This window comes from Podarcis filfolensis (assembly GCF_964270895.1).
Source record: "Podarcis filfolensis genome assembly, chromosome: 8".
Taxonomy (NCBI): Eukaryota; Metazoa; Chordata; class Lepidosauria; order Squamata; family Lacertidae; genus Podarcis; species Podarcis filfolensis.
Genome location: NC_139611.1, coordinates 87,642,571 through 87,930,928, shown reverse-complemented (window position 1 = coordinate 87,930,928; position 288,358 = coordinate 87,642,571). Strand labels below are relative to the sequence as shown.

Below are 288,358 nucleotides of genomic sequence, written 5' to 3'. Positions count from 1 at the left end.
GATTTGAATCGCTGACCTTCTGATCGGCAAGTCCTAGGCTCTGTGGTTTAACCCACAGCGCCACCCACAGGCCACAATTAGGCCAGGCCAAATGGGGAGCCAGCGTCCTACGCCAGCACCCTGTTCTCACCTAGGTGTAGCACCTGCCCCATTGGGGAGCCCACAAGCAAGACCGACACGCCATAGCTCCCTCATCACTGGGGCTCCCCAGCAACTTGCACTCAGAGGCTGAGCACTTCTGTCCCTTGAGCATCGATTCAGCCATCTCTGTTTAATAGATGCGGACGAGTTTTCCCTCCTCCACGAAACTGCCTAATCTCTTGTTTATGGAGCCACTGAAGCTTGTAACCAGCCCTGCTCTGTGGCAGCAGATCCCATACATTATTTTCTGCATTTTGCAGAGGATTTGTGCGCTGGCGTGCCCTTTCTCTAGTCGCTCCCCAGAGCCAAATTCTAGCGTTATGGCGGAGTACTGGGCACCCTCTTCTCCTTCTACTTTTTGCAAGGTTTTAAGAAGCTGTTCTCCTCCCCCTGTTTTGGTTGCACTACCCCGAGCCGTTTAAGAAAAGGTTCGACAAGCTGGAAGCTGTGTAGGAAGGCGACCGAGATGATGAAAGGTCTGGAAACCAAGCCTTGTGAGGAAAAGTTGAAGGAGCTGAAGGTATCTTTAGCCTGCGGAAGAGAAGACTGGGGGATGACAGGAGAGATGTCTTCAGATATCTAAATAGCTAGCTTGCGAGAGCATCCTGGAGCCAGGAAGCTTAAAATTTCTCTGCCTTACTGGTGGGGCAAGGCACACAGCGAACGGCTCTGGAAAGGTAAGTGTGCTTGTGTTGGGGAAGTTGGAGCGGGCTGGACTAGATGACCCATGGTGTCCCTTCCAATTCTATGTTATAAGAATTTTAAAGTATTAGATATATAATAAAAGGTAAAGGGACCCCTGACCGTTAGGTCCAGTCGTGACCGACTCTGGGGTTGCGGCGCTCATCTCGCTTTACTGGCCGAGGGAGCCGGCGTACAGCTTCCGGGTCATGTGGCCAGCAGGACTAAGCCGCTTCTGGTGAACCAGAGCAGTGCATGGAAACGCCGTTTACCTTCCCGCTGGAGCAGTACCTATTGATCTACTTGCACTTTGAGGTGCTTTCGAACTGCTAGGTTGGCAGGAGCAGCGACTGAGCAACGGGCGCTCACCCTGTCGCGGGGATTCGAACCGCCGACCTTCTGATTGGCAAGTCCTAGGCTCTGTGGTTTAACCCACAGCGCCACCCGCGTCCCTAGATATATAATAAATGGTCATAAATGTACCAGCCAAGCACATACATAGATCAGCACAGGAAGACCAACCTGAAACCATTTTTTGATTCCCAGACTGACCAAATGTTTTCTTTGCAAGGTCAAAGGAAAATGGAAAAGCCTCCCCATTGTCTTTTCCTTCACAAATCCTGTCTTAAGGGTATGTCTGTCTGTGTTTGAGTAGGGTGAGCCTGTGACCTGACTCAGGAACTAAGTATTTATCATTACAAAAGACTAGCCAGGCCCCCCAGGGTATCCAATCAAGTGAGCATTAACAGGTAACCTGTCAGACAGGAGATAAACAATGCACTCAGATTTCTGCTGTAGACCGCCTTTTCTGTGATGTAGGTATGATGTATCTGGGGTGGTGGTCTTGGGTTACACTCCTTCTGTGATGTATGTATGATATATGGAAGGGAGGTCTGGAGCTCCAGGGCAGGGAGAGAGAAACAGAGACAAATGCTAAGGACAGTTTTGTTAATCTCAAAGTCCGGGGCATGTTGGATGATGCAAAATGGTGAGCAGGGAAGTGAGCCCAGTTGCTGTGCCTGACAATTGTGGCAGAGGAAAAACTCAAAGTCCAAACAAAAGCTCGGGAATAGAGGGAGGTGTTGTGCTTTGCTGCTACCGCGAAGCATTTATAACCTGCTCTGCACAGAATATTTCTGTCCCATAGCAGGGAACAGTGAAATAAGATAATAATCAGAATATGCCTTATTATGGGGGGGGGGGGGTAATATTGGGTTATTGCTTTTATTTTATATAAAGGTAAAGGTACCCCTGCCCGTACGGGCCAGTCGTGTCCGACTCTAGGGTTGTGCGCCCATCTCACTTAAGAGGCTGGGGGCCAGCGCTGTCCGGAGACACTTCCGGGTCACGTGGCCAGCGTGACGAAGCTGCTCTGGCGAGCCAGGACCAGCGCAACACACGGAAATGCCGTTTACCTTCCCGCTATAAAGCGGTACCTATTTATCTACTTGCACTTAGGAGTGCTTTCGAACTGCTAGGTGGGCAGGAGCTGGGACCGAAAGACGGGAGCTCACCCCGCTGCGGGGATTCGAACCGCCGACCATGCGATCAGCAAGTCCTAGGCGCTGAGGTTTTACCCACAGCACCACCCGCGTCCCATTTGTTTTATATATTTATATTATTTTATTTTATATACTGTGATCTTTTTATGTGAACTGCCCTGAGACCTCCGGGTATAGGGCGGTATGTAAATGTACTAGGGAAACACCTACATAAATATATAAACCACATGTCTGAAACAGTACCGGAAAACAATCCTGAAGCCATTTTGACTCTTTCAGTGACCTCAAATATTCCTCTGCAGTTTGGATGGGAATGGGAAAAGCCTCCCCATTGTCTCTGTGCTCACAAATTCTGCCTTAAGGGCACATTTGTGTATGAATAGGGTGAGCCTGTGACCTGGACTCAGGAATTAAATATTTACCATCACAAAAGAATGGCCAGAATGCCCAGGTAAACCCATCAACAGGTTTCCTGCCAGAGAGGATTCTGCTGTAGACCGCCCCTTCTGTGATGTATGTATGATGTTTTTGGGGGTGGTCTTAGGCTACAGGGTAGATAATTTCAAAAGTCTATATAATAGCTTGCACACCATCATTCTGGGTTCCTCCTCCCTCCTGCGTGTGGGGAGTGAGGACCCTGTTGCAACAGTTTAATCAAGACCAGGCTTACTAGCTGCTTTGCTTCTCAATATTCTCTAGTTGGCCTCTGTTATTTTCTCCTACCAATAGGGAACCCACTTAAGGACTCTATACGGGCTCTTGGGTACCCCATAAGGGGAAAAGAAGCAGTTTTTTTCCTTATAACAAAAGTATTACTGTTAGTATAGAAAGCCCTTAACACATTGGGACCAGTTTACCTGCGAGATTGCCTCTCCCCAGTTATCCCTTATAACATGATCCTAATCATACCCGAAAATTACAGAACCCATTAAAAAAAAAAGTCCTATAAATAACACAAACAAATTAACAGCTCCATTATAAAGCAAATGAAGCTATAAAGTGCAGCGAAGGCGGCAATTAGCATTTCTGGGTAGCGAAACAGGACGTCTAACCGCCTGGAATAAGCAAATGGCCTTAGCAACATTTTCCTGCCCCATCTCTCACCCCAGGGACAGCTTGTGCCCTCTCTGTCTCAACAGGGCTCTCCCTCGGCGGCTATTCCACAGCGTAACCCCTTTCACACACACCCCAACCTGTGTCCCAGCTCTGCAGGGATTTGGCATCATACAGAGATGCAACAGGCAGACTTGCGGAAAGAAAGGAGACCTTTCGTTCATCAGCTAATGAACAAAAGATCTTCCTTCTAGTATTCCTTTGTTTGTTTTTTGCAAGTTGGCAAGATCCACTCTTCTAAATATTATCATTATTTTGTTTACGATTTTCAGTTTTATACATTTCGATACAGTGGTACCTCTGGATGTGAACGGGATCCGTTCTGGAGCCCCATTTGCATCCAGAAGCGAATGCAACCTGCGTCTGCAGGTCGCGATTCGCCGCTTATGTGCATGCGCATGATGTCATTTTGACCGTCTGCGCATGCGCGAGCAGCGAAACCCGGAAGTAACTTGCTCCGTTACCTCCGGGTCGCCGCAGCACGCAACCCAAAAATACTTATCGCGAAGCTACTTCAACCCGAGGTATGACTGTAATTTTACAATCATTTTAACATTTCAAAACTTGACTCCTTTCCCCCCTTTCTGCGGTTCCTTAAATTTATTTTTTATATTTTCCACGTATTCCGAATTAACTTAATTTACTCATTTATTCATCTACTTTAAATATAAAGGTAAAGGGACCCCTGACCATTAGGTCCAGTTGTGACCGACTCTGGGGTTGCGGCGCTCATCTCACTTTATTGGCCGAGGGAGCCAGCGTACAGCTTCCGGGTCATATGGCCAGCATGACTAAGCCACTTCTGGCGAACCAGAGCAGCGCACGGAAACGCCGTTTACCTTCCCGCCGGAGCGGTACCTATTTATCTACTTGCACTTTGACGTGCTTTCGAACTGCTAGGTTGGCAGGAGCAGGGACCGAGCAACGGGAGCTCACCCCGTTGCGGGGATTCGAACCGCCGACCTTCTGATCGGCAAGTCCTAGGTTCTGTGGTTTAACCCATAGCGCCACCCGCGTCCCTTAGACATTAAATATATACTCTTATAAAACTGAAGGTTATTACAATAATCCTGCCAAAGTTCTGATCTGTTGACAGTTTATTTGTAAATATTCAATAAACCATTTCCATTCTTTTATAAAAAGTTTGTTGTCTTGGTTTCTTATTTCCCCGGGAAGTTTCCCCCATTTCTGCATATTCCATAATTTTTTTCTATCCATTCTTCTTTCGCTGGGACTTCTTCTTCTTTCCATTTTTGGGCAAGTAACATTCTTGCCGCCATGGTCACATACATGAATAAATTTCTATAGTTTGGGTAGTTCTGTCCCTGTAATTCCTATATTTCTCATAAGGACATAAGAAGATCAGGCCAAGAGGCTGTTTGGCAAGGCAACTCTGTAACCATAAGGACCAGGTGCTTGGTTTCCTGTCTAGCACCTGAGAACCAATTGTGGCGGATGAAGCCTCTTCACGGACAGCACCCCGCTCTGCCTGGATTTCATGTCCGCCAAGTGCCCCTATTTATTTATTGGTGTGTGCTTTTCATTTTGCAAATCTACCAAAGAATAAAATGAAACTGGGATTAAAGGGGGGTTTCTCGCTACAGTGGAAGGCATGTGTGCTGCGTCCCATTGGCAAAGCAATGCTGGAAATGTTCTGCAGTCAGGGAAGGGGACGGAAGTGGGGGGGTCAAGGAGGGTCAGTTGTGGTGGAAGTGAGAGATAATAATACAGTGGTACCTCGGGTACACCTTGCCAACAAAGGTCCGTATAGTTAAAGCTATGGTTTTCCCAGTAGTGATGTATGGAAGTGAGAGCTGGACCATAAAGAAGGCTGATCGCCGAAGAATGGATGCTTTTGAATTCTGGTGCTGGAGGAGACACTTGAGAGTCCCATGGACTGCAAGAAGATCAAACCTCTCCATTCTGAAGGAAATCAGCCCTGAGTGCTCACTGGAAGGACAGATCGTGAAGCTGAGGCTCCAAGACTTTGGCCACCTCATGAGAAGAGAAGACTCCCTGGAAAAGACCCTGATGTTGGGAAAGATGGAGGGCACAAGGAGAAGGGGACGACAGAGGATGAGATGGTTGGATGGTGTTCTTGAAGCTACCAGCATGAGTTTGATCAAACTGCGAGGCAGTGGAGGACAGAAGTGCCTGGCGTGCTCTGGTCCAGGGGGTCACGAAGAGTCGGACACGACTAAACGACTAAACAACAACACCTCGGGTTAAGAACTTAATTCGTTCCGGAGGTTTGTTCTTAACCTGAAACTGTTCCTAAAACTGAAGCACAACTTAATGGGGCTTCCCGCTGCCGCTGCACGATTTCTGTTCTCATCCTGAAGCAAAGTTCTTAACCCGAGCTAATATTTCCGGGTTAGCTGAGTCTGTAACCTGACGTGTATGTAACCTTATGCGTATGTAACCTGAGGTACCACTGTAATAATAATTATAACAACAAAACAACAACAACAACAACAACAACAACAAATTTATCATTTATACCCCGTCCATCTGGCTGGGTTTCCCCAGCCACTCTGGGCGGCTCCCAACAGAATATTAAAAACACGATAAAACATCAGACATCAAAAACTTCCCTAAACAGGGCTGCCTTCAGATGTCTTCTAAATGTCAGATAATTGTTTATTTCCTTGACATCTGGTGGGAGAGCATTCCACAGGGCAGGCACCACCACTGAGAAGGCCCTCTGCCTGGTTCCTTCTAACCTCACTTCTCGCAATGAGGGAACCCTCAAAGCTAGACCTCAGTGTCTGGCTGAACGATGGGGGTGGAGATGCTCCTTCGGGTATACTGGGCCGAGGCCTTTAGGGCTTTAAAGGTCAGCACCAACACTTTGAATTGTGCTGGGAAACGTCCTGGGAGTCAATGTCGGTCTTTCAGGACCGGTGTTATATGGTCTCGGCGGCCGCTTCCAGTCCCCAGTCTAGCTGCCGCATTCTGGATTAGTTGCAGTTTCCGGGTCATCTTCAAAGGGATAGAGTACATTGCAGTAGTCCAATCAGGAGATACCCAGAGCATACACCACTCCAGCGAGACAGTCTGCAGGCAGGGAGGGTCTCATCCTGTGTACCAGATGGAGATGTCCCTCTTTTCCTCTGAGAGATGTTGGAGGGTATGGAATTGGCAGGAGGCTGCACTGCTCTAATGGGATTAATGCCTTTGGTGCCTTCTCTGAGAAGGCCATCCATTTAGAGGCGCTCTCTCTCTTGCTCTCTCCCCCCCCCCCCGCCCTTCATCATTCTTCCTCTCTGTGTGTGTGAGACAGAGAAAGTCCAAAAGGGAATAATCCCACAAAATGTCAGCATCAGCCGGGAGGCCTGAGTGATGCTGAGTAGATCAGATTCGCTTCTCCACCTGGGCACTGGTGGGTCTCTCCCCTGTTTGGAGTTTGCTCTTTTAAATTAATTACGTCCTTTTTCTTCCTCCGCGCACGAAAGCAAGGAGGAGGCATGTAGTCCATCACATCAGCTTAGCCTTCCTGCGCATCAGGCCGGGAGCCGAGGTGGAGGAGCTACATGCAGCCGACGTCCCGTGTGCTGTGTGCAGGAAGGCGCTCCCCACCCTCGGGCGCCATCGCCTCCAGGTTTGCCTGCCTCGCCAGGCACTGGGAACCGGAGAGGCGTCCCTTTGCAGAGTGCAGAGCAACCAACCACCTGTCAGGACCAGCGATGTTCACCCCGAAATGGTGAAATTGGTATGAACACACGAAAGCTCATGCCAATAACAAACTTAGTTGGTCTCATAGAAGTTTCCGTAGTGTAGTAGTTATCATGTTTGCCTAAAACGTGAAAGGTCCCCGGTTCGAAACCAGGCGGAAACACGTAAGTTTCTTTTAAGGGATGCAGGTGGCGTTGTGGGTTAAACCACAGAGCTTAGGACTTGCCAATCAGAAGGTCGGCGGTTCGAATCCCCATGACGGGGTGAGCTCCTGTTGCTTGGTCCCTGCTCCTGCCAACCTAGCAGTTCGAAAGCATGTCAAAGTGCTAGCAGATAAATAGGAACCGCTCCGGCGGGAAGGTAAACGGCGTTTCCGTGCTCTGCTCTGGTTCACCGGAAGTGGCTTAGTCATGCTGGCCACATGACCCGGAAGCTGTCTGCGGACAAACGCCGGCTCCCTCGGCCCATAGAGCGAGATGAGCGCCGCAACCCCAGAGTCGGTCACAACTGGACCTAATGGTCAGGGGTACCTTTACCTTTACCTAAAGTGCTACTGGAAAGAAATTTTTTATATTGTTTCGACTACGGCAGACCAACACAGTTGTTGTTGTTTAGTCGTTTATTCATGTCCGCCTCTTCATGACCCCCTGGACCAGAGCACGCCAGGCCCTCCTGTCTTCTACTGCGTCCCGCAGTTTGCTCAAACTCATGTTTGTAGCTTTGAGAACACTGTCCAACCATCTTGTCCTCTGTCATCCCCTTCTCCTTGTGCCCTCCATCTTTCCCAACATCAGGGTCTTTTCCAGGGAGTCTTCTCTTCTCCTGAGGTGGCCAAAGTCTTGGAGCCTCAGCTTCAGGATCTGTCCTTCCAGTGAGCACTCAGGGCTGATTTCCTTCAGAATGGAGAGGTTTGATCTTCTTGCAGTCCATGGGACTCTCAAGAGTCTCCTCCAGCACCATAATTCAAAAGCATCAATTCTTCGGTGATCAGCCTTCTTTATGGTCCAGCTCTCACTTCCACTTCATGGATCCCTTAATGAATCACTGCCTTGCCGTGGTGAAGGGGCTTGAATAACTCAGAGAAGCTATGAACTATGCCGCACAGGGCCACCCAAGATGAACAGGTCATAGTGGAGAGTTTTGACCAAACGTGATCCACCTGGAGGAGGAACTGGCAAGCTAATTCTCCTTTGCCTCTGTTCTTCACTTCTATATCTTTAGATCCCTTAAGATCTTCCATAATCCATTAAATTATTTATATTCTTTATAGTCCGCACAAGGTTAGTCTGTTGTTGTTGTTGTTATTTAGTCATGTCCGCCTCTTCGTGACCCCCTGGACCAGAGCACGCCAGGCCCTCCTGTCTTCCACTGCCTCACGCAGTTTGGTCAAACTCATGTTTGTAACTTCGAGAACACCATCCCACCATCTCGTCCTCTGTCATCCCCTTCTCCTTGTGCCCTCCATCTTTCCCAACATCAGGGTCTTTTCCAGGGAGTCTTCTCTTCTCACGAGGTGGCCAAAGTACTGGAGCCTCAGCTTCAGGATCTGACCTTCCAGTGAGCACTCAGGGCTGATTTCCTTAAGGATGGATACGTTTGATCTTCTTGCAGTCCATGGGACTCTCAAGAGTCTCCTCCAGCACCATAATTCAAAAGCATCAATTCTCCAGCGATCAGCCTTCTTTATGGTCCAGCTCTCACTTCCATACATCACTACTGGGAAAACCATGGCTTTAACTATACGGTCCTTTGTTGGCAAGGTAATGTCTCTGCTTTTTAAGATGCTGTCTAGGTTAGTCATTGCTTTTCTCCCAAGGAGAAGGCGTCTTTTAATTTCGTGACTGCTGTCACCATCTGCAGTGATCATGGAGCCCAAGAAAGTAAAATCTCTCACTGCCTCCATTTCTTCCCCTTCTATTTGCCAGGAGGGGATGGGCCCAGTGGCCATGACCTTCGTTTTTTTGATGTTGAGCTTCAGACCAACACAGTTACCTACCTGTAACTATCTTCTTATGGCCACTGTGTGAGCAAGAGGCTGGCTTACATGGGCCTGATCCACCAGGCTCTTCTTATTTTCTTAAGAGAACAGGAGGCTGAACGAGATGAGCCATTGTTCTGATTTCGCAGGATCTTCTTCTGAGACTTAGAAGCTGGACTACATGGTTCCCCATTGGCCCGGTGCAGGATACGCTTCTTACATTCTTAGAAGAAAAGACATTAGGTAATTCACTAAACAGGCTCCCATCCATGGAGGAGTCTCCCTGCTCCAACTCTGTATGATGTACTGCTTGGGCTTGGCCACCTTCCCAGCTGCAGCTGCCCTGTCTCTGCAAGTTTTGAGACAGGATCGTTTGGTCCCTGCAGAATCAGGGTGAGGTTTCCTGGCAACTTCCTGCGTTACGGCTTTTGTGGTCTGCTGAAGATGAACCTCTTCGCCCCGGCCTTTGACCCTCGAGAGCCAATTCTAGCTGTAATTATTTTTCAACCCTTTCTAATGTTGCATTTTGCTGTGACCTGCTTTGGGACCTTCTGGTGCAGAAGGGCAGCTAGTAAGTATTATACACAATATGGGCACCCGTTCAGAGATGTCAAACCAGCAAGTGACGGTTTCGGCCTGGATCTCAGGAACACAGCAAGCTGCCCCATATATATCCCATCAGAGCAATGGGTCTATCTAGTTCAATATTGTCCACACTGACTGACAACGACACTCCAGGGTTTCAGGAAGGAGACATTTCCAGTACCTACTGAGATATGTTTCTTGGCTTGAACCCAGGGCCTTTCGCATGCAAAACAGATGCGCTGCAACCAAGATATCGACCTGGTGTGCAGCAGCTGTTAATAACAACAACAACAACAATAACAATAATAATTTATTATTTATACCCCGCCCATCTGGCTGGGCTTCCCCAGCCACTCTAGGCAGCTTCCAACAAAATATTAAAATACCGTAATGCATCAAACATTAAAAGCTTCCCTAAACAGGGCTGCCTTCAGATGTCTTCTGAAAGTCTGGTAGTTGTTTTTCTCTTTGACATCTGATGGGAGGGTGTTCCACAGGGCAGGCGCCACCACCAAGAAGGCCCTCTGCCTGGTTCCCTGTAACTTGGCTTCTCGCAGTGAGGGAACCACCAGAAGGCCCTCGGCGCTGGACCTCAGTGTCTGGGCAGAACGATGGGGGTGGAGACGCTCCTTCAGATATACTGGGCCTTTGAGGCCGTTTAGGGCTTTCAAGTTCAGCACCAACACTTTGAATTGCGCTCGGAAGCGTACTGGGAGCCAATGTAGTCTTTCAGGACTGGTGTTATGTGGTCTCAGCGGCCGCTCCCACTCACCAGTCTAGCTGAAAAAGGCAGATTTCATGCTAGGGATCATTAGGAAAGGAACAGAACTGCTGGTAACACGAACCCATTATACAAATATTCGGTGCATTTGGAATACTGTGAACAGTTTTGATTGCCGCGCCTTGAAAAGGATATTGCAGAGTTGGAGACGGCTCAGAAAACAGCAACGGAAACAATCGGGAAAAGGCAGGAGGTGACATTTATAAAATTATGATGGCATGGAGAAGGTGGTTAGAGATTTCACCTCCTCATTTGCTCACAATACTAGGACTAACAGGGAGGATAAGAGGAGATATGGTACAAAAAGTGAATATGGAGTGGGCTATCTTTAAGGAAGAGTGATGCGGGTGGCGCTTTGGGTGAAACCACAGAGCCTAGGACTTGCTGATCAGAAGGTCGGCGGTTCGAATCCCCGCAACGGGGTGAGCTCCCATTGCTCAGTCCCAGCTCCTGCCCACCTAGCAGTTCAAAAGCACGTCAAAGTGCAAGCAGTTAAATAGGTACTGCTCCGGTGGGAAGGTAAACGGCATTTCCATGCGCTGCTCTTGTTCGCCAGAAGCGGCTTAGTCATGCTGGCCACATGACCCGGAAGCTGTACGCCGGCTCCCTCGGCCAATAAAGAGAGATGAGCGCCGCAACCCCAGAGTTGGCCACGACTGGACCTAACCGTCATTTACCTTTACCTTATCTTTAAGGAATACATCAAAATTTATGTGGAAAGAGTAGAAATTCTCACAGATATTGAGTGAATCCAGAAAATGATTAGAGTGAAAGGAGAGTAAAGTCAGATACTTTTGTTAAAAAGCCAGAAGCCTTCTTACTGGGTGTCAGGGAACTGACATCGGAGCCAGTAGTGGAGGCAAGGCTCCCAAGCGATGCCGGAGAAGGGCCCAGCAGGGAGAGAGGGGAATCGTTGGCTGGGGAAGGAAATCAGTGTAACACCAGGGATAAAGGGGGGCGGATGGAGGAATCGGAGAGGGGGCTCCAAGACTCTTCGCCGGAGACCAGCGGGGAGAGCACAGGTCCTCCGCTACCCACACCCACCCTGCGCAGAAGACTTCCGCGCAGGGAGAGTAGGCGTAGACTTGGCGTCAAAGAACTTCTTTGCTGGAAGAAGTTCAAGAAACGCCCACTGACGGATTCTGCTAGCGACTGAACAGCCATGAAGTGAAGGGCTGTCCAGCCAGGAAAAGGTTTAACCAGGCAACCTAGCCAGGAGTGGCGGCAACTTACACACGAGCAACCCCTTATAACCATTACACTGGGTATACTGGGGAAAGAGATGCCAAGGGAAGCTAAAAGACTATTCATATCTGCAACAACTGCGGCAAGAATTCTTTTAGCCCAAAAACAGAAACAAGAAGAAGTACCAATGACAGAAGAGGGGCAGATGAAGATGATGGACTTGGCAGAATTGGCGAAGCTGACGGGAAAAATCTGAAAGCCGCACGATCAAGTATTCCAAAGGGTTTGGAGTAAATTTATGCGATATCTGAAAGATCACTGTAAGCAATTAACAACACAAGCAGGGTTGTCTGAAGGCTTGTAATGAGAAATTTTCTATCTTTCTATATTTATTCAAATTTTGAGTCCTTCTGTAATGAGGGTAATTAGAAATGGAAAACGTATAAATTGCAATGTTATAAAGGTTAATTTTTGAAAGCCTTGAGGTGGGAGGGAAGGAAGTCAATAGGCTTTAAGAGCCAGGGTGGTGTAGTGGACAGTGATGATGTGAATATATAATATTAAATGGGGGAATTTATCTATAAATCTATATCTATATTCCAAAACAAAAGCTTATGGGGTTTTTTTAACAAAAGTTATTTTATTTTATTTTATTTTTAAATCAACTTCCATTTTATTTTATTTCTTTTTTATTAACGTTCTTATGTCAAATATGTATACGTTATCATATTTCAGTACAGGGCATATTATAATATAATTTCCAACATGTATACAAAGTTTATATACCAAATTTATGTACCTAAAGAAAGAAGAAAAAAAAAACAAAGAAAAGACATAAAGCCATTTCAAAATAATATTTGTACAATCTTGTTGTATATTCTTTTTTTTTACAAATGAATGTACTCTTATTATTGTATATGTCTTTACATTTTATCTAATACATTCCTTTATCAATATGTACTCTTAATCTTGTTTCTCAACTCAATTTCTCTCCAACGTTATTTTAAACATCCTTTTTTATTCATTTCCCGGTAAGCTTTAACCTTACTACAAGACCACCACATATGATAAAAAGAACCTTCTTACCTTCCTGCAACTCTTGTGGCGTACATAAATAGTTTTTTCCCACTCTTTTGGCAAGTCTTGACCTGTAATACCTAGCAGGAAGGCTTCTGGTCTTTTAACAAAAGTTGGGAAAATATTGGGAAATGATTCATAATGAATTGAACAGAATGTTTAAGATAACTTAAACATTCTTTTCAATTCATTATGAATCATTTCCCAATAGTTTTTAATTATTTTGCAATTCCACCACATGTGATAAAAGGTGCCCAGATTCTCTTTACTCCAACACTTATCGGAGTTTGTTCTATACGAGACTCCATTGTATAGATTGTATAGATGCCAACAACTACATCCATACATGAAAACTTTATTGACTTTTTATAGAAATGCGTTAGAAAATTCTTCTCAGTGCTGTCAAACAGATGTACACCTTAAAACCATGTGACCAAAAGGAACAGATGAAAAGAACCCAAATTAAATAAATTGCCAATAAACATAGAAAGTGTTCTACCGTACGGCCATTATTTTCACTGCTGCTTTTGGGGCCGGTGGTCTCAGGGGAGAATTATGAATATAATTCATAATTATATTCATGAATATGAGAATTATTACTATAACTAAGGAAGAGAAACCATGTGACGTCAAAATTATCCCATTTCATTTTACCCTCCATGACTCGCCTGTGTTGTGTCAAATGTTCGGTGAATGCTATGTCCCAAATTTGGGGGGGAACCAATTATTCTTGAGGGGCACACAACCCCACTTCAAACGACTAGATGGTTCCAGCCTCACTGGACCCAGTCCTGTCGCTAATAATTCTCTCTATTGAATTCCATAATTATTACCATTTCCACTTGAGAAGAGGGCTAGAATTGGGTCTAAGTAGATGCGGGTGGCGTGTGGGTTAAATCACAGAGCCTACAGCTTGCCGATCGGAAGGTCGGCGGTTTGAATCCCCGCGATGGGGTGAGCTCCCGTTGCTTGGTCCCTGCTCCTGCCAACCTAGCAGTTCGAAAGCACAAGTAGATAAATAGGTACCACTCCGGCGGGAAGGTAAACGGCATTTCCGTGCGCTGCTCTGGTTCGCCAGAAGCGGCTTAGTCATGCTGGCCACATGACCCGGAAGCTGTACGCCGGCTCCCACAGCCAATAAAACGAGATGAGCGCCGCAACCCCAGAGTCGGTCACGAATGGACCTAATGGCCAGGGGTCCCTTTACCTTTACCTAGAGAATTTGGCTGAAAAATACCTCCTTCCATTTTGATTTTTGAGCTCCAGGGCAATCCCACTGCTTATGAAGCACTGATCCTGTTTTATTGATTGATTGATTGATTGATTGATTGATTGCCTTTCTATCCCCTCCTCATTTAATTCCCCTCAACAACCCTGCGAGGCAGGTTAGGCTGAGAGGCAACGACTGGCTGAGTGGGGATTCGAACCCAGGTCTGTCCCCCCCCCCCCAGGTCACGGTCCAACATTCCAACCAGTGCAACGCAGCAAGACTATTTTTTTGGGGGGGGGGTGCATTGCCAAACGCACCACCCACCCACCCAAGTATCCTTTGCTTTGGATTTAACAGCTTGGCGAGATCCGCATGATCCCTGCCCTCAATTAATCTGATATCCCAAAATGACATTGATGTTTAACAATTGCAACATTTTGCTCATTTGGTTTCGTTTTAAAGAGACACCCCCCCCCCGCCCCCGCCAAAGCTGAGTTTGCTAATCAACTTATGCCAAACCATCCCTAATGAAAGCTCCTACCCACCCATCATGGAAGAGCAGTCAGCCAATCAGAAATGATTTGAGTCCTACGCATCAGAGCTGGAAGGGATTTGAAGGGGAGAGGAAGTTCTCCATGTAAATTCCCCCAGTCCAAATGTGCATGCAAAATTTATATATATATTGGGGGAGGGGGTGCGGCAACAAAATTGTTGCAGTGTGGACTGCTTCTGCCCATCTTCCCAGCCAAACTGTCGTTTGAACACACACACACACACACACACACACACACACACACACTTCTGCTAATTTGTTAATAAAGCTTGCTTTTTTATCCTGCCGAAACAGACTCCCAGGCCGACTTTCAAATAAGTGGTACCTTGGTTCTCAAACTTAATCCGTTCCGGAAGTCCATTCCAAAACCGAAGCATTCCAAAACCAAGGCGCGCTTTCCCATAGGAAGTAATGCAAAACAGATTAATCCGTTCCAGACTTTTAAAAACAACCCCTAAAACAGCAATTTAACATGAATTTTACTACCTAACGAGACCATTGATCCATAAAATGAAAGCAAGAATCAATGTGCTGTACTATAAAATAAATAAGACAGTATAGTAGATGATGAAAATAAAAATTTAATTTTTTTCTTACTTGCTCTGATGATAGTCATTTTTTGGAGGGGGGGGCTTTTATCCATTTCCGCAGTCACACAATCCATCAATCAGTAGCTGACCTGGGTTCCACACAGTCACAAAAACAAATTGACCGAAAAAAGCCTCAGAAACAAAAACGCAAAATAAATAGCAAAACCAAAAGCGCCAACTACAGTGGTACCTTGGTTCTCGAACTTAATCTGTTCTGGAAGTCCGTTTGACTTCCAAAATGTTCGAAAACCAAGGCGCAGCTTCTGATTGGCGCCGGCACCCCGGAAACAATAGCCGACAGCCGCATCGGACGTTCGGCTTCCGAAAAACGTTCAAAAACACTTACGTCTGGGTAAGGTATCACTGTAAATCTTGCATTTTTATCCTGCTCCGCAGCCGAAACAGACTCCCAGGCTGACTTTCAAATATCAACAAGGAAATTGTACCCATCCTCAGGTTTGCAATCTAAGAGACACAGCACAAAAGGAAAAGGGCCTGGGAGGGAGGAGGAGGGGAAGGCACCATGCTACAGAGTTAGAATCATAGAATCATAGAGTTGGAAGAGACCACAAGGGCCATCGAGTCCAACCCCCTGCCAAGCAGGAAACACCATCAGAGCACTCCTGACATATGGTTGTCAAGCCTCTGCTTAAAGACCTCCAAAGAAGGAGACTCCACCACACTCCTTGGCAGCAAATTCCACTGTCGAACAGCTCTTACTGTCAGGAAGTTCTTCCTAATGTTTAGGTGGAATCTTCTCTCCTGCAGTTTGGATCCATTGCTCCGTGTCCGCTTCTCTGGAGCAGCAGAAAACAACCTTTCTCCCTCCTCTATGTGACATCCTTTTATATATTTGAACATGGCTATCCTATCACCCCTTAACCTCCTCTTCTCCAGGCTAAACATGCCCAGCTCCCTTAGCCGTTCCTCATAAGGCATCGTTTCCAGGCCTTTGACCATTTTGGTTGCCCTCCTCTGGACTTCTTGTAGTTCTTGTAGGAAACACCAGAAATGGAAGAATTTGGAGAGGAGCCAAAATGTGCTTGTCGTTCACCAGAGTTAAATAGCATCAGAAGTCCTCTTCTGGAAGAGTCCAGTGACCCATATACTCCAGAATCACACTGGCCAGCCAGATACCTGCAGTGGCGTAGCGTGGGTTGTCAGCACCCAGGGCAAGGCAAGTAATTTGCGCCCCCAACCCGTGGATTTGCGCCCCCTAACCCTAACCCCCAGATGTTGCGCCCGGTGCGGCCGGCCCCCCCTGCACCCCCCATGCTACGCCACTGGATACCTGTGTATCTGAGACCTACATGTCAGCCTTAAAACCAAAAATGCAGGCAAACGGTTATAGGCCACACAGCTCTATGCAGAGAAGTCCTTTTTAAAAAAAAAAAAAAAAAGATATTTATTGATGTTTTACAAAAAGAAGAAAATTACAGAATAAAAAGAAAACAAGAGAACAAAAAGAGAAAAATACAAAAAATAAAAAAATACATAGAAAAAAAGATACAAAATACAGAAAAAGTAGATAGAAAAAATTAAAAACAAATCAATTTTTTCATATCTTAAATTTCGTTTGCTTATTTCCCTGACCTCCTCACACCTCCCTGTTTTGTATTCCCATTCACATGGTTAGTTCAGCAAATCCTTACCCTCTTTCATTTATCTTAACTCTATATCTCAACATATTATAACTATATATTTTCATCCGTTATCAATCCATTTTTACATATTCTTATTGACCTTGTTGCTAAGGCCACTCAATTTCAATCCAACATCATTTTAACATTCATTAATTTTACAATGTTTCTGCAAATAGTCTTTGAATTTCTTCCAATCTTCTTCCACTGACTCTTCTCCCTGGTCTCGGATTCTGCCAGTCATTTCCGCCAGTTCCATATAGTCCATCACCTTCATCTGCCATTCTTCCAGGGTGGGTAAATCTTGTGTCTTCCAATACTTTGCAATGAGTATTCTTGCTGCTGCTGTAGCGTACATAAAGAAAGTTCTATCCTTCTTTGGCACCAGTTGGCCGACTATGCCCAGGAGGAAGGCCTCTGGTTTCTATGCAGAGAAGTCCTGATGGAATTCAAAGACCTAAGTTAGCATCTAAATTTGATACTGATTTGTTTAAAAATATGAAAATCAATAAATTGACTGAATAAAAAATTTAAGGTCTTAGATATATATATAAAAGATCAATGTTCATAACTGGATATATAAACCACATGTCAGAAAAAGTCCTGAAACCATTTTGCCCCTCCCAAATTGACCTCAAATATTTCTCTGCAAGGTCGAAGGAAAATGTAAAAGCCTCCCCATTGTCTTTTCGTTCACAAATCCTGTCTTAAGGGTATGTCTGTGTATGAATAGGGTGAGCCTGTGACCTGGCTCAGGAACTAAGTATTTATTATTGCAAAAGACTGGCCAGGCTCCCCAGGTAATCCAACCATTAACAGGTAACCTGCCAGACAGGAGATAAACAATGAGCTCAGATTTCTGTTGTAGACCGCCTCTTCTGTGGTGTAGGTATGATGTTTCTGGGGGTGGTCTTGGACTCCAGGGCAGGCAATTTAAAATGTCTATATAAGGGCGGACACACCTTGGTTCTGGGTTCCTCCTCCTTTCCTGCGTGTGAGAGGAGCATCCTGTTGCAACAGATCAATAAAGATCAGGCTTACTAGCTGCTTTCCTTCAAAATATTCTCTTTAAAAAGTTGACTGGAAAATAAGGCGTTAGTTAAAAGGAATGTTAAGAGATTAGGATTTGCTAGATTAACAATTTGAACTAGAAAACAAGAAGGGGAGGTATGAGGAAGTCAAAGAAACATGTTATTGAAAAATTGTTACTGAAATTGATTTGTTTTTAATATTTTTCTTTTTCTTTTTCTTTTTGTGTTTGTATAAAATTGGAAAATTGAATAAATATTTATAAAAACAAAAACAAAAACACAAAATATTCTCTGGTTGGCCTCTGTTCTTTTCTCCGAACGATGGAGAACCTACAAAGGACTCTGTAAGGGCTCTTGTGTCCCCCATAAGCGAATAAGGGCAGATTTTTGTTTATTACATGGCAAAGGCCTAAGTTAGCCTTGTCCATGGATTTCAGTGGGCCTACTCTGAGTAGGGCTAAAATGGGAATCGTAGACTTGTAGAGTCATCTAGTCCAACCAAAGGGTTCTGCCTCACGCTTTTTACCAATGGAGACCAGCATTCCTGGTTCCCCCATTTCACACCACCTCCTGTCTTGTATCGCCCTTTCTGCTGTGAGGACAGGCCAAGACTCTTCAAAAATGGGCAAGCCAGCCTACGAGATGGGCAGGCTGCGCGAGGAGGCTGTCGAGAGCCTAGAGACCCCCCCCTTCCCCATCTCCTCTGCCCACCCCAGATGGCGGATCTCGTTTTTCCATGCCATTTCCCCCTCTGCTCTAGCCTAAGTCGCAGTGACAGGCTGGGATTACTCTGTTGCTCCAAACGCATCAGCGAATCTCAGCTTGACTCTGGATTTCGGGAAGCAGGAAAGCTCCAGAGCCGGGGGGGGGGGGGATGGGAGGCCGGATCTGCCTGTCTTGCTGGAAAGTGGGCTTCTCTCTCCGTCACCAGTCATCCTTTCCAGGTATTCCTGGATGCAGTCCCTGTTTCCCGACAGACACCTGCCTTTCCCACCTCGCTCGTGTTCTCTGCCAGTCCCGCTCAATGCAACATGAGTTTTTGCTGCTCTCGCCCGGAGGCAAGGATGTTCCAGCTACAGGCCCCAAACCACAGCCGAAGAGGTAGCTGGAGAAGCGAGCTGGGGTGGTGTGGGGGAGGCTGCACGTAAGGACACGAGAAGAGCATGGAAAGGAAGCAATATACCGTATTTTTTGCTCTATAAGACTCACTTTTTTGCTCCTAAAAAGTAAGGGGAAATGTGAGTGCGTCTTATGGAGCGAATGCAGGCTGCGCAGCTATCCCAGAAGCCAGAACAGCAAGAGGGATTGCTGCTTTCACTGTGCAGCGATCCCTCTTGCTGTTCTGGCTTCTGAGATTCAGAATATTTGTTTTCTTGTTTTCCTCCTCCAAAAACTAGGTGTATCTTGTGGTCTGGTGCGTCTTATAGAGTGAAAAATATGGTACCAACAAAAATAGAATGGTTAAGCAAACTATGCGAGTACTTGGAGCTAGCCAAATTGACGGACTTGATAAGGCGAAAACCTAAAAACATGGTAAAGAAACAGTGGGATTGTTTAAATGAGTATTTATAGAAATACTCAACTACGGAAATTTGGTTATGCCTATGCTCCAACTACTGCACAATTGCAGTCATTCCACACACTAGCAAGGTTATGCTTAAAATTCTACAAGGAAGGCTCAAGCAGTATGTGGACTGAGAACTCCCAGAAGTGCAAGCTGGATTTTGAAGGGGCAGAGGAACCAGAGACCAAATTGCAAACATACGCTGGATTATGGAGAAAGCTAGAGAGTTCCAGAAAGACATCTACTTCTGCTTCATTGACTATGCAAAAACCTTTGACTGTGTCGACCACAGCAAACTATGGCAAGTTCTTAAAGAAATGGGAGTGCCTGATCACCTCATCTGTCTCCTGAGAAATCTCTATGTGGGACAAGAAGCTACAGTTAGAACTGGATATGGAACAACTGATTGGTTCAAAATTGGGAAAGGAGTACGGCAAGGCTGTATATTGTCTCCCTGCTTATTTAACTTATATGCAGAATTCATCATGCGAAAGGCTGGGCTGGATGAATCCCTAGCCGGAATTAAGATTGCCGGAAGAAATATCAACAACCTCAGATATGCAGATAACAGAACCTTGACGGCAGAAAGTGAGGAGGAATTAAAGAACCTTTTAATGGGGGTGAAAGAGGAGAGCACAAAATATGGTTTGAAGCTCAACATAAAAAAAAAACGAAGATCATGGCCACTGGGCCCATCACCTCCTGGCAAATAGAAGGGGAAGAAATGGAGGCAGTGAGAGATTTTACTTTCTTGGGCTCCATGATCACTGCAGATGGTGACAGCAGTCATGAAATTAAAAGACGCCTGCTTCTTGGGAGAAAAGCAATGACAAACCTAGACAGCATCTTAAAAAGCAGAGACATCACCTTGCCAACAAAGGTCCGTATAGTTCAAGCCATGGTTTTCCCAGTAGTGATGTATGGAAGTGAGAGCTGGACCATAAAGAAGGCTGATCGCCGAAGAATTGATGCTTTTGAATTCTGGTGCTGGAGGAGACTCTTGAGAGTCCCATGGACTGCAAGAAGATCAAACCTCTCCATCCTTAAGGAAATCAGCCCTGAGTGCTCACTGGAAGGACAGATCCTGAAGCTGAGGCTCCAAGACTTTGGCCACCTCATGAGAAGAGAAGACTCCCTGGAAAAGACCCTGATGTTGGGAAAGATGGAGGGCGCAAGGAGAAGGGGACGACAGAGGACGAGATGGTGGGACAGTGTTTTCGAAGCTACAAACATGAGTTTGACCAAACTGCGTGAGGCAGTGGAAGACAGGAGGGCCTGGCGTGCTCTGGTCCAGGGGGTCACGAAGAGGCGGACATGACTAAATAACAACAACAACAACAGACTAACCTTGTGCGGACTATAAAGAATATAAATAATTTAATGGATTATGGAAGATCTTAAGGGATCTAAAGATATAGAAGTGAAGAACAGAGGCAAAGGAGAATTAAATAACAGAAGAAGTGTGGTTTAGATGGTGGAAGTCTTTAAAGATATTTTCATTAAGATTTTTATTTTGTAATGTATATAAGTGTAATTCTGGAATCACTGTTTATGGAAAACAGCATTTCTTATTTCTTTTTTCTTTTTTACGTTTCCTCTTATTTTCTATCTTCTTTCATCGTTTATGTTTGACAAATATGTAAATAATTGTGTTTTTTGCAGATATATCTGGAAATTTGATTGTATTATTCAATAAAGTTATATTTTAAAATTTAAAAAGAAGAAGAAGAAGAACCTGGAGGATCAGGCCCCGTGGCCCATCTATAGTCCAGCCTCCTGATCTCACAGGGGCTGACCAGACACCCCAGCGGGAAAAACCGCAAGCAGGATCCGGCCACACGAACTACTCTCCCCCTCTTAAGTAAGGGAAGATAATAAGGATATATAGATAATTTGAGAAGACTGTAGAATGCGAAGACTCCTGTAAATTGTATAATGTGGGGGAGGAGGGAAGAGGGGGCGGAGGGAAGTGGGAGGAAGGAGAAAAGAATAATATGATGGATTGAGGAAATAGAAATGTAAATGTATGGGGGGATGGGGAGGAAATGGTGTTGGCTTTGGTACATCTGTATTGTAATGTAATATGTGAAAACCAATAATAAATAAATAAATAAATATTTAAAGAAACCCCAAGAACAACTCTTCCCCTCTTATGCTTTCCAGCGACTGAAAATGATTATAAAACAATTTTATAACTTTGCTTCTCAATTTCTGTTGTGTCATTTTGCACCCTGCGATTTGCTGCTATTATTATTATTTTTATCGATTGTCATTTAGAAATTGTTTATTGCAGTGGTTCAGAGTGATTCTCTGTTTCCTTGTTATTTGCTGATGTTTAATTTTATTGCGCTCTAACGGATCGCTGGATATTACTTTATTTGATACAAGTTGTTAATTTTATTTTTTTATTTTTTTACCAACAACCAAAACACAAACAATGAAAACAAACAGTGAAAAACCCCCAGGCGACTGATACATTGGGCATGCATAATCAATGATACCATATTCAAATCAACCATATGTACAATTCTATATACCTTAACACTCCTCCCTCCACAAGGTTTATTTAACTTTTAACATTTTAATTGCCCCAAATTGTTCAAACAAGTTGTTAATTTTAAAGTAATGCTTTTATGAGGACAATTTTTGCGTTGGATCGGATTGTTATAAGGTGTGTGGTCTTCGTTGCTTCTTCAGCTTGTAAGCTGCCCTGTGTATTGTAATATAGAAAGGCAGTATGCAAATTAAAAGTGAAATGAAATGAAATGAAATGAAATGAAAGTGGTATTCAGACGGATTGCTTCCATCCTGACTAGGAGCCTCCAATAGCCCCCTCCTCCTCCATGAATTTGCCTAATCTTTTATAGCCATACAGACATCCCTGCCTCTTGTGGCAGGGAGTTCCATAGTTTAGCACTGCGACGGATGAAGAAGGACTTTCCTTTTTTTCTGCCCTGAATCTTCCAGCATTCAGCTTCATTGGATTTCTGTGACTTCTAGTCTTTTTTATTTATTTGTTAATTTAAATTTTATTAACATATAAAACACATACATATACATGGACACAACACACATACACAACACACGACCTTATTTTCATAACATAAAACATACCTACATTACTCCATATAGTTCCTACCTATACTGTACATAGGGACAGTCTCAGCCAGTAAAGTGAGATGAGCGCTGCAACCCCAGAGTCGGTCACTACTGGACCTAATGGTCAGGGGTCCCTTTACCTTTACTGTACAATTTAGCCATTTCAGGCGGAAATCACCTGCGCAAAATCACAGGCTCCAGACGAGGAGTGCAGCTTCCCAAGGGACAGAGACGAGCATAACTCCCATGCATATCAAGTAATGAAGAAACTTGATGTCGGATCATCAGCTTCATAAACAGTTGCACATTTCCCCCCAGGTTGGCTCCCTGACAGCCTCCGCCACCCTGTGTCAGTGTTTCACCTTTTGTTACTCGGGCCTCGATGTATCCGATCGACCTCTCCAGCGCCGTCAGCTTCTCATTGAGCGTGGCCAGGCGCGAGCGGCAGGACATGTCGAAGGAATTGCGGAAGTCCACGATCTTCTTGATGGAGCTGGTGGTCACCTCAATGTACTCGCGGTTGGCCCCGTCCTGGTGGATCTTGTGCTGAACCGGGTCCGCCTGCACAGACATGACCGACTGCTGGGAGCAGACCACCCCCCTACTTCTCGGACGTATTGGATCAGCTCCAGCCTCTTCCTTTTCTGAGAGACTATCTCTGAGTCTATTCGCTCCTATTTGTGCTTCCTGCGAGCTTTGGCTGTGTTCTGGCCTGCTCTCAGCTACTGCCTTATCAGCCAGCCTGACAAGGTCAGGAAGAGTCGAAATCTGCAGCTGCCAGCTCTCCCCTGCCTGGCTCACATCTAAGCCTCTCTGTTCCTGTCTGCTTTCTGCAGTTGGCTGCAAACCTTCGCTGGGAGCTGGCTCATTCCTGACACAAGGCAACAGAGGTATGAGGACCAGAGTTTTCCTTCTACTAGGCGGGCTCCCTTCCCAGGTGGATGAGCCCCACCTGCCTCTCACTTCCCTCTGCAGCACATGCAGAAACCGCCTTCTTCTCCCCCCCCCCCCACTTTCAAAACATAGTACTTTTATTCTCTTGGAAAGGCAGCTGTATATTACAAGGCCTAAAGTTGTGAAAACACACACACCAAGAGATTACTTCAGAAAGCAGTTTTGTGGTCTTAAAAGTTACAGTCCTTTAAATGTTAAAGCTTTCTCCACAACCACACGTTCCTTTGATGTTTGGCTTACTGGAAACAAATTCACTGGACAGTTTGTCTTCTATATAGTCCATTTCAGTTCCTAGAAGTGAGAGTTGCACTTTCGTTTCAATACTCTAACACCATCCTGTACTCCTTCCTCATCAGAGTCCCCCTTTGATTTTGTGTATTCTAGTGTATAGGAAAGTCCATTACTGCCTCTTGTACGGACACCAACTTTAATGCCTACATGGTCAGGTTTGTCTTTAAGCAGTTGTTCTGTCTTCTGCACTCCATCTGGTACGCAGGATGAGACCCTCCCTGCCCGCGGACTGTCTCGCCGGAGTGGTGCATGCTCTAGTTATCTCTCGCTTGGACTACTGCAATGCGCTCTACGTGGGGCTCCCTTTGAAGGTGACTCGGAAACTACAACTAATCCAGAATGCGGCAGCTAGACTGGTGACTGGGAGCAGCCGCCGGGACCACATAACACCGGTCTTGAAAGACCTACATTGGTTCCCAGTATGTTTCTGAGCACAATTCAAAGTGTTGGTATTGACCTTTAAAGCCCTAAACGGCATCGGTCCCGTATACCTGAAGGAGCGTCTCCACCCCCATCGTTCTGCCCGGACACTGAGGTCCAGCGCCGAGGGCCTTCTGGCGGTTCCCTTGCTGCGAGAAGCAAAGCTACTGGGAACCAGGCAGAGGGCCTTCTCGGTAGTGGCGCCCACCCTGTGGAACGCCCTCCCATCAGATGTCAAAGCGATAAACAACTACCTGACATTCAGAAGACATCTTAAGGCAGCCCTGTTCAGGGAAGTTTTTAATGTGTGATATTTTAGTGTATTTTTGGTTTCTATGGAAGCCGCCCAGAGTGGCTGGGGAAACCCAGCCAGATGGGCGGGGTACAAATAATAAATTATTATTATTATTATTATTATTATTATTATTATTATTATTATTATTATCACAGCAGAGGGGGTTAGTGTAAGGGCGGCTCTAGTGGCCTGAATCTTCCTCTTGCTCACGGCCCGAATGGTGGCTCTGACCATGGAAGAGACCATCTCTCCCGCTCCGGCCTTTCAGCCCGTCCTCCGAAGTTGTCCATGGACACGGCGGACGGAGCAACGCCCAGAAACTGCCTTCTTGACCATTGGACCCCCACTTGGTCTCATCCACTCAATCTGCCGGATCCTGTCTTCACATGCAGGGTAGGTCCCTAGCTCACCGAGTGTTTGAGACCTATCGGCTCCCCTCACCTGGTTTGGCCGGCCTGTCAAAGCCGTTCCTGGAGTGTGGGGTATGTTTGTGCATGCCTGGGGGGGGAGGAGCAAGGGGTCTGCCATCGACCCCCACTAACCCCCCTGGATTTATTCTGAATTGGTGTCCGACGACGAAAACTTCAGAAGCCGCCGCAGCTGTCAGATGAGATTAATAATAATAATAATAATAATAATAATAATAATAATAATAAAACACTCTGGGCGGCTTCCAACAAAATATTAAAATACAGTAATGCATCAAACATTAAAAGCTTCCCTAAACAGGGCTGCCTTCAGATGTCTTCTAAAAGTCTGGTAGTTGTTCTCTTTGACATCTGATGGGAGGGTGTTCCACAGGGCGGGAGCCACCACCGAGAAGGCCCTCTGCCTGGTTCCCTGTGACCTCGGTTCTCACAGGGAGGGAACTGCCAGAAGGCTCTTGGCACTGGACCTCAGTGTCTGGGCTGGACGATGGGGATGGAGACGCTCCTTCAGGTCTACTGGGCCTTTGAGGCCATTTAGGGCTTTAAAGGTCAGCACCAACACTTTGAATTGTGCTTGGAAACGTACTGGGAGCCAATGTAGGTCTTTCAGGACCGGTGTTATGGGGTCTCAGCGGCCGCTCCCAGTCACCAGTCTACCTACCACATTCTGGATTAATTGCAGTTTCCGGGTCACCTTCAAAGGTAGCCCCACATAGAGCGCATTGCAGTAGTCCAAGCGGGAGATAACCAGAGCATGCACCACTTTGGCGAGACGGTCCGTGGGCAGGGAGGGTCTCAGCTGACGTACCAGATGGAGCTGGTAGACAGCCGCCCTGGACACAGAATTAACCTGTGCCTCCATGGACAGCTGTGAGTCCAAAATGACTCCCAAGCTGTGCACCTGGTCCTTCAGGGGCACGGTTACCCCATTTAGGACAAGGGAGTCCTCCACAACCGCCACATTCCACAGAAACACCCCATTGCATGTCAGCTCCCAAAGAGGACTGAGTCCCCAAGTCAAAGATGGAGATTCAATATAATTGGTGTCCAATTAGAGATAGCGGACTATTTGGCCAGTGTTCTGAGGGTGTCCGGCTGGTGGACCTGGCTCCCTTTCCAGGGGAAAATTCAGAGACAAAGGTGGTTTTGTTATTAGCCGGTTGAAATGGTCTCACTCTGTGCAAACCGTTGCTGCCAAAAGCTCTCTCTAGTCCAGACCTAGATAACCTCTCTCCTAGATTTCTCATTTTGGAGGTCTGGTCTGACACCACAAACACCAGTGAATTTCAGTGATTTAAAAAAAAAGGACCCTCCGTGGTTCAGTGTGGAAAGACCCTTTAATTACATTCTGCTTCCAGCCCAGGCAACTTGTCACGGCCTCATTAACACCCTAGTGGGTGGTGGAGACACAACCAGCTTGACTCCCTATGAATCTGGCTTTGACAAAAATCACAGCGGTCAAGGCAGCTCGCCTAACACAACGACCCTGCTTAAAAGTCTCCTCCTGGGCTTGTTTATCAGCTTGGGGTGTTACTCGGAGGCTGAAGGGAGGTCGGAAACAACCCCCCCCCGAAAACAGGGAGCAAGCGATCAGTGGCCAAATGCCCCAAAGAACCTAGGGATCCAGATAGACTGCCCCTGGAGCTGGAGGCTCCGTAAGAACCTAAGAAAAGCCCAACCGCTGGATCAGGCCAAGGGCCCATCTAGTCCAGCGTCCTGTACTCACAGTGGATACCCACAAGTTGGAGATGTGGGGAACTGGGTGTCATTCTGGGTGTGTCTAAAGAGCCGCCCATGCCTAGCTGCTGACAGGTGGATATTTGTGGATGTAATAAATGAAATTTAAGGTCTTATATATATAATAAATGTACCAACTAAGCACGTACATAGATCAGCACAGGAAGACTGACCTGAAACCATTTTGACTCCCAAGCTGACCAAATGTTTTCTCTGCAAGGTCGAAAGAAAATGGAAAAGCCTCCCCATTGTCTTTTCCTGTCTTAAGGGTATGTCTGTCTGTGTATGAATAGGGTGAGCCTGTGACCTGGCTCAGGAACTAGGTATATGTCATTATGAAAGACTGGCCAGGCTCCCCAGGGTATCCAGTCAAGTAACCATTAAGAGGTAACTTGCCAGACAGGAGATAAACAATGCACTCAGATTACTGTTGTAGACCACCTTTTCTGTGATGTAGGTATGATGTATCGGGGAGAGGGTCTTAGGTTACACACCTTCTGTGATGTATGTATGGCGTGGAGCTCCAGGGCAGGTAATTTAAACTATCTATATAAGGCCTTGCGCACCATTGTTCGAGGTCCTCCTCCTTTCCTGCGTGTGAGGGGAGCACCCTGTTGCAACAGTTCAATAAAGATCAGGCTTACGAGCTGCTTTGATTCTCAATATTCTCTGTTTGGCCTCTGATCTTTTCTCTGACCGATGGAGAACCTACAAAGGACTCTGTACGGGCTCTTGTGTCCCCCATAAGGGAATAAGGGCAGATTTTCGTTTATTACAATACCCACATGTTGGATATGTGGGGAACTGGGTGTCAGTCTAGGGTGTCTAAAGAGCCACCCATGCCTAGGGGAGGAGAGCTGCTGACAGGTGGATATTTGTGGAAAGGCAGCGTTGCATAGTGGTTAGAATGCAGACCAGGATTTGACACCCCCACCCCACTTGGCCTTGTTGACCATGGGGCCCAGTCACTGCCCCTCAACCTGGTCTACCTCGCAGGGGTGTTGTGGAGATTAAATGAGGAAGGGGAGAACCATGTACCCCCACCTGAGCTCCTTCAAGGAAACATATGGAGGAGAAACTCAGCAAATAATAATTGGTGGAGGGAGCAGGAATCAGAGGCTGCCTCATTTGGTTTTAATTTCAAATTCCAGGTTCTCTAGGACTGCAAATTACAGATGCCGAGTGTCTTAAGGACGGATCCCCGCTTTCCTTCAGATGCCAAACATTCAAAGCAGCTCACCACAAAAGAGTCAGAAACGATAGAGCACAATCAAGGTGTCAATCACTATCAAAGGGAAAACGCGAGAGGAACCATTGGGAGGCGGCAGAAAAAAAGTCAGGGAGGAATGACAGGAAACATTTTGTGGTGAAGCATCAGCGGGAGATACAGACCCGAAAAGGTCTCTCCCCCTGTCTGGATGAGACAGTGTCCGTACTTAGGGGGAGCAAGGCAGGCTCCTCTAAGAAGGAGATTTGCAGGAAAAAAACTACACGTTTAGAGAGGGAACCTTTGACGTTTGTCGGAATGCACAGGAAGGAAGGAAGGAAGGAAGGAAGGAAGGAAGGAAGGAAGGAAGGGAGAAAGATGGTCGCTCACCTGCATTCAAGTACCTGGAGAAGTTCACACCCATGCACTAAGCTTTGTTGTTGTGTAGTCATTTAGTTGTGTCCGATGCTTCGTGACCCCCTGGACCAGAGCACGCCAGGCACTCCTGTCTTCCACTGCCTCCCACAGTTTGGTCAAACTCATGCTGGTAGCTTCGAGAACACTGTCCCACCATCTCGTCCTCTGTCGTCCCCTTCTCCTTGTGCCCTCCATCTTTCCCAGCATCAGGGTCTTTTCCAGGGAGTCTTCTCTTCTCATGAGGTGGCGAAAGTATTGGAGCCTCAGCTTCAGGATCTGTCCTTCCAGTGAGCACTCAGGGCTGATTTCCTTCAGAACGGAGAGGTTTGATCTTCTTGCAGTCCATGGGACTCTCAAGAGTCTCCTCCGGCACCATAACTCAAAGGCATCCATTCTTCGGCAATCAGCTTTCCGGCGTCATAACTTTTATATGCCTGTTGTGTTTGTCCATGAAGTTTTATTGGCAGGGATACTGGAGTGGCTTGCCAGTTCCTGCTCCAGGTGGATCAAGTTTAGTCAAAACTCTCCTTCAATATGAACATAGGGATGGAAAGATTCGTCATTACAGAGGCACGGTTGTTAAAATTATTGGACTTAACTGAGATGGAGAAATTGACGTGTTTCATCACAGAAGATCATGATCAACATTTGCTAAAGATTGGAAACTCCTTATAGACATAATCTGGGATTGAGGACTGAAGATAATATTGGTTTATAGAAATAGGAATTAAGGTTGTCATATTTTGAAGAGCAAAGGAAAGGATGCTATGATGGCCATTCAAAGCAAATAAATGCAATTTGTTTCGAATTTCCCCCCTGAAAAAGAGGACATGGTCTGGAAAAAGAGGACACATGGCAACCCTAATTGGTGTTATCTCGGAATGCATGTGTTGGACAATTTTCTACCTATAGCTGACAGACTAAGAATTAGAAGTTCTCTTTTTTTATTCCCTCTTTCTTTTTTTCTTTTCTTTTTCCTTTTGGTTTGTGTTTTTATTCAGGTTAGTTTTTATATTATCCTTGATGAAATGATATTTGATACAGTGGTACCTCGGGTTAAGAACTTAATTCGTTCTGGAGGTCCGTTCTTAACCCGAAACTGTTCTTAACCTGAGGTTACCACTTTAGCTAATTGGGCCTCCTGCTGCCGCCGCACGATTTCTGTTCTCATCCTGAAGCAAAGTTCTTAACCTGAGGTAATATTTCTGGGTTAGCAGAGTCTGTAACCTGTATTGACCTTTGTGTTCTTTCCCCCAAAACTTTAACAAAATCCATTTAAAATAAAAAAATCTGAACACAGGGAGCCGAGTCAGGGGCGTAGCCCATCCAAGCTCAATAATGTCCACACGGACTGGCAGCATGGAAGGAAGGAAGGAAGGAAGGAAGGAGAATCTGAAAAACCAGGGCTGATTCCTATCTCCCTCCCTCCTTCCTTCCTTCCTTCCTTCCTTCCTTCCTTCCTTCCTTCCTTCCTTCCTCTCTCTCTCTCTCTCTCTCTCTCTCCCCCCCCCCCCCCGGCAACTGCTCAGTCAGTCTCTACCCTGTTTGCCAATTGCCACCCAGAGCTTACCTTTTCTCTCCCCCCCCCCCAACAACACGAAAATAAGATATGTCAAGAGAGATGACCTGGATTGCTAATTACAGCCTGGAGGCTAGGATGCGATGCTAATTGGCACCGCTCTCCTTCAGGCAAACAAAGCCCTCCCTGATCAGCGCCTACTTCACGGGGAAGCATCTCTCGTTTCCAAATCAGAGCTGCCATGGCGCTCTCTCTCTCTCTCTCTCTATCTCTCTCTCTCTCTCTCTCTCTCTCTGCCTGCCTACCTAACTACAAACACTTTATATGGGCTGTGGCCCAGTTTGAGTGGCGAAGGTGGTGATGGTGGTCCAGGGCTCCCCTGTTTGCTTTTGGAGTGCGTTCTGGTTGCTAGGCAACATTGCCTCCTCCTGCTCCATGGGTACCACTGGGCTGGGCCAGCAAGGATGTCAGAGAAGGACCGAGCCACCTTCCAGGGGTGCTTGGGCTGCGATTCTGGCGTCGCAGGGGGGTTGGACTAGATGGCCCTCAGGGACCCCTTTTCAACATGACAGCTCCCCGTTTCTACGACGGGGTCGCCCCTCAATAGCTGGATTCCTTTCTGCTGCTCTGCAACGACCTGGGATGCACAACGGTGCAAGCTGGGGCAGGAAAGTAGAAGCAGGGATGGTGACCCAGGTGTCCAGAATTGTTTTTGAGTTTGGGTGGCTGTTTCTCAGGGATTGTTTAGCATTGCAGCGGGTTGGGCTAGATGACCTCTGGGGTTCCCTTCCAACTCCAGGATTCTACAAAAGCCACACTACAGATGCACAGCAGGCAGTAGTGATGTCAAGAGGACAAATCTGGGAATGGCAAAATTGCAGACTCCTTCCCAGAAGTCTGTGCTTACCAGGAACCAGAGGACCGCCCCCCCATCACCACGCACATACTCCTGATCTTGTCTCATTCCCCCTCCCTGAGTCACTCTTTGCAGGGCCTAGAGGGGATTAGCTAATGCTGGAGGGGGGGTGTTGTTGTTGGCAGACACCAACTGGGACTCATCAGAAGATGCCTTCTAATGATTCAGACCATCTAAATGAGTATTAGCTGCAAAGCAGCTGGCAAGGCCGCCACCACACACACCAAGTCACAGGCAGAAGAGGAATAAATAATTTTTTTTTTTAAAAAAAACCTGTCCAGTAGCACCTTGTTGTTGTTTAGTCATTTAGTCGTGTCCGCCTCTTCGTGACCCCCTGGACCAGAGCACGCCAGGCACTTCTGTCTTCCACTGCCTCCCGCAGTTTGGTCAAACTCATGCTGGTAGCTTCGAGAACACTGTCCCACCATCCCGTCCTCTGTCGTCCCCTTCTCCTTGTGCCCTCCATCTTTCCCAGCATCAGGGTCTTTTCCAGGGAGTCTTCTCTTCTCACGAGGTGGCCAAAGTCTTGGAGCCTCAGCTTCAGGATCTGTCCTTCCAGTGAGCACTCAGGGCTGATTTCCTTCAGAATGGAGAGGTTTGATCTTCTTGCAGTCCATGGGACTCTCAAGAGTCTCCTCCAGAACCATAACTCAAAAGCATCTATTCTTCGGCGATCAGCCTTCTTGATGGTCCAGCTCTCACTTGAGACCAACTAAGTTTGTTCTGGGTATAAGCTTTCATGTACATGCACACTTCTTCAGAACGCATGCACACGGAAGCTTATACCCAGAACAAATGTAGTTGGTCTCTAAGGTGCTACTGGACATTTTATTATTATTATTATTATTATTATTATTATTATTATTATTTATTTTGACTGCATCAGACCAACACAGCTACCTACCTGAAGGCGGGAGAGGAGTCTTTCATAGCCCTGCCTGGAAATGTTGCCCGAGGTTGAGGCTGGGGACCTTAATAACATGAGAAGAGCCCAGATGCTGGATCATACCGATGGCTCACCTAGTCCAGCATTTTCTTCTCACACTGGTCCAATACCCCTAAGGACCTAGGAATCTAGACAGACTGCCTCTGGCCCTGGAAGTCCCACAAAAAGAGCCGTGCTTCTGTCTGCCTCCTGTGGCAGCGAGTTCCACAGTTTAACTCTGCACTATATGAAGAAAGATATTTTTTCTTAAGATCTTATCACGTGATGTTCAGAAACCCACAATGCTGTTTCAGTTCATTGCATACATATTTTGGGAGTCTTCATTTAAATCTTGTTCACCTTGCGTTTTACAAAGTTGCCCCCACACCAAGTGCTAAACATACAGGATGAGGGTTCAATTTGTTAAGACTAGTACCGAACCAAAATAAGACATTTACACGTACTGTGCATTTCACAAGTAACACAAGGAAGTCTGGATAATGTAACAGTTTAGAATTATTGTGTAGCCAACACATAAAATAAAAGAAATTGGCCTAGCCAATGATATTTAGTTATATTGCATGTACAAAGGCAATGAAGATTATAAGCTGCTTGGTTTTGTCATTAGCACAGTAAAAACTGGTTGGGGCCTCAAAAAATAGGATAACTTAATTACTTTTCTTGCACCCAAAGGGAGAACAACAATTGTCTGAAGAAGGAATTGCTTGGGTGACCACAAGTTTAGTGTTATGGGAGAGGGAAAGATTCTGGCTGCCCAACAATCTCCGACCACTGTGGCCAATGGTCTGGGGTGATGGGGGCTGGAGCCCCACAGGAACACCCCCTACTTGTGAGAAGTTGACCATAGGCATAGCCAGGATTTATTTTAGGGGTGCAGGCTTTATGTTGGGGGGAGGACAGAACAGAGTTATCTGTGACGCAATTGGTCAGTTAAATATTTTTATTTATTAACTTGATGGTGGGGTAGCTGCACCCCTACACTGTGGGAATGTTCAGGGATGCAGGAGAGGATAAATTGTTTTATTATAGCCTTTCCAACTTGTGTTAACAAGTTCACAATTTTAGCAGAGTAACATTCCCCTTTTTAAACTCACAGCATTTGCGTTTGCTCAGGCTCGCTAAAGCCTCTCTAACAACCGTTCTGGTATTTCCGCCTTATACCTTTATAAAAGATAAGACACGACACAGTCTTCTATATAAGTATAAAAAGAGTTTACTCACTCACATTCTGTTCACAGTTGGATCCCAGAAGGCAGACTTTGCTTAGAAAAGTAACATACACCTGGAAACTATCCCATAAGGAGACAGTCCCTCTGTCCTCTCTTGGCTGGAGAGCATCTTTGGCTAAGCAGATGTTGCTTCTTCGATGCATGTAGTCAAAGAGAGAGAGATGGCTGCCCTGCCCTGTGCTTTTGTCGTTCCTGCACAGGTGAGGCCACGCCCACCTCTAGTCCCATGCAGAGGAAGTCTGTCCCAGCCCAGAAGGAAACAGGAAGTTGACCTGCTGGGTGGACAAACATTCCTCCCCATGTGTAAACATGTTCACTCTAGGAATGTTGTACTTGACTGCTCTTATGTTTCACATCCCACATGCACCCCCCTGGCTACACCCATGAAGTTGACCTCTTTATTCTTCCTCAACTTTGAACAGCAGCCTGACCTAGGGTTCAAGTCCCCCTGCCGAAGCTACGCTTGATTCCTAGGTTCCTGAATTTTTCTATAACCTGGCCTGAATCAAAAGAGAGGAGGCTGAGATCTGGCAGAAGAAGCTCCTTGGAAGTGCAATTTGATGACAGGCGAGCCCAGAGCAAGAAATAAATTTCAGAGGGAGGAATGCTATGCATATGTTAAGGGGAAGGGAAGTTGGGCACTTCAGGAAAAAACGATTACCTTGATCTGGGGGTCCCTCCCCCCTTTTCTTCCCGGTGCTTGCCTGATCAGTGGGGAGAAGGGACAGCTCTGCATTGCAGAGGTTTGGACTAGATGACCCTGTGATTCTGTGGGTCTTGGAAGATTAGGCAGTGGGACTGGAGTGCAGGTTGCACACTTTTGAACAAGGAATTGAGAGAAAAGAGCATGTTCCATGGAGGCTATGCACATTGACCAGAGCATGTACAAAATTCAGTCGAACCTAGCTCCTTCAACCATTCATCATAGGGCTAGCTCCTTCAAACTCATAAACATAGCTCCTTCAACCATTCCTCATAGGGCTTTGCTTCCAGTCCATTGATTATCTTAGTTGCCCTCCTCTGAACACGTTCTAGCTTGTTAACATTCTTCTTAAACTGTGGTTCCCAAAACTGGACACAGTATTCCAGATGGGTTCTGACCAAGGCAGAATAGAGTGGGACTATGACTTCCCTTGATCGGGATACTAGATTTCTGTTGATGCAGCCTGGAATAGCGTTAGTTAGTTAGGTTGGTTGGTTGAGGATTTTTTTCCTGCTGCATCACAATTCTCATGTTCAGTTTGTGGTCCACTAAAAAGCAGAGACATCTCCTTGCCAACAAAGGTCCGTATAGTTAAAGCTATGGTTTTCCCAGTAGTGATGTATGGAAGTGAGAGCTGGACCACAAAGAAGGCTGATTGCCGAAGAATGGATGCTTTTGAATTATAGTGCTGGAGGAGACTCTTGAGAGTCCCCTGGACTGCAAGAAGATCAAACCTCTCCATTCTGAAGGAAATCAGCCCTCAGTGCTCACTGGAAGGACAGATCCTGAAGCTGAGGCTCCAAGACTTTGGCCACCTCATGAGAAGAGAAGACTCCCTGGAAAAGACCCTGATGTTGGGAAAGATGGAGGGCGCAAGGAGAAGGGGACGATGGAGGACGAGATGGTGGGACAGTGTTCTCGAAGCTACCAGCATGAGTTTGACCAAACTGCGGGAGGCAGTGGAAGACAGGAGGGCCTGGCGTGCTCTGGTCCAGGGGGTCACGAAGAGTCGGACACGACTAAACGACTAAACAAAACAAGACCCCCAGATCCTTTTCACATGTACTGGCTAGTAAGCCAGGTGTCCCCCATCCTATATTTGTGCATCTGTTTCTTCCTAAGTGCAGAACCTGACATTTGTCCCTATTGTTAGCTTGCGCCCAGTTCTCCAATCTCTTAATGTCGTTGTGAATCCTGATTCTGTATTCTGCGGCATTAGCTACCCTTCACAGTTTGGTGTCACCTGCAAATTTGATGAGCATCTCCTCGATTCTTTCATCCAAGTCATTTATAAAGATGCTGAACAACAACAGGCCCAGGACAGAACCCTGCAGCACCCCACTGGTTACTTTTCCCCAGGATGACAAAGAACCATTAAGGAGTACTCTTTGGGTTCAGTCAGTCAACCAGCTACAAATCCACGTAACAATTAGCTTGCCCTGACCCACTGGTTGAAGACCTATGCTGTATAGCAGCGGTTCCCAAACTTTTGAGGGCCAATCCCCCTTCAGCTCCACAAATTGATGATGATGTATATATAGAATTTGTATTCCACCTAACAACAACAACAACAACAATTTATTATTTATACCCTGCCCATGTGGCTGGGTTTCCCCACTCTGGGCGACTTCCAACAAAATATTAAAAATACATTAAAACATCAGTCATTAAAAACTTCCCTAAACAGGGCTGCCTTCAGATGTCTTCTAAACGTAAGATAGTTTGTTATTTCTTTGACATCTGATGGGAGGGCGTTCCAGAGGGCGGGTGCCACTACCGAGAAGGCCCTCTGCCTGGTTCCCTGTAACTTCACTTCTCACAGTGAGGGAACCACCAGAAGTCCCTCGGAGCTGGACCCCAGTGTCCGGGCTGAACGATGGAGGTGGAGATGCTCCTTCAGGTACACTGGGCCTTTGAGGCCATTTAGGGCTTTAAAGGTCAGCACCAACACTTTGAATTGTGCTTGGAAACGGACTGGGAGCCAATGTAGATCTCTCAGGACTGGTGTTATGTGGTCTCAGTGGCCTCTCCCAGTCACCAGTCTAGAAGCCGAATTCTGGATTAGTTGTAGTTTCCGGGTCACCTTCATAAGTAGCCCCACGTAGAGCGCATTGCAGTAGTCCAAGCGGGAGATAACCAGAGCATGCACTACTCTGGCAAGACAGTCCGTGAGCAGGGAGGGTCTCATCCTGCGTACCAGATGCCCGGTAGACAGCTGCCCGGGACACAGAATTGACCTGCGCCTCCATGGACAGCCGTGAGTCCAAAACGACTCCCAGGCTGCGTACCTGGTCCTTCAGGGGCACAGTTACCCCATTCAGGACCAGGGAGTCCCCCACACCCACCTGCCCCCTGTCCCCCAAGAACAGTACTTCTGTCTTGTCAGGATTCAACCTCAATCGGTTAGCTACCATCCATCCTCCAACCTCCTCCAGGCACTCAAGGTGGTCCACAGGACAAAATCAGAATATGAAACCACAAAGTACATAAACAAAATAAAAACAGCAACAACCCAATCAAAACTATTTAGCTCCATCATTTCAGCCGAATGCATGAAATTGAACCAGTGATACCAGCTTTTCAAAGACCGGCAATCATTCACATCTCCAGTACCCAATTGGCACCCTCTCGCCTCCCGGTGCCCCCCCCAAGAAACCCCCCAGGGGGCAATACCACCCACTTCTGTACAGTCCAGAATAGATCCCATTTTTTCCCCTAGCTTGTTTCACTTTTCAGCTTGTAAAAACAGTTCCTCATTAGAAAACTTTACTCAGACGAGCGTGGAATAAATTCTTGTTTTCTTCTTTCCCTGTATATCTGCTCCTGGGTTTTCTGACAATAATTTAATATCTCATTGGTTATCCTTTCCGGGATTGTGTAAGTATTCACGCTGCCTCCTGACTCCGCGTGGTATTTGATTTGCAGCGCCTGCCATCATAGCCTACAAATACTCAGGGAATTGTGTTTATTGTCTGTGCTAATGCTGGATATTTTTTTTGGGAGGGGTTGCCTACTTAATAAAACAGGCCTGGCCCTGGTCGCTCGATGCTTTTCCTCAAGATGATGCATAAATCCGGAAGGCTTCAGGCGATGGCAGCAGAACCAGCTGCTTATCCGGGGTAGTTAATGAGAAACGTCCTCCTGATCAATAACTGATTGATAGGATGGGAGGCAGTGGTAGCACTAAGCAAGGGGTGGGTCTGATCACACCCTCATCCCAGAGGGTGAATCACAGAGTCGGAGGGCATTAGCCCAGTGAATAACTTTATAGGGCACCATTTGCCAACCTAGTGCCCTCCAAATGTGCTGGGAACTTGGAACCAAGCCATATAAGACCTCTTCTGCAGAAGCAAAAATTCAATGTTGTTGTTGTTGTTAAGCCAAGATTCTGCAACACGGAATGAGGATTTGCAAACATTAAACAACATTATCGGATGCCTGATTCTCATTTTCCAAAGCAACTACTCTATTCCAAACTTAAAAATGGAAAGCGTAATGCTGGTGGTCAACAAAAGAGGTTTAAAGATGCTCTCAAGGCAAACTTTTAAAAAGGTAGTGTTGCTGTTGCTGTTGCTGTTGTTGTTGTTGCTGTTTAGTCATTTAGTCGTGTCCGCCTCTTCGTGACCCCCTGGACCAGAGCACGCCAGGCCCTCCTGTCTTCCACTGCCTCCCGCAGTTTGGTCAAACTCATGCTGGTAGCTTCAAGAACACTGTCCCACCATCTCATCCTCTGTCGTCCCCTTCTCCTTGTGCCCTCCATCTTTCCCAACATCAGGGTCTTTTCCAGGGAGTCTTCTCTTCTCATGAGGTGGCCAAAGTCTTGGAGCCTCAGCTTCAGGATCTGTCCTTCCAGTGAGCACTCAGGGCTGGTTTCATTCAGAATGGATCGGTTTGATAAACACTGACAATTGAGAATCACTGGCCTGTGAGTGCTCCAGTTGGAGAATAGCTTCTACCAAAGGTGTCAGTGATTTTGAAGAAGCAAAAACTCAGGGCGAAAAGGAGAAATGGACTAAGAGGAATGCACATTTGGCAAATCCACACTGTAATCAACTCCCACCCAGAAACCTATGTCCCCACAGTGGAAGGATGCGTGGATCCAGAATTGGCCTCCACAGTCACCTACAGACACATTGTGAAGATCGTGTTCATGGAAGACAATCTTACTCAGCTACAAGTGATCGCCAAAGAAGAATAAAAGAATTGTGAGATGCAGATTTTGTTGAGTGATTTTATTGCACTGAAGCTTCCCGAAATCTTGTCGATATGCCAATAAAGTTTTGAGAATTGAATATGTCTAATTCATTTTTCAAAAAGCCATCCAAGCTGGCAGTCATCAACACCTCCTGGGGGAAGGAGTTCCACAGGTAAACTCTGTGCCGTGTGAAGAAGTCCTTTGGGCTGGGTGTTCATCAGTAGGCAGATAATACCCATCTTGACCTCTCTTTTAAATCAGAACCAGTGAAGGCTGTGAAGGTCCTGTGTGAGAGTCTGGAGGCGGTTGGAGGATGGATAGTGGCTAACAGATTGAGGTTGAATCCTGACAAGACAGAATGACTGTTTTTGGGGGGACAGGGGGTGGGCAGGGGTGGGGGACTCCCTGGTCCTGAATGGGGCAGCTGTGCCCCTGAAGGACCAGGTGCATAGCCTGGGAGTCATTTTGGACTCACAGCTGTCCATGCAGGCACAGGTCAATTCTGTGTCCAGGGTAGCTGTCTATCAGCTCCATCTGCTTACGCAGGATGAGACCCTCCCTGCCCACAGACTGTCTTGCCAGAGTGGTGCATGCCCTAGTTATCTCCTGCTTGGACTACTGCAATGTGCTCTATGTGGGGCTACTTTTGAAGGTGACCCAGAAACTGCAACTAATCCAGAATGCGGCAGCTAAACTGGGGACTGGGAGCAGCCACCGAGACCACATAACACCGGTCCTGAAAAACCTGCATTTCTGAGCACAATTCAAAGTGTTGGTGCTGACCTTTCAAGCCCTAAATGGCCTCGGTCCAGTATACCTGAAGGAGCATCTCCACCCCAATCGTTCTGCCCGGACACTGAGGTCCAGCTCCGAGGGCCTTCTGGCGGTTCCCTCCCTGTGAGAAGTGAGGTTACAGGGAACCAGGCAGAGGGCCTTCTCAGTGGTGGTGCCTGCCTTGTGGAACGCCATCCCATCAGATGTCAAGGAAATCAACAACTATCTGACTTTTAGAAGACATCTGAAGGCAGCCCTGTTTAGGGAAGTTTTTAATGTTTGAAGTTTTATCGTGTTTTTAATATTCTGTTGGGAGCTGCCCAGAGTGGCCGGGGAAACCCAGCCAGATGGGTGGGGTATAAATAAATTATTATTATTATTATTATTATTATTATTATTATTATTATTATTCCTTCATCTGCTCTGAAACTTCCAGCTTCATTCAGCTTCGTTGGATGTCCCCAAGTTCCAGGGAGGGAAACTTTTCTCTTTCTGCTTTCTCTATCCTATGCAGAATTTTATAAGCTTCAATTATGTCGCCTCTCAAAAGTCCCAAGGCTGCAGCCGTTCTTCACAGGAGAGTTGCTTCATCCCCTTGTTGCGGGAAACCTTCCCCCCACTCCAATCATTTCGTTTGCGGGCACACACGCTAAACCCTGTCTGTGGTGCCTACCCCTTTCCCCAAATGATAACACAAAAGACCAGAGTACGGGTTCAAATTGGCCACAACTTTATTGAACTTCAGAAGTGGGAAACTTCGCACAGGCCTTGGCAGGCAACCCTCTCAGCCCGCCTGGCTGAGGATATGCAGGCAGATGAGGTCCAGTGAGAGGGGACTGCAAAACGCAAACCTACACAGCATGCCCTTCCACCCACCTCATTTGATCTACATGCCACTGCTCTAGGGCCAGGGACTCCCGGTTTTTGCCCTTTAACGGCCATGCAAACACCGCCGCATGGGGAGGGAGCATGAATGCATCCCCCCTCGATGTTAGACTAAAGGCTACCTTGCCAAGGCCTAAAATCGGGTGGGTGATCCTGGAAGGAAGAACGGCAAAAGAGACTTGAGCCCAGGAGTCAGCCTCTTTTCGGTATTGGCCTTAGGCCCGACCCCGGCCGGCCGTCCATTGTCCTCCCTGGCCGAGGGCGGGTCAAAGGCCGGTTCAAGCAGGTGGGTGGCACCAGCCCAGGTGAGCCCCGCTCAATACCGCAAACCCCGCCCACCTGTGGGGAAGGGAAGGCGGATATTGTACAGGCTCGACACACACTCACACACAACATACGTGATGTTTTGGTTATAAATTCATAGAAAATCAACCATACATCTGATCTACACCGGTCTACTTTTATTTTGCTCCATGAAGGAAGGACTATCAAAGGGGTACAGTTTGATACAGGATGGCCATAATACCTTAAGCGTACCAACACGTACTCAGGAGCCCTACCCAGTTGGCATGCCAACCTTGATGGTCCCAGACAGAAGACCATCAAGGTCACAAAGAACTTGCATGTGGGAGTGGATTCAGCACGGACTGAGACAAAGGACAGTAAGCAGCCCTTCTCCCTGGGGGCAGGAAACTGCCAACTCCCCTTTGTCCTCTGGAAATGACTGATGGGGAGGGGGAAAGGAGGAACCAGCCAGGTGACAAGACACTCAGGTTACCTCCACAACTCCTCCCTCAACCCCTCCTCTTTGTGATGTAGTCATGATGTAGTTATGATGTAGTTGAGGGGTGTAGCATGGGGGATTAGTAGCTAATAAAAGTTGGGGTCTTCTTTGGTTCGGGGCTTCCATCTTGTTCCACCTGGTGGCAGGTGGGTGTCCTGTCGCGACTGTCTTCAATAAAGACCAAGCCTACTGGCTGCTGTTTTGCTCTGGTATTCCTGGCTGGTGTCCTTGTTTTTTGTCCAAGGGAGCCCTCAGATTTCTCCGTTAGCACCCTCGATCATTTTGGCTTCCCTTTCCTGGACCTTTCCAAACTCAGCAATATCCATTTTTCAGGAGAGGTGACAGTCGATGTTTCAGAGGCTGGCAGCGGAGGCAGCCCAGGCATGATGCAGGCTCCCCTTTCTCGTTTTTCCAGCTTGCTTTATCCTGACCCTGCTACAGATCCGGTTTTCCGCACCCACACTTTCCCCCTCTGCTGGGCTTCATCTCGGAGCACAGCTTCCAGCTGCAAATAAGTGCCTCACAATGGACCAGCTGGGTGTCAGTGAATCGCCGAGCGCAAGAGATGGGAGGCTGCCAGCTTTGATGGCGTCGCTACTTTTTGCAAACCGTCTCCGGCGCACATGGAAGCGATGCTCCCCTTGGCATCGAGGGGTCCACTGAGGCTCAGTCTCAGTGACATTGTTGCAGAGTCAGTGCCTGCCTATTCCACACATGGTGAACACTGGAGCAGTTAAAATGATTTGTGGGGGGGGGCAGGCAAGGGCAACTTAGCTGGAGGGATCACAAAACCTGCAAGATTTTATTTTTTAAAAAGCAGGTTGCCGTCAAGAGGGGTCAAAGAATCATAGGCAGTGGCGTAGCGTGGGTTGTCAGCACCCGGGGCAAGGCAAGTAATTTGTGCCCCCTAACCCGTGGATTTGCACCCCCTAACCCTAACCCCCAGATGTTGCGCCCGGTGCGCCCGGCCCCCCCTGCACCCCCCACGCTACGCCACTGATCATAGGAGAGTTCGAAGGGGCTCCAAGAGTCATTTAGCTCAACCTCCTGCGATGCAGAGACGCGGGTGGCGCTGTGGGTTAAACCACAGAGCCTAGGACTTACTGAACAGAAGGTCGGCGGTTCGAATCCCTGTGACGGGGTGAGCTGCCGTTGCTCGGTCCCTGCTCCTGCCAACCTAGCAGTTCGAAAGCATGAAGTGCAAGTAGATAAATAGGTAGCACTCTGGTGGGAAGGTAAACGGCGTTTCCGTGCACTGCCCTGGTTCACCAGAAGCGGCTTAGTCATGCTGGCCACATGACCTGGAAACTGTCTGTGGACAAACGCCGGCTCCCTCGGCCTATAGAGTGAGATGAGCGTGCAACTCCAGAGTCATCCGCGACTGGACCTAAGGGTCAGGGGTACCTTTACCTTTACCTGTGATGCAGAATCCCTGAGAGATGCCCATCCAACCTCTGTTTAAAAACCACAAATGAAGGGGACTCCACAACCTTCTAAGGGAGTGCATTCCATTGTCAAATGGCTCTTACCATCATAAAGTTCTTCCTAACGTTTAGCCAGAATCTCTTTGTTGTTTGAATCCTTCGATTTGGGTCCTACCCTCCAGACCAGGAGAAAACAAGCAGGCTCCATCTTGCATGTGACAGCGCTTGCAGATATCTGAAGATGGCTATTGTGCCCCTTCTCGGTCTTCTCTTCTCCAGGCTAACATTTTCAAGTCCCTAAGTCATTCCTCGTAAGGCTTGATTTCCATCATCATCTTGATTTTCCTCCTCTGAGCATCTTCTAGCTTTTTGATATAGGAGTGAGTGCTGGCCAGGTGGCCATTCAGCGAGGAGGCCGGGCACATGGCAAAAACAGGCTGGGCTCTGGGGCTCGGAGACCCCTGGCGGCAGGCAGGGAAGGACATGGAGCCGGGGATGGGGTCTACCAGGATGTGCCTGGGCAGGGTGGGGATCCCCACGGAAGCCAGTGCCTGCATGGGGGTGCCTGGTTCGCACCTCCTCAAAATTGTGCACCTGGAGCCACAGACCCCAGGTCTCCACCTGTTGCAATGCATCCAAGGGAATAGGGGCAATTGGCAGACCCCCAGCTGGCTCCAGCCCACCAGCCGGCAGCCGGTCGAACTCCAGTCCTCGGTTCTGCATCAAAACTTCGACTCAGAGCTTCAGAAGCCCTTCAGAAGTTGAGCATGCAAGCCAGCAGAGATAACAAACTCTTCACGACGGAAGGGCGGACAGAGGCATATGTAAAGCATATGTACAAGCAGTTTATTCAGCATAGATCAGGACAAAGAAAAACATGTCTGCTCTCCTTCATGTCCAAGAGCAGGAAGCATAAGCAAAAGCTATACACAAATGGAAGTTCCCAGCAAGCTGTGCTGGAATGTAAACAGACATGTGACATACAACAGCTTCACACATCTGTTTAGGTGGAATGGAATATCAATATCCTAACATGCTAGGCCACTCACTTGATCCAACAGGACACTCCTTGCCCTTGCAACACATGGTCACGTGTGGCACTGTGGCCTAAACCACTGAGCCTCTTGGGCTTGTTGAGCAGAAGGTCAGCAGTTCGAATCCTTGCAACGGGGTGAGCTCCTGTTGCTCTCTCCCAGCTCCTGTCAACCTAGCAGTTCGAAAGCACGTCAAAGTGCAAGTAGATAAATAGGTACCACTGCAGCGGGAAGGTAAATGGTGTTTCTGGGCGCTCTGGTTTCCATCACGGTGTTCCATTGCACCAGAAGCGGTTTAGTCCTGCTGGCCACATGACTTAGAAAGCTGTCTGTGGACAAACGCCAGCTCCCTCGGCCTGAAAGCAAGATGAGCGCTGCACCCCATAGTCACCTTTGACGGCGCTGTGGGTTAAACCACAGAGCCTAGGACTTGCCGATCAGAAGGTCAGCGATTCGAATGTCCATGACGGGGTGAGCTCCCGTTGCTCGGTCCCTGCTCCTGCCAACCTAGCAGTTCGAAAGCACAACAAAGTGCAAGTAGATAAATAGGTACCGCTCCGGCGGGAAGGTAAATGGCGTTTTCGTGCGCTGCTCTGGTTCACCAGAAGTGGCTTAGTCATGCTGGCCACATGACCCGGAAGCTGTACGCCGGCTCCCTCGGCCAGAAAGCAAGATGAGCGCCGCAACCCCAGAGTCGGCCACAACTGGACCTAATGGTCAGGGGTCCCTTTACCTTTAACCATCCGGGGGTCCTTTACCTTTACCTTTTACCTTGCACTCCTAGGCAGGAAGGAGGTTGGAGTCTTTCTGGCCTTCCAGACCCAGACGGACTCCCATTCCCATCGTTCCCGGTTCCATTAACCAGGCTGGCTTCCGAGGCTGCTGGGAGTTGGAGTACAACCATATCCGCAGGGCTGCTGGTTTCTCCTGCCTGCGTTGGGGGCAAGTTGCTGTCAAAATAATTGCAGCCCTTGCTGTGTCGCTCACCTGTCCCTTGGATGCCAGTTGGCTCGAAAAACACAGCACTTAGCATGGCATTACTTTGGTTGGGCCTTTGGAAGAACATTTAAATGAAACATCTCATTGGGGGGGGGGTGAAGGCAGGCAAGGAGAGAGACACCCCTCGCCGCATCTGCAATCCCACCTCAAAGACTGGCCTGATTATCCAGCACATTTCTCCTTCTCTGCTGCCTTTTAAAGAAGCCAAACTCCTGCTCTTGAGCCGTAAAACTGATTTTCATGGGTACCTGAGGGGCTGGAGGAACAGCCTTTAAAACAGACGCGCCAGCCACGCGGCCTCACAAATCAGACGCTAATGGCTGCGGGAGAGGGAGGGGGAGAGGGACGGCGGTGCTTTCGCCTTGCCTGCAGCGCGAGGCTTGCATCATTCATAAATCCACAGTATTAATGAGGCAGCCAGAGGCCTGAGCTTGGAATTTTGCAAGAGAGACCTCGATCTTTCAGTGCGGCAGCAGCTACCCTTCGGAACTCCCTGCCTATTGATATCGGGCAGTCACATTCACTGCATACTTTTCGGCACTTGCCGAAAACAAGCCTACCTAGACAGGATCTTAAAAAGCAGGGACATCACCTTGCCAACAAAGGTCCATATAGTCAAAGCTATGGTTTTCCCAGTAGTGATGTATGGAAGTGAGAGCTGGACCATAAAGAAGGCTGATCGCCGAAGAATGGATGCTTTTGAATTCTGGTGCTGGAGGAGACTCTTGAGAGTCCCATGGACTGCAAGAAGACCAAACCTCTCCATTCTGAAGGAAATCAACCCTGAGTGCTCACTGGAAGGACGGATCCTGAAGCTGAGGCTCCAAGACTTTGGCCACCTCATGAGAAGAGAAGACTCCCTGGAAAAGACCCTGATGTTGGGAAAGATGGAGGGCACAAGGAGAAGGGGACGACAGAGGACGAGATGGTGGGACAGTGTTCTCGAAGCGACCAGCATAAGTTTGACCAAACTGCGGGAGGCAGTGGAAGACAGGAGGGCCTGGCGTGCTCTGGTCCAGGGGGTCACGAAGAGGCGGACACGACTAAATGACTAAACAACAACACCACCAAGATTCATCACTATCAAACCAAAGAACAGCTGAGTTTCCAAGTTAACATTTGATGCAAGTTTTAATCTGCTTTCAGTCTACAGTGGTACCTCAGGTTAAGAACTTAATTCATTCTGGGCGTCCGTTCTGAACCTGAAACTGTTCTTAACCTGAAGCACCACTTTAGCTAATGGGGCCTCCTGCTGCTGCCGCGCCGCTGCAGCACGATTTCTGTTCTCATCCTGAAGCAAAGCTCTTAGCCTGAGGTAATATTTCTGGGTTAGTGGAGTCTGTAACCTGAAGCGTCTGTAACCTGAAGCGTATGTAACCCGAGGTACCACTGTATAGCTTTCTTTAACTTTTTGAATGTTTTAAGTTGTTGGTGTTCACATTTCTTACTGATTTTTTAAAAAAATCTTTTTTTTTGGAATCTGCTTTGAAGATTTTTATTACAACTGAGCAGTGGGTAAATCACATGAAATAAAAAAAATGGGGGGACGGAAGGGAATAATATATGTGCACCATTCCTGCTGGGATGCGGGTGGTGCTGTGGGTTAAACCACAGAGCCTAGGACTTGCCGATCAGAAGGTCGGCGGTTCGAATCCCCGCGACGGGGTGAGATCCCGTTGCTCGGTCCCTGCTCCTGCCAACCTAGCAGTTTGAAAGCACATCAAAGTGCAAGTAGATAAATAGCGTATTTTTCGCTCTATAAGACGCACCAGACCACAAGACGCACCTAGTTTTTGGAGGAGGAAAACAAGAAAAAGAATATTTTGAATCTCAGAAGCCAGAACAGCAAGAGGGATCACTGCACAGTGAAAGCAGCAATCCCTCTTGCTGTTCTGGCTTCTGGGATAGCTGCGCAGCCTACATTCGCTCCATAAGACGCACACACATTTCCCCTTGCTTTTTAGGAGGGAAAAAGTGAGTCTTATAGAGCAAAAAATACGGTAGGTACCGCTCCAGCAGGAAGGTAAACGGCATTTCCGTGCGCTGCTCTGGTTCTCCAGAAGCGGCTTAGTCATGCCGGCCACATGACCCGGAAGCTGTACGCCGGCTCCCTCGGCCAGTAAAGCAAGATGAGCGTCGCAACCCCAGAGTCGATCACGACTGGACCTAATGGTCAGGGGTCCCTTTACCATTCCTGCCAAGACCAGTCAGGAGATGATGGGCCCCCAAATGCATAATCCCTGGGTGTCTGCCATGGTATTCAGAGTTCCCTTTATCTCAATACATAGGGGGTCCCCCTCAGAGGAGGGCATTGTCCCTGATTCTGGCTCTGAGTATCCACCAGTCGCAGCAATATATGGAACTCATGGGCAACATGATATCTCAAGCAGTCCTTGTAAAACATCCCTGTAAGGTAGGCCAGTATTATCGTCCTCGTATTGTGGGTGGAGCTGCTGAGGTGAGTTTTGACCAGCTCCTGTCTCTTAACCCCTGTGTGGTACGATCTCTCCTTCTTACCAACATGACGGCTCCTCCTTTCCTCCGGCACCACAATGAAGAGATTGGAAAGACGGATGTCATTCGCGGAAGATGCATGGAGACACTGAGTGATTTGGACTGACGAGGTAACATGCATAAGTGTGCGGATGGACGGATGAGAAAAGAGCACTGGAAGGAGATAAATTAAAAGATTATAGGATGATAGATGGCCAAGAAGTAGGTTAAATTATGAGAGAGAGAATGGAGAATCAGTAGCTTCCAAACATTGTTGGGTCACGATTCTCACCGTCCCTTGTTCACTGGGGCTGATGGGGGTGGGTCTCTGACAACATCTGCAGGGCCACAGGCTCCCCATCCCGATCTTAGGACATGGGAGACCTGGATTCGAATTCTGCTCTGCCACACTGGAATGACCATAGGCTCTCTCTTACTGCAAATTCAACACAAAGCCTGCTTTATATTGATCTATAAGGCAGCTGCTGTTCCATAGTATCCCCAAGTGGAAGACTTATATGGACTTCAGAAAAACTGGGTGCATCTTACCCCTAGAGACTAGTGGTGCAGGGTGCCAGGGCGCCAAGTTCTGGAGGGCGTCAGGGAAGAGGCGGTGTGATGGCCTGGGATTCGGACTCGGAGGCTGAACCTGAGGAATCCAAGCCTGCACTGGAGTCCCCGCCTCCAGAACCAGCTGACCCGGGGCTGAAGGGTCCTCACATTGTGCTGGGTCCCCAGGTGCAGACCCCAGCTGAGTCTGCTCTGGCTCCGGAGGTGATGGAGGACCCATTGCCTGCAGGTGCTCCACTCTCAGCCCCGTCACGGGAAGCTGAGGTTGCCTCTGAGTCCGGTAACCCTCCTGTCTCTCCTGAGCTGCAGAGGCTCAGGGCAGAGAGGCGGAGGGAACTAAGTTCCCGCAGGAGGAAGGCTCGCCTCCAGGCCAGGAGAGGCAAGTCACCTGTGGACCGGGGCCGCCCTATGCCTCGGGGCAGATAAAAGCCGGCCAGTCCCAGTCCCAGGTTGCGGGAGCAACATAGTTGGTAGCCTGTTCCTGCCTGCACCCTGTCCTGCTCTTCTGCCAGAGTTCCTGACCTCACCCGACTCCCTGCCTTGGACCCCGCTTCAGCTTTGACGGACAGCCTCCATACCGCACCCTCGACCTCGGACTGCACTCGGACCTTGCCGCACGGTTAACCCTCGGGACCAGCACAGGCGGAGGCTGGACGTGGCACCTCCCGACATCAGCTCGCCACCCTTGCCTGCCTCTGCCATGCCATGCCGAAGCAGCGCCGCGCCCGGAGCCTCCGTCTGCCATGGCCACCATGGCACAAAGTGGCCAGCTGAGCCGGGAGGCGCCACATCCAGCTGCTGCCCGCCTCCTCCAGCCCCGCCGGCAGCGCCGTCCTCCCTAAAAAACTCTGGGAAACGGGAGGGCACCAGAGGGAGCTTTTGTTGATATCAAGCCATATATCAGAGGAATTTGGCCACCCTCCAGGTGCCCGGCTTGAATCCTTGTGACCTCCTGTCTGCGACTCCCGGCAGGATCAAGGGAGGTCTCCAATCGGCGATTCTTCCCAACGTGAAAGAAGAACACACCATTCCTCCCCCTCCTCTCCCAGGGAGGGGAAAGAGACAGACAGAAATATATCTACATGTCTTTATTTTTGTCGTTCCAGCAGTACAGAGAAAACATGTCTGTACCCTCTGATACCCAGCTGCAGAGAGAGAATAACTCCACCCATGTACTTCCAGTACAGGGTCATGTGACACTCTGAGCTAACATCCGGTGCTCAGTGCACATAATAGACTGTCCTTTGTTCCCACGGTACAGTCCCAAAACATCAACATCCTGTTTGGCTTTCCAGCCATCTGGAGCACTCAGCAGCATTGCTCCTTTTTCGTAACAACCTCCCCCAAAAGAATCAATGCATGTTGCGGCAAGCAAAGCGTGATCCAGAGAAGAAAACAAACAGTTGTTATACACATAACACTCCCCTGTTGTTTCAGTTCCACCCTTGGAACTACCCGCCACTGGTTTCCCCAGTGTACCTCTCTGGTTGTCTGGCCTCCAAGGAATGAGTGCATCTGCATTACCTTGGCTAGCAACTCTCTGTTGTGTCTTTGTCTCTGACTTAGACACAGCTCCAACCTGTCCTCGGTTGTGTACTACAGCAACACATGCAACAGCTAAGTTAGCATACTCTTCTGAGTACCTTTTGGGTGGTTCACCCTTTGTGATTCTCTCAGACCTGCGTAAGAGGTGCTGATCCTCTCTGCTCACTGGTTCAGTCTCAGGACTCTTAGCAGAACCAGTTCCAACAGTAAACAGTGGTTCCTCCTTCACCTGTGAAGGTCTATCCATTGTGTGAGATCTCCTCTCAATGACTGTGACAACTGAGCTCTCTGAGCTATCACTGTCGCTCTCAGTACCACTGTAATCTGTGAAATCATCATCATCATCTGAATCGTCCTCTGTGGGAAATGTGTGCACTATCACTCTCTCCTTTTCAGGAGCACTCTCTAGAAATTTTGTGAGAATCACCTGACCAGATTCAGACAAAATTACTCTGTAGAGACCCTTTTCATATCCCACAAAAATGCCTCTGGCATTCTTTACTCCACCTGGAGCTTCTGTCCTCACATGAGACCCAAAAACCTTGAAATGGGCAACAGAAGGTTTTCTCTGGAACAGTTTCTCAAAAGGAGAACTTCCCAACTCTTTTGAAACCTTTCTCACCCACGCATGACAAAACGACATGAGTGACTCCGCCCAGAACTCATGTGGCAGATGTGAACTAAGCAATTGCGCATTCATCCCCTTTTGCAATTCTTTGTTCACCCGTACACAGACACCCCTGTTCCACGCTTCCGCTGAAACAGCAACCTTGTGTCTTATCCCATTCTTCTGCAGGAACCTCTGGAAATCCTGTAAAAGAAAAATCTGCTTCTCATCTGTCAAAAGACAATCAATGTTAGCATCATGCATATCTTTAACCTTGTCACAAAACTCCTGAAACCTTTCCAAGGCTTCCTGTGGCCTCTTTAACACATAAACCCAGACAAAGTTAGAGAAATGATCCACACACACAAGATAAAATCTTGCTTTGCCTCTAGATGGTTCTAGAGGACCAATCACATCAGCATACACCCGCTGAAACGCTCTGTCGACCCTGGCCACCTTCTTGGCGCTCGTTTTGGTCACACCTGCAAGAGAAATCAAGTTAGACTCAGAATTACATTCCATGTAATCACTTTGCTCAAAGTCCAACATATACAGTCCACCTTTCTCTCTGGCAGAAAGATACAACTCTCCATCTTTGAAGATCTTGCAGCTCTTATCATCATAGGACAGTTTCAGTCCTTTCTTTGCAATCTGCGAAACACTCAGCAGATTGAACTTTAATTCAGGAACCAAGTAAACATTGTGTATAGTCAGGTTCAGACTCTTAAGATACACAGTTCCAACCCCGGTCGCTTCCAGCTTCTGACCGTTGGCTTGTTCCACAGCGAAGCTTTGCTTCTTAAACGTCGAAAAGAGCCCTCTGTGCGGGGACATATGAAAATTACAGCCCGTATCGATTACAAAAGAGTGTCCAACATCTGGCGTGGTTCCTTTCGCCATCAGGGCCTTTGCAGGTTTCACCGAAGACTTGGTCTGACCTTTGCCTGCTGCCTCAGGCTTTGCTGAGCGGCCCTTCGCTCCTGTTGGCTGGCGTGGCTTCTTGCAGCTCCGCTGAAGATGCCCAGCCTGTCCGCAATTGTAGCATCGGACAGCGTTCAAAGCTACAGCATCCTTTCCAGTAGCCTGATCGATGGGGGAATTAGAACTCCGTTCCTCCCTCCCCCTGTCCTTTTCTTCCAGTGCAGCATGCCGGCTGTGTTCATCTAGAACCATGGCATTCAGGGGAGGTGGACAAAGTAACGCTCCCCCCTTCTTGGCATCCATGCTGAATCCAAGGGTCAGCTTTACACTCAATCTCAAGCCAGCTTTCACTTTCACGCCAGTAAACTCCAAAAGTCACTCGGCTGTTTACTGCTTTTTACAGGCAGGCAAACCTTTTGCTGTTTTTCTGCTTTCTCCGGCAGGCAATCTGCACGCTGTTTTCCACAGCTGCAAAAGGTAGTCAAAACATTCTTTGACGTCTCACTCTCTTTCTGAGCCAATCCCATTTGTCAGTAACTTTCTAAGCCCTGATGGTCGTTGCCCAGCAACCTTCCCCGGGACGGGAATCCTTATCTCACCACAGGAATTCCTGGTATGCAAGCCTTTCTTTCAGAGCTTGTTTTTTTCAAACGCAGCTCTTTCTTGTGAACCAGAGAATAAATCAATCTGCATTCACACTTTTAGCCCGATATTCAGCATACCTTTTTGGGGCTCCGATGCTTGGAAAACACCCCCTCTTGGTGTCTGTTCAGCTTCTGGCTGCAATGCAGACGTTATCTTCTTTCCTTGGTGCAGAGGATGGCACACGATCCATCAACCTCTCACCTCTCATGCTGATTCCCATGGATCAGATAACCAGCAGCGAATGCTACCATATGTTGATATCAAGCCATATATCAGAGGAATTTGGCCACCCTCCAGGTGCCCTTGAATCCTTGTGACCTCCTGTCTGCGACTCCCGGCAGGATCAAGGGAGGTCTCCAATCGGCGATTCTTCCCAACGTGAAAGAAGAACACACCATTCCTCCCCCTCCTCTCCCAGGGAGGGGAAAGAGACAGACAGAAATATATCTACATGTCTTTATTTTTGTCGTTCCAGCAGTACAGAGAAAACATGTCTGTACCCTCTGATACCCAGCTGCAGAGAGAGAATAACTCCACCCATGTACTTCCAGTACAGGGTCATGTGACACTCTGAGCTAACATCCGGTGCTCAGTGCACATAATAGACTGTCCTTTGTTCCCACGGTACAGTCCCAAAACATCAACATCCTGTTTGGCTTTCCAGCCATCTGGAGCACTCAGCAGCATTGCTCCTTTTTCGTAACAGCTTTGCACCACGGCGCTGTATGCTTAAGATGGAGTGATGGCTGCTCACCTAGATGGCTTTAAAATGTTGTTTAGTCGTTTAGTGGTGTCCGCCTCTTCGTGACCCCCTGGACCAGAGCACGCCAGGCACTCCTGTCTTCCACTGCCTCCCACAGTTTGGTCAAACTCATGTTCGTAGCTTCGAGAACACTGTCCCACCATCTCGTCCTCCCCTTCTCCTTGTGCCCTCCATCTTTCCCAGCATCAGGGTCTTTTCCAGTCTTCTCTTCTCCTGAGGTGGCCAAAGTCTTGGAGCCTCAGCTTCAGGATCTGTCCTTCCAGTGAGCACTCAGGGCTGATTTCCTTCAGAATGGAGAGGTTTGATCTTCTTGCAGTCCATGGGACTCTCTAGAGTCTCCTCCAGCACCAGAATTCAAAAGCATCCATTCTTCGGCGACCAGCCTTCATGGATCACTGCCTTGCCATGGCAAAGGGGCTTGAATAACTCAGAGAAGCTATGAGCTCTGCCGTGCAGGGCCACCCAAGATGGACAGGTCATAGTGGAGAGTTTTGACCAAACGTGATCCACCTGGAGCAGGAACCGGCAAGCCACTCCAGTATCCCTGCCAAGAAAACTCCATGGACAAAGACAACAGGCTTTAAAATAGGATTGGACAAATTCATGGAGGAAGAGGAGGCTGTCAGTATCCACTAGCCAGGATGGCCCTGCTTGGCCTTCACTGTCAGAGGCAGAAATACTTCTTTTTTTTTTTTTTAATTAAATTGGTTTACTTACAAACTTTCCAAAGGTCAGATTCATATACTTTTACATACAGAGTTTTTTTTAAAAAATATTTTATTAAGGGTTTTCTTGTTTTACAGTGTAAGTGTAATGCCTCGTATTTTTTTTTCTTCCATGTAACAATTTTATAAATCTGTTTCATTTGATGAGGCATTAGGGAGAGAAGAAAAAAAAAAGAAAAAAAAGAAAGGGGGTGGAGGGAGGGGAGATGGATGGGGGTGGGGTCGGGTAGCGGTGTTTCTGTTATGCTTAATGTATGTAGAGTTTGGTGTCAGCGTGCTTGTGTTGTTCACTTGTGTTCCTTTGGTGGTGAGAGAGGTTGGGGTTGGCCTAGGGTGTGATTGTTTGTTTGTGATTGGCTGTGGTGATCTTTGTTTTTGTGTGTGAGTGAGGTGGGTGGGTGTTTTGGATCAGGTAGGCAGAAATACTTCTGAATCCCAGTTGCTGGAAACCACCGGAGATGTATTCCTTTACTGTCACTTGTGGATTCCCCACCCCCTTAATAGTAATAAGAAGAATAAATTTTATTTATACCCTGCCCTCCCCGGGCAGAGCTGGGCTCAGGGCGGCTAGCACCAATAAAATCACAGTAAAAACATAATAGGGGAAAAAGAGAGAGTGGAAAAAAGAATTTAAAATACAGGTTAAAATGCAATTTAAAATGCAGCCTCGTTTTAAAATAGCCAATAAATCAAGACCATAAGGGGAGGGAAACATAAGGGTCAGACTGAGTCCAAACCAAAGGCCAGGCAGAACAACTCTGTCTTGCAGGCCCTGCGGAAAGATGTCAAGTCCCGCAGGGCCCTAGTCTCTTGTGACAGAGCGTTCCACCAAGTCGGGGCCAGTACTGAAAAGGCCCTGGCCCTAGTTGAGACCAATCTAACCTCCTTGAGGCTCAGGACCTCCAAAGTGTTGTCATTTGTGGACCTTAACGTCCTCCGCGGGGCATACCAGGAGAGGCGGTCCTGTAGGTACGTGGGTCCTAGGCTGCAATGGGCCAGTGGTACTTACCTGCAGTTTCTAGAAAATCGGCGACGGTCCGTGTGCCATTAGGATCGCCATACGTCTGGGATTTCAATGGTGAAATTAGCGTCCAGGGGAATTTCGAAAAACCAGCAAAATGCCCGTTGTTTTCGTCGAGGGAACAAGGAAGCGTTCAACAGAACAGGGAAGCTCAACAACTTTTGCATCGGATTTTTGCCTCTTGAAATGTGGCAATCTTCCGTTGCCGCTGAGATCAGACGATGGCTCCCAGGTTAGAGTCGGGGGAAACTCTGAAGCTCCGGGAGGTTAAAATAAAGATAGAGGAACTGATAGCTTGTCAGGACTGGGATGCACACAGGCTCTCAGACAATGGGAAGCACATAGATGAAATACTAGCGGACCATTATTCCGGACCACTGCACTTATTACCAGATTTCAAGGCAAGGTGTCTAGGAAATGGATATCTCTCTATAGTGGGCTGGAAGAAGCTAGCTAGTGTTGGGGAGAGATGGCAGAGATGATGGCAGGCCGGATGATGGGATGATGGGGGTGCTTCTCCCTGCAGAGACAGCTCCATTAATCCGTCCGTCAAACACGTTTTGTGAATACTCTCTTTCCCCGCTGCCAGCTAGGCCAGGACGTGGAGCCTAGACTTCTGTTTCCAACAGGGGCCAACAAGATGCCTCTGGGAGAAGCTCAGAATGGGGGCCCAAGGGCCACGGCCTCCCCTCTGTTTCTGGCCCCAGGTAAAGGTAAAGGGACCCCTGACCGTTAGGTCCAGTCATGGCCAACTCTGGGGTTGCGGCGCTCATCTCGCTTTATTGGCCAAGGGAGCCAGCATACAGCTTCCGGGTCATGTGGCCAGCAGGACTAAGCTGCTCCTGGCGAACCAGAGCAGCGCACGGAAACACTGTTTACCTTCCTGCCAGAGCGGTACCTATTTATCTACTTGCACTTCGATGTGCTTTCGAACTGCTAGGTTGGCAGGAGCAGGGACCGAGCAATGGGAACTCACCCCGTCACGGGGATTCGAACCGCCGATCTTCTGATCGGCAAGCCCTAGGCCCTGTGGTTTAACCCACAGCACCACCCACGTCCCATTTTCTGGCTCCAATTTACTCCTTAACTTAAAGAAAACAAAAGAGATTATTGTGGACTTTAAGAAATGTAAATTGAATATTCAGCCACTCATTACTGAAGGGAAATGTGTGGAACAGGTCTCGGTGCTTCGATTACTGCGTGTGGAATTGAGAGATGACCTAACCTGGGGAGAAAACAGTAAAGACCTGATGAAGAGAGCACAGCAGAGGTTATATTTCCTGAGAATCCTCTGGAAAAATAATCTCTCAAAGGACCTGCTGATGGCATTTTACCATTGTACTGTGGAGAGTGTATTAACTTATGGTCTGTGTGTGTGGTTTGGGAGCTGCAAGCAGTGGCGTAGCGTGGGGGGTGCAGGGGGGGCGGGCCGCACCGGGCGCAACATCTGGGGTTAGGGCAAATCCATGGGTTAGGGGGCGCAAATCCACGGGTTAGGGGGCGCAAATCCACGGGTTAGGGGGCGCAAATTACTTGCCTTGCCCCGGGTGCTGACAACCCACGCTACGCCACTGGCTGCAAGGCCAGGGAAAAAACAATGCTGTCCAGGGTTGTAAAGACTGCGGAGAGAATAATTGGGTGCACTCTCCCTACCTTGGATCAAATCTATGCTTCCAGGTGCCATAAGAAAGCTGCAGAGATAGCGCAGGATAGTGCGCACCCCGGAAATGATCTCTTTCAGCTTCTGCCTTCTGGAAGATGGTACAGGGTTATAAAGGCCAGGACTAGCCACCTGAGAAACAGTTTCTATCCAAATGAGATTTTGGTTTTAAACGCAGTGTAAGGTGGTCTCTGTGGGAGTAGATTGTATTTAATTATGGGGTATCAGAGTTTTTAGGCGGCTAACCAGGCTGGGATAGCTGGGATAGTAGGCTTGTTGGTTTTGAATGTCTGATGTAGATTTTTTCAATTTCGTTGTTCTGTATGGGACAATGACAATAAAGATTATGGTATAGTATCGAATTGAGAGGTAGACTGCCTTTGCCAATGGGTGCTCCATCAGTGAATGGATTGCAACCAATTTTACCCTGCTATTCAGGCAAAAGAAAAGCAGGGGCTCATTGAGCGATTATTGCAAGCAGCTAATGGCCCTTAGGCTTGCCATGTGTCCTCTTCTTCCAGGACATGTCCTCTTTTTCAGGAGTAAAAATCGAGACAAATTGCATTTATTTGCCTTGAATTTGCCCCTTCATGGATCTCGCCTTGCCGTGGCGAACGGGCTTGAATAACTCAGAGAAGCTATGAGCTCTGCCGTGCAGGGCCACCCAAGATGGACAGGTCATAGTGGAGAGTTTTGACCAAACGTGATCCACCTGGAGCAGGAACCGGCAAGCCACTCCAGTATCCCTGCCAAGAAAACTCCATGGACAAGGACAACAGGTGTATAAAAGTTATGATGCTGGAAGATGAGCCCCTCAGGTCGGAAGGCGTCCAACATGCTACTGAGGAAGAGCGGAGGACAAATACAAGTAGATTCAGAGTTGATGAAGCGGCTGGGCCAAAGCCGGAAGGTCGCTCAGTTGCGGATATGCCTGGAAGCGAAAGGAAAGTCCAATGCTGTAAAGAAAAATATTGCATAGGAACCTGGAAAGCTCAACATCAAAAAAAGGAAGATCATGGCCACTGGGTGCATCACCTCCTGGCAAATAGAAGGGGAAGAAATGGAGGCAGTGAGAGATTTTACTTTCTTGGGCTCCATGATCACTGCATATGGTGACAGCAGTCACGAAATTAAAAGACGCCTTCTTCTTGGGAGGAAAGCGATGACAAACCAAGACAACATCTTAAAAAGCAGAGACATCACCTTGCCAACAAAGGTCCGTATAGTTAAAGCCATGGTTTTCCCAGTAGTGATGTATGGAAGTGAGAGCTGGACCACAAAGAAGGCTGATCGCCGAAGAATGGATGCTTTTGAATTCTGGCGCTGGAGGAGACTCTTGAGAGTCCCATGGACTGCAAGAAGATCCAACCTCTCCATTCTGAAGGAAATCAGCCCTGAGTGCTCACTGGAAGGACAGATCCTGAAGCTGAGGCTCCAAGACTTTGGCCACCTCAGGAGAAGAGAAGACTCCCTGGAAAAGACCCTGATGCTGGGAAAGATGGAGGGCACAAGGAGAAGGGGAGGACAGAGGACGAGATGGTGGGACGGTGTTCTCGAAGCTACCAGCACCCTATTGCGCACCCTAATTTTCACTCGTAATTTGGCCATGAAAGGTGTGCATGACATTCGAGTAAATACGGTAATAATAATAATTTCTAGAAATCCAGGTGGGTCTGCCCACCTGCCCCTATTTACCCTGGCGTCTCCTGCTGCTGCGGCAATTCTTACTTATTTTGTGATAATGTCTTGCCTGCTTTTGGAGGAACACCCGCCCCCCCCCCCCCAATGTAGCTCACAATCTCCTATAAAACCTGAGTCGACCTGAAAATGAAACATAAAAAAAGGCAAAACCCGGTGCAACTAAACAGTAAGCCGGCATTAACCGTGGAGTTTAGTCTCGGCTGCGGCTCTGTTATTTCCTCTTCCGTCCTCTCCCTCTTGGCGTTGCGTGTCGCTGCATGCTGCCCTTTTTTATCTCCTCACGGTACCTTGGCCTGCGCATTCACCTGGAGGGATGCAGAGACGATAAGAGCAGCTCCAGGGAGATGGCGAGCGGAAGGAGGTCAGCAAGTGACCAGGTGATCTCCCCAGCCTCCTCTCTTCCAAGTCCAACAAAAACCATTTGATTCCAGCCTGTGACTTTGCCTTCCATCCTGAAGTCCCTGCAAAAGAATATAAGGAGAGCATGCCGGATCGGGCCCATCTGGCCCAGCTTCCTGTTCTCAAGTGGCCAAAGAGTTGCCTGTGGGGAAACTAGCCAGCAGAATCTGAGCACGAGAGGTCCTGCAGTTTCCGGGTCCTGGCATTCGGCAGTGAAAGTGGTGCAAAGTCATTGCGGCTGTTGTGTACAGACCCTTCAAGTGCCCCGATTTCCCAGGGACAGTCCCAGATTCACAGAAGCTGTCCCGGTTTCTGACTTGATCCCAGAATGTCCCGCTTTTCCATGGAATGTCCCCGTTTCAAGTGGAGAAATGTTGGAGGGTGATGTTGTAAACAAAAATTGGCCTTTTCTCTAGTCTAGGGGGTATCCAAGAGCCCATATAGAGTCCTTACGTAGGTTCCCTATCGGTAGGAGAAAATAACAGAGGCCAAGCAGAGAATATTGAGAAGCAAAGCAGCTAGTAAGCTTGATCTATATTGATCTGTTGCAACAGGGTGCTCCCCTCACACGCAGGAAAGGAGGAGGAACCCAGAAAAATGGCATGCAAGGCCTTATAAAGACTTTTGAAATTGCCACCCTGTAGATCAAGACCACCCCCAGAAACATCATACATACATCACAGAAAGGGGTGTAGCTCAAGACCACCACCCCACATACATCATACCTACATCACACAAAAAGCGGTCTACAGCAGAAATCTGAGTGCATTGTTTATCTCCTGTCTGGCAGGTTCCTGTTAATGGTCACTTGATTGGACACCCTGGGGAGCCTGGCTAGTCTTTTGTAATGATAAATACTTAGTTCCTGAGCCAGGTCACAGGCTCATACCCTATTCAAACACAGACATACCTGCCCTTAAGACAGGATTTGTGAAGGAAAAGACAATGGGGAGGCTTTTCCATTTTCCTTTGACCTTGCAGAGAAAACATTTGGTCAATTTGGGACAGTTTGGGAATCAAAAATGGATTCAGGTTGGTCTTCCTGTGCTGATCTATGCACGTGCTTGGTTGGTACACTTATGAACATTTAACATATATCTTAGACCTCAACATTCCAGTATAAAAAAAGAAACGAAAAGAAAGGTAAAGGACCCCGGATGGTACCCATGAAAATCAGTTTTACGGCTCAAGAGCAGGATTTTGGCTTCTTTAAAAGGCAGCAGAGAAGGAGAAATGTGCTAGATAATCAGGCCGCTCTTTGAGGTGGGATTGCAGATGCAGCGAGGGGTGTCTCTCTCCTTGCCTACCTTCACCCCCCATAACGAGATGTTTCGTTTAAATGTTCTTCCAAAGACCGAACCAAAGAAATGCCATGCTAAGTGCTGTGTTTTTCGAGCCAACTGGCATCCAAGGGACAGGTGAGCGACGCAGCAAGGGCTGCAATTATTTTGACAGCAACTTGCCCCCAACGCAGGCAGGAGAAACCAGCAGCCCTGCGGATATGGTTGTACTCCAACTCCCAGCAGCCTCGGAAGCCAGCCTGGTTAATGGAACCAGGAACGATGGGAATGGGAGTCCGTCTGGGTCTGGAAGGCCAGAAAGACTCCAACCTCCTTCCTGCCTAGGAGTGCAAGGTAAAAGGTAAAGGACCCCTGGATGGTTAAAGGTAAAGGGACCCCTGACCATTAGGTCCAGTTGTGGCTGACTCTGGGGTTGCGGCGCTCATCTTGCTTTACTGGCTGAGGGAGCCGGCGTACAGCTTCCGGGTCATGTGGCCAGCATGACTAAGCCACTTCTGGCGAACCAGAGCAGCGCACGAAAACGCCGTTTACCTTCCCGCCGGAGCGGTACCTATTTATCTACTTGCACTTTGTTGTGCTTTCGAACTGCTAGGTTGGCAGGAGCAGGGACCAAGCAACGGGAGCTCACCCTGTCACGGGGATTCGAATCGCTGACCTTCTGATCGGCAAGTCCTAGGCTCTGTGGTTTAACCCACAGCGCTGTCAAAGGTGACTATGGGGTGCAGCACTCATCTCACTTTACAGGCCGAGGGAGCCGGTGTTTGTCCACAGACAGTTTTTCCGGGTCACATGGCCAGCAGGACTAAGCTGCTTCTGGCAAAATCAGAGCAGCGCACGGAAATGCCTTTTATCTTCCCGCCGGAGCGGTACCTATTTATCTACTTGCACTAGTGTGCTTTCAAACTGCTAGGTTGGCAGGAGCTGGGATGGAGCAATGGGAGCTCACCTCGTCGCGGGGATTCAAACCGCCGACCTTCTGATTGGCAAGCCCGAGAGGCTCAGTGGTTTAGACCACGACCACAGTGCCACCCGCGTCCCACTAAGAAGTAAACCCTACAAAAATCTGGAGTGGAGTCCCTAAGACAGTTGGATGGTGCCTTGTACTCCTCCTTCCAGCAACTCCTTCAGCCATGCAGGTGCCCAATGTCTTGCTCTGCTCTCTTTTGGGCCCCATGAGTGAGGCCGAAGGGGGGCAGGTCTTGTCATCTGGGCATGTTGCCCAGGCTTGAGGGGTCACTTCAGAGCTGCTAAAGCAGCAGTGTGACTTCACCCCCGGAGGCGCACTCCATAGTCTCTCGAGGCAGATGGATGCCAGCCACACCCAGAGCAGCAATGTATTGGGACAGGGCTACAGCTCAGTGCTAGGACACCTGCTTGGAATGCAGAGCGTCCCCGGTTATATATAAGGCTGGGAACACCCCCTGGAAATCTGCTGTAAGTCAGGGAGGATGCTACTGAACTCGATGGACCAGTGGTCTGGTTAGACAGCTTCCTCTGTTCTTATTTAAATCAGCTGTTTGTCGATGAGGACTAGAACCTTGCGCTCTCTTTTTTTAAATTTTTTTATTCAAAATTAAAACAAGACATATTATCCAAAAACATATCATCCTTGTTCCCCCCCATTTTTTGTCCCTCTCCCCAAAAAACCCACCCCCACCCCCCGACTTCCCTCAGTTCCAGTCTTTGATTTCTCTAAAAATGCTGTTTTCTGCATGTTACACAGTTGTATAGATCCTCAAACTACTTAGCTGATTATTATCAATAAAAAGTTTGTGAATGTTTATTCAGAACCAGCCAAGGAGTCCAGTTCGCTTTGTTGCATCTTCAGATACTTTGTAAAGGGTTCCCATTCATCCTTAAAGTCACAGTTATCCTTGTCCCATAGCTTATATGTCAGTTTTGCCAGTTCTGCATAGTCCATCAATTTTTCTTGCCATGATTCTTTAGTTGGGATTTCTTCAGTCTTCCATCCTTGTGCTATTAAAACTCTTGCGGCCGTTGTCGCACACATGAAGATTTTTTCAGCTTTTTTGGCAGATCTTTCCCTACAATCCCTAATAAAAATGCTTCAGGTTTTTTAACAAATGTTAAATGGAACATTTTCTTCAATTCGTTGTATATCACTTCCCAGAATTTTTTAATTACCTTACAATCCCACCACATATGATAAAATGTCCCCTCCTTTTCCTTACACTTCCAATATATATTTGAACTAGCTTTGTACATTTTCCCTAACTGCACTGGTGTTGTGTACCATCTATACATCATCTCTTTTTCAAAAGGAAAGACTCACAGCTCTGCGATAGAGCATTTTCTGTCTCAGCGTCCTATGCATACCTTCCACCTCTGAACTCATATTGGAGGAATACTTCATCCCAGGACAGCAGTGTGAGAATGGGAAAGAGAGTTACCTACCAGAAGGGGGCGCTGTGTCCCTGCTTGAGCCATTGCTCCAATTGGGGGGGGGGGGTAGCAAGTCCAGAGCAGTAACTCACTCAGTGCTGCGACAGGCAGACTCCTTTCCGGATCGCTGCTTTGGGGTTCGGGCTCACACCCTCTGGTCCTGGGGGACTGGCGCCGCCACTTGGGATGAGTTCAAAGGTGCCCTGCCCTCCTCCCAGAGGGAGATCGCATGCCAGGCTTTGCCTCGGGACCCCGCTCAACCTCACCTTGAGAACAGCTAATATGTGACAATTTTCATGTCAGTTCGGCTGCCAAGCAAACCCAGGAGGCCAAGTCGGCTTCTAAACAGCCTGTCTCTGGAATGAAGCTGGCGTGAAATTCACGCACGTTCAGCAAGTGTGCAATGTGATACAGGCAGACACACAGGCCTGGCAGGGTGGGGAGGTGAGGTCATGGGTTCAAGCCATTTCCTGTTAGGGCTGGGAATGCCTGCTGGAAGTCTGGGTGCAACTCGGCTTGCAGAAAGACGTGCCGCGTAGGGTTAAAATAGAATGAGAGAATTGCAGATTTGGAAGGGACCTCAATGGAAATCTAGTCCTGTAGCCTTCTTAGACTTTACCGACTGGTGGGGTCTGCGTTGCTCCCGGGAGGGAGGAAGGAAGTCAAATGACACCAAGGTTGATTCAGAGAAAGAGTTGATTCTGCTCTCCAGATAGCAGAAGGCACTTGCGTGGTCAGTTCACAGCAAGTCCAAAGAAATGAGAGATTCCATGCAGTATATATATCCTCCAGGCACCCTCTCCCCCCTTCCCCAGGAATCCAGCCACGTCAGCTTATACACGTAAGTTGACATCCATGACCGTAAACAGTTGTTCCGGTTCTGGCACTCTTGACCATAAAAGGTTGTTCCTGTTCCTATAGTCTTATCTTGGGGCAGGAGGTCACCAACTTCTGGCGCCGTTCCCGGGTCTCTTGTCAGACTTGACAAGGTCTGTGCGTCTTTGTGGTCAGGATGTAAGATAAGACCCAGACGTGCCATCCCTGCTCTACTGGAACTGGCAAGGCCACTCATTGCCGTCATGGACTGATAAGGGAGAGGGCTTTGAGCACTTGTTTATACAGCTGGGTTTTCTGTTTATACATTGACTCAAGCTCAAGCTTCCTGAGCTTGAAAAGCTCAAGTTAATGCATTTTAGAAATGCTCCCTTGGAGGAGGAAAAATGGGGATTTTGGGTCAGTTTCAAACTGACTGCACAGAAACCCATTCCTTCAGTCCAGCCCTCTGCAATGCAAGAATCCCAGCTATGGTAGCCCTGACCTGTGGCCACCCAACATCTGTTTAAAAACCTCCAGCGAGGAGAGTCTGTTCTACAGTCAAACACAGCTCTTACCCTCGAGAGCAGGAGAAAACAAGCCTGTTCCATCCTCCATGTGACAGCCCTTCAGAGATTTGAAGATGGCTCTCATATCACCTCTCAGTCTCCTCTTCTCCAGGCTAAACATACCCAGCTCCCTCAACCATTCATTGTAAGTCTTGGTTTCCAGACTCTTGGTCATCTGGGTTGTCCTCCTCTGCACATGTCCCAAACAGAGTAGAATAATAGAATATGGAGGCCAGTTGGCCAAAATATTGGGAAATTTTGGAGCAAGAAGGAGATAGACTGAAATTGCAGAGTTTTGAGAAATTAAAAAACAAAGTCCGAGACTGGTTACATTATTTTCAGATAAGGGAGGCATACAATTTGGACAGGAAAATTGGCTTCCAGGTGGAAAAATCTAAATTAGAAACAGAAGTGCTAGAACCTAAAACTAAAATCATGTCAAAAATGTATAACTTGCTGCTGAAATGGAATACACAGGATGAAACGGTTAAGTCAGCTATGATTAAATGGGCACAAGATCTTGGACATAACATCATGTTTGCTGATTGGGAACAGTTATGGACCACAGGTATGAAATTCACGGCATGTAATGCCTTAAGAGAGAATATTATGAAAATGATATACAGGTGGTACATAACCCCAGTCAAGCTTGCAAAAATATATCACTTGCCCGATAATAAATGCTGGAAATGTAAGGAAGTTGAAGGTACATTCTTTCACCTATGGTGGACGTGCCCAAAGATTAAGGCCTTCTGGGAAATGATTTATAATGAAATGAAAAAGATACTTAAGTATACCTTCCTGAAAAAACCAGAGGCTTTTCTCTTGGGCATAGTCGGCCATCTGGTGCCAAAGAAAGACAGAATTTTCTTTATGTATGCTACAACGGCAGCAAGAATACTTATAGCAAAGCACTGGAAGACTCAGGATCTACCCACTCTGGAAGAATGGCAGATGAAGTTGATTGACTGTATGGGACTGGCAGAAATGACCGGCAGAATCCGCGACCAGGGAGAAAAGTCAGCAGAAGAAGATTGGAAGAAATTTAAGGACTATCTACAGAAATATTATAAAATTAATGAATTTTGAAAAGATGTTGGTTTGAACTTTGGTGGGGACTAGCTGTTATGATAAAGATAATGGGGATTATAATGGTTTATGTTATTAAATTTTAAAAAAAAAGCTGAATGGAAAATAAGGTTTTATTTTAAAAGGAATGTTAAGAGATTAGGATTTGCTGAATTAATAAGGTGAACTAGAGAACAAGAAGGGGAGGTATGAGGAAGTCAAAGAAATATGTGATTGAAAAACTGTTATTGAAACTGAATTGTTTTTAATATTTTTCTTTTTCTCTTTTTTTGTGTTTATATAAAATTGGAAAATCTAATAAATATTCATTAAAAAAAATAGAATAATAGAATCACAGAATCTTAGAGTTGGGAGGGAACCCAAGGGTCATCTAGTCCAACCCCCTGAAATGCAGGAATCTCAGCTTAAGCATCCATGGCAGATGGCCATCTGATCTCTGCTTTAAAATCTCCAAGGAAGGAGAGTCCACAAGCTCGCGAAGGAGGCCGTTCTACTGCCAAACGGCTCTTCCGTTCAGAAAGTTATTCCTGATGTTTAGTCAGAATCTCTTTCCTTAAAAGGGACCTTCAGTTCCCTGGATTGTCCCTGTCCCTTTGACCTCTTTGCTGACCTCTCTATCCTTTGAAGTTTGGGCAGACTTCCTCTTCCTCCTTCTATACTGTGAAAACAAAGGAGGGAGCACGGCTGCCTGTGTTTCCTCTAGACTCGTTAGCTTAGGCTTGGGAGAAAAGCAATGACAAACCTAGACAGCATCTTAAAAAGCAGAGACATCACCTTGCCGACAAAGGTCCGTATAGTAAAAGCTCTGGTTTTCCCAGTAGTGATGTATGGAAGTGAGAGCAGTAGTGATGTATGGACCATAAAGAAGGCTGATCGCTGAAGAATCAATGCGTTTGAATTCTGGTGCTGGAGGAGACTCTGGAGAGTCCCATGGACTGCAAGAAGATCAAACCTCTCCATTCTGAAGAACATCAGCCCTGAGTGCTCACTGGAAGGGCAGATCCTGAAGCTGAGGCTCCAAGACTTTGGCCACCTCAGGAGAAGAGAAGACTCCCTGGAAAAGACCCTGATGTTGGGAAAGATGGAGGGCACAAGGAGAAGGGGACGACAGAGGACGAGATGGTGGGACAGTCTTCTCGAAGCTACTAGCATGAGTTTGACCAAACTGCGGGAGGCAGTGGAAGACAGGAGTGCCTGGCGTGCTCTGGTCCAGGGGGTCACGAAGAGTCGGACACCACTAAACGACTAAACAACAACAACAGTTAGCTTGGGTTAGAACAGGAAAGTTATTTATTATTCTGGTTCGCCAGAAGCGGCTTAGTCCTGCTGGCCACATGACCCGGAAGCTGTCTGCGGACAAACGCCGGCTCCCTCGGCCAGTAAAGTGAGATGAGCACCGCAACCCCAGAGTCGTCTGTGACTGGACTTACCTGTCAGGAGTCCCTTTACCTTCACCTTTTATTCCTTAGCCTTTTCTTCTGCCCAAGATATTCCAGAAGGCAGAGGAGGTTTAGGGTCAGTGTTTTCCTTCTCCTAGGTGGGCTCCCTTCCCAGGTGCAGAAACTGCCTTCCTGACTGTCGGACCCACTTTTGGTCTCGTCCGCTCCCATCTGCAACCTGTGGGTCCCCAGGTGTTTTTGGACTACAACTCCCATCATCCCTCACCACTGGTCATGCCGGCTAGGAATGATGGGAGTTGTAGTCCAACAACATCTGGGGACCCGCAGGTTGAGAAACAGTGTGCTAGAGTCAAACCCTAAAGTGCTTGAGCCCCGTCGGCTCCCCTCCCCTGGTTTAGCCAGCCAGTCGAAGCTGTTTACTGGGACTGTGGCCGCTGTCACCTGCCAGCAGCTTCTAGGAGCAGCAGGTGAGAGTTGAATGCAAGGTGGAGACCAAAGGTGGACAAGCCGCCCCAGAAGGAGCACGACGTGGTCCCCACCAGAAATACCACCCCTCATCTAACAGTCTGTTTTTTTTTATATAAATATTTATTAGATTTTCCAATTTTATATAAACACAAAAAGAAAAAGAAAAAGAAAAATATTAAAAACAGATCAATTTCGATAGCAGTCTTTCAATAACATATTTCTCTGACTTCCTCATACCTCCCCTTCTTGTTTTCTAGTTCATCCCAATAGTTCAGCAAATCCTAATCTCTTAACATTCCTTTTAAAATAAACCTCATTTTCATTCCACTTTTTTTTTTAGATAATAACTTAAACAATCTTAATCCCCATTATCTTTATCATAACAGCTAGAGACCACCAAAACTCAAACCAACATCTTTTCAAAGTTCATTAATTTTATAGTATTTCTGTAAATAGTCCTTAAATTTCTTCCAACCTTCTTCTGCCGACTCTTCTCCCTGGTCGCGGATTCTGCCGGTCATTTCTGCCAGTCCCATACAGTCAATCAACTTCATCTGCCATTCTTCCAGAGTGGGTAGATCTTGAGTCTTCCAGTGCTTTGCTAAAAGTATTCTTGCTGCCGTTGTAGCATACATAAAAAAAGTTCTGTCCTTCTTTGGCACCAAATGGCCGACTATGCCCAAGAGAAAAGCCTCTGGTTTTTTCAAGAAGGTATACTTAAATACCTTTTTCATTTCATTATAAATCATCTCCCAGAAAGCCTTAATCTTTGGGCACGTCCACCAAAGGTGAAAGAATGTACCTTCAACCTCCTTGCATTTCCAACATTTATTATCAGGCAAATGATATATTTTTGCAAGCTTGACTGGTGTCATGTACCACCTGTATATCATTTTCATAATATTCTCTCTCCTCATCTAACAGTCTGAACACCCTGTGTATGTATATGGGTATAGTGGTACCTCGGGTTAAGTACCATATTTTTCACTCCACAAGACGCACCAGACCACAAGACGCACCTAGTTTTTGGAGGAGGAAAACAAGAAGAAAAAAAATTCTGCATCTCAGAAGCCAGAACAGGAAGAGGGATCGCTGCTTTCGCTGCGCAGCCATCCCTCTTGCTGTTCTGGCTTCTGGGATAGCTGCGCATCCTGTATTCGCTCCATAAGACGCACACACGTTTCCCCTTACTTTTCAGGAGGGAAAAAGTGAGTCTTATAGAGCAAAAAATACGGTACTTAATTCGTTCCGGAGGTCCGTTCTTAACCTGAAACTGTTCTTAACCTGAAGCACCACTTTAGCTAATGGGGCCTCTTGCTGCTGAAGTGCCGCCAGAGCATGATTTCTGTTCTCATCCTGAAGCAAAGTTCTTAACCCAAGGTACTATTTCTGGGTTAGTGGAGTAACCTGAAGCGCATGTAACCTGAAGCGTATGTAACCCGAGGTACCACTGTATATATGTTTGTGTATATTTCAATAATTCTCCCTGCCACCCACAGAAAGGACCGAGAGGTGACTCTGCAGCCTATCATCGATGCAGCAGGGGACTGGAAGCCGCCCCCCCAAACTCTAAAGAGGGGACCCCCTCCTTTCCTTCGCTGCCTGCGCCCGAGGGACACGCACCACAGAAAGCAAAACCTGAGCAGACATCTGTGCTGACGGAAGCACGGCTGCCTAATTCCCTGGCAAGAGCTTTATTATCCCATTGCATTATTAATCCCAATTATTCATTTGCTTGATTACAATTCTTCTATTTTAGTGGTTTTATGAATTGCGTCGCACGGCGCCTCTCCCCAAGGCGTGGAGGCTAGGACGGCATGCCAATTTGGGCTTTGCGCTCCTTCCGGCGGAGAGTCACGCGCACGATGGTTTCCAGGAAAAGGCCGCCAGCTTCTGAGTCACACAGCATTGTTCCGTGGAGAGAAAGCACGCCAACAAAGGGGCTATTGAGGGGGGGGGAGTTTATTCCCTTAGGAAAATTGCACCCGTTGAGAGAGCTTCTGGAATCCACACAGAACGCTTCATGCAGTATGTGGGTGTCCCCCCCTGCTGAAGAACTCTGTGCCATCCGACAGCTTGCCTCTGTACCCGAGCAACACCTGACCTAGTTTAGCTCCCTTCTCACTGCAGAAGGTGAGGTTTCATGGTCCCAAATAGGTTAGTGTCTGAAGCAGAAAATTCAGTTGGCGACTTATCCCCGGGGAACACAGTCTCAAAGGGACGTTCTCCTTCTTGTTGGAATGAAGCAAAGTTGCTCATGGGCGTGAATTTCAATGGGGAAAGAAACCCCCGGAGGGATCGTTCGCTGCGGGTCTGATAGGCCTTTTTCATGGCACCCCAAATCTGCTCCTTATTCATTATTCATTGCATAACATATGTACAGCCGCTCGGCTGCAAAAATTGGTGTACAAAATAATAATAATAAAACAATAAGGAAATGCAACAACAATGATTTAAGGCATTCAAAAGGTTAAAGTAAATATAGACTAAAAACAGACTGAAGCTTGTAAAGTTCCTAAACATATATAGGTAGGCTTGTCCAAACAAAAATGGTTTTAGCAGGGGCCAAAAAGAGTACAGTTAAAGCACCTGCATAACATCACTAGGCTGGAAGTTCCAAAGTTCTGCCACACTAAAATGTTGATTTCTTACTGGTATTGTGTGTTCCCTGTAACAATGCCTGATCCTTTGATCAAAGCTGTCTCGTAAGTAAACACTGCACTAAGTTGTTAAGGGTTTTATATACTAGCAGGAATACCTTGAACCTGGCCAGGTAGCGAATGGGCAGCCAGCACAATCTCTGAGCACAGGTGTGAGATAGAAGAAGAAGAAGAAGAAGAGTTTGGATTTGATATCCTGCCTTTCACTCCCTTTAAGGAGTCTCAAAGCGGCTAACATTCTCCTTTCCCTTCCTCCCCAACAACAAACACTCTGTGAGGTGAGTGGGGCTGAGAGACTTCAGAGAAGTGTGACTGGCCCAAGGTCACCCAGCAGCTGCATGTGGAGGAGCGGAGACGCGAACCCGGTTCCCCAGATTACGTGACTACCGCTCTTAACCACAACACCACACTGACAAGGCCTTGCTCCTTGGCTGCAGCTCCTTGAGATTGAAGATCTGAAGAGCTAGCATGCTAGTTATTTCCTGCTTAGACTACTGCAATGCGCTCTACGTGGGGCGACCTTTGAAGGTGACCTGGAAACTACAATTAATCCAGAATGCGGCAGCTAGACTGGGGACTGGGAGCGGCCGCCGAGACCTGAAAGATCTTCACTGGCTCCCAGGATGTTTCTGAGCACAATTCAAAGTGTTGGTGCTGACCTTTAAAACCCCAAACGGCCTTGGCCCAGTATATCTGAAGGAGCGTCTCCACCCTCATAGTTCAGCCCGGACACTGAGGTCCAGCTCCGAGGGCCTTCTGGCGGTTCCCTCCCTGCAAGAAGCGAGGTTACAGGAAACCAGGCCTTCTCAGTGGTGGAACGTCCTCCCATCAGATGTCAAGGAAATAAACAACTATCTGATTTTTAGAAGACATCTGAAGGCAGCCCTGTTTAGGGAAGTTTTCAATGACTGATGTTTTATTCTGTTTTAATATTCTGTTGGGAGCCGCCCAGAGTGGGGAAACCCAGCCACATGGGCAGGGTATAAATAATAAATTATTAATGGCAGATGAAGGTGATGGATTATATGGGACTGGCAGAAATGACTGGCAGAACCCGAGACCAGGGAGAAGAGACGGTGGAAGAAGATTGGAAGAAATTTAAAGACTATCTACAGAAATATTGTAAAATTAATGAATGTTAGAATGATGTTGGATAGAAATTAAGTGGTTTCCAGCTGTAATGCTTTAAGAACATGGAAGAAGGGTATAAATAGGTAAAAAAATAATTAAAATGATGTTGGATTGGAAATAAGTGGTATTAGCAACAAAGTTAATAAGAATATGCAAAAATGAATTGATAATGGATGAAAATACTGAGTTATAAAATGTTAAGTTATAGAGATAAGATAAATGAAAGAGGGTAAGGATTTGCTGATTTGATTATTTAAATGGGAATACAAGAAGGGGAGGTGTGAGGAAGTCAAAGAAACAAGCAAATGAGTTTTAAGTTATGAAAAATAATTGTTTTTAATTTTTCTTATTTTTACTCTTATTTTTTATTTTTTTATTATGTGTTTTTGTATATTTGTCTTTGTAAAATCTTAATAAATATTTCTTAAATAAATAAATAAATAATAAATTGTTGTTGTTGTTTTTCCAAAGGTAGCCCAAATCTGTTCCATAGAGTCATAGAGAGGGAAGGGCCCCCCCAAAGCTCATCTGGCTCACCCCCTACAATGTCCTTAATAGCTGCTATTCAGAGGTGCAGGAGGGACCTGCAGGAAAATGACACAATGTGCAATGCTCCTGTTGAGCCAGCCAGCTAGCTGGACCCTCTACCAGAACTCCATTCCATTCCATTGCCAACACTCTTTTCCCATTCCAGCATGCTCAGTCCTCATTGGCTGTTTGGGAGAGGGGGTTACACCTGTCGGGTCTTCTCCCCCCACGCCACCAAGATGTTTGGTAGTTCTGCAAAGTGCAGAGGTTCTGCAAACCTCGAGATTTCCCTGAGCATGCCGCCCCTCCCTCTTGTTTTCCTTCCATTTCATTCCTGGCGGTGGCCACCAACTGAACTCGCTAAAAGAGGGAGAACCGGGAGGTTCCAGACAGTTGTCGCAACTGGTGGCCACTGGTGGGTCTCTCATCCTTCATCCTGCACTTGCCCATTCTCTTCAAAAAAACCGTCAAAGCTGGTGACCCCCAACATGTTGGCAGCGAATCCAGCGAATGCTGCCAATCCAATTTTATCGGGTGACCCAGAATTCCTGCACGACCAAAGGAGAAAAATACCAACCTTCTCTACCCCGTCTCCCCACCATAATTTTTGACATATCTCCTGTGTCTTCCCATCATGGAAGCATAGAACCATAGAATTGTAGAGTCAGAAGGGACCCAACGGTCATCTAGTCCAACCCCCTGAAATGCGGGAATCTCAGCCGAAGCATCCATGGCAGATGGCCGTCCAACCTCTGCTAAGAAACCTTCAAGGAAGGAGAGACCACCATCTCCTGAGGTGGACTCCTTTCCACTGTTGAACAGTTCTTACTGTCATAAAGTTCTTCCTGATGTTGAGTCGGAATCTCCTTTCTTGTAACTTGAAGCCATGGGTTCGAGTCCTACCTTCCAGAACAGCAGAAAACAAGCTTGCTCCACCTTCCATGTGAAAGCCCTTCAGATATTTGAAGGTGACTCTCATATCTTCTCTTTTCCAGGGCAAGCACTCCTTCAACCATTCCTCATCAGGCTTGGTTTCATCCTCATCATGGATTTCTACCCCACCTTTTTCCTCTAGGGAGCTCATGATGGCACATACAATTCTCTCCCTTCCCATTTAATTCCCACAACTCTGTGGGGTAGGTTTGGTTGAGAGGCAGTGACTGGTGCCCAGGTCACACCCAGTGGCTGAATGGGAGGACTTGAACGCTTGACTCTCTCAGGTCCTAGTCCAACACTCTAACCACTACACCTCTGACCTAGCAGCTATGAGGATCAGGGCCTTTTCTGATGGTGGCTCCCTCCTTGTTGTGGGTCTCCCTCCCGAGAACGCCAAAAGAGGAAGCCCTCTCAGGACCATTCAGGAAGCGAGCTGAGCTCTGTCTGTTCTGAGCTGTCTGCTTCGATCCTAAATATATGCCTTATCTTCCCTTTGCAACCTTCGAGTTCCATTGTTTGACGGCGCCTTTGATTGCTTTATTGCTGCAATTTCCAAATTTTCAGGGAATCGTCTCCAGGTTGACTCATCTGCCAAGGAACTCCTGGCAAGGGCTTCTGGGGAGACACCAGCCAGCTAGGAGGGTGCAACTCTCATTGCTGGCACTGTTCGAACCAGGAGAGACTCCCAGAATGGCCACTCACCCACCCCTCAAGCACTCCCCCATGGCTGTGGGGTGGTGTTGTTGTTTTCTCATGGGGAAGATCAGCAGCCACAGGAAATGTTTCCGAGCGAATCATCCCTGCCGTTGTTGATCTTCTCGTTGAGGAGCCCCTGAGAAGGTGCCAATGAACCCCAGGGGTGCCCAGAAAACAGCTTGGGAACTGCGGCTTTTATTAGCTACCGCCTGGCTGATGGCGGATTTTATAGCTCTATAGTTGTCTCTGTGAAACTATGGGGTACGAGCCACATGGAGGGCCTGCTGTCTGGAGACAACTCTTCCCAGAACCACCCCAGCCTGAAGGCTGAAGCTGCCCATTTCTGCTGCAGGGGGTCCTCCACCGTCCACTCTGAATCTAAACCCCAGAAGCAGGTCTGGGAAAGGCCTTGGACCTGCCTAGGGCTCTGAAAAGACGCAGACAGTCCAGCCTTGGGGCCCCAGATGTTGCTGGACTTCAAAGCCCACCATCCCCAGCCAGCCTAGCCCAATGGGCAGGGGTGATGGGTCTTGTAGTCACAAGGAACGGTTGAGGAAGTTGGGAATGTTCAGCTGGGTGAAGAGAAGACCGAGAGATGATCATAGAATCATAGAATCTTAGAGTTGGAAGAGACCACAAGGGCCATCGAGTCCAACCCCCTGCCAAGCAGGAAACACCATCAGAGCACTCCTGACATATGGTTGTCAAGCCTCTGCTTAAAGACCTCCAAAGAAGGAGACTCCACCACACTCCTTGGCAGCAAATTCCACTGTCGAACAGCTCTTGCTGTCAGGAAGTTCTTCCTAATGTTTAGGTGGAATCTTCTTTCTTGTAGTTTGGATCCATTGCTCCGTGTCCGCTTCTCTGGAGCAGCAGAAAACAACCTTTCTCCCTCCTCTATGTGACACCCTTTTATATATTTGAACATGGCTATCATATCACCCCTTAACCTCCTCTTCTCCAGGCTAAACATGCCCAGCTCCCTTAGCCGTTCCTCATAAGGCATCGTTTCCAGGCCTTTGACCATTTTGGTTGCCCTCCTCTGGACACATTCCAGTTTGTCAGTGACCTTCTTGAACTGTGGTGCCCAGAACTGGACACAGTACTCCAGGTGAGGTCTGACCAGAGCAGAATACAGTGGCACTATTACTTCCCTTGATCTAGATGCTATACTCCTATTGATGCAGCCCAGAATTGCATTGGCTTTTTTAGCTGCCGTGTCACACTGTTGGCTCATGTCAAGTTTGTGGTCAACCAAGACTCCTAGATCCTTTTCACATGTACTGCTCTCAAGCCAGGTGTCACCCATCTTGTATTTGTGCCTCTCATTTTTTTTGCCCAAGTGATATGATATGAAATATAAGTGATATGAAATGATATAATATAAGTGATATGAAATGATAGGATAGCCATTGTCAGGAGTGCATGCAGGAGCCAGGCCCTGTGACCAGTAGGGCTTTGCAGGACTGGGGCCTTCCTAAGTTTGCTCTGGAGAGGCAAGGCGTGGCCGCACAGGTGAGGCCGCTTGGTAACTCGCTGCACCTGGTGGCAAGAGCCGGGAAGGGATATAAGGTCAGCATTTCCCTTCGGCTCTTTGCCACAGCAACACGTTCCTTCCCTTGCTGCGTTTGGCTTCTTGCTTCCTGATCCTCGGACCTCAGCTTCTTGACCCCTTGCTTCTCGACCATCGGACCCTCAACTTTGTGACTCCTTGCTTCTCGACCCTCGGACCCTTGACTTCGTGACCCCTTGCTTCTCGACCCTTGGACCCTCGACTTCCTGACTCCTTGCTTCTCGACCCTCGGACCCTTGACTTTGTGACTCCTTGCTTCTCAACCCTCGGACCCTTGACTTCGTGACCCCTTGCTTCTCGACCCTCGGACCCTCGACTTCCTGACTCCTTGCTTCTTGACCCTCGGACCCCGGCTTCTGGACTCTTGTTCCTGCTCCCACCCCACCATCTTGCCTCTGGTACCGACGTCCTCATCCGGGACTTCGATCACCCGTAGACTGGACCGTGACAGCCGTCTGGATAGCTCAGTTGATTAGAGCATGGTGCCGATAACGCCAGTGTCATGGGTTCGATTCCCATAAGGGACAGCTGCATATTCCTGCATTGCAGGAGGTTGGACTAGGCAGTGTTTCTCAACCTGTGGGTCCCCAGATGTTGTTGGACTACAACTCCCATCATCCCTGAGCTCTGGCCTTGCCAGCTAGGGATGATGGGAGTTGTAGTTCAACAACATCTGGGGACTCAAAGTTGAGAAAGGCTGGACTAGAGACTTCTGAGTCCTTCCCAACTCTACAGTTCTGTGATTCAAATATCTGAAGAGCTATCATATGGAGCCTGGGGCAGACTTTGGTCATCTTTGGTAGCATGGCTCCCTGAGCAAGGCCAAAACTTGGCAGCTCCAAGTGGATCTTCTCAATTATGAATCTTCTCAATTTGGCGACCCCACAGCTCGGCGCTCTGTGTTGGGGAACCACCTGCATCACCGTTCATCTGATAGAGCAAGTGGATTCAAATCGCAAGGAAGGCAATTCCATCTAAACACTAGGAAGGACTTTCTGATGGTAAGAGCTGTTCCACAATAGGATGGACTCCTTTGGAAGGTGACAGACTCTCCTTCGCTGAAGGTTTCTAACCAGAGGTTAGGTGGCCATCTGTTGGGGGTTCCTCAGCTGGGTTTCCTGCATTGCAGGCAGTTGGACTACATGACTCTTGGGGGTCAACTCTTCTAACTCTACAATTCCATGATTCTATGAAGCTACCATCCAAGAGCCAGAACTTTGCTCCATCAAGACCAGTCTTTCCTGTCCTGGTGTGTCATGGGCTTTGAAGACACTCGAACTCAGGACGCAAGGGAGAAACGTGCTAAGAGGAAGGCACGCCTGGCAAATCCACAGCGTGATCAACTCCCCACTGTGATCAACTCCCCACTGTGGAAGGACGTGTGGATCCAGAATTGGCCTCCACAGTCACTTACGGATTCACTGTTGAAACCATGTTTATGGAAGACAATCTTACTTGGCTATGAGGGATCACCAAAGAAGAAGCCCCTCCCCAGATGTTCTGGACTACAGCTGCCAGCCAGGCATGTCCAATGGGAAGCCCCAGGTCGGAGGAAGCCTGATCTGAACCAACCTGGCCTTGTGTTCTTCAACCTTGGCTCCAGATGTTGGTGGACCAACAGTGGGGAAGGGCTGTGGCTCACCTGCTTAGCATGCAGAAGGACCCAGGTGCAAACCCTGACAGCATCTCCAGGTAGATCTGGGAAAGACTCCTCTTCTGAAACCCCTCTGTTGATAGTCTGCGGACCTATGATTCGGCATAGGGCAGCTTCCTGGCCTTCTTGATCTAACCACTGTACCCACATCCCTCCCAGCACCATCCACCGCTGGCTTCCCTTCTTACTGCTGCGCCAACCTGCGTTGTGATTCCTGTGTTGCAGGGGGTTGGTCTAGATGTCCTTCTGGGTACCCTCCCAAGTCCACCATTCTATAAGCCACCAGTTATTTACACGGCAGCCCATCAAACCAACAGCCGTGTCGTTTTTATCCAAAAACCAGCTGGCTTCTTGGATCAGAAGCAAAGTCGATTCCACATTCAGGGAACCCTAGAGAGCCCCACCCCCAACCCCCTTCTCAAAGACCAGTCACAGCATGGCTCTGGCTTGCAGGGTCGTGGGGAAACCCCCCCACCCCCACTATTGGGGGGGCCCCACAGAACTCAGAACCCACTTTCTGCTGGCGGCGGCCAACTTTGCGACCTGCCATTGCGCCTGTGCTTTATTTTGCAGCGGGGGGAAAGATCCGCAGCCCGTCTGAGAAGGCAGGTTCTTCCTCCTTTGCGAAAAAGAGTCCCGGCAAATCGAGGCCGGACTGCCACAAGCACCCCCTAAAGCGCCCATCAGTTGGCAACCACTCATGTGCTGCCCCTTCGGGGAGGAGAGAGAAGCCGGCTGTTCGATTCCCCCTTCCTCTGATGCCCCGAGATGGGGCGGCACCACAGGGTCGCAAGTGTCCCTCCCCCCCCCCCGCAAACAGGCAGCTCGCCCACACCTCCCCCCCCCCATTGCTGGACTCCTGTCACTAACCCCCGCTGTTATTTTCCTCCCAGAGATATTCACATGTATGGGGGGGGGGGAGACACGACACACCGTTCCCCCAAACAATACTTTGCCCCTTCTGTGCCCCCCCGAGCCCCCTATCCACCCTCCTAAAGATGTTTCTATCCCACCCACCACCCCGGTTTTCTCTCTAATCTAATGGCACCTCCTGACATTGAACCCCCTCGCTCTTTGGGGTATGGGGTCCTTCCTTCTGCGCCCCCTCCTCCCTCCTTCACCTGCCTTTCCCTCCCCCCAACCTCTCCCCCCCCCACTCGGTGCAGCAGCTGCAACGCTAAAGATTTTCAATGCAAGACCCTCCTTGTCCCCGCCTCCCTCTCCCTCTGCAGAAAGGGGGCCGGCGCTTGCTCCAGCCTCCCCCTCACTCTTCCTCCTCCTCCTCCTCCTCATGCCAACACCCAGCCCGACCCTCGCGGCCCCGATCCCCGGCCGTCCCCCGCCTCTCCTTCCCTCTCCGTCCAAGTGCTCGGGGGTGGGGGGAAAGCCCCCCACCTCCCCTCCGAGGCACCGCTCCCGCGCTGCGCCCCGGCCTTTCCTGCCCGGTTCCGGGGAGGCGTTCCCACCGCGCGCTCCTCCCTCTCCTCCCCCCTCCTCTTCTCCCCCTCCCTCCCCAGCCCAACCCCGGTTCTGCGGGGCTGGGAAGAGCCGAGGAAGAAGGGAGACTCGGCCCCTTCTGTGGCTCTGGATCGCCCGGAGAAGCCACCGGGCCCCGCGCACCCCTCTGCGCCCCGGCGCACCGCAGCCATGGCGGAGCCCAGCTAAGACGCCCTTCGGGGGCCACAGCGCTCCGTTAACCCCCACCCCACCCTCCCTTTGCGGATCTCGCCGCCAGGCGCGCCTTTGTTTGTGGATTCCGCCGATGGAGCCTGCGAGGAGTCGGCCCGGAGGAGCCCCCTAGGGCTCCCCCTCCAAGGCGCCCCCAAGGCGGAGTCCCTTTGGCGCAGGGCGGGCGGGCGGCGGCGGCGCAGCCCCTCTGGACGCGGCCGCGCTGCCCAGCCGAAAGGATGAGCCCACCTCCCGTCGGGTGACACCCCGCTGCACCCCCAAAGGTAAGGGAACCCCCTCCTGCCTTTTCCTCCTGGGAGGGAGGGAGGGAGGAAGGAGAAGGCCGCCGGAGCGACATTTGCGCATGGTGAATAGATGGATGGAAGGATGGATGGAGGCTGGAGGGGAGGGGCTGGGTGAGGGTTGATGTGATGAAGCCCAGGCTGGCAACTGGAGGCTTTGCCAAAAATGATGGGGAGGTGTGTGTGTGTTTGGGGGGGGGGTTGTTCTATCTGGGTCTGGTATTCCTTGAGATGCGCGGAATGGTAATGTCTCTTCGCTCGTCTGGTGCCAGAGGTTATGCTTCTTGGGGGAGGGGCTGGGTGGGGTGCCAGAAAATTGGGGGCGGGGGGGGCGCCCGGGTTAGTGGGTGATGGGGCTCGCTTCGTTAGGGGCGAGACGGGGTTGTATTTCCCCCCCTTCTCTGCCGCAAACGATTGGGGATGGAGAGGTGTTTTTGCAGTTTTGGGGAGGGGGCTGTTCGTCCTGGCGAGGAGAACAGATGGGGGCGTTGGGCTCAAGCGGCAGCCAGCCTCTGAAGCGTCGCTGCTGCTGCTGCTGCTTTGCTTCTGAACCCTGCTGTGTGCCAGGCAGGGACCCTGGCACTCTGGTGGGCACCGGGCTGCTGTCCTCTCTCCCCTTAGCACCAGAGCGCTTGGAACTGGAACAGGCAACTTGGGTTGTTTGCCCTTGTGCCAGAGATCGGAGATTTCTGAGTGTGTGTGTGTGTAGCTTTTTTTTTTTTTGGAGGGGGCCACACTGGTGTATCTAGGGGGCGCTGAGATGCCCAAGTTGTCTCTTTGGCTCGGTTCGGTCTCTTTGGCGCGATTCAGTCGTCCTCCACCCCCAGCCCAACCCTCCGCCACTTGGGGCTGGCAAAACCGATTCTGTCTCCTAGAGCTGTGCCGCTGCTTCTGCCGCCAGACTCTGGGGGTGGCAGCTGGTTGGGAAGCGGGGAAGCTCTGCCAGGCAACAGAGGGGCCATTCTTTTCCCTTGGCACCTGCCAGCGAGGGCAGCTGGCATCCCCTTCTCCTCTTCCCATGCTGTCCAAGGTGCTGAATTTCAAAGCCACCCTCTGCTGCATTCTGATGGGGGACAGACACATACACATGAACTGGAAACCATCTCTCTCACTCTTGATGGATCTGAGCAATGCCAGGAAGGGGAAACAGATCCGCTCTTCTTCACCCCCTCCCCGCCTTTTCTTTTTTGGACCTGATCCGTGGGAACGCCTGCCAAAGAATCCCCAGCCTCTGTGCAGCCAGGTTTTGATGGTTAATGGTGCTCACCTGAGGGTGAATTATTAGATTAATGGTGGGTTTCTATTATGTGGTTTTACACTCCCTCAGAAATACACAACTCACCCCACTCTCGCCCCAATTTGGGGATCCAGATGTCCCCAGGAACCTTTCACAACTGGACTGCAGGCAGAATTATTTTCCAGGGTTCCTCTCCCTCCCTTCCTCCTTCTCCCTCTCCACAAGTTGGTCTGTCTCCTGCCCTCCAGGTTGATGTATGATGGTTTTCTCTTCTCTTTTTTTTTGCGAACGGGGATGAAGGATGGATGCTGGGCTTTTGAGAGCGCATCAAATGGAGCTTCGCTCGCTTGCCTCAAACGCCTGACCGCCTCATCGCTCCTCTGTAAAGCTCCTGGACATACGGAATGCTCATTCGCCCGCTGTCATTCACACTGCCAAATGCACACATACGCACACACACACACAATGCAGGAGGAAGCAGCATGACCCCCCTCTCCCACGCCCAGCTGGGGGGGAAACAGACACCTCCAGATACTTGACGCCCGGCCAAGAACAGCCCCACTCACTTAAGTACACACACATTAAATATGCACGCTTTATGACACACCCGCGTGCATTTAGAGAGGGGCCTGGGAGCAAGTATGCCAGAGAGGCCTGGGGAGTGCCATTATTTATGTAGCATATGCAGAAGGGAAGGGAGACCTGTGCCCGCCCCCTCGGATGCCTTCAGACTATAACACCCATCACCCATGACAATAGGACCTCCTGACTGGGGCTGATAGAAGCTGGAGTCCCCATCCCTGTTTTTATAGAAGCAATAAACAACCCTCCCCAAACAGGTCTCTGTCCCAAAGAGCTTACAATATGATAGAGGGCTGTTTTCAATACTTTATTGCGGTCCAAAAACCCACAAAACAATTTCAGAGCAAGATACAGTTGAAACGACCAGACAGACAGATGGAAGAAACAGAGGCAATTATTTTGTTTTATCTAGGGCATAATGTTCTTTGTTTCTTATAATCTCCGGAAAAAACTTTGGTGGCTATGCTCTGCAGGCAGCAGTGCTTCTGAGTACCAGTTGCTGGCAACTACAGGAGGGCAGGGGACGTGGGTGGCGCTGTGGGTTAAACCACAGAGCCTAGGGCTTGCCGATCAGAAGGTCAGCGGTTCGAATCCCCGTGATGGGGTGAGCTCCCATTGCTCGATCCCAGCTCCTGCCCACCTAGCAGTTCGAAAGCACACCGGTGCAAGTAGATAAATAGGTACCGCTCTGGAGGGAAGGTAAACGGCGTTTCCGTGTGCTGCTCTGGTTCGCCAGAAGCGGCTCAGTCATGGTGGCCACATGACCCAGAAGCTCACTCGGCCAATAAAGCGAGATGAGCGCCGCAACCCCAGAGTCGGTCACAACTGGACCTAATGGTCAGGGGTCCCTTTACCTTTACCTTAGAGGAGGGCAGAGGGTTCCTGTGGTCGGGTCCAGATTCTGGGTTTCCCAGTGGGGCATCTGGTTGGCTCCTGTGAGATGGGCCATTGGCTGGATCCGGCATCTGGGGTCTTGTTATGTTCTTGTGGAACCTCCAGATCCAGAGGCAGTCTATCTGGATTCCTAGATTCTTTGGGGCATTTGGCCCCTGTGAGAACAGGACACCGGAGTAGACGGGACACCTGCCTAGCACCGCAGTCCTTCCTTGCGTTCTTAATGCGCATTTTCACAGAGAGGGAGGATGGAGACAGTTGGGACTGCATAAATGATACCTGGCTAATCTCCTTGCTGTGCGGCCCTAGTGGATGCTCAGGCAGGTCCGCACTCCTGCAAGCGATGAGCAGGAAGGAAGCGCACTTCACACTTCCAGGCCTGATCCTTGGCAACAAATATATGCAGGGATTTTGTGCACCCGGCTGCATGTCGACTGTCACTCCCACACTTGTTTGCTGACATCTCTGAGCGCAGGCAAACTCAACGACTGTGCGCAGGTAGGGCTTCTCTAGCAGCGCAGTCCAAAACAGCCTTCCTCGGGTGCCGTGGCTGTGCCATAGTCGGGAAATGTCGATCGCACAGCACAGCTGAGCTTAGTCCTACTCCATGCCGTCGTCTGTTTAGCCTGGAGAAGAGGGGACTGATAGGTGACATGAAAGCCATCTCCAGATATCTGAAGGGAGGATGGAGCGAGCTTGTTTTCTCCTGTTCCCGGAGCGGAGGACCCGAACCGACGGATTAGAGAGACAGGGAAGGAGGTTCCGACTCAACATTCGGAAGAACTTTCTGATGGGAAGAGCCATTCGATGATGGAAAGGACAACCTCAGAAGTGGGGCAGACTCTCCGTGCCTGGAGGATTTTAAAGAGCCATTGATAAACTATGGAGCTCAGTCCCATGGACCACCAACCTGGATGGCTTTACAAGACAAATTAAAGGAGGAGAGGCTGCTGTTGGCTACTAGACAGGGATGCTTCTGGATGAAGAGAAGGCTCTCGCTTCCTGCCTGAGGGTTGGCCATTGAGGCACCTGGTTGGCCACTGTGAGAACAGAATGCTAGAGTAGATATTATTATTATTATTATTATTATTATTATTATTATTATTATTATTATTTTATTTATACCCCGCCCATCTGGCTGGGCTCCCCCAGCCACTCTGGGCGGCTTCCAATGGAATATTAAAATACCATAATACATCAAACATTAAAAGTTTCCCTAAACAGGGCTGCCTTCAGATGTCTTCTAAAAGTCTGGTAGTTGTTGTTCTCTTTGACATCTGCTGGGAGGGCGTTCCACAGGGCGGGTGCCACCACCAAGAAGGCCCTCTGCCTGGTTCCCTGTAGCTTTGCTTCTCGCACTGAGGGAACCGCCAGAAGGCCCTCGGAGCTGGACCTCAGTGTCTGGGCAGAACGATGGGGGTGGAGACGCTCCTTTGGGTATACTGGGCCTTTGAGGCTGTTTAGGGCTTTCAAGGTCAGCACCAACACTTTGAATTGTGCTCGGAAACGTAGATGGGCCACTGGTCTGATCCTGCAAGCTTCTCTTATGTCCTTACGAAAGTGAGATCCCCGTTGGATTGGGCTAGATTCCCCTCTAGAGACTAGCCAGAGTCATAGAGGAAACATGCATGGATAGCACATAGTTAGACTTTGGAACTAACTGCCACAGGAGCTGGTGACGGTCACCAACTTGGATGGCTTTAGATGAGGATTATTATTAATAGCTCAGTTGGTAGAGCATGTGACTCTAAAATCTCAGGGTGGTGGGTTGGGCAAAAAGATTCCCACATTTCAGGGGGTTGGACTAGATGACCCTTGTGGTCCCTCTACAGTTCTGTGATTCTATGAAGGCTATCAAGGGCTAATAGCCACAGTGGCTCTGCTCTGCCTCCACATGCCAGTTCCTGGAAACCACAGGAAGGGAGAGTTCTGCTCTTGTGCTCAAATCCTGCTTGCCTGTTTTGCATAGGCCTACTGGCTTCCATGGGCCTGATCCAACAGGCTTTCCTTACGCTCTCATGGAAGCCGGTGGGAGCTTCTCTGTGCATGGCTGTGTCTTCTTTAGAAGACCACATGACAGTTGCTGTGCGGCCGCAAGGCTTGTGTGCGCGAGTGTGTGAATCCCCGGGTGTGAAATGTCATATTCTGTTTGTGTTATCCGTCTGGCGAGCAAGCAAGAAAACCCACCTGCAAGGAGAGGGGCAGAAAAAGGAGGGGGGGGAGGCAGTCAGGTCTTCAAAAACTGGTGCATTACGTATTTATTCCTTTGCACGCACGGTTCTCTCCCTCGCCGTTTTATGCCCTGCGAGGCAGGTGGCGTTGAGCGGCAGGGAAGTGGCCCAGTGGACTTCATGGCCAGGTAGGGATTTGAACCCTGGTCCAACACTCTAACTGCAGGGGGTTGGGCTGGATGACCCTCGGGGTCCCAACTCTACGATTCTACGATTCTGCACTACACCGCCTCTCTCTTGCCTCGCTCTTTCCAGTGTGGGTTAGAAAGCAGAGGTTCAGAGCCGTGATGGAGGCTTGCAGGTGTCAGAACTGGGGCTTGGGGACTGCGTGCTGCAGGTGAGGCCTCATCCTGGCCTCATTGCCTGCAGCATCTATTCTGCTCCCCCCCCCCGCCTAACCGCAGGGTGAGGAGAAGGCAGGCAGCCGCAGATGGTGCCGCCAGGACTCGCCTGCCTGTTCTGGACATATGTCCTTTCTTTTCCTCCTGAGAAGGCTGCCATGTGCTGTAGCCTAGATTCTCCACCTAGATTTGGGCCGCTGGAAAAAACCAAAACACAAAACCTTGCAAACAGCTGCTTCTCTTATGCAAACAGCGCTGCAAAGTCCGCCTAGGTGCCCTGTTTTCAAGAGGGTCCAGTGGGAAGCCAAGAGGAAGGGAGGGAGGCAGCGTTGCTCAGTGGTCAGGCACTCACTGTTCCTGCGGAAGTTCCCAGGTTTAAATCCTGGCATCTCCTGTTAAAAAAGGTATCAGGTAGCAGCAACGTGATGGGGAGGAGTCCTTGGGGCACCCTGGTGCCCTGCAGATGTTTCAGACTACAGTTCCCACCAGCCCCTATTGGGAGTTGTAGTTCAAAACATCTGGAGGGTGCCTGGTTGAGGTGCTGCTGGGCAGACGACACGGGGCTAGGCGGACTGATGTTCTAGCTGGTTGGAGGCAGGTTCAGGCATTCAGCAGCCCTTAATCTTATTGTGTGCTTCCCTGGTCTCCAGAGCTGGTAGACTACCTCTGAATGTAGAAGCTCCACTGAGCGGTAGTGGGTGATGGCGGTGTCTAATCACAGAAAACCATAGAACCGCCTTGCTGGCCACAGTCACATCTGTTCCAGCACCCTTTCAGAGGCATGGCTTGCAGGCAGTCACCCTCCCTGTTTTACCTGTGATTCCAGCACAGCAGAGGGTTGGACTCGATGACCCTTTGGGTCCCTTCCACCTTGGCAATTCTATGCTTCCAGAAACTAGTACTCAAAGGTATGCAGCCTCTGACCTGTTCGTATCCCAGGTCATCCACAATTTTGCTGCCTGCTTTTTCCTCAGTCCATCCAATTTGCACGTAACGCCAAGTCAAACCGTGGCTTAGCAGGAACGGGAAAACATGTGAGTTCCTGCAGTGCTCCCACCCTGTTCGTGCTGCTGCTGCACTAAACCATGGTTTGGCTTTGCATTACGTCTGAATCTGGGCTCACTGTTTTTCTTGCTCCGTGATACCAGAATTGGAAAGGAATCTAGTCTAGGGTTACCAGACGTCCCCGGTTTCTGGGGACAGTCCCCGGATTTGCAAATCTGTCCCCGGACAAATCCCGTCCCCGGAATGTCCCCAGATTTGCAAATCTGTCCCCGGGAAACATGGCAGTCTCAGCAGCCAGCCTGGTAGCGCAGTTGGCTCTGGCTGGCTTCAGGAGTTGCTCGCTGCAACACATCATATGGGGACTTCCAGTGAGGAAAAATGGCGGGCGCCATGGTAGCCTGTGCTACCAGGCTGGCTCGGGGCTGCGGACTGCCTCTGCCGGCGCCACTGCCGACGGGGAACCCGGGATGTCCGGCGGTACAGATCTCCTGTCCCCTTCCCCCTTTGCTTTGACTTATCAGGGGAGGCTTGGGGGTCACGGCCAGCTGGCTGTTGCCCAGTTTTTTTCAAAACTCTGGGCATTTATGTTTCACAGGGTGAGAAAGAAGGGCTTTGCACCTTTATACAATATGCATGTGTGCCTGGGCCCAGGGTCTTTGGCCACACCATCCCCACTACTGACTCCCTGTTGCTACACAGCTTCAAAAAATAAAACATAAAAATAAATGTCCCCGGATTCATTGAAAAAAATCTGGTAACCATAATCTAGTCTAACCCCCTGCAATGCAGGAATCCCAGGCAAAGGATCACTGACATGTTGTTGTTTAATCGTTTCCGACTCTTCGTGACCCCCTGGACCAGAGCACGCCAGGCACTCCTGTCCTCCACTGCCTCCCGCAGTTTGGTCAAACTCATGCTGGCAGCTTCGAGAACACTGTCCCACCATCTCGTCCTGTGTTGTCCCCTTCTCCTTGTGCCCTCCATCTTTCCCAACATCAGGGTCTTTTCCAGGGAGTCTTCTCTTCTCATGAGGTGGCCAAAGTCTTGGAGCCTCAGCTTCACAATCTGTCCTTCCAGTGAGCACTCAGGGCTGATTTCCTTCAGAATGGATACGTTTGATCTTCTTGCAGTCCATGGGACTCTCAAGAGTCTCCTCCAGCACCAGAATTCAAATGCATCCACTCTTCGGCAACCAACCTTCTTTACTGACATATGGCTACCCATACCCCGTTTAGCAAGCCTACAGTGACGGAGAGTTCACCACCTCCTGCCATCATCCATTCCACAGTTGAACAGTTCTTATTGTTAGAAAGTTCTTCCAGATGTTGAGTCAGAATCTCCATTCTTGTCATTCGAATCCATTGATTCGACTCCCACCCTCTGGAGCAGCAGAAAACAAGCTCGCTCTATCTTCCATGTGGCAGCCCCTCAGATATTTGAAGGTATCTCTCATGTCACACTGGGAGACGAGCCATGAGCCCAGGAGGTTCAGAGGGGATGTTGCGCCAAGCCAGATCTTCGCCCTGGCACAGGAGCAGCAGCAGCAGCAGCAGGGCCAGGGGAGGAGGAGAACAGCGGCTCTGATCCTCCCAGCTCCATGTCCGCTCGTTTGCGCGATGCCATGGCCTGGCTCCGCATGAACCGACCCGGCCTGTGACGCATCCCAGAATTTCAATAAAATGCCCTTTTGTTGCTGAAAGGAATCATGAGGGAGGTTGCCCAGTGTGTGGCTGATGGACTGCCATTGGCCTCACATGCCCCATAATGTTTGTGCCATCCTTGCAGAGACTGCATATTTCATCTGCGGTGGTGGCATCTACACTTTGGAACTCCCTGCCCATTGATGTAGAGCAGACAACATATGCAGACAACCATTTTTCTTTTGCTTAGGCCAGCCCAGCCAGGTTCGATACGATACGATGTGATAATCTTTATTGTCATTGTCCCATACAGCACAGTGAAATTGAAAAATCTACATAAGACATTCAAAAACCAACAAGCCAGCTATCCCAGCTATCCCAACCTGGTTAGCCCCCTAAAAACTCGGATACCCCATTTTAAAATACTCCCACAGAGACTCCTTACAATGCATTTAAAACCAAAATCGCATTTGGGTAGAAACTGTTTCTCAGGCGGCTAGTCCTAGTCTTTATAACCCTGGACCTTCTTCCAGAAGGCAGAAGCTGAAAGAGATCATTTCCAGGGTGCACACTGTCCTGTGCTATCTCTGCAGCTTTCTTATGGCACCTGGAAGCGTAGATTTGATCCAAGGTGGGAAGAGGGCACCCAATTATCCTCTGACAAGCTGCATCGAAATCCTGTTAAACAAGTAAATAATTTTATTGGAACGGCCTAAAATATCTAGATGTCAGGCTTTGAAAGCCGCTGTGCTGCTAAGGTGTTTGTCTGTTTGCTTATTGTTAGATTTATAACCCACCAAGGAGCTCAAGGTGCCAAACACACTTTCCCCCCCTCTCCATTTTACCTTCTTAACAACCCTGTGAGGTAGGTCAGGCTGAGAGGCAGTGACTGGCCAAAGGTCACATCCAGTGAGTTTCATGGCTGAGTGGAAGGGGGGATTGGAAACCTGCTCTCCCAGGTTCTGGTCTGACACTCTAACCACTACACCACCCTGCCTCCCTGTGGCCAAGTTCAGATTGGCTGGCTACTATCCTGGAGGGAAAGATTTAGAGGAGTGTGCAACATTCCTTCGGGCATGCCTTGGCTCTTTTGCTGGGGAAATTTATTGGGGACTGCTTTACGATCCATGGAGAGGTAGCCAAATGGCAGAACACCTGCTTGGCATGTAGTAGGTCCCCAGTGCTTTACCAACTGCATCTCTATCTCCATAGGAACATTTAAACCTCTCATTTAAATCAGAACCAGTGAAGGCGGTGAAGGTCCTGTGTGAGTGTCTGGAGGCGGTTGGAGGATGGATGGCGGCTAACGGATTGAAGTTGAATTCCAACAAGACAGAAGTATTGTTTCTGGGGGACAGGAGGTGGGCAGGTGTGGGGGACTCCCTGGTCCTGAATGGGGTAACTGTCCCTGAAGGACCAGGTGCGCAGCCTGGGAGTCATTTTGGACTCACAGCTGTCCATGGAAGCGCAGGTCAATTCTGTGTCCAGGGCAGCTGTCTACCAACTCCACCTGGTACGCAGGCTGAGACCCTACCTACCTGCGGGCTGTCTCACCAGAGTGGTGCATCCTCTGGTTATCTCCTGCTTGGACTACTGCAATGCGCTCTCTGTGGGGCTGCCTTTGAAGGTGACACGGAAACTGCAACTAATCCAGAATGCGGCAGCTAGACTGGTGACTGGGAGCGGCCGCCTAGACCACATAACACCCGTCCTGAAAGACCTACATTGGCTCCCAGAACATTTCTGAGCACAATTCAAAGTGTTGGTGCTGACCTTGAAAGCCCTAAATGGCCCAGTATACCTGAAGGAGCATCTCCACCCCCATTGTTCAGCCCGGACACTGAGGTCCAGTTCCGAGGGCCTTCTGGCGGTTCCCTCCCTGCGAGAAGCCAAGTTAAAGGGGGCCTTCTCGGTAGTGTCCCCCGCCCTGTGGACTTGGCAACTACAGAGTAGCTGGGACAAGATAGGTTGGATAATAAGAATAATCGGAAGCAGCCTTAGACCATGTGAGACCATTGGCCCATCTTCCCCAGTATTGTCTACACTGGCAGGCAGCTGCTCTCTAGGTTTTCAGGTTGGGAGTCTCAACTGGAGAAGCCTTTGGGGACTGAACCTGAGACTCACCTTCTGCTTGCAAGGCCGATTCTCTCCCTCTGAGCTCTGGTCCTTCTGTCCAGCGTGAGGTGTGGGTGAGATCCCTGCCTGAAGCCCTTGAGAGCAACATAGAAGTCATAGCAGGGTCACTGGTGTGAGATGGGAACATGGTTTGTCTCGACCTTATAGGCTTTGCGTGTTCACGGTAGTTGGTGCAGCCTGTTGGTTTCTGTTTCTGCTGCAAGTCATGGGACTATGTTTTCATTCCACAGTCGAGATACTGTTGGATTCCCACGGGAAAGGGAGACGGGATGTGACGTTTACTAGTTTCCTGTTTGCCTACCTGGTATGGTTCTTTCAGACCTGCGAATTAGCTGTAAGTCTTCAACACTCTCCTCTTCTTAGGAGAATTGTGGCCTATAGTGAACAATGGTTCCTCCAATTCTCGATCAGAGCCTTCAGAGGGTCGCATAGAGGCTTTCGCACTCTTGAAATCCTCTGAACCATCCGATTCAGTCTCAGATTCAGAATCAGGACCTTCATCAGTGGGTGTGGCTGTTGTTGCTTATCCTCAGACTCTTCACTGTCATCAGGATAACATTGGAAAATTCCCACATTCTCCCCCCACATGGCATTGTACTCAACACTTCTAGTGAGACTAATTGTCTTAGAGTCAGTGATCATTACTCTGTAAGAACCTTTCTGATACCCTAGAAAGATACCATGCAAACCACACTTGCCTAACTTGGAGCTTTGTGGTGTGTGAACCCACATGTCAGAACCAAAAATCCTCATGTGTCTGATGTATGGTTTCTTGCCAAACATCTTTTCATAGGGGCTACAACCAATCACGTTCATAGGGGGTACAACTCTGGGGATGGTCGCATCCAAGAAGGTGTTTTGGTGCAGCAATGTGGTTCTTGCCTTCCCACCTTCAGGAGATATGTTCCACAGTCGCACGACGGCCAAGTAACTTTGCACAACTGCCATGGGTCCCGTCTGTCTGTCCATCCAACCACAATGTGGGGCACAGGTCTCAGGGGTGATACACTTTCTGGGACCCACGTGTCATTGGTGCAAAACACTGGCCAGGCCATTCTCATGAGCCGAAGGCGTGCTCGAGAGCTCATCCTCAACGTGACACGGAGAAATTGATAGCGCTACTCGAAGCGTCTTTCCAAGAGCCTCGTTCATCTTGTCATTAAGAGAAGGGCCAATAGCTCATGGTCACAGAGTGCCTGGTTTGCATCCAGATTCAGCTTCCAGTTTAAAAAATTGAGGAGCAGGAAAAGACTTTCTCTGTCTGAGATCTTTCAAAGCTTCTACCACTCAGAGCAGTGGATCAGATGGACCATGGGTAGGCCTGGGGGCTGGATCCGGCCCAATCACCTTCTAAATCTGGCTTGCAGATGGTCTGGGAATCAGCGTGTTTTCACAGGAGTAGAATGTGTCCTTTTATTTAGAATGCATCTCGGGGTTATTTGTGGGGCACAGGAACTTGTTCATATTTTCTTCTTCAAAATATAGTCCGGCCCCCCACAAGGTCTGAGGGACAGTGGACCGGCCCCCTGCTGAAAATGTTTGCTGACCCCTGAGATGGACCAACAGCTTGATTCAGGATTTGCAGTTGCTATTTTTCTGGAAAAAGAGGGGCCAGAACTCACCATGAACACCTCCCTCATTTTCTTAGAATGGCAATGGCGCCCACTTGAGAGGTGCTGGAACTGAGATCTGATTGAAAAAATCCCCACGATTCATGTTTTCTGTTGTTGTTTAGTCGTGTCCGCCTCTTCGTGACCCCCTGGACCAGAGCACGCCAGGCCCTCCTGTCTTCCACTGCCTCCCGCAGTTTGGTCAAACCCATGCTGGTAGCTTCGACAACACTGTCCCACCATCTCGTCCTCTGTCGTCCCCTTCTCCTTGTGCCCTCCATCTTTCCCAACATCAGGGACTTTTCCAGGGAGTCTTCTCTTCTCCTGAGGTGGCCAAAGTCTTGGAGCCTCAGCTTCAGGATCTGTCCTTCCAGTGAGCACTCAGGACTGATTTCATTCAGAATGGAGAGGTTGGATCTTCTTGGAGTCCATGGGACTCTCAAGAGTCTCCTCCAGCACCAGAATCCAGAAGCATCCATTCTTCAGCGATCAGCCTTCTTTATGGTCCAGCTCTCACTTCCATACTTCACTACTGGGAAAACCAGAGCTTGAACTATACAGACCTTTGTTGGCAAGGTGATGTCTCTGCTTTTTAATTATAATAATAATAATAATCTCTAGGAAAATGCCAGCCCTTCACAAGCACTCCCCATTTGAAAGGCTTGGATTTGATGGCTTCCTGGCCTGTGACCAGGAATGGTTGTACAACAAGGAAGGGACCAATCTCAATGATGATAATAATAATAATAATAATAATAATAATAATAATAATAATAATAATAATAATAATTTATACCCCGCCCATCTGGCTGAGTTTCCCCAGCCACACTGGGTGGCTCCCAATCGAGTGTTAGAAACAATACAGTATTAAATATTAAAAACCTCCCTAAACAGGGCTGCCTTCAGATAAGATAAAGATAAGATAGCTGCTTATTTCCTTCACATTTGAAGGGAGGGCGTTGCACAGGGTGGGTGCCACTACTGAGAAGGCCCTCTGTCTGGTTCGCTGTAACCTCACTTCTTGCACTGAGGGAACCGCCAGAAGGCCCTCGGTGCTGGATCTCAGTGTCCGGGCTGAACGATGGGGGTGGAGATGCTCCTTCAGGTTTACTGGGCCTTTGAGGCCATTGAGGGCTTGAAAGGTCAGCACCAACACTTTGAATTGTGCTTGGAAACGTACTGGGAGCCAGTGTAGGTCTTTCAAGACCGGTGTTATATGGTCTCAACGGCTGCTCCCAGTCACTAGTTTAGCTGCCGCATTCTGGATTAGTTGTAGTTTCCGGCTCACCTTCAAAGGTAGCCCCACATAGAGCGCATTGCAGTAGTCCAAGCGGGAGATAACCAGAGCATGCACCACTCTGCTGAGACAGTCCGTGGGCAGGTAGGGTCTCATCCTGCGTATCAGATGGAGCTGGTAGACACCCGCCCTGGACACAAAATGGACCTGCGCCTCCATGGACAGCTGCGAGTCCAAAATGACTCCCAGGCTGCGCACCTGGTCCTTCAAGGGCACAGTTACCCCATTCAGGATCAGGGAGTCCTCCACATCCACCTGCCTCCTGTCCCTCCAAAACAGTCCTTCTGTCTTGTCTGGATTCAACCTCAATTGGTTAGCCGCCATCCATCCTCCAACCACCTCCAGGCACTCACACAAGACCTTCACCGCCTTCACTGGTTCTGATTTAAAAGAGAGGTAGAGCTGGGTGTCGGCCTATCTGGGCAGCATCCTGATCTGCCAATGGCCAGTTAGATGCCTGTTGGGAGCCCGTAATCAGGATCCGAGCACAAGAGCTCTCTCCCTTCCTGTCTTCTCCCCAGCAACTAGCAATTCAGAAGCACAGCCATCCTGGCTAGTAGCCATCCATACCCTTCTCCTCCTCCACAAATCTACCCAATCTATCTTTTAAAACCATCCAAGTTGGCAGCTGTCGCTGCCTCCTGCGGCAGCGAGTTCCGCTGTTTAGAATTGCCCTGCGTGAAGAAGGGCTCTCTCTTCTGCCCCTCCTGGGTCTTCCCAACCAGATTTGCCATCCCGGTGAAGATCTTCAGCACGCCTTGGTTGCATGCAGCAAGCGTTCTGCAATTCTGCGCAGGCGAAATGGACAGTTGGTCTGTTCAGCGGGGGTCCGCCTCTTCTGCCAAAATGCGTTGGGTTGGAGGGGGAGAGGGCAAAGATGCAGAGATGTGGACGGTGGATGCAAGTTCGGGGGAGCAGGTGTGAGGATAGGAGGAAAGAGGCCTGTGGAGTGTTGGCAGGGAGAGCTGAGAGCAGTTGTGGGGCTGGCCGGTTTCCCTGCCTCTACCCGATGCTGAGATGTGGTTTTTTTATGACTTGCAAACACACATCAGAGGCAGGTGTAGAAGGGATGGTGGCTACGCAGCTCTGTTGGGGTGTATGTGTGTTGTTGTGAGGAGGAGAGGAGAGGAGAGGACTTCTTTGCCTTCAGCCAGCACCCTCCTTTGAACACAGGGACAAAGAAGGATGTCTCTATAGGGCCAGGCTATAATAATAATAATAATAATAATAATAATAATAATAATAACAATAATAATAACTGCTCCTGCCAACATCATATATCGCTGGTTTGCTCCTGTGGGTTAAACCACAGAGCCTAGGGCTTGCCGATCAGAAGATCGGCGGTTCGAATCCCCACGACGGGGTGAGCTCCCGTTGCTCGGTCCCTGCTCCTGCCAACCTAGCAGTTCAAAAGTATGCCAGTGCAAGTAGATAAATAGGTACTGCTCCGGTGGGAAGGTAAACGGTGTTTCCGTGCGCTGCTCTGGTTCGCCAGAAGCGGCTTAGTCATGCTGGCCACATGACCCGGAAGCTGTACGCCGGCTCCCTTGGCCAATAAAGCGAGATGAGCGCCGCAACCCCAGAGTTGGTCATGACTGGACCCAATGGTCAGGGGTCCCTTTACCTTTACCTTATACCCCGCCCATCTGGCTGGGTTTCCCCAGCCACTCTGGGCGGCTTCCAACAAAGTATTAAAATACAATAGTCTGTTAAACATTAAAAGCTTCCCTAAACAGGGTTGCCTTCAGGTGTCTTCTAAAAGTCTGGTAGTTTTTCTTCTCTTTGACATCTGCTGGGAGGGCGTTCCACAGGGCAGGTGCCACCACTGAGAAGGCCCTCTGCCTGGTTCGCTGTAACTTGGCTTCTCGCAATGAGGGAACCGCCAGAAGGCCCTCAGAGCTGGACCTCAGTGTCCAGCAGAACGATGGGGGTGGAGACGCTCCTTCATACAAACCTTCCCTGGGCTCTGAGAAATTTGGGGAAGACTCTTTTCTCGGTCCTGCCATCCTCACAGGCATGCTTGGAGAGGGCCTTTGGAGTATTATTAGAAGTACTGTAAAAATGGATAAGGGGAAGGATGATTTGTTAAGAGATGTAAAGGCAATATAAAGTTAAGAAATGCATAAGAAGTGGTTAAAATGGTGGATCATCAGAGGTGCTGATGGAAGTCCAAAAAGATTGTATAAGTGCTAAGTTTTGTGGTACATTTTATAATTTATATGTTAAAATTAATAAAATATATTATAAAAAAAGGAGAGGGCCTTCTCCCAAAAAACTTTGGAGCTCCCTAGAGCAGGCTTTCCCAAACTTTAGTCTCCAGCTGTTTCTTGGACTACAGTTCCCCTCATCCCTGACCAGTGATCCTGCTAGCTAGGGATGATGGGAGTTGTAGTCCAAAAGCAGCTGGGGACCCAAGTTTGGGACACCCGGCCCTAGAGCATCCAGACTGGCTCCTCCTTTGTTCTCCTTCCACTGCCGGGGCTTTCAACAGGCCTTTGGGAATGGACTGGGGTTTTTGTTTTTGTGGGGTTTTTTTGGAAAGGGCTTTTAAGGGCTGTTCAACAGTGGAACGGTCTCCCTCAGGAGTTTGTGGACTCTCCTTCGCTGGAGGTTTTTAAGCAGAGGCTGGATGGCCATCTGTCATGGATGCTTCAACTGAGATTCCTGCATTGCAGGGGGTTGGAATAGATGACCCCTGTGGGTCCCTTCTGACTGTGATTCCATGAAATGGCCATGCAGCTCACTGCACTGCAGTATTGTTTTGGGTTTTTTAAGTTGTTGTTACTGTTTATTTTTTGTATCTTTATTTTGGATCTTTCGATTTAAGTGGAGATTCTAATGTTTCATTTGCGACTCCTTTTGCTATGCAGTTGTTGTGTGTTGCAAGCCGCCTTGAGCAAGGTTTTAATTTTGGAAAGGCGGCATACAAATTGATTGATTGGCCTCTGACCTGTCGCTGCCACTCACCCTAACTGACCTCACAGGGTTGTTGTGGAGATTAAACGAGGAGGTGGGAGAGCCAAGCACGCTGCCTTTTTCTCCCTAGAGAAAAAGTAGGATATAAATGCGGTAAATAAACAAAGAGAGTAGGTAGAGGATAGCTAGAAACCCTTGGAAGCCTCCCTGAATTTACATCCTGAATGAGGCAACTGTGCCCCTGAAGGACCAGGTGCACAGTGGCGTAGCGTCGGCTGTCAGCACCCGGGGCAAGGCAAGTAATTTGCGCCCCCTAACCCGTGGATTTGCGCCCCCTAACCCGTGGATTTGCGCCCCCTAACCCATGGATTTGCCCTAACCCCAGATGTTGCGCCCGGTGCGGCCCGCCCCCCCTGCACCCCCCACGCTACGCCACTGCAGGTGCGCAGCCTGGGAGTCATTCTGGACTCACAGCTGTCCATGGAGGTGCAGGTCCATTCTGTGTCCAGGGCAGCTGTCCACCAGCTGCATCTGATACGCAGGATGAGACCCTCCCTGCCTGCAGACTGTCTCGCCAGAGTGGTGCATGCTCTGGTTATCTCCCGCTTGGACTACTGCAATGCGCTCTACGTGGGGCTACCTTTGAAGGTGACCCGGAAACTACAATTAATCCAGAATGCGGCAGCTAGACTGGTGACTGGGAGCGGCCGCCGAGACCCCATAACACCAGTCTTGAAAGACCTACACTGGCTCCCAGTACGTTTCCAAGCACAATTCAAAGTGTTGGTGCTGACCTTGAAAACCCTAAACGGCCTCGGCCCAGTATACCTGAAGGAGCGTCTCCACCTCCATCGTTCTGCCCAGACACTGAGGTCCAGTGCCGAGGGCCTTCTGGTGGTTCCCACCCTGTGAGAAGCCAAGTTACAGGGAACCAGGCCGAGGGCCTTCTCGGTGGTGGCACCCACCCTGTGGAACGCCCTCCCACCAGATGTCAAAGAGAAAAATAGCTACCAAACTTTTAGAAGACATCTGAAGGCAGCCCTGTTTAGGGAAGCTTTTAATGTTTAATAGGTTATTGTATTTTAGTGTTTTGCTGGAAGCCGCACAGAGTGGCTGGGGGGACCTTGCCAGATGGGCGGGGTATAAATAATAAATTATTATTATTATTATTATTAGTAGTAGTAGTAGTAGTAGTAGTAGTAGTAGTAGTAGTATTAGTATCCTCCTCTGATATCGTCACTGGGTCCTTCGTACACCAGTTGCGAGAGAGAACGAGAGAGAGGCCTTTGCACAAATGAAAGCCAGGTCTGTCCTCTTTGTAGCACCGAGGTTGGTGGGTGTTTTCCTTCTTTTGCAAATCAAACAGCCCTCCGGATAAGGCAACTCTAGCATGTCAGGATCGGAACTCGTTGCCTGCTGTCAAAGCTTTAAGCTCTCTCCTTCGCACCTGCCGCAGATCTCTTGGCTCAGTCCTGGGCAGGCTTTGCAGAACAACTAATAAGCCGGAAGGATGTATTTTCTCAAAACAAAGCAAAACACCTTCTTATCTTGTCGCTGGCAAACAGTCAAGGCACGTCCCTGAATCACCATGATGAAATACAATGGTTCTTAGGTGATGGGTTTCTGCAGGGGGGGAGAGCCTCTCCCACCCTGAAGCCGTCACCAATAAATATTAAAACAAGCCAGAGTGAGAGTGCGTGAAAGCTACTTGAGTGGCGCATTTACCTTGCATGAGGGCTCTCCACTCTGCAGTCATTATTCCCTACTTCATGTTCCTTGTTTCAAGCAAGCTGTAATGCGGAGGCAAAGATCTTCCACTTTCTTAACCCGGCCCCCTCCCGCCCCTTTCGCTGGTTCCAGTCGCTCCCGGAGTTAAGCTGCAGGCCAGTTGCAGCAAGAGCGTACCCTCCAACGTTTCTCTGATGGAAATGGGGACGTCCTCTATTGCTGCTGTTGTTATACCCCAAACATCTGAGTGGGTTGCCCCAGCCACTGGCTTCCAGCAGATATGAGTATTCAGACACCTGGGCTCTCACTTGTGGGGTGCCTCAGAGTTCTGTCCTCTCCCCCATGCTTTTCAACATCTACATGCAGCCGCTGGGAGAGATCATCAGGGGGTTTGGGCTGGGTGTTCATCAGTATGCGGATGATACCCAGCTCTACCTCTCTTTTAAATCAGAACCGTGGAGGCGGTGAAGGTCCTGTGTGAGTGTCTGAAGGTGGCTGGAGGATGGATGGTGGGCACCACCACCAAGAAGGCCCTCTGCCTGGTTCCCTGTAACTTGGCTTCTCGCAGCGAGGGAACCGCCAGAAGGCCCTCAGAGCTGGACCTCAGTGTCCAGGCTGAACGATGGGGGTGGAGACGCTCCTTCAGGTCTACTGGGGCCTTGAGGCCGTTTAGGGCTTTAAAGGTCAGCACCAACACTTTGAATTGTGCTCGGATACATACTGGGAGCCAATGTAGGTCTTTCAAGACCGGTGTTATGTGGTCTCGGCAGCCGCCCCCAGTCACCAGTCTAGCGGCCGCATTCTGGATTAGTTGTAGTTTCCAGGTCACCTTCAAAGGTAGCCCCACGTAGAGCGCATTGCAGTAGTCCAAGCGGGAGATAACCAGGGCATGCACCACTCTGGCAAGACAGTCTGTGGGCAGGGAGGGTCTCATCCTGCATACCAGATGGAGCTGGTAGACAGCTGCCCTGGACACAGAATGGACCTGCACCTCCATGGACAGCTGTGAGTCCAAAATGACTCCCAGGCTGCGCACCTGGTCCTTCAGGGACACAGTTACCCCATTCAGGACCAGGGAGTCCTCCACACCGGCCTGCCCCCTGTCCCTCCAAAACAGTGCTTCTGTCTTGTCAGGATTCAACCTCGATCTGTTAGCCACCATATATACTGTGTATATATGGTCTTTACTTGGATCAAGAGACTTTTCTTCTTTAAGTTCTCAAGGTTCAAGGCTGTCATCTGAACTAGCCAGATCTTTAACTGAGAATTAATCACAGTGAATATCATTTGAAAAATAAGACTTCAGAGCTCTCTTGCCCCCAAATGGCAACCAAACATTCTGTTTTTGGCGACTGTAACCTTGGTTGCAGTCCTTGCAGCCATTTGGCACCTAGCTTATGTATCTGAGTTTCTACCACTGAGTGCATAGCTCAGTGAGGATGTTGACCTAGTGTGCAGCAGCCGTGCAAAAGGCAAATCTATATTAGGAATCATTAGGAAAGGAATGGACAATTAAACCATCAGTATCATAATGCTATTATACAAATCCCTGGTGTGACCGTGTTTGGAGTATAGCACTGTGCTCAGTTCTGGTCACCTTGTCTCACAAAGGATATTGTAGAGTTGGAAAATGGTTCAGAAAAGGGCTGCCAAAATAATCAAGGGGGTGGAGTAACTCCTTGAGGGGGAAAGGTTGCAGCATTTAGGACAGAGGTCAGCAAACCTTTTCAGCAGGGGGCCAGTCCACTATCCCTCAGACCATGTGGGGGGCCGGACTATATTTTTTGGGGGGAGGGAAATGGACCAATTCCTACGCCCCACAAATAACCCAGAGATGCATTTTAAATAAAAGCACACATTCTACTCATGTAAAAACACGCTGATTCCCGGACCATCCACAGGCTGGATTGAGAAGGCGATTGGGCCGGATCCGGGCCCCGGGCCTTAGTTCACCTACCCATGATTTAGGACTTTATTGGTTTAAGGAAAAGGCAAGGAAGAGGTGGCACGATGGAAAATTATCACATGATGAAAGTGATAGAGAAAGAGGGTAGAGAGGAAAGCATTTCTCCCTCTCTCCTAACCATGGAACTCTTGGACATCCAATAAAGTTGGATGTTGGAAGATTCAAGACGGATAAAAGGAAGGCCTTCTTCACAAAGCTCAGAGTCAAGGAGGCGGTGAGGGCCACCAGCCTGGAGAGTTGTAAAAAACGATCAGAGACATTAATGGAGGAGGAGAGTGCTATCGATGGCTACTAGTCCTGATGGCTGGGCTCTCCCTCCACTACTCTGGCTGTGATAGTATTAGTAGTAGTAGTAGTAATAATAATAATAATAATAATAATAATAATAATAATAATAATAATACTTTATAATATATACCCCGCTCATTTGGCTGGGTTTCCCCAGCCACTCTGGGCTGCTCCCAACAGAATATAAAAAAACATGATAAAACATCAAACTTAAAAACTTCCCTGTACTGGGCTGCCTTCAGATGTCTTCTAAAAGTCTGGGAGTTGTTTATTTCCTGGGAGGGCGTTCCATAGGGCGGGCGCCACCACCGAGAAGGCCCTCTGCCTGGTTCCCTGCAACCTCACTTCTCACAGGGAGGGAACCGCCAGAAGGCCCTCGGAGCTGGACCTCAGTGGAAGCCACAGGAGGGGAGACAGCTCTTGTGCAGTGATGTAGGCTGGGGGGCCACAGGGACAGTTGCCCCGGGTGCAAAATTGTTAGGGATGCAACATATCAACACCCGGTGCTGCCTTAATGTTTCCTCTGCTGAGCACCGTTGAAAACTTCTTTTCCATGTGAACCAGGAAGCGACCTCTCCAGACAACAGAACGACTCTTCTTTCTGTATATTTTATCTTTTCCCCTTCTTTTCTGAGCAGCCCTGGGCACTAGCAACCCACGGTACACCACTGCTCTTCTTCTCAGATCCTCCTTGTAGATTGGGGCACCTGGTTGCTCCGTGGGAGAATGGGATTCTGGACTAGGTGGGCCATTACCTAATAATACTAATAATAATAATTTATTTTATTTATATCCCGCCCTCCCCACCCGAAGCCGGGCTCAGAGCGGCTAACAACAGTAAAATAATACAGCATTCTAAAATCAACTCATTATAAAATCAGGTCAAATCGAATTGATGGCAACCACTGGGCTATAGTTCTGTGAAGAATCACCAAAGGAGGGGGTCAGGCCGTGCCTTGGCCAAAAGTCAGGTGGAACAGCTCTGTTTTGCAGGCCCTGTGGAAAGATGTCAAGTCCCGCAGGGCCCTAGTCTCTTGTGACAGAGCGTTCCACCAGATCAGGGCCACGGCCGAAAAGGCCCTGGCTCTGGTTGAGGCCAGCCTAACCTCCCTGGGGCCCGGGACCTCCAAGGTTTTTTTTGTTTGAAGACCGTAAGGTCCTCTGTGGGACATACCAGGAGAGGCGGTCCCGTAGGTACGAGGGTCCTAGGCCGTATAGGGCTTTAAAGGTTAAAACCAGCACCTTAAACCTGATCCTGTACCCCACCGGGAGCCAGTGCAGCTGGTATAGCACTGGATGAATGTGATCCCACAGTGAGGACCCTGTAAGGAGTCTCGCTGCGGCATTCTGCACCCGCTGGAGTTTCTGGGTCATTCTCAAGGGCAGCTCCACGTAGAGCGAGTTACAATAATCCAGTCTGGAGGTGACCGTCGCGTGGATCACAGTGGCGAGGTCAGGGCGAGAGAGGTAAGGGGCCAACTGCTTAGCTTGGCAGAGATGAAAAAATGCCGCCTTTGTTATAGCTGCAATCTGCGCCTCCATGGAAAGGGATCCAGCTTGTTCCTCTTGTGTTCTTGAGGGGAGTGTGGCTTGGGAATGTTGCAGGAACCCACCCCCCATCATTCAGTTTGTACAAACATCACACACACACACACACACACACACACACGACATAAATTTCTGTTATAAATTCATAGTAAATCAACCGTACATCGGATTTACACCGGTCCACTTTTATTTTGCTCCATGAAGGAAGGACTACCAAAGGGGGATGGTTTGATACAGGACGGCCATAGTCCCTTAAGCGTACCAACACTTACTCAGGAGCCCTGCCCAGTTGGCATGCCAACCTTGATGGTCCCAGACAGAAGACCATCAAGGACACAACAGACTTGCATATGGGAGTGGATTCAACAGGGACTGGAACAAAGGACAATGACCAGATCTTCCCTCTGGGGGCAGGAAACTGCCAACTCCACTTTGTCCTCTGGAAATGACTGATGGGGAGGGGGAAAGGAGGAACCAGGCAGGTGACAAGACAGGTGACCTCCACAACTCCTCCCTCAACCCCTCCTTTTTGTGATGTGTCAATGATGTAGTCATGATGTAGTTGTGATGTAGTTCTAGGGGTGTAGCTTGGGGGATTGTTGTTGTTTAGTCATTTAGTCGTGTCCGACTCTTCGTGACCCCCTGGACCAGAGCACGCCAGGCCCTCCTGTCTTCCACTGCCTCCCGCAGTTTGGTCAAACTTATGCTGGTCGCTTCAAGAACACTGTCCCACCATCTCATCCCCTGTTGTCCCCTTCTCCTTGTGCCCTCCATCTTTCCCAACATCAGGGTCTTTTCCAGGGAGTCTTCTCTTCTCCTGAGGTGGCCAAAGTCTTGGAGCCTCAGCTTCAGGATCTGTCCTTCCAGTGAGCACTCAGGGCTGATTTCCTTCAGAATGGATACGTTTGATCTTCTTGCAGTCCATGGGACTCTCAAGAGTCTCCTCCAGCACCAGAATTCAAAGTTGGGGTCTTCTTCTGTTCGGGACTTCCATCTTGCTTCATCTTGTTGTGGGTGGGAGTCCTGTCGCGACAGTTTCCAATAAAGGCCAAGCCTACAGGCTGCTGTTTTGCTCCAAATTGTCCTGGTTGGTGTCTTTGTCTTTTTGCCCAAGGGAGCCCTCAGATTCCTCCGTTAACAGGAAAAAGAGAAAGAGAGTAGGGCTTCTCCAGGCACTGAAGTCAGGAGACATGGGGGTGGGAGGAAATGAGGCCATAGGGACTAGTGCCTTGTGTGGAGTGCTAATGATTTTAAGACGAGCCCGCAAAAGCTTTTAGGAGCCCATCTTGGCTCACTCTGCACCAAAAGGCCAGCGGCTTCAAAGCATGGGGATGGCAGCTGGCCTCGGTTTTCTCTCCCCCGCCAGCCCCGCTCTCCTCCTCCCCAAATCTCCATCCCCGCCTGGCCATTTGAAATGTCACGTCCTGAATTCAGCAGCCAGCGAGGTTTCCAAAAACAACACGAGGCTCTGGGATCGATAGCGCAGGAGCATTCAGCGGAACCGCCATCAGAGTCCAGGCAGGGAGACGTAAATCAGGCCTTGAGACAAACCCATTGCAAAGATTTAAATCTGCTCCAGGCTCTTCTCTGAGCTTCTTGTAACAGTAGTTTTGGCCAGGCAGGCTGGATGGACGATGGCCAGAGGGGGTGGGCAATGCTATCTAAAGCTCCATCTGGTACGTAGGCTGAGACCCTCCCTGCCCATGGAATGTCTTGCCAGAGTGATGCATGCTCTAGTTATCTCCCGCTTCGACTACTGCAATGCGCTCTATGTGGGGCTACCTTTGAAGGTGACCCGGAAACTACAACTAATCCAGAATGCGGCAGCTAGACTGGTGACTGGGAGCGGCCACCAAGACCACATAACACCGGTCTTGAAAGACCTACATTGGCTCCCAGTACGTTTCTGAGCACAATTCAAAGTGTTGGTGCTGACCTTTAAAGCCCTAAATGGTATAAGTATATCTGAAGGAGCATCTCCATCCCCATCGTTCAGCCCGGACACTGAGGTCCAGCTCCGAGGGCCTTCTGGCGGTTCCCTCACTGCGAGAGGCCAAGTTACAGGGAACCAGGCAGAGGGCCTTCTCGGTAGTGGCACCCGCCCTGTGGAACACCCTCCCATCAGATGTCAAAGAGATAAGCAACTACCTGACATTCAGAAGACATCTGAAGGCAGCCCTGTTCAGGGAAGTTTTTAATGTGTGACATCTTAGTGTATTTTTGGACTTTGTGGAAGCCGCCCAGAGTGGCTGGGGAAACCCAGCCAGATGGGCGGGGTATAAATAATAATAAAATTATTATATTATAAAGGCCCTGCCATTGGCCTGGAGGAGGTCTATGGAAGGCGACCCAAACAAGCAAATCTCATAATCATCATTTATTATTTCTACCCTGCCTGTCTGACTGGGTCGCCCCAGCCAACCTAATATAAAATTACAACTATGCATCGCACAGTAAAAATTTCCCTGTACAGGGCTGCCTTCAGGTGTCTTCTGAAAGTCATATAGTTGTTTCTCTTTGACATCTGATGGGAGGGCATTCCACTGGGAGGGCGCCACCACTGAGAAGGCCCTCTGCCTGGTTCCCTGTAACCTCATTTCTCGCAGGGAGGGAACCGCCAGAAGGCCCTCGGAGCTGGACCTCAGCGTCCGGGCAGAACGATGGGGGTGGAGACGCTCCTTCAGGTATACAGACTGTTTAGAGCTTTAAAGACGTGAGTTGAGGAAGACGCCATTGGCCACAGCACTCTTGATTTCAAATGTGGGAATCACATTTTAGAACACTCAACTGAATTTATTTATTTTTAAATCCCTGGAAGTAAATAAGCAGCACATCAGGCCTCTCCAAGAGCCTTTCTCCCTGAGATGCTAACTTTCTACTTGCAGGGACAAATCCATGGAGGACAAGGCTCTCTGTGGCTCCTAGCGATGATGGCTATGTTCTTCACTGCCAGAAGCATTATTCCTCTAGATACTAGTTTCTGGAAACCTCAGGAGGAGAAAAAACTCTTGTGGTCAAATTCCACATGTGGGTTTCTCACAGGTATCCGGTCGGCCGCTGTGAGAACAGCCTATAATTTTATACATCTCTTTCATGCCATCCTTTATTTGCCATTTCTCTAAAGCAGGGGTCGGCAAACTACGGTCCGGGGGCCAAATGTGGCCCACCAGGCTCACAAATCTGGCCCACGGACGTTGCTGCCCGCTCGGTCAGTTTCTGGGCAGGCGGCGATGCTGTCGCAGGTTTGGATTGGCTGCAGGAACTTCCTGCAGCCAATCTGAAGCCTCGCCGCTCACAACTGAGGTAAACCTGGCACGGCCATGGACTGAGAGGCCGGTGGGCGGACGGGCAGCGGGTCTGGGCTGCGCCATGGGCCTTGTGACAGGCATGTTGCAGGGCTTTCTCTTTTCTTTTTTAAAGAATATATCTTTATTGATTTAAAATTTGTTGTTGTTTAGTTGTTTAGTGGTGTCCGACTCTTTGTGACCCCCTGGACCAGAGCACGTGCAGAGTGCATGCAGAGTGCGTTCCTCCTCCAGGTCCGGAGGGAGCTGCAGGACCAGCTTGCAGGGTACAGTGGTACCTTGGGTTAAGAGCTTAATTTGTTCTGGAGGTCCGTTCTTAACCTGAAACTGTTCTTAACCTGAAGCACCACTTTAGCTAATGGGGCCTCCCGCTGCCGACGCATGATTTCTGTTCTCATCCTGAAGCAAAGTTCTTAATCCGAGGTACTATTTCTGGGTTAGAGGAGTCTGTAACCTGAAGCATCTGTAACCTCAAGCATCTGTAACCCAAGGTACCACAGTATTTATATTTTTCAAAATATAGCCTGGCCCCCCACAAGGTCTGAGAGACAGTGGACCGGCCCCCTGATGAAAAACTTTGCTGACCCCCTGCTCTAAAGCAAAAATTAGCCTTTCCTCGTTTGGGGGGCTGCTCCAACCCCTTGCTCATTGCGGTCGCCCTCTCCCCTCACCTTTTCCAAGTCGACAATACTCTTGGCAAGTTCTGACCTGCAGGAAATCGGAAAGGGCGCCCAAGCAAAATGCTAACAGTGTCAGTGAAAGGAGACGGTGATAATGACAGGTAATTTTGCAGCTGGTGGCGTGGAGGGGAGGAGAACGAAATCGCTGCTTTCTTTCATGAGGAAGTGGGCCTGTTTGCCGTTTAAGAGCTGCACCGCAGGCAGAAATCAGCAGGTGCAGAGTTCCCTGGTTAGGAGGTGGAGATCAAAACTCCGCCAGTGGAATTTCTGCCTGCTGCACCCAGTGAAAGAGGAGCAGACTGCAACATAGCTGTCAACTGTCCCTTATTTGGCGGGAAACTCCTTTATCCCAGAGCCGTGTCCCGCTGCTGTCCCTTATTGATGATGTCCCTTAAATTTCCCGGGTTTCAAAGGAAGCAGCTCCTCTCCCTCCCTCCCTGCCGGCCAGGGAGGAGGGAGGCTCCAACTGGGTTGCTTGGCTGCGTTGCTCACCCAATAAGGAGTCTAAGAACGACTGGGGGGTGGAGCTTGCATGCCTTGTGCCAATCAAATCGGCCGCATTGCCTGGGGACTCGCCTTTGCTCAGCGCTTCCCAGCGGAGAGGTGACGGTGGTTTTCCTTGCTGCATCCCCTTTGCCGGGTTGCTGCGCTGTGGGAACCACCGCTTGAGGCTTCGTTTGGCTGCTGGCTGGGCTTTCTGCCTTTGGCTCGGAGGGGCTCAGAAGCTGAACATACCTGTGTTCAGAAAATCCCTTATTTTGGCTGCCGATCCCTTATTTTTGAGGCTGCTGGTCCCTTATTTTCAAATCTGTAAGTTGACAGCTATGGACTGCAATCCTACACCCATTTACCTTGGAGTAAGCCCCACTGAAGTCAGTGGATATTCCTTCTGCTTGGGTATATATAGCATTGCACCAGTAACTGTTTATTTAAGATTGGGGTGTGCTCGCGCCAGTGGAACTCCCAGCCACTCCAGTCAGCAGGACCAATGGTTAGGGGAGATGGGAATTGCAGCCCCACAACCTATGGGGTGGGAGACCCCACAGGTCCTCTTCCCCTGATTTAGCACATTGCTATACATGCCTTTCTCAAATCAGACCTTAGGGCAGTTTAATATATTGATAACAAGCATGATTAATAGCTAATGCAAGGAACAATAAAACACGGACATGAACAACCATAATAAAATATGGCATTTTTAAGAGAGTGGGGTAATAAAGTAAACAAAGAGATAATGTAAATAAAAATTCCTGGGTAAGTAAAAGTGTCTTGACCTGGCATCAGTGTGATGCAGCAGGAAAAATATATTCAAAAATCTAATGCTATTCTAGGTTGTGTTCACAGAAGTATGGGGAAGTGATAGTACAGTCATACCTCGGGTTACAGACACTTCAGGTTGCGTGTTTTTGGGTTGTGCACTGTGCCAAACCCGGAAGTACCGGAATGGGTTGTTTCTGGGTTTTGGCGCTCGCGCATGCGGAGAAACACTACATCGCTCTTTGCGCATGCGCAGAAGCGCCACATTGCAACTGCGCATGCGCAGGTGTAGCTCTGCGGGTTGCGAATGCTGTGGGTTGTGAACGTGTCTCCCCCACGGATCACATTTGCAACCTGAGCGTCCACTGTACTTCTCTATTCTGCCTTGATCAGACACCTCCAGTTCTGGGCGCCACAATTTAAGAAGGATGTTGACAAGTTGGAAGGTGTGCAGAGGAGGGAAACCAAGATGACCAAGGGTTTGGAAACCAAGCCTTGTGAGGAACAGTGCTTTTTAATATCTATATGAAGCCCATGCTTTTTAATATCTATATGAAGCCGCTGGGAGAGATCATCAGGGGGTTTGGGCTGGGTGTTCATCAGTATGCAGATGACACCCAGCTCGACCTCTCCTTTAAATCAGAACCAGTGAAGGCGGTGAAGGTCCTGTGTGAGTGCCTGGAGGCAGTTGGAGGATGGATGGCGGCTAACAGATTGAGGTTAAATCCTGACAAGACAGAAGGACTGTTTTTTGGGGGACAGGGGGTGTGCTGGTGTGGGGGACTCCCTGGTCCTGAATGGGGCAACTGTGCCCCTGAAGGACTTGGTGCGCAGCCTGGGAGTCATTTTGGACTCACAGCTGTCCATGGAGGCGCAGGTCCATTCTGTGTCCAGGGCAGCTGTCCACCAGCTCCATCTGGTACACAGGATGAGACCCTCCCTGCCCGCAGACTGTCTCACCAGAGTGGTGCATACTCTAGTTATCTCCTGCTTGGACTACTGCAACACGCTCTACGTGGGGCTACCTTTGAAGGCCCCCCCCCAATAATGTAAAGGAATAAAAACTGGATGTACATTTCCAAAATATAAGATAAAATATAAATATATTTTATTTCTATTTACAAATAAAATAGAATCTACATACACCAACAGTGTTTTGTCTTGTGTAGGCTCCTGTGGAGTAAGTCATGGGCCCTGCCTGCTGCCTGCTCCCTAAAATATCCCTGGTTTGCTCCTTTCTATATATAGGGTGCCGGCATTCTGCATGGACTGGTTGCACGGCAACATGTACAAATGGCTTGAGATAACGATTCGGCTCATAAATTACCATAAAGTATAGCATATATCAGGGACGTGGGTGGCGCTGTGGTCTAGACCACAGAGCCTCTTGGGCTTGCCGATCGGAAGGTCCGCGGTTCGAATCCCCACAACGGGGTGAGCTCCTGTTGCTCAGTCCCTGCTCCTGCCAACCTAGCACGTCAAAGTGCAAGGAATAGGTACCGCTCCGGTGGGAAGGTAAATGGCATTTTCGTGTGCTGCTCTAGTTCGCCAGAAGCGGCTTAGTCATGCTGGCCACATGACCCGGAAGCTGTACGCTGGCTCCCTCGGCCAATAAAGCGAGATGAGTGCTGCAACCCCAGAGTCGGCCACGACTGGACCTAATGGTCAGGGGTCCCTTTACCTTTACCTTACATTCTGCATGGAGTGGTTGCATTGCAACATGTGCAAATGGCTTGGGATACCTATTAGGTCCATAAATTACCATACAGTATAGCCTATATTCATCACAAAACAGTGTCAGTTTGTTGTTGATAAAGGACAGCTGGACATATAAAGGGCCCCATTGCCTTCAGGAGCTTGTTGTTGTTTATTCGTTTAGTCATGTCCTCCTCTTCGTGACCCCTGGACCAGAGCACGCCAGGCACTCCTGTCTTCCACTGCCTCCCCCAGTTTGGTCAAACTCATGCTGGTAGCTTCGAAAACACTGTCCCACCATCTCATCCTCTGTCGTCCCCTTCTCCTTGTGCCCTCCATCTTTCCCAACATCAGGGTCTTTTCTAGGGAGTCTTCTCTTCTCATGAGGTGGCCAAGAGCTTAGGGCCTCATCAAACCTAAATCCGGCCCTGCCTTTCAGTTGCAAAATTGGAAGGGCCCTGTTGCAATTCCTCTTTCTCTTTAGGGAAGACATTAAGGACTCCCCGCTGTGCTTACATAACAGCACTTCCATTAAGGAAGGCGCTTGAAGTTGGGTCTCAGGGGAACGTCTTAAGGAAGAAGTGGTCTGTTCTGGGGTGGTTCATTTTCCTTAAATACACTGAACCTGGTTAAGAATGCCAGACCCCTGCATAAAACCTGGGGCATATAGCTTTCGAGGAGCAGCGTTTAGGAAAAAACCACTGCAGGATTGCACCGCCGCGAGGGGGGTTGCTTGCTTCATGTTGCTGCGCCGAACGAAAGATTTCTGGCCAGGCGTGTTTGCAGAGCTGAAATATATAGCCCTCCCTGAAGCTGGAACAACAATATGTTCAAACAGAAGCAAAGTTGGACAAGTTGGGGATGGATGAGGAGATGGGGAGATAACGTTGCTTGCCGCTTTGTACTGCGCCGGCTATAAGTGTGTGCTCTGTGTCCATTTTGCAAACAGAGCAAATTTGCTTTTCTCCCCTCGTTTTTGTCTTAGGGGGCGGGGCTCTCTAAAAAAGCTGTCTCAACCCCACAGTTTCCAGGATTCTTAGGGGCAAGCCACGATGGTGCGGTGGACACCAAACAGATGCCAATTTGTAGTGTGAATAATATTGTTTTTGATGAAGACAGCAGGGCATAGGTAAGGAGAACAGCATCTGCCTGGCAAACAGAACGTCCCAAAACAAAGCCCCCTTGAAATTGTACAGCGATACCTTGGGTTACATACGATTCAGGTTACACACTCTGCTAACCCAGAAATAGTGCTTCAGGTTAAGAACTTTGCTTCAGGATAAGAACAGAAATCAGGCTCCGGCGGCGCGGCGGCAGAAGGGAGGCCCCATTAGCTAAAGTGGTGCTTCAGGTTAAGAACAGTTTCAGGTTAAGAACAGACCTCCGGAACAAATTAAATACTTAACCTGAGGTACCACTGTAATTGAAAACACAAAACAACCAATGTATTTTATTTTATTTATTTTTAAAATCATTTTTATCGGTTTTACAAATACAAAGTACAAGTAAACGCAAATTAGTGAAAAACATACCCGTATAAAAGAGATTCTCTGAATCTCGAGACTCCCCCCCCCCCCCATTCCCTTCACGGGATCTCATTTTAAGAATCTGCAAATGCGTATTCACACGTACTCCAATTTTTATATCAGACCATACAGTGGTACCTCTGGTCGCAAACAGGATCTGTTCCGGAGGCCTGTTCACAACATGAATAGCCTGCAACCTGAAGCGCCGTATCTGCGCAGGTGCGTGGCACGATTTGGTGCTTGTGCGCATGCGCAAGTGGCGAAACCCGGAAGTAACCCTTTCCGGTACTTCCGGGTCACCGCAGGATACAACCTGAAAAAACATATCTTGAAGCAAATGGAACATGAGGTATGACTGTATTGTCCATAGTATTTTTTACAATACAAGTGAGTCAAAATCCTGCTCTTGTTTCCATCTGCTTACAGAGGTCTCCTGGGTAACTCATCAATTTCCCCCATTTTTTCATAAAATTTTTATCCTCTTGGTTTCTGGGTTTTCCAGTCAGCTTTGCCATCTCAGCATAGTCTGTCAACCTGGTTTGCCGTTCTTCTCTGCTAGGGACTTTATCTTCTTTCCAACCAGTGCATTTTAAAAAGAGGATAAAACTCAAACACAAGAAACCTTAATGTGTTCTACGTCAGAAGCAGGCTACCTCTGCTTTCCAATTTTGGGGAACTGAAGGGGAGAGGAGCAATGTTGCCTTGGATCCTGTTTGTGGAGCATCTCATTGGGGCACCTGATGGACCACTCTGAGGATGCTGCACTCGGTGGGCCTCCTTTGTGTGGGAATGTTCAGGGATGCAGGAGAGGATATATTGTTTGATTATAGCCTTTCTAACTTGTGTTAACAAGTTCACAATTTAGCAGAGTAACATTCCCCTTTTTAAACTCACAGCGGATGCGTTTGCTCAGGCTTGCTAAAGCCTCTATAATAACTGTTCTGGTATTTTCGCCTTATTCCCTCATAAAAGATAAGACACAACACAGTCTTCTGTAAAAGTAAAAAAAGAGTTTACTCACTCACATTCTGTTCACAATTGGATCCCAGAAGGCAGACTTAGCTTAGAAAAGTAACATACACCTGGAAACTATCTCATAAGGAGACAGTCCCTTTGTCCTCTCTTGGCTGAGAGCATCTTTGGCTAAGCAGATGTTGCTTCTTCGATGCATGTAGTCAAAGAGAGAGAGATGGCTGCCCTGGCCTGTGCTTTTGTCGTTACCTGCACAGGTGAGGCCACGCCCACCTCTAGTCACATGCAGAGGAAGTCTGTCCCAGCCCAGAAGGAAAGAGGAAGTTTACTTGCTGGCTTGACAAACATTCCTCCCCATGTGTAAACATGTTCACTCTAGGAATGATGTACTTGACTGCTCTTGTGTTTCACATCCTACACTTTGGCCTAATCCAGCAACCAGGCTTTTATGGAACCTCCAGCTCCAGAGGCAGTCTACATAGATTCCTTTGTCCTTATGGGTATTTGCTCAATGTGAGAATGGGATGTTAGACTAGGTGGGCCCTTGGCATGATCCAGCAGCCAGTTTTTTCTTCTGTTCTTACGGCACCTCCAGGTTCAGGAACAGTCTACCTGGATTCCTAGGTCCTTAGGGCTATTTGTCCATGGTGAGAATGCTGGAGTAGGTGGTCCACTGGCCTTATGTAGGAGCCAGGGTCTTTCTTCTTTGGTTCTTATTCCGCCGCCCTCCTGGCTCCTAGAATTCAGCAGCAACCACCTCCTCACCATCATTCAGACCTCTGCAGCGTGAAGGTTTACTCACTGGGGCCACAACCTCTGCTTTCCCGCATTCTCGCGGAATTCATCAAAGCATTCGTCTGGCCCTGACAACGGCCACTAAGTGCGTCTGACCTTTGCACCCTGGAGTCGAAACAGCCCTCAGGGTGCTCTCAGAGTAAAAGGCTCTGCATTTTCCCAGCTGCAAATAACAACAATAATAATAAAATAAAATTTATTTATACTCTGCCCTCCCCGGCCAGAGCCGGGCTGAGGGCGGCTAACACCAGTAAAATCACAGTAAAAACATAATAGGGGGAAAAGAGAAAGGAGGGCCAATTTAAAATACAGGTTAAAATGCAATTTAAAATGCAGTCTCATTTTAAAGTAAAGGTAAAGGTAAAGGTAAAGGGACCCCTGACCATTAGGTCCAGTCGTGGCCGACTCTGGGGTTGCGGCGCTCATCTCGCTTTACTGGCTGAGGGAGCCGGCGTACAGCTTCCGGGTCATGTGGCCAGCATGACTAAGCCGCTTCTGGAGAACCAGAGCAGCGCACGGAAAAGCCGTTTACCTTCCTGCTGGAGCGGTACCTATTTATCTACTTGGACTTTGACGTGCTTTCGAACTGCTAGGTTGGCAGGAGCAGGGACTGAGAAACGGGAGCTCACCCCGTCGTGGGGATTCGAACCGCCGACCTTCTGATCGGCAAGCCCTAGGCTCTGTGGTTTAATCCACAGCGTCACCCGCGTCCCCATTTTAAAGTAGCCGATAAATAAAAAGAGAAACTGCACAACAGACCCTCAGCTGCAGTGCTGCTTTGAGGAAATTGTGCCAACGATGCGCTTCTGAAGGGAAACAGGTGTGCATTTTTGTGTGTGCATGAACAGAGAAGGCCCCAGCTGTCTTTCTGCCCCCAGAACTCCCTTGCTGACACACACACACACACCAATTGTCGACCAGCGACACCTGTCTCCTTCTAGTGCGAAAGGGATCTTCTGCTCTATATTCCTGGGTGGTTCCCGCTGCCACCTTTGTATGCCCTCTGCCCACTGCCTCTTTCAGGCACAGATGAGAGTTATGCCAACCTGGCGTTCATAGGCACCATGGCACCTCAGTCTCTCAGCCGGCATAGCAGCGCAACTTGTCGTTTGCGCTGGTTTCAGTTCCATTTCTCACTTTTATTGTATTTTAAGTGCTTTTATGCGAGCATAAAAAGCGGCGTGGAAATAATTCAAGAAATTTATGAATGGGTATTTGTGGGTGTCAAGCAACTTCAATAATTTTGTTATTGTTTTAAAAAATATGCATAAAATGCACAGAAGCCGAATTGGAAACATCCAAGTAAGTCAATCATTGGGTCGTTGTTTACAAATGGATTTGTTTTAAAAACCCTCAAAAATGCAATAAAAGGTTGCGAGATGTTTAGGAAATTATCACATCCTTGCCTGCCTTCCTTCTTCTGTGTATAATGTCTTAATTTGGCAATAATTGCATATTCATTTATTCCACCATTCATAAATGCCAGGTGTATTTGCGAGCTTCTGAAACATAAAAACCTAGCTGTGCTAATAGCAGAGGACAACTTCTGCAATCTGACTATAATTCCCTTCAGCACCAGGGTTATCATACAGCCATGCTTGCTGAAATTGATGGGAACTTTAGTTCAAGACACCCAGAGGGCAGGTTGACAAAAGCTGAACAGGAATATTTCTACAGTAAGCAGCTGGTAGATTTTGGGTGCAAATCAATGAGAACAAGACAGAGGTCACATCCACAGTATGCATTTTAAAGCACATAGCTCCCCCCCAAGAATCCTGGGAACTATAGTTTTCCTCCTTGCAGAAGTACAACTCCCAACACCCTTAAAAAACAACAACCCACAGTTCCTAGGATTATGGTGTGGTTGTGACCAGATTCTTGCCTCAGTCATAAACTCATTAGGCGGCTTTATCATTATCACTAATTTACATTTGCATCCCACTTCCTTGCCAAAGTGCTCAAGATGGCTTATTTAGCTCTCCTATTTTATTCTCACAACATCCCTATGAGGTAGGTTAGGTTGAGAGCAAGTGACTGGCCAGAGCTTCAGGGAATTCAAACCCAGCTTTCCCAAGTCCTAGGCCATGGGTAGGCAAACTAAGACCCCGGGGCCAGATTTGGCCCAATTGCCTTCTAAATCCGGCCCACGGACAGTCTGGGAATCAGCGTGTTTTTACATGAGTAGAATGTGTGCTTTTAGTGAAAATGCATCTCTGGGTTATTTGTGGGGCCTAACTGGTGTTTTTACATGAGTAGAATGTGTGCTTTTATTTAAAACGCATCTCTGGGTTATTTGTGGGTCCTGTCTGATGTTTTGACATGAGCAGAATGTGTGCTTTTATTTAAAATGCATCTCTGGGTTACTTGTGGGTCCTGCCTGATGTTTTTACATGAGTAGAATGTGTCCTTTTATTTAAAATGCATCTCTGGGTTACTTGTGAGGCATAGGAATCCGTTCATATATTTTTTTCCCCAAAATATAGTCCGGCCCCCCACATGGTCTGAGGGACAGTGGACTGGCCCCCTGGTGAAAAAGTTTGCTGACCCCTGTCCTAGACCGACAATCTAACCACTATGCCACACTGCTGCTCTTTAGACAGGTCCTTCTTTTTCTCTCATTCTCAGCCTTCCAGTCACATCATGGAGGTTGAAGCCAGCCTTCCTTGCCAGGTTGTTGTGCACACGGCGACAAAATGTTCCCAGGGCTAAAAAAATTGAGGGGGAAAAGCCATTTGTCTCCTGCTGAATGTTTGTTTCCTCTGCTCCCACACTGGACCGCTCTACTTAAAAATAACAGCTCATTAAAATTCACCTCTTTTGCTCTATGGCTATTTTTAATCTTTATTGTTTTAATTGGGTTTCTGCCTGATTCTGACCTTCAGAAAAGACAGAAAAGCTGCAATAACCAACAGATTTATGAGGAAAGGGGAGACCCAGATTGCTCTTCTTCTCCTTGCTCTGCTTCCTGCCTCTCGCTTGTTATGAACAGGAATGCAATTGCAGAGCCTTAATAGAGACCTGATGCTCCTAATAGGGTTTTTTAAGAGACTTGATTAGGTTTCCTTGGCTCTCAGCTCCATCTTGGAGATGAGCCTTTTCTCTCTGCCTCTAGGCAACCCTGGCTCTCCTGCACACTCGGCCCTTGCCTATCCTAGGAGCTCTTTTCGGCTGTCAAATGTTATGTTTTTAGGCTGGATCTCGTGCGCAGGGCAGAGCTATGGAATGCGTCTCCCACAAGGTACAGGGATGGCTACCAGTCTGGATGCCTTCGAAAGTGGGTTAGATTAATTCATGGAGGGTAAGACTACCAACCCTCCATGAAGACAGCAGTCACGAAATTAAAAGACGCCTGCTTCTTGGGAGAAAAGCAATGACAAACCTAGACAGCATGTCAAAAAGTAGAGACATCACCTTGCCAACAAAGGTCCGTCTAGTTCAAGCTATGGCTTTCCCAGTAGTGATGTATGGAAGTGAGAGCTGCACCATAAAGAAGGCTGATCGCCGAAGAATGGATGCTTTTGAATTCTGGTGCTGGAGGAGACTCTGGAGAGTCCCATGGACTTCAAGAAGATCAAACCTCTCCATTCTTAAGGAAATCAGCCCTGAGTGCTCACTGGAAGGACAGATCCTGAAGCTGAGGCTCCAAGACTTTGGCCACCTCAGGAGAAGAGAAGACTCCCTGGTAAAGACCCTGATGTTGGGAAAGATGGAGGGCACAAGGAGAAGGGGGCGACACAGGACGAGATGGTGGGACAGTGTTCTTGAAGCTACCAGCATGAGTTTGACCAAACTGCGGGAGGCAGTGGAAGACAGGAGGGCCTGGCGTGCTCTGGTCCAGGGGGTCATGAAGAGGCGGACACGACTAAATGACTAAACAACAACAACAGGACTACCTACCAGTGAATATTGATTGCAAAAAAAATTGGAAATCAGAAGAAGTACCAACATTGAAAGATTGGCAACATAATTTTTTTGAAATGATTGAATTAGCAAAAATGACGGCGCAACAATTAGAATGCAATCTAACCAGTCCAATAATTTTAATGGTAGGTTTATTGTAGCTGTGAGAGACAGAATAACAACAGGAAAACCCCCAGAAACCCAGAAGACAAAAATCAGAGATTGGTGTGCATTGTTGTTGTTTCCTCGTGTGTGTGTGTGTGTGTTTTGTTGTTGTTGTTTAGTCGTTTAGTCGTGTCCGCCTCTCCGTGGCCCCCTGGACCAGAGCACACCAGGCCCTCCTGTCTTCCACTGCCTCCCGCAGTTTGGTCAAACTCATGTTTGTAGCTTCGAAAACACTGTCCCACCATCTCGTCCTCTGTTGTCCCCTTCTCCTTGTGCCCTCCATCTTTCCCAACATCAGGGTCTTTTCCAGGGAGTCTTCTCTTCTCATGAGGTGGCCAAAGTCTTGGAGCCTCAGCTTCAGGATCTGTCCTTCCAGTGAGCACTCAGGGCTGATTTCCTTCAGAATGGAGAGGTTGGATCTTCTTGCAGTCCATGGGACTCTCAAGAGTCTCCTCCAGCACCATAACTCTAAAGTTATATACATTATATACATGCATTATATACTATCATGCATTCCCTCCACAGTGGGAGGCAGCGATGCTTCTGAATACCAGCAGCTGGAAACCTCAGGAGGGGAGAGTTGCTCTTGTGTTCAAATCCTGCTTCCTGGCTTCCCATGGGCATCTGAGAACAGGATGCTGAACTAGGTGAAATTTTGGCTCCAGGGCTCTTACATTCTCCTACAGCTGCATATATACCACAAGGTGTCTTCTTGGGGAGCTCTCCATGGTCCTGGCATCCTCATGTCCTTCTTGCAGGATTCCCATTGAAGCATCTGGTGGTCCACTGTGAGAACAGGATGCTTGGCTAGATGGGCCATTGGTCTGATCCTGCAGGCTCTTCTTAGGTGCCCATGCTCCAGACCAGGTGCCCATGCCCCTTGGAACTATTGCCTTGCACCAGTGCCATGACTCCCAAGGCATCGTCGGGTGTGTGTGCAGGAGCCAGGCCCTGTGACCAATAGGACTCTGCAGGACTGGGGCCTTCCTAAGTTTGTTCTGAAGAGGCACAGGTGAGAGCACTTGGTAACTCACTGCACCTGGTGGCAAGAGCCGGGAAGGGATATAAGGTCAGCATTTTCCCTTCAGCTCTTTGCCACAGCAACACGTTTCCTGCCTTGCTGTGTTTGACTCCTTGCTTCTTGATCCTCGGACCCCTGCCTTCGTGACTCCTTGCTTCTTGATCCTCGGACCCCTGCCTTTGTGGCTCCTTGCTTCTTGAGCCTCGGACCGCTGACTTCGTGACTCCTTGCTTCTTGAGCCTCGAACCCATGGCTTCTTGACTCACTGGCTCTCTGACCCTCAGACTCTTGGCTTTCTGACTCCTGGCTTCTGGACTCTCGTTCCTGCTCCCACCCCGTCATCTTGCCCCCGGTCTCGATGTCCCCACCCGGGACTTCGATCGCCCGTGAACCGGACCGTGACAGGCATGTAGCCCCAGCGGACCACTGGGGAGAATTTCATGCAGATAACATGCTGATATTGGTGAGCGTTCAAAATACGAAGCCATTGGGAGACATTACGCTTTTGCTTATTGGCTTATTGACTTGGCAGTTTCCCCCCCTGGCTCCTCTCCTGCGTTCTGTAGTGGCAGCATGACATGCAGAAATTTAAGCAGGTGGAACTCCCACAATCGCTTTGCCTCCCATTTAGGAAAAGCGGGTCAGGACACATTTCTGTTTTTTTTTTATAAGATATTTATTAGTGTTTTCCATTTTATACAAACAAAGACAAAAAAAAGATTTAAAAGAAAAAATAATAAAAACACATAAATTTCATAACTTATTTTTCGATAACATATTTCCCTGACCTCCTCATGCCTCCCCTTCTTGTATTCCAGTTCAAATTGTTCATCCAGCAAATCCTTATCTCATAGCATTACAGCTAAAAACCCCTTATTTTCTCTCCATCTTCTTAAATTATTGTAACTTATACTTTTACTTATATACAAAGAAAAAGGAACTATTTTTTCATATTCTTTTGTACCAATACAGCTAATAACCCCTTAATTTCAATCCAACATCACTCAACATTCCTTAATATTACAGTATTTTTGCAAATAGTCTTTGAATTTCTTCCATTCTTCTTCTGCCGACTCTTCTCCCTGGTCACGGATTCTGCCAGTCAATTCTGCCAATCCCATAAAGTCAATCAACTTCGTCTGCCATTCTTCCAGAGTGGGTAGATCTTGCGTCTTCCAATACTTTGCGATGAGTATTCTTGCTGCTGTTGTAGCATACATAAAGAAAGTTCTATCCTTTTTTAACACCAATTGGCCGACCATGCCCAAGAGGAAGGCCTCTGGTTTCTTCACAAAGGTATATTTAAGTACCTTTTTCAATTCATTATAAATCATTTCCCAGAAAGCCTTAATCCTAGGGCATGGGTCAGGACACATTTCTGTGTCCTGGGTGGCTGTAAAATGTGGAGGAACCAAAGAAATGTGGCTTTGGTTCAAAGTATGGCTGGGTCATGCAGCCACTGCAGCTGTAGTAAGTAACTCAGTTCCAGTCAATCAAGGACTTTTGGGACCTTGGAGAGCTCCATGAGAAGACACCTATTAGTTTGTGAGGTTGTGTAAGGAGGACTTCAGGACCTTGGAGAGCTCCCCGAAGAAGACACATGTGGGTGTGTTCAACTGTATACAGTGGTACCTCGGGTTACAGACCGCTTCAGGTTACATACGCTTCACGTTACAGACTCCGCTAACCCAAAAATAGTATCTTGGGTTAAGAACTTTGCTTCAGGATGAGAACAGAAATCGTGCACCAGTGGCGCGGCGGAAGCGGGTGGCGCCATTAGCTAAAGTGGTGCTTCAGGTTAAGAACAGTTTCAGGTTAAGATCGGACCTCCAGAACAAATTAAGTTCTTAACTTAAAGTACCACTGTACTGAGCCAGATTCAAGATTCTTGCACCAGTTTACAAAGCCCTGAATAACTTAAGTCCAAGTTACCTCAGGGACTGCCAAGACCCTTACATCCCACCTCAGTCACTGAGATAATTTCCAGGAGGGTCATTGGTCATTCCCAGAGTTGGTGAGGCTTGCTTGACAGCAACAAGAAACTGAGCTTTTTGTGTGTCCAGCCCTGTCCTGTGTAATACTCTGCCAGCAGAGATTCAATGGGTGCCTTCTGTGCCAACTTTTGAATGCCTGCTAAAAACCTTCCTATTCCACTAGGCTTGTATAGGCAATTAAGAATACATCCTTCCACAATGGTTGATTGATGTTTCTTTTTAGCCTTTTGCTGTATAGTGTTGTTTTATTGCTGTAAATTATCTTTATATCTCTATCTCTGCATCTATCTATATGTTGTGTATTTGTGTGTGTGTGTGTAATATGATGGATTCAGGACCTTGGAAAGCTCCCGAAAAGACACCATTTGGTGTGTTCGGTTGTATAAGGGGGATTGCAGCACCTTGGAGAGCTCCTATAGAAGTCCAGCTGTCTATGTGAGGTGTCAGGACCCTGGAGAGCTCCTGAAGAAGACACCTTTTGGTGTGCTCACTTGTATCAGAGCCCTGCTGGATCAAGCCAATGGCCAATCTAGTCCAGCGTCCTGTTCTCACAGTGGTCACAGCAAGGACCAGTTTTTCCATAAGAGACCTTCCTATTCAGTGCTGGAAAGTTGGTAGCTCTGTGCGGCAGCCTGGTTGGGTCTTTTCCACCTACCTTGGGGATGGCACCGCTCTGTGTCTCGGCTGGCTTGCTGCTTCTTGCTGCTGTGTGTGCTTTATTGGAAAAGCCTGGCTGGTTTGATTTGCCCCGGCTGCTCCTAATTAGCCAGCAGTGGCAAGTGCCAGGAGGCACAGCGAGGCCAAGGAAAACTCTGGCTGAGTGGCAGCTGCAGGAGAGGAAGGGATGGTTATTCTAGTCACCTTTTGGCATGGAGAGGCAAGGAAGGAGGCACAGCTGCCGGGGCCTTTTCCTCAACTTGGAGCTTCCAGGAATTGAGAGCCAGTGTGGTGTAGTGGTTAAGAGTGGTAGACTCGTAATCTGGTGAACCGGGTTTGATTCCCTGCTCCTCAACATGCAGCTGCTGGGTGACCATGGGCCAGTCACACTTCTTTGAAGTCTCTCAGCCCCACTCACCTCACAGAGTGTTTGTTGTGGGGGAGGAAGGGAAAGGAGAATGTTAGCCGCTTTGAGACTCCTTCAGGTAGTGATAAAGTGGAATATCAAACCCAACCTCTTCTTCTTCTTCTTCTTCTTCTAGAGTGTTCTCAGTGCCAACCAATGCAGGTTCCTTGCCTTGCAAAAGAGGCAAGACAGATTGGGAGCTGTGAACTTAATGAATGCTTCTCCCTCGTCCCTCAGGAGGGGAAATGTACTCAGTGTCAACTGGGCGGTCGCTCCCGGCGGGCGTGATTAGCACCAGAGAATCTCCATTGCAGATCTGCCTAGATAGGGGGAAGCAGAAGTAAATTAAAATGCATAGACTAGGCACGCACGCAGTGAAGGGAGATTAGAGATTTAGATCTGATATAACCCCTGTTGTTGAAACAGTCGCACTTGCTTGCCAGTCTGTTTCCAGGCCTCATTCAAGGTGCTCACGTTTAAAGCCCTGATGGACCCGGGGCCAAAATACCTGAAAGACCATATCCTTCCTTACAGACATTCTCAGCCCTTCTAGCAGTTCCTCTGCTCTGAGAGCCTGGGGAAAGACCTTTGCTGTGGGGGTTCCTTAGCTGCATAACTCCCCACCGAGGTGTGTTTGGTGCCCATCTGAAGACACATTCCTTCACCCTAGCTGTTGACGCTTGAGGTGTACATGAGTGGCACTGTGGTCTAAACCACTGAGCCTCTTGCTGATCGGAAGGTCGGCGGTTCAGATCCCCGTGACGGAGTGAGCTCCCGTTGCTGTGTCCCTGCTCCTGCCAACCTAGCAGTTCGAAAGCATGCCGGCGCAAGTAGATAAATAAGTACCGCTATGGCGGGAAGGTAAATGGCGTTTCCATGCACTCTGGTTTCCGTCACGGTGTCCCGTTGCGTCAGAAGCAGTTTAGTCCTGCTGGCCACATGATCCGGAAAGCTGTCTGTGGACAAACGCTGGCTCCCTCGGCCTGAAAGTGAGATGAGCACCACAACCCCATAGTCTCCTTTGACTGGACTTAAGCGTCTAGGGGTCCTATCTTTACCTATCAGCTAAACATCGCAATATACGGATATATCACAATGTCTGAAATAAGGATGGAGCTCTGTAGAGGAATGGGCTGACTTCATGGTTTTCCCCACATTGTGCTTTGCTTCTCAATATTCTCTGGTTGGCCTCTGTTATTTTCTCCTACTGATAGAGAACCTACAAAAGGACTCGATATGAGCTCTTGGGTACCCCAAAAGGGAAAAGAAGCAGTTTTTTCTTACAACAGCTGTCAGTGGACAAACGCTGGCTTCCTCGGCCGGAAAGCGAGATGAGCGCCACAACCCCATAGCCACCTTTGACTGGACTTAACCGTCCAGGGGGCCTTTGTTGTTGTTTAGTCGTTTAGTCGTGTCCGACTCTTCGTGACCCTCTGGACCAGAGCACACCAGGCACTCCTGTCTTCCACTGCCTCCCGCAGTTTGGTCAGACTCATGTTTGTCACTTTGAGAAGAATGTCCCACCATCTCATCCTCTGTTGTCCCCTTCTCCTTGTGCCCTCCATCTTCCCCAACATCAGGGTCTTTTCCAGGGAGTCTTCTCTTCTCATGAGATGGCCAAAGTCTTGGAGCCTCAGCTTCAGGATCTGTCCTTCCAATGAGCACTCAGGGCTGATTTCCTTCAGAATGGATAGGTCTGATCTTCTTGCAGTCCATGGGACTCTCAAGAGTCTCCTCCAGCACCAGAATTCAAAAGCATCAATTCTTCGGCAATCAGCCTTCTTGATGGTCCAGCTCTCACTTCCGTACATCACTACTGGGAAAACCATAGCTTTAACTATATGGACCTTTGTTGGCAAGGTGATGTCTCTGCTTTTTAAGATGCTGTCTAGGTTTAGATTTGTCATAAGATGCTGTCTATGTCTGTCTAGGTTTGTCATTGCTTTTCTCCCATGAAGCAGGCGTCTTTTAATTTTGTGATTGCTGTCCCCATCTGCAGTGATCATGGAGCCCAAGAAAGTAAAATCTCTCACTGCCTCCATTTCTTCCCCTTCTATTTGCCAGGAGGTGATGGGCCCAGTGGCCATCATCTTTGTTTTTTTGATGTTGAGCTTCAAACCATATTTTGCGCTCTCCTCTTTTACCCACATTAAAAGGTTCTTTAATTCCTCCTCACAATTCCTCCTCACAGGGGGCCTTTACCTCTACCTTTATATCCTAAAGACACCACAGTCTGTGCTGACTTTGGGTCCAAGGAAACCAAACCCTGGAACCCTTAGATTCTCCTGCCGCTCGGAGACTGGGTTGGTTTGTTACAATATCCTCCTGCAAAAGATCTTCCCTAATTGGAAGCCACTGGAGGGAAGTGGCATATGGACTAATTAAGTCAAGCCCGAAGGAAACACTTCCATTTGGGTGGGTAATTCAATATTGCACCATTTCCTTCCTTTTGTTCTCTGGCGTCCCCAAGCACGGACTTCAGCATTATGTGGGGGGGGGGGGAGGACGAGGAGGGAGAAGACCCCACTCTTTGGGAAATGAAGTTTTATCCCAGCTGGGCAAGCGTTTCCTTTTGCACCGAGCTGCGGCGCCTGGAATCAAGGAGCGGGAGTGTTAATGGGATTAATCAGCTGCTCAATCAATTAATTCATTAATTGCAGATTAAAAGATGTGGATTTAAAAATGAGGATTTTCGAGCCCTGAGTCTGGGAGCGTGTTGCAAAATGGGTGGCTGCCAGCAATTAGAGTTTATCTCGATATCATGAAAGGGGAATACCCCAGTATGAAATGAATGCTCTGCATTCATTAGGAATATTAAATCTGTTTGGCAGCCTTTTGGAGGTTGTCTTCCTTGTACCCCTAAATGTCATTGCTGAGGAAGCCAAATACTACCCCCTGAAAATGACTTTATAAATGGCTTGGATGAAGCCTAGGTTTCTGAAGAACAAGTCATGTCAGTCTAATCTCATTTCAGTTTTTGATAGGGTTACAAGCTTGGTAGACCAGGGGAATGCTGTAGATGTAGCATATCTTGATTTCAATAATAATAATAATAATAATAAATTTATTATTTATACCCCGCCCATCTGGCTGGGCTTCCCCAGCCACTCTGGGCAGCTTCCAACAAAATATTAAAATACCGTAATGCATCAAACATTAAAAGCTTCCCTAAACAGGGCTGCCTTCAGATGTCTTCTAAAAGTCTGGTAGTTGTTGTTCTTTTGACATCTGGTGGGAGGGCGTTCCACAGGGCGGGTGCCACTACTGAGAAGGCCCTCTTCCTGGTTCCCTGTAACTTGGCTTCTGGAAGGGAGGGAACCGCCAGAAGGCCCTCGGAGCTGGACCTCAGTGTCTGGGCTGAACGATGGGGGTGGAGACGCTCCTTTGGGTATATTGGGCCTTTGAGGCCGTTTAGGGCTTTCAAGGTCAGCACCAACACTTTGAATTGTGCTTGGAAACATATTGGGAGCCAATGTAGGTCTTTCAAGACCGGTGTTATGTGGTCTCGGCGGCCGCTCCCAGTCACCAGTCTAGCTGCCGCATTCTGGATTAGTTGTATTTTCCAGGTCACCTTCAAAGGTAGCCCCACGTAGAGCGCATTGCAGTAGTCCAAGCGGGAGATAACCAGAGCATGCACCACTCTGGCCAGACAGTTAGGCTTTCAGCCAAGTCTTCCTTGATGTTCTTGCAGACATGGTGGTCAGACGTCGGCTAGATCATCTTACTGTCCGATGGATTTGTAGCTGGTTGACTGACCAAGCTCAGTAACGGTTTCTCATCATCCTGGGGGAAAGTGACCAGTAGGAGCCACAGGGTTCTGTCCTGGACCCCTTGTTGTTCAATGTTTTTATAAACAACTTGAATGAAGGAATTGAGTGGGTGCGCATCAAGTTTGCAGATGGCACCAAACTGGGAGGGGTAACTAATACCCCGAAGGTAGAATCAGGATTCAAGATGACTTCAATAGGTTGGAGAACTGGACCCAAACTAACAAAATAAATTTCAACGGTGGCAAATGTAAGTTTATACACTCAGACAGGAATAACCAGGTGCACAAATATTGGATGGGGGACACATGGCTTGGCAGCAGTCCATGGGGTAAGGATCTAGCACAGGCATAGGCAAACTCAGCCCTCCAGGTGTTTTGGAACTACAGTTCCCATCATCCCTGACCACTGGTCCTGTTAACTAGGGATGATGGGAGTTGTAGTCCCAAAACATCTGGAGGGCCAAGTTTGCCTGTGCCTGATCTTGGGGTCTTAGTAGCCCACAAGATTAACATGAGTCAACAGTGTGAAGCAGCAGCAAAAAAAGCTAATGCAATTTTAGGCTGCATCAACAGAAGTCCAGTGTCCCGATCAAGGGAGGTAATAAAAAGGTAAAGGTAAAGGAACCCTGACCATTAGGTCCAATCGTGACTGACTCTGGGGTTGCGGTGCTCATCTCGCTTTACTGGCTGAGGGAGCCGGCGTACAGCTTCCGGGTCATGTGGCCAGCATGACTAAGCCACTTCTGGCGAACCAGAGCAGCGCACGGAAACGCTGTTTACCTTTCTGCCGGAGCGGTACCTATTTATCTACTTGCATTTTGACGTGCTTTCAAACTGCTAGGTTGGCAGGAGCAGGGACCGAGCAATGGGAGCTCACTCCATTGTGGGGATTCGAACTGCCGACCTTCTGATTGGCAAGTCCTAGGCTCTGTGGTTTAACCCACAGTGCCACCCACGTCCCTAAGGGAAGTAATAGTACCTCTCTATTCTGCCTTGATCAGGTCACACCTGGAATACTGTGTCCAGTTCTGGGCACCACAATTTAAGAAGGATGTTGACAAGGTAGAATGTGGGCAGAGGAGGGTGGCCAAGATAATCAAGGGGTTTGGGAAACCAAGCCTTGTGAGAAATGGTTGAAGGAGTTATGTCTGTTTTTCCTGGAGAAGAGAAGACTGAGAGGTGATGTGACAACAGTTTGAATGGCTGTCACATGGAAGATAGAGCACACTTGTTTTCCGCATCTCCAGTGGATACAAATGACAAGAGATTCCGACTAAACACCAGGAATAACTTTCTGAACCCCTTTCCCCCTTGTGTCGCCCTTCCAGAGTTAAGCTTTTAAGAACCTGAGATTTTTGTTGATTCAGCTTGTTGCTCTTCTGTGGATTCTTGATTTCACTTAAGAATCACTTTCTACGAAGCCTCTCAAAGCGATTTTGCAGTACGATAAAACCATATATAAAGTCAGTTAAATCAATTGCAGATGTAGAAGCGATTAAAGACCGTTGCACATATAAAAAGACAGTTAAAAACAGTCACATAGATAAAAAGCCATTTCAAACCCAAGCCATTTATCGATTGGGGCGAAATCATTCGACACTCAGAAGCCTTGTTGAAAGAGGAGCTTGTAATTTCTTGCTTCATATCATTGTGTGTGTGTGCATGTGTGTGTGTGTGTGAAGCTTCGCAGAAGCTTACGAAGAGCTTGGCCTGTCGCTCAACATCCAAAAAACCAAAGTGCTGCACCAACAAGTACAAAATAACCCCTCTGCAGCGCCACAAATCCAACTCAATGGTGTAACATTGGAAAATGTCAATCACTTCTCCTACCTAGGCAGTTATCTTTCCACAAAGTTCAACACTGATACCAAAATCCAGCATCGCCTGAGCTCTGCGAGTGCGGCTTTCTCCCGATTGAAGTGCAGAGTGTTTGAGGACCAGGACATTCACAGGGAAACCAAAATGCTTGTTTACAAAGCTATTGTACTACCAACCTTACTGCATGCTTGTGAAACATAAACCACTTACAAACGCCATCTCCAACTTCACAAAAGATTCCATCAACGTTGTCTCTGAAAAATCTTACACATCACTTGGGGAGACAGGCGAACTAACACCAGTGTACTGGAAGAAGCAAAGATCACCTGTGTCAAAGCAATGATTCTTCAACATCAACTTTGTTGGACTGGTAATGTTGTTCGGATTCCTAATTATCGTCTTCCAAAGCGATTACTCTATTCCCAACTTAAAAATGAGAAGCGTAATGCTGGTGGTCAACAAAAGAGGTTTAAAGACTGTCTCAAGGCAAATCTAAAAAACGACTGGGAAACACTGGCCTGTGAGTGCTTCAGTTGGAGAACCAAAGGTGTCATGGGCTTTGAAGACACTCGAACTCAGGACGCAAGGGAGAAACGTGCTAAGAGGAAGGCATGCTTGGCAAATCCACACCGGGATCAACTCCCGCCCGGAAACCAATGTCCCCACTGTGGAAGGATGTGTGGATCCAGAATTGGCCTCCACAGTCACTTACGGACTCATTGTTAAAACCGTGTTTATGGAAGACAATCTTACTCGGCTACGAGGGATCGAAGAAGAAGAAGAAGAAGAAGAAGAAGAAGAAGAAGAAGTGGTTTATGAAGCCTTAAGGAGGGAAAATGCTAAAAGAAGCAACAGAGATGGTTCCTACTTGATATGTATCTGCAAGGAGTTCCAAAGGTTAGCCTCTGTTCTGATTTTGGAGCAATCCCTTTGCTAGGATGGTAGCTGCAGATTTCTTGCAATGCATTGTGATCAGTTGTTCAGGGCCACTGGAGCAAAAAGAGATTGCAGAGAGATCCGAAAAGGCCTCTCCAAACTGAGTGAATGGGCAGTAAAATGTCAAAGGCAATTCAGTGTAAACAAATGCAAAGTGAGGCATTTTGGGGAAGAAATCCCTTGCTTTCACATGTACACTCATTGGGTCTGAACTGGAGGTGACGCACCAGGAACGAGCCCTGGAGTCATAGCAGCTCGCTTGATGAAGAGGCCGACCCTGTGTGCTGAAGTCGTAAAAAAAAAAGGCAAATTCCATGCGAAGGATCATTGGGAAAGGAACTGAAAATAAAGCTGCTGGTATCATAACACCATTATGCAAATCTAGGGTGCATCCTCATTTGGAATACTGTGTACAATTGTGGTCGCCTCACCTCAAAAAGGATATTGCAGAGTTGGAAAAGGTTCAGGAAAAATCAACCAAATTGAGGATGGAACGAGACCCTGATGAAGAATGGTTGTGGTGTTCAGGACTTTTTGGTTTAAGGTAAAGGCGAGTCAGGGACGCGGGTGGCGCTGTGGGTTAAACCACAGAGCCTAGGGCTTGCCGATCAGAAGGTCGGCGGTTCGAATCCCCGCGATGGGGTGAGCTCCTGTTGCTCGGTCCCTGCTCCTGCCAACCTAGCAGTTCAAAAGCACCTCAAAGTGCAAGTAGATAAATAGGTACCTGTGCTGGTCCAGGGGGGAGGTTACCGTGGGGCGAGGTCCAGGACCTGAGTCGAGGGTCGGCAGACAGTCCTCCACGGGCGAAGCGGGGTCCACAGCGAGGAGCCGGGCAAGGACAGGAACTCTGGGGGAACCGGACTGGGTGCTGGCCGAAACAGCTCTTCAACGACGTTGCTCCCGCAACCTGGGACCGGGCTGACTGGCCTTTATCTTCTCTGAGGCCAGGGGCGGTCCCAGCCCCCAGGAGAACCGCCTCTCCTGGCCTTAAGGCGAGCACTCCTCCTGGGAGAAACCAGTTCCCTCCGCCTCTCTGCCCTGAGCCTCTGCAGTTCAGGAGAGGCTGAAGGGTTACTGGACCCAGGGGGAGACTCACCTGTAGGCACTGAGTCCTCAAGCACCTCCGGAGCCAGAGTGGATTCACCTGGTGCCTGCTCCTGAGGATCTGGCACAGGTGCAGGCGCTTCAGAATCAAGGCCCTGCCCCAGTTCAGCCGGCCCTGGAGGCGGGGACTCCTGTGCAGGCTGGGATTCCTCCGGTTCAGCCTCTGAATCGGATTCCTAGGCCATCACACCACCACCCCCTCCCAGGCCCCCCGCTCATTCGAGGGTCTGGACCCGGCTTGCTGGGGTATGCCACATGGAAATCTCGGAGGCAGGCAGGCGCGTGGACATTGGCTGCTGGTTCCCAGGAACGGTCCTCAGGTCCATACCCCTTCCGGTCTATGAGATACTGCAGCTTTCCCCTGTGGTATCGGGAGTCCAGAATGCGTTCTACCTCGTACTCAGGCCCCCCCTGAACCAAAACTGGCTGCGGTCGTGAACGGTTCGGGTGGAACTCATCGGGTGGGGCCATCGGACTCAGAAGGGACCTGTGGAATACCGGGTGAACCTTCAGGGTTGCGGGCAACCGGAGACGGAATGCCACAGTCGAGACCTGGTCCACGATAGGAAACGGGCCAGTGAAACGGGCGTCCAGCTTCCGCGAAGGTCGAGAGGGGTGGAGGTGGCAAGTGGAGAGCCATACCAGGTCACCGACGTGGAGTTCTGGCCCCACCTGGCGGTGGCAGTCGGCCTGCGCCTTGTACGCCTCTTTGGCCTGGCGCAGTTGCTCCATCAATAGCTGTTGCTGGGACTGGAGCTCTTGAAGCCACTCCATCACCGCAGGGACCGCGGATGCCGGCAGCACATCCGGGAACAGCCGCGGATGATAACCGTAACTGGCCTAGAACGGGGTCTGCTGGGTGGACGCGTTCACCGCGTTGTTGTAGGCGAACTCCGCCAATGCCAGGTGGTCGACCCAGTCATCCTGCTGGTAACTGCAGTAACACCGGAGGTACTGCTCCAGCACCGCGTTCGCCCGTTCCGTCTGGCCATCGGTCTGTGGGTGGTAGGCGGATGATAGACAGACCTCTGTCCCGAGGGTCTGGTGCAATGCTCGCCAGAAAAGGGATGTGAACTGGACACCCCGATCGGACACCACACGCTCAGGTAGGCCATGCAGGCGGAAGACATGCTGAAGGTATAGCTGAGCGGTTTCCTTAGCTGAGGGTACGGATGGGCTGGGGGCACAGTGCACCATCTTAGTGAAATGGTCGGAGAAAACTAGGAGGCAGGTACAGCTACGAGACGGGGGTAAGTCCACTACAAAGTCCAGCGAAACCGTGTGCCAAGGACGTGGTGGGACTGGCAACGGCTGAAGTAGGCCGGGGGGTCGCCCAGTAGGGCCCTTGGCCCGCCGGCAGACGTCACAACCAGCGACGTAGCGAGCCACGTCAGCCTTCAGGCGGGGCCACCAAAACTTGCGGCTTACCAAATGGGTGGTCCGATACCGCCCAAAGTGTCCCACTGCTGGGGCATCATGGGGCATCCGGAGAACCACAGCCCGCAGTGGCCCTGGCGGAATGTACAGGCGACCGTGGTGCAGCAGAAGGCCCTGATGCAAGACCAGCCCCGGATACTGGGGGCATGACCCTTTGGCCAGTTCCTGAAGTTGTTCCTGGGCCCAAGCGTCGACCCGCTGCTGTTCCCGCACCCGAGCCTGCAGTGGCTCAGCCTCCTGGGTGGCCAGGAACGCAGCCGGTGGTAGGATCGTGGTTGGTACTGCTTGCTGTACCGTGTCTGTGCTGTCTTCAGGTTTCCGGGACAGGGCACCCGCCTTCTGGTTTGGGGAGCTAGGGATGTAGCGGATCCGGAACTGGAACCGGGAAAAGAACAACGCCCACCGGATCTGCCTTTGGTTCAGTTTGCGGGTGGTCTGGAGGTACTCCAGGTTCCGGTGGTCGGTTCTCACCTCCACCGGGTGTCGTGCCCCCTCAAGATGGTGGCGCCAGACCTCAAAGGCCACTTTGATGGCCAGTAGTTCCCGCTCCCACACAGTATAGTTACGCTCCGCCGGAAGGAGCTGGCGGGGATAGAAGGCGCAGGGTAACAGTGGCGCATCAGGTCCCCGCTGCTGGGACAAGACGGCAGCGAGAGCCGTGCTGGAGGCGTCAGTCTCTACCACAAAAGGTTGAGAGGGATTAGGATATTGCAACCCCTGAAACGCCTCCTCCGCCTCCTTGTCCCAGGAAAATGGCGTCTTGGGGTGCAGTAGCCGGGTCAGCGGGGTGGTACAATGAGCATAATCTGCAATGAAGGTCCGGTAATAGTTGGCGAACCCCAGGAATTGCTGTAGGTCCTTGCGGTTCTGAGGTGCCGCCCACACCCGAACCGCTGCCACCTTCCCAGGATCCATCTGCACCCCATCTGGAGAGAGTCGGTGACCCAGGAAGTCCACTGACCGCTGATGGAACTCACACTTGCTGAGCTTCGCATACAGGCGGTGCTCCCGCAAATGCTGCACGGTCCGGACATGACCCTCGTGGCGAGCCGGGTCACGGGAGAAAACCAGAATGTCATCCAAGTACACCACCACGTACTTGTCTAGCAAGTCCTGGAACACGTGGTTGATGTACCGTTGGAACACTGTGGGCGCCTTGCACAATCCGAAGGGCATAACCAGGTATTCGAACTGCCCATACCGGGTCCCGAATGCAGTCTTCCACTCATCCCCGGCTCGGATCCGAATTAAATTGTAGGCCCCCCGGAGGTCTAGCTTGGTGAACACCTGCACCCTTTGCACCCGCTCCAGCAACTCCGAAATAAGGGGCAAGGGGTACCGGTCTGGGACGGTAATTTTGTTCAGGGCCCGGTAATCATGGCAAAGGCGAAGCTCCCCACATTTCTTCTTAACGAAGAGCACTAGCGCAGCGGTAGGCGAGGTAGAAGCCCGAATGAACCCACGCTCCAGGTTCTTGCGCAGGAGGTCCTGCAACGCTTCGCGCTCTGGCTCCGTAAGAGAGTATAAGCGACTCACCGGCGGGGCGCTCCGGGCTGGAGGTCTATTCCACAGTCAAAAGACCGATGCGGCGGCAGCTGGTCTGCCCCCCCGTTCCTTGAACACGTCTTGGTAGCCCGGCCAATAAAGCAAGATGAGCGCCGCAACCCCAGAGTCAGCCACGACTGGACCTAATGGTCAGGGGTCCCTTTACCTTTACCTTACATTCTGCATGGACTGGTTGGTTGCATTGCAACATGTGCAAATGGCTTGAGATACCTATTAGGTCCATAAATTACCATACAGTATAGCTTATATTCATCACAAAAAACAGTGGCGATTTGTTGTTGATAAAGGACAGCTGGACATATAAAGGGCCCCATTGCCCTTTATATGAGATGAGCGCTGCAACCCCAGAGTCAGTCACGACTGGACCTAATGGTCAGGTGTCCCTTTACCTTTACCTTTTACCCTTTTTCCGAATAGGATTCCTCGCAAGGAAAGGGAAAAGTTGACAGCCATGCACATATCTGTGGCACCTCCGGAGACAGATTCCCAGCCCTCTCCTTTCCCTGCGTTCCCAGCGCGTGTTTTTAATCAGACGGAAACTTCTCGGGGAGAGCTCTGGAGGGGAGGGGATCAGCCCGGTTCAGTGGGAAGGCGCTCCAATAATTACATCTAAGAGGAAAATAATGGGTATGGCAGCTAATATCAGCCCTCTGCCGATTGTAAGCGGAGGTTGCCAGAACGGATCAGTCATCATTGCGGCGCAAGGGCAGGAGTGCGCCTGGGCTCCCAAATGCCTCTCGGTTCTAAGGCTAAGCGGCCGTGGCCAAAATGAAGGCTTTTTATTTCCCCCTGGGAGAGCCAAAGTCCCGTCCTCCCCATTGACAACCTCTGCCTGTCACTCAGGACTCTGCAGCAAATAGATTTCTGGGCCCCCTTCATTTTCCCGCATTGATTTCTTTGTCATGTGTATAAATAATTTTTCTCTCCGCGTTTTCCATCGGAGATAGATGTGTTGGGCAGGATGGTGGTGTGTGCGAGAGAGAGAGACAATGAAATCCAGGGCCTAGCCTGTGCTCGTATATTATTGTATTTTATCTTCCTTTCAAGGTGGTTCTCCCCCCCTGTGTTTCCTCACCTGAGAGAGGAAGAACTGGAGATCCTCCCCAGTCTTTGGATTTTCCAGGGACAATTCTGGATTTACAGAAGCCGCCCCAGTTTCTGATCTGATCCCAGAATGTCCCGCTCTTTTTAAAAAATATATATTTTATTTTCATTTTTTAAACAATATTCTTATACATTCACATCATTTTCAATTTCTACACTTCTGGGATTACTTAAATCCCTCAGACTCCCCACCCCTGGTTTCCATTCCCCCCCCCTTTTTGCATCCTTTTTTTACCTTATTATATTACATTATAAGTGTTACAGCAATCCTGTTAGCTTTTAAAGTACTGTATACACAGTGGTCTTTAAGATATTCTATTTTCACACTCTTGGCTGAATTCCTTGTCATCTTGGTGCCTGATCCAAATGGCCATCTTTGCCAGTTTGGCATAGTCCATCACAGGAGTCAGCAAACTTTTTCACCAATCGCCTTCGAAATTCGGCCCTTGAACAGTCCAGGAATCAGCATGTTTTTACATGAGTGGAATGTGTCCTTTTATTGAAAATGCATCTCTGGGTGATTTGTGGGGCCTGCCTGGTGTTTTTACATGAGTAGAATGTGTGCTTTTATTTAAAATGCATCTCTGGGTTATTTGTGGGGCATAGGAATTCATTCAATCCCCACCCCCCCAAAAAAAATAGGGCCCCTCACATAGTCTGAGGGACGGTGGACCGGCCCACGGCTGAAAAAGGTTGCTGACCCCTGGCATAGTCCATCACAGGGGTCCGCAATTTTTTTCACCAATCGCCTTCTTAATCCGGCCCGCAGATGGTCCAGGAATCAGCGTGTTTTTACATGAGTAGAATGTGTCCTTTTATTTATAATGCATCTCTGGGTGATTTGTGGGTTCTGCCTGGTGTTTTTACATGAGCAGAATGTGTGCATCTATTTAAAATGTATCTCTGGGTTATTTGTGGGGCCTGCCTGGTATTTTTACATGAGCAGAATATGTCCTTTTATTTAAAATGCATCTCTGGGCTATTTGGAGCCTGCCTGGTGTTTTTACATGAGTAGAATATGTCCTTTTATTTAAAATGCATCTCTGGGTTATTTGTGGGGCATAGGAATTCATTTTTGTTTGTTTTTTTCAAAATACAGTGGTACCTCAGGTTAAGTACTTAATTCGTTCCAGAGGTCCGTTCTTAACCTGAAACTGTTCTTAACCTGAAGCACCACTTTTGCTAATGGGGCCTCCCGCTGCCACTGCGCCGCTAGAGCACGATTTCTGTTCTCATCCTGAAGCAAAGTTCTGAACCCAGGGTACTCTTTCTGAATTAATGGAGTCTGTAACCTGAAGCATCTGTAACCTGAGGTACCACTGTATAGTCCGGCCCCCCACAAGGTCTGAGGGACAGTGGACTGGCCCCCTGCTGAGAAAGTTTGGTGCCCCCTGGACTAGATGGGGGTCCCTTCCAAATCTATGATTCCATGATTCAAGGCACAGCCTTTCTGCAGCAAACAGGTTTTGAGCCAGCTCCTCCCTCGCTTGGCTGGCCCACCTGTGTCTGTGGAGGAAGAATTAGCAGGCAACTCACAAACTCTGCAAGGAGGATTTCTCTGGCAGCTCTGTTTGTCGACAACCCCTCTCGCTTTTATCAGGCGCTGGTTTCAAGTCAAAGCATGTCAGGCCCAGCGGAAGAACGGCTGTGCCGAACCCAGACCATCACGACTAAGCCCACAAGAGTGCAGGGGTTGGGGCTGGGGGGGGTGGCTGGTACGGAGATGGGGGAGAAGGAGGGAGATCTTGGGGGCTAAGACTCAAATGGGGATTCTGTGTCCAGGGCAGCTGCCTACCAGCTCCATCTGGTACGCAGGATGAGACCCTCCCTGCCCGCACACTGTGTTGCCAGAGTGGTGCATGCTCTAGACAGAAGGACTGTTCTTGGGGGACAGGGGGTGGGCGGGTGTGGAGGACTCCCTGGTCCTGAATGGGGCAACTGTGCCCCTGAAGGACCAGGTGTGCAGCCTGGGAGTCATTTTGGACTCACAACTGTCCATGGAGGTGCAGGTCAATTCTGTGACCAGGGCAGCTGTTTACCAGCTCCATCTGGTACGCAGGATGAGACCCTCCCTGCCCGCAGACTGTCTCGGCAGAGTGTTGCATGCTCTAGTTATCTCTCACTTGGACTACTGCAATGCGCTCTACGTGGAGCTACCTTTGAAGGTGACCCGGAAACTACAACTAATCCAGAATGCAGCAGCTAGACTGGTGACTGAAAGTGGTCACCGAGACCCCATAACACCAGTCCTGAAAGACCTACATTGGCTCCCAGTACATTTCCGAGCACAATTCAAAGTGTTGGTGCTGACCTTTAAAGCCCTAAATGGCCTCAAAGGCCCAGTATACCTGAAGGAGCGTCTCCATCCCCATTGTTCTGCCCGAACACTGAGGTCCAGCTCAGAGGGACTTCTGGAGGTTCCCTACTGCAAGAAGCAAAGCTACAGGGAACCAGGCAGAGGGCCTTCTCGGTAGTGGCACCCGCCCTGTGGAACGCCCTCCCACCAGATGTCAAAGAGAAGAACAACTACCAGACTTTTAGAAGACATCTGAAGGCAGCTCTGTTCAGGGAAGTTTTTAATGTTTAATAGACTATTGTGTTCTAATACTTTGTTGGAAGCTGCCCAGAGTGGCTGGGGAGACCCAGCCAGATGGGCGGGGTATAAATAATAAATTCAATTCTATTCTATCCTTAGCTACCATCCCTTCACTGCAGGGGGTTGGGCTAGATGACCTTTGGGTTTCCCCTCGAACTGTACAAATCCTATGACTCCAGCCTGTGACCCGCTCTCACGCCCCTCCCTCTCTCCCTCCCTGCTCTCCGACCCGGAGATATGAGCCTCCAAGACCCGAGCTGCCAGTCTTCTGCCAGCCTAGCTCTAAGGAGCTTTGGCAACTGATGATATGCGATAAGGAGACTCTAAATCTAGAGGAGGAGGGAAAGGAGAGAGGAAGCAGGTTGCAGAGGAGGAGAGATGCTTTTAGTGTTTTGTATTCTCTCTCCCCCGCCCTCCACCTCCCGCCAAACCACCAGCTTCGCGGCTTTATCCCTGAAATGGAATAAAAGGTACATTACGCAGAGGTTTTGGAGATTGCCAGGGGCCTGCGAGAGTCAAGATGCAAAGGGAGGATTAAGCCTATTAAAACTGCCTTCCTTTCCGAGGCAGATAATGGCTCTTGCCACTCTGCGATCACAGGCCTGCTGAGCTTTGGGTGCTGGGTTTCTGGGGTTTTTTTTATGTTCTGAACGCGGAGAATCGGCTTGGGACCGCATGGAGTGAAAACGACGACAACCGTGAGCCTCTGAGCATGTGCAGAGTTTTCCCCGGTGGTGATTAGGCTACTGAGTTTGCCCATCAGAGCTTGCCCACCCCTGTAGACATCTCTCTCTTTGGGAGTGTCGTCTCTTTAAGACAAGTGTGTTGCGGGACTCGCATCAGCCCCTGCAGCCAGCATGGGCAGGGATCATGGGAGTTGTAGTCCAATAACATCCGGAGGGCCACAGGTTGCCCATGCTTGTTGGTACTTTTAGGCTCCATTCATCTCCAGCTTTCTGTTCTAGCCAGTAGCACATCTCACCTTGGGAGCTCTCCGAGGTCCTGAAGTCTGAGCACAGACTCTGCATTTTACCTGCTTCCTGTTAATAATAATAATAATATTTTTTTAATTTATACCACACCCTCCCCAGCTGGAGACAGGCTCAGAGTGGCTAACACCAGTAAAATTACAATATTTTTAAAAACCAATTTAAAATACAGGTTAAAATATAATTTAAAATGCAGCCTCATTTTAATAGTAGCCCATAGATCAAAACCCTAAGGGGAGGGAAACATAAGGGTCAGACTGAGTCCAAACCAAAGGCCAGGCGGAACAGCTCTGTCTTGCAGGCCCTGCGGAAAGATGTCAAGTCCCTCAGGGCCCTGGTCTCTTGTGACAAAGCGTTCCACCAAGTCAGGGCCAGTGCTGGCCCTAGTTGAAACCAGTCTAACCTCCTTGAGGCTCGGGACCTCCAAAGTGTTGTTATTTGTGGACCTTAAGGTCCTCCGTGGGGCATACCGGGAGAGGCGGTCCCGTAGGTATGTGGGTCCTAGGGCTTTAAAGTGCAGTTGGTAAAGCGCTGGATGAATGTGACCCTGAGGCAAGGACCGTGTAAGGAGTCTCGCCGTGGCATTCTGCAACCCCTGGAGTTTCTGGGTCAGCTTCAAGGGCAGCCCTGCATAGAGCGAATTACAGTAGTCAAGCCAGGAGGTGACCATTGCATGGATCACTGTGGCCAGGGCGGGGTGGGGAAGGTAAGCAGAAAAGAGCCTGTTGGATCAGGCCAATGGCCCATCTAGTCCAGAATCCTGTTCTCACAGTGGCCAACCAGATGGCCATGATGGGAAACCTGCAAACAGGACCAGAACATAAGAGCAACTGGTATTCAAAGCATTTCTGCCTCTGACTGTATAGCCACTGCAGTTAGTAGCCCCTGTGATTTTGTTCAACCCTCTTCTAAAGCCATGCAAGTTAGTGACCATGGCTGCTTCCAGTGGCAGGGAGTTCCGCAGTTTAAACTCTGCTTCGTTGGGGGGGAAGCCGTGACAGCTTAAAGTGGAGTCACGGTGCATTAAGGCTATGTTGTGAATGGGCCCCTACAGGTGGCAATGTGTGTTGGCATCCGTCTGGCATCTGAGAGACATTGGAGTGTGCCTCCAAGGGTGAAGTCAAAAGGCTGTGTTAGCAAGTGACCTCCCTGGGGTGCAAGCCTGGATACTGTGTCTAGATTAAGATTAAGGTTGAATCATGACAGGACAGAAGTACTGTTTTTGGGGGACAGAGGGTGGGCGGGTGTGGGGGACTCCCTGGTCCTGAATGGGGCAACTGTGCCCCTGAAGGACCAGGTGCGCAGCCTAGGAGTCATTCTGGACTCACAGCTGTCCATGGAGGCGCAGGTTAATTCTGTGTCCAGGGCAGCTGTCTACCAGCTCCATCCGGTACGCAGGCTAAGACCCTCCCTGCCCGCAGACTGCCTCGCCAGAGTGGTGCATGCCCTGGTTATCTCTCACTTGGACTACTGCAATGTGCTCTATGTGGGGCTACCTTTGAAGTTGACCCAGAAACTGCAATTAATCCAGAATGCGGCAGCTAGACTGGTGACTGGGTGTGGCTGCCGAGACCACATAACACCGGTCTTGAAAGACCTATGTTGACTCCCAGGACGTTTCTGAGCACAATTCAAAGTTTTGGTGCTGACCTTGAAAGCCCTAAACGGCCTCGGTCCAGTATACCTGAAGGAGCATCTCCACCCCCACTGTTCTGCCCGGACACTGAGGTCCAGGGCCTTCTGGCGGTTCCCTCATTGCAAGAAGTGAGGTTACAGGGAACCAGACAGAGGGCCTTCTCGGTGGTGGTGCCCGCCCTGTGGAACACCCTCCTTTCAGATGTGAAGGAAATAAGCAGCTATCCTATCTTTAAAAGACATCTGAAAGCAGCTGTTCTCCAACTGGAGTACTCGCAGGCCACTGTTGCCCAGTTGTCAGTGTTTATACTACATTTTTAAAGGTTTGCCTTGAGAGAGTCTTTAAATCTCTTTTGTTGACCACCAGCATTATACTTTCCATTTTTAAGTTGGAATACAGTCATACCTCGGGTTACAGCCGCTTCAGGTTGTGTATTTTCGGATTGCGGACCGCCAAAACCTGGAAGTACCAGAATTGGTTACTTCTGGGTTTTGGCGGTGGTGCATGCGCAGAAGCGCTAAATCGCAACCCGCGCATGCACAGACACACAGACATGGGTTGCAAACATTGCAGGTTGCAAACGTACATCCTGCACAGATCACGTTCGCAACCTGAGCATCTGCTGTAGAGTAGTTGCTTTGGAAGATGATAATCAGGCATCCGCACAACATGACCAGTCCAACGAAATTGCTGTTGAAGAAAGAAGATAAATCCACAACGAACATGCAATTTTTGCACCGATGATACATTGCAGAATATACTCAGGGAAGGAAACAGCAACATGGAGATGACCCCACAAGCCTGCCGTCCTCTTTCTGGAGCACGGTCATAGAATCAAAGAATTGTAGGATTGGAAGGGACCCAACCATCATCTAGTAACTCTCCTTTTTCATTTTTTTGGCCCTTGATGGCAAGGCGGTTCTCTTTCCAAAGGCAAGGAGAAGGCACTTGTTCACCTGAAACCTGACAAGACCACAAAGCCACAAATGGTAACTTGAACCCTTTCCCCCACAGTTGGAGATGCTAAGCTCAGAGGCCCAAGAGATACGGGATCTTTCCTTACCTGGAAGAGTGATAACAGGTAAAAGAACCCTCCACATCCAACGATGAGGTTGCCAACTATTTCAGGGGGGGTGTGCACCTGTGTCTTTCAAGAGCAGATTAAGCTGCAGACTTTAGGAGTCAATGGTTCTTCTCAAAAGAGTTGCCTGCTGAAGGAGAATTACATGAAGATGATGTATAGATGGTACACAACACCAGTGCAGTTAGGGAAAATGTACAAAGCTAGTTCAAATATATGTTGGAAGTGTAAGGAAAAGGAAGGGACATTTTACCATATGTGGTGGGATTGTAATGTAATTTAAAAATTTTGGGAAATGATATACAATGAATTGAAGAAAATGTTCCATTTAACATTTGTTTAAAAACCCGAGGCATTTTTGTTGGGGATTGTAGGGAAAGACCTGCCAAAAAAGCTGAAAAACATCTTCATGTATGCGACAACGGCCACGAGAGTTCTGGTAGCACAAGGATGGGAGACTGAAGAAACCCCAACTAAAGAATCATGGCAAAAAAAATTGACGGACTATGCAGAACTGGCAAAACTGACACATAAGCTACGGGAGAAGGATAACTGTGACTTTAAGGAGTTTACAAAGTATCTGAAGATGCAACAAAGTGAACTGGACTCCTTGGCAGGTTTTGAATAAACATTCACAAACTTTTAATTGATAATAATCAGCTAGATAGTTTGAGGATCTATACAACTTTGTAACATGCAGAAAACAGCAGAGAAACCAAAGACTGGAACTGAGGGAAGTCAGGGGGTGGGGTGGGGGGGTTGGGGGGCAGAGGGAGGGGAAATGGGGGGGGAGGAAAATGGGGGGGGGGAAACAAGGATGATATGTTTTTGGATAATATGTCTTAATTTTTAATAATAAATAAATAAATAAATAAAGAGTTGCCTGCTGATTTTTGGCTCAATGGCCTACCAATTGGGGATACAAAAGCAAGCCTGGTTCAGCTTTTGCCCTGGTCAGTTGGCAGCCTTTCCTGAATCCATGGGTGATGAGTAATGTATTGTGTAGGACCCTGCTCTCATTTATTTGTATCGATTGATTGCATTTCATAGAATCATAGAGGTGGAAGGGAACCCCAAAGGTCATCTAGTCCAACCCCCTGAAATGCAGCAATCTCAGCTAAAGCATCCATGGCAGATGGCCATCCAAACTCTGCTTTAAAGCCTCCATGGAAGGAGAGTCGACCACCTCCCGAGAAAGACCGTTCCCCACTGTTGAACGGATGTTACCATTTGAAGATGGCTATCATATCTCCTCTTTTCCAGGCTAAACATACCCAGCTCCTTCAACCATTCCTCATAAGCCTTGGCTTCTATAATAATAATATAATAATAATAATTTATTATTTATACCCCGCCCATCTGGCGGGCTTTCCCCAGCCACTCTGGGCAGCTTCCAACAGAACACTAAAATACAATAACCTATTAAACATTAAAAGCTTCCCTAAACAGGGCTGCCTTCAGATGTCTTCTAAAAGTCTGGCAGTTGTTCTCTTTGACATCTGGTGGGAGGGCGTTCCACAGGGCGGGCGCCACCACCGAGAAGCCCCTCTGCCTGGTTTCCTGTAACTTGGCTTCTCGCAGCAAGGGAACCGCCAGAAGGCCCTCGGCGCTGGACTTCAGTGTCCAGGCAGAACGATGGGGGTGGAGACGCTCCTTCTAGACCCTTGATCATCTTGGTTGCCCTCCTCAGCACACCATCCAGCTTGTCAGCAACCTTCTTAAATTGTGGTGCCCAGAACTGGACACAGTATTCCAAGTGTGGTCTGACCAAGGCAGAATAGAGCCGGACTATTGCTTCCCTTGATCTGGACACTAGACATCAGTTGATGCAGCCTAGAATAGCATTAGCTTTTTTTGCTGCTGCATCACACTGATGACTCAATGGGATTCGTATCCCACAAGCTCTCAGAGTTGCTGGGGCAACCTAGTCAGATGGGTGGGGTTCTATTCTTCTTCTTCTTCTTCTTCTTCTTCTTCTTCTTCTTCTTCTTCTTCTTCTTCTTCAAAGAGCTCGTGGTAGCACAGTTCTTGCCCTCCTCATTTAATCCGCACAACAACCCTGTGAGGTAGGTGAGTCCCTTCATGGCTTGTATGCTAATAATAATAATAATAATAATTTATTTGTACCCCGCCCATCTAGCTGGGTTTCCCCAGCCACTCTGGGCGGCTTCCACAAAGACAAAAAATACACTAAGGTGTCACACATTAAAAGCTTCCCTGAACAGGGCTGCCTTAAGATGTCTTCTAAATGTCAGGTAGTTGTTTATCTCTTTGACATCTGATGGGAGGGCGTTCCACAGGGCGGGCGCCACCACCGAGAAGGCCCTCTGCCTGCTTCCCTGTAACTTGGCTTCTCGCAATGAGGGAACCACCAGAAGGCCCTCGGAGCTGGACCTCAGTGTCCAGGCAGAACGATGGAGGTGGAGACGCTCCTTCAGGTCTACTGGGCAGAGGCTATAGCAATTAGCCTCACCTACCTTGCAGGGTTGTTGTTGAAATTAAATGAGGAAGGAAAAAGCACACATTTGTCCACTTTGTCCTTGGAGAACAAGGCGGGGCACAAATGCAACGAATCATAAAATACTTTTAAGGGCCAGTGTGGCCTACAGAGTTCTCCTCCTCCCTGGGTCAGCTTTACAACAACCCTGTGAGGTAGGTGGAGGCTAGGAAATGGGGACTTAGCCCAAGGTCACCCAACAAGCTTAATGTCTAAGTGGGGATTCGAACCCCCGTCTCCCAGGTCTGACAACCGAACCGCTGCACCGCCAGCGGCTCCAACGGTAGATGTGCTGCTCTTGTGAGCCTTTTGCCGGCGTAGAAATAACATTGCATTTTGCTGGCTCTGCCAAGGTCATCCCCCCTGGGGTTTCACTGCACGCCTGTTTGTTCTCTTGACAGCTTTTGCACCTGAAAAGAAGAGAGTGGGTTCCCCCCCCTTTTTCTTTTTTTGGTATGTATGTATGTTTATGATTTGAGGGCCTGGGGCCCTGATTCTGCCCGAGACGTAGTCGGAGGAGCAGAAATGTGTGCAGCAACCAGCAGCCTGCAGAGAAAGGCAAACCTTATCCTCTGTGAGGAGGGGGGTGTCTTCAAAGGCACTCAGAAGCAGGGCAAAGGGAGGGGGGAGCAATTCTCCAAAGGCAAGGCGAGAGTGCTCAGCACCGCTCCGTTCTATCCCTAGGCAAGGGCTGCCCTCTTCTGGGCTTTGCCCCCAGCTATTAAAGGTAAAGGGACGCCTGACCATTAGGTCCAGTCGTGGCCGACTCTGGGGTTGCGGCACTCATCTCGCTTTATTGGCCGAGGGAGCCGGCGTACAGCTTCCAGGTCATGTGGCCAGCAGGACTAAGCCGCTTCTGGCGAACTAGAGCAGCGCATGGAAACGCCGTTTACCTTCCCACTGGAGCGGTACCTATTTATCTACTTGCACTTTGCGGGATCTAGAGATTTAAGGCAGGTTCCCTTCCCCCCTACAGCAAAGGGGACACCCGATCTAGTTACCCCCAAGGAAGGCAAAAGGGGGTTGTATGTGTGCAGGTCGCAAGCCTGGCCTGGAAATGTACGAGAAAGCAGTAAGCAGGATAAGCTGTGCCAGAGGTCACCTGCAGGTTGGTTAAAGATGGGGATGCTGAACACAGAGCAGAAGGGTTTGGTGACTGTGGTTGGAAATGCTTTGAGACCGACTTCCCCACTTACGTGTAGAGAAGGAGCAGAGTCTGCTGGTTTAAGCCCGTTTTCAAGTACTCTTCCAGGGACCGCCCAAAGTCTGGAATTTGCAGTGGGGGGAACCAGGGTCAGTAAAGGCTAGGAAGAAATAGAGCAGTATCACAAAATAATTGTACAGTCATACCTCGGGTTACCAACGCTTCAGGTTGCATTTTTTCGTGCTACGGACTGCCGAAATCCGGAAGTACCAGAATGGGTTACTTCCTCGGTCCAGTATATCTGAAGGAGCGTCTCCACCCCCATCGTTCTACCCGGTCACTGAGGTCCTGCACTGAGGGCCTTCTGGCGGTTCCCTCCCTGCGAGAAGCTAAGTTACAGGGAACCAGGCAGAGGGCCTTCTCGGTAATGGCACCTGCCCTGAGGAACACCCTCCCATCAAATGTCAAAAAGAAGAACAACTACCAGACTTTTAGAAGACAACTGAAGGCAGACCTGTTTAGGGAAGCTTTTAATGTTTGATGTATTACAGTATTTTAATATTCTTTTGGAAGCCGCCCAGAGTGGCTGAGGAAGCCCAGCCAGATGGGTAGGGTATAAATAATAAATTATTATTATTATTCCGGGTTTCGGTGGTCGCGCATGCGCAGAAGCGCCGAATTGCAACCAGCTCGTGCACAGACGTGCCACTGCGGGTTGCAATCGTGCATCCCACACAGATCACGCTCGCAACCCGAGCGTCCACTGTAGTGAGTTGCATTTTCAGCTGAATTTGCAGGAAACCACTCAAAGCCTCCATTGAGTTGAGCCATTTCAATTGCTTCTGTTTGCTTTGCTCATTGCAAACAGCTGAAAGTCTGTACATTTTGATAATGAACCTGATTTGCAATGGGTGTGTGTGTGTGAATAATTTCGATTGCAGCTGTATTTCATGTTCGGCGGTCGCTCATGCGCAGAAGCGCTAAATCGCACTTTGCGCATGCGCAGAAGCACCGAATCGCAACCTGTGCACGCGCAAACTCATCGCTGCAGGTTGTGAACTCTGCGGGTTGCGAATGTGCATCCTGCATGGATCACGTTCGCAACCTGAGCGTCCACTGTATATGAAAGGGCAGGCTAGTCAGGGAGACTTGGGTGAGCAAGGTAAGCTTTGCCAGAGCTCACCTGCAATATAGAACTGGTATCTACTCTGTTCCTTTGAGTAGCTAGTTTTGCAATGATGTGCAGGACATCAGTTAGCAGGATGGGGGACCAGACTGAGAGGGGCAACTGAACTGTCTACAGCTGGAATTATTATACCAGGAATCTCAGCCAAAGCATCCCTGACCAATGGCCATCCAACTTAACAACAACAACAAATTTTATTTATACCCCGTCCTCCCCAGCTAACACCAGTAAAATTACAGTAAAAACATAATGGGGGGGGAACCAATTTAAAATACAGGTTAAAATGCAATTTAAAATGCAGCCTCATTTTAAAAGTAGCCCATAAATCCAAACCGTAAGGGGAGGGAAACATAAGGGTCAGACTGAGTCCAAACCAAAGGCCAGGCCGAACAGCTCTGTCTTGCAGGCCCTGCGGAAAGATGTCAAGTCCCGCAGGGCCCTGGTCTCTTGGGACAGAGCATTCCACCAAGTCGGGGCCAGTACTGAAAAGGCCCTGCCCTAGTTGAGACTTCTGCTTTAAAACCTCCTAGGAAGGAGAGTCTACCACCTTCCAGCTGGAATCACTGCCTGGTGAGCCTCCTACCTCTTCTGGGATACAGCCTGCACCACCCATTGCCAACCTGGTGCCCACCAGATGTTTTAGACGACAACATCTGCCTGGGGGCTGATGGGAGCTGCATCTGGAGGGCACTAAGGTAGCAGAGGCTAAGGAGCACAAAAGACTGTTTATGTACGTGACGACAGCAGCGCGGATACTACCGGCCCAGAGATGGAAAGAAGATAAAGTCCCGACTGGAGACGAATGGCTGACGAAGATGATGGACTACGCCGAAATGGTGAAATTGACCAGGAAAATCAGAAACCAGGAAGAGAAGAACTTTAAGAAGGAATGGGGGGTGTATCTAAGAGAACACTGTAAACAACTAAAATTTTTGCCGGGATTTGAGTAATGCTTGTAATGTACGAAAAACTGGATTATTATTTTTAAAAATAGAGGAAATAAGGGAAGCAGATGGGGGGAAAAGATTGATAATGGAAGAGCGGAGGAGGGCAGTCAAAGGGTTCAGAGAATCCTTAACGATGGTGTTGGTGTTTAATGTTTGAATTTAAATTTATGTAAAACTCAATGAAAATATGTTTTAAAAATAATATAAAGTAGCAGAGGCTGGCCTTGACCACGTGGGTTGATGGCAAGGAATGGTGACAGAGCCTTTTAGTAGCGGGTTGGGATGGATGACCACTGGGTACCTTCCGGCTCCGTGCCTCCGTTTTACCTCCTCTCTCCCACCCCTAAACAAGCAGGCTTTCCCTTCCAGCCTCTCCCTCCCCCCCACCCCCCTTTGATGGCTTCTAATCCTTTCTAATCTTCCTAACACCCCTAAAGAGATCATGGGAGGGAGTCTTTGTAGTTCCTTCTCCCACAGAGCACCCCGTGGTGCTAATCTCACCTCTTCCCCTTGGAAGTGCTGGCTGGGTGCTGAGCGAGGCCAGGACCCCTGCCAGGGGAAAGGGCAAAGAGGCCTGGCAACACAACTTGAACAGGCTCCATATTATTCCAACAACCAGGGTGAAGAGTTTGGGGACTCAGGCTTGGCTGGCAACAGATTCCCAGGCTGGAGTTCAGGGTAGGGCAAGAAATTTGATTCAGTTGCCTCTAAAAAGGCAAACCTACATAATCTGCACTTTCTGAAACAGAGACATGCCTTGAAATTTGCAACCTCTTACTAATTTTGCAATGCTGTTCTCTGTCCTGAATCTTCCAACATTCAGCTTCATGAGTTCTAGGGCTGTGAGAAGATGGGTTTTTAAAGCTGCTATAGTTTTGGAGAGCGCAAAATATGGTCTGAAGCTCAACATCAAAAAAACGAAGACCATGGCCACTGGTCCCATCACCTCCTGGCAAATAGAAGGGGAAGAAATGGAGGCAGTGAGAGATTTGACTTTCTTGGGCTCCATGATCACTGCAGATGGTGATAGCAGCCACGAAATTAAAAGATGCCTGCTTCTTGGGAGAAAAGCAATGACAAACCTAGACAGCATCTTAGAAAGCAGAGACATCACCTTGCCGACAAAGGTCCGTATAGTTACAGTTTTTCCAGTAGTGATGTATGGAAGTGAGAGCTGGACCATAAAGAAGGCTGATCACTGAAAAATGGATGCTTCTAATTCTGGTGCTGGAGGAGACTCTTGAGAGTCCCATGGACTGCAAGAAGATCAAACCTCTCCATTCTGAAGGAAATCAGCCCTGAGCGCTCACTGGAAGGACAGATCCTGAAGCTGAGGCTCCAAGACTTTGGCCACCTCCTGAGAAGAGAAGACTCCCTGGAAAAGACCCTGATGCTGGGAAAGATGGAGGGCACAAGGAGAAGGGGACGATGGAGGACGAGATGGTGGGACAGTGTTCTCGAAGCGACCAGCATGAGTTTGACCAAACTGCGGGAGGCAGTGGAAGACAGGAGGGCCTGGCGTGCTCTGGTCCAGGGGGTCACAAAGAGGCGGACACGACTAAATGACTAAACAACAACAACAATGCTTCTATGTCCAGAGTTCAAATCTCCTCTCGGCCATGAAGCTCCCTGGGTGACCTTATGGACCAGCCACTGCCCACCTGACAGGGTCTCACTCTATGGATCATCACCATGTCATGGTGAGTGGGCTTTCACGTTCCTATGACCCTTATGAGCGAAGCCGTCGAGAATCTCGTACTCCCAGCAGGGTCACCCAAGGCGGTAAGGTCACAGGGAAGGAGCTAGACAAAAAATGATCCAAGAAGTCCTCAATGGCAGAACAGGCGGGTGATAACAAGAGGTATGTTACAATGGCTGTGAAGGCGGATGAAGGCTGCAGCATATAAGAATCTATCGGTCCTCATGATACTCATGCCTTGCTGCAAAGATTGTGTGTTGGTCAGCACACACATCTGCACACATAAAACAAATTCACACAGAGGCATCTTCCAAAAACCCATCCCAAACCCAAACCCCGAAAGTCCCATGGCGATCAACAAATGGTAACTGGGGCAGGACCGTGAAATCTGGAAGCCCCTAGTCATGAACCGGCACGCAGGCAGTGGATACAGATTCAGTCGCTCTTACTTAAGGAATGAGGCAATTGAGCAGCTCGGCAGCTGTATCCACAACTGAGCAGCCCTATTTAGGATTCTACTCTGCTCACCCAAAAAAGAGGGAGGGGCTAGAAAAGGTGCCCGGAAACCTATGGAAGGACGTGTGGATCCAGAATTGGCCTCCACAGTCACTTAAGAACTTATTGTTAAAACCGTGTTTATGGAAGACAATCTTACTCAGCTACGAGGGATCGCCAAAGAAGAAGACCTCACAGGCTTGTTGTGAGGGTCAAACGGTGAAGAGGGTGACCATGCAAGCCACCTCAAATTCCTTGGGATATAAGTGTGAAAATAAATTTAAAAGTAAAATAAAGGTTGGAGGGGACAAGCAGCTATGTCTCTGCTCCTGCCCATGTTGGGCTGTGTTGTTGCTGTTTTAGGTCCTGTTAACAGAGAAATCTGAGGGCTCCCTTGGACAAAAAACAAGGACACCAGCCAGGAACACCAGAGCAAAGCAGCAGCCAGTAGGCTTGGTCTTGATTGAAGACTGTCGCGACAGGACTCCCACCTGCCACCAGGTGGAACAAGATGGAAACCCCAAACAAAAGAGAGCCCAAACTTTTATTAGCTGCTAATCCCCATGTTACACCCCCCCCCCAAATTACATCACGGTTACATCATGAAAGGGGAAGTCTGGTGGCAGGAATCTGAGCATCCTGGACCCTGCCCCATGGTTCCCCTTGCCCTCCACCAAACACCCATCAAGTGTAACAAAAGAGACATTTACATTTCCCTGTTTTCCAGCCAAGTTCATCATACCCTTTTGTCTTCATCTGGGTTTGTTATTTCTGGAATGGCTACCTGTCTGGCACTCAGGTATCAGGATGCCAGGGATTATCGCTCAGGCAGAGGGGCTGCTGAGGAGCTGAGCTCACATTATATGAATTTCTGAAGTTTCCCCAGTGAGCCAGTACATAGATACATTTATCAGTGAATTCTTACATTTGGTATCATGCAGCAGAAACCCTTTGAATAGATAGGAAGAAACTGTGTTTTGTGGGGACAAATCACAAAAGTCACAAAAGCAATTGTGCTGATTGTGGTAGTGGGCTGCATGTGCATGATATCTGCTGCAGGGGCAACCCCCCCCCCAACCTATACATAAATTCCTGCTACAGTCCAGAGGGGGCATTGATGACCACCTGGCCAGCTGACTGAGGTTCTCTTCTTGACGCGCAAAAGTCCTCCCAATGCCATCCATCTGGCCCTGAAATTAAACCTCATCAGCTCTGCCCCAGACTCCTGTCGCCTGTGTCTAATGGAGACGGACAAGGCCAGGCGGGGGGAGTCATGAGAGGCCAATGTTGTGTGTGTTGGGGGGGGGGTTTCGGGGGCGCAATGACAGGCTGATACGACGGGGAGAAGGATGTGAGAAAGAAAGAGGGCATGGAAAGGGCAGGCGACTGAAAGAGCACTAATCGAGGCCGGCAGGAAGGAGGCAGGCAGACAAGGGGGGTCTCTTTCGCCCTTTTCCGAAGCCATTTTCACAACCCAGTTAAAAGTTCCCGGTTGAATATTGCACTTTCTCATTGTTCCACCAGGGGCGCTGTAGAGCAGAACAGACTTCCTCTGAAGGTGTTGGATTCTCTTTCCAGGGCTGGATCAAGACCTTTGTTGTTGTTGTTTAGTCGTTTAGTCGTGTCCACCTCTTCGTGACCCCCTGGACCAGAGCACGCCAGGCACTCCTGTCTTCCACTGCCTCCCGCAGTTTGGTCAGACTCATGCTGGTAGCTTCGAGAACACTGTCCCACCATCTCGTCCTCTGTCATCTCCTTCTCCTTGTGCCCTCCATCTTTCCCAACATCAGGGTCTTTTCCAGGGAGTCTTCTCTTCTCATGAGGTGGCCAAAGTCTTGGAGCCTCAGCTTCAGGATCTGTCCTTCCAGTGAGCACTCAGGGCTGATTTCCTTCAGAATGGAGAGGTTTGATCTTCTTGCAGTCCATGGGACTCTCAAGAGTCTCCTCCAGCAACATAATTCAAAAGCATCAATTCTTCGGCGATCAGCCTTCTTTATGGTCCAGCTTTCACTTCCATACATCACTACTGGGAAAACCATAGCTTTTACTATACGGACCTTTGTTGGCAAGGTGATGTCTCTGCTTTTTAAGATGCGCTCTAGGTTAGTCATTGCTTTTCTCCCAAGTCCTTTAGATTTGGGTGCCCCCATATACCGTATTTTTCGCTCCATGAGACGCACCTGACCATAAGATGCGCCTAGTTTTTAGAGGAGGAAAACAAGAAAAAATATATATATTCTGAACGAAACAGTGGATGTATGATTTTTGTGGTTCATGCTGTGGCCACAGACATGTGATTTGACGGTGAGTTTGGGGTAGCCCAATGCAAAAATCCTGAGGATCCATGTGGATCCGTGCTTTGTAACCACATTTTTGCGCCATTGTGGCCCCACGAAACAGTGGATGCGTGATTTTTTGGGGTGCAGGCTGTAGCCATGGACATGCTATGTGATCTGATGGTGAATTTGGGGTGACCCAATGCAAAAATCGTGAGGATCCGTGGGCTTTTACCTCCCCGCTCCCAGGCAGCCTCCTTTATCTCTAGAGTCCCTTATCTCCCTCCCGATCCCTTGCTGATCAGCTGATCAGTGGCTTTGTTTCAACACCCCCTTCCCTCTTTCTAAAAAAAAAAAAAAGCATGACCTGCTTTTTGCCCCTGGGCAATTCGGCTCCAGGGACCACGCATTCATTCCATAAGACACACAGACATTTCCCCTTACTTTTTAGGAAGAAAAAAGTGCTTCTTATGGAGCGAAAAATACGGTATATCTAATTCAAAATGTAAACAATAATAAACTGCAAATAAATTTTTGGGTTTTTGGAATGAAACAAAACCTACAGCGAGATGGAAAAATAATGTTGATTTTTTGCATCCTTCTACTTTATCTGCATCTGAATACTCCCCCCCCCCTTTTCTAATTGCAAAGTCTTTGATCAGATCCTCAAAAACTCATCTTACGTAACACATCTGCTTCTGCACTTAGGCGTCCAGCTTGCCTTGTTGTTCTGCTGGGATTTTGAATAGACTTCAGCTGAGCAATTTTGTGACATTCTTAAATGTTAAAAATCCGGCAATGGAAATGGTGCCCCTTTCCCTTGATGCCCCAAACACGTGCTTATTTTGCTTGACGGTTCATTCTTCTTCTTCCTTGGTGGTTTTGTGGGGGGAAATTAGCAGCCCAGCCTAAAAAACACACATTCTTGCTAGTTAGCATAAGACGGGACTAACAGCACAGAGCTGTTTTGCTGATAGGCAGATTCTCAGACCATAGAAATACAATTGGTAGAGAGGACTCTGTGTGATGTCATTTCCCCTCCTCTCCTGGGGAGGAGCATATAGTACTTCCTGTTCCTCTCTGTCTTCATTTGACCAGCACATACCTGAAGTTGGTTTTACAGTAAATCTAAATATTTTGCCTACACAGTTTTTACTGTTGTTTTTGCTGTGAACCAGTGCTTGATTACACAGCGAGTAAATCTTATTTTTTAAACTTACTTACTTGCTGTTTCCTGATTCTGCCTTAAGCCGGGTAAGAAGGTCGAAGCCATCTTATTTCATACCTGGACTTGCTCAAAACAAGCCTAATTCCTATACTTTAAATTTTGCTGCCAGGCACAGGATTTTGAAACTCTGTCCAACCCACACATGTGGGCACCTAAAGGGAGAAATGGCAATTAATATATCCTCTCCTACTCAATAAAACCCTTCCCACAAGGTGCCCATCTGTTGAGGATTCTGCGATTCCTGCAGATCTTGTTGGACCAGATCACCCTCAGGGATCTTTTCCGACTCTGCAATTCTACGTTTGTACGAAACTGGAACCTGAATTAAAGGGAGAGCTAAGAGGCCCATTTCCCAAGCAAGAGATCAATTTGCGGTTGATGTTCCTCCTGGCCCGAAATGGAAGTGCCGCTGGGTGCGGACGGAGGCAGGGAGAGAGAGGAGAAGACAAAAATTGCAGCAGCGTATTTGAAAGCAAGATTTGGGAACATCTGGGAAGATGCTGAGAGGAGGGAGGTGTCGCTGCACACAGCTGCTTGGCTGTGGGTGCTGCGGAACGGAAAAGAGGCAGGAAGAAGAGGAGAAGGGGGCCAAAGAGGGAGACGGTGGAAATAATGATTTGAGCGTGTCGCAATGACAAATCTAGAGAGCATCTTAAAAAGCAGAGACATCACCTTGCTAACAAAGGTCCGTATAGTTAAAGCTATGGTTTTCCCAGTAGTGATGTATGGAAGTAAGAGCTGGACCATAAAGAAGGCTGATCGCCGAAGAATGGATGCTTTTGAATTCTGGTGCTGGAGGAGACTCTGGAGAGCATGGACTGCAAGAAGTCAGTGCTGAGTGCTCACTGGAAGGACAGATCCTGAAGCTGAGGCTCCAAGACTTTGGCCACCTCAGGAGAAGAGAAGACTCCCTGGGAAAGACCCTGATGTTGGGAAAGATGGAGGGCGCAAGGAGAAGGGGACGACAGAGGACGAGATGGTGGGACAGTGTTCTCGAAGCTACCAGCATGAGTTTGACCCAACTGCGGGAGGCAGTGGAAGACAGGAGTGCCTGGTGTGCTCTGGTCCAGGGGGTCATGAAGAGTCAGACACGACTAAACGACTAAACAACAACGAGGTGGCTCCAACTGCAGAGGAGCCGAGCGCATTCGGCTGCTCTCATTGGAAAAGGAGGCTGGAAGGAAAGAGATCTTTGGGCTCTCGCCAGCACGGAATTAAAACCCCGCCGTGCAAATTCCACCATAGCAAAAAGCTGGGAGTCTGTGACCTGTTGGAAAGCAACACAAACAAGACCATTTGCACATATTTATGTACAGTGGTACCTCAGGTTACAGATGCTTCAGGTTACAGACTCCGCTAACCCAGAAATAGTACCTCGGGTTAAGAACTTTGCTTCAGGATGAGAACAGAAATCGCACGGCGGCTGCGGGAGGCCCCATTAGCTAAAGTGGTACCTCAGGTTAAGAACAGTTTCAGGTTAAGAATGGCCCTCCGGAACAAATTAAGTTCTTAACCTGAGGTACCACTGTATATAGTTTGGGATGCGGGTGGCGCTGTGGGTTAAACCATTGAGCCTCTTGGGCTTGCCGATCAGAAGGTCAGCAGTTCGAATCCCCACGATGGAATGAGCTCCCATTGCTCAGTCCCAGCTCCTGCCAACCTAGCACTTTCAAAGCACATCAAAGTGGACATCAAAGTGCAAGTTCAGTGGTACCTCGGGTAAAGTACTTAATTCGTTCCGGAGGTCTGTTCTTAACCCGAAACTGTTCTTGACCTGAAGCACCATTACATTGCTCTGCAGTTTGGATGGAAATGGGAAAAGCCTCCCCAGTGTCTCTGTGCTCACAAATCCTGCCTTAAGGGCACATTTGGGTATGAATAGGGTGAGCCTGTGACCTGGACTCAGGAATTAAGTATTTACTATCACAAAAGAATGGCCAGGCTGCCCAGGTAAAGCAATCAGTGACCATTGTCAGGTACCCTGGCAAAGCAGGATTTCTGCTGTAGACTGCCTCCTTCTATGATGTATGTATGATGTTTTGTGGGGTGGTCTTGAGCTGCAGGGTGGGCAATTTCCAAAAGTCTATATAAGGGCTTGCACACCATCGTTCTGGGTTCCTCCTCCTTCTACGTTTGAGGGGAGCACCTGTTGCAACAGTTTAATCAAGACCAGGCTTACTAGCTGCTTTGCTTCTCAATATTCTCTGGTTGGCCTCTGTTATTTTCCCCTAGCAATAGAAACCTACATAAGGACTCTATACGGGCTCTTGGGTACCCCATAGGGAAAAGGAGCAGTTTTTTCTTACAACACAGGATTTGGAGAAATTGAGGGTTGGTCTTTTGTCCTGTCCTCTGTTGCCAAATGCCCTCTTTGTCTTTTTGCAAAGATTTGTGGCCTATAAATCTCCCCTCCCGAGTGCCACAGCGCAGGGGGCCCTGAGCTCTGCCGATAAGCGAAGCAGGGAGTGACAGGTCCCCTATCAAGTGGCTGTCCTCAGCCAGGAATGCACAGCGGGCTGTTTCTGCCAGGAGAGAGATAGCTTTGACTCAGGGTGTAGCAGAGAGGAAGGAGGTGTCGGAGCAGCGAGCAGAGTGTCAATTGAAGCCAAAGGAGAGCAAGATAAGGGGAGCCCAGGCAGCTACAATGCGGTGAAGGGAGATCTTCTCTGGCTTCTGAGCAGCACGGAGGGACAAATATCAGACAATAATAATAATAATAATAATAATAATAATAATAATAATAATAATATTGTATTTATACCCCGCCCTCCCAAGCCAAAGCCGGGCTCAGGGCAGCTAATACCAATAAAATTACAGTAAAAACATAATGTGGGGGGACGGACACCAATTTAAAATACAGGTTAAAATGCAATTTAAAATGCAGCCTCATTTTAGAAGTAGCCCATAGATCAAAACCCTAAGGGGAGGGAAACTTAAGGGTCAGACTGAGTCCAAACCAAAGGCCAGGCCTAACAGCTCTGTCTTGCAGGCCCTGCGGAAAGATGTCAAGTCCCGCAGGGCCCTAGTCTCTTGTGACAGAGCGTTCCACCAAGTCGGGGCCAGTACTGAAAAGGCCCTGGCCCTAGCTGAGACCAATCTAACCACCTTGCGACTCAGGACCTCCAAAGTGTTGTCATTTGTGGACCTTAAGGTCCTCCACGGGGCATACCAAGAGAGGCGGCCCTGTAGGTATGAGGGTCCTAGGCCGCATCGGGCTTTAAAGGTCAAAACCAGCACCTTAAACCTGACCCTGTACTCCACCGGGAGCCAGTGCAGTTGGTAAAGCACTGGATGAATGTGATCCTGTGGCAAGGACCCCATAAGGAGCCTCGCCACGGCATTGTGCACCCGCTGGAGTTTCTGGGTCAGCTTCAAGGGCAGCCCCGCGTGAAGCGAGTTACAATAATCAAGCCTGGAGGTGACCGTCGCGTGGATCACTGTGCCCAGATCAGGGTGAGAAAGGTAAGGGACCAACTGCTTAATACGGCAGAGATGGAAAAATGCCACCTTTGCTGTGGCTCCATGGAAAGGAGGCGTCGACGGTGACACCCAAGCTCTTGACAGAAAGCGCTGGCACTAATTGAGCCCCCGCAAGAGATGGGAGCTGGTCCCCCAACCCCATATTGTCCCAACCCAACCAGAGGACCTCTGTCTTCGAAGGATTTATCTTCAACCGGCTCCCATGCAGCCAACCAGCCACAGCTTCCAAGCATCTGGTCAGTGTGTCTTAAGTGATAACAGAAGTCCCACATGCGTAGAGCATCCGTAGAAGATTCTGGTACAAACCACCCAGGAAGGCATGGTGTAGCAGCGAAAACGACCAATGCAATTCCAGGCTGTATCAACAGAAGTCTAGTGTCCAGATCAAGGGAGGTCAAAGTATTGCTCTATTCCACCTTGGACAGACCCCACCTGGAATACGGTGTCCAATTCTGGGCACCACAATTTAAGAAGGTTATTTGCAAGCTGGAACATGCGCAGAGGAGGGCGACTGAGATGATCAAGGGCCTTGAAAGCAAGAATTGGGAGGAGCTGGGTATGTTTGGCCCAGGAGAAGAGGAGATTGAGAGGAGATAGGATGTTGTTGTTTAGTCGTGTCCCACTCTTTGTGACCCCCTGGACCAGAGCACGCCAGGCACTCCTGTCTTCCACTGCCTCCCGCAGTTTGGTCAAACTCATGCTGGTAGCTTCGAGAACACTGTCCCACCTTCTCGTCCTCTGTCGTCCCCTTCTCCTTGTGCCCTCCATCTTTCCCAACATCAGGGTCTTTTCCAGGGAGTCTTCTCTTCTCCTGAGGTGGCCAAAGTCTTGGAGCCTCAGCTTCAGGATCTGTCCTTCCAGTGAGCACTCAGGGCTGATTTCCGTAAGAATGGAGAGGTTGGATCTTCTTGCAGTCCATGGGACTCTCAAGAGTCTCCTCCAGCACCATAATTCAAAAGCATCAATTCTTCGGTGATTAGCCTTCTTTATGGTCCAGCTCTCACTTCCACTTCATGGATCCCTTAATGAATCACTGCCTTGCCGTGGCGAAGGGGCTTGAATAACTCGGAGAAGCTATGAGCTATGCCGTGCAGGGCCACCCAAGATGAACAGGTCATAGTGGAGAGTTTTGACCAAACGTGATCCACCTGGAGGAGGAACCGGCAAGCCACTCCAGTATCCCTGCCAAGAAAACTCCATGGACAAAGACAACAGGAGATAGGATAATGATCTTCAAATATCTGACGTGGAAAAGGGAAGAATCTTGTTATCTCCGGCTCTCGAGGGTAAGACCCTAACCAGTGGATTCAGATTGCAAAAAAGAAGACTCCGACTAAAAATTAGGAAGAACTTTCTGATGGTAAGAGCTGTTCAACAGCGGAAAAGGCACCCTTGGAAGATGGTGACTCTCCTTCATTTGTGATTTTTAAACAGAGGTTGGATCAGTGCCAGATTTATGTATAAGCTAAACAAGCTATAGCTTAGGAGTGGGCCCCCCCAAAAAAAATTAAAGGGAAAAAACCTCCTGGATGTACATTTCCAAAATATAAGATAAAAAAGAAATAAAATAGAACCTACATACAGCAACACTGTTTTGTGTTGTGTAGGCTCCTATGATGTAAGTCATGGGCCCCGCCTGCTCACCTGCTCCCTCAAATATCACTGGTTTGCTCCTCTGTGGTTAAACCACAGAGCCTAGGGCTTGCTGATCAGAAGGTCGGCGGTTCGAATCCCCACGACGGGGTGAGCTCCCGTTGCTCGGTCCCTGCTCCTGCCAACCTAGCAGTTCGAAAGCAGGTCAAAGTGCAAGTAGATAAATAGGTACCGCTCCGGTGGGAAGGTAAACGGCGTTTCCGTGCGCTGCTCTGGTTCGCCAGAAGTGACTTAGTCATGCTGGCCACATGACCCGGAAGCTGTACACCGGCTCCCTCGGCCAGTAAAGCGAGATGAGCACCGCAACCCCAGATTCGTCCGCGACTGGACCTAATGGTCAGGGGTCCCTTTACCTTTATATATAGGGTGCCCACATTCTGCATGGACTGGTTGCATGACAACATGGGCAAATGGCTTTAGATACTTATTAGGTCCATCAATTACCATCTAGCATATATTCAACACAAAAACCAGCGGCCATTTGTTGTTGACAAAGGACAGCTGGACATACAAAGGGCCCTATTACCTTCTGTAGCTTAGGGCCTCATCAAACCTACTGTATTTTTTGCTCTATAAGACTCACTTTTTCCCTCCTAAAAAGTAAGGGGAAATGTGTGTGCGTCTTATGGAGCGAATGCAGGCTGCGCAGCTTTCCCAGAAGCCAGAACAGCAAGAGGGATTGCTGCTTTCATTGCGCAGCGATCCCTCTTGCTGTTCTGGCTTCTGAGATTCAGAATATTTTTTTTCTTGTTTTCCTCCTCCAAAAACTAGGTGAGTCTTGTGGCCTGGTGTGTCTTATAGAGCGAAAAATATGGTAAGTCCAGCCCTGGGTTATGTCAGGGATCCCTGCATTGCAGCAGGTTGGACTAGATGACCATAGGGTCCCTTCCAAATCTACAAATCTATGATTCTATGAGTCTCCACTCACACCTGAAACAGCCCTGCTTGCCTCCGTCCTTCGACCAGTTACAGGGTTGCGCTTTGCAGATCCTGGATGCTGAACACCTGCAAAAATCCGATGATATCAGACATCAATTTATTCACCTTTGATAGCATCCGATAATAGCTTTGCCTCTGGTCTTTATGCTCTTCCTCTGATGGTTTTACAACCGTCAGTGGGATATTTTGGACCTTGGTGATCTGACGACACCTGATCTTCGATTTCTGCCAGGGCTTTTTGGATAACTTTGAAGCCTTTGGAGCTCAAGGAACTGTCTTACTCTGAGCCAGACTCACTGGTCTGCCCTAGCTCAATGCAGTCGGCACTGACTGGCAGAGGCTGTCCAGGATTTCAGACAAATACACTAAGGTGGAATCTGCTCGCATATTTTTTAAAAAACGCTGTGAAAATGCTGTTTTTAAAAAGGTTTTGAAAAAGGCATTTAATTTGACACAGCTCCCTGTTGCGATCTAGTGTAGTCTGTACTTTGCAACGCATTTAAAATTTTTATTTGTGGCTGTATAGCCAGGTCCTAAGTTCTGAAATAAGGATTTACAGAAAACCTTCTAGCAGAGCTTCTGACACTGTGATAAGAATTTTAAGGACTTAGATGTATAACAAATGTTCATAAATGTACCAACCAAGCACGTACATAGATCAACACAGGAAGACCGACCTGAAACCATTTTTCATTCCCAAACTGAGCAAATGTTTTCTCTGCAAGGTCAAAGGAAAATGGAAAAGCCTCCCCATTGTCTTTTCCTTCACAAATCCTGTCTTGAGGGTATGTCTGTCTGTGTATGAATAGGGTGAGCCTGGCTCAGGAACTAAGTATTTATCATTGCAAAAGACTGGCCAGGCTCCCCAGGGTATCCAATCAAGTAAGCATTAACAGGTAACCTGCCAGACAGGAGATATAAACAACAGGAGGAGATAAACAATGCACTCAGATTTCTGATGTAGACCGCCTTTTCTGCGATGTAGGGATGATGTATCTGGGGGGGGGTCTTGGGTTACACCCCTTCTGTGATGTATGTATGATGTATGGAGGGGTGGTCTTGAGCTCCAGGGCAGGGAATTTAAAATGTCTATATAAAGGCAGGCACACCTTTGTTCCAGGTCCTCCTCCTCTCCTGCGGATGAGGGGAGCACCCTGTTGCAACAGATCAATAAAGATCAAGCTTGCTAGCTGCTTTGCTTTTCAGTATTCTCTGGTTGGCCTCTGTTATTTTCTCCTACCAATAGGGAACCTACGTAAGGACTCTATATGGGCTCTTGGATCCCCCATAAGGGGGAAAAGGGCAGATTTTATTTAGAACAACACTCAGGTCTGTTTGTTGCACGCTAAAAATAGGCTAAACGTATGAAATTAAAAATAATTTATTTTGCAAGAAGTCGGTTGACAATAAGGCAATGTGAGGAAGCATATTGCTAAAAACGCCGAGACAATAACAGCCTTCTTTAAATATACTAGAAGCCAGAAATCGGATGGGAGGGTGTGTGGCTGGACGTGGTAGACGCAGAGGTGTGAAAGGACTCGTGAAGGAAGATGCAGCCACTGCAGAGAAGCTGAATGAAGGCTTTGTGTCGTGGTGCTAACTGCGTAAGATTTGGGCAGATAATGCACGCCTGAACCGAGGTTTTTGAGGGGGCGTCCGGGAAAGGATTATTCTAGGGCAAACTGAAAATTGAAAAATTAACACATCAGCAGGCCCGGAATTGTCGATCTCCTTACCCAACAAGAATGCGACTTGTTACTAAAATCAGCCAGCTTGCCCGGAAATTGGAAGACAGCCAAAGTGACAAGTGATTTTTTTAAAAAAGAAAAGGGATCCCAGGGAAGCCATGGAAATGATAGGGCCACGGGGGTAATTTCAGCCTCCAATGAAATAGTGGGAGAGTGTGGTTTAATGCTGGAAGCACGGAACTTGTAGAAGAACAAGCCTTTGCGGAGGAAGGATCAGCATGGCTTCTGCAGCCATGCTTCGTGGACTTTGGGGTGTTCTTTTGAAGATTTGGGACAGAGGAAAGAAAGGACCTTTTCAAGCAGCACAGAGTGGAACTATGGAACTCCTTGCCACAGGAGGCAGTGATGGCCACCAGCCTCTTGCTGTTGTTGTTTAGCCATTTAGTCGTGTCCGCCTCTTCGTGACCCCCTGGACCAGAGCACGCCAGGCACTCCTGTCTTCCACTGCCTCCCACAGTTTGGTCAAACGCGTGTTGGTATCTTCGAGAACACTGTCCAGCCATCTCGTCCTCTGTCGTCCCCTTCTCCTTGTGCCCTCCATCTTTCCCAACATCAGGGTCTTTTCCAGGGAGTCTTCTCTTCTCCTGAGGTGGCCAAAGTCTTGGAGCCTCAGCTTCAGGATCTGTCCTTCCAGTGAGCACTCAGGGCTGATTTCCTTCAGAATGGAGAGGTTTGATCTTCTTGCAGTCCATGGGACTCTCAAGAGTCTCCTCCAGCACCAGAATTCAAAAGCACCAGTTGTCGGTGTTTATGCTACATTTATTTTAGATTTGCCTGGAGACGGTCTTTAAACCTCTTTTGTTGACCACCAGCATTACACTTTCCATTTTTAAGTCCGGAATAGAGTAGTTGCTTTGGAAGACTATCATCAGGCATCCGCACAACATGACCAGTCCAACGAAATAGATCTTGAAGAATCATCGCTTCCACACTGGTGATCTTTGCTTCTTCCAGTACACTGGTATTACCGGTAGTTCGCCTGTCTTCCCAAGTGATGTGTAATTTTTGGGGGGCGACACCGTTGATGGAATCTTTCAAGTCTTACCATGACACCACACACACTCGCTGTGTACTGTCTGCACATTTTTCATTTTACCATGGTTGCAGGGCCACCTGTCATGGATGCTTTAGCTGAGATTCCTGCATTGCAGGGGGTTGGTCTAGATGTCCCCTAGGGTTCCTTCCAACTCCACGATGCCATGAAATCATCATTATTTTTTAAAGAAAGTGATGGCAGGGCTGCTTCCCGGAGTCTGACGCAGTCCTCGTGTCCAGGAAATTTTCCTGTCCCTTCTCAAGAAAGAAGAAATGGATAAATGTTGGTGCATAATGAAATGTGAAAATGTGAATTTGCAAATATGATGTATATGCATCATTATGTAAAGATTTCATATATGTATTGCAACATTAATAATAATAATAATAATAATAATAATAATAATAATGGGGGAGGAAATTTTCCTGTCCCTTTTTAAGGATCCCACTGATTTGGGTTTGCAATGGCAAGAAAAAGTAGGAACAAATTAAGGCAGACATCGTGTTTGGTTGTTTTGAATTCTGGTGCTGGAGGAGACTCTAGAGAGTCCCATGGACTGCAGGAAGATCCAACCTCTCCATTCTGAAGGAAATCAGCCCTGAGTGCTCACTGGAAGGACAGATCCTGAATATGACACCTAGGAAATAAAAGGTTTATTGGAAAAGGTTTTGAACTGCAGGTTCTAGCTACATTCCTTCCTTCCTTCCTTCTCCTTCCTTCCTTCCTTCCTTCCTTCTCCTTCCTTCCTTGCATGAGAAGATCATGCCTTCTGCTTGCATTGTGGTTCAGCCCAGACTCCCTCCTTGCTTGAGAGCAATGATGATCGTATCTTCTTGGAGAGAGAGAGAGAGAGAGAGAGAGAGAGAGAGAGAGAGGGAGGGAGGTGGAAAACTGCAGAAATAGATGCTAAATTCCTTCCAAATCTGCCCAGCAACTGGGGGAAGAGATCGTAAAGGTTTTCTTGCGTTACTTAACAACGAAGAGCTCTCAGGAACTGGGCAGACCGGTGGCCCCCTAAACGACGCTGGGCTGCAGCTCCCCGCAGCCCCAAGCAGCCAGCAGGACCAGTGGTCACAGCAGGGAATGATGGGAGTTGTAGTCTAGCAACCTCTGGAAGGCCACAGCATCCCCTGTGCCATCAGGACTCCTGGGTTCTCTCTTGAAAGTGAGATGGGAATAGGGGCAGAGAGGATTTTCATTAATAATTATTTTGAAATAATGGGGGGGGGGGAGTTTCTAGTTTGGGCAACTATGGTGCATCCACATGGCTGCAAAATATATCCATGCATGTTGGTCGGCCACATCACCTGAAAGAACCAGTGTGGAGGTTAGGGTGTTTGGTTGGACTAAGACCTGATTGAGATCTGGGTTCGAATCCCCATAGGTGTCAGTATTTTCACCGCTACTATCACAGAGGTCACATGACTGCATGATTCCATTTGTTATGAATTGTCTGTGTAAAGGGAAGTCAGGCCAATAAACGTCCGCTCTCTGTTCTTTCTCTCGGACAGAGAGGATGTGTGAGAAAGCTACTGTTGCAGGAATTCATGTATAGCTTGGGGGGGTTGCCCCTGAAGCCAGTGGTGTAGCGTGGGGGGTGCAGGGGGGGCCGGCCGCACTGGGTGCAACATCTGGGGGTTAGGGTTAGGGGACGCAAATCCACGGGTTAGGGGGCGCAAATTACTTGCCTTGCCCCGGGTGCTGACAACCCACGCTACACCACTGCCTGCAGCAGATATCATGCACATGCAGCCCACTACCAAAACCAGCACAATCGCTTTTGTGATTTGTCCCCACAAAACACTTCATCACAGTTTCTTCCTATCTATTCCAAGGGCCTCTGCTACACGATACCAAATGTAAGAATTCACTGATAAATGCATCTATGTACTGGCTCACAGGGAAAACTTCAGAAATTCATATAGACCTGTGAGCTCAGCTACTCAGCAGCCCCTCTGCCTGAGTGATAATCCCTGGCATCCTGATACCTGAGTGCCAGACAGGTAGCCATTCCAGAAATAACCAACCCAGATGAAGACAAAAGGGTGTGATTAACTTGGCTGGGAAACAAGGAAATGTAAAGATCTCTTTTGTTACACTTGATGGGTGTTTGGTGGAGGGCAAGGGGAACCATGGGGCAGGGTCCAGGATGCTCAGATTACCGCCACCAGACCTCCCCTTTCATGATGTAACCGTGATGTAGTTTGGGGAGGTGTAACATGGGGATTAGCAGCTAATAAAAGTTTGGGTTCTCTTTTGTTCGGGCTTCCATCTTCTTTCACCTTGTGGCAGGTGGGAGTCCTGTCGCGGCAGTCTTCAATCAAGACCAAGCCTACTGACTGCTGTTTTGCTCTGGTGTTCCTGGCTGGTGTCCTTGTTTTTTGTCCAAGGGAGCCCTCAGATTTCTCCGTTAACACTGCTCACACAACAGTTGCTTTTATATCTTTGCTGTACATGCTTGATGCTACAATTCCAACACAACTCTGCTTCAGCTGATCTCCGCTGATTCTGCGTGCGCTTATCTTACTGGATGTCTATTCGGGACTCCACCAGAAGGGGAGCATCCCAAAAACGGATCTCATCTCTGGGTGTGTGACCTTGGGGCCAGTCGCTGTTTCTCAGCCTGACCTACCTCACAGGGTTGTTGTGCGGTTTAAATGAGGATTTGCGGAACCATGTACCCCACGCTGCTCAGATCCATTATTATGAGGGGGGTGGGAAGGAAGTAGAAGCAGCCAAGAGGATAGAGATCTCTAGGTGAGCCTTGCAGGGAGCGTGCCTTGCTGTTTTTTCATCTTCTTGGTGTGCAAGACAGGCAGATCTTGAGTTCCGGCACTTTTCTCTGCTCACAATGCTTTGAATCCAAAATAGCCTTTCTCCTTTTTGGAGAGGGGGGGGGGGAAGCTGAAAAATTCAGCTCGAATTGACAGAGTAATAAGAGTTACCGCCGGGATCAGCCATTCAGTGGCTTTCATTCTCTCTCTCCCTCTCCCCGGAAGAAGGAGAAAAGCCATCTCTCCTCCATCCCAAAGTGCTCTGTCAAATTGGTAGAAGCCGTCCACCTGCCAATTGAGTGTGTCAATCTGACTGCCGAAAGACGCACCCCCACACCCCCCAGAAATGGCCTGAGATGGCTCCTGAAAGTGTGAGGTTCGGGGAATAAAAACCTAGGGGATTTCCACCCCCCCAATCCTGTTGTCGCTGAAGCCTCTCTTTCGGTCTTTGCGTGAATACATGCAGCAAAACACAATGCCCCCTTTCCCCCCTCCCTCTCAACCTTCCTTTTATAGAATCCTGGAACTGTAGAGTTGAAAGGGACCCCGAGGGTCATCTAGTCCAACCCCCTGCAATTCATGAATCGCAGCTGAAGCATCCCTGACAGCTTTCCTCCAAATCCCGGAGGAGCCAACCATCCTGGCTAGTAGCCTCTCCTCCATGAATTTGTCTCACCCCCTTTTAAAACCATCCAAGTTGGTGACCATCTCTGCCTCCAGCGGCAGGGAGTTCCATAGTCCAACTACACACACACAGCATAAAGGACTTTCTTTTCTCTGTCCTGAACCTTCTGACATTCAGCTTCATTGAACATCCATGAGTGTCGTGAGAGAGGAAGGATAACTTTTCCCTATCCCTTTTCACCAGGCCAGTTTTATAATTTTCTCTCCTGTCGCCTCCTACTTGACCTCTCCCTAAACCAAGAAGAGCCCAAAGCTTGCTCCATCTTCCATGTGGCAACCCTTCAGATATTTGAGGATAGCTAGCCTATCATATGCCCTGTTGGGCTCCTCTTCTCTAAGTCTCCCTGGTCCTGAATGGGACAACTGTGCCCCTGAAGGACCAGGTGTGCAGCCTGGGAGTCATTTTGGACTCACAGCTGTCCATGGAGGCGCAGGTCAATTCTGTGTCCAGGACAGCTGTCTACCAGCTCCATCTGGAACGCAGGCTGAGACCCTCCCTGCCCGCAGACTGTCTGGCCAGAGTGGTGCATGCTCTGGTTATCTCCCGCTTGGACTACTGCAATGCGCTCTACGTGGGGCTACTTTTGAAAGTGACCCAGAAACTACAACTAATCCAGAATGCGGCAGCTAGACTGGTGACTGGGAGTGGCTGCCGAGACCCCATAACACTGGTCTTGAAAGATCTACATTGGCTCCCAGTATGTTTCCAAGCACAATTCAAAGTGTTGGTGCTGACCTTGAAAGACTTAAACGGCCTCGGTCCAGTATACCTGAAGGAGCGTCTCCACCCCCATCGTTCAGCCCGGACACTGAGGTCCAGCACCGAGGGCCTTCTGGCCCTTCCCTCACTGTAAGAAGTGAAGTTACAGGGAACCAGGCACAGGGCCTTATCGGTGGTGGCACCCTCCCTTCAGGTGTCAAGGAAACAACTACTTGACCTTTAGATAACATCTGAAGGCAGCCCTGTTTAGGGAAGCTTTTAATATTTGATGAATCGTATTTCAATATTCTGCTGGAAGCCGCCCAGCGTGGCTGGGGGGACCCAGCCAGATAGGCGGGATATAAATAAATTATTATTATTATTATTATTATTATTATTATTATTATTATTAAGCTAAATATACCCAACTCCCTCGACAATTCCTCTTAAGGTTTGGTTTCCACTCACTTGATTATCTCAGTCACTCTCCTCTGCACGCCTCCCAGCTTGTTGCTATACCCTTCTTTAAGCAAGGTGCCCAGAACTGAAACACAGGACTCCAGGTCTGACCGCTAGTACAGTGGTACCTCGGGTTAAGAACTTAATTCGTTCTGGAGGTCCGTTCTTAACCTGAAACCGTTCTTAACCTGAAGCACCACTTTAGCTAATGGGGCCTCCCACTGCCACTGCGCTGCTGGAACACGATTTCTGTTCTCATCCTGAAGCAAAGTTCTTAACCCAAGGTACTATTTCTGGGTTAGCTGAGTCTGTAACCTGAAGCGTATGTAACCCGAGGTACCACTGTATGTTTATCCCTGGAAAAGACCCTGATGTTGGGAAAGATGGAGGGTGCAAGGAGAAGGGGACGACAGAGGACGAGATGGTGGGACAGTGTTCTCGAAGGTACAAACATGAGTTGGACCAAACTGCGGGAGGCAGTGGAAGACAGGAGGGCCTGGCGTGCTCTGGTCCAGGGGGTCACGAAGAGTCGGACACCACTAAACGACTAAACAACAACCAACAAAATAACAACAGACCAAAATGCCTGGTATTGGGGGAAATCGCTTTGACAAAAGACAAATGTTAAAAGTGTGCGTATGCAAAGCATGCAGGTTAAGGGGAATTTGCCCTGAAATTTCATGAAACAGTAAAATTGGAAGGGAGGTCAAACCCCTTGCTCTGGAGGTTAGGACTCGAACCAATGGCTTCAAGTTACGAGATGGACTCAAGATCAGGAAGAACAGTAAGAGCTGTTCGACTCCCTGGGACAATGGTGGACTCTCCTTCCTTGGGGTTGGTCTGGATGACCCTCGGGGTCCCAACTCTATGATTCTAACGCTGGAATCTTTTGCACAATGTGGGGCTCCGATCCACGACCCGGAGGTTAAGAGTCCCACACTTTACCGACTGAGCTTTCTCTTCAGCGCTGATTATTTTCCCCCATCCTCATTTTAACGAGAAAAACACATGCCAACTAATATGAAAATGTGGAGGGGCTGGATTTAAAGCTGGGGAAACGGCTGCAATCGAATGGCGAGGGCTCTCTGTTTGCCAACGGGCCGCCTCTTCCGGCACAGAGCCCCGCTGCACGGCACATCTGCGAAATCCATCTCCATGGAGCCTCTCTCTCTTGGCTCCCTCTGGAGTGCTAAAGAAACCAGAGGGAGCCCGCGAGGAAGAGCCAGCGAGCCAGCCAGAAAGCTAAAAATACCCTCTGGTTTTAAAAGGGGGCAGGGGAACAGCAACCTGGCAGAGCAGAGAAGGTGGCAGATATTTTAAAACCAGCGGGGAGGGCTTTGTGCCCACAAATCTGGAATCCGAGGCAGGAGGCAGACTGCAAGGTTTGGAGCATCCCGGGAGATGGCAAGGAAGGCGAGAGGCGGAAATCAGCTTGGCGACAAGGGACCTTGCGATGGCAAGAGAACTGCGGGCTACTCACCCTGAGCTCCGTAGAGGAAAGGCAGGATAGGGATGCAGCCCGAAAAATAAATAAATAGCTAAAGGGTTCAAATTGGGGACCAGTTTACCTGCAAGCGGAGGTGATCTTAATCCACTTTAGGTATTTTAACTTTTGTATGCGTGTCCCTTTTGCTCTTACCCTGAAGCACCACTTTAGCTAACGAGCCTTCCTGCTGCTGCTGCACCGCCAGAGCACGATTTCTGTTCTCATCCTGAAGCAAAGTTCTTAACCCGAGGTATTATTTCTGGGTTTGCAGAATCTGTAACCTGAAGCATCTGTAACCTGAGGTACCACTGTATCGGGAAAGCTGGTGAATGGAATGTGTTTGGGGTACGTGAAACCTTTCACTTGAAAGAGAGGTAAAGGGACCCCTGACCATTAGGTCCAGTCGCGGACGACTCTGGGGTTGCGGCGCTCATCTCGCTTTATTGGCTATGGGGGCCGGCGTACAGCCTCCAGGTCATGTGGCCAGCATGACTAAGCCGCTTCTGGCAAACCAGAGCAGCGCATGGAAATGCCGTTTACCTTCCCGCCCGAGCGGTACCTATTTATCTACTTGCACTTTGACGTGCTTTCGAACTGCTAGGTTGGCAGGAGCTGGGACCGAGCAACGGGAGCTCACCCCGTCACGGGGGATTTGAACCGCTGACCTTCTGATCAGCAAGTCCTAGGCTCTGTGGAGCCCACAGCACCACCCACATCCCCTTTGAGAGAGACAGCACATTCAAAAAACCAAAACAAAGTCCTCTCAAAATTGTACAGTGGTACCTTGTGTTACATACTCTTCAGGTTACATACGCTTCAGGTTACACACTCTGCTAACCCAGAAAGAACTCTGCTAACCCAGGTTAAGAACTTTGCTTCAGGATAAGAACAGAAATCGGGCTCTGGTGGTGCGGCAGCAGCAGGAGGCCCCATTAGCTAAAGGTTAAGAACAGTTTCAGGTTAGGAACAGACCTCCGGAACAAATTAAGTACTTAACCCGAGGTACCATTGTATATGGAAATAGCACTGTCTTCTTCCTGCTTTGTGACTTGATCAGCCACAGCACCAATCCCCAGTCTCCTCTCAATCCTATTTGCATTTTCCCTCATTCCAACAACCAACGGACCACGCAAATGAAGAAGCAAAGAACTTACTATAACTGGAAGGAACAGCTGAAGCCGCAGCCCAGAGGCGAAGTCCCCAGCCGAGGGATAGAGAGGCAGCGTGCCAGGAGACAGGAGGGCGAGGAGAAATCAGCTGGGAAGGGAAGCTGGGGCTGGCATGCCTCCAGCTCATCATTGCCGCTGCATGCCTATAGCTCCATGCTCACCATCTGGTGGGCATTTCGCTCGTCAGAAATAAAAGCCAACGACATTATATTATTAAAAACGCATCGGAGTCTTGGCACGACACAATTTGTCTGGTTCCAGGGAGAAAGGGGTTTCAGCGTCACTTAGTGTCTAGATGAGTTTATCACACACACACACACACACACAAACACAACAACACACACACAACAGAGCCAGCACCCTCTTGGTTGAGGGGAGAGAGAAACCCCCTCCTCTATGCCACAGTTGCTCAACCAAAAGTTCAGCAGCCTTGATGGGTCTCCTCAGGTCACCCTCATCTTCTCCTTTGAGGTGCTTTGAGGTGTCCAAACTTGTTTGGCTCTCCCAAAGTAATAATAATAATAATAATAATAATAATAATAATAATTTATTATTTCTACCCTGCCCATCTGGCTGGGTTTGCCCCAGCCACTCTGGGCGGCTCCCAACAGAATATTGTTGTTGTTTAGTTGTTCAGTCGTGTTCGACTCTTTGTGACCCCCTGGACCAGAGCACGCCAGGCCCTCCTGTCTTCCACTGCCTCCCGCAGTTTGGTCAAACTCATGCTGGTAGCTTCGAGAACACTGTCCCACCATCTCGTCCTCTGTCGTCCCCTTCTCCTTGTGCCCTCCATCTTTCCCAGCATCAGGGTCTTTTCCAGGGAGTCTTCTCTTCTCATGAGGTGGCCAAAGTCTTGGAGCCTCAGCTTCAGGATTTGTCCTTCCAGTGAGCACTCAGGGCTGATTTCCTTCAGAATGGAGAGGTTTGATCTTCTTGCAGTCCATGGGACTCTCAAGAGTCTCCTCCAGCACCAGAATTCAAAAGCATCCATTCTTCGGCGATCAGCCTTCTTTATGGTCCAGCTCTCACTTCTGTAAATCCCTACTTGGGAAAACCATAGCTTTAACTATACGGACCTTTGTCAGCAAGGTGTTGTCTCTGCTTTACATGATAAAACATCAAACATTTAAAACTTCCCTAAACAGGGCTGCTTTCAGATGTCTTCTAAAAGTCCATTAGTTGTTTATATGCTTGACATCTGAAGTGAGGGTGCCACTACCGAGAATGCCCTCTGCCTGGTTCCCTGTAACCTCACTTCTCACAGCGAGGGAACCGCCAGAAAGCCCTTAGAGCTGGACCTCAGTGACCGGGCAGAACGATGGAAGTGAGATGCCCCTTCAGGTATACAGGAACAAGGCCCTTGAGGGCTTTCAAGGTCAGCACCAACACTTTGAATTGTGCTCAGAAACATCCTGGGAGCCAATGTAGGTCATTCAGAACCATCGTTCTGCCCGGACACTGAGGTCCAGTGCCGAGGGCCTTCTGGCGGTTCCCTCACTGAGAAAAGCCAAGTTACAGAGAACCAGGCAGAGGGCCTTCTTGGTGCTGGCGCCCTCCCTGTGGAACACCCTCCCATCAGATGTCAAAGAGAACAACAACTACCAGACTTTTAGAAGACATCGGAAGGCAGCCCTGCTTAGGGAAGTTTTTAATGTCTGATGCTGTATTGTTTTTAATATTCGGTTGGAAGCCGCCCAGAGTGGCTGGGGAAATCCAGCCAGATGGGTGGGGTATAAATAATAAATTATTATTATTATTGTATTATCATGAAATTAGACATGGCGTGGAGAAAGAGGCACGAGGAAAGCTTCTCTTCCTCTCACCTAGCACTAGAACTTGCGGGTGTTCAACGAAGCTGAATGTTGGAAGATTTGGGACTGGTAAAAGGAAGTCCTCTTTCGAGCAACGCAGAGTTCAACTGTGGAACTCCCTCCCACTGGAAGCAGGGACCGCCACCAACTTGGATGGCTTTAAAAGAGGGTTGGACAAGTTCATGGAAGAGGAGAGGACTATGGATGGGTACTAACCAGGATGGCTATACGGTGACAAGGTCTTCAAATCCCCTTCCAGAACATAGCTGTCAACTGTCCCTTATTTGGCGGGACAGTCCCTTATTCCAGTGCTGTGTCCCGCTGCTGTCCCTTATTGATGATGTCCCTTAAATTTCCCGGGTTCCAAAGGAAGCAGCTCCTCTCCCTCCCTCCCTGCCGGTCACGGAGGCTCCAACTGTGTTGCTTGGCTGCGTTGCTCACCCAATAAGGAGTCTCAGAACGACTGGGGGGTGGAGCTTGCATGCCTTGTGCCGATCAAATCGGCCGCGTTGTCTGGGGACTCGCCTTTGCTCAGCACTTCCCAGCGGAGAGGTGATGGTGGTTTTCCCTGCTGCATCCCCTTTGCCGGGTTGCTGCGCTGTGGGAACCACCGCTTGAGGCTTCGTTTGGCTGCTGGCTGGGCTTTCTGCCTTTGGCTTGGAGGGGCTCAGAAGTTGAACGTACCTGTGTTCGGAAAATCCCTTATTTTGGCTGCTGATCCCTTATTTTGGAGGCTGCTGGTCCCTTATTTTCAAATCTGTAAGTTGACAGCTATGGTCCAGAAGGTCAAGGTGCAACTAGCAGGGATGTTGGGGCTGGCATGGGCCTCCAGGAATCGCGGGGGCTCCAGGAGCCGCGTCTGAAGGCAGCTCACCAACCCCTTGTGATTCTTTTTTTCTGTAAACCTCGCCACGAATAATTGCAATTAAAACACACACACAAACGCAAAGCCCTGAAGTCAGCGGAAGAATTATTAAACGTATAGCTTCTAATGGTTTAATAACTCTGGCTTTTGTTGGGCAGATTAGAGGGCAGCCCCCTTGCAGCGAAGTCTCCCCCCGGCACTCCGTTCCTTTAATGAAGTGGCACATATTGAAATGTTAAGCCAGGATCCATCAGTCTTTGACTCTGTCAAGAAGTGGGAAGACTCGCGAAAGCCTGCGGGGGTTGAGGGAAGCTTTTTGCAAGCGCGGATCAGACTCGACTTCCTTGGGGTTTTTTTTAACAGAGGTTGCAATGGCCATATCTCTGGGATTCTTATAGAATCAAAGCATCGGGGGGTTGGAAGGGAAGGGGGTTGGGCTGGATGACCTTTGGGGGTCCCAATTCTATGACAGCTCAAAGGCAAGCCCCTTCTTCCCCTGCACTTCTTCATCGTCGTCCCCCCACCCCCGATATCCTGGGAGTCCCTCTCCTCTCATTGATTCCACCCCCAACTCACTCCTTTTTTATAATAATTTTTATTAACAATTTTGACATAACGAATTATTTCAACTATTGTTATTTTCCCCCATTCCCCCCCCCACACATATCCTCCCTCCCTCCCCCCCTACGACTTCCCTCAGTTCCTCTTTCTGGTTTATTAACACATATTGTTCTCTGCATGTTATAAAAATGTAAAAAATCTCTAGGCTATCTATGTATTATGTTAACCAATATGCCAAGGAGTCCAACTCATTTTGTTGATTCTTTAGATACTGTATTTTTCGCTCTGTAAGACGCACCAGACCACAAGACGCACCTAGTTTTTGGAGGAGGAAAACAAGAAAAAAAATATTCTGAATCTCAGAAGCCAGAACAACAAGAGGGATCACTGTGCAGTGAAAGCAGCAATCCCTCTTGCTGTTCTGGCTTCTGGGATAGCTGCACAGCCTGCATTCGCTCCGTAAGACACACACACATTTCCCCTTACTTTTTAGGAGGGAAAAAGTGAGTCTTATAGAGCAAAAAATACGGTAGTTTGTAAAAGGTTCCCATTCTTCTTTAAAGTCGCAGTTGTCCTCGTCGTGTAGTTTGTGGGTCAATTTCGCCAATTCCGCATAGTCCATCAATTTCTCTCGCCACTGTTCTTCCGTCAAGATTTCTTCATTCTTCCACCCTAAGACTCTTGCCGCCGTTGTCGCATACATAAATATATTCTTCATTTTCCTTGGCAGGTCTTTCCCTACAATCCTAACGAAAATGCTTCAGGCTTTTTTCACAAATGTTAATCTCAACCCCAACTCACTCCAACCATCTTCCTTCTCTGCTCCTGTACATCTGTGTGGAAGGTTTATTCCAATTTGCTGCTAAGTTCCTCTTCCAAGATCTCCAAATGGCAACATTCCCATCTTGAAAATCTCTGAGGGGAAGAGTTATATATAGATGTTTTTAACAGCTCTTTTTGATAGGTTCTCCCCCCCCCCCCACGAAAAAAGGGCAGGGAGGAGGAGAACCACACATTTCACTCCTTTTTAAAACACACATGCACACTCTCACTTTTTCCCCCTTAAAAAAGAAATACTATTTAGAGTCGGGTTGTGTGGAAACCCCATGCAGATTTATTAAGAACACAAGCTGCTGCTGCTTTAGTTGGAGCCAGAACACTGGTCCACTTAGATCAGTGCTGACAGCGCTGGCTGGCAGCTGCTCTCAAAGGCATCAGGGAGCCTTGCTGGCATTTTACTATTGTACTGTTGAGAGTGTATTAACTTATGGTCTGTGTGTGTGGTTTGGGAGCTGCACGGTCAGGGAGAAAACAATGCTGTCCAGGGTTGTAAAGACTGCAGAGAGAATAATTGGGTGCACTCTTCCCACCTTGGATCAAATCTATGCTTCCATAAAGGTGTTGACCTTTAAAGCCCTAAACGGCCTCTGTCCAGTATATCTGAAGGAGCGTCTCCACCCCCATTGTTCTGCCCGGACACTGAGGTCCAGCTCCAAGGGCCTTCTGGCGGTTCCCTCATTGCGAGAAGTGAGGTTACAGGGAACCAGGCAGAGGGCCTTCTCGGTGGTGGCACCCACCCTGTGGAACGCCCTCCCACCATATGTCAAAGAGAAAAACAACTACCAGAATTTCAGAAGACATCTGAAGGGCAGCCCTGTTCAGGGAAGTTTTTAATGCGTGACATTTTAGTGTATTTTTGGTCTTTGTTGGAAGCCGCCCAGAGTGGCTGGGGAAACCCAGCCAGATGGGTGGGGTACAAATAATAGATTATTTATTTATTTATTTATTTATTTATTATTATTATTAGTGTCATAAGAAAGCTGCAGAAATAGCGTAGGATAGTGTGCACCCTGGAAATGATCTCTTTCAGCTTCTGCCTTCTGGAAGAAGGTCCAGGGTTATAAAGACTAGGACTAGCCGCCTGAGAAACAGTTTTTATCCAAATGAGATTTTGGTTTTAAACGCAGTGTAAGGTGGTCTCTGTGGGAGTATATTGTATTTAATTATGGGGTATCAGAGTTTTTATAGGGATGCAGGTGGCGCTGTGGGTTAAACCACAGAGCCTAGGACTTGCCGATCAGAAGGTCGGCGGCTCGAATCCCCGTGACGGGGTGAGCTCCCGTTGCTCAGTCCCTGCTCCTGCCAACCTAGCAGTTCAAAAGCATGTCAAAGTGCAAGTAGATAAATAGGTACTGCTCTGGTGGGAAGGTAAATGGCATTTCCGTGCGCTGCTCTGGTTTGCCAGAAGCTGCTTAGTCCTGCTGGCCACATGACCCGGAAGCTGTATGCCGGCTCCCTTGGCCAGTAAAGTGAGATGAGCGCCGCAACCCCAGAGTCAGCCACGACTGGACCTAATGGTCAGGGGTCCTTTTACCTTTATCAAAGTTTCTAGGGGGTTAACTAGGCTGGGATAGCTGGCTTGTTGGGTTTTGAATGTCTGATGTAGATTTTTTCAATTTCGTTGTTCCGTATGGGACAATGAGAATAAAGATTATCGTATCGTATCGAGAGACCTTTACCAACCATTCCAGGAGAAAGATTGTAGAATCATAGGACTGTACAGCTGGAAGGGACCCCTGGGGTCATCCAGTCCAACCCTCTGCAATGCGAGAATCTCAACTAAAGCATCCATGACAGATGCTTAAAAACCCCCAAGGAAGAAGTATCCACAACCTCCCAAGGGTTGTTCTTCCTGATGTTTAAGTCGAAATCTCCTGTTCTTGTAACATGAATCGATTGGTTCGGGTCCTACCTTCCAGAGCATGAGAAAACATTCTTGTTCCTTCTTCCATGTGACAGCTATTGTATCTCCTCTCAGTCTCTTTTCCCCCCAAGGTAAACAAACCCAAATTCTTCAACCGTTTCCAGACCCTTAATCATCTTGGCCACAATCCTCTGCACATTTTCCAGCTTGTCAGTCAGTCTCCTTCTTAAATTGTGGTGCTCAGAACTGGATACAGGACCCCATGTGTGGTTTGAACAGGGCAGAATAGAGTGGAACTATTATTTCCTTTGATCTGGACACTATGTTTCTGTGGATGCAGCCTAGAATAGCATTAGCCTTTTTTGCTGCTGCATCACACTGTTGACTCATGTTCAGCTTGTGGTCCACTAAGACCCCAAGATCCTTTTCACATGTACTGCTAGTAAGACAGGTGCCCTGTGTAAGAAACGAAAATCTGCCTTTATTCCCTTATGGGGAACACAAGAGCCCTTATAGAGTCCTTTGCAGGTTCTCCATCGGTCGGAGAAAAGAACAGAGGCCAACCAGAGAATATTGAAAAGCAAAGCAGCTCGTAAGCCTGATCTTTATTGAACTGTTGCAACAGGATGCCCGCTTCACACACAGGAGAAGGAGGAGGACCCCAAACCAAGGTGTGCCCACCCTTATATAGACACTTTAAATTGCCCGCCTTGGAGTCCAAGACCACCCCCAGACACATCATACCTACATCACAGAAAGGAGTGTAGCTCAAGACCCCCCCCCAGATACATCATACCTACATCACAGAAAGGGGTGGTCTACAGCAGAAATCTGAGCTCATTGTTTATCTCCTGTCTGGCAGGTTACCTGTTAATGGTCACTTGACTGGACACCCTGGGGAGCCTGGCCAGTCTTTTGTCATGATAAATACTTAGTTCCTGAGCCAGGTCACAGGCTCACCCTATTCAAACACAGACAGACCTGCCCTTAAGACAGGATTTGTGAAGGAAAAGGCAATGGGGAGGCTTTTCCATTTTCCTTTGACTTTGCAGAGAAAACATTTGGTCAGTTTGGGAGTCAAAATGGTTTCAGGGCTGTTTTCCTGTGCTGCTTCAGACATGTGGTTTATATATTTATGTACGTGTTTGCTTGGTACATTTATGAACATTTATTATACATATAAGACCTTAATTTTTTTATTTCACCTGCATCTTATTTTTGTGCATCTGGTTCTTCCTGGAATTAATTGTTTTAATTTGAGCCCTGCTCTCCAATCTATGAAGATCATCTTGAATCCCGATTCTGTCTTCTGCGGCATCTGCTACCATCCCAGTTGCCAAAGCCACTGAGAGGGTGAGGAGAATTAACAGGGACACCTTTTCCCAGGTGGAATCTATGCATTAATTCTTTTTTTAAAAACTGCTGTAAAAATCCTTTTATAACAAGTTTTTAATACAGTATATATATTGAATTTGCTATTAGCTTGTCAGCGCCATCTAGTGCCACATTTGTATAATGCTCTTAAAATGTGATATTTGCAGATGTATAGCTGAGTCCCTAGTCTCTCCCCTGAGTGCTAGCATTGTGAGGCAGAAAAACTGTTCCCTACCCACTCGCTCCTTAATGTGTATCATTTTATACAGTCCTCTCCTGCAGTGTCTTCCTCGACTTTTCTCCAAACTAGTAAAGGTAAAGGGACCCCTGACCATTAGGTCCAGACGTGACTGACCCTAGGGTTGTGGCGCTCATCTCGCTTTATTGGCCGAGGGAGCCGGCGTACAGCTTCCGGGTCGTGTGGCCAGGAGGACTAAGCCGCTTCTGGCAAACCAGAGCAACACACAGAAATGCCGTTTACCGTCCCGCCGGAGCGGTATTTATTTATCTACTTGCACTTTGACGTGCTTTCGAACTGCTAGGTTGGCAGGAGCAGGGACCGAGCAACGGGAGCTCACCCCGTCACGGGGATTCGAACCGGCAACCTTCTGATCAGCAAGTCCTAGGCTCTGTGGTTTAACCCACAGCGCCACCCGCGTCCTTCTAAAAACTCTCCAAACTAAAAAGTCTCCAAACTAAAAAGTCCCAAATGCTGCAACCATTCCCCCAAAGGCCTCTAGCTGTCCTCTGTCAGGAACAGGACACTGGGGCAAGAGAGGCCTTTGCACTGAGCCTGCAGGGCTCTTCTTATGCATGTGAACCGGGTTGCCGTTCCCTTTCGGCCTCAAACCCTAATTCTCCAACGAGATGATGATGATGATGGATTACCTCACAAGGCTGTCGTAAGGTTGACTCAGCCAAAACCCGTGAACCATCTTGAACACTGTCTATAAATAAAGCTGGGGATGCTAATTATTATTAGTTTCCAGGCTCAGCTCCTGCTCTCGTCTGGCACCTGCTCTGCACTTCTGACACCACTGATACTTACGCAACATCTGGGCCCCTCTGGGAACTGGTGCTCATAGGGGCAAGGAGAAGGCGCCCTGTTTTTCTTTTCTCCTGCTTGGATCTTGTGGAGACTGGCGGCGTTCCTGCCCTGTAGCTGTGCCAGGCGAGGGGAGGCGATTTGGGCTCCAGGCCTTCAAGGCTGCCTCAGCGAAGCATTGAGTTGGAAGGGACCCCAGGGGTCATCTAGTCCAACCCGCTGCAATGCAGGAATTGCAGTGCACAAGGGTCCATCACCCATGCAGGAGATTCTGGGTTCAAACCCCAGCATCTCCCGGCATCAGGTGGGAGAAGCTCCTGTCTGAAATTCAAGAGAGCCGCTTCCAGTCAGTGTTGACAATGCTGGCCTAGGAACACAGGAAGAAGCTGTGTTATACAGAGGCAGGCCTTAGGTCTGTAGGGATCAGGGTTGCCTTGATATAGGAAAAATCCTTGGGCTCACGTGGATTGTCAAACAAAGACAGCAGCCAAGAATGTTGTTGTTGTTTAGTCGTGTCCGACTCTTTGTGACCCCCTGGACCAGAGCACGCCAGGCACTCCTGTCTTCCACTGCCTCCCACAGCTGGGTCAAACTGCCAGTGATTATCTCTTGTTCAAGAGGCTGCTGAGTACCAGATCTCAGGTTTCAGGGATTATGGCTGTCTTGTTTCCCAAGTTCCCCCGTTGGGAGCCATTTGTTCCCTGAGTAAAATGAAGTTGGAATGGTGTCGATCCGACGTAGGGCTGATTTTATAAGAATATTTGAAGGTTTTGCTGCAGGAGGGAAAGTGAACACTATGTAACCTTGAACAAGATACCATGTAGAAAAACTGTGGTGGGTTTTTATGGGGATATTTACAAAATTGAGTGGTGTTGGTTTGGGGGGATGGTCTGGGGGTGCAGTGTCCCCTTTAACTGGAAACACAACCTCCTGAGAGTCCCATGGACTGCAAGAAGATCAAACCTCTCCATTCTGAAGGAAATCAGCCCTGAGTGCTCACTGGAAGGACAGATCCTGAAGCTGAGGCTCCAAGACTTTGGCCACCTCAGGAGAAGAGAAGACTCCCTGGAAAAGACCCTGATGTTGGGAAAGATGGAGGGCCCAAGGAGAAGGGGACGACAGAGGACGAGATGGTGGGACAGTGTTCTCAAAGCTACCAGCATGAGTTTGACCAAACTGCGGGAGGCAGTGGAAGACAGGAGTGCCTGGTGTGCTCTGGTCCATGGAGTCACGAAGAGTCGGACACGACTAAATGACTAAACAACAACAACAGTCTACACTGACCGGCAGCATCTCTCCAGGATGGCATCATCTCCTGGCCCCTATACCCTTTCCCCTCATTCAGAATCTAGGATGCTGCTTTAGTGGCGCACTGGGTCAGTGTGTCCGGCTGTTAACCAGAAGGTTGGTGGGGTGAGCCCACCCAGAGACAGTTGTGGAATTGCGGGGGGGGGGGAGTAGACTAGATGACTCTTGAGGTCCCTTCCACCTCTACAATTCTATGATTATGTGATACTTTTATAGGAATTCTAAGATCTTATATATGAGAAATAAATATTCACAAATGTACAAGGCAAACACATACATAAGTATATAAACCACGTGTCTGAAATAGTACAGGAGAGCAACCCTGAAGCCATTTCGACCTTCCCAAATTGACCTCAAATATTTATCTGCAAGGAGGAAGGAAATAGGAAAAGCTTTCCAATTGTCTTTGGACTACAGGGGCTTACACTAGGGATACCAAACCATCCCCGGATTTGAATATCTGTCCCTGGACAAATTCCGTCCCCAGAATGTCCCTGCAAATCTGTCCCTGGGAAACGTGGCAGTGGCAGCCTCAGCAGCCCGGAGCCAGCCTGGTAGCGCAGTTGGCTCTGGCTGGCTTCAGGAGCTGCTGGCTGCCGTGGCGCCCGCTATTTTTCCTCACCGGAAGTCCCCGTATGATGTGTCTTGTGCGCAACACATCATATGAGGACTTCCGGTGAGGAAAAATGGCGGGCGCCACGGCAGCGGGCAGCGAGCAGCTCTACAAATATTTCACAAGTCTACAACAACAATAATTCTGGGCGGCTCCCAACAGAATATTTAAAACACGATAAAAGATCAAACATCCACAGGGATTTTTCACAGGGCAGGCACCATTACCGAGAAGGCCCTCTGCCTGGTTCCCTCTAACTTCGCTTCACACAGGGAAGGAACCACTAGAACGCCCTCGGGCAGAACGATGGGGGTGGAGACACTCCTTCAGGTCTACTGGGCCTTTGAGGCCACTGAGGGCTTTCAAGGTCAGCACCAACCCTTTGAATTGTGCTCAGAAACATACTGGGAGCCAATGTAGGTCTTTCAGGACCAGTGTTATGTGGCCACTCCCAGTCACCAGTCTAGCTGCCGCATTCTGGATTAGTTGCAGTTTAATCTAAAGTTTGTGCAAGAAACTCAGGGTGAATGCTCAATAAGCATAAGAACATCCGAAGAGACGGATGGATCAGGCCATTTATCTAGCCCTTAAGACCCAGAGGAAGAATGCACTTTCTGAATTAGGCCTCATTCTCTCTCCTGCATCGCTTTAAGCTGTTGGCTCAAGTAAATTCAATTGTCTCACCTTGTTCAAAGTTGCACAGACGGATATTCTCAACTCATGTTTACTTTTAGACATGACGGTTATTTGCAATTGTAATTATTCATAGGGCGCGTTAGAACTGGGATATGTAGCGACAATCATTTGATATGCTGGGAGCTGCTCTGAGCACAGGCTTCTGGGAGATTGGAACGCAAACACGGAGATGAATGGCTGGCAGAGTCTGATTCTCTGAACATCAGACGAGCCCTGGCGGATCGGGCCGAAAAGAACCTTTGAGTCCATCATCCTGCTCTCGCGGTGGCCAACCAGTTGCCCCAGTGTGGAGTCCACAAGCATGACCTGGGTGAAACAGCCCCTCCCTATCAGCAGTTCCCAGCAGCTGGTCTTCAGAGGTACACTGCTATCGACAATGGAGGTAGAATATAGCCATTATGCCTAGTTGGCCCTGAGATCTGCGTCTCCTGTTAATTCCTCATTCTGTCTGGGGCATTGCAATCAGCAAGGCTGATGAACACAGGATCAAGGGTCCGGAAACCAAGCCTGATGAGGAATGGTTGAAGGAGCTGGGTATGTTTAGCCTGGAGGAGACTGAAAGCCATCATCTAATATCTGAAAGGCTGTCCCTTGGAGGATGGAGCAAGCTTGTTTTCTCCTGCTCTGGAAGGGAGGACCCGAACCAAGATAGGAGCCCCTAGATCTTTTCCTTGGACTACTGCAATGCGCTCTACGTGGGGCGACCTTTGAAGGTGACCCGGAAACTACAACTAATCCAGAATGCGGCAGCTAGACTGGTGACTGGGGGCGGCCGCTGAGACCACATAACACTGTTCTTGAAAGTCCTACATTGGCTCCCAGTACGTTTCTGAGCACAATTCAAAGTGCTGGTGTTGACCTTTAAAGCCCTAAACGGCCTCGGCCCAGTATACCTGAAGGAGTGTCTCCACCCCCATTGTTCAGCCCGGACACTGAGGTCCAGAGCCGAAGGCCTTCTGGCAGTTCCCTCCCTGCGAGAAGCGAGGTTACAGGGAACCAGGCAGAGGGCCTTCTCATGAAGAGCCTCCGTATTATGGAACCTCCAGGCCCAGAAGCAGTCTATCTCGGCGCCTAGGATATTTGGCCACTGTGGGAAAAGGGTGCTGGACTAGATGAGCCCTTGGCCCAGGTTCTTCTTATGTACTTAAGGAACCTCCAGGTCCAGAGGCAGTCTATCTATAGAGTCCTAGGTTCTTTGGGGTGTTTGTGTTGGGGAAAAAGGCCACCACCTTCCCAAGACACTCTCTCCGATGGTCACTCTCTGGCTGTAAATCTTCCTCAGTCCCAAGAGACCGGTGATAAGCGACCCCTCCCTCCTGAGAGGAGCACACTCATCTTCAAGCATCTCATAGTAGAAGAGTCAATCAGTAGCTCTAAACTACTTTATTTACAGTCTATATACAAAGAAACCATCAGCATGTCTGTGCTCTCTCAGCAGCAGTTCAGAATCATAGCTGTCAACTTATAGATTTGAAAATAAAGGACCAGCAGCCTCAAAAATAAGGAATCAGCAGCCAAAATAAGGGATTTTCCAAGGGGCACAGGTATGTTCAACTTCTGCGCCCCTCCGAGCCAAAGGCAGAAAGCCCAGCCAGCAGCCAAACGAAGCCTCAAGCGGTGGTTCCCACAGCGCAGCAACCCGGCAAAGGGGATGCAGCAAGGAAAACCACCGTCACCTCTCCGCTGGGAAGCGCTGAGCAAAGGCGAGTCCCCAGGCAACGCGGCCGATTTGATCGGCACAAGGCATGCAAGCTCCACCTCCCAGTCGTTCTTAGACTCCTTATTGGGTGAGCAACGCAGCCGAGCGACACAGTTGGAGCCTCCCTCCCTGGCCGGCAGGGAGGGAGGGAGTGGAGCTGATTCCTTTGAAACCCGGGAAATTTAAGGGACATCATCAATAAGGGACAGCAGCGGGACACGGCGCTGGGATAAGGGACTTTCCCGCCAAATAAGGGACGGTTGACAGCTATGTACAGAACAGCATCACACACAGAAGTGAAACCAAACTCTCCAACAACACTCCAACAGTACTGAGACTTCCTGTCTCACACTCTCAGACACTCAAATGATATAAACAACCATAGTGCTACTACTGAACAGCATGGGTGGATAAAAATCCTAACATCACTCCCCCATTTTTAGGTAACCCTTGCTGCGAAAGCTAGTGCAGCATCAAGAAACATAAACAAACAGTTGTCATACACATAGTATACCCCTGTTGTACCAGTTTTGGATTTGGAACTACCTGCAACTGGATTGACCAGTTCAAACCTCTGGTTACCTGTCTTCCATGGAACTAGAGCTTTTGCTCTACCTTGGGCTGAGGAAACAGTGTTGACTCTTGCAATCTTCAGGTGTGGCTTTGTCTCTCCCGTGGACAAACCTTGCACCTCACTCAAGACCTCAGTGTCTGAAACCTGGTTTGAGCTGCTAGCCACAGTTATACATGCAACAGCTGTGTTAGCAAACTCCCGAGAGTTATAGAATAATAATAGTAGTTATAGAATATAATAGTAATTTTATTTATATCCCGCCCTCCCCAGCCGAAGCCAGGCTCAGAGCGGCTAACAACAATAAAAGTAACACAGCATTCTAAAATCAATTCATTCTAAAAATCAATTCAGAATCAAATTAATGGCAACCATTGGGCTAGAGTTCTGTGAAGAATTACCAAAGGAGGGAGTCAGGCTGTGCCTTGGCCAAAGGCCTGGTGGAACAGCTCTGTCTTGCAGGCCCTGCGGAAAGATGTCAAGTCCCGCGGGGCCCTGGTCTCTTGTGACAGAGCGTTCCACCAAGTCGGGGCCAGTACTGAAAAGGCCCTGGCCCTAGTTGAGACCAATCTAACCTCCTTGAGGCCCAGGACCTCCAAGATGTTTTTGTTTGAAGACCGTAAGGTCCTCCGTGGGGCATACCAGGAGAGGCGGTCCCATAGGTACGAGGGTCCTAGGCCGTATAGGGCTTTAAAGGTTCAAACCAGCACCTTGAACCTGATCCTGTACCCCACCGGGAGCCAGTGCAGCTGGTAAAGCACTGGGTGAATGTGATCCTGCAGCAAGGAACCCGTGAGGAGTCTCGTCGCGGCCTGGGAGTCATTTTGGACTCACAGCTGTCCATGGAGGTGCAGGTTAATTCTGTGTCCAGGGCGGCTGTCCACCAGCTCCATCTGGTACGCAGGATGAGACCTTCCCTGCCTGCGGACTGTCTTGCCAGAGTGGTGCATGCTCTGGTTATCTCCCACTTGGACTACTGCAATGCGCTCTACATGGGGCAACCTTTGAAGGTGACCCGGAAACTGCAATTAATCCAGAATGCAGCAGCTGGACTGGTGACTGGGAGCGGCCGCCGGGACCACATAACACCGGTCCTGAGAGACCTACATTGAGTCCCAGGACGTTTCTGAGCACAATTCAAAGCGTTGGTGCTGACCTTGAAAGCCCTAAACGGCCTCGGTCCAGTATACCTGAAGGAGCATCTCCATCTCCATCGTTCTGCCCGGACACTGAGGTCCAGCTCTGAGGGCCTTCTGGCGGTTCCCTCATTGCGAGAAGTGAGGTTACAGGGAACCAGGCACAGGGCCTTCTCGGTAGTGGCGCCCGCCCTGTGGAACACCCTCCCTTCAGATGTGAAGGAAATAAGCAGCTATCTTCTCTTTAAAAGACATCTGAAGGCAGCCCTGTTTAAGGAAGTTTTTAATATTTAATGCTGTATTGTTTTTAACACTTGATTGGAAGCCGCCCAGAGTGGCTGGGGAAACTCAGCCAGGTGGGCAGGGTATAAATAAATTATTATTATTATTATTATTATTATTATTATTATTATTATTATTATGCACCCGCTGGAGTTTCTGGGTCAGTCTCAAGGGCAGCCCCACGTAGAGTGAGTTACAATAATCCAGTCTGGAGGTGGCTATCGCATGGATCACAGTGGCTAGGTCAGGGCGAGAGAGGCAAGGAGCCAACTGCTTAGCTTGGCGGAGATGAAAAAACGCCGCCTTTGTTATAGCTATGCATGATCCAGCAAGCCGCTTGCCACAGTTCCCAGATGGAAGGGCAGGTACACAAAGCCTCACTCTCGACACGCAGGAGTCTAGCTCCAGCCCACCCACCCACCGCCAGGCAGGGGGGCTGTGGGGAGGGAAAGGCTGCCTTTTGCGGCATCTACGCTGGGCTCCCCGGAGACCTGCGTCAGCACTCTGTGGTCTGTCTCCTCCAATCTCCATCTGGAGGGAGAGATTCGAGGCATCTTCGTGAAGGTCACGGCAGAGTAGTAGGGGAGCCATAATGGTGGGTGGGGTGGGGACAGGTCCTTTCGCAAATGGACCCTCATCTTCCCAAGAAGGTGAAACAGATCATTCCAGACCCTCCACCTGTCCCCCTTTTCTGGGGCGTCCCTAATTTAGAGAAGCCGTCCCGGTTTCCAATTTGATCCCGGAATGTCCCGCTTTTCCTTAGGACGTCCCTATTTTCACTGGAGGGTATGGAGTTATCTGAGCCATTTGAAGGCAATCTCGTTTAGGGAAGTTAAAAAAAAATATTCATGTTTTATTATGTTTTTATATATGTTGGAAGCTGCCCAGAGTGGCTGGGGAAACCCAGGACGATATGCAGGGTTAAAAAAGTAAAAATACTGTATCATTATGGAATGGGACGCCCGTATTTTCATGGGGGAAATGTCGGAGGGGATGTCGTTCACATGGCAATAAGGGGGGTTATCACACCTTTGCTCCATCACAGCGGAAGCAGCTAAAAGGCAACTGCGTCAATCATGGCAGGCGATTCCGTGGTCCGCTTCATCAGATGCATGTATCTCGAGTTAACTTGGGGTTGCTGTTGTTGTTGAGTTGTTTAGTTGTGTCCAACTCTTCGTGACCCCCTGGACCAGAGCACGCCAGGCACTCCTGTCTTCCACTGCCTCCCGCAGTTTGGTCAAACTCAGGCTGGTCGCTTTGAGAACACTGTCCAACCATCTCGTCCTCTGTCGTCCCCTTCTCCTTGTGCCCTCCATCTTTCCCAACCTCAGGGTCTTTTCCAGGGAGTCTTCTCTTCTCCTGAGGTGGCCAAAGTCTTGGAGCCTCAGCTTCAGGATCTGTCCTTCCAGTGAGCACTCAGGGCTGATTTCCTTCAGAATGGAGAGGTTTGATCTTCTTGCAGTCCATGGGACTCTCAAGAGTCTCCTCCAGCACCAGAATTCAAAAGCATCCATTCTTCAGCGATCAGCCTTCTTTATGGTCCCGCTCTCCCATCCATACATCACTACTGGGAAAACCATGGCTTTAACTATACGAATTTCGTGACTATGAAAATACAATGGTCTGTTAAACATTAAAAGCTTCCCTAAACAGGGCTGCCTTCAGATGTTTTCTAAAAGTCTGGTAGTTGTTTATCTCTTTGTCATTTGGTGGGAGGGCGTTCCACAGGGTGGGGGCCACCACCGAGAAGGCCCTCTGCCTGGTTCCCTGTAACTTGGATTCTCGCAGGGAGGGAACCGCCAGAAGGCCCTTGGAGCTGGCTAAACGATGGGGGTGGAGACGCTCCTTCAGGTCTACTGGGCCTTTGAGGCCATTTAGGTCTTTCAGGACTGATGTTATGTGCTGCGTACACAGCAGCAGGACAGTCCCAGGCCTGCCAGCTCTCCTCCCCCTCGGGCACCCCGTTCGAATCCTGAACCTTGCTGAACATTGGGCCAGACACGCCCAGAGGAGGAGCTCAAGCCCCTCTCGTCTGATTGCAGGGAAGGGGATCCCGAGTGAGAGGCTAAAGGGGGAAGGAAGGAAGTAGTGGTCACTTTCAGCAACTTAATCCACTGGATTAAGACGAATTAGGAAGAAGTTTAAAGAATATTTGAAAAAAAAAATTGTTAATATTTAACTCTTAGAATAGCTTTGGAAGTGGATATAGGCTGTAGGGTTAGAAGTAGAGGATAGTGTGTTTTAAAATAATATTACCTGAACGGGATAAAATGTCAAGATTTTTATGGTAAAAGTGTGATTTTTAAACAATGGTTAAAAATTATGATATATGTAAACTGCTAAAGATGAGGTAAAATGAAAATCAGATAGGGGGGACTTGGGGAAGCTCACCTAACAATGTTTAGAAAAAATAAGGGTAAGATAAGAATTTGTTTGTATTGTCTGCTTTTCTGTTTAAAAAGGTAAAGGGACCCCTGACCATTAGGTCCAGGCGCAGACGACTCTGGGGTTGCGGCGCTCATCTCGCTTTATTGGCCGAGGGAGCCGGCGTACAGCTTCCGGGTCATGTGGCCAGCATGACTAAGCCGCTTCTGGCGAACCAGAGCAGCGCACGGAAATGCCGCTTACCTTCCCGCCGGAGCGGTACCTATTTATCTACTTGCACTTTGACGTGCTTTCGAACTGCTAGGTTGGCAGGAGCAGGGACCGAGTAACGGGAGCTCACTCCATCGTGGGGATTCGAACTGCTGACCTTCTGATCAGCAAGTCCTAGGCTCTGTGGCTTAACCCACAGCGCCACCCGCGTCCCTACTTTTCTGTTTAGTTGTGTTATAAAATGAATTAAAAAAATTTGGAGGGGGGGAAAAGACGAACCAAGGGACTCTGCTGTGTTATTTTCTATTAATAAAAATATCCTTGCATTCTGTCCCTGCCCTGTGGATGACTTGGCCTTGCTTGACAGCTACTTGACATTTTGGGAGCCACTCCTTCCTGAAATCCTGCCAGCCCGTGCAGACAGCACTGAGCTAGATGGAGCAAGGGGCTGACCCACTTTAAGGCCGATTCCTACATTCCTCTTTTCGTGTTCTTATGTCTGCTTTGCCTGAAGGGTCAAAATGTCTTGGGGCGGCCGCACCTTGCCCCTTCTCCTGGGCACCTTTCTGTGGTCTAAGCCCCCGCCGAGCGGAGCGGGACTTGCTTCCGAGTAAAGGCGCGCACCGTTCGCTTGCAACTTCCGAGCAAATTGATTAGCGCTGCAGACTCGGTACATGGCTCCCGGGGGACGATTCGGCTGCTAGCTGGCTCGGGTTATTCTGCTGCCGTCGGCAAAAACATCAGCGGTGCTCCCCCACTCCATCTCCCCCACCCCACCAGATCATGTTTCTGCTGTGGAACGTTGCACGTTCCTTTTCTCATAAAGGACTTCCCACTAGCAGACGAAGGAGTGGAAGGAAGGGGCTGGAGCTTCGTTCACCGCTTAGCAGGAAGGGACAGGATCAGGCCAACAGCCCATCTGGTCCGTCGCCCTGTTTTCGCAGCGGCCCAATGTCCCACAGGAGCTATGGGTCGAGATAGACTGCTCATGGAGCTGGAGGCCATAGTTGTCAACTGTCCCTTACTTGGCGGGAAACTCCCTTATCCCAGCGCTGTTTCCCGCTGCTGTCCCTTATGGATGATGTCCCTTCAATTTCCCGGGTTTCTTTTTTTTTTTTTTTAATAATATTTTTATTTTTTCCATATAAACACAACACAACAAACATAAACATACAAAGACAAAAACAGAACAAAAAACATGTATCATTTCATATCCTAATTTCATATACCTTTCTTCCCCGACTTCCTCATGCCTCCCCTTTCTGTATTCCAAATTCTTATCGATTGTTCAGCAAATCTTCCCTTATTTTAATTTAAATTTAGACTATTCTTCCTTATTCTCCTTGTCTTAACCATTGCTAATAGTAACCATTTACTTTCCAGTCCAACATCATTCTAACTTTCATTAGAATGGGACAGGATCAGGCCAACAGCCCATCTGGTCTGTCGCCCTGTTTTCGCAGCGGCCCAATGTCCCACAGGAGCTATGGGTCGAGATAGACTGCTCATGGAGCTGGAGGCCATAGTTGTCAACTGTCCCTTACTTGGCGGGAAACTCCCTTATCCCAGCGCTGTTTCCCGCTGCTGTCCCTTATGGATGATGTCCCTTCAATTTCCCGGGTTTCACACTCGCCCGGCTCGGGAGGGAAGCAGCGGCTCGGGGTCCTCCGCCGCGAGAGAGACACGCGCCTCAAGGGCGCGTGGTGACGAGACGGGTGGCAGTGGGCGGGCAGGCAGCCCCTCTCTTGCGAGACTTCCGCCGCGCTGCCAGGGGAAGCCAGAGGTGGCAGCAGCAGCTGAGGAGGCGACCTGAGGGAGGAGGAAGAGGAGGGGATGGGGAGGGACACAGAAGGGCGGCGCTTCAGCGGCTGCCGCGCCGCCGCAACCGCCTCATGCCAGGTTCGCGGGCGGCTTGGGTGAGAGTCTCTCTCCCTCCCTCCCTCTCTCTCGGGCGGGGAAGGGCCGATGGAACTCCTCGCGCCAGGACGACGGCAGCCCCGACGTGCCGCTTAGCATCCCCTCCAACCAGTGCAGCATCTTAATGTAGTGATTTCCCCCTCTGCATCCCTTTCATAACTCTATTTATATAAATCATTTGTCCATCCATAGTTCAAATTTTTACTACAAGTTTTCTGTCAATCCTACCAATGTATGTAACTCTTGACAATAGCTTTTCAAATAAATTATAACCTTTCCCCATTCTTTATTAAAGAGGTCCTCTTCCTGGTTTCGAATTCTGCCTGTAAGCTTTGCCATCTCGACGTTGTTCATCAGTTTTGTCTGCCACTCTTCTTTGGTGGGAGTTGTAGACCTTTAGGACCATCTAGTCCAACCCCCTGCAAAACACAGTCACTGGCAGCAAAAGCAGCATGGCTCTGTGAGTGGCGGATTTCTGTATAAGCTAAGCCAAAACCCCTTATTTTTGAGGCTGCTGGTCCCTTATTTTCAAATCTGTAAGTTGACAGCTATGGTTGGAGACTCCATAAAAACATCGGGAAAGCTTGGATCAGTAGTGGACTGGGTGAGAGCTAACAGACCGAAGCTCAATCCAGATCAGACCGAGGTTACCTAAACTGGACGGATGGGGACTGCCTGCTCTTGGTGGGGTTATGCTCTCTCTGAACAGCAGTCTTGGGGGGTCCTTCTTGGTCTTTTGAGACTCAGGTGGCCTCAGTGGCACAGAGCGCCTTCCATCAACTTTGGCTGGTGGCCCAGCTACGCCATAATAGTGATAATAATAATAATTTTATTTATTATTCTCTCTGTGCTCCTTTCAGTGCTCGTTCCTCCCCTGGTCAGAAAGTGTGAATTAGGTAGGTCCACCTTGAATGCAAACAGAATCAAATTCCTCCCCTACTCCCGAGGAGACCTCCAGCTACTCTGCTCTCTCTGTGCCATTGCAAACGTTGCGGGTACTTTCTTTTTTTTTTTTATAATATATTTATTAAAGTTTTCAAATAAAACATATATCAAATAAGCACTTATCGTTGTCCATTTAACATCTTTCAATTGTTACATGGGACTCCCCCACACCTCCCGCATACACTTACATCATTATTAAATTATTTTCAAGCAAATTATCATTTAACTCATCTTAATTAATAATCTTAATTTGGTTTGACATATAATTCGACTTTAAATCTATTTTAATGGTAGACAATTGTCTGCACTGGCATCCTATTCAGCACTCAGCCAGATTACAATATTTTTGTAAATAAGTCTTAAATTTCCTCCAGTCTTCTTCCATCCTTTCTTCTCCCTGGTCTCGAATTCTGCCGGTCATCTCGGCTAGTTGCATATAGTCCATCAGTTGCATCTGCCATTCTTCCACAGTGGGTAGCTCCTGAGTTTTCCAATTCTTGGCAATTAATATTCTTGCTGCTGTTGTTGCGTACAAAAAGAATGTTCTGTCCTCTTTTAACACACTCTGGCCGACAATACCCAGGAGAAAGGCCTCTGCTTTCTTAGTAAAGGTGTATTTAAACACCTTTTTTAATTCATTATATATTTTCTCCCAAAAGGCCTTCACTCTAGGGCAGGTCCACCAGAGGTGAAAAAATGTTCCTTCATTTTCCTTACACTTCCAACATTTGCTATCAGACGAATGGTATATTTTAGCCAGTTTGACAGGGGTCATGTACCATCTATACATCATTTTCATCACATTTTCCTTCAACGCATTACATGCAGTGAAGTTCAGCCCAGAGGTCCACAACCTTTCCCAATCTTCAAACATAATATTATACCCAATATCCTGCGCCCATTTTATCATTGTTGATTTTACCATTTCGTCATGTGTGTTCCATTTCAGCAGCAAGTTATACATTCTTGAAAGTACCTTAGTCTTAGGTTCTAACAGTTCAGTTTCTAACTTTGACTTTTCCACTTGGAATCCTAGCTTTTTGTCGTTTTTAAACACTTCTTTAATCTGAGCATAGTGTAACCAGTCTCGCACTTTGTCTCTCATCTTTTCTAAACTCTGCAATTTCCAGTTGTCACCATCCTTTTCTATTATCTCCCAATATTTTGGCCAGTTGGCCTCCATATTGGCTCTTTTCCGAGCCTTAGCCTCCAGGGGTGACAGCCACCTCGGAGTTTTATTCTCCAGTAAGTCTTTATATTTTGTCCAGACATTAAAAACTGATTTTCTGACAATATGGTTCTTGAAGGCCTTATTTATCTTAGCTTTATCATACCATAAATATGCATGCCATCCAAACGCATTATTAAAGCCTTCCAAATCCAAGACATCCGTATCTTCAAGAAGTAACCAATCTTTTAACCAGCAGAAAGCTGCAGCTTCATAATACAACTTTAAATCTGGCAGGGCAAAGCCCCCTCTTTCTTTCGCATCTGTTAATATTTTAAATTTGATTCTGGGCTTTTTGCCCTGCCAGACAAATTTAGAAATATCTTTCTGCCACTTCCGGAAGCACTCTGTCTTGTCTACAATCTGCAGTGTCTGAAACAAAAATAACATTTTTGGCAATACATTCATCTTGATGGCAGCTATTCGGCCTAACAAAGAAAGTTTTAATCTTGACCAACTATCCAAGTCTCTCTTAATCTCTGACCAACATTTTTCATAATTATCTTTAAATAAACTCAGATTTTTTGCTGTTATGTTTACCCCTAGGTATTTAACTTTTTTAACCACATTTAGTTCTGTCTCTTTCTGAAGCTGTTCCAACTCAATATCTGTCATGTTTTTCCCCAGAACTTTAGTTTTTTGCTTATTTAACTTAAATCCTGCCACTCGACCAAAGTTTTGAATCAGTTGTAGTACTCTTTTCAAACTAGACTCCGGCTCCTGTAATGTCAGAACTAGGTCATCTGCAAAAGCTTTACGTTGCGGGTACTTTCAAGCATAGCTCATAGAACTGTTTTGTCTCCTGCACAAATCTTGTTTAGAATTGGTGAATACTGCAGTCATTTTTTTTTAAAGCCCTGAGCAACTTGGCACCATTTTACCTGTGAGATCGCTTTGATCGGTGGAATTGGCACCATTACTGGTGCCACATAATAGTGGCGTTTGTCTGTCTCGGAAGACAGTGGAGAAGTGCATCTTTGGAGGTGAGGTCAAGCTGTTGGGACAGTTGCAGCTGAGACCAATATGGGAGAGACATGTTTTGCTGCAGCTGGGGCAGATGAAGGCGTCTGCAGATGCACCATGGCTTTTCTTCTCTCTGCCCTCCTCCCAGCGGTCATTCCTCTTCTGGTCACTGCTGTTGGATGCACAACCTGACCATCCGTCTCCAAGCACAGCGGTCGCCTGCAGGGGATTCCCCGACGCTGAGATCCAGCGCCGAGGTCCTTCTGGCGGTTCCCTCACTACAAGAAGCAAAGCTACAGGGAACCAGGCAGAGGGCCTTCTTGGTGGTGGCACCTGCCCTGTGGAACGCCCTCCCATCAGATGTCAAAGAGATAAACAGCTACCTGACATTTAAAAGACATCTGAAGGCAGCCCTGTTCAGGGAAGTTTTTAATGTGTGACATTTTGCTGGAAGCCACCCAGAGTATGGGCGGGGTACAAATAATAAGTTTATTATTATTATTATTATTATTATTATTATTATTATTATTCCCACATGGCAGGGTTGACTTTGCCAGCCTTCCTGTCATGTTGGCAGACATCTAGGTAGGTCAGTAGGTAGGTAGGTAGGTAGACAGAGAGACAGATGAGAATCGAAACTGAGTTTAAGTGACATCCGCCTCCATCCTCTGCTCTGAAAAAAATGACAGGAGCTTCGAGTGTGGGATGCTCAGAGTGGTTTAATTTGCTGAAGCTCAGCGATGCTGCGCTTCCCTCCATGCTCAGGCCATGCAGCATTCATGCGCCCGGCCTTTGCTAACGTTGCTGAATATCTCAGCATCTCTGTAGCAATTATTGATAAGTCTGGCTGGCTGTGCTTCTCAGGACTGAAATGATTACTCTGGTCAAAATGGCCGATTTGTGGTTTCAGAAAGGCGTGGGCAGGTTGGTTGCAGTTTTACCTGCGTACTGGGTACAGCCTTCTGGGGTTTTTTTTGCAGTCGATGATATAGATTATATTGCAGGATCTGCTCGCTGTCTGTTCTACTTGCCCTGGTGCTTTTGGAAGCAGCTTCCTCCACGATACAAATCTCTATCGATTAATATGTTCATTTTCTTAAAATGTATACACCGCTCAGTTATTTTAAAAAGCAGCTTGCAAAGAGAATAAAATTATCAGTGAAAGCAACTGCCGTATTTTTCGCTCTATAAGACGCACCAGACCACAAGACGCACCTAGTTTTTTGGAGGAGGAAACAAGAAAAAAAAAATTCTGAATCTCAGAAGCCAGAACAGCAAGAGGGATCGCTGCACAGTGAAAGCAGCAATCCCTCTTGCTGTTCTGGCTTCTGGGATAGCTGCGCAGCCTGCATTCGCTCCATAAGACACACACACATTTCCCCTTACTTTTTAGGAAGGAAAAGTGAGTCTTATAGAAAAAAAAGCGCTGCACTCACCAGTATTGGTTGACTGGGCATTTATGGCATTTATGGCACAGCTGTCAACCGTCCCTTATTTGGCGGGAAAGTCCCTTATCCCAGCGCCGTGTCCCGCTGCTGTCCCTTATTGATGATGTCCCTTAAATTTCCCGGGTTTCAAAGGAAGCAGCTCCTCTCCCTTCCTCCCTCCCTGCCGGCCAGGGAGGAGGGAGGCTCCAACTGTGTTGCTTGGCTGCGTTGCTCACCCAATAAGGAGTCTAAGAATGACTGGGGGGTGGAGCTTGCATGCCATGTGCCGCTCAAATCGGCCACATTGCCTGGGGACTCGCCTTTGCTCAGCGCTTCCCAGCGGAGAGGTGGCGGTGGTTTTCCTTGCTGCATCCCCTTTGCCAGGTTGCTGCGCTGTGGGAACCACTGCTTGAGGCTTCGTTTGGCTGCTGGCTGGGCTTTCTGCCTTTGGCTCGGAGAGGCTCAGAAGTTGAACATACCTGTGCCCCTTGGAAAATCCCTTATTTTGGCTGCTGTTCCCTTATTTTCGAGGCTGCTGGTCCCTTATTTTCGAGGCTGCTGGTCCCTTATTTTCAAATCTGTAAGTTGACAGCTATGGTTTATGGGGTAAGGCAGTCTCACACGTAAACTGGTCCCAGATAGTTAAGGGCTTTATGGATCAATAGACCTTGATCTTGACCCAAGAGCAAATCGGCAACACCCTTAGATCTCTGAGCCCAACAGTCATATGCCGATGAGGCCTTACTCCTGTCAGCAATCATGCTGCAGCATTCTGCCCTGACTGCAGCTTTGAGATTAAGTGAAAGGAAGCTCCATATAGAGTGTGTGTATCTATCTCCCACTATTTGAACTTCAGGCCCGCAACTTGGCTGACATTTAAAACCAGACATGAAAGATGCTTCTTAATAAATGAGCCAGAATGTCTTTAAAAATCACACACGCCACATTGCAGGGAAATCGTACGACAGACTAGACAGGAGATCTCTTGCACTAGTGGGGCGGGGGACTCCTTCCAAGACATTGTTGAATTCCAGCTCCCATCAGGTTCAGCGACAAGCATGGCCAATGGTCATACAAGGTCCATGTCTGGTCTGATGCTGAAACAGTAAAGCTGAGTGCTCTTTCTGCCTATAGCCATAAAAATGTAAGGCTGTCGTCACGCAGCCCCTAGTGGAGGATTCCTAGTGCTGCATCGCAATCCTGGCTTTGCATGAAGTAATAGCGTTGGAAAGGTGGAAAGTGAGCTTAGTAGTTGCACGATGTGGGGAGGGATGCTTTAAGGGTTAATATGGAGGGCTTGGTGAACAGAGAGGGCAGGGATGCAGACCTAGCGCAGGGGTCAGCAAACTTTTCCAGCCGTGGGCCAGTCCACCGTCCCTCAGACCATATGGTGGGCCGTACTATATTTTGGAAAAAATAATGAACAAATTCCTATGCCCCACAAAAAACGCAGAGATGCATTTTAAATAAAAGCACACATTCTGCTCATGTAAAAACACACTGATTTAAATAAAAGCACACATACTGCTCATGTAAAAACACACTGATTCCCAGACCATCCACGGGCCAGATTGAGAAGGCGATTGGGCCAGATCCGGCCCCCGGGCCTTAGTTTCCCTACCCGTGCAACAACAACAACAAAAGTTAAAATGAACTATGACAATTCTTCATGCTGGGTGTCCTTATGTGTATGTCTATATGGCAAGTGTGAAGGCAACAATTGTGTGTTTGTAGAGTGCTTACAAACCAACCATTTAATTATCTTTTTCTAGGACTTTTCCTGGTATCGATGTCAAGCTCACCGGTCGGTAGTTACCTGGGTCTTCTTCTTCCTCCTTTTTGAAGATGGAGACAACATTTGCCCACCTCCAGTCTGCAGGGACCTTACTTGTTCTCCAACAATTCTCCACGCTTATAGCCAGAGGCTCTGAAATTACATCCGCAAGCTCCTTTAGTTCCCTTGGGTGCAGCACATCAGGCCCTGGAGATTTGAATTAATTAAAAGTACTGTAGCTAGGTGTTCCCTTATTGCCTCTTTTCCTATCTTGGGCTGCAGCTCGCTCCTTCCATCATTTATTCTCTTATCGCCAGGTTGGGCATCGCTTTCCTTTTGGGTGAAGATGGAGGCAAAGTAGGTGTTGAACAGTTCCGTCTTTTTTCTGTCACCCCATAGCATTTTCCCATCTTCCCCACGCAGAGGACCTACCGCTTGCTTGTTCTTCCTCTTGGTTCTAACATAGCCAAAGGAACCTTTTTATTATATTTAACCTCCCTTTGCAAGCTTGAGCTCATTCTGAGCTTTAGCCAGCCTGACCTTCTCCCTGCAATGGTTGCTACTCGTGTATACTCCTCCTTTGTGATTTCCCCTATCTTTCATTTCTTATACATGCTCTTCTTAAAGCTCATCTCATCTGCAAGCTCCTTCTGAAGCCAAACAGACGCCTCCCACTTTTCCTTCTTGTCGGAATTGTCTGCATTTGGGCCTTCAATATTTCTCCTTTTAGATATTTTCCTTTTTTCAAAAATAATTTTTATTGATTTTAGCATATAAATTATAAAATGTACCACAAAACTTATCACTTATACAATCTTTTTGGACTTCCATCAGCACCTCTGATGATCCACCGCTTTAACCACTTCTTATGCATTTCTTAACTTTATATTGCCCTTACATCTCTTAATAAATCATCCTTCCCCTTCTCCATTTTTGCAATCCTTCCAATAATACTCCTCACAAAACTTCTTGCAAACCTACAAACGTCGTCTGATCTTCACAAATACTTTTCAAATAGTCTGTAAATTTACTCCAGTCTTTCATGAATTTCTTTTTCTTTTCTTTTTTAAAATAAATTTTTATTAGTTTTCAATACATTCATACAATTTTATCCAAATTTTACCTGATTTTAACAAGATTCAGATTTTGAACTTCCTTCAACTTCTCTGATAATCATCCATTTTTACCCTTTAATACGCATTTCTTTAATTGCATTGCCATTTGTCTTCCCTCCTTTTTCTATTTACTTTCAGCAATACCTTTTAAAATTTTTTACAGTGCTTCTTGAAACCCCACTAGCGTTGTTTGAACCTCACATACATTTTTCAGATAATCTACAAATTTTCCCCAATCTTCGATGAACTTTTGGTTTCGGGCATATCTTATTTTCCCAGTCAATTTGTCCAGTTCCGCATAGTCAGTCAATTTCATTCTCCATTCTTGAAGCGTCTTCCGTGAATTTCTGGTCCCGCCGGTTTCGTATCCTTCCTGTTAGTTTATCTAGTTCTGCATAGTCCATTAACTTCATCCTCCATTCTTCAATCGACGGTAACTCTTCTTGCTTCCATTTTTGGGCCAGTAATATTCTTGCTGCTGTTATTGCATATAAAAAGAGCTTACATTCCTTTCTATTTATATCACTCCCCACAATGCCCAGGAAAAATGCTTCTGGTTTCCCTTTTGGATATTTTCCAGAGTGCTTCTCCGAATACACTCAGCTTTTCCTCAGCTTGGAAACCCAGGAGAAAATAATCGCTTCATCCCAAGGTTCCTAATCTCATACATTCAAAGCACCATGAAACCACTATAAGGAGTCATGCCCCGCCCCCACCAGAGAATTCTGGAAGTTGTAGTTTGTTATGTTAACGGAGAAATCTGAGGGCTCCCTTGGACAAAAAAAAAACAAGGAGACCAGCCAGGAATACCAGAGCAAAACAGCAGCCAGTAGGCTTGGTCTTGATTGAAGACTGTCGCGACAGGACTCCTACCTGCCACCAGGTGGAACAAGATGGAAGCCCCGAAAAAAAGAGCCCCCAAACTTTTTTTAGCTGCTAATCTCCATGTTAAATGTAAAGGGACCCCTGACCATTAGGTCCAGTCATGGCCGACTCTGGGGTTGTGGCACACATCTCGCTTTATTGGCTGACGGCGTACAGCTTCCGGGTCATGTGGCCAGCATGAATAAGCCACTTCTGGCGAACCAGAGCAACGCACGGAAACACCGTTTACCTTCCCACTGGAGTGGTACCTATTTATCTACTTGCATTTTGACATGCTTTCTAACTGCTAGGTTGGCAGGAGCAGGGTCTGAGCAACGGGAGCTCACCCCGTCGCGGGGATTCGAACCGCCAGCTTTCTGATCAGCAAGTCCTAGGCTCTGTGGTTTAACCCACAGCGCCACCCGCGTCCCTCCCAAACTACATCACTCATACATCATGGTTACATCATGAAAGGGGAGGTCTGGTGGCAGTAATCTGAGCATCCTGGACCCTGCCCCATGGTTCTCCTTGCCCTCCACCAAACACCCATCAAGTGTAACAAAAAAGATATTTACATTTCCCTGTTTCCCAGCCAAGTTCATCACACCCTTTTGTCTTCATCTGGGTTTGTTATTTCTGGAATGGCTACCTGTCTGGCACTCAGGTATCAGGATGCCAGGAATTATCACTCAGGCAGAGGGGCTGCTGAGGAGCTGTGCTCACAGGTCTATATGAATTTCTGAAGTTTTCCCAGTGAGCCAGTACAGAGATGCATTTATCAGTGAATTCTTACATTTGGTATCTGCAGCAAAGGTTCTTTGTATAGATAGGAAGGAACTGTGATGAAGTGTTTTGTGGGGACAAGTCACAAAAGTCACAAAAGCAATTGTGCTGGTTTTGGTAGTGGGCTGCATGTGGATGATATCTGCTGGAGGGGCAACCCCCCCCCCAACCTATACATAAATTCCTGCAACAGTTAAAAGAGCTGAGAGTTGTCAGGGGGCATCCCTATACCCCTCCCAGAGCTGTAATTCCCAGAGTTTCTTGGCGATTGATTGCTAAACCACTCTGGCTGAGCCCTTATCACAGGACCAAGCTCACCCAGTGAGCTTCCCCGCTACGTGGTGATTCGAACCTTGGTCTCCCAGGTCACAGCTCAACACTCTAACCACTACACCACACTGCCTCTCAATGGACAGTGATGTTGACAGGAAGACAGTGGGCAGGGAAAGGAGGTTTGGAGCCCCATGGGCCAAGAAGCCAGGCGGCGAGGCTGCTGAAATCTACCTATTGATTTGTATTAACCAGCCAAGCTTTGGTTTCCGGTTTGTAGTGAATAAATAATGTGCATTCCCTCTGACTTGGAGAGTGGATAATCCACAGGCTGTGTCTAGCCACAAAAGCACTCCAGTAACCTTCCCACAAGGGATGCTTATCGAGGCAAAACACACCCACCCCATAATTTCACATTTTGCTAGTAGGGACTGAACTGGCAGTGACTGCGCAGGAATGAGATGAATGAGGTTGTGGACTCAGTGTACGTTGTCTGTGATAAAGGCGAGCTCCATGCTAGGGATAATTAGGAAAAATGTTGAAAACAAAACTGCCAGTATCAGAATTAAAGCTGGGCGATATCTGGTTTTCAACATCGTGATAAATCGCCAACTAAACATCACGATATACAGTGGTACCTTGGTTCTCAAACGCTTTGGTACTCAAACAACTTGGAACCTAAACACTGCAAACACAAAAGTAAGTGTTCCATTTTGAGAACTTTTTTCAGAAGTTGAATGTTTTGAGTGTTATGCTTCCGATTTGAGTGCCACACATCTGTTTTGAGTGTTACGCCGAGGTTTGTCTGTTTTTGCTATTTATTTTGCGTTTTTGTTTTTGTGGCTCTTTTTTGTTTTGTTTTTGTGACTGTGTGGAACCCGGTTCAGCTACTGATTGATTGATTGATTGATTGATTGATTGTGTGACTGCAGTACATTGTTTATTGCTTTCATTTTATGGATCAATGGTCTCATTAGGTAGTAAAATTCATGTTAAATTGCTGTTTTAGGGGTCTTTTGAGAACCAAGGTACCACTGTACCAATATAACACAATGTCAGAAATAAGGATGGAGCTTTGTAGAGGCGTTGGCTGTCTTCACAGTTTTCCCCACATGGTGATTTTGCATAGCACACACACACATCATGATTCGCGATATATTGCCAGGTCAAAAACTGTGAAACCGTTATCACAATACAGTGGTACCTCAGGTTAAGTACTTAATTCGTTCTGGAGGTCCGTACTTAACCTGAAACTGTTCTTAACCTGAAGCACCACTTTTGCTAATGGGGCCTCCTGCTGCTGCCGCGCCGCTGGAGCACGCTTTCTGTTCTCATCCTGAAGCAAAGTTCTTAACATGAAGCAATATTTCTGGGTTAGCGGAGTCTGTAGCCTGAAGCGTATGTAACCCGAGGTACCACTGTATCGATTTCAAACCGGTTTTGGGCAATATATTGATATATCACCAGCCCTAATCATAATACCATTCTGCACATCTGTGGTGCAACCACATTTGGAATACAGTGGTACCTTGGGTTACAGGCGCTTCAGGTTACAGGCGCTTCAGGTTACAGGCGCTTCAGATTACAGACTCCGCTAACCCAGAAATAGTACCTCAGATTAAGAACTTTGCTTCAGGATGAGAACAGAAATCGCACAGTGGCAGTGGGAGGTCCCATTAGCTAAAGTGGTACCTCAGGTTAAGAACAGTTTCAGGTTAAGAACGGACCTCCAGAACGAATTAAGTTCTTAACCCGAGGTACCACTGTACTATCAACGGTTCTGGTAACCTCATCTTGAAAAGGATATCATAGAGTTGGAAACGGTTCAGAAAAGGGCAACCAAAATTATCAAGGGGGTGGAGTGACGCCCCATTGAGGAAAGATTGCAGCATTTGGGGCTCTTTAGAGAAAATGTGGGTGGTGCTGTGGGTTAAACCACAGAGCCTAGGACTTGCCGATCAGAAGGTCGGCGGTTCGAATCCCCGCGAAGGGGTGAGCTCCCGTTGCTCGGTCCCTGCTCCTGCCAACCTAGCAGTTCGAAAGCACGTCAAAGTGCAAGTAGATCAATAGGTACTGCTCCGGCGGGAAGGTAAACGGCATTTCCGTGCGCTGCTCTTGTTCGCCAGAAGCGGCTTAGTCCTGCTGGCCACATGACCCGGAAGCTGTACGCCGGCTCCCTCGGCCAGTAAAGCGAGAAGAGCGCCCCAACCCCAGAGTCGGCCATGACTGGATCTAATGGTCAGGGGTCCCTTTATCTTTACACTCACACTTAAAGGGACGCGGGTGGTGCTGCGGGTTAAACCACAGAGCCTAGGACTTGCTGATCGGAAGGTCGGCGGTTCGAATCCCCGCGACGGGGTGAGCTCCTGTTGCTCGGTCCCTGCTCCTGCCCACCTAGCAGTTCAAAAGCACCTCAAAGTGCAAGTAGATAAATAGGTACCGCTCCGGCGGGAAGGTAAACGGCGTTTCTGTGCGCTGCTCTGCTTTCGCCAGAAGCATGCTGGCCACATGACCCGGAAAAACTGTCTATGGACAAACGCCGGCTCCCTCGGCCACTAAAGTGAGATGAGCGCCGCAACACCAGAGTTGTCCGCAACTGGACCTAACAGTCCGGGGTCCCTTTACCTTTACCTTTAGAGAAAATGTGACAATTACATACTCTCCAACATTTGTCAGATGACAATAGGGACATTTTCATCTGAGGAATGTTGGAGACTAGGTCTGCCCTCTGTTTTTAAACTGTTCTTATATTTATCTGTATTTTTTTAAAAAAAAATATAATTTTCATTATTACCGTTTCCAAAAACACATTCTTATTCAAATATACATTTCCACTGTTAATACCTTTCTTTGTAATAAAAACATTCAACAACTTCCCTTCCTCCCTGGTTCCTTTGATTTCCCCACTATTCCTGCATATTTTTTATATATCCATTTAGATCACTTTCTCCCCTTATTCTTCCTTTATTACGCTGTTGAATTTGCCCAAATGCTGCTAGCTTTTTCACTTCTTTACACTTATTTTCCAGATACTCCACAAAAACATTCCACTCCTCTTTATATACTTAATCGTCTCGCTCTCTTATTTTACTCCTCTGACCTGCTATTATACTGATCGGTAATGAGTCCCTTTCAGGAGAGGGAAAGGCGAGGCACAAATAAATATATAGCAATTATAATAATGATTAATTAATAAAATGAATTAAGACCATCATTTTCGTTGGGGATAATTCAGACAGAAATTCCCAGGTGTCAAAAAAGGTTATTTATGTATGCTACTACTGCGGCCCGTGTTTTGTTAGCCCAAAAATGGAAAACAAGCAAAGTCCCAACTAAAGAAGAAGGGCAACTTAAACTGATGGAATATGTGCAGCTTGCAGACCTACTGTATTTCTCTGTGTATAAGATGCCCTCACAGCCGCCAATCGCCTCGCCACAACTGCCAATCACCTGCCCAATTGCCGCAGCCACAGCCAATCGCCAACAAGCCTTGCCGCAGCCACCAATCACCCGCCCAATCACTGCTGCCAATCTCCTGCTTGCTGCTGCCATTAATTGCATGTCCCCGCCCCCTGCATTCACTATCCGTCTATAAGACGACACCCAAATTTTGTCATATAATTTGGGTGTCGTCTTAAAGCCTTCTTTATGGTCCAGCTCTCACTTCCATACATGACTACTGGGAAAACCATGGCTTTAACTATATAGACCTTTGTTGGCAAGGTGATGTCTCTGCTTTTTAAGATGCTGTCTAGGTTTGTCATTGCTCTTCTCCCAAGAAGCAGGCGCCTCTTAATTTCGTGACTGCTGTCACCATCTGCAGTGATCATGGAGCCCAAGAAAGTAAAATCTCTCACTGCCTCCATTTCGTCCCCTTCTATTTGCCAGGAGGTGATGGACCCAGTGGCCATGATCTTTGTTTTTTTGACCAAGAAAACTCCATGGACAAAGACAACAGGCATATTAAAAATAATAATAATAATAATTAATAATAATAATAATAATAATAATAATAATAATAATAATAATAACAATAAAGAGCAGAGTTGCCAGACCTTGCCAAGGGCGCGGTGGCTGGAGCAGTTCAGCACAGCGCCAGCGGTTTGAGGGACACGCCAGCACAGGTTGGAGGGGTTGGAAATGCAAAGGTTTTGCGTGGCAGGAGGGTGTCTGAGGGCTAATGCCACGCATCCCAGCAAAGGGCAGGTGAGCAAAGGCGGTTGTTCGCCAGCAGCTGAAAAAACAGGATCCAGCTCTGAGTCAGGGAGGGGGGAGCGAGGCGCTGTCAATCAATCCCTGTGTAAACAAGCCTGGGTTGAGTGGCAGGTGACAGCCGGTGCCAGGGGTGCCAACTTGAATAAGATATTTGGGGCAGGTAAGCCTGGCCCAGCATAATCAATCATACGATGCGGCACATGCACGCCGTTTGAATGGCAATGCCCGTCAACTTTGGGGGCTCATGGCCCGCTCAAATATTTTATCGGGGGCTCCTATGTTTGGTACCTGGGGCTGACACTATTTTTGCCCCGCTCAGGTCTCTCTCGTTACTCTAGAACAGATAAAAATCTTTGCATGGTGGAGAGTTAGACTGCGGAACTCTCTGACACAGGAGACAGTGGTGTCCACCAATCTTTGTGGCTTTAAAAGAAGGTTAGGCGAACGCATGGGGGAGAGGGCTATTCAGGGCTGCTAGCCACATGGGCTATGCACTGCATCCATTGTCAGAAGCAGCCGCAGGAGGGGAGAATGGATCTTATGTTCTGGTGTTGCTTGCAGATTTCCCATTAGGGCTTCTGGCCGACCACTGTGAAAACAGAATGCTGAACTATGGGCTATCAGTCACTGTTAATTACCGTAATCTGGGTTTTGCGTGTCTATGCTTTCCTGCATTGTGTTCCCAGTGAATTTTTGCTATCCACCTCGTTTTTTGGTGACAGGTGATATATAAACCCACTAAATAAATAGACGTTTACATGGGCATGGCTTTGTGGGAAACAAATTCAGCTAAATTCAGAAACAAAGCCACCGGCCATTGGTGAGTGGCCAGGGATTTCTTCCTTTTAAATTCATGTTTATAGTATTGCATGCAAACCCCAGTCTCCAAGGGGAGCAAAATTCCAAGGGTTCCAGATGCTTACCTGGGATTTGTATTACCTTTGGGAATGAAGCACAGTGGAGACTGTCGTGTCTTAATGATATATGGTTTATTTACACATAAGGTAAAAGGTAAAGGACCCCTGGACAGTTGTTGTTGTTTAGTCATTTAGTCGTGTCTGCCTTTTCATGACCCCCTGGACCAGAACACGCCAGGCACTCCTGTCTTCCACTGCCTCCCGCAGTTTGGTCAAACTCATGGTGGTAGCTTCGAGAACACTGTCCCACCATCTCGTCCTCTGTCGTCCCCTTCTCCTTGTGCCCTCCATCTTTCCCAACATCAGGGTCTTTTCCAGGGAGTCTTCTCTTCTCATGAAGTGGCCAAAGTCTTGGAGCCTCAGCTTCAGGATCTGTCCTTCCAGTGAGCACTCAGGGCTGATTTCCTTCAGAATGGAGAGGTTTGATCTTCTTGCAGTCCATGGGACTCTCAAGAGTCTCCTCCAGCACCAGAATTCAAAAGCATCCATTCTTCGGCGATCAGCCTTCTTTATGGTCCAGCTCTCACTTCCATACATCACTACTGGGAAAACCAGAGCTTTAACTATACGGACCTTTGTTGGCAAGTGATGTCTCTGCTTTTTTTTTTAAAAAAAGCAGAGACATCACCTGGACAGTTACGTCCAGTCAAAGGCAACTATGGGGTTGTGGCGCTCATCTCGCTTTCAGGCCAAGGGAGCTGGCGTTTGTCCACAGACAGCTTTCCAGGTCATGTGGTCAGCATGACTAAACCGTTTCTGGTGCAGAGGGACACCGTGATGGAAACCAGAGCGCACAGAAACACCGTTTATCTTCCTGCTGCAGCGGTACCTGGTCTAAACCACTGAGCCTCTTGGGCTTGCCGATTGGAAGGTTGGTGATTCGAATCCGTGCATTGGTAGTGAGCTCCCATTGCTCCTGCCAACCTAGCAGTTCGAAAGCATGCCAGTGCAAGTAGATAAATAGGTACTGCTGTGGCACGAAGGTCAACGGCGTTTCCGTGTGCTCTGGCACTCATCACGGGGTCCCGTTGTGCCAGTAGCAGTTTAGTCCTGCTGGCTACATGACCCCTTCGTGCACCTTGAATCCATTGGTTCAGGTCCTACTCTCCTTAGCATCTTCCAGGCGACAGCTCTTCGGGTATTTTAAAGATGGCTCTCATATCTCCCTTCAGTCTCCTCTTCTCCAAGCTAAACATGCCCAGCTCCCTCAACCGTTCATCCCAAGGCTTGGTTTCCAGACCCATCATCCTCCTGGTCACCCTCCTCTGTCCACATCTGGCACCCAGCATGCATCTGAGGGCTTGCACCTGAGCTCTGAAGCACTCACACAGCTCCCATTCCACACACCACAGCAATATTTTGAACTGGGGCTCTTGGGTGATTAATCTCTTATTTTAGAAACCTCTGTTGTGATGAGCTTTCACAGTGGCGGAAAGGCTATTCTGCTCTAGAAATGAAAGCAGCCCACGCCCACAGGCTAGAGACCTCCGGGTTAAGTAAATAATTAGGAAGTAAGTGGAGGAGGCCTTGGGCAATAATTTGTTTGTTAAGAAGAGGAGGGACGTAAACAGGTCTCAAATTTTAACTGGGAAAAGCTGGAAGAGGGAGCGTGGGGTGGCGTTCAGCTGATCGCTGGATCAATCCCTCTTCCCAAGGAGCTCTGGGAATTGTAGTTCTGGGACGGGGAATAGGAGGGTCTCCTAAGAACTCTTGGCACCCTCAGCAAACTGCATTTCCCAGATTTTTGTATCTCCCAGAAGCTATGACTGTTTTAAACTGGAATCATAGTGCTCTTAGTGCATGCGTAGGCAACCTAAGGCCCGGGGGTCAGATGCAGCCCAATCGCCTTCTAAATCCGGCCCGCGGACGGTCCAGGAATCAGCATGTTTTGACATAAGTAGAATGTGTCCTTTTCTTTAAAATGCACCTCTGGGTTATTTGTGGGGCATAGGAATTCGCTCATTTATTTATTTTTTTCCAAATATAGGCTGGCCCCCCACAAGGTCTGAGGGACAGTGGACCAGCCCCCTGCTGAAAAACGTTTGCTGACCCCTGTCTTAGTCTATGCAGATGTGCCCTACAGGGCAACAAAAGAGGAACAGGAATAAATCGAAATATTTGTGCTATAAAATATGGCTAACCAGTAGAGTGTGTGCTTTTATTTAAAATGCATCTCTGGGTTATTTGTGGGGCATAGGAATTCATTCATTCCCCCCCCTTTCAAAATATAGTCCAGCCCCCCACAAGGTCTGAGGGACAGTGGACTGGCCCCCTGCTGAAAAAGTTTGCTGGCCCCTGTTCTAAGTGCTCTCTTCTTCCGTGGCTTGCTGCCTCTGACCATGGAAGGCAGAGCTGAGCCATTGTGTCTCATAGCTTCCAATAGGCCTCTCCTTCACCCTGAATTTGCCAGCATCTATAACATGCCCCCCCTTGCTTCCCCAACCGCGATCCTCCCTCCTGCCTCTCCTCCTCCTTCTTCTCCTTCCAGTGGAGCCTCGTTTCCCAAGGTAATCGCTGGTGGGTGAAGGGCTCTTCAAAGGAGCGCAAAGCGGGCAGCCTTTGTTCTGAGACGCGCCGCATTCTGTGTCCCTTGGCTCCAAGGAGGACTTCAGACACCCGGCAGCATAATAGGAGCCGTATTAATAGCTGCCGTCAGGGGAGGAAAAGAGGCTCCTCTTCCTCATCTGGGTCCTCCGACGCCTCTTCCAGCACAATGCCGCTGCTCCTTCACCACGTCGTCTCAAGAAGCGGGCAGACAAAACGGACCGTCTGCCCGGGCGCAGAGAGAAACGTTCACGACAGGGTTGTGTCGTGACTCCGGAGAGCCGAGAAGGAGGGCCGACGAGGACGTGCTGGTGGGGAGGCCAGCACATATTATCAGGACATAATTCTGGCAATATGTTGTTGTTGTTAAGTCGTTGAATCATGTCTGACTCTTCGTGCCCCCTGGACCAGAGCACGCCAGGCCCTCCTGTCTTCCACTGCCTCCCGCAGTTTGGTCAAACTCATGCTGGTAGCTTCGAGAACACTGTCCCACCATCTCGTCCTCTGTCGTCCCCTTCTCCTTGCGCCCTCCATCTTTCCCAACATCAGGGTCTTTTCCAGGGAGTCTTCTCTTCTCATGAGGTGGCCAAAGTCTTGGAGCCTCAGCTTCACGATCTGTCCTTCCAGTGAGCACTCAGGGCTGGTTTCCTTCAGAATGGAGAGGTTGGATCTTCTTGCAGTCCATGGGACTCTCAAGAGTCTCCTCCAGCACCAGAATTCAAAAGTATCCATTCTTCGGCGATCCGCCTTCTTTATGGTCCAGCTCTCACTTCCATACATCACTACTGGGAAAACCATAGCTTGAACTATACGGACCTTTGTTGGCAAGGTGATGTCTCTGCTTTTTAAGATGCTGTCTAGGTTTGTCATTGCCCAGCACAGATTATCAGGACATAATTCTGACAATATAGATATATCTATATATGTATTTACAGTTGCAATCAAAATTATTCACCATTGCAAATCAGGTTCATTATCAACATGTGTAGACTTTCAGCTGTTTGCAATGAGCAAATACAGTCATACCTCGGGTTACAGACGCTTCAGGTTGCGTTTTTTGGGGTTACAGACCGCCGAAACCCGGAAGTACTGGAACGGGTTACTTCCAGGTTTTGGCGGTCGCGCATGTGCAGAAGTGCTAAATTGCGCTTTGCGCATGCGCAGACGTGCCAAATCGCAACCCGCGCGTGCGCAGACATGCCACTGTGGGTTGCGAAAGTCCATCCCGCACGGATCACATTCACAACCCGAGCGTCCACTGTAGTGAGTTGCATTTTCAGCTGAATTTGGGGGAAACCACTCAAAGCCTCTGTCGAGTTGAGCCATTTCAGTTGCTTCTGTTTGCTTTGCTCATTGCAAACAGCTGAAAGTCTGTACATTTTGATAATGAACCTGATTTGCAATGGGAGGGGTGAATAATTTCGATTGCAGCTGTATTTCATGTTTGATGCATACACCATTCTTTTTTCCCCCCTTTAAAAATTATTTCATTATTACTATATTATTGCACTTTCTAGCCAAGACCATGATACATGCAGGTCCCGCTATAAAACGCAATGCGTTTGCAGGAAATTGTTCGTTAGGCGGGCGTTCGCGTAACAAGTCAGCGATTCCGATTGATTCCTATGCAGGAATTGCTAATGCGTTCCCAACCACGAATGTGGACCCCAAAATGAGAAAAGGGAAACCCAGGGAAACCGTCTGAAACTGTGCAGAAGTGAAACAAGGAAGGGGCAAATACTCCCTTATTTTTCTGATCCCACCATGGTTTCCATTGAAACAGCTTCCGCAGACCAGAAAAACACAAAAAAGTGAGGTTTGTTTAAGGCTGATCAGTGCTTTTTTCCTGGGGGGACGCATACCCCTTGACATTTTGTGAATCTAAGTTTGGCCTCATCAAGGGGCAGTATTTCAATATGAGTAGGAAAATGAGAATACCCCTAAACATTTTTTTAAAAGAAAAAAAAGCACCGATTATCTGTTTACAGTACGATATGCAAGCCCAGATGTTTGGATATCTGAACCTGCAGTGTGTATACCAAAGTTTGGGTACTAATTCTTTGTGTTCAGATAAATGAATATTCGTACGAGTGTTTGCATAGCGGGAACTTCGTGTACATCAAACAGCAGGGGGGGGGGGGCAGGAGAGACCTTTAAAGTAAAGTGAGTAGATTAAATATTGTGCTTTGCATTGTCATTCCACAATGTAAAAGCAGAGCCCACCTCTCAATAAATTTGCTTTCTTGAGTTTTATATATTGTGTTTTATCATTAAGCTACTTTGCCAGGTTTTCCTTAACCAATCAGTTATAATGGGTGGGGTCTTTATTTTCAACTTTTTGTGCAATACACTATTTTGCTGCGGTTAGCATGCACAATTCTGAATAACAGCTTGCACATCATCCCTAGCTAACAGGACCAGTGGTCAGGGATGATGGGAATTGCAGTCCCAAAACATCTGGAGGGCCGAGTTTGGGGATGCCTGTTCTTAACTTTCAGCAGCAAAATAATAATAATACCTGTTGCTCCCTCACTTGCCACATGAAAGTATTTGGGCTCGTGTTCACATCATCAGTGTGCCCAGAACAATTCATTGAACTGTTTAACATGTGCATATGGACTCTCCTTAAGGGCAGGGGGGTGTTAACTCTTGCCCTCGCTAACGCCTTCTCCAAGATCTTGTAGTTGAACCAGCATCCTTTTAGTTCAGCCACAAGAGAAGGGATTTATACAGTATATAGTTAGTTTAAGGGGATGCGGGTGGTGCTGTGCGTTAAACCACAGAGCCTAGGACTTGCCGATCAGAAGGTCGGCAGTTCGAATCCCCGCGACGGGGTGAGCTCCCATTCTTCCGTCTCAGCTCCTGCCAACCTAGCAGTTTGAAAGCACCTCAAAGTGCAAGTAGATAAATAGGTACCACTCCGGTGGGAAGGTAAAAGGCGTTTCCGTGTGCTGCTCTGATTCGCCAGAAGCGGCTTAGTCATGCTGGCCACATGACCCGGAAGCTGTACGCCGGCTCCCTCGGCCAATAAAGCGAGATGAGCGCCGCAACCCCAGAGTCGTCCACGACTGGACCTTTACCCCTTTACCTTTAGCTAGTTTAAGATACTGCTCTGTTGCCATTCTCTGCTGCAGACTAGCTTAGCCAGGTGCCTTAGATCTGAGTCTAATGGACCTATGGCAACCAGACCAGAAAAAGAGGACATGTCCTGGAAAAAGTGGACATTTGGCAACCCTGCCTTTAGTCTTCACAACTCCCTCACAGTGGCAAGACCCACCAAGAAGTGTTGCTATGCTCATGAGGCCTGGCACTCCTGAGCAGACCTTGTTTGTTCTGATAAAGTTAACGTCACTTCTTCCGTGTGATTCATTGCCGACACGCTTGTGTCCCCGACTGACGCCTCTCTCCCTTCCCTCCTCAGGTACGGCGTGTGCCGGTACGATGGAAAAGTTTTTCCTGCCTCTTCTGATGCTTGGCACCATGGCGAAAGCTCAGCACTGCCCCGGCCGATGCATCTGCCAGAACATCTCCCCGACGCTGACCATGTTGTGCGCCAAGACGGGCCTCCTCTTTGTCCCGCCCACCATCGACCGGCGGACGGTGGAGCTGCGGCTGACGGACAACTTCATCACCGTCATCCGCCGCAAGGACTTCTCCAACATGACCAGCCTGGTGCACCTCACTCTCTCCCGCAACACCATCAGCCAGATCCTGCCCTATGCCTTCTCTGACCTGCGTGCCTTAAGGGCCTTGCACATGAACAGCAACCGCCTGGCCGCCCTGAAGAATGAACACTTCCGCGGGCTGGGCAACCTGCGCCACCTCATCCTGGGCAACAACCAGATCAGCCACATTGAGCCTTCTGCCTTTGACGAGTTCCTCTCCACCGTGGAGGACCTGGACCTCTCCTACAACAACCTGGAGACGCTGCCCTGGGAGGCCATCGGGCAGATGGTGACCCTCAACACCTTGACGTTGGACCACAACCTCATCGACCACATCGCCGAGGGAACCTTCTCCCAGCTGCAGAAGCTGGTCCGGTTGGACATGACCTCCAACCGGCTGCAGAAGCTGCCCCCGGACAACCTCTTCTTGAGAGCCCAAGTGTTGGCCAACGTGCGTGGGACTCACCCATCCACCTTGACCATCAGCTTTGGAGGCAACCCGCTCCATTGCAACTGCGAGCTCCTCTGGCTCCGTAGGTTGACCCGAGAGGATGACCTGGAGACCTGCGCTTCGCCGGAACACTTGATGGACAAGTATTTCTGGTCCATCCCCGAGGAGGAGTTCATCTGCGAGCCCCCACTCATCACCCGCCAATATTCCTCCAAGGCGTTCATCATGGAAGGGCAAGGCGTCAGCCTCAAGTGCAAGGCGGTGGGAGACCCCGAGCCCTCCATCCACTGGATCGCCCCCGACGGCAAGCTGATCCACAACACCACCCGCACGACGGTCTTCGAGAACGGGACCCTGGAAGTTCTCATCACCACCTTGAAGGACAACGGGGTCTTCACCTGCATTGCCTCCAACGCTGCCGGCGAGGCCACGGCTCCCGTCGAGATCTGCATTGTCCCGCTCCCCTTGCTGGTCAACAACACGGGTCACATGAAGGAGCCCGACCCCGGCTCATCGGACATCACCACCTCTGCCAAATCGGGGGCCAACGACACCAAGAACCACCTGGACAAGAGGATCGTGGCGGCTGACCTGACGTCCACCTCGGTGGTCATCCACTGGCCGTCTGAGCGGCACATCCCTGGCATCCGTATGTACCAGATCCAGTACAACAGCTCCCTGGATGACTCTCTGGTTTACAGGCGAGTGACGTGGGTCGGGGCCCGTTGCACCGTTTGAGTCGCTGCACCGTGGTTGGGGCGGTGTCCATGGCTGCCACGTGGATGGACTTATGGGCTGGGGCTTGTATTGCCATGGGGTATTAATGGGTGGGTGTGGGTGGGTGGGTGTGGAGATAATAATAATAATTTATTATTTATACCCCACCCATCTGTCTGGGTTTCCCCGGCCACTCTGGGCGGCTCCCAACAGAATATTAAAAACACGATAAAACCTCAAACATTAAAAACTTTCCTAAACAGGGCTGCCTTCAGATGTCTTCTAAAAGTCAAGTAGTTTTTTTATTTCCTTGACATCTGGCGGGAGGGCGTTCCACAGGGAGGGTGCCACTACCGAGAAGGCCCTCACTTCTCACAGGGAGGGAACTGCCAGAAGGCCCTCGGAACTGGACCTTAGTGGCTGGGCTGAACGATGGGGATGGAGACGCTCCTTCAGATATACAGGACCGAGGCCATTTAGGGCTTTCAAGGTCAGCACCAACACTTGGAATTGTGCTGGGAAACGTACTGGGAGCCAAAGCAGATCTCTCAGGACCGGTGTTATATGGTCTTGGCGGCTTTTCCCAGTCCCCAGTCTTGCTGCCGCATTCTGGATTAGTTGTAGTTTCTGGGTCACCTTCAAAGGTAGCCCCACGTAGAGCGCATTGCAGTAGTCCAAGCGGGAGATAACTAGAGCATGCACCTCTCTGGCAAGACAGTCTGCGGGCAGGGAGGGTCTCATCCTGCGTACCAGATGGAGCTTTCAGGACCAGTCTTTCAGGACCAGTATTATATGGTCTCAGCAGCCACTCCCAGTCACCAGAGAGAGAGAGAAAACAATGTGGTGCTAGAATTTATCTTCCTATAAGAACAGAGTTACGGAGATGTTGAAGCTGCAGTGATCTATCATGTGAGTTTCCAGCAGGAGGGCTCACTAGGGAGTTGAAATGTATTGAGTTTTTGAAATTGCTCTGCCTCTTCTGAAGTATGGAATCATACTGTTGTGAAGTTGGAAGGGACCCCCGAGGGTCATCCAGCCCAACCCCCTGCCATGCAGGTAAAGGTAAAGGGACCCCTGACCATTAGGTCCAGTCGTGGCCGACTCTGGGGTTGCAGCACTCATCTCACTTTACTGGCAGAGGGAGCCGGCGTACAGCTTCCGGGTCATGTGGCCAGCATGACTAAGCCGCTTCTGGCGAACCAGAGCAGCGCACGGAAATGCTGTTTCCCTTCCTGCCGGAGCGGTACCTATTTATCTACTTGCACTTTGACGTGCTTTTGAACTGCTAGGTTGGCAGGAGCAGGGACCAAGCAACGGGAGCTCACCCCGTCATGGGGATTCGAACCACCGACCTTCTGATCAGCAAGTCCTAGGCTCTGTGGTTTAACCCACAGTGCCACCCGCAGGTATCACAGCAAAATAATCCCTGACAGATGGCCATCCAATCTCTGCTTATAAACCTCCAAGGAAGGAGAGTCCACCAGCTCCCAGTGGAGTCCATTCCACCAGGAAGTTCTTCCTAACTTTGAGTTGGGATCTCCTTCTTGTCATTGGAATCTGTTGGTTCAGGTCATTCCCTCCAGAGCAGCAGAAAACCAGCTTGCTCCATCTTCCACAGGACAGCCCTTCAGGTATTTGAAGTCATCTCTCACCGCATGTGATAAACGTGGGTGGTGCTGTGGGTTAAACCACAGAGCCTAGGACTTGCCGATCAGAAGGTCGGCGGTTCGAATCCCTGTGACGAGGTGCCCTCCTGTTGCTTGGTCCCTGCTCCTGCCAACCTAGCAGTTCAAAAGCACGTCAAAGTGCAAGTAGATAAATAGGTACCGCTCCGGTGGGAAGGTAAACGGCATTTCCGTGCGCTGCTCTGGTTCACCAGAAGCGGCTTAGTCATGCTGGCCACAGAACCCGGAAGCTGTACGCCGGCTCCCTCGGCCAGTAAAGCGAGATGAGCGTCGCAACCCCAGAGTCGGCCACAACTGGACCTAATGGTCAGGGGTCCCTTTACCTTAACCCTTATCCATCTTTCAGATTGGGAAAGGTTATGGAAATCTGATTTGAAATTCTCGGCACATTGTACGCTGAAAGGAAACTATATGAAAATGATGTGCCGGTGGTATTTGACTCCTAGTAAGGTAGGATGCGGGTGGCGCTGTGGGTTAAACCACAGAGCCTAGGACTTGCCGATCAGAAGGTCAGCAGTTCTAATCCCCGCGACGGGGTGAGCTCCCGTTGCTCAGTCCCTGCTCCTGCCAAACTAGCAGTTGAAAAGCACGTCAAGTGCAAGTAGATAAATAGGTTCCACTCCAGCGGGAAGATAAATGGCATTTCTGTGCGCTGCTCTGGTTCGCCAGAAGCAGCTTAGTCATGCTGGCCACATGACCTGGAAAAATTGCAGACAAACGCCAGCTCCCTCGGCCAGTATAGCAAGATGAGCGCCGCAGCCCCAGAGTCGTTTGCAACTGGACTTAACTGTCAGAGGTCCCTTTACCTTTTTTTTATCATGGCATCTCTTAGTCTTCTGAGAGACACGCCATTGAACGTAGGGACTGAGCAACCTCCCACTCAAGTCTCCAAAGAAGTCTACCTAAGTGAGATCACCCTGCGATTTAATTATTTTTTGTTCTTCTGAATGCCTGAGCTATAGTTTCCCCCCATGCATTTTTCCATACAGTTGTCTGAGCTTTTACTCAGAAGTAAACCTCACCGACTTGAGTGGGCCAGACTTTGTAGCTGGTCCTGCAGCCTGCCAGCACAGCCCCATCTTGTGCACTTCTACTCCAAAGTAAGCCTAACAGAGTCCCATTGGGCTTACTCCCAAGTAAGCATGCACAGGCTCGCAGCCCAAATCCATGCAGGTTTTGATCGGCGCACAGCTATTGTTAAATTTCTCGCCGTGTTATGGCATTAGGGATAATCATATGTATTTACAATCTTACGAGTAATTTGACTTAATTATCGTTATGTGGGATGCTAATTTTTGGTGGGTGTTTTTTAAATAGTTATTATTGTTTTCGTAATGGGCTGCCTTCAGCGCTGGCAACAGAGGAAGGGTAGCATAGAAAAAAGATTAATATAAATGAATAAATAAGGCAGGGGAAGGATCTCAGGAAATGTTTTTGCTGGGGAAATGATTCGAAAGTGGGAAGGTTTTTGCAGGAGCTGGGTGAGCAGAGAGGAGAGGGAATAGAGCAGGCAACCCCAACCTTCGGCCCTCCAGATGTTTTGAGACTACAATTCCCATCATCAGCTAGGGATCATGGGAGTTGTAGGCCAAAACATCTGGAGGGCCGAAGGTTGGGGGTGCCTGGAATAGGGAGTGAGGTTGGTGAGAGTTCTGCTGATAACTCCAAGGTTGCAGGTTTGATCCCTGTAAGGGACAGCTGTATATTCCTTTCTTTTCTTTTCTTTGAATTTATTATTTCTTTTTTTGTTTTCAAAATTTTTTATTGGTTTCCACATTTATCACATAGAGGGGGGGAAAGAAAACATTACAAAACACACAACAAGAAAAGGAAAAAGGAAAGGAAAAGGAAAAAAGAAAAACACAAAACAAAATTCTTACTTCAAATCTCTAATTCTCATTACATTGATAACTGATTTCCTCAAACCCCCTCTAACTGAATTTCATTATAACCCCTGTATAGCAGTTCTCCAAATTCATATTTCTAATAATATTCACTCCTTTCATTTACTATCCTCATCTCTTTAATTAATATTCTAATCCTTAAAATTTACTACCACCTACTCTTATTCTGCCCCTAAGCCTATTTGTTACTTCCAAGAATTTTCTAATTATCTTATATCACAATATTTAGCTAAATATTCTTTAAATTTCTTCCAATCCTCTTGTGTCTCCTCTTCCTTCTGGTCGCGGATTCTTCCAGTCAGGTTGGCCAGCTCCAAAGAAATCCAACATCTTCATCTGCCAATCTTCTATTGTTGGTATCTCTTGCGATTTCCAATTTTTGGCTAATAAAAGTCTTGCCATTTTCTTTGAATTTATTATTTCATTAAACTGCGAAACAGCTTACAAACAATAAATAACGACAACAGAACAGAATGCAGCATAATTCAACAATGCAACATAAATCACCTAAAATCCTGTAGAATAGTTAAGAAATTAAGCAATTACAAATTACCAGTGAAACAATCAGAATCTATGAACCGCGGTGAACCAAACAACTAAAAAGATAAGCTAAACAGCCCAAGAACAACAAAAGTCCTATTGTAGGATTCGCAGAGTACAACAATATTCATAAATTAGGAACTAACGAAATAGCAACCCAAAAATAAGCTCAGCAGTCATACCCTTCCCACTCCTTTGACTCACAATCTTAATCTCATTTGTTCTGTTCATTCAAAGACACGTGCACATTCCTGCATTGCCCGGGGTTGGTCTAGATGACCCTCGGGTTCCCTTCCAACTCTCCATGATTCTACGATTTTGCTTGCAGAGCAGGTGCTCCACCACTGACCCACCAGCACGTTCCCCTCCATTTGCCTCCCCGAGGAGATTCCCCGCTTTGACACCCTCCCCTTCCAGAGATCCGACGATCCCGCACATCTTATCTCCTCCACTCCTGCCACCTTGCAGCCATCTCTCGGCAAGGGGAGAGCAGGAGAGGTGGAACAGCTGCCCATACTGGGATTCCCTGCCAGGAATTGTCACAAAGCCAGCAATAAGATTAAAGCAGAGTTCAGGCGCAGAGGCAAGAAAGTAGCCATGAAAGAAGCCTTAAAAACTTCCTCCTTCTGTGCTCAGCATGGCAGCACTAGAATCAGAGAACTGAGGATAATCTATTCCAACCCCCTGCAAGGCAGGAATCTTTCGCCCAATGTGGGGATTGAACCCATAACCTTTAGATTTTTCTTCTTCTTTGGCGATCCCTCATAGCCAACTAAGATTGTCTTCCATAAACACGGCCTTAACAGTGACTGTGGAGGCCAGTTCTGGACCCACACGTCCTTCCACAGTGGGGACATAGGTTTCCAGGCGGGAGTTGATCATGGTGTGGATTTGCCAAGCATGCCTTCCTCTTCGCACGTTTCTCCCTTGCGTCCTGAGTTCAAGTGTCTTCAAAGCCCATGACATCTTTGGTCAAGGCTGTTCTCCAACTGGAGCGCTTGCAGGCCAGTGTTTCCCAATTGTTGGTGCTTATACTACATTTTTTTAGATTTGCCTTGTGACAGTCTTTAAACCTCTTTTGTTGACCACCAGCATTACGCTTTCCATTTTTAAGTTGGGAATAGAGTAGTTGCTTTGGAAGACGATCATCAGGCATCCGCACAACACGACCAGTCCAACGAAATTGATGTTGAAGAATCATTGCTTCAACACAGGTGATCTTTGCTTCACCCAGTACACTGGTATTAGTTTGCCTGTCTTCCCAAGTGATGTGTAAAATTTTCCAGAGACACCGTTTATGGAATCTTTCCAGGAGTTGTAGATTGCATTTATAAGTGGTTTATGTTTCACAAGCATACAGTAAGGTTGGTAGTACAATAGCTTTGTAAACAAGCATTTTGGTTTCCCTGCGAATGTCCCGGTCCTCAAACACTCTGCACTTCAGTCGGGAGAAATCCAAACTTGCAGAGCTCAGGTAATGCTTGATTTCGGCATCAATGTCAGCCCTTGTGGAAAGATAACTGCCCAGGTAGGAGAAGTGATCAACATTTTCCAACGTTGCACCATTGAGTTGGATTGAGTTGGATGTAGGGGAATCGAACCTGCAACCTTGGCACGATTAGCCAACTGAGCTATCCAGTTGTCTAGAACCGGGGGGGGGGGGCTGTGGCTCAGTGGTTAGAGCCCCTGCCTTGCTCACCCAAAGTCCCAGGATCAATCCCCAGCAGCACAGACTCGTAGAAGCACCTGAAACATCATCTGGTCCAACTCCCTGCGATGCAGAAGTCGCTACTCCAGGTAAGCCAGGTAGAGAGCCCTGTTTGAAATCCTATAGAGACTCCGTTGGTCCAAGTAGACAGTACTGAGCTGGATAGACCGATGGACCAGACCGTGCTCTGGTCCATAGGGTCACAAAGAGTCGAACACGACTAAACAACTAAACAACAACAACAGACCGATGGACCGACTTTGCTATAAGGCATAGCTGTCAACCGTCCCTTATTTGGCGGGAAACTCCCTCAGCCCAGCGCCGTGTCCTGCTGCTGTCCCTTATTGATGATGTCCCTTAAATGTCCCAGGTTTCATGCTTGCCCGGCTCGGGAGGGAAGCAGCGGCTCGGGGTCCTCCGCCTCGAGAAAGAGAGAGCGCATGAGCTGCCGCGTCTCCGTCTCTCCCTTTTGCCCCTCAGGGGCACATCGTGAGGAGACGGGTGGCGGCGGGCGGGCAGGCAAGCCCTCTCTTGCGAGACATCTGCCGCGCTGCCAGGGGAAGCCGGAGGTGGCAGGGGAGGCGGCCTGAGGGAGGAGGAAGAGGGGATGGGGAGGGACATAGAAGGGCGGCGCTTCAGCGGCAGCCGCGGCGCCGCAACCGCCTCATACCGGGCTCGCGGGCAGCGTGGGCGAGAGTCCCTCTCCCTCCCTCCCTCTCTCTCGGGCGGGGAAGAGCCGATGGAACTCCTCGCACCAGGACGACGGCAGCCCCGACATGCCGCTTAGCATCCCCTCCAACCAGTGCAGCATCTTAACGTAGTGATTTCCCCCTCTGCATCCCTTTCATAACTCTATTTTTATAAATCATTTGTCCATCCATAGTTCACATTTTTACTACAAGTTTTCTGTCAATCCTACCAATGTATGTAACTCTTGACAATAGCTTTTCAACTAAATTATAAACTTTCCCCATTCTTTATGAAAGAGGTCCTCTTCCTGGTTTCTAATTCTGCCTGTAAGCTTTGCCATCTGGACGTCGTTCATCAGTTTTGTCTGCCCCTCTTCTTTGGTGGGAGTTGTAGACCCTTAGGATCATCTAGTCCAACCCCCTGAAAACATAGTCACAGCAAAAGCAGCATGGCTCCTTGAGTGGCGGGTTGCTGTATAAGCTAAGCCAAAATCCCTTATTTTGGCTGCTGATCCCTTATTTTCGAGGCTGCTGGTCCCTTATTTTCAAATCTGTAAGTTGGCAGCTATGCTATAAGGTCACCTCCTAGGTTCACAGTAAATCATCCTTCTATTCAGAACTGAGATTTTAGTGCATTTTTAGGGGGAGTATCGTAGCTCAGAGCACCTGCCTTGCAAGCCAGCTGTCCCAGGTGTCATTTCTCGCTGTCCGCCGGCTGTTCTGTTGGAAATGTAGCTGCGGTGGCTAAGTAGAACCTCCTTGGATAGGCGCAGTGCATCTCAGAGTGCCAGATGGCGACAAACTTCAGGAAAGGGCTGTGGCCTTCAGGAGCGGCTTGTAGGCATCTCAGAGGCATTGGGGGGCACCTGCCAGAAACAGCATCCTGCCTGGATTTTATGTGCAGTTGAGGTGTTGGCTGTGTCTGATGTCACAGCAGATTAGTCTTCGCCAAATTGGGGCAGAATGCCCAGTCAGCTGCAACCATGGATTATCAGCGGCCTTTGATACAATCGACCATAACATCCTTCTGGACTGTCTAGAGGGGCTGGGAGTTGGGGGCACTGTCATACGGTGGTTCCACTCCTTCCTCCTGGGCCGTGTCCAGAAATTGGTCGTGGGGGATGAGTGTTCAGATCCCTGGGCCCTCACTTGTGGGGTGCCTCAGGGCTCCATCCTTGCCCCCATATTTTTAACATCTACATGAAGCCGCTGGGAGAGATCATCAGGGGGGTTGGGTTGGGCGTTCATCATTATGCAGATGATACCCAGCTCTACCTCTCTTTCAAATCAGAACCAGTGAAGGTGGTGAAGGTCCTGTGTGAGTGTCTGGAGGTGGTTGGAGGATGGATGGCGGCTAACGGATTGAGGTTGAATCCTGACAAGACAGAAGTACTGTTTTTGGGTGACAGGAGGCGGGCTGGTGTGGAGGACTCCCTGGTCCTGAATGGACCAGGTGCACAGCCTAGGAGTCATTATGGACTCACAGCTGTCCATGGAGGTGCAGGTTAATTCTGTGTCCGGGGCAGCTGTCCACCGGCTCCATCTGGTATGCAGGATGAGACCCTATCTGCCTGCGCACTGTCTCGCCAGAGTGGTGCATGCTCTAGTTATCTCCCGCACACATTAAAAACTTCCCTGAACAGGGCTGCCTTCAGATGTCTTCTAAAAGTCAGATAGCTGTTGTTCTCTTTGACATCTGGTGGGAGGGCGTTCCACAGGGGGGGCGCCACCACTGAGAAGGCCCTCTGCCTGGTTCCCTGTAACCTCACTTCTCACAGTGAGGGAACTGCCAGAAGGCCCTTGGCGCTGGACCTCAGTGTCCAGGCTGAACGATGGGGGTGGAGATGCTCCTTTAGGTATACTGGACCGAGGTTGTCCAGGGCTTTCAAGGTCAGCACCAACACTTTGAATTGTGCTTGGAAACGTCCTGGGAGCCAATGTAGGTCTTTCAGGACCAGTGTTATGTGGTCCCAGCGGCCACTCCTAGTCACCAGTCTACCTGCCGCATTCTGGATTAGTTGTAGTTTCTGGGTCACCTTCAGAGGTAGCCCCACGTAGAGCGCATTGCAGTAGTCCAAACTGGAGATAACCAGAGCATGCACCACTCTGGCCAGACAGTCTGTGGGCAGGGAGGGTCTCATCCTGCATACCAGATGGAGCTGGTAGACAGCTGCCCTGGACACAGAATGGACCTGCACCACCGACAGAAGCCACAGGTAGCCTTCTCCTCTCAGAATTTGTCCAATCCTCTCGGAGGCAGTTTCCCAAGGACATGAGGAGAAGCTTGCCCCTTCTCTCCCGATGATTAATTCACCCATTCCAGAGGCGCCATGTTCCGGCAGTGGGAGACAGATGTGGAGACCCGGCGAGACCCTGGTGTGGAGGCCCAGATACCTTGTTTCTTTGAAGGCTGACGCCGGCTAATCCTTTCCGCTGGCAGGATGATGGATCCTGCTCTCTCCCCTCCCCGGCCAGATCAATCCATCTTCCCGCCAGGTCGCCTGGGCCATGTGCGATCTGCGTGTCGTTCCCCCCCCCCGACATATCCTCTCCCCCCCTCCTGTCTTTCCCACCCCCAGAAAATTGCAGCTGTTGGCGACACGGTTCTATAATTCTTGGCTAATTGCCTGCTGCTCCTCAGGCCTCTCCATCACTCGCTTCTGCTAATAAATGGGAACTAATCGAGTGCTCTGCAGAAGTGCGGCACTTCAGCAGTCCATGGACCACTTTGCAAGCCCCCCCCCTCCCTGCCTCTCCCGCCCGGATCCTCTGCATCCCTCGCCTCCCAGGGCGCACAGGAAGGTGCTGAGCATCTATCTTCTCCTGCCCCACCTCTTGTTTAATTTCACTTTATTTTTAATTTATTTATTTGGTTGTTGTTTTTTTCAAATTACAGCTTTACAATCACATATCCAACATACTGGTGGGACGCGGGTGGCGCTGTGGGTTAAAACACAGAGCCTAGGACTTGCCGATCAGAAGGTCGGCGGTTCGAATCCCCATGACGGGGTGAGCTCCCGTTGCTCAGTCCCTGCTCCTGCCAACTTAGCAGTTCGAAAGCACGAAGTGCAAGTAGATAAATAGGTACCACTCTGGCGGGAAGGTAAACGGCGTTTCCGTGCGCTGCTCTGGTTCACCAGAAGCGGCTTAGTCCTGCTGGCCACATGACCCGGAAGCTGTACGCCGGCTCCCTCGGCCAGTAAAGCGAGATGAGCACCACAACCCCAGAGTCGGTCACGACTGGACCTAATGGTCAGGGGTCCCTTTACCTTTACCTTATCCAACATACATCATCATCACCATCACCATCATCATCATCATCATTATTATTATTATTATTATTATTATTATTATTATTATTATTTTAATTTTAATTTCTATACTGCCCTATACCCAAAGGTCTCAGGGTGGTTCACATAAAACATCAAATACAGTCATACCTCGGGTTACAGCCGCTTCAGGTTTTGTTTTTTCGTGTTAAGGACCGCCGAAACCCGGAAGTACCGGAACGGGTTACTTCCGGGTTTTGGCGGTCACGCTTGCGCAGAAGCGCTAAATCGCGCTTTGCGCATGTGCAGAAGCACCGAATTGCAACCCGTGCATGAGCAAATGCGCAGACGCAGGTTGTGAACGTGCATCCCGCACGGATCACGTTCGCAACCCGAGCGTCCGCTGTACATAAAATCAAAACAAAACCAACAACCCAATAATAATAATAATAATAACCCAAAAGAGCCAGCATTTTTTAAAAGGGTATAGGATGTAGATTGAGTCAGGCAAAGGCCTGGTTGAAGAAGAACGTTTTTGCCTGGCGCCTAAAAGTGTATAGTGAAGGTGCCAGGCGAACTTCCCTGGGGAGAGCATTCTACAGACAGGGAGCCACTGCAGAAAAGGCCCTGTTCTCGTTTTGATGCCTTCTCGCAGAGGAGGCACATGAAGAACATAAAAACAAGATTAAAGGAATCTCCTGGACTTCCCCCCTCCCCTTTGTGGTCCTATTCTTAGTCATTTCCTCTTGCATCTTTTATAATAATCCAAATCTTTTACATCTCCCTTATATCCACAATTCAACATTAAACTACAAGTGTTCTTCCAATCCTACTAACAATTTTAACTGCTTACAATGGTTTTTCAGATAATTTCCCCCAATATTTATTAAAATTTTGGACTTCCTGATTTCTGATTTTTCCAGTCCATTTTGCCATTTCAGCATAATCCATCAACTTGATCTGCCATTCTTCACTGGTCAGAACCTTATCTTCTTTCCATCTCTGGGCCAATAATATTCACGCAAACATGGTCGCATACATAAATAGTCTTTTCTGCTCCCTTGGGATTTTGGCACCTAAAATTCCTAAAAGAAAGGCTTCGGGGTTTTTTAAAAGAAAAAGTTATTTTAAACATTTTTTTCCAATTCATTATATACCATTTCCCAACTCCGTTTTAAGGAAAGATGCCAGGTAGGGTTAGAATCATGGAATTGTTGAGTTGGAAGGGACTCCTGAAGGACATTTAGTCCAACCCGATGCAATGCAGGAATCTCAGCTAAAACATCCATGGCAGGTGACCATCCAACCTCTGCATTAAAACCTCCAAGGATGGAGAGTTCACAAGCTCCCAAGAGAGACCATTCCACTGTCGAACAGCTCTTATTGTTGGAAAGTTCTTCCTGACGTTTAGTCGGATTCTCCTTTGGTGCAATGTGAAGCCATTGGTTCAGGTCTTCTGGGCTCAGAGTGGCTGGAGCAAGCCAGTCAGATGTGAGCAAGGATTCTTCAACATCAACGTCATTGGACTGGTCATGTCGTGCGGATGCCTGATGATCGTCTTCCGAAGCAACTACTCTATTCCAAACTTAAAAATGGAAAGCGTAATGCTGGTGGTCAACAAAAGAGCTTTAAAGACCGTCTCAATGCAAATCTTTTAAAATGTAGTATAAGCACCAACAATTGGGAAACATTGGACTGTGAGCGCTCCAGTTGGAGAACAGCCTTTACCAAAGGCATCCTGGGTTTTGAAGACATTCGAACTCAGGACGCAAGGGAGAAACGTGCTAAGAGGAAAGCACGCTTGGCAAACCCTCACCGGGATCAACTCCCGCCTGGAAACCAATGTCCCCACTGTGGAAGGACGTGTGGGTCCAGAATTGGCCTCCACAGTCACTTACGGACTCACTGTTAAGACTGTGTTTATGGAAGACAATCTTACTCAGACATGAGTGATCGCCAAAGAAAAAGAATATAATAATATTATTATTATTATTATTATTATTATTATTATTATTATTATTATTATCAAGAGAAGCAGAAACAAACCTGTTCCATCTTTCATGTGACTTCAGATATTAGAGGATGGCTATCCTATCTCCTCTCAGTCTCCTCTTTTCCAGGCTAAACATGCCCAACTCCTTCAACCATTCCTCATATGGCTTGGTTTCCAGACCCTTAATCATCTTTGTTGCTCTCCTCTGCCATCTCTCAACATAAAAAGGGCTGTCACGTGATAGATGGAACAAGCTTGGTTTCTCCTCCTCCTGGGGGTAGAACTCGAACCCACAGCATCAAGTTACAAGAAAGGAGATGCCGACTAAACATTACTTTCTGACAGTAAGAGCTGTTCAACAGCTGAACGGCCTCCCTTGGGATGTGGTGGATTCTCCGTCCTTGCAGATTTTTAAGTAGAGGTTGGATGGCCATCTGCCATGGATGGTTGAGTTGAGATTCCTGCATTGCAGCGGGTTGGACTAGATGACCCGGGGTCCCTTCCAACTCTACAATTTTATGATTCTGTGAAAGTTACATCATCATCATCATCATCATCATCATCATCATCATCATCATATTTTTTTATTTACACCCCACCCTTTCCGGTTCAAAAACCGGGCTCAGGGCGGCTAACAACAAATTTAAAACACTTTAAAAAACACTTAATTATAAAGACAGCATAAAATACAGTTTAAAAACATGAATGACAATAAAATTCAAAATTGAAAAATCAGTTAGATAATCCCCAGGGCTAGCTGGCTGAATTGGTTCTACTTGGGCCAGCGAGGAGGCCAGGGGAGAATTAGCTGTGGGGTCTCAGAGCGGGTGATCTTCATAAAAGGGGAGGGGGAGGGAAGGGAAGGGAAATAAAAGATCAGTCTGAATTCAAATTAATGGCCAGACGGAATAGCTCTGTCTTACAGGCCTAGCGGAAGGAGGTTAAATCCTGAAGGGCCCTAGTCTCATGGGACAGAGCATCCCACCAGGTCGGAGCCATCACTGAGAAGGCCCTGGCCCTGGTGGAGGATAGTCTGACTTCCTTAGGGCCCGGGACCTCTAAACTATGGTTATTCATGGACCTTAAGGTCCTCTGCGGGGCAGACCAGGAGAGGCGGTCCCGTAGATACGAGGGGCCTAAGCCATGCGAGAATGAGGCCCATGAGAGAGGAAAGGGTGGCTGGGTGCGGTTTCTAACCCTCAATTTGTTTGATCCCAATGTCTCCTTCTCTCCTCGCCCCCCCAGGATGATCCCCTCGTCCAGCAAGACCTTCCTGGTGAACGACTTGGCAGCCGGACGGGACTACGACCTGTGCGTCCTGGCCGTCTACGACGACGGGGTGACGTCCCTGACGGCCACCCGTGTGGTGGGCTGCGTCCAGTTCACCACGGAGGGCGAGGCCACCCAGTGCCACTCGCTTCACACCCAGTTCCTGGGGGGCACCATGATCATCATCATCGGGGGCATCATCGTGGCCTCCGTCCTGGTCTTCATCATCATCCTCATGATCCGGTACAAAGTCTACAGCGGGCAGGAGGAGCACAAGAAAGCCAAAGTCAGCAACGTCTACTCGCAGACCAACGGGAACCAGCCTCACGCCCACGCCCTTCCCCGCTCGTCCTCCAAGGACAAATACGAGACTCTCCAAGAAGTGGCTTCCAAGGAACCTCCTCCGAGGGGGGATGCTGCAGGAGAGGCGCCCAGCCGCCAAGACGTTGCCTTGACGGAGCTGGACAGCCGAGGAGGCTCCAAGTTGGCCACCAGCCTCCAGACGGTGGCCATCTTGTCTTCTGACGAAGGGCAGGCAGAAGGTGCCCTGAGGGGCTCGACGGTTTCCTTGTGCTTGGTCAAGGACACCGGGTCGGGGCCGCCGTTGCGGGCCAAGATGGGCGTTGGTGGCGGCTTGGTGGGATTCCCCACGCGCGAGTTGTCCAGGACTCACCATCACCGGCACTCCTTCGACGGGGACTACTCGCTGTTCCAGAGCCACAGCTACCCGCGCCGGGCACGGACAAAGCGACACATGTCCACCTCCCAATTGAACTCGGACGAGGACCCCCTGAGCCACAGGAGGGTCACTTTTAGCAGCACAGAATGGATGCTCGAAAGCACAGTCTGAAAAGCGGGGTGGCGGGGGCGGGGAGGGGGGACGGACAGACAGACGGACGGACTTGCCGGACGCACAACTCGTTGGGGACAGAGCAACCAAGGAAGGGAGGCAGGGAAGGTGGCCGGGGGGGGGGAGAGAGAAGCAGGCCGAAATATTCACGGAGGGCAAGGGGCGGATCCGGCCCGCCCCCCTTTGCCCCCCAACCTCTTCCGCAATCGACCGCTCGTTTCCAGAATCTTCTGCGGCGGTGCCTTAACCGAGCCACAAAAAGAGAGAGAGAGAGAGAGAGATTGAGAAGGGGAACTGAACCATGATTTTTTCGCTGAAATTGGGAGAAAGTTCGGTTTCCCGGAAAGAGGGAGTTGGGAGAGAGAGAGAGAGATAGGGGGGGCTGTGGATGGTTTTAGGGGTGCCAGTGTTCAAGAACGTTGGGAAAGGGGGAGGGGGTTGGGGGGCGGGAGGCCAAGGAAAGACACATATGCACAGATGACACGAAAAACTAAACAAAGATCCTTTTCTTTCTTTTTTTCCCCTTTCCTCCTCTTTATGCATTAATAACTGTTCCAATAAAAAAAAAAGGAGAGAATTGGGGGGGGGAATTATTTCAGGAGAGAACTGAGCATAAGACCACAGAAAAACTACTACCGGGGTGGTGGTCCGACTTAAGGGAAGGGAGGGGTGGGGGTCCCCCTTCCCATTTGCTGCACACCCCACCCCACCCCCCAGGACCCATGGAGACAATATTCGGTTACTATATTTATTGTATCTGGCTGGTCTAGATAAAAAGAAATTCTGTGTTTGGTGTGTTCATTCATCAGAAAAGTCATTTGAACTCGTCGACCGACACCCCCCCCCCGATTTCCCTGCCTTCGCCCCCATTTCTGCCAGCCCACGCCTCCCTCGCCCAAAATCTATGGTCCTCCATCTCAGCTGCCCCACTTCCAACATTGATGACATCCAGACCCCCCCTTTCCTTTTTCCTTAAAACCTTTGAAATCGACCCTGTTCCCACCCCCATTTAAAGTCATGCAAGACCCCTCCCTCCCTTCTCCCCTGCAACTCCAGCCCCCCAATGCCCTCTTCTAACTCCTACCCAAACCATGACTCTCTTATTTCTTTTCAAGGTCAAACCCCCCCAAAAACGTTTGAGTGTTGATGAACACAAGTTTTTACATTAAAAACCTGTGCCTGCCACACCCGGCCATCGCCCTGACCTCTTTGTCCCCCCCCCCTCGCCATCATCCATTCCCCGCCCTCCCAGTTTCCCCAGTGCCATCCAGCTCCTCTTCCTCCATCACAGGGTGTGGCTGCTTTTTCGGAGGTGATTAAATCTTTTGTGTGTGAACTGCAGCCCAGTCTGGTTTATGTTATTCCTGGGGTGTGGGGGGACAGGATATGGACGGGGGGGGGGAGTTGGAAGTGTTGGCAAACAGGTCCAAGGACGCCCAGGGAAAGGCTGCGTTCGATTTCAATCTAATGCATTTTGCCAGAATCGGAGAACTGTAGAGATGAACGAGACCCCGGGGGTCATCTAGTCCAACCCCCTGCAATGCGGGAATCTCGGCCCAAGAATCCCTGGCACCCAACCTCTTGTTTCAAAGTCTCCAACGACGCAAAGTCCACCGCCTCCCCAGGTCTTCTGTTCCACTGTCAAATAGCTCTCATTGTTGGAAACTTTTTCTTGATACGGTGGTACCTTGGTTGTCGAACTTAATCTGTTCCGGGAGTCCGTTCGACTCCCGGAGCCGTTCAAAAACCAAGGCATTGTTGTAACCAAAATCTGCCCCTTTTCCCTTGTGGGGTATCCAAGAGCCCATGTAGAGTCCTTATGTGGGTTCCCTATTGGTAGGAGGAAAATATTGAGAAGGAAAGCAGCTAGTAAGCCTGATCTTTATTGATCTGTTGCAACAGGGTGCTCCCCTCACACGCAGGAGGCAGGAGGAACCCAGAACAATGGCGCGCAAGGCCTTATATGTTGTTGTTTAGTCGTTTAGTCGTGTCCGACTCTTCGTGACCCCCTGGACCAGAGCACGCCAGGCACTTCTGTCTTCCACTGCCTCCCGCAGTTTGATCAAACTCATGCTGGTAGCTTCAAGAACACCATCCAACCATCTCATCCTCTGTTGTCCCCTTCTCCTTGTGCCCCCCATCTTTCCCAACATCAGGGTCTTTTCCAGGGAGTCTTCTCTTCTCATGAGGTGGCCAGAGTATTGGAGCCTCAGCTTCAGGATCTGTCCTTCCAGTGAGCACTCAGGGCTGATTTCCTTCAGAATGGAGAGGTTGGATCTTCTTGCAGTCCATGGGACTCTCAAGAGTCTCCTCCAGCACCACAATTCAAAAGCATTGATTCTTCGGCGATCAGCCTTCTTTATGGTCCAGCTCTCACTTCCATACATCACTACTGGAAGGCCTTATATAGACTTTTGAAATTGCCACCCTGTAGATCAAGACCACCCCCAGATACATCATACCTACATCACAGAAATGGCGGTCTAAAACAGAAATTTGAATGTTGTTTTTCCTGTTTGCCAGGTTATCCGATTGCCTTTCCTGATAGTCTGTCACCCATTAAAATGCTGATTACCCAATTCCTGTGACAATGGGAAGGCTCCCTGACCCCCCCCCCTCCTTGCAGGGAAAACATTTGGTCAGTTTGGGAATCAAAATGGTTTCAGGTCGGTCTTCCTGGGCTGATCCATGTACGTGCTTGGTTGGTACACTTGTGAACATTACCATATATCTAAGACCTCAAAATTCCTATCATGGCGTGGCTTCCTGTTGTCTTTGTCCATGGAGTTTTCTTGGCAGGGATACCGGAGTGGCTTGCCGGTTCCTGCTCCAGGTGGACCACATTTGGTCAAAACTCTCCACTATGACCTGTCCATCTTGGGTGGCCCTGCACGGCAGAGCTCATAGCTTCTCTGAGTTATTCAAGCCCCTTCACCACGGCAAGGCAGGTGATCCATGAAGGGGATAGATCAAACCGATCCATTCTGAAGGAAATCAGCCCTGAGTGCTCACTGGAAGGACAGATCCTGAAGCTGAGGCTCCAAGACTTTGGCCACCTCAGGAGAAGAGAAGACTCCCTGGAAAAGACCCTGATGCTGGGAAAGATGGAGGGCACAAGGAGAAGGGGACGACAGAGGACGAGATGGTTGGACAGTGTTCTCGAAGCTACCAGCATGAGTTTGACCAAACTGCAGGAGGCAGTGGAAGACAGGAGTGCCTGGTGTGCTCTGGTCCAGGGGGTCACGAAGACTCGGACACAACTAAACGACAACAAAGCGTGGCTTCCAATTGGCTGCAGGAGCTTCCTGCACTCAATCGGAAGCCGCGTCGGACGTTCGGCTTCCAATACCGTTCACAAACCGGAACACTTGCAGTGTTCAGGAGCTGGTTTTTTTGGGAGCCAAAACGTTTGACAACCAAGGTACCACTGTATCAGTTGTCATCTCTGTTCTTGCAGATTGAATCCACTGGTTCTGGTCCTCCCCTCCAGAGCCATTTAAAGATGGCTCTCATATCTCCTGTCAATCTCCTCTTCTCCAGGCTAAACAGACCCAGCTCCCTCAACCGTTCCTCACAAGGCTTGGCTTCCAGAGTCTCCTCTGCACACCTTCAAGCCTGGCACTATCCTTCTTTGACTGCGGTGCCCAGATGATGTGCCCAGTTCACAGTGTACATTTTCTGGGCTTTTAGAGTGGCATGCAATGTAATAAAAATAATAATAATTTATTAATTATACCCCGCCCATCTGGCTGAGTTTCCCCAGCCACTCTGGGCAGCTCCCAATCAAGTGTTAAAAACAGTACACCGTTAAATATTAAAAACTTCCCTAAACAGGGCTGCCTTCAGATGTCTTTTAAAGATAGGATAGCTGCTTATTTCCTTCACATCTGAAGGGAGGGTGTTCTACAGGGTGGGTGCCCCTACCAAGAAGGCCCTCTGTCTGGTTCCCTGTAACCTCACTTCTCGCAATGAGGGAACCGCCAGAAGGCCCTCGGAGCTGGACCTCAGTGTCCGGGCAGAACGATGGGGGTGGAGACGCTCCTTCAGGTATACTGGACCAAGGCCATTTAGGGCTTTAAAGGTCAGCACCAACACTTTGAATTGTGCTCAGAAACATACTGGGAGCCAATGCAGATCTCTGAGAACCGGTGTTATGTGGTCCCGGCGGCCGCTCCCAGTCACCAGTCTGGCTGCCGCATTCTGGATTAATTGCAGTTTCTGGGTCACCTTCAAAGGAACCCCCATGTAGAGCGCATTGCAGTAGTCCAAGCAGGAGATAACTAGAGCACTCACCACTCTGGCGAGACAGTCCGCGGGCAGGTAGTGTCTTAGCCTGCGTACCAGATGGAGCTGGTAGACAGCCGCCCTGGACACAGAATTAACCTGCGCCTCCATGGACAGCTGTGAGTCCAAAATGACTCCCAGGCTGCGCACCTGGTCCTTCAGGGGCACAGTTACCCCATTCAGGACCAGGGAGTCCCCCACACCCGCTCGCCCCCTGTACCCCACAAACAGTACTTCTGTCTTGTCAGGATTCAACCTGTACTGTTGGATGTGTAGAGGAAACCTACCACACACACACACACACACCCCCCGAAATTTAAATGCCACAAATTCGCCTATTATTGGCAAATGCAGTCTTATGTTAAGTGATGCCAGAAGATTAATCACCTTCCTTTTAACTGATTCGTTGGCTGAAATCAATCTGCACATTGCCAGGCCTCAATAGAACAAGCTTTCTAAAGGAAGCTACATGTAATTTTGTCTGAAAGAAGCTCCCATCATTCTTAGGCCAACCAGGGATATATATTTATTTCATTCCCTCTTAGGAATAGCGCACCAGAGCCAAAGATCCCTTTCAAGTTGCAGCCCAGCAAATGAAAATTGAAGCCTAACCCATTATTGAAGCAAACCGGTATTTTAATTCATTGCAGAAAGGAGGCCGCAAGCGCTGCGCATGAATCGTTTGCAAAATGTCGTAATCAGTCGCGTGGCATTTTTGCTGTGACTTAGCTGCGGGGCTGATAGAGGAGTTTTAGCGCAAAATATCTGGAGGTTGGAGAAAGCTGCTGTACACAGTATTGTTAACGGAGAAATCCGAGGGCTCCCTTGGACAAAAAACAAGGACACCAACCAGGAATACCAGAGCAAAGCAGCAGCCAGGAGGCTTGGTCTTGATTGAAGACTGTCGCGACAGGACTCCCACCTGCCACCAGGTGGAACAAGATGGAAGCCCCGAACAAGAGAGAACCCAAACTTTTATTAGCTGTTAATCCCCATGTTACACCCCCCCAAACTACATCATGATTACATCATGAAAGGGGAGGTCTGGTGGCAGTAATCTGAGCATCCTGGACCCTGCCCCATGGTTCCCCTTGCCCTCCACCAAACACCCATCAAGTGTAACAAAAGAGACATTTACATTTCCCTGTTTCCCAGCCAAGTTCATCACACCCTTTTGTCTTCATCTGGGTTTGTTATTTCCGGAATGGCTACCTGTCTGGCACTCAGGTATCAGGATGCCAGGGATTATCACTCAGGCAGAGGGGCTGCTGAGGAGCTGAGCTTACATGTCTATATGAATTTCTGAAGGTTTCCCAGTGAGCCAGTACATAGATACATTTATCAGTGAATTCTTACATTTGAATAGATAGGAAGAAACTGTGAAGAAGTGTTTTGTGGGGACAAATCACAAAAGTCACAAAAATGATTGTGCTGGTTTTGGCAGTGGGCTGCATGTGCATGATATCTGCTGGAGGGGCAAATCCCCCCCAACCTATACATAAATTCCTGCAACAGTATATAGGAAGAGCCTGCAGGATAAGGGGCCAGGATTCCACCTAGTCCAACCCCCTGTTCTCACAATGGCCAAACAGATGCCCCAATGGGAAACCTGCCATCAGGATTCGAACACAAGACCCTTCGCCCCTCCTGCTGTTTCCAGCAACTGGTATTCAGAAGCTTGGCTGTCTCCAACCGTAGAGGCAGAGCCAAGCCGTTCATAGTAGCCATTGATAGCCCCAACCCAAGAGTTGTTCCAGGAGCCTCCCAGGAGCCTCTTTTAGCTGTTCAGGGTGAGTGTGGACCCTGCCCCCTAGGCCCATTCTGAGCAAGTGCAAGGAGAAGACCTTGGAAGTGCTTTGAAACCCATTAAGCCCATTCTGAGCAAGGGCAAGATCTCTGGGAACCATTAAGCCCGTTCAGAGCAAGGGCAAGATCTCTGGGAACCATTAAGCCCGTTCAGAGCAAGGGCAAGATCTCTGGGAATTATTAAGCCCGTTCAGAGCAAGGGCAAGATCTCTGGGAACCATTAAGCCCATTCAGAGCAAGGGCAAGATCTCTGGAAACCATTAAGCCCATTCAGAGCAAGGGCAACGTGAAGATCTCCTGGGAGGTGTTCTTGAGAGTGCAGGAGAGCTTGCCGGTGGTGGAGCTGGGTGGACAAAGGTGGAAAGCGATGGCTGATGTATCAGGATATAAGGGATTATAGGAGCCAACAAGGGCAAGACCTGTAAAGTTCTTTGAAAACCCAGCACGATGAATTGAAGGCACCTCTCCCAAGGCGGGGCATCGGTGGCACTGTGGGTTAAACCACAGAGCCTAGGACTTTGCCGATCAGAAGGTCAGCAGTTCGAATCCCCGCGACGGGGTGAGCTCCCGTTGCTCGGTCCCGGCTCCTGCCAACCTAGCAGTTCTAAAGCACCTCAAAGTGCAAGTAGATCAATAGGTACCGCTCCAGCGGGAAGGTAAACGGTGTTTCTGTGTGCTGCTCTGGTTTGCCAGAAGCGGCTTAGTCATGCTGGCCATATGACCCGGAAGCTGTACGCCGGCTCCCTCGGCCAATAAAGCGAGATGAGCGCCGCAAGCCCAGAGTTGGTCACAACTGGAGCTAATGGTCAGGGGTTCCTTTACCTTTACCTCCCAAGGCGGCTGGATTCCCCACTTCCCCTGAATATAGACTGATTCAAGAAACCTTTTCTTGACTCCTTCATACAGAGCCACCTTCCCTCCCACCCAGTAGCTTCTGGTCTCCCTGCACTGCTGGCATGTAGCTGTTAGCTGCTAATTACTTGCTTGCAAATGCCATTTCCATGTGTTGACCTCTGCAGCTTCATCCAAATACGCTTTTCCATTATCAGAGGGACCAGGTGCGATAGCCCTGCAGAGCTCATCCATTCTTGGAAATGAGGATGGCTGCCTGCTTGCTTTGGAGCTGATGGACAAGGGCGGGCAGCCGAGTGGGAAGAGAAGTGGTTTTTTGTTTTGTTTCCTGTTCCAGGGACTCATTTTTTTCTTCCCTGGTGAAGGAACAGCCTTGAACTGGTTGCCAGACCGTCTTTACTCCATCAATCGCAGATGGTGAGCTGCACAAATGAGTTTCCTCTTGCGCCTTTGCGTGCTGGACAGTGAGAGAGATTTTTGCAAGCTCAATATCACCGACATGGTCTGCCTGAGGTGCAGGAGGCAGGAGAGGGGGATGAAGATGGGGCTGTGGTGGTGGTGGGGAAATAAAATCCACCATCATTTCTTTTGCATGTATTTGAGCCAGCTGCAGTAGTCCAAAGGCATCACCAAAGGAGTAGGTTTTGAGGAGGGATCCGAAGGAAGGAGGAGGTGGCAGCACTCTGTAAGCCCGTTCAGAGCAAGGGCAAGGAGAAGAAAGACCTGTGGAGTACTCAGGAAACCATCCAACCCATTAAGAGCAAGGGCAAGGAGAAGACCTTTGGAAACCGTTCAGCCTGTTCAGAGCAAGGGCAAGGAGAAGACATTTGGAAACCGTTCATAGCAAGGGCAAGGAGAAGACCTTTGGAAACCGTTCAGCCCATTCAGAGCAAGGGCAAGGAGAAGACCTTTGGAAATGGTTCAGCCCATTCAGAGCAAGGGCGAGGAGAAGATCTTTGGAAATGGTTCAGCCCATTCAGAGCAAGGGCAAGGAGAAGACATTTGGAAACCGTTCAGCCCATTCAGAGAAAGGGCAAGGAGAAGACCTTTGGAAACCATTCAGCCCGTTCAGAGCAAGGGCAAGGAGAAGACCTTTGGAAACCGTTCAGCCCGTTCAGAGAAAGGGCAAGGAGAAGACCTTTGGAAACCGTTCAGCCCGTTCAGAGCAAGGGCAAGGAGAAGACCTTTGGAAACCGTTCAGCCCATTCAGAGCAAGGGCAAGGAGAAGACATTTGGAAACCGTTCAGAGCAAGGGCAAGGAGAAGACCTTTGGAAACCGTTCAGAGCAAGGGTAAGGAGAAGACCTTTGGAAACCGTTCAGAGCAAGGGTAAGGAGAAGACCTTTAGAAACCGTTCAGCCCATTCAGAGCAAGGGCAAGGAGAAGATCTCTGGAAACCATCCCACCCATTCAGAGCAAGGGCAAGGAGAAGACCTTTGGAAACCGTTCAGCCCATTCAGAGCAAGGGCAAGGAGAAGACATTTGGAAACCGTTCAGAGCAAGGGCAAGGAGAAGACCTTTGGAAACCGTTCAGCCCGTTCAGAGCAAGGGCAAGGAGAAGACCTTTGGAAACCGTTCAGCCCGTTCAGAGCAAGGGCAAGGAGAAGACCTTTGGAAACCGTTCAGAGCAAGGGTAAGGAGAAGACCTTTGGAAACCGTTCAGCCCGTTCAGAGCAAGGGCAAGGAGAAGACCTTTGGAAACCGTTCAGCCCGTTCAGAGAAAGGGCAAGGAGAAGACCTTTGGAAACCGTTCAGCCCATTCAGAGCAAGGGCAAGGAGAAGACCTTTAGAAACCGTTCAGCCCATTCAGAGCAAGGGCAAGGAGAAGATCTCTGGAAACCATCCCACCCATTCAGAGCAAGGGCAAGGAGAAGACCTTTGGAAACCGTTCAGCCCATTCAGAGCAAGGCAAGGAGAAGACATTTGGAAACCGTTCAGAGCAAGGGCAAGGAGATGACCTTTGGAAACCGTTCAGCCCGTTTAGAGCAAGGGCAAGGAGAAGACCTTTGGAAACCGTTCAGCCCGTTCAGAGCAAGGGCAAGGAGAAGACCTTTGGAAACCGTTCAGAGCAAGGGTAAGGAGAAGACCTTTGGAAACCGTTCAGCCCATTCAGAGCAAGGGCAAGGAGAAGACTTTTGGAAACCACCCCACCCATTCAGAGCAAGGGGATCATGAAGATTTCCTGGGAGGCCGTTCAAGGCAAGAGGAGAAAAAAGGACAAAGTCATTTGAGACTGCAGGAGACCTTCAGGTGACCAGTGGTGGAGCTGGAGAGACAAAGATGGAAAGTGATGTCCGAGATGTATCAGGATATATGGGTTAATGGGAGCCAACACCATGGAGGCTTCTAATATTGTTTGAGGTCGGTTCTTTAGGGGAAACGGGGGCGCTCCCCCAGCAACCTCGATTCCTCCAAGCTCCCCCCACTGCCTCCTTACTTTCATCTGGTCCAGGGGGTGGCCCTGGCTGTCAGCTCCCCACCCCTTAGTCTCAGTGTTCAAGGGGATGGGGATGGAGCGAGAATGAGCTGGCTCTGCCCGTCATTGGCTCTGGCGTCACCTGCTGGTGGGCTCCCCGCATTCTGCCCTACCAGTTTCAGTGGGCCAGGAATGGGGCAGGATGGAGGCAGGTCACCCTGACACCCGTGACAGATTGGCCTCTGAGTGCCCAGCAGTGCTAGACCTAGGGAGGGGACTGAAATTGTTGTTGTTTAGTCATTTAGTCGTGTCCAACTCTTCGGGACCCCATGGACCAGAGCACACCAGGCCCTCCTGTCTTCCACTGACTCCCGCAGTTTGGTCAAACTCATGCTGGTAGCTTCGAGAACACTGTCCCACCATCTCGTCCTCTGTCGTCCCCTTCTCCTTGTGCCCTCCATCTTTCCCAACATCAGGGTCTTTTCCAGGGAGTCTTCTCTTCTCATGAGGTGGCCAAAGTCTTGGAGCCTCAGCTTCAGGATCTGTCCTTCCAGTGAGCACTCAGGGCTGATTTCCTTCAGAATGGAGAGGTTTGATCTTCTTGCAGTCCATGGGACTCTCAAGAGTCTCCTCCAGCACCAGAATTCAGAAGCATCCATTCTTCGGCGATCAGCCTTCTTTGTGGTCCAGCTCTCGCTTCCATATGTCACTACTGGGAAAGCCATAGCTTGAACTATACGGACCTTTGTCGGCAAGGTGATATTGCCTACAATAGATAGACCTAGGGAGGGTACTGAAATTACTCAGCGGAAAGTGAAAGGCACTCTGAGCATGCTCCGGGGAAGCCTCGCAGTTCTGACGCCGTGCTCTCAACAGCGGACCAAAGGCCGGCAGGTGGATAGTCCACGAGCAGAATAAAAACTCCGTCGTTAAGAAAAGGGTCAGAGGGTCTAGCTCAGGCTGGGCAGCAACAGATGGAAAGGCAGCCTCAAGATCTGTTTTGCAAAAGGGGGTCTGGGCTTGAGAAGAGCATGTGAAATTCCAAACGGTGCCCGCAATGGAACGGGCTATGCATGCAATAGATATTTGGAGCGAGAGAGAGAGAGAGAGAGGGAGAGAAGAGCAATCTCAAGCATTGGAATGAGGTTTCAGCAGTGTGTGTGTGTGTTTGTGTGTGTGTGTGTGTGTGTGTGAGAGAGAGAGAGAGAGAGAGAGAGATATGAATGAATGGGGAGTGTGTCAGCCAATTAGGCATGTCATGTTTTGCATCTGCAACACGCGCATGGGAAGATTGAGATAAATAGCCCAAAATATTCATAAGCGCTCAAATTCTCCAGATTTCAAATGCTAAATGCTGGGTTTGAACTTAAGAAGAACGTAAGGAAAGCCTGCTGGATCAAGTCATTTGCCTATCTAGCCCACCATGCTGTTCTCACGGTGGCCCCAAAGCAAAGCCCGCGTTCAGGATTCAAACCTAAGACCATCCCCTCCCCTCTTGTGTTTGCCATAGGAGCACTAGAACCAGTAGTCATCCGGTGAAGGTGAATGTTGGAAGATTGGGGACGGAGAAAAGAAAGTCCTATTTCAGGCAGCACTGAGTTAGACAATGGAACTCCCTGCCACAGGAAACAGTGAGGACCAGCAACCTGGATGGCTTTACAAGAGGATTAGACAAATTAATAGAAGAGGAGAGGGCTATTGATGGCTACTAGCCAGGGTGGCTATGACCTGCCCTACAACAGCTGGAGGCAGAAATGCTGGAAATGCAGGAGGGGAGAGTTGTGCTCTTGTGTTCGAATCCTGATTGCAGGTTCCCCATAATGGACATCTGGTTGGCCACTGAGAGAAGAGGATACTTAGGGCTGCCCTACATTTTCCCAGACATCAATGGGCTTTCCAAGGTGAAATTGGTGGAATTTCCGAAAGGTGGATCTTAGGCAAGTCAAGTCATCGTGTTTCGGGGGGTGACTTTGTTAAGAAAAAAATAGCTCAACAACTTGGGGGGTACTTTTTCAAATATGGCAACCCTAAATGGTGGACTAGCTGCATTCCTGGCCTGATCCAGCAGTCTCTTCTTATGTTCTTATCTTATATTCCGAAATATTTACTTCTCCATTCCAATTTCGAATGCACAATGTGGGGTTTGAACTTCAAATCCATGCATTCGCGTGCTTTTTAACCTGGAATCATACTTTTAATCTCCCTTGCTATCTCCTGATTGCTTCTGCCGAGCATCAGGAATAAAAATCTCCTAAGCTACCGGCTGCCAAAGATGAGATACCTTTGAACGTAACTTATCACGTTGTGGATATCAAATGCAGAAATCGAGCAACCAAGGTCAAACCCAGATATCAAGTACCGGGAGTAAGAGCGTTCAGAGGATATTTGAGATAAAGTGTTGCAGAAGAAAACCGAGGGGAAACTAAGCTCAGGGTGTATATATGTGTAGCCGAGCCTCTCTGCACATGCCCAGAAACACTCCTCCTAACATTTCTAACTTTGTCAAAAGCCTTACTGAAATCAAGATACATTATGGCCACATTCCTCTGATCCACTGGGCTAAGGAGTCTATCAAAGAAAGAAATGAGATTCCTTGACTTTCCATTACAGCCTGGGCTGTGTTGCACATGGTGCGTATAAACACACACACACACACAAGGCCTAAATCCTGGAAACTGTGCTTGCAATGGACTTTTGTTTGTTGTTTAGTCGTTTAGTCGTGTCCGACTCTTCGTGAGCCCATGGACCAGAGCACACCAGGCACTCCTGTCTTCCACTGCCTCCCACAGTTTGGTCAAACTCATGCTGGTAGCTTCGAGAACACTGTCCCACTATCTCGTCCTCTGCCGTCCCCTTCTCCTTGTGCCTCCATCTTTCCCAACATCAGGGTCTTTTCCAGGGAGTCTTCTCTTCTCATGAGGTGGCCAAAGTCTTGGAGCCTCAGCTTCACGATCTGTCCTTCCAGTGAGCACTCAGGGCTGATTTCCTTCAGAATGGAGAGGTTGGATCTTCTTGCAGTCCATGGGATTCTCAAGAGTCTCCTCCAGCACCAGAATTCAAAAGCATCCATTCTTCGGCGATCAGCCTTCTTTATGGTCCAGCTCTCACTTCCATACATCACTACTGAGAAAACCATGGCTTTAACTATACGGACCTTTGTTGGCAAGGTGATGTCTCTGCCTTAAACGGACTTTATGCAATGGACTTTAAATGGGCTTTAAACGAATGGTGTTTGTGCAACCTTGCAGTCCTTGAGCTCCCATGCAAAGAGACCTGGGCTGCGTCCACAACATACATTTAAAGCCCATTATCCGCAAGGGGTAAACTGTGGTTCCTGTGTCCCCTGCAGGGAGGAGATGCGCTTTCAGTGTGTTTTAAATGCATGGTGTATTTTCAGCCTCAGGCAGGGCCAACAGCTGGAAGCCCAAGTCGTGGCGCGGAGAGAGGAGCCAAACTGTGTCGCCTGCTGAAACCATCAACAGATGCCGCCAAGCTCAGCTTCCTGTTGCGCGTTTCAGGCATAAAATCAAAGGCTGTATGCGCCTGTGTGCGTGCAACACAGTGGCGCAGGTGTGCATACAGGGGGTTGCCACTCAACACAAGTCTCTCGGGCGCCGAACTTTCTGCTGGTTTAGGACGGCTGCACAAACACAGCAACACAACAGTATCTCTTGCGGTCTCAATTTGTTTGCAGGGGCTTTGTTTATTTACCTACTCATTTCCTAAAACCTATGCACCAATTGATTTTTTTATTATTTAAAAAAACAAACCTCAAAGCGGTTTATAAACAGGAAAGCAACAATGAAATTATCAGCAAAAGCAACCCTTTGAAACATTCGAGAAATAAAATCGGCAAGAAACTGGAAACCAGATTACAACACACATCGACCTCATGCACTGCCTTTGTGCGCTCGTCTAAACAAAAATGTTTTTAGCCGGCACCAAAAAGAATATAGTGAAGGCATCTAGGTAAAGGTAAAGGGACCCCTGACCATTAGGTCCAGTCGTGACCGACTCTGGGGTTGCGGTGCTCATCTCGCTTTATTGGCTGAGGGAGCCAACGTACAGCTTCCGGGTCATGTGGCCAGCAGGACTAAGCCGCTTCTGGCGAACCAGAGCAGCACACGGAAACACCGTTTACCTTCCTGCCAGAGCGGTACCTGTTTATCTACTTGCACTTTGACGTGCTTTCGAACTGCTAGGTGGGCAGGAGCAGGGACCGAGCAACGGGAGCTCACCCCATCGCGGGGATTCGAACTGCTGACCTTCTGATCGGCAAAGTCCTAGGCTCTGTGGTTTAACCCACAGCGCCACCCGCGTCCCTTACAGTGAAGGCATCTGCCCAATGTCAATAGGCAGGGAGTTCCACAGTGCAGATGCGGCTAAACCAGGTATTTTGCAGCACCTGTAACAGTGTCCATTATGGCAAGCTGCAGTTTACAGTGCACTTCTGTAACAAGTCCAGAAGACATCCGTTTCAGGTCTCAGTAAAAAAATGAATTTACAAATTGAGGAAGTTGTGCTTTTCTTCCAAGCTTTAGCAATCCTCACTTCTTTTTTGCCACAGATAGTAAATTTAACACATGATCCACCTCCAATACTGTGTGATTATTTTTTCAAATAGCTTAATAATAGTATCTGGGGGTTCTGCGGTTGTGAGTATCCCTGTCATTTAATTGGTAAAATTACAGGTTGCAGTCCAGAAAATCTGGATGAATGGGCAATGCTGGAAGAGGTGCATATGACGGCAGCTGTAGTTCAGCAACATCCAGAGGGTCACAGGCTCCACAGTCTTATAGAATCATAGAATTGGAAAGTTGGAAGGGACCCCAGCGGTCATCTAGTCCAACCCGCTGCAATGCAGGAATCGGTGTACTGGAAGCAATGAAATGACTTGGAAATGGGTTGGCTATGGGGTCCTTAAAGTCTGTGGGGTGTAGTGGTGGTTCATCTTCTTGGCTCAGGGAACACATAACTCCGTACCCTCCACCATTTCTCTGATGAAAATAGGGATGTCCTTCAGCCTTTCGCAGCCTGTGGGTCCCCAGATGTTGATGAACTACAACTCCCATCATCCCTAGCTAGCAAGGCCAGAGCTCAGGAATGATGGGAGTTGTAGTCCAACAACACCTGGGAACCCACAGGTTGAGAACTGCTGTAAGGCATGGCAGGCAGTGGAAGACAGGAGTGCCTGGCGTGCTCTGGTCCATGGGGTCACGAAGAGTCGGACACCACTAAACAACTAAACAACAACAGTAAGGCATGGGTAGGCAACCTAAGGCTTGGGGGCCGGATGTGGCCCAATCGCCTTCTAAATCTGGCCCGCGGACGGTCCAGGAATCAGTGTGTTTTTACATGAGTAGAATGTGTCCTTTTATTTAAAATGCATCTCTGGGTTATTTGTGGGGCATAGGAATTCGTTCATTTCCCCCCAAAAAATATAGTCCGGCCCCCCACAAGGCCTGAGGGACAGTGGACCGGCCCCCTGCTGAAAAGGTTTGCTGACCCCTGGTTCAGAGTGTTGGGCTAAGATCTGGGTGACGGGTTCGAATCCGTGCTCTGCCATGAAGCTCGCTTGGGGGCCAGTCACCCTCTCTCAGGGCCTCTCTCAGAGGATGAAATGGGGAGGAAGAGATCATGTACACCACACCAGGAAAAGGTGGGATATAAATGTCAGGAGGGAAGGGTGTCAGAGGCACAGGGGCAGGGGGAGGTGTTGCCTAAGGGTCAGAAGAGGGAGATAAATGTAATTTTAAAAATAAAACAGGCTCCGTGCATATAAAGCCCATGGCATCCTACAAAGGAGCCTTGGACCCATCCTTTGCCCTTCCAGCACTACGATTCTGGGCACCCTTAACAAACTACAGTTCCCAAACTACAATTCCCAGGATTCTTTGGGAGAAGCTGTGCATTTTAAAAGCGTAACCCGGAGAAGAGGAGACTGAGAGGCGATCTAATAGCCATCTTCGAATATCTAACGGACTGTCAAGAGGAAGAAGGAAGGAGCTTGTTTTCTGCTGCCCCTGAGGGCAATACTTGAAACCAGTGGGATTCCAGAAACACAAAAGGAGATTCTGGCGGAAAGAAAGGACTTTATGATGGTAAGAGTTGTTGAACAGTGGGACGAATGACCTTGGACTCTCCACCATCAACAGAGGGCAGCTGGCCACCTGTGAGGGACTCTTCAGCACTTGATTCCTCGGGGCTGGAATAGATGACCTTTCGGGTGCCCCTTCGAAGCCTACAGTTCTGTGAAATGCCCTTTTCTAAATGCGCAGCGAGTCTGCAGCCTTTGTCGCGGACGGAGGTAGCCCTACAAGGCCCGTCTGAAGCAAGGCGGCCTTGAAATCTTGCCTCCCTGCTTCAAAAAGGCCACGGAGCCAAAGCTCTGGCGGCGAAACTGTCAAACGCTATTATTGTTCTCAATACCCTTCATAATTGCTCCCTGCTCTCTCCTGGCCAACTCTGACCCTCGCCGCGTCTGATCCGACCTCCGGACCACCGTGCTGAGCTCTCGCCTGCCCAAGACTCGCCGCCTGGCTGAGAAACCATGAAAAAAACCAGGGTTAATATTTTGTTCCCCTCCTCCCGGGTCTGCCCTCCCCACCCTTGGCGCAGCCAAACATTTTTTGCCGCTGTCACCTGTCATCCGAGTCTCCTGTCGCTTGGTTCCGCACGAGGCTCACATGCTCGCACGCTCACACATACATCAGTCCTGTTTTGGGTTCTGCCGGGTCGGATAATGACATGCCATTTGCAAATTTCACCTTATCGCCGCTGATCCTTTTCCCGGAGAATTAGAAGCCATAGCTCAGTTCCGGGGAGGACATGACTGGAATACAGAGGCTTTTGGCGTTGCTGCCTGAAAGGGAACTCACACAGCTGTGGAAGGTCTAAGACTGCTCATTTACAGCCATAACACGCACTCCAGTGAGAGGCAGTATGGCATAGTGGTGAGAGCACAGGACTAGGGCCTGGGAGAGACCAGGGTTTGAATCCCCTCTCCGCCGCAAAACTCCCTGGGTATGACCTTGGGCCAGTCACTGCCTCTCAGGTTCACATTTTGAACCTCGCAAGGAGCTGAACCTCCCTCACCAGATTGTTGCGTGTCGAGACCCCACAGCCACCCCCTCGTTGGAAATAACTCACACAAGGACATGGATATTAGGTTTATGTTACTGGGCAAATTTTGGCCACAACTTTATTGAAATTACAGAATGTGAGCGGCATTGGCTTAGGCATTGATTGGACCCGACTATATCTGACTCCTGCCCGAAGTGCAAGAAGTCCAGTAAGGGTAAGCCACCGGTAGGGGGAGCCCTGTCGATGTGAACCAACTCAAGCTCCCCCTGGTGTTCCCGTCGGGGTCGTGTCAAGGCCCTAGCCCCCCAGCCGGGCTTCAGACAAGATCAACACCCCCGGATTCCTTTAACGGAATACCCTTAAGCATGAATGATGGCCACACCTCACCTCCCCCACACAAGGTCAAACAATGTCTAACCGCAACCCTAACAAAGTTGCGACGATTGCTACGAGGTAGGTGAAAACCAAGTGGCCAGTGCCAATTTGCCAAGTGGAAAAATTTCTACCAGGCCCCTCGGACAACCAAGGCGACCAACCGAAGTCCATAGCAAGGCCATTGCCTAACCTGCAAAATAGGGAGGGAGGGCGGGTGATTGAGGAAGCGAGCCAAAGAGGAAGTCCTCTGGCTCGCTCCTCCGTTTTAAACAGCCCCGGCCCCGGCCCCGGCTCCCCCCCCCCCCGGCCAGCGGGTTGGCTGGCCGGGCTCTGATGTGGCCGGGATCCCCCAGGCAACGGGGGACAAAGTCATGCAGTCCGCCGTAACTCCTCCCCACTGGGAAGTGGAGCGGATTTGTCAGCTTTGAATGAAGACTTGTTGTTTAGTCATTTAGTGGTGTCCGCCTCTTCGTGACCCCCTGGACCAGAGCACGCCAGGCACTCCTGTCTTCCACTGCTTCCCGCAGTTTAGTCAAACTCATGCTGGTAGCTTCGAGAACACTGTCCCACCATCTCGTCCTCTGTCGTCCCCTTCTCCTTGTGCCCTCCATCTTTCCCAACATCAGGGTCTTTTCCAGGGAGTCTTCTCTTCTCCTGAGGTGGCCAAAGTCTTGGAGCCTCAACTCCAGGATCTGTCCTTCCAGTGAGCACTCAGGGCTGATTTCCTTCAGAATGGATAGGAGCAGGAACCGGCAAGCCACTCCAGTATCCCTGCCAAGAAAACTCCATGGACAAAGACAACAGGAATGAAGACTAGGACCCAGGTCTGGATCCCCCTCGGCCACGATATTCACTGAGCAACCTTGAGCCAGTCATTGCCTCTCAGCCTCGCCTACCTCGCAGGGTTGTTGGTTGGGATACGATGATGAAGAGAAAAGCCATGGACTTTAAGTCCTTGGAGAAAAGGGTGGGATATAAAATTAATCCCAGATTGAAGGCAGGAGGCAGCAGGAGATGCAGACACCACCATTCCCTGGCGGAGGCAGGGGTTGTCAGGAGTTCAGCCTACACTTAAGTAGGACCCTGGCAGAGAAACATGGCCAATTGGCATGTTCTCTCCCTCCTGGTCGTTCGTTTGGGAGCTTCAAAAGCTTTCTTCTGCCCGAACATCACAGCGACCGATGCCAACAAACATTGGCACACTTAGGGATCCGCAGAGTTTGCGCACCATGCATGCGACAGACCTCAGCATTTTGGCTAATCTACTTTATTTACATATAAACGCACATGGGCACTGCAACATGGCTCCCTCTCTCTCTAGCATCAGGCAGCAAAGAGAAAAAGAACAAAGGACAATAGTCCCACTTCATGGAACACAGGAACACAAATATCCTGTCTCCGTCACTTCCCACGCGGTGGAGTCAAAACATACACCATTGTGTGATAGGCAGCAATCCCATGACTGCAATCATGGAGCAGGAATTCTAACAGGGGTGCCCTGGTCTAGAACACAGGCATAGCATCAGGTGGCTGGGAAAGCCATCAGCTCGGGCACAGTTTTTTGGGGACGCAGGGTGGTGTGAGTTGTTGCTCTGGTCAGAGGGTGGCTGAGGAGGACGCAACAGCTCACAGTGCTCTGCGAGGCTCAGTGAATGCGTCCCTCAAAGCTGGCTGGCCAGTGGGCAGGGGTCATTCCGGAGGCATGCCTCACTCCCAAGGCACGCCAGGCCACAAACTGTGATGCACAGAACTGCACACAGTATTCCAGATGTGGTCTGGCCAAGGCAGAAAAGAGTGAGATTCTTATTAATAATAATAATAAATTTTATTTATACCCCGTTCTCCCCGGCCAGAGCCAGTCTCAGGGCGGCTAACACCAGTAAAATTACAATAAAAACATAATAGGGTGAAAAACCAATTTAAAATACAGGTTAAAGTGCAATTTAAAATGCAGCCTCATTTTAAAAGTAGCCCATAGATCAAAACCATAAGGGGAGGGAAACATAAGGGCCAGACCGAGTCCAAACCAAAGGCCAGGCGGAACAGTTCTGTCTTACAGGCCCTGCAGAAAGATGTCAAGTCCTGCAGGGCCCTAGTCTCTTGTGACAGAGCGTTCCACCACGTCGGGGCCAGTACTGAAAAGGCCCTGGCCTTATTATTATTATTATTATTATTATTATTATTATTATTATTATGCCCCCCCAATCTGGCTGGGTTTCCCCAGCCACTCTGGGCAGCTCCCAACAGAATATTAAAAACGTGATAAAACATCAAACATTAAAAACTTCTTGATACAGGGCTGCCTTCAGATGTCTTCTAAAAGTCAAGTAGTTGTTTCTTTCCTTGACATCTGATGGGAGGGTGTTCCACAGGGAGGGCGAGCGCTCCAGTTGGAGAACAGCATTTACCAAAGGTGTCCTGGGCTTTGAAGACACCCGAACTCAGGACGCAAGGGAGAAACGTGCTAAGAGGAAGGCACGCTTGGCAAATCCACACCGGGATCAACTCCCGCCCAGAAACCTATGTCCCTAATGTGGAAGGACGTGTGGGTCCAGAATTGGCCTCCACAGTCACTTACAGACACACTGTGAAGACTGAGTTTATGGAAGACAATCTTACTCAGCTACGAGGGATCGCCAAAGACGGAAAAGAAGACAAGCTGTGCTGGATTCCAGCTCATCTCAGCCCCTGGCCTCCCATTTCCCCTGCTCCCTTTTGCAGTAAATATACCCCAGGGCAGGATCTGAACCCTTTTTGCAAGCAAGGTCCTGAAATGGATGGGATGGGACTTTTTGTTTTGGAGAGAGAATTTCATAATTACAGAATGGTGCTGTCCAAACGCTCAGAACTTTGGGCATGGGTTCATTCTCCTTGGCACAACGCTCTCTGGTGCCCAGAGAAAAAAATATTAGGAAATGCCAAGGAGAAGGAACATGCCTTCAGAAAACCAATTTTCACCAGGAATTTCTGAGTCACTTTCAAGACGGCTGTAGATGATCTGCTTTCTCCAAGAAGGCGACACAGACTCCTTGTCAAGAAAACTTTTAGAAAAATATTCCTGTGAAAAGACAGTAAGGATCAACTTGCACTTTGGCATGCAAATGAGCTAATTGGTATGCTAATGAGGCCTCATAATGAGCTCATTGTAGTGGCAATTTCCTCATTGTTATGCTAATGAGCAGGCAAAATGAGCCCCTTGTCATGGCAATTAGCTTGTTGTGGCAAGAGGCTCGTTATTATGCTAATGAGGCAACACGGTAATTAACTCATTATGCTAACAAGCTTTTTATTATAACTATTATGACTGGTATTAGTAGTATTATTATTACTTTATTGTGCCAGACTCTCTCTTTTTGTACCACGTTCGGGAATCTCAAAAATCCATCAGGGGAGTCAGCCGCAGCAACGGAATAGAGGAACGTGATTGATATCTGAACCCCAGAATAATTTTGGGGTGTCATGTCTAAGTAACCACAACTCAGGTTTACACACTTGGGATTAAAGGTAAAGGGACCCCTGACTGTTAGGTCCAGTCACGGACGACTCTGGGGTTGCACGCTCATCCCGCTCTATACGCCAAGGGAGCCGGCGTTTGTCCGCAGACAGCTTTTGGGTCATGTGGCCAGCATGACTATGCTGCTTCTAGCGTACCAGAGCAGCGTATGGAAACGCCGTTTACCTTCCCACCGGAGCGGTACCTATTTATCTACTTGCACTTTTGACGTGCTTTCGAACTGCTAGGTTGGCAGGAGCAGGGACCGAGCAACGGGAGCTCACCCCGTCTCGGGGATTCAAACCGCCAACCTTCTGATCAGCAAGCCCTGGGCTCTGTGGTTTAGACCACAGCACCACCCGCATCCCTCACACTTGGGATTAGGGAAGATACGTAAATTCTATATTTCTATAAAATTCTATAAAATGCTGACCTTCAAAGCCCTAAACTGCCTTGGTCCAGTATACCTGAAGGAGCGTCTCCACCTCCATCATTCAGCCCGGGCACTGAGGTCCAGCGCTGAGGGCCTTCTGGCGGTTCCCTCGCTACGAGAAGCCAAGTTACAGGGAACCAGACAGAGGGCCTTCTTGGTAGTGGCACCCGCCCTGTGGAATGCCCTCCCACCAGATGTCAAAGAGAAAACCAACGACCTGACTTTTAGAAGACATCTGAAGGCAGCCCTGTTTAGGGAAGCTTTTAATGTTTAATAGGTTATTGTATTTTAATATTCTGTTGGAATAATATTATCATTATTTAAGCTCACAAACCTTTTTTTAATCTCTCTGGGCCAAAACTAACAAAATGAATTCCAACAGCAACAAATGTAAAGTTCTGCACTAGGCAGGAAAACCAGCTGCATCAATATAAGATGGGGGACACCTGGCTTGCCAGTGATACACGTGAAAAGGATTGAGGGGTCTTGGAGGACCACAAGCTGAACATGCAGCAGCAAAAGAAACGAACACTATTCCAGGCTGCATAAACAGAAGTCTAGTGTCCAGATCAAGGAAAGGAATAGGACCACTCTGTTCTGCCTGGGTCAGACCACACATGAAATATTGTGTCAAGTTTTGGGCTTCTGAGTTCAAGAAGGACATTGACAAGCTGGAAGGTGTGCAGAGGAGGGCGACCAGAATGATCAAGGGTCTGGGAACCAAGCCATATGAGGAACGGTTGAAGGAGTTGGGGATGTTTAGCCTGGAAAAGAGATATGAGAGCCGTCTTCAATTATCTCAAGGGTTGTCACATGGAAGGTGGAACAGAGGGTCAGGCCCAGGATTCTTTAATTGTGTTTCCTGAGGGTTGGAGTCCCTTCCAAGCCAAAACTTTTAGGATTCTACAAATTACAATTTTGTCGTTTAGTTGTGTCCAACTCTTCGTGACCCCCTGGACCGGAGCACGCCAGGCACTCCTGTCTTCCACTGCCTCCCGCAGTTTGGTCAAACTCATGCTGGTAGCTTCGAGAACACTGTCCCACCATCTCGTCCTCCGTCGTCCCCTTCTCCTTGTGCCCTCCATCTTGCCCAGCATTAGGGTCTTTTCCAGGGAGTCTTCTCTTCTCATGAGGTGGCCAAAGTCTTGGAGCCCCAGATTCATGATCTGTCCTTCCAGTGAGCACTCAGGGCTGATTTCCTTCAGAATGGAGAGGTTTGATCTTCTTGCAGTCCATGGGACTCTCCAGAGTCTCCTCCAGCACCAGAATTCAAAAGCATCGATTCTTCAGCGATCAGCCTTCTTTATGGTCCAGCTCTCACTTCCATACATCAGTACTGGGAAAACCAGAGCTTTAACTGTATGGACAAAATAGAATAGCCGCCTTTACATTCCAGGAGAAGCTCCTAGGCTTTTAACAGGTCCCAAGATTGTGAAAACCTTCTTTACTGAGGCCACACCAGACATTTAAACCCTGTGATACCACTTTAAACAGTCATAGTAAAAGGTAAAGGGACCCCTGACCATTAGGTCCAGTCGTGGCCGACTCTAGGGTTGCGGCGCTCATCTCGATCTATTGGCCGAGGGAGCCAGCGTACAGCTTCCAGGTCATGTGGCCAGCAGGACTAAGCCGCTTCTGGTGAACCAGAGCACGCACGGACACGCCATTTACCTTCTTTACCTTTGTTTATCTTGGGGATGTTTAGCCTGGAAAAGAGGAGATACAATAGCCATATTCTAACATCTCAAGGGCTGTCCCATGGAAGAAGGAACTAGCATGTTTTCTGACGAAACATCAGGAAGAACAACCCTTGGGAGGTTGTGGATACTTCTTCCTTGGAGGTTTTTAAGCAGAGGTCGCATGGCCATCTGCCATGGATGCTTTAGCTGAGATTCTCGCATTGCAGCGGGTTGGACTGGATGACCCCAGGGGTCCCTTCCAGCTGTAGGGTCCCTTCCTATGATTCTACGATCTTTCTCCTGGAATGGTTGGTAAAGGTCTCTCCCTGATGCCTTTGAGAGCAGCTGCCAGCCAGAGCCATCAGCACTAAGCTAAGTAGACCAGTGTTCTGGCTCCAACTAAAGCAGCAGCAGCTTGTGTTCTTAATAAATCTGCATGGGGCTTCCACACAACCCGACTCTAAATACTATTTCTTTTTTAAGGAAAAACAGTGAGAGTGTGTATGTGTGTTTTAAAAAGGAAGGTGGAACAGAGGGTCGGGCCCAAGGGTTCTTTCACTGCATTTGCCGAGGGTTGGAGTCCCTTCCAAGCCTATATTTTTTAGGATTCTACAAAATAGAATAGGTAAAGGTAAAGGGACCCCTGACAGTTAAGTCCAGTCGTGGCCGACTCTGGGGTTGCGTCGCTCATCTCGCTTTATTGGCTATGGGGGCTGCTGTACAGCTTCCGGGTCATGTGGCCAGCAGGACTAAGCCGCTTCTGGTGAACCAGAGCAGCGCACGGAAACGCCGTTTACCTTCCTGCCGGAGCGGTACCTATTTATCTACTTGCTTTCAAACTGCTAGGTTGGCAGGAGCAGGGACCGAGCAACGGAGCTCACCCCATCGCTGGGATTCGAACCGCCGACCTTCTGATTGGCAAGTCCTAGGCTCTGTGGTTTAACCCACAGCGCCACCAGCGTCCCTTAAACAGTCATGGCTTGCCCCAAATCAATTCTGAGAACTGGAGTGTTTTTTTTAACGGTGCTCTCCCAGAGCTACAATTCCCAGAGTTTCCCGAGAACAGCAGCTGATTGTTAAATCACTCTGGGAACTGTAGCGCCGTGAGCTGAAAAGGGGGCTTCTAGCAGCTCTCAGCACCCTCAAACTAGACGTCCCAGAAACTCTGGGAGTGATAGCTCTGTGAGGGGAACCCTCATTCTTCACACACAGGTCTGCCAGACAGGGAAGATGTTTTAGGGGTCCCCTCTCCTGTCCCCCCATCTTGTCAGAATTGGGGGGGTGTGAGGCAGGGGTGCTTCACATCCACTCCAACCCCCACAGTCCCACCCCCATCACCTCTTTCTGTTCTTCAATAAAATGATCCATTTTTGGAGGGGGGAGTGGGATGGGGGGGCGCCTGAAAGTCGTTTCCTAGACAACGGTGGCTTTTCCATTTATCCCTCTTCTCCCTCTCTCTCTCTCTCTCTCTCTCTCTCTCTCTCTCTCTCTCTCTCTCAAAGGCCACAGCAGGGGGGGGGGCGATTTGTTGTTGTTTTTTTAAAAAATATATATTACTTTTCAACATTCATCACAAACATAACATATATAACACACAAAAAGAAACATACATTACAATGCTAAAGAAAAATAAAACGATAATAATATTACTTCTAAAACCCAATTTAGCTTTCATTGTTAACTGACTTCCTCCAATCCCCCCCAACTGAATTTCACTGAATCACTTTGCAACCGCTCTCCAAAATCATATTTCTCATAAAATTAACTCCTTCAATTTGCTATCCTCTTCTCTTTTCTTGATAATCTAGTCCATCATCCTTTACAATTCGTTCTTATTCTAGTCCTAGGCCTGTTTGGTACTTTCAAGTAACTTCTAACATCTTGTGGCCCATTAATATTTGAGCAAGCCTGCCAAGAGAGAACACAGGCACTCAGGCAATTGGCCACCCGAGGCCAGCGCAGTCCTCAGTCCACCCCGGCGACCGCAAAAACCTGTGCCGTTTTTTGATAAGACCTCAAAAAGTCCCTGCGCCTTTCTGACTCCTGTTTCTCTGCCGGCAGCACAGATAGGTGTGAGATGCTGGCATGCTTGCCAGGCGGGAGCACTCTGCACGTGCTCAGAAGGCACCCTTGTTTGCTTAAGGGAGCCAGGGTAGGTTGGTGTGCAGTGCGAGCGTCTAGGACTAGGACCCGGGAAATACCAGGGTTCGAATCTCACCCCCCGCTAGGCTATGAAATTCACTGGGTGTGACATTGGGGGCCAGCCACTGCCTGTCTCTGCCTAAACTACCTCACAGGACTCTTGTTGTGGGGTTTAAATAAGAAAGGGGAGAGCCATCTCCATGGAGGAAAACGGTGAGCTATAAATGCAATCAGTCAATGCATAACTAAAAAATAAGGGCGCCTCATCTTCTGGGGCTGGGAAATCACCTAAATCAGTAGTTCCTAAGCTTTTCTGGACTCCACAAACTCACACCCAGTACCTGCTTCCCCACCCTATAAAAATCACTGATCAGAATAGTGGTTTGCAGAACCCACTAAGGAATATACCGTATTTTTCGCTCCATAGGGCACACCGGACCATAGGGCGCGCCTAGTTTTTAGGGGGGGGGGAAATAAAGGGGGAAAATTTATCCCCCCCCCCAGCCCCAAAGAGCAAAGAAGCTCTGTCGCTGTGCTAAGCTCTGCTAACTGCAGCTGGGGGCCCGGAGCAGCAGAGACACGCAGGCGGAAGCGTGTGGGCTCCGTGGGCAAGCGAAGCTGCCAGTAATTTCACCAAAAAGACAGCTAGCAGGATCCATCCCGCTAGCTGTCTTGGCTTCCTCTTTAGCCATGCACAACCTCTCCAGCCGGGAGAGGTTGTGCACGGCTTCGTTTTTAGCCACGGGGCTGGGGCGGGGGAAGCCCAAGCTTCCCCCGACCCCAGCCCCCAGAACAGGTCTGGGAGCAGAGGCTGGGGGAGCGTTCCAAAGGTTTGCAGATAGCTGTGGGAGTTGGCAATGTGCTCCCCAGGCTTCGGGCTGCAGGCTGCTATCCGCAAGCCTCCGGAGCCCGGCGGGAACTCCCGCCACACTCCGAAAGCTTGCGGATAGCTTCCTGAAGCCTGGAGAGCGAGAGGGGTGGGTGCGCACCGACCCCTCTCCCTCTCCAGGCTTCAGCAAAAGCCTGCATTCGCTCCATAGGACGCACACACATTTCCCCTTCATTTTTGGAGGGGAAAAAGTGCATCCTATAGAGCGAAAAATATGGGTAGTAACACAATCATACTAAAAAAAACAGTGAGAAAAACCATTGCACATTTATTCAAAACCCAATTAAAACAGTTTAATTAGCTAATTCAACAAAACTGACAAACTTGATCCTGTGACAGCAGCTCCTCAAAGTCTGATAGTCATTTATACTTCGAGCGAGAATAGATGGTCCTTTGGCTTGATCCAACAGGCTGTTCTTAGGCCCTTGGGGCAAACAGCCCTAAAAACACAGAAGTGCCGATAGACTGCCCCTAGACCTGGAGGTTCCATAAGAGCCTGGCAGCTGCACCTCCAGTCCAGTATCCTGTTCTCACAGTGGCCAAATACACCATACAGGTGAAACTCAGAAAATTAGAATATCATGGAAAAGTTCATTTATTTCGGCTCCCCAAATCTCTTTTCTGATGAGAGCAGCTTTTGCATCTCATTTGGAAACCAAGAGTCTGGAGGAAGAATGGGGAGGCACACAATGCCAGATGCTTGAAGTCCAGTGTGAAGTTTCCACAGTCTGTGTTGATTTGGGGAGCCATGTCATCAGCTGGTGTTGGTCCACTGTGCTTCATGAAGTCCAGGGTCAACACAGCCGTCCACAGGGAGATTTTGGAGCACTTTATGCTTCCTTCCGCAGACGAGCTTTATGGGGATGCTGATTTCATTTTCCAGCAGGACTTTGGCACCTGCCCACACTGCCAAAAGTACCAAATCCTGGTTCAATGCCCATGGGATTACTGTGCTTGATTGGCCAGCAAACTCACCTGACCATAGAGAATCTATGGGGCATTGCCAAGAGAAAGATGAGAGACATGAGACCGAGCAATGCAGAAGAGCTGAAGGCTGCTATTGAAGCATCCTGGTCTTCCATAACACCTCAGCAGGGCCACAGGCTGATAGCATCCATGCCACGCCGCATTGAGGCAGGAATTGATGCAAAAGGGGCCCAAAACAAGCACTGAGTACATATGCATGCTTCTACTTCTCAGAGGTCCAGTATTGCTCTATTTGCAGTCCTTGTTTTGCTGATTTCATTTAATATTCTAATTTTCTGAGATTGTTAATTTGGGGTTTTCATCAGCTGTACGCCATGGTCATCACAATTATAACAAATAAAGGCTTGACGTATCTCGCTTTGCATGTCACGAGTCTGTCTCATATATTAGTTTCACCTTTTAAGTTGAATTAGTGAAATAAATGAACTTTTCCACGATATTCTAATTTTCCGAGTTTCACCTGTAAATACTAGGAATATGGATAGACTGCCTCTGGTCCTGGAGGTTCCATAGGAGCCTGGCTGCCAGATGAGGCCAACGTTGAACTCGAACCCAGAACCCTGAGATGAAGATGCCCACCTTCTACCGACTGAGCTAACATGACAGGCACCGTTTTGAAGGTACCCAAAGCAGACCATTCTCCCCTCCCCGCTGACCCACACAGGAGAGCCCCACTCCAGATTGTCCCGCCCCCCCCCCTCCATATTAACAAGTGGGGTGTGTGGGGCAGCCTTTGCCATTTGGATTTTCTCGGGCACCTAAAATGTCTCGATCAGGCCCCGGGGAGGCATAGCCTGGGCCGACACTCAATTAAAATGCAAAATACTGGAGGCCCCCCCTCTCCGGAAAACCTCGCAGGAGGATTTATTGCAAATTATCCCAGGCTTGAACAGATTTCAATTTTGACTCAGCCGATGGTGTCAGGGAAGACGAAGGAAAACAAGAAAGCGGGGAGGGGAGGGGAGGGCGAAATTGCACTTATGGGGGAACAAAGTCAATATATCTGAAGCCAGTCCTCCGAATATGCGCTAGGCATGTGTCAAGTCCAGGCGGGAGGGGGCTATCATTTTTTTTTCCGGAGACTCATCGAGCAGGAGGCACAAATCCAGGTCTAATTGCTGCGCTGCCAGGAAGAAGCTGGCAAACCTTCAGCTCCTCCGCTCTCTCTCGGAATCACAGAGCTGCAGGGTTGCAAAGGGGTCCCCCCGAGGTCATCCAGCCCAACCCGCTGCAAGGCAGGAATTCCTCTGTCAAAACCTGGAATGGGGGGCAGTTAAATGACTCCCCCCCCAAACCCCAAGTCCCCACCACAGCCTCTCTGACTAAGGCCAGGACAATGAACATTGACACAGGCACCACACAGACACAACAGCCAGTGCTGGATTTACATGTAAGCGAAACAAACTATAGCTTAGGGCCCCACTCTCTTGGGGGCCCCCCAAAAATTTTTTCCACCACCTGGGATATACAGAAGCAACTTTGGAGGCTGCGACTGCCCTCTCCTCCATGAACTCGCCTAATCCTCTTCAGAAACCGCCCAGGTTCGCAACCACGACCGCCTCCTGTGGCAGTGAGTTCCATAGTTCACCCACCCGCACTCATAGTCTTTTTTTAAAAAAAATAATATTTATTAAAGTTTCAAAAGAGTTACAAAAATGAAAAAATGAAAAAAGAAAAATGAAAGAAACAAAAAACACAAAATACAGAAAAATAGAAACAATTAAAAACAAATCAGTCTTTCCATGTCTTATCTTTCATTTACTTGTTTCCCTGACCTCCTCACACCTCCCTTTTTTGTATTCTAGTTCAATAGTTGTTTCAGCAAATCCTTACCATTTTTGCTTTTAGCTTAATAATTTATCTTAATATATTATAGCTTTACATTCTCACCTGTTAACAATCCATTTCTACATACCCCTTTGTAGCATTACTGCTAAAACCACATAACTTCATTCCAACATCCTTCTAACATTCCTTAATTTTACAGTGTTTCCGTAGATAGTCTTTAAATTTCTTCCAATCTTCTTCTACCGACTCTTCTCCCTGGTCTCGGATTCTGCCAGTCATTTCCGCCAGTTCCATGTAGTCCATCAACTTCATCTGCCATTCTTCCCGGGTGGGTAAATCTTGTGTCTTGCAATACTTTGCGATGAGTATTCTTGCTGCTGTTGTTGCATACATAAAGAAAGTTCTGTCCTTCTTTGGCACCAATTGGCCAACCATGCCCAGGAGAAAGGCCTCTGGTTTCTTCAGAAAGGTATATTTAAATACCTTTTTCATTTCATTATAGATCATCTCCCAGAAAGCCTTAATCCTTGGGCACGTCCACCAAAGGTGAAAGAATGTACCTTCATTTTCTTTACATTTCCAGCATTTATTATGGGGGAAATGATATATTTTTGCAAGCTTGACTGGTGTCATGTACCACCTGTATATCATTTTCATAATATTCTCTCTTAAGGCATTACATGCTGTAAATTTCATACCTGTGGTCCATAACTGTTCCCAGTCAGCCAACATAATGTTATGTCCGACATCTTGTGCCCATTTAATCATAGCAGATTTAACCGTTTCATCCTGAGTGTTCCATCCACCCGCACTCAGAGTCAATAAAGATCTTGGGGGGGGGGGGTTAGCCAGCTGGGACCTGGGGCAGGCAGGGGCAAGGAAGCCTTCTGAAAGCTTTCGCCTTCTGAATCCGAACGCAAGGATCTTTTCGTGCGAGATTAATTTATTCGGCTCGTTTAATCATCTTCGAGGGCGTTTTTTGGAAATGGCTTTTCAGAGCTGCGCAGGAAGCCAAGCCAGGGGTGTGCTGGGAGGAGGAGACGGTTGTTTAAATCAAAATGGGGAGAAAAATAATAGGAAGTACCCCTCTTTTACATTTTAAAAGAAGAGGGGGGGAGACAACCATCATTAGCCCTCAAGGGAAGCCCTCAAGAGCAAACCGGAATCATAGAACCATAGAAGGGGCGAGTGGCAGGATTCGAACCCTGGTCTCTCCCAGGTCCTGCCTCTAGACACTGCACCACACTGCCTCACACTGATACAGGAGTCAGAGGTGGCCTCTTTATGCATGGGAAGAGGGATTGACGTCTCGGCCAGTTCCCTGCCAGCTCCCCTTGTCTGGAGGGGTTCAGGATACGGTGACCAACATGGAACGCCATCCTATAGTGGCACTTTCCCAACAGATCTGGGAGGTCGTACGCTCAATTCTGTCTTCTCTTCCAGTGGAGCCGAGAGAAATCTGTGGGGCAGAGGACTGGGGTGGGCTCAGCTGTAGTGCGGAGGGGCAAATCCCCTCCCTCGATTCAACCAAGGTGACCCAGGGTCTGGAAACCGAGCCAGATGAGGAACGGTCGAGGGAGCTGCGTATGGTGCTGGGTTGAGTGGTCAGAGTGTCAGGAGTGCACGCAGGAGCCAGGCCCTGTGACCAGTAGGACTTTGCAGGACTGGGGCCTTCCTAAGTTTGTTCTGGAGAGGCAAGGCATGGCCACACAGGTGAGGCCGCTTGGTAACTCACAGCACCTGGTGGCAAGAGCTGGGAAGGGATTTAAGGTCAGCATTTCCCTTCAGCTCTTTGCCACAGCAACACGTTCCCTGCCTTGCTGTGTTTGGCTTCTTGCTTCCAGATACTTGGACCTTGGCTTCTTGACTCTTTGCTTCCTGACCCTCAGATCCTTGACTTCATGACTCCCTGCTTCTTGATCCTCGAACCCCTGTTTTTGTGACTCCTTGCTTCTTGATCCTCGGACCCCTGACTTCGTGACTCCTTGCTTCTTGATCCTTGGACCCCTGACTTCGTGACTCCTTGCTTCTCGACCCTCGGACCCTTGACTTCTTGACTCCTTTCTTCTTGATCCTCGAACCCCTGACTTCGTGACTCCTTGCTTCTTGATCCTCAGACCCTTGACTTCGTGACTCCTTGCTTCTCGACCTTCAAACCCCTGACTTCATGACTCCTTGCTTCCTGACCCTCGGACGCTTGGCTTCCTGGCTTCTGGATCTCCGTTCCTGCTCCCACCCCTCCATCTTGCCCCCAGTCCTGACGTCCCCTGCCGGGACTTCAATTGCCCATGAACCGGACCATTACACATAGGGAGAAGACTGGGAAGAAGGGATGTCGGATGCTGAAGAAGCAACAGGGCTTAGTGAGCGGGGAGAGTCTGTTTCAGAGAGCAGTCCAGAATCAGAGGCAGGAGAGGAGGGAGGCCAAGAGTCAGAGATGAGTCTGGCTGTGTCAGAAACTAACAACTTGCTCATAAATACAAGGAAGACAAAGGAGCTTGTGGTGGACTTCAGGAGACAGAAGAGCAATATCCAGCCACTTTTGATTGATGGGGTCTGTGTGGAGAGGGTAACAACGTTCAGATTTTTGGGCATTGAATTACAAGAGGATCTGTCCTGGAGTGTCAACACAAGGGGGCTTGTGAAGAAGGCGCAGCAGAGACTGTACTTTTTGAGAATTCTAAGGAAAAACCATCTTCCGCAGAAACTGCTGCTTGCCTTCTATCACTGTGCCATTGAGAGCGTGCTCACTTATGGCTTATGTGTGTGGTACGGAAGCTGTACTACCCAGGACAGGATGGGGTTGTGCAGAGTTGTTAAGGCAGCAGAGAGCATTGTTGGCTGCCCACTCTCCACCTTAGAGCAGATTTATGCCACAAGGTGCCATAGGAAGGCACTGGACATAGTAAAAGATCCATCGCATCCTGGTCACTGTCTCTTCGAGCTCCTGCCATCGGGACGGAGATACAGGACGATGAAGACAAGAACGAGCCGTCTTAAGAACAGCTTCTTCTCCAGAGCGATCTCGGCCCTGAATGGGAAGCCTGGACTTTGAAAGTCATCTAATCTTCCTTGCTGTACTATACTGTATTGTTTTAATTAGTGTTTTTATGGAGCAGTCAAGTAATTTCGTTGTCCCTGAGAGGGGGCAATGACAATAAAGATATTATTATTATTATTATTATTATTATTATTATTATTATTATTATTATTATTATTAAGTCTCTTCCCAGAGCGACAGTGAGGACTCCGAGGGGGGGGGGGCAGACTGGGGAAAACAAAGTCTTGCTTCCTTCCCATACTGACAGTGATGCAAGCCTCTCCCATCCTGGGATGCAGGCTGTGAATTCCCAAAATAGCAAAGGGCAGACAGAGACAGATTCAGAGGAAGTGCAGGCTTTAGACATTGCTCCGAGGGGGGGGGGAGATGGCTTGGGGGGGGAGGGATGGACAAACTGCCCCTGAATCCCCACGGTGAATGAGTAGGGTCCACGCTTGGCATCAGTCCAACAGGAGGAGAGGCATCCAATGGAGTATATCCTGTTGGAGGAGGAGACACCCTTTAGTGAGCTCAACATCGTCTTCGGCAGACGATTGAGCTGTGAGCTTGGACCGAAACTCCTGTGTTAATACTAATAAATCTAAGCGCAATTGAACCCCCATCTTGCTGCGTTCTTGGTGTGAGAGGGACATCTGTAATCCTGACAGGTTGGGGGAAAGTCGCAGCTGTCCCACCCCCTGCTGCAACAAGCTCTCCTCCCCTCTTGTATCCCAGAGCCAGAAGAGGCGTGAAGAGAGCGGAGGAGAGGTTGGCTTCATGCAGGTGCAGTCTCCGCTTGCTTGGGGAAAGCCCCGGAGAGGAGGGGACTTAGAGGGCTGTGGGGGAGGCAGGGACTTTCAGTCTCGGCAACTGAGTCATGGGATGAGCTGCTGTGCTCTTTAGGCCTGATGGTCAGCCAAGTCTATGCAGATTGTGTTCTTGCTAATAATTTTTTTTTATATATAAATATTTATTAGATTTTCCAATTTTATACAAACACAAAAAGAAAAAAGGAAAAAAAGAAAAATATTAAGAACAAGTCAATTTCAGTAACAATTTTTCAATAACATGTTTCTTTGACTTCCTCATACCTCCCCTTCTTGTTTTCTAGTTCAACTTGTTAATCCAGCAAATCCTAATCTCTTAACATTCCTTTTAAAGTAACGCCTTATTTTCCACTCAACTTTTTAAATTTAATGACTTAAACAATTTTAATCCCTATTATCTTTATCATAACAGCTAGAGACCACAAAAGTTCAATCCAACATCTTTTCAGAGTTCATTAATTTTGTAGTATTTCTGTAAATAGTCCTTAAATTTCTTCCAATCTTCTTCTGCCGACTCTTCTCCCTGGTCGCGGATTCTGCCGGTCATTTCTGCCAGTCCCATACAGTCAATCAACTTCATCTGCTATTCTTCCAGAGTGGGTAGATCTTGAGTCTTCCAGTGCTTTGCTATAAGTACTCTTGCTGCCGTTGTAGCATACATAAAAAAAGTTCTTTGCTAATAAAAATTAACTCCAACCATGGGTGTAGTCAGTTGTTGTTGTTGTTGAGCTTTTTTTTAGGAAATCAAAGTTGTGGAGCTATTCTTGGGAAATCACAGGTAAAATTGGTCCATATAGGACATTGGGGGGGGGGCTTGGCTTCTGCTGGGGTGGGGAGGAGAACCTCAGATAATTGAATAATTTCAATGGTTTTCTTTTTTAAAAAAATAATTTTTATTGATTTTAACATATAAATTATAAAATGTACCACAAAACTTATCACTTATACAATCTTTTTGGACTTCCATCAGCACCTCTGATGATCCACCATTTTAACCACTTCTTATGCATTTCTTAACTTTATATTGCCTTTACATCTCTTGACAAATCATCCTCCATTTTTGCAATAATTCCAATAATACTCCTCACAAAACTTCTTGCAAACCTACAAACGTCGTCTGATCTTCACAAATACTTTTCAAATAGTCCGTAAATTTACTCCAGTCTTCCGTGAATTTCTGGTCCCGCTGATTTCGAATCCTTCCTGTTAGTTTATCTAGTTCTGCATAGTCCATTAACTTCATCCTCCATTCTTCAATCGTCGGTAATTCTTGCTTCCATTTTTGGGCCAGTAAGATTCTTGCTGCTGTTATTGCATATAAAAAGAGCTTATATTCCTTTCTATTTATAGATAATTAAATACTTTCAATGGTTTTCAATAATATTTGTGGATCTGGGTGTGATTTACTGCCTGCTCATTCCTGGCAAGGTTTATGGTGTGGGAAGTGGGGAGCCGGTACAAATTACTGGGGTCCCAAAGTTGCCCCAGGGACCAGTTATCCTGCATGTTTTATGCAACCCTTGACAAAATATGTATTTCACATTCAACGCGTATGCAATCCTAAAGAACGCCTTGCGTACTTTTGCCATGAACTGGGCATCTTCGACTCTCTACGAACGTTTGCTTCTGCACTTCGACGACGTGGCAGCGCAGCCTCGTCTTATTATGGGCTGCCGCACTAGTAGGTTTTCGTAAGCAAAAACCCCGTGAGAATGCAGCAAAAGTTGTTGTGCGAGACACACCGTGTTGTGTTGCGCGGACAGGTTTAATGTTTAAAGCATGTGGTTAGGGTCGTGGGGACTCTTGAATTATCAACATTGGCCATTAGGATCTTAATATTCTCAGCAGGTACAGATTTTTATCCTATTCATTGGTAATAAAAAGGAGACTGCAGGTTTATTTTATATCCTGTGTAAGCATTTTAGAGGGCTAGTCACTGCTGGGGGTGGGGGCCATTTCACCAGGCCCCCCCTAACCCACTGTTGTCAGCCCTGATCTTGACAGTCCCCCTCCTGTTTAGGATTGCCCCTCCTTTCCAAAATCCCTCCCCAGCCATTCCAATAATGAGGCTCCAGTGCATTTATCTTTCTCTTAAATAGCATTTTCTTCTTTCGTGGATGATTCTGCAGACGATCCGCCCACCTGCCCTTTGAAATCGTTGACAGGTGTGCAGAGTCATGCTATTTTTTGCAAGGAGATATTTAAAAAGGTGGGGGGAGGGGAGGAAAACCCAAAGAGGCTTTCTCGGCAACGGACCCCGAAACCCTGTAATTTAGAAATTATTACAGCTCATTTTCCTGTCTCGATGAGCCTCTGTGCTTGTCTCTGGTTCTCTCTCTCCCTCCCTCTCTCTTAAACACAGTTATTAGCCAGGTCGGATGAAAATGAGATTTTTTTCACTCTTCCCCCACACCCACAACCTTCCTAGACTTCAGCGCTGATCAACCCAGGGTTTGCCTGCTTCTCTTTTCCTGATTTCCCTGATTATTCAAACCGCAAAAAAATAAAAAATAAAAAATGAGAAGTAATAAGCCCAGGTTCGCCAGGGGGGAAAAACTGCAGCATCTTCTTTCTCTTCAAATATGATACGATTGCTATGGTAACCTTGGACCGGGAGAACGATGAGGCCTCGGCGCCACTCAAGGACACTTGGAAAAGTAGGCATTGGGGAGAAGGACACACACACACACACACACACACACACACACACACACACACCACAACCTGCCCCACAGTGGTCACAGAAGGCAGCAAAAGGATGGATGAACAGGTTGTCTGGAGAAGACCAGTCCTGTGGTCCAGCACTCCACAGAAACCTCCAAACCCCCCCCCCCCAATGAAAAGGATTAATATTTCCTATAAAGTGTCTTCTTCTCTTGCACATAAACAAAGGCAGGGAGGAAAGCAATGACAAACCTAGACAGCATCTTAAAAAGCAGAGACATCACCTTGCCGACAAAGGTCCATACAGTGGTACCTCGGGTTAAGTACTTCATTCGTTCCAGAGGTCCATTCTTAACCTGAAACTGTTCTTGACCTGAAGCACAACTTTAGCTAATGGGGCCTCCCGCTGCCGCCGCGCCGCCGGAGCACGATTTTTGTTCTCATCCTGAAGCAAAGTTCTTAACCCAAGGTACTATTTCTGGGTTAGTGGAGTCTTTAACCTGAAGCGTATGTACCACTGTATAGTTAAAGCTATGGTTTTCCTAGTAGTGATGTATGGAAGGGAGAGCTGGACCATAAAGAAGGCTGATCGCCGAAGAATTGATGCTTTTGAATTATGGTGCTGGAGGAGACTCTTGAGAGTCCCATGGACTGCAAGAAGATCAAACCTCTCCATTCTGAAGGAAATCAGCCCTGAGTGCTCCCTGGAAGGACAGATCCTGAAGCTGAGGCTCCAAGACTTTGGCCACCTCATGAGAAGAGAAGACTCCCTGGAAAAGACCCGGATGCAGGGAAAGATGGAGGGCACAAGGAGAAGGGGACGACAGAGGACGAGATGGTGGGACAGTGTTCTCGAAGATACCAGCATGAGTTTGACCAAACTGTGGGAGGCAGTGGAAGACAGGAGTGCCTGGCGTGCTCTGGTCCAGAGTCGGAGACGACTAAACGACTAAGCAACAACAAGGTGTTGGTGGGAGGGGAGGTCACCAGTCACCAGTCTAGCTGCCACATTCTGGATTAGTTGTAGTTTCCGGGTCACCTTCGAAGGTACCCCCACATAGAACCGATATGCTGGTCCTCCTGATTCTGAGCAAAGAGATGGATAAAGCATCTTCTGAAATATTCTGAGAAGAGGCCCTTGCCCACCTAAGATGGAAGGTGGTTCCCCCCTCATATTTTTCATTCCTAGCTGCTCCCATTTCAGACTGAACTTCATTTTTTAAAAAATAATATTTATTAAAGATTTTTTAAAATTATAAAAAAGAAAAAACAGAAGAAAAAAACAAAACAGAAAAATAGAAAGAAAAAATACATCCATCATTCTCAAATTTTTAACTTTCATTACCTTCTTTCTTTGACCTCCTCCTCCTCCCCTTTCTTGTATCCTGGTTAATAATTATCACAGCAAATCCTTTCCATAGTTCATAATATTTCGTCCTTACATTATCTTAATCTATTTTCATCTTGTCTTATAGCAAACCTTAAAACTTAAATCTTAAATCTTATTTTTACCAACTTCTCATAACCATATCATTAACCTAATTCTTTAAACATTTTTACTAGAACCAAGTAGTTCCATTTCAACATTTTTCTAACATTCATCAATTATTTTAAAACAGTCCTAATGATAGAAGAAAAAAAAGAGAAGTAAAACAATCCAATCTTCATCCAGCATCCCTTCCTCCTGGTCCCAGATTTTGTCAGTCCTTTTTGTCCCATTAATCTAGCACATTAACCTGGTATCCTTATATCCGAGGCCCTCAAGTCTCTTCCATGTCCCTTCCGCGACTCTTCTTCATATTTTCCTTTCACTCGTGGGAACTCCAGCTTAGTAATGTTTTTGACCCTTTTCAGCAGATCAGCCCCATTTCCATAGTCCAGACTAAACTCCATGTGATATTTAAACACCTGTTTCAGATTCCCTCCAAAATTAAGAGCCCCCACAGCTCCAAACATCTGACGGCCCATTACCAGACTCAGAAAGTCCAAACATCCCTGCATGGAAGGGTCATTCCAACCCCCCATTTCCAAACCAAACCAAAGTTTATCTTTCCAAATCTGGTTTTTTCCAAATTCATTTATCAAATCCAAAGGCTCATGATCCTGCAGGGCCGCAACTCCCTCCATTTCTGGCACCCAGGATTCAGCAGTATCCTCTTCTCTCATCTGTGCTGTCATAGCACACTCCTGTTTTAGTTCCTGGGTAGGCTCCATGTAGTTTCCTGCTGCCTGTTCAAAATTTCTGGCCGCATTAGTCATCAAATCCGTCTTCTGGCTTAGCTGATCCAATAGGGCATTTATTTTACAGAAAGCACCCAACAGAGCTTCTGAAAACATTGTCCTACAAGGTCACAAGTCCTTTCCCACGTTTGTAATCTGTAACAGCTGCAAGCTCCTGGAGTTGGTTACAATTCCACAGTCTCCCTCTAGGGGGAAAACTTCTGTTTCTTCTTTCTTTTAAGAACAATAGCAACAAAGTTTCTTTTTTAAGATATTCAGTCAATATTTGTTCCTTTAAAATGTGAAAGGAAACAATGGAATCACTATGTTACTTTTCTTTTAGCTGTCTGTCAAAAACATTTGTCTCTGGTCAATGAGCTTCAAACATCAGTCCTGACACTCCGCTCCAGGATCAGGACGGTGGAAAGTTACTTTACTTTAAACTCACTTCTGCAGGTTTAAACAGTCCAATAAGAGATCCCCCTTCTTCTCCTGCTACCGAAGGGGGGTTCCACGATTTTAAATGATGAAAGCCAATCCTTTAAAAGTAATTTTCTAAGCTCTAGTTTACGTTGTCTTTGCTTTATTCTGACTACAAAGAAACGGAAGGCAGACTTCCTGTTTAGACCTTCTCGTTTCAGTACCAAATTGAGGTAAATTTTGAGTCCAATTCCTCTCTACTGGCCAGTCCTTATCTAAAATCCAATTGTTCGAGTTTTAAGTACTCACGGGTGATTCTTTAGATGCCAAATTGTCCCAGGAAAAAAGGCAGCGCTCTCCGGCAACGGCTATGCGGCTTCGCTCCACGGAAAAAGCAGTAGACTCACAGCACCGCGCCACTTCCCCCTCTTCGCTTCGGAGCCCGTTAATGGGTTCCTTTGCGGGTTGGGGGGGCGCTAAAGGTGCCCGCCGAGTCCCATGGTCACAGGCTTCATCCGCCTGTGATTTTTTAAAGGGTCCCCGCTTCGCCATTTCAGACTGAACTTCAGGCATTTTGACCTTTCAGCTCAAGACTAGCTATTGGACGAACAACACAAGGAGAAACTTGGGTTCTGCCGCAAGAGGAGACCAGCAGAGGAGTCGGCATGCAGCGCAGCCCCTAAACCGAAAAGAAGGCGTTGTCAACACGAGAGAACTTTGCATCCCTTTATGTAATTTCAAAGCGCTCCATTGTTTCAGGGCTTTGCAATATAGCAGCTATTTATTTGCTGTTGCTTGTCAAACAAAGAGGAACATTTGTTCTTTCTTTAATTTTAACGGTGCTGTGCCTTATTTTCATATATATGTCGTAGGGGAGCTGCACGCTGGACTGTTTCCAAAAGAATCCTTTCTTTCCTTCCCCATAGTAATTTAATGCTTAAGAACCTGCTTCTCCCCGTTTTAATGAAACGTTGAAGGAGACTTCCTGGCAGGAGAGAATTCTCCTGGGACCCCAAAGTGTGGGCTGTAAAACAGTTGTGGCCCTTAATCCGCTACTCAGGGATCTCTGCCTCGCAGGCCTCACTAATGAAGGGGCCAGGAGAGGCACTCTTGACATGCACAGTTTCTCTTGGTTATTTGAAGGGTGCAGAGTGGCGAGTTTGTCTATGGAGGAAGAAACTGTCATTTGTTGCCCAAAATCAATAAATGTTGTTTATTGGTCTTGTATACGATCTTGGCGGCTTGAATAGGAATCACAGCTCAATGGAAAACAGCCCCGAATCTTAAGAACATAAGATGTCCAGGACCAGGCTTCCCCAACCTCACCACTCCAGATGTTTTGGGACTACATCTCCCATGATCCCTAGCTAGCAGGAACAGTGGTCAGGGATGATGGGAATTGTAGTCTCAAAACATCTGGACGGCCGAGGTTGAGGAAGCCTGTCTTGGGTGGATCAGGCTAGTCCCTCATCCTGTTCTCACAGTGGCCAACCAGATGCCTGTGCAAAACTCGCAAGCAGGATTCGAACACAGAGCCCTCTCCCCTCCTGTAGCTTCCAGCCGCTGGCATTCAGAAGCATTGCTGCCTCCGACCGTGGAGAGCAGAGCACAGCCATCGTGGCTCGGAGCCATCCATAGCCCTCTCCTCTGTGAATTTGCCTTGTTCTCTTTGAAAGCCAAAAGAAATGGGTTCATAGCATAGGTAAACTATGGAACTCATTGCCACAGGAGGCAGTGATGGGCACAAACCTGGGTGGCTTTCAAAGAAGACTGGGCAAATCCATGGGGGAGAGGGTGATTGATGGCTACTAGCCACAATGGGAATCATTTGCCTCCACAGCTGGAGGCAGCAGTACATCTGCATACTGTGGGATGTGAAACACAAGAGCAGTCAAGTACAACCTTCCTAGAGTGAACATGTTTGCACATGGGGAGGAATGTCTGTCCACCCAGCAAGAAAACTTCCTGTTTCCTTCTGGGCTGGGACAGACTTCCTCTGCATGGGACTAGAGGTGGGAGTGGCCTCACCTGTGCAGGTAACGACAAAAGCACAGGGCAGGAAAGCCATCTCTCTCTCTTTGACTACATGCATCAAAGAAGCAACATTTGCTTAGCCAAAGATGCTCTCTTGGCCTCCAGCCCAGAGAGGACAAAGGGACTGTTGTCTTATGGGATAGTTTCCAGGTGTATGTTACTTTTCTAAGCAAAGTCTGCCTTCTGGGATCCGATTGTGAACAGAATGTGAGTGAGTAAACTCTTTTTATACTTTTATAGAAGACTGTGTCGTGTCTTATCTGTTATGAGGGAATAAGGGGGAAATACCAGAACAGTTATTATAGAGGCTTTAGCAAGCCTGAGCAAACGCATCCGCTGCGAGTTTAAAAAGGGGAATGTTACTCTGCTAAATTGTGGAACTTGTTAACACAAGTTGGAAAGGCTGTAATCAAACAATATATCCTCTCCTGCATCCCTGAACATTCCCACACATACCAGTTGCTGGAAACCAGAGGAAGGGAAAGGGCTCAGGTGAGGTCCTGCGTATGGGGTTTCCCATTGAGGCATCTATGTGAACAGGATACTGAACTAGATGGGCTATTGGCCTGATCTAGAAGACCCTTCTGATGCTGATGGAACCTCCAGGTCCAGGCGCAGTCCATCTGGATTCCTAGGTTCTTAGGTGTCCACATTGAGAACTAGATGGGCCCTTGGCCTGATACAGCAGGCTCTTCTTAGGTTCCTATGCAGTCCCCCTGATGGCAAATGAAGCTGACTTACGCCAGGATCAGGCCCCGTAGATCTCAATGGGAACCAGGATAGCTTGTATGCCTGCTCCCAGACACGCCTCAAGATTCCTGTGCAGCAAAGTGACTTTTTTATTGTTAAAAAAACGCTAGCTAAAGATCTGACTGCGCTGGAAATCAATGTGTGCAAGCCACAAACATCTTGCCCCCGGCTTCCCCGAGGGCGTCTTTGCCCCCTTCCCAGGCTGGCAGGCGGGCGCCGGCGGGGAGTAACTCTTCCTCGCGCCGTGTCCCAGAGAGCCGGATCCATCCCATTTCGCTCCTAGCGATAGTGGCTTGTCTCAACCCCCCAGGGCTCCCTCCCTGAACGCTTCTCTTTCCATTTCTCCGCTTAGATTGTTTCCTTCAAGGTATTTACACACCGCCTTCGCCTCTCCCTGGAGACGCCGCTGCTGAGACTTCTCCTGCTTGCCTGCCTCCAAATCCAGCCTCCATTTAGCTCGAACATCCTGGAAACTAGAAGCACCCTCTGTTTCCCGCCCCTCCTCTCCGGTGTGACTGCAATCGCAGGTAACGCTGAGCCCTTTTAAAGGCCAGCACTGAGCAGGAACGCCAGGCAGCCGGCGCATGGCTGAGATGTGCGCCTGGGGGAGATGAGAAGCAGCTCCCTGCTCAGGTGTTTGTTTCTGGTGCGAAGGCTGCATTCGGAAGATCCAGGAATCGCAGAATTGTAGAGCCGGAAGGGACCCTGAGGGTCATCCAGTCCAACCCCCTGCAAGGAAGAATTCTCAACTAACGTTCACCAGTGCAGTTAGGGAAAACTAGTTCAAATATATGTTGGAAGTGTAAGGAAAAGGAGGGGACATTTTATCATATGTGGTGGGATTGTAATGTAATTAAAAAATGTTGGGAAATGATATACAATGAATTGAAGAAAATGTTCCATTTAACATTTGTTTAAAAACCCGAGGCATTTTTGTTGGGAATTGCAGGGAAAGACCTGCCAAAAAAGCTGAAAAACATCTTCATGTATGTGACAACGGCCGCGAGAGTTCTGGTAACACAAGGATGGAAGACTGAAGAAACCCCAACTAAAGAATCATGGCAAGAAAAATTGACGGACTATGCAGAACTGGCAAAACTGACATATAAGCTACGGGAGAAGGATAACTGCGACTTTAAGGAGTTTACAAAGTATCTGAAGACGCAACAAAGTGAACTGGACTCCTTGGCAGGTTTTGAATAAACATTCACAAACTTTTAATTGATAATAATCAGCTAAATAGTTTGAGGATCTATACAACTTTGTAACATGCAGAAAACAGCAGAGAAACCAAAGACTGGAACTGAGGGAAGTCGGGGGGTGGGGTGGGGGGGTTTGTGGGGGGGGGGAGGGAGGAAAAATGGGGGGGACACAAGGATGATATGTTTTTGGATAATATGTCATTTTGAATAAAAAAAACTATTAAAAAAAGGAATCTCAGCTAACGTTAAATAAGTTGGAGTTCTTGTTATTAAATATACCAAGAAAAAAGCACACCAAGAACTCAGGCCGATGTAAGTTTCAATAGTGGGAGTGGACCCTCCTCACAAATCAATAGTCAATTGTAACAAAAACTAATCCATTCAAAAGTATGTACAGTCATACCTTGGGATAAATATGCTTCAGGATAAGTATTTTCGGGTTGCGCTCCGCGACAACCCGGAAGTAACGGAGCGCGTTACGTCCGGGTTTTGCCACTCGCGCATGCGCAGACGGTCAAAATGACATCACGCGCATGCGCAAAAGCGGCGAAACGCAACTGGCGCACGCACAGACGCGCTTGGTGAGAAGCCAAGTTACAGGGAACCAGGCAGAGGGCCTTCTCGGTAGTGGCGCCCGCCCTGTGCAACACCTTCCCACCAGATGTCAAAGAGAACAACAACTACCAGATTTTTAGAAGACATCTGAAGGCAGCCCTGTTTAGGGAAGCTTTTAATGTTTGATGCATTACTGTATTTTGGTATTTTGTTGGAAGCTGGGGAAACCCAGCCAGATGGGCGGGGTATAAATAATAAATTACTATTATTATTATTATTATTATTATTATTATTATTATTATTCTCATATAAGTTGGAAGGGACCTTGGCTGTCATCTAGTCCAACCCCCTGCATTGCAGGAATCTTTGTTCCTTTGGCAAATATGTTCTCATGGTGATGGAGGAGATTTTCTTCCATGGCTTCTTATCCTGTCCTCTCTTTGCTTCCTCCGATACCTTCCGTCTCCTGCAGACCCTTCCCTCCTCTTGCCTGGCTGCAATTCTGGCACGCTGCCATGGCTCAAAACCGTTTCCAGAATAGCAAGCAGCCGGCGTGATCCCCCCAGACACCTCATCTTCTGTATCTTTTTCCCGTGCACTTGAAACAATTCATCTCCCTCGCCTGGCTCTGGCAGCATCGGGTCTCGAAATGAGAAGAGCGCGCCAGGCTCACGCAGTCGTGGCCGCCTCTTACTCTGCGACCTCTGAACCCTGCTGCCCCCTGAAAAAGTGCTTTGCATCGCCTACCCGGTTCTCATTAAACCCACCCTCCCTGCTGGGAGCCAATCTGTTTCGTTCGGAAAGAACGCAGGCGAGACTCGAGACCTGTAGCCCAAGATCACCAGAACAAGGAGGGAAGAAAGGCCTGTCCTTCAAACTGCTCAGACGTTAAACGCTGCAATTTCTGGGCATCGTTAAATCAAAGAGCCAATGTGGGGCAATTGCTACAGACCCTCCAAGTGCCCCTATTTTCCAGGGACAGTCTCGGATTTACAGAAGCCGTCTCGGTGTCTGATTTGATCCCAGAAAGTCCCACTTTTCCTTAGGAGGTCCCTAGTTTCATCAGAGAAATGTTGGAAGATATGGGAGGACGGGGTCAGCAAACTTTTTACTTATGCAAAAACACACTGATTACCGGACCGTCTGCGGGCCAGATTTAGAAGGCGACTGGGCCGGATCCGGCCCCAGGGCCTTAGTTTGCCTACCCATGGGGTAGCAAAGGTAAAGGTAAAGGGACCCCTGACCATTAGGTCCAGTCGTGGCCGACTCTGGGGTTGCGGCGCTCATCTCGCTTTATTGGCCGAGGGAGCCGGCGTACAGCTTCCGAGTCATGTGGCCAGCATGACTAAGCCGCTTCTGGCGAGCCAGAGCAGCGCATGGAAACGCCGTTTACCTTCTCGCCGGAGTGGTACCTATTTATCTACTTGCACTTTGACGTGCTTTCGAACTGCTAGGTTGGCAGGAGCAGGGACCGAGCAACGGGAGCTCACCCCATCGCGGGGATTCGAACCGCTGACCTTCTGATCGGCAAGCCCTAGGCTCTGTGGTTTAAACCACAGCGCCATCCGCATCCCATCCATGGGGTAGGATGTCCCTATTTTCATTGGAGGGGATGGGGATGGGGATAAGTAATTATACAACCATTAGAAGACATCTGAAGGCAGCACTATATAGGGAAGTTTTTTTTAATGTTTGATGTGTTATTATATTTTTAAATATGTTGGAAGCTGCACATGCGCAGAACAGGCACCTTCAGTTGCGAATTCCTAGTGATCCGACCAGAGCTCCAGAACGGATCCTGTGCACAACCACTGTACTTCTATTGTTATTTGGGGAAGAGAGTGATTAAAATGTGTCGGGACCTGGGGTTATTGACAGGGGTAGGTGATGGGCTCATGCTTCTACATGCCAAACACACTGACTTTGTGACATACTTGTGACGAATCAATGATGCTGTTGAAAAATGTATTATGGGAAATGGGGAAAGGTCTGAACAGTCCACACAACCCCACGCTCGGGGCTCCTACTCCTTGTGTGTTTGAACCTTGTTGCAACAAATAAAGATCAGGTCTACTGACCGCTGTTAGCTTCTTTAACTTGGCTGGAGACGACTCCTTCTGCTGACCAGAGGGACCTGCGGGCCTGGCACCCCAACAAGCTGGACAGTGGAGTAAATCCACACCCCATGATTTTACCTTACCCGTTTAGTCGGAATCTCCTTTCTTGGCATTTGAATACGTTGGTCCAGGTCCTCCTTTCCAGAGCACAAAAGCAGAAAATCATCTTATGCCTGCCATCTCCCTCCCCCACCAGTTTGCATATTCCACATTGATCCCAAAACAGACCTCTGAGCAGAATCATTTTTTAATTGTTAGTTTTTGGCGTATGCAGGCAGCTGCCATCTAACAAGCCAGAGACTTGGCCCGCCTCGCCCTTTGTTCACAAATCCTGTCTTAAGGGCACGTTTAAGATATGAATAGGGTGTGAGCCTGTGACCTGGCTCAGGAACTAAGTATTTATTACTACAAAAGACTGGCCAGGCTCCCCAGGGTATCCAATCAAGTGAGCATTAACAGGTAATCTGCCAGACAGGAGATAAACAACAGGAGATAAACAACACACTCAGATTTCTGCTGTAGACCACCCTTTCTGTGATGTAGATATGATGTGTCTGGGGGTGGTCTTGGACTCCAGAGCGGGCAATTTAAAATGTCTATATAAGGGCGGGCACACCTTGGTTCTGGGTCCTCCTCCTTTCCTGCATGTGGGGGGAGCACCCTGTTGCAACAGATCAATAAATGTAAAGTATTGCACTTGGGCAAAAAAAATGAGAGGCACAAATACAAGATGGGTGACACCTGGCTTGAGAGCAGTACATGTGAAAAGGATCTAGGAGTCTTGGTTGACCACAAACTTGACATGAGCCAACAGTGTGACGCGGCAGCTAAAAAAGCCAATGCAATTCTGGGCTGCATCAATAGGAGTATAGCATCTAGATCAAGGGAAGTAATAGTGCCACTGTATTCTGCTCTGGTCAGACCTCACCTGGAGTACTGTGTCCAGTTCTGGGCACCACAGTTCAAGAAGGACACTGACAAACTGGAACGTGTCCAGAGGAGGGCAACCAAAATGGTCAAAGGCCTGGAAACGATGCCTTATGAAGAACGGCTAAGGGAGCTGGGCATGTTTAGCCTGGAGAAGAGGAGGTTAAGGGGTGATATGATAGCCATGTTCAAATATATCAAAGGATGTCACATAGAGGAGGGAGAAAGGTTGTTTTCTGCTGCTCCAGAGAAGCGGACACGGAGCAATGGATCCAAACTACAAGAAAGAAGATTCCACCTAAACATTAGGAAGAACTTCCTGACAGTAAGAGCTGTTCGACAGTGGAATTTGCTGCCAAGGAGTGTGGTGGAGTCTCCTTCTTTGGAGGTCTTTAAGCAGAGGCTTGACAACCATATGTCAGGAGTGCTCTGATGGTGTTTCCTGCTTGGCAGGGGGTTGGACTCGATGGCCCTTGTGGTCTCTTCCAACTCTATGATTCTATGAAATATCAGGCTTACGAGCTGCTTTTCAATATTCTCTGGTTATTTTTCTCCGACCGATGGAGAACCTACAAAGGACTCTACAAGGGCTCTTGTGTACCCCATAAGGTAATAAGGACAGATTTCCATTTATTTCAGCTCCCACCAGCTTTCCAGACGGGGAGTGTGTCTCCCAACCCCACCTGCTGATGCAGCTGAGAATTGACCCTGGGGGCTTTGGCACCAAGGCAGATGCTCTTCCACGGAGCCAGAGGCGTAGTAAGGTCAGGTGGTACCCGGTGCAAATTTATTTATTTTTGTCAAACCTCCCCCCCCATACACATTGCAATTTTGGGGAACATTGCCCAGAGCTGTTGAGCTCTCTTAGGGTACCCCAAAGTTGTTTACCTTTTCTTAGGGAGGGTTGGCCACGAAACAGATACATCCGCAGATCACGCAAGTCCGACCAAGGATCACATAAAACCGCCCTCCGGGGGTGCGTGTGTGAACGGCGCCCACTGGAGGGTGCCAAGCTGATGGTTGGTTGTATTTATGGGATCAGTGGGCGGATTTTCATGACGGCGATCGTGCCAATTGCGGAAATCCACCCGCTGGGGGTGCGAGTGCTGCCACGCTGATCTGCCGGGGGGGGTGATTTTGTCACACACACCCCAGGCATGACACCCAGGGCGGACCACACCCCTGCACCCCCTTTCAAGACCCTTGCACAGAGCTACAGCCCTTACAGAGACTGGAAGAGACGCCTTTATCTCCCTGCATCCATCTTGCAGTCTCTAGGAGTCTCTGAGGTCTGGGACTTCCTCCTGCTTCTCCCCCACTAACATCATCATAAGTAACAGCTCTTGATAGAGTTTCTGTCCCAGAGTACCCTCGGAGTAAGCCCCTAGCAGAAGCAATCACACACTCGGACGAGCCCAGGCCTGCTCCGGTCTAATTCGACTTGGCACCCGTTTGCCCGGGAGACCCTCCTCGCCTCCCAAATTTGGACCGGGGGCTCTTTAAGGAACTGGTTCCAGTTAATGTGATTTAATCGGATTGCCGCCGCCGCAGCCCGAGCCGTGGCACTCCTCGCTTGGCAGTGCCCCGGCTCCCCTCGCGGAGTGGGACCGAGGCCACCTCGCATGGAGCTGGAGAAGGGGAGACGTCCCATCGGATCAGGATCAAAAGCGGGGCAAGGGGCAAGGCAGCGAGAGGGGCACCCCTAAAGTGTTGTGGCGCTAGGAGAAGGTGGGGAAAGGAGTTGTCTTCAGGAGTGGAGAGAAAGAGAGAGGGACCAGTCCTTGGACCCTCAGCAAGAGCGCTTTAAATCAAAGCGATGGAGCGTGCTGGCCATTTGCTTAATGCCATTTGATTAATATTCGTAGAGTACATCAGATGCTCTTAAAAAAATAGAATTTAAAAACCCTCCACTTAAATCCAGGCCTTTAAAGAGAGGCCACCTTTTAGCAGCTGTCAAAGGAAATCAATCAGACAAGGAGGGCTCTTCGAGAACTCCGGCGGGGAAGGGAGAGAGATCTTGGGAAGGAAAATACAAAACTCCTCACCAGATGAGGGGGAAAGAGGAGAGCGCAAAATATGGTCTGAAGCCCAACATCGAAAAAATGAAGATCATGGCCACTGGTCCCATCACCTCCTGGCAAATAGAAGGGGAAGAAATGGAGGCAGTGAGAGATTTTACTTTCTTGGGCTCCATGATCACTGCAGATGGTGACAGCAGTCGCGAAATTAAAAGACGCCTGCTTCTTGGGAGAAAAGCAATGACAAACCTAGACAGCATCTCAAAAATCAGAGACATCACCTTGCCGACAAAGGTCCGTATAGTTCAAGCCATGGTTTTGCCAGTAGTGATGTATGGAAGTGAGAGCTGGACCACAAAGAAGGCTGATCGCCAAAGAATGGATACTTTTGAATTATGGTGCTGGAGGAGACTCTTGAGAGGCCCATGGACTGCAAGAAGATCAGACGTATCCAACCTTAAGGAAATCAGCCCTGAGTGCTCACTGGAAGGACAGATCCTGAAGCTGAGGCTCCAAGACTTTGGCCGCCTCATGAGAAGAGAAGACTCCCTGGAAAAGACCCTGATGTTGGGGAAGATGGAGGGCACAAGGAGAAGGGGACAGCAGAGGACGAGATGGTTGGATAGTGTTCTTGAAGCTACCAGCACGAGTTTGACCAAACTGCGTGAGGCAGTGGAAGACAGGAGGGCCTGGCGTCCTCTGGTCCAGGGGGTTACGAAGAGTCACACACCACTAAACGACTCAACAGCAAGGAGGGTGTAGGGAAACAGCTTTCAAAACGAATTAGGAGGAAAAAGCTATCAATGGCTGGTAGCTGTGGAGACTCCTCCTGCAGAGGCAGTCTACCTTTGAATCTCACCGCTTTTTTAAAACAACAACAACAAAGCACTGCATAGATTTCACGAAACCATCACCATCCCATGGCTTCCACCAAGCCCTGCTCACAGACTTCTCATAATAATAATAATAATAATAATAATAATAATAATAATAATAATTTATTTATACCCCGCCCATCTGGCTCGGCCTCCCCAGCCACTCTGGGCGGCTTCCATAAAAACCAAAAATACAGTAAAATATCACACGTTAAACACTTCCCTGAACAGGGCTGCCTTAAGATGTCTTCTGAATGTCAGGTAGTTATTTATCGCTTTGACATCTGATGGGAGGGCGTTCCACAGGGCGGGCGCCACTACCGAGAAGGCCCTCTGCCTGGTTCCCTGTAGCTTTGCTTCTCGCAGGGAGGGAACCGCCAGAAGGCCCTCGGAACTGGACCTCAGCGTCCGGGCAGAATGATGGGGGTGGAGACGCTCCTTCAGATATACTGGGCCGAGGCCGTTTAGGGCTTTGGCTGACCCCAGTCAGAGACAGGACGCTGGGCTAGTTGAAACTGCTTTGCTCTCATCCAGACTGGGCTTCTCTTATGTTCTTAAGGCCAGTTTCTGGTTCTTTTTATAGAAGCAAAATAATAATAATAATCCAAGTGGAAGCAGGCAAACGACGAATGTGCCAATCTCACAGACAAATTGTTATTAAGTCTAGAACGGAGCCAGGAAAAGGTAGAAACTCAAGTTTCTCCTCTCTCTAATTTCTCAGAGTTCCTTGAGGGCACCGCTAAAGATAGAGGCCTTGAATTTCCAAAAGCCCCCACTACGTGGGCTGCTGACTGAAATATATATATTTAAACTGCCCAGATTAAATGCCATTACAACAGATTCCAGTCTAGAGCATAGGGTACATTTTCAACCTACCCTTTGCTCTTTATTGTAATTGGTTTTAACCATTATTATTATGGCATTTTGGGGACTTTTTAGTTTAGAGAAAAGGTGAGTATGATTTGACATGATTATTCACGGCATGGACAAATTCCTTCGAAAATCCTGATGAATTTTCACAACAATTTGTCTGTGGATAGGCTCTGTTAACCACGAATATCTTAAGAATATGCTTGAAAAGGACACAAGAAACACCGTTTATTTGGTGGCGGCGGCAACTGTATTATGTACCTAGACTTGTGCTTGGTTATTGCTGTGAAAAGTTTTATTTTGGAACATAAAAATGGCATTTGGAAGAAAAATAAAATCACGGATTGCTGCAGAAATGAGGAGAAATGGATTTTAGACCGGAAAAAGGAGCAGCTGAGAGAAAACGAAATTGGCTGGTTCGTTCATCTCCACTCGCAAGAGAGAAACTCCCCACATGTAGAAGGCTAGCCACAAAGGTTTTATCCCAGCCCTCTTCCTGGGATGTTTATTTGCTGCACGCAGAACACTCCCCCCCTTTTTTGCATAAAGGAAATGCAATAATGCATTCCCAAGGGGGTAGAGTCATAGAGGGGCTAAACTGATATAAATCAGCCCTCCAGGCACATCCTCACATTGGCTGAAAAATTCTGCACGCACCACCTCAACAGCTTCATTTTCACGGCTGTGTCAGAAATAGACCCTGCATGAAAAAATTGCAAATAGCATTTCCATCCACCCCCTCCCTCTTGGACTTTTCTTTAGAGGCGGCGGGTGGGTGGGGGTAAACTACTTGCGTGAACACTTCTCCCCACTGCTGTGAAATGAAAAGGAGCTGGTGCGAATTCTCGTTGCGGATATAATCACCTCTGAAACAAACGCTCTCCGGACCCAACCTCAGGGGCCAGCAAACCTTTTCAGCAGGGGGCTAGTTCCCTGTCCCTCAGACCTTGTGGTGGGCCCGACTATATTTTGGAGGGGGGGGAGAACGAATTCCTATGCCCCACAAATAAGCCAGAGATGCATTTTAAATAAAAGGACACATTCTACTCATGTAAAAACACGCTGATTCCCGGACTGTCCGCGGGCCAGATTTAGAAGGCGATTGGGCCGGATCCGGCCCCGGGCCTTAGGTTGCCTACCCATGCCCTACCTCCTCCTCCTCCTTCTTCCTCCTCCTTCCTCCTCTTCTTCTTCTTCTACTTCTTCTTCTTTGGCAATCCCTCGTAGCCGAGTAAGATTGTCTTCCATAAACACAGTTTTAACAGTGAGTCCGTAAGTGACTGTGGAGGCCAATTGTGGATCCACACATCCTTCCACAGTGGGGACATGGGTTTCTGGGCGGGAGTTGATTACAGTGTGGATTTGCCAAGCGTGCCTTCCTCTTAGCATGTTTCTCCTTTGCGTCCTGAGTTCGGGTGTCTTCAAAGCCCATGACACCTTTAATAAAGGCTGTTCTCCAACTGGAGCGCTCGCAGGCCAGTGTTTCCCAGGTGTCAGTGTTTAGTTTTTTTTAGATTTGCCTTGAGAGAATCTTTAAACCTCTTTTGTTGACCACCAGCATTGCGCTTTCCATTTTTAAGTTCGGAATAGAGTAGTTGCTTTGGAAGACGATCATCAGGAATCCGCACAACATGGCCAGTCCAACAAAGTTGATGTTGAAGAATCATTGCTTTGACACTGGTGATCTTTGCTTCTTCGAGTACACTGGTATTAGTTCGCCTGTCTTCTCAAGTGATGTGCAAAAATTTTTGGAGACGCTGTTGCTGAAATCTTTCAAGGAGTTGGAGAAGGCCCTCTTCCGGGTACTTATTTATTTATATTTTATTTATTAAAGATATATGCTGCTTCTTTGTGCGCAAGCACGCACGCGCGCGCACACACATCTGAGTGGTTTACAACTATACATAAAACCACAAAATAAAAACCATGGAAAAGTTAAAATCAGAAATCCACTAAGTATTATGGAAAGTTGTCGTCTTCATTGCCTCCATAGGGGTGGCAGAATAAGAAAGTTTCCAGCAGACATTTAAAAGGCATTTCCAGAAGGTGCCTGATTCTAGTGGCAGAGAGTTCCACAGGACTGGGCGGATGTCACTAAAGGCTCAGTTCCTTATGGTTGTCAAATGAGCCTCACCAGTTCAGGGAATGGCCAGCGATGCTCCTTCAGATGATCTCGGTGACTGAACTGGGATAGAAGGAGGTTCCCTGCGATATCCTGGATCCATGTTGTTCAGGGCTTTGTAAATTAATGCAAGAACTTTGAATTTGGTTTTGTGGGCAGCCAGTATGGGGCCAGATTGAGGTTTGATGAGGCCCTGAGCTATTGAAGGCAATGGGGCCTTTTCTATGTCCAGCTGTCCTTTGTCAACAAATTGTCGCTGTTTTTTTTTTGTGTTGACTATATGCTATATGGTAATTTATGGACCTAATCGGTATCTCAAGCCATTTGCACATGTTGCAGTGCAACCAGTCCATGCAGAATGTGGGCACCCTATATATAGAAAGGAGCAAACCATGGATATTTTAGGGAGCAGGTGGGGCCCATGACTTACATCACAGGAGCCTACACATCACAAAACACAGTTGCTGTAGGTAGGTTTTGTTTTATTTGCTTTTTATCTTATTGTTATGTACTGAGTTGATCCAAAATGCAGTGGTCTGATTGGTCCTAGAACAATAGGATTCAGACTGCAGCAGCCTGATTGGTCCTAGAACAATAGGCTCCAGAATGCCACAGTCTGATTGGTCCACAGGAGCCACCCAATCCAGCTCCAGGTGGAAGCGAATCCGTGACCTGATTGGCTTACAGGAGAATCCCGGAATTAGCCAATCACGTGAAGCCCATTGTGTAAATAATGTATATAAAGCAGATATTGTGGGGGAACTTCCATTCCTCCTAACCACTATGAGCTGAATAAAGAGCATGAAATCCACTCTCGACTCCAAGTATATTTCACTTATATTTTGGAAATGTATATCCAGGTGTTTTTTCCCCTTTAAATTTTTTTGGGGCCCCCAAGAGAGTGGGGCCCTAAGCTAGAGCTTGTTTAGCTTATACTTAAATCTGGCACTGTACGGTGCCTGTATCAACGGTCGTTGTCGATGTCCTGGCCTTAGTCAGAGACTGTGGAGGGGACTGTGAGGAGAACCTGAGCTTACAGGGTTAAACAGCTCAGAGTGTACGCCCCGCCTACTAATGGGAGGGGGGCCTACTAATGGGAGGTTTGGGGGGAGTCATGTAATCCACCCCCCATTCCAGATTTTAACAGAGGAATTCCTGCACCGCAGCGGGTTGGGCTGGATGACCTTGGGGGTACCCCTTTGCAACCCTGCAGCTTGTTTAGCTCATACGTAAATCCGGCACTGGCCAGGCGGGTAATTGAAACAGATGAGGACCAATAAAGCTTTTTAATGTGGCAAGCAAAACACACAGGCAGGCGGGTGGGAGCTGCGCTCCGTCCGTGATGCCGTCTGCTGCGTGCAGCAGAGCAGAGCTGGGCAGCAAAGGCTGCCAAAGCAAACAGCCGCTCCTCGGGGGACGCCGACGCCGCCGTCGCCAGCAACGGGAGGGCGGCTGGCAGCCCCGCTGAAATTTGCCTACCGCTTCTGCATCCAGAACGAGAGTCCTATAGGTTTCCCATTCAGTTGGCCACTGGGAGGACTTGATACTGGAGCAGCTGGGCTACCGGGAGGTAGCTCACAGGCTAAGGGACCCCTTGGGGTTCCTTCCCCATTGTTTGGTTGTGCAGAACAGAAGGACTGGAGGAGAGACTTCTGGATCAGGCCCAAGGGGAGCCCCTGAGAACCGAGGAGTCTAGATAGACTGCCTTTGGAGCTGGAGGTTCCACGAGAACACAAGAAGAGCCCCAATTCTGGGTCAGGCCAAAGGGGGGCCCAAGTCCAGCTTCCTGCTCTCAGAACAGCCAAATACCTCTAAGAACCTAGGGATAGAGACAGAGTTCCTCTGGAGGTGGAGGTTCCATAATAACATCAGAGAAGCCCGGCTGCTGGATCAGGCCAGTTTCCTGTTCTCACGGTGGCCAAATGTCTTAAGAAATGCCTGGGAGTCTAGCTAGGCTGCCTCTGGACCTGGACATAGAATAATAGAATTGTAGAGTTGGGAGGAATCCCAAGGGTCATTGTTGTAAACACAAATCTGCCCTTATTCCCTTATGGGGGACAAAAGAGCCCATATAGAGTCCTTACATAGGTTCCCTGTTGGTAGGAGAAAATAACAGAGGCCAAGCAGAGAATATTGAGAAGCAAAGCGGCTAGAAAGCCTGATCTTTATTAAAACTGTTGCAACAGGGTGCTCCCCTTACACGCAGGAGAAGGAGGAGGACCCAGAACCAAGGTGTGCCCACCCTTATATAGACATTTTAAATTCCCCGCCCTGGAGCTCAAGACCACCCCCAGTTACATCATGCATACATCACAGAAGGGGTGTAACCTAAGACCACCCCCCAGATACATCATACCTACATCACAGAAAAGGCGGTCTACAGCAGAAATCTGAGTGCGTTGTTTATCTCCTGTCTGGCAGGTTATCTGATAATAATATAATAATAATAATTTATTATTTATACCCCGCCCATCTGGCTGGGCCTCCCCAGCCACTCTGGGCGGCTTCTATAGAAACCAAAAATACAGTAAAATCTCACACGTTAAAAACTTCCCTGAACAGGGCTGCCTTAAGATGTCTTCTGAATGTCAGGTAGTTGTTTATCGCTTTGACATCTGACGGGAGGGCGTTCCATAGGGTGGGTGCCACTACCGAGAAGGCCCTCTGCCTGGTTCCCTGTAGCTTTGCTTCTCGCAATGAGGGAACCACCAGAAGGCCCTCGACGCTGGACCTCAGTGTCCGGGCAGAACGATGGGGGTGGAGACGCTCCTTCAAATATACTGGACCGAGGCCGTTTAGGGCTTTCAAGGTCAGCACCAACACTCTGAATTGTGCTCGGAAACGTACTGGGAGCCAATGTAGGTCTTTCAAGACCAGCGTTATATGGTCTCGGCGGCCGCTCCCAGTCACCAGTCTAGCTGCCGCATTCTGGATTAGTCGTAGTTTCCGAGTCACCTTCAAAGGTAGCCCTACGTAGAGTGCATTGCAGTAGTCCAAGCGGGAGATAACCAGAGCATGCACCACTCTGGCGAGACAGTCCGCAGGCAGATAGGGTCTCAGCCTACGTACCAGATGGAGCTGGTAAACAGCTGCCCTGGACACAGATTTGACCTGTGCCTCCATGGACAGCTGTGATTCCAAAATGATAATGCCTTATCTGATTGCCTTTGCTGGTAGTCTGCCCATTCCTTTGAAATGGTGATTTCTTAATTCCAGTAACAAGGAAGGTTTTTTTTTCCACCTCCTTCCTCCTTGCAGAGAAACATTTGGTCAGCTTGGGAGTCAAAATGGTTTCAGGACTGTCTTCCTGAGCTTCTTCAGACATGTGGCTTATATATTTATGTACTTTTTTGCTTGGTACATTTATGAACATTTAATATATATCTTAAGACCTTAAAATTCTTATAACATCATCTAGTCCAACCCCGTCTGATGCAGGAATCTCAGCTAAACCGTTTTCTGGGGCCATAGCTGGCGAACCAGCCAGAGCTGGGGGGAAAGGCATGTAAGCAAGAATCAGAGAGTTGGAAGGGATTAGGGGGGGTCATTTCTCGAATAATATAATAATAATAATTTATTATTTATACCCCGCCCATCTGGCTGGGCTTCCCCAGCCACTCTGGGCGGCTTCCAAAAGAATATTAAAATACTGTGATGCATCAAAGCTTAAAAGCTTCCCTAAACAGCCCAATGTTCTAGTCCAATGTTCTGCAATGCAGGAATCTTTTGCCCCACGTAGGAATCGAACTCAGAACCCTGAGATTAAGAGAGCCTCACGTGACTGAGCCGTCCCTCCTTAACTCATTAGTTCATCCCGGGCCCTGCTAGGCCCTCCTCTCCCTGTTTTCCTTTCGACTTAAACTACGCCTCCCAAGGAGTGTTTGCTTTCCTCGGCATTCGCCACAAGACGAGGCTCCCAGAGGTACAGTAATTGAGCAGTGTTCAAGAGGCAGTTCTGCTTTCCACCCTGTGAGGAAGAGAGAGAGACAGCAAGTGCTCTCTCCAAAGCCACCAGAGCCGGCCTGCCACAGTCAAACGCATTGAAATCCTGCTGCACTCTCCAATTTCACCCCTCCTTGTGCCCATTTCCTTGCTTTGACGCCTGCAAAGAAAAAAATCAAACCACCCCAAAACCCCTGGAGCCAGCCTCTGCCTGCTTTGGCTCTAATTCCCTGTGCCCTGGGAATGTTTCCGGGTTCGACTTGTGTTGACAGTGGAGTAATTTTTAAATAGAGTGTTAAGAGACAACGGAGTGATTCAGCCGTCCCTGGAGCGCTGCGCTGCAAAGCTTGTTAGAATTAATGTGTGAGAGAGAGAGAGAGAGAGAGAGAGAGAAAGAGAGAGAGAGAGGCAAAAGAGAGAGAGAGAGAGAGAGCGTCTGTGGGAGAGGTGTGGGAGGCAATGGCAGAGGCTCCCGCAAATTATGGGATTGCCAGGAATCACGGAATTGTAGAACCATGGAGTTGCTGTTTTCTAAAAAGCATTTTTATTGGATGTTTTCCCATACAGTGGTACCTCGGGTTACAGACACTTCAGGTTACAGACTCCGCTAACCCAGAAATAGTACAGTCATACCTCATGTTACGTTTGCTTCACGTTACGTTTTTTCAGGTTGCGACCCGGAAAGGGTTACTTCTGGGTTTCACCGCTCGTGTATGTGCACTAGCGCTAAATCGCGCTTCGCGCATGCGCACAAGCGCCAAATCGTGGCTCGCACCTGCGCAGATACGGCGCTTCAGGTTGCGGACTTTTCATGTTGCAAACGGGCCTCTGGAACGGATCCTGTTCGCAACCAGAGGTACCACTGTACATCGGGTTAAGAGCTTTGCTTCAGGATGAGTACAGAAATCGCGCAGTGGCGGCAGCGGGAGGCCCCATTAGCGAAATTGGTACCTCAGGTTAAGAACAGTTTCAGGTTATGAACGGACCTCTGGAACGAATTAAGTTCTTAACCCAAGGTACCACTGTATAGCCCAAATAACAAAACAGGACCCATATGCAGGATCTGAGCATGGAAGCGCCACTTGCTGTGATTCAGTGGTGAAATGCAGGTTTTCACGTGGAAAGAACAGGGACAGCAACAAAAAACCTGCTTTGAAATGGACCCTTGTAAGCTTGGGTCTGCGCATATCTTCCAACATTTCTCCAATGAAAATAAGGATGTCCTATTTTATTATTTGGGACACGGGTGGCACTGTGGGTTAAACCACAGAGCCTAGGATTTGCCGATCAGAAGGTCGGCGGTTCAAATCCCCGTGACGGGGTGAGCTCCCGTTGCTCGGTCCCTGCTCCTGCCAACCTAGCAGTTCGAAACCATGTCAAGTGCAAGTAGATAAATAGGTACCGCTCCGGCGGGAAGGTAAACGGCGTTTCCGTGCGCTGCTCTGGTTTCACCAGAAGCGGCTTAGTCATGCTGGCCACATGACCCAGAAGCTGTACGCCGGCTCCCTTGGCCAATAAAGCGAGATGAGCGCCGCAACCCCAGAGTTGGCCATGACTGGACCTAATGGTCAGGGTCCCTTTACCTTTTTATTTTATTATTTATACCCCGCCGATCTGATTGGGTAGCCTCAGCCGCTCTGGGAAGCTTCCAACATATATAAAAACATAATAAAACATTAGGCATTAAGAAGCGTCCCTCTACCGGGCTGCCTTCAGGTGTCTTCTAAGGGTCATATAGTTACATAGTTCCTTGCCTCGGGGGGTCAAGGCATAACTCACACCCTCCAACGAAAATCAGGACATCCTAAGGAAAATCAGGATATTCTGGAATCAGATCCAGGATTGTGCCTGGAAAATAAGGGCACCTGGAGGGTCTGCCTGTATCTAGAAAGCTTGGAGCAAAGGCAAGTGTCTCACAAAGAGATTATTATTATTATTATTATTATTATTATTATTATTATTATTGATACCCCCCTGCTTTTCATCTTTCAATTCCCCTCTGCTGTTATAACCATTCCCTCTGTTTCATATACATTATGAAATGCAATGGAAAATATTCCACCCCCAAGCCACCCGCTTCTCAGTTTTCCCCTAGATTCTGGAGCGCCTCCTGGTGGACAGGGCAGTAATTACCCGCGCAGTAAATAATCTCACGGCTAAAGTGTGACCTTGTCTGACCTCCAAACGCCTGGCCGCCGCCCGAGAGTCATGGGAAATTACTTCTAAATGTGCAGACCCAGTTCGTATTCTAATTAATCGGAGACTGTAGCGGTTCAGGCTTCCTCCAGCCGGCGAAACAAATTCGGAGGGCCCCCCTCCTTTCTGGGCACAGCCCCTCTAACGCCCCCTCTGGTCCAATCACCGGCGGCATTACTGGGCCTAATTAATTATTGATTTGTTCCGGCTAAAATAGGCAGCCGATCGATTTGAGTAAGAAGCAGGGAAATTAAAGGATTTTATTTATTTTTTTTTGCGTGTGTTTAACTTCCTATTCCTCCCCTCCCCAGAAGCGTTTCAAAAATAACAATGAAAAATCGCCGTCCATTTGCCTTTGCCCATCTCTGGCATCCATCTAGCGCAGAATTGCACCGTCCCCTGGGCTCCCCCCAGATTTAATTCGGCAATCTCCCACCTCCTGGGACGGAGGTTTAAGAGCGCTAATTAATAACAGTATTTATAGAAGGCTTCCCCTCCCTGCTCCAGGTGAGTCACATACATTATCTCGGTAATCCTTACGGCAGCCCTGAGGTGCTACGCTGTCCCTGAGCTTCTTAAAACTCATGGAATTGAAGAGTTGGAAGGGGACCCCCAGGGTCATCTATTCCAACCCTCTGCGATGCAAGAAGAGGCAGCTCCTGTCCCTGACGGGAATCGAACCTGCAACCTTGGCGTCATCAGCACCACAGATATGTTTTCAGGGATGGTAAATGGAATTCTTTTGCTGTGATATCCGGACCCTCCAAATGTCCCTATTTCCCAGATTCATAGACGCCGTCCCAGTTTCTAATTTGATCCCAGAATGTCCCGCTTTTTCTTAGGTCTACAGGGGTCAGCAAACTTTTTCAGCAGGGGCCGGTCCACTGTCCCTCAGACCTTGTGGGGGGCCGGACTATATATTTTTTGGGGGGTGGAAATGAATGAATTCCTATGCCCCACCAATAACCCAGAGATGCATTTTAAATAAAAGCACACATTCTACTCATGTAAAAACACACTGATTCCCAGACCATCCGCAGGCTGGATTGAGAAGGCAATTGGGCTGGATCCGACCCCTGGGCATTAGTTTCCCTACCCATGCCTTACAGTGATTCTCAACTTGTGGGTCCCCAGATGTTGTTGGACTACATCTCCCATCATCCCTGAGCTCTGGCCTTGCTAGCTAGGGGTGATGGGAGTTGTAGTTCAACAACATCTGGGGACCCACAGGTTGAGAAAGGCTGCAGAACACCCCTATTTTCATCAGAGAAATGTTGAAGGGTACGGAGTTATGTGTTCACTGAGCCAAGAAGATGAGCAACCTTTAGATGACATTTGAATAATATTTATTTATTTATTTATTTATTTATTTATTTATTTATTTGCCAATCAGAAGGTCGGCGGTTCGAATCCCCGCAATGACGGGGTGAGCTCCCATTGCTCGGTCCCTGCTCCTGCCCACCTAGCAATTCGAAAGCACATCAAAGTGCAAGTAGATAAATAGGTCCTGCTCCAGCGGGAAGGTAAACAGCGTTTCCGTGTGCTGCTCTGGTTTCGCCACATGACCCGGAAGCTGTACGCCGGCTCCCTCGGCCAGTAAAGCGAGATGAGCGCCGCAACCCCAGAGTCGGCCACGACTGGACCTAATGGTCAGGGGTTACTTTACCTTTACCTTTATATGTGATGCCCAGAATGGTTGTGTCAACCCAGTCAGATGGACGTTGTATAATAATCATAATCATAATATTGAATAGGATGTCCCTAATGTCCCTATTTTATTGGAGAAATGTTGGTGGGAGTGCCAGATTTATGTATAAGCTAAACAAGCTCTAGCTTAGGACCCCACTCTCTTGGGGGCCCCAAAAAAATTAAAGGGGGAAAAAACTGGTTGTACATTTCCAAAATTTAAGATAAAAAAACAAATAAAACAAAACCTGCATACAGCAACCGTGTTTTGTGTGGTGTTGGCTCCTATGATGTAAGTCTGTTTGCTAAAATATCCCTGGTTTGCTCCTTTCTATATATAGGGTGCCCACATTCTGCATGGACTGGTTGCATGACAACATGTGCAAATGACTTGCGATACCTATTAGGTCCTTAAATTACCATATAGCTTATATTCAACACAAAAAACAGCGGCAATTTGTTGTTGTCAAAGGACAGCTGGACATAGAAAGGGCCCTATTACTTTCAGGAGCTCAGGGCCTCATCAAACCTCCATCTGGCCCCATACTGGCTGCCCACAAAACCAAGTTCAAAGTTCTTGCATTAATTTACAAACCCCTGAACAACATGGATCCAGGATATCGCAGGGAACCTCCTTCTATCCCTGTTCAGTCACCGAGATCATCTGAAGGAGCATCGCTGGCCATTCCCTGAGCTGGTGAGGCTCATTTGACAACCATAAGGAACTGAGCCTTTAGTGACACCCCCCCCCCAGTCCTGTGGAACTCTCTGCCACTAGAATCAGGCACCTTCTGTAAATGCCTTTGAAACGTCTGCTGGGAACTTGCCTATTCTGCCACCCCATGGAGGCAATTAAGACTACAAATTTCCATAATACTTAGTGGATTTCTGATTTTAACTTTTCCGTGGTTTTTATTTTGTGATTTTATGCACAGTTGTAAACCGCTCAGATATATGTGTGTGTGTGCGTTCGCGTGCAAAGAAGCAGCATATATCTTTAATAAATAAAATATAAATAAATAAGTACCCAGAAGAGGGGACTTATAGCATATATTCAACACACACACAAAAAAAAACAGTGACAATTTATTGTTCACAAAGGACAGCTGGACATAGAAAGGGCCCCATTACCTTCAGTAGCTTAGGGCCTCATCAAAACTAAATCCGGCCCTGGTTGGTTGGTATGTGATTCCTGCATTTCAGGGGGTTGATCTAGATGACCATTGAGGGTCCCTTCTCGTTCTACAATTCTGTGAACTCCATTCCTTTCCTAAACAACCTCCATTTCAAAACGCACCCCTGGGAAAGAGGGAAGGAGCCCAGAATCATCATGTTGTTGTTGTTGAGTCGTTTAGTCGTGTCCGACTCTTCGTGACCCCCTGGACAAGAGCACGCCAGGCACTCCTGTCTTCCACTGCCTCCCACAGTTTGGTCAAACTCAGGTTGGTAGCTTCGAGAACACTGTCCCACCATCTCGTCCTCTGTCGTCCCCTTCTCCTTGGGCCCTCCATCTTTCCCAACACCATGGTCTTTTCCAGGGAGTCTTCTCTTCTCCTGAGGTGGCCAAAGTCTTGGAGCCTCAGCTTCAGGATCTGTTCTTCCAGTGAGCACTCAGGGCTGATTTCCTTCAGAATGGAGAGGTTTGATCTTCTTGCAGTCCATGGGACTCTCAAGAGTCTCCTCCAGCACCAGAATTCAAAAGCATCCATTCTTCGGCCATCAGCCTTCTTTATCGTCCAGCTCTCACTTCCATACATCACTACTGGGGAAACCACAGCTTGAGCTATACGGACCTTTGTTGGCAAGGTGATGTCTCTACATCATACACAGAATCATCATACACAGACGCAAAGACAGAGCCCCCTTTTCTTCCAGCTTCCCAGAGAGTTCTGCAATAGAGAACCCCTCCGGGAAACCAGCCGATTCCTGCTCGGCTTGAACTGAGAAATAATATCCGCCGCAATTTTCTCCTGCCTCTCCTCCTAGGCCCTGCAGAATGCTTTGTTATCCCAGAATATCCCTGGAGCCCCAGAGCTTATTAGAAAGATTCTGGCCTTTCCATCCCCGAACCTATTTCTCTCCCAGCGCTGGACCACAGAGGAGGGCAGCTCGCTTCGGAATTAAAAGCCAGAATTTGCAGTTTGTTTTCCCCCAGTTTTATCTTGTTTTTTAATTAACCCATGACATTAATGGAAGGAGAAACCCATCTGGGGGCTGGATATGATTTGAAAAGGAGGATTCTTTCCAGGCCCTGGATGGAGAGAGTAGAAACTTAGAGGGCACCATTGCAAGGGGCAGGTTGCGATGTTCGGGGCTAGAGGGGATCATAGCTGTCAACCGTCCCTTATTTGGTGGGAAAGTCCCTTATCCCAGGGCCGTGTCCTGCTGCTGTCCCTTATTGATGATGTCCCTTAAATTTCCCGGATTTCAAAGGAAGCAGCTCCTCTCCCTCCCTCCCTACCAGGGAGGAGGGAGGCTCCAACTGTGTTGCTTGGCTGTGTTGCTCACCCAATAAGGAGTCTAAGAACGACTGGGGGGTGGAGCTTGCATGCCTTGTGCCCATCAAATCGTTGCCTGGGGACTCGCCTTTGCTCAGCGCTTCCCAGCGGAGAGGTGATGGTGGTTTTCCTTGCTGCATCCCCTTTGCCGGGTTGCTGTGCTGTGGGAACCACCTCTTGAGGCTTCGTTTGGCTGCTGGCTGGGCTTTCTGCCTTTGGCTTGGAGGGGCTCAGAAGTTGAACATACCTGTGTTCGGAAAATCCCTTATTTTGGCTCCTGGTCCCTTATTTTTGAGGCTGCTGGTCCCTTATTTTCAAATCTGTAAGTTGACAGCTATGGAGGGGATGAGAAAGAGTTTGAGAGACATATGCTATGGGGACCCATTTCTGGCTGCCTCGCCTCAAAGTGGATAATGTAGCATTGGGAAAAGTTCAAAAATGATCCACCAAAATGATCCAGGGGAAGGAAAAGACTCCTCTAGGATGGGCCGATTATAAATAATAAAATTATTATTATTAAAGATTGCAGCGATTGGGACTTTTTCATTCAAAGAAAAGGCAAGACAAGAGGTTTGGGAAAGGTTATGGGAAACCGATTTAAAATTCACAGACTGTTCTCTGCTGAAAGAGAATTATATGAAAATGATGTCTAGATGGTATGTAACACCAGTGCAGTTAGGAAGAATGTATAAAACCGGTTCAAATTTGTGTTGGAAATGGAAGGAAAAAGAAGGGACTTTTTATCGCATGTGGCAGGATGGTAGCAAAATTAAAAAAATTTGGGAAATGATATATAATGAATTGAAGAAAATGTTCCAATTAACGTTTGTTAAAAAACCTGAAGCATTTTTGTTAGGGATTGTCGGAAAAGACCTGCCAAGGAAACTGAAAAATATCTTTATGTATGAGACAACGGCGGCGAGAGTCTTAATAGCACAAGGATGGAAGAATGAAGAAATCCCAACCAAAGAACTGCGGGAAGAGAAACTGATGGATTATGCAGAATTGGCAAAACTGGCACATAATTTACATGACAAGGATAACTGTGACTTTAAAGATGAATGGTGCTATGTACTGAGTTGAATAGGATCCAAAATGCAGCAGTCTGATTGGTCCTAGAACAATAGGATCCTGATTGCAGCAGTCTGATTGGTCCTAGAACAATAGGATCCAGAATGCAGCAGTCTGATTGGTCCTAGAACAATAGGATCCAGAATGCAGCAGTCTGATTGGTCCTAGAACAATAGGATCCTGATTGCAGCAGTCTGGTTGGTCCACAGGAGCCACCCAATCCAGCTCCAGGTGGAAGTGAATCCACAACCTGATTGGCCTACAGGAGAATCCTGGAATTAGCCAATCACGTGGGGCCCATTGTGTAAATAATGTATATAAAGCAGACATTCTGGGGGAACTTCCATTCCTCCTCACCACTATGAGATGAATAAAGAGCATGAAATCCACTCTCGACTCCAAGTATATTTCAATGACAGAGGACAAGATGGTGGGACAGTGTTCTTGAAGCTACCAGCATGAGTTTGACCAAACTGCGGGAGGCAGTGGAAGACAGGAGGGCCTGGCGTGCTCTGGTCCAGGGGGTCACGAAGAGTCGGACACGACTAAACGACTAAACAACAACAACAACCCCTTTCCAGGAAGCCCTGACGCCCCAATACCGCGGGTGCATGCTGCAACAAGCGAAAGCACTCTGCACATGCCCACACACGTGTTGTTTGTGAAATCGGAAAAGGGACAGGGATGTATATTATATATGAGGTGCACTTTCAAATCGAGGGCAGCGTTCGTCACATCACATTGGAGTTGTGGGAGGTGAAGAATGAAATTTTAGCAGCTTGGCTCCAAAATGCTCCACCTCTAGTTTGCTGTTCTATTCTCCCTGAATCTTGGGGGAAAGTGTCAGTTCACAATCACACCCCTAGATTTAGAAAAAGGTGCAAGCGATATAATACCTTGGCTCAGGGTGCCCTCTGGTTTCCAGTGCTAGAATCTCACTTGGAATTAAGAGTGGCAAGGATGTACAAAAAAAACTGATTTGTATAATCTTTCCTAGCTCAGATTGATTTGCCCAGATTGACTTATTGAGTGTGGGTTGGTGGGTGTTCGGAAAATTTTCACATGCGGATTCAGGTATATTCAGGAACAGTGTGGGGAAATGCAATTTATCCTTCTTGCAATCCATTTTAAAGTATTTCATTGGCTAAAAAAACAATTCATCAAACAGACTTTGTAGAGGAATCTGCAGGGTGCTTCTAAATGTTCAAACGATTTCACATACATTACCCTGTCGAAAATTATTTGTTTTCCGGATTCATACGGCACCTTTCGAAGGAAAGGTCGCTGTCCGCGTCGTAAAAAACCCATATATTTTATAGCCAATATCTAAGCATTTTAGACTGAAACAGCAGTGTAAACAATTCACAGTCCAGACCCATAAAAGAATGTTTTAAACTTCAAAACAGAGAGCAACAATGCTTTCACAATCCAGCTCATTTTTTTTAAAGCCCCCTTAAAAGCAATTGGGGAAGGAAACAGGTGGGTTTTAAAGATTAAATTTCAAAATAATAATAATATTAAGCTGCAGATTTTGAGAGAGTGTCCACCAACCCCGATGCAATCACCAAATTTAAAACGTGTGCACCATTTTTTTGCTCTGTCCCCCGGAGTCTGATTCCCAAAGTTTGGTCCAGAACAAATTTCATTTCAGTTCATTACTTTGGCCTCTAAAGCCATGTTGTTGTTGTTTTCAGCAATAAAAGTAAAGACCCTCTTCTGGGTTACCAGGCAGAATCAATGACCGCACAGGGCCCTAGCATATAACAACTTACCAAACCAACCCCACTGCAGTGAGATTTGCAAAACGTTGTCAGACTCTTGCTGAATTAGAACTAATGTACACAAATCGATACTTTGAGATAGCAATGCAGGCAGGTCTGATGAGACTTTAAAACGAACCTGTGCACAGACAGACCTGGTCTCGGTTTTTCTTACCTGAGCTCAACCTGGGTTCTAGTCACTGTGCACAGGACTGTCCCTTTGTCGTTCTTTCTTTTCATAAAGTTTTTTCATTTCATCATGTATATAAAACCGAGAGAACAATTATAACAAGTGGAAATTAAAAGACGAACAACAAAGCTAGGAAACAGGCACCTGGAAAGAGTACAGTTGCACATGGGTTCAAATAACAAAAGGCCATAGGTGGTACATGACCCCAGTCAAGCTTGCAAAAATATATCATTTGCCCGATAATAAATGTTGGAAATGTAAAGAAAATGAAGGTACATTCTTTCACCTTTGGTGGACGTGCCCAAAGATTAAGGCTTTCTGGGAGATGATCTATAATGAAATGAAAAAGGTATTTAAATATACCTTCCTGAAGAAACCAGAGGCCTTTCTCCTGGGCATGGTCGGCCAGTTGGTGCCAAAGAAGGATAGAACTTTCTTTATGTATGCAACAACAGCAGCAAGAATACTTATTGCAAAGTATTGGAAGACACAAGAGCTACCCACCCTGGAAGAGTGGCAGATGAAGGTGATGGATTATATGGAATTGGCGGAAATGACTGGCAGAATCCGAGACCAGGGAGAAGAGACGGTGGAAGAAGACTGGAAGAAATTTAAAGACTATCTTCAGAAACACTGTAAAATTAATGAATGTTAAAATGATGTTGGACTGAAAATAAGTGGCATTAGCAACAAAGTTAATAAGAATATGCAAAAATGAATTGATAAATGGATGAAAATATAGAGTTACAACATGTTAAGATATAGAGTTAAGATAAATGAAAGAGGGTAAGGATTTGCTGACTTGATTGTTTAAATGGGAATACAAAAAGGGGAGGTGTGAGGAGGCCAAGGAAACAAGATAACGAGTCAGGGTTACAAAAATGGATTTGTTTTTATTTTCCTTTTCTTATTTTATGTATTTTTCTATGTTTCTTTTATTGTATTTCTTTCTTTTTATATGATCTTTTAAATTCATGTCTTTGTAAAACTCCAATAAATATCTTTAAAAAAACAACAACAAATAACAAAAGGCCAAGTAAGGAATATCAGCGTTGTCTGATTATCAAGCTGAGCTCCACATTTGCTGGGCTTCTGGCAAAGGTTGCCTGGGAAATGATGGTTCCGCTGTGCATGTAATATAGGGATGCCAAGTCACATAAAAAGTATCTGGAGTCAACATCTCAAATTATGCATAATTTTCCCAGTCGTAGCCAGAGAGAGAGAGAGAGATACCCAAGCATCTAGTGTAAGATTATGGGCTGTTTTCCACTGAGTTGCAATTCCAATAGGGACAAATGTCAGGCTCTGCGCTTAGGCAGGAAGAACCAGCTACACAAATATAAGATGGTCGAGAATATCTGGCTTGCCTGTTGTTGTTGTTGAGTCGTTTAGTCGTGTCCGCCTCTTTGTGACCCCCTGGACCAGAGCACGCCAGGCCCTCCTGTCTTCCACTGCCTCCCGCAGTTTGGTCAAACTCAGGCTGGTAGCTTCGAGAACACTGTCCCACCATCTCATCCTCTGTCGTCCCCTTCTCCTTGTGCCCTCCATCTTTCCCAGCATCAGGGTCTTTTCCAGGGAGTCTTCTCTTCCCATAAGACGGCCAAAGTCTTGGAGCCTCAGCTTCAGGATCTGTCCTTCCAGTGAGCACTCAGGGCTGATTTCCTTCAGAATGGAGAGGTTGGATCTTCTTGCAGTCCATGGGACTCTCAAGAGTCTCTTCCAGCACCAGAATTCAAAAGCATCCATTCTTCAGCGATCAGCCTTCTTTATGGTCCAGCTCTCACTTCCATATATCACTACTAGGAAAACCATGGCTTTAACAGCGAAGTAATAGTCCCACTCTATTCTATTCTGGAAGACAGGAGTGCCTGGCGTGTTCTGGTCCAGGGGGTCACGAAGAGGCGAACACGACTAAACGACTAAACAACAAGAACATTACTACCCTTGATCTGGACACTAGACTTCTGTTGATGCAGCCTTTTTTCTCTTTTTGCTGCTGAATCACACGCTTAACTCTTGTTCAGCTTGTGGTCCACTAAGACCCCTAGATCCTTTTCACATGTACCACTGTCAAGCCAGATATTCCCCCATCCTAAATTTGTGCAGCTGGTTCTTCCTGCCTAAGTGCAGAACCTTGCATTTGTCCCTGCTGAAATTCAGCTTGTGAGTTCGGGCCCAGTTCTCCAATCAGTTAAGGCAATATTGAATCTCGATTACCTTCTGCCGCATTAGCTACCCCTCTCATATACGGGCATAAAATTGATTTAAACAAATACATTCTCCTAGTCTAAAGCCTTTTAACAAGCCCTCTCTTAAACCAGAGAGTTTTATGAGCTCATTCAGAGAGGAAAGTGAATGCCTTTGGAAATATATTAAAGGGGATATGTAGAAAAACACCCTCGTCCTCTCCAGCTAAAGATAAATGGGAGTGCATTCCCCCTTACTAAGCACTAGAGGGCAATGCTTCTCTTTGCTGGGCTGCTAAACCGGAACTCGGTACCTATTAGAGATGTTCAAACCCCCTTGGTTCCATTGCCTCCTTTTAAAAGGTGAAATTCCTTGTTAACAGAGATTTACAAACTGGCATCTGTACAAATGGCAGGCAGATGTTACTGCTATTTCTCAGTTTTATTATTAATTCAACCTGTTAGTCATCTTATACAGGGGGGTCTCCAGGCAAGCGTTTGGCAACTGGGTGCCATCCAGATGCATTGGACTAAAACTCCCATCAGCTGGGGCACCCGGTTGCCAAAGGCTGGCTTAGATGGTTTACAACCGAGTTCGAAACACCCAAGCAGCAAAATGGGCTTGATTTGCTCATTGCAAAGCAAGAGGGAGCGAGTGTCTCTGGGGCAAGTGCAGAGTTCTCATGCAAACACACTCAAGGGTCCACAATCACTTCTCACACGCCTCCAGAAACAGAAGCAAGGGAGGCCAGTCTAAATGCAAAAGGGATCTCAGCTAGTGTTATGTACTGAGCTGAATCCTAGAACAATAGGATCCAGAATGCAGCAGTCTGATTGGTCCACAGCAGCCACCCAATCCAGCTCCAGGTAGAAGTGAATCAGTGACCTGATTGGCCTACAGGAGCAGCCAATCAGGCTTCTGGAAGAGGTGAATCCACAACCTGTTTGGCCTATAGAAGCAGCCGGGAATTAGCCAATCACGTGAGGCCCATTGTGTAAATAATATATATATAGCTAGACGTTTGGGGGAAAATTTCATTCATTGCTACTATGAACTGAATAGGTAAAGGTAAAGGGACCCCTGACCAATTAGGTCCAGTCGTGGCCGACTCTGGGGTTGCGGCGCTCATCTCGCTTTACTGGCTGAGGGAGCCGGCGTACAGCTTCCGGGTCATGTGGCCAGCATGACTAAGCCACTTCTGGCGAACCAGAGCAACGCACGGAAACGCCATTTACCTTCCCACCGGAGTGGTACCTATTTATCTACTTGCACTTTGACGTGCTTTCGAACTGCTAGGTGGGCAGGAGCAGGGACCGAGCAATGGGAGCTCACCCTGTTGTGGGGATTTGAACCGCCGACCTTCTGATCGGCAAGTCCTAGGCTCTGTGGTTTAACCCACAGTGCCACCTGCGTCCCTATGAGCTGAATAAAGAGCATGAAATTCACACTCGACTCCGAGTATATTTCAGATAGTATTCAATCCCTTCCCGTGCTCTCGCACAATTTGAACAAGAGTTCACCTTGCACACTCCAACTTTCAAAATCTGACACACACACAAACACCCACCCACTGAGCTGGCCGCTGTGCCCTTCCTGGCACTAAAGCCAGCCCTGCAGAATGGTTCGAGATTCCCGTTCAAGTCTATAGTCCTCATTGCTCGCCTGTCCTTTCCAAAGCCGGAAAAGGCATCAAAGGGTGCTGGAGTTTTTTTTGGGGGGGTAGGTAGCAGTTGAGAGCTGGGATTCCTCCGCAAGCTGCCATCCCTGTGTTGGCACGCCACTCATCGCCGGATCCAAATCGAACAAGACAGGCCAAAAGCCCTTCCGGGATGCTGAGTTTCTGACAGCTGCCAATCAATCACTCGAGCCGCCGCACCAAGATCTTCGGAGTCGCAGGCTGCTCCGTCCAATCGATGGCGCGCTAATTAAGACGCCGCGTTATCCATCTTCATCGGGGCCCAGCACCTGGTGCACAGACACAGATCCCTTCGTCAACAGCTTTGGGCCATCAGGAATTAATTTGCAGTGAGAGGTGTCGAGGCCTGGGACATCGGATGTGCAGCTAATCTCATGTCTCTCTCCCACCCTTGACTTGCCACCGAGAAATTTCCTACCACACTCCATCTCCTAGGAAAAGGCGCTTTCACATTCTAGCAGCCTCTGTCCCGGGAGTCTCGCTTCCACGCCCAAAGGGAAGGACTTCTGTACATGCTCTGGGGAACTCAGACACAGGGGTTAGAGCAGAGGTTAGCAAACTTTTTCAGCAGGGGGCCGGTCCACTGTCCTCAGACCTTGTGGGGGGCTGGACTGTATTTTGAGGGGGGGGGGATGAACGAAATCCTATGCCCCACAAAGAACCCAGAGATGCATTTTAAATAAAAGCACACATTCTACTGTTAACAGAGATATCCGAGGGCTCCCTTGGGCAAAAAAACAAGGACACCAGCCAGGAATACCAGAGCAAAACAGCAGTAGGCTTGGTCTTGATTGAAGACTGTCGCGACAGGACTCCCACCTGCCACCAGGTGGAACAAGATGGAAGCCCCGAACAAAAGAAAACCCAAACTTTTATTAGTTACTAATCCCCCAAACTACACCCCTAGAACTACATCACAACTACATCACTGACACATCACAAAAAGGAGGGGTTGAGGGAGGAGTTGTGGTGGTAACCTGACTATCTTGTCACCTGGCTGGTTCCTCCTTTCCCCCTCCCCATCAGTCATTTCCAGAGGACAAAGGGGAGTTGGCAGTTTCCTGCCCCCAGAGGGAAGGGCTGGTCACTGTCCTTTGTCTCAGTCCGTGCTGAATCCACTCCCATATGCAAGTCCTTTGTGACCTTGATGGTCTTCTGTCTGGGACCATCAAGGTTGTCATGCCAACTGGGTAGGGCTCCTGTGTATGTGCTGGTATGCTCAAGGGATTATGGCCGTCCTGTATCAAACCATCCCCCTTTGATAGTCCTTCCTTCATGGAGAAAAATAAAAGTGGACCGGTGTAAATCCGATGTACGGTTGATTTACTATGAATTTATAACAAAAACGTTGTGTATGTCGTGTGTGAGTGTGTGTGTCATGTTTGTACAAATTGAATGATTGAGGGGGGGATTCTGCAACACTACTCATGTAAAAACACGCTGATTCCCAGACCATCCACAGGCTGGATTTATTTTATTTTTTTTATAAAATATTTATTAGAGTTTTACAAAAAGCAAGAATTTACAAAGTAAAAAGAAAACAAGAGGGGAAAAAAGAAAGAAGAAAAATACAAAAAAATACAAAAAATGCATAGAAAAAAAAGAAAATACAAAATACAAAAACAAGAGAAAAAATTAAGTAAAAAAAAAGTTAAAAACAAATCCTTTTTTCTCCATATCTTTAAGCTCATTTGCTTGTTTCCCTGACCTCCTCACACCTCCCTTTTTTGTATTCCCGTTCACATAGTCAGTTCAGCAAATCCTTACCCTCTTTCATTTATCTTAACTCTATATCTTAACATATTATAACTATATATTTTCATCCATTATCAATCCATTTTTACATATTCTTGTAGCCTTTTTACTAATGCCACTTAATTTCAATCCAACATCATTTTAGCATTCATTAATTTTACAATATTTCTGCAAATAGTCTTTAAATTTTTTCCAATCTTCTTCCACCAACTCTTCTCCCTGGTCTCGGATTCTGCCAGTCATTTCCGCCAGTTCCATATAGTCCATCACCTTCATCTGCCATTCTTCCAGGGTGGGTAAATCTTGTGTCTTCCAATACTTTGAAATGAGTATTCTTGCTGCTGTTGTAGCATACATAAAGAAAGTTCTATCCTTCTTTGGCACCAATTGGCCGACTATGCCCAAGAGAAAGGCCTCTGGTTTCTTCAGGAAGGTGTATTTAAATACCTTTTTCATTTCATTATAGATCATCTCCCAGAAAGCCTTAATCTTTGGGCACGTCCACCAAAGGTGAAAGAATGTACCTTCATTTTCTTTACATTTCCAACATTTATTATCGGGCAAATGATAGATTTTTGCAAGCTTGACTGGTGTCATGTACCATCTGTATATCATTTTCATAATATTCTCTCTTAGGGCATTACATGCCGTAAATTTCATTCCTGTGGTCCACAACTGTTCCCAGTCAGCAAACATAATGTTATGTCCAACATCTTGTGCCCATTTAATCATAGCAGATTTAACCGTTTCATCCTGCGTATTCCATTTCAACAGCAAGTTATACATTCTTGAAAGTATCTTAGTTTTGGGATCTAACAGCTCTATTTCCAATTTTGATTTTTCCACCTGGAAGCCAATTTTTTGTCCTAATTATAAGCCTCCCTTATTTGATAATAGTGAAGCCAGTCTCGCACTTTGTCTTTTAATTTCTCAAAACTCTGCAATTTCAATTAGTCTCCTTCTTGCTCCAAAATTTCCCAATATTTCGGCCATTTGGCCTCCATATTGAGCTTTTTCTGCGCCTTTGCTTCCATCGGTGACAACCACCTTGGGGTTTTATTTTCAAGTAAGTCTTTATATCTTATCCAGACATTAAACAATGCTTTCCTGACAATATGGTTTTTAAATGCTTTATGTGCTTTAACCTTGTCGTACCACAAATATGCATGCCACCCAAAAACGTTATTAAAACCTTCTAGATCCAAAATGTCTGTGTTCTCAAGAAGCAGCCATTCTTTCAACCAGCAGAATGCTGCTGATTCATAATAAAGTTTAAGGTCTGGCAGGGCAAATCCACCTCTTTCCTTTGCATCAGTTAATATTTTAAATTTTATTCTGGGCTTCTTGCCCTGCCAGACAAATCTAGGAAGGTCTCTCTGCCACTTCTTGAAACAGTCCATTTTGTCCAAAATTTGCAATGTTTGAAACAAAAATAACATTCTTGGCAATACATTCATCTTTATAACAGCAATTCGACCCAACAAGGAAAGCTTCAAAGTTGACCATATTTCTAAGTCCTTTTTCACTTCTGACCAACATTTCTCATAGTTGTCTTTAAATAAGTTTAAGTTCTTAGCAGTCATATTAATCCCCAGGTATTTTACTTTCTTAACCAGTGTTAAACCTGTCTCCTTCTGAAACCTCTCTTTCTCAATCGGTGTTAAATTTTTCTCAAGAACTTTAGTTTTTAACTTGTTCAACTTGAATCCTGCCACATGACCAAATTCTTGAATCAATTCTAATACTCTTTTAGTACTAGATTCTGGCTCCTGTAACGTCAGTACTAAGTCATCTGCAAAAGCTTTCAGTTTGTATTGTTTGGCTCCGACCTGTATACCTTTAATCAGACGGTCCCTTCTAATCATATTTAGCAAAACCTCCAGGACCGAAATAAAAAGCAAAGGGGAAATTGGGCAGCCTTGTCGTGTACCTTTCTCTATCTTGAATTCCTCTGTCACCACGTTATTGACTATTAGTTTAGCCTTTTGTTCTGAGTAAATTGCACTTATACCATTTTCAAACCCTTGACCAACCCCCATCCCCTGAAGATTTTTCATCATAAAACTCCAGGAAATATTATCAAAGGCTTTCTCCACATCTACAAAGATTAAAACTGCTTTAGTATTAATGTTCACTTGCAACTTCTCCAAAATGTTAATTATATTCCTCGTGTTGTCAGACAAGTGTCTACCTGGGAGAAAGCCGGCTTGGTCCTTATGTATCTCTTCCACTAATACTTTCTTCAATCTTTTAGCCAAAATATCAGCAAATATTTTGTAATCCACATTGAGCAGGGATATGGGGCGGTAGTTCTTAA

General features: G+C 48.4%; 2 protein-coding genes and 1 pseudogene across 3 annotated transcripts; 1 reads left to right on the top strand and 2 right to left on the bottom strand.

Moving 5' to 3' along the window:
- Nucleotides 1-22,579: 22,579 nt before the first annotated feature.
- Nucleotides 22,580-22,991, bottom strand: LOC310768113 (putative protein BRICK1-A; the record flags this gene model as incomplete). Its single annotated transcript, XM_083625822.1, has 1 exon — nucleotides 22,580-22,991. The coding sequence occupies exon 1, from the start codon at nucleotides 22,976-22,978 to the stop codon at nucleotides 22,580-22,582; it is 399 nt and encodes a 132-aa protein (XP_083481948.1). The 5' UTR covers nucleotides 22,979-22,991.
- Nucleotides 22,992-23,415: 424 nt separating this feature from the next.
- On the bottom strand, nucleotides 23,416-24,815 carry LOC310768112 (iron-sulfur cluster assembly 1 homolog, mitochondrial-like; annotated as a pseudogene). The gene is made up of 2 exons: nucleotides 24,503-24,815; nucleotides 23,416-23,844 (listed from the first exon to the last, which is right to left on the bottom strand). The product of its transcript is annotated as an iron-sulfur cluster assembly 1 homolog, mitochondrial-like (transcript).
- Nucleotides 24,816-75,672: 50,857 nt separating this feature from the next.
- Nucleotides 75,673-216,770, top strand: LRFN1 (leucine rich repeat and fibronectin type III domain containing 1). Its single transcript, XM_083627095.1, has 3 exons — nucleotides 75,673-75,785; nucleotides 200,875-202,270; nucleotides 215,320-216,770. Exons 2-3 carry the CDS (start codon nucleotides 200,895-200,897, stop codon nucleotides 216,191-216,193), a joined length of 2,250 nt encoding a protein of 749 aa, XP_083483221.1. The 5' UTR covers nucleotides 75,673-75,785; nucleotides 200,875-200,894; the 3' UTR covers nucleotides 216,194-216,770.
- The last annotated feature ends 71,588 nt before the right edge of the window (nucleotides 216,771-288,358 follow it).

Excerpts from the sequence above, each read along its gene's own strand:
- LRFN1 (XM_083627095.1), top strand. The coding sequence starts at position 200,895 with ATGGAAAAGTTTTTCCTGCCTCTTCTGATGCTTGGCACCATGGCGAAA. Across the intron at positions 202,271-215,319 it reads GATGACTCTCTGGTTTACAG|GATGATCCCCTCGTCCAGCA; the intron begins GCGAGTGACGTG and ends TCGCCCCCCCAG.